Source organism: Copadichromis virginalis, linkage group LG8 (assembly GCF_057382275.1).
Source record: "Copadichromis virginalis isolate Kocher_CV1m ecotype Utaka linkage group LG8, C_Virginalis_male_GT1.1, whole genome shotgun sequence".
In the NCBI taxonomy this organism is placed as follows: Eukaryota; Metazoa; Chordata; class Actinopteri; order Cichliformes; family Cichlidae; genus Copadichromis; species Copadichromis virginalis.
The window spans coordinates 28,761,264-29,047,653 of record NC_140625.1 but is presented as its reverse complement, the minus strand read 5'-3'; the positions used below and the strand labels follow the sequence as shown (position 1 = coordinate 29,047,653).

The 286,390-nt window shown below is 41.2% G+C and overlaps 16 protein-coding genes and 3 pseudogenes across 31 annotated transcripts; 10 read left to right on the top strand and 9 right to left on the bottom strand.

Annotated features, from left to right (window-relative positions):
• The first annotated feature begins 51,106 nt into the window (after positions 1 to 51,106).
• On the top strand, positions 51,107 to 56,350 carry LOC146703668 (galanin receptor 2a). The gene is made up of 2 exons (XM_085466999.1): positions 51,107 to 51,456; positions 55,586 to 56,350. The coding sequence occupies exons 1-2, from the start codon at positions 51,116 to 51,118 to the stop codon at positions 56,220 to 56,222; spliced, it is 978 nt and encodes a 325-aa protein (XP_085323125.1). The 5' UTR covers positions 51,107 to 51,115; the 3' UTR covers positions 56,223 to 56,350.
• Positions 56,351 to 59,881: 3,531 nt separating this feature from the next.
• Positions 59,882 to 72,727, bottom strand: exoc7 (exocyst complex component 7). 6 transcript variants are annotated; one of them, XM_085466997.1, is made up of 22 exons: positions 72,470 to 72,727; positions 72,239 to 72,304; positions 71,729 to 71,913; positions 71,546 to 71,651; positions 70,501 to 70,723; positions 70,089 to 70,256; positions 69,753 to 69,764; positions 66,834 to 66,926; positions 65,746 to 65,814; positions 65,385 to 65,530; positions 65,012 to 65,164; positions 64,828 to 64,926; positions 64,684 to 64,746; positions 64,416 to 64,482; positions 63,341 to 63,379; positions 63,114 to 63,176; positions 62,905 to 63,025; positions 61,750 to 61,845; positions 61,601 to 61,664; positions 61,267 to 61,308; positions 61,059 to 61,192; positions 59,882 to 60,168 (listed from the first exon to the last, which is right to left on the bottom strand). In XM_085466997.1, the coding sequence occupies exons 1-22, from the start codon at positions 72,527 to 72,529 to the stop codon at positions 60,066 to 60,068; spliced, it is 2,172 nt and encodes a 723-aa protein (XP_085323123.1). In that variant the 5' UTR covers positions 72,530 to 72,727; the 3' UTR covers positions 59,882 to 60,065. The 6 variants fall into 6 exon arrangements, with proteins under 6 accessions (XP_085323123.1, XP_085323118.1, XP_085323119.1 ...); XM_085466992.1 differs by lacking the exon at positions 65,746 to 65,814 and having other exon boundaries at positions 72,470 to 72,725; XM_085466993.1 differs by lacking the exons at positions 65,746 to 65,814; positions 69,753 to 69,764 and having other exon boundaries at positions 72,470 to 72,725.
• Positions 72,728 to 73,776: 1,049 nt separating this feature from the next.
• Positions 73,777 to 79,328, bottom strand: tvp23b (trans-golgi network vesicle protein 23 homolog B (S. cerevisiae)). Its single transcript, XM_085466998.1, has 7 exons — positions 79,238 to 79,328; positions 78,063 to 78,139; positions 77,451 to 77,595; positions 76,030 to 76,119; positions 75,734 to 75,859; positions 74,400 to 74,528; positions 73,777 to 74,309 (listed from the first exon to the last, which is right to left on the bottom strand). Exons 1-7 carry the CDS (start codon positions 79,244 to 79,246, stop codon positions 74,283 to 74,285), a joined length of 603 nt encoding a protein of 200 aa, XP_085323124.1. The 5' UTR covers positions 79,247 to 79,328; the 3' UTR covers positions 73,777 to 74,282.
• A 1,266-nt stretch (positions 79,329 to 80,594) lies between these two features.
• On the bottom strand, positions 80,595 to 90,393 carry trim16 (tripartite motif containing 16). Its single transcript, XM_085466985.1, has 7 exons — positions 90,334 to 90,393; positions 88,288 to 89,102; positions 85,337 to 85,432; positions 84,756 to 84,989; positions 83,843 to 84,014; positions 83,440 to 83,535; positions 80,595 to 81,432 (listed from the first exon to the last, which is right to left on the bottom strand). The coding sequence occupies exons 2-7, from the start codon at positions 88,981 to 88,983 to the stop codon at positions 80,834 to 80,836; spliced, it is 1,893 nt and encodes a 630-aa protein (XP_085323111.1). The 5' UTR covers positions 88,984 to 89,102; positions 90,334 to 90,393; the 3' UTR covers positions 80,595 to 80,833.
• A 1,686-nt stretch (positions 90,394 to 92,079) lies between these two features.
• On the bottom strand, positions 92,080 to 101,680 carry fads6 (fatty acid desaturase 6). Of its 3 annotated transcripts, none has more exons than XM_085466989.1 (7): positions 101,456 to 101,680; positions 101,017 to 101,344; positions 97,947 to 98,113; positions 96,046 to 96,226; positions 95,683 to 95,870; positions 93,585 to 93,764; positions 92,080 to 93,393 (listed from the first exon to the last, which is right to left on the bottom strand). In XM_085466989.1, the coding sequence occupies exons 2-7, from the start codon at positions 101,267 to 101,269 to the stop codon at positions 93,244 to 93,246; spliced, it is 1,119 nt and encodes a 372-aa protein (XP_085323115.1). In that variant the 5' UTR covers positions 101,270 to 101,344; positions 101,456 to 101,680; the 3' UTR covers positions 92,080 to 93,243. The 3 variants fall into 3 exon arrangements, with proteins under 3 accessions (XP_085323115.1, XP_085323117.1, XP_085323116.1); XM_085466991.1 differs by having other exon boundaries at positions 101,017 to 101,338; XM_085466990.1 differs by lacking the exon at positions 101,456 to 101,680 and having other exon boundaries at positions 101,017 to 101,443.
• A 3,455-nt stretch (positions 101,681 to 105,135) lies between these two features.
• Positions 105,136 to 115,212, bottom strand: LOC146703663 (pre-mRNA splicing regulator USH1G-like). Of its 3 annotated transcripts, none has more exons than XM_085466986.1 (3): positions 114,832 to 115,068; positions 107,352 to 107,802; positions 105,136 to 106,763 (listed from the first exon to the last, which is right to left on the bottom strand). In XM_085466986.1, exons 1-3 carry the CDS (start codon positions 114,993 to 114,995, stop codon positions 105,948 to 105,950), a joined length of 1,431 nt encoding a protein of 476 aa, XP_085323112.1. In that variant the 5' UTR covers positions 114,996 to 115,068; the 3' UTR covers positions 105,136 to 105,947. The 3 variants fall into 3 exon arrangements, with proteins under 3 accessions (XP_085323112.1, XP_085323113.1, XP_085323114.1); XM_085466987.1 differs by having other exon boundaries at positions 107,355 to 107,802; XM_085466988.1 differs by lacking the exon at positions 107,352 to 107,802 and having other exon boundaries at positions 114,832 to 115,212.
• Positions 115,213 to 120,349: 5,137 nt separating this feature from the next.
• LOC146703662 (proton channel OTOP3-like) lies at positions 120,350 to 124,897 on the top strand. The gene is made up of 7 exons (XM_085466984.1): positions 120,350 to 120,836; positions 120,917 to 121,053; positions 122,681 to 122,739; positions 122,830 to 122,978; positions 123,133 to 123,803; positions 124,140 to 124,298; positions 124,387 to 124,897. Exons 1-7 carry the CDS (start codon positions 120,455 to 120,457, stop codon positions 124,555 to 124,557), a joined length of 1,728 nt encoding a protein of 575 aa, XP_085323110.1. The 5' UTR covers positions 120,350 to 120,454; the 3' UTR covers positions 124,558 to 124,897.
• On the bottom strand, positions 124,884 to 138,269 carry hid1b (HID1 domain containing b). Of its 4 annotated transcripts, none has more exons than XM_085466980.1 (19): positions 138,160 to 138,269; positions 136,246 to 136,395; positions 135,088 to 135,252; positions 133,254 to 133,373; positions 131,134 to 131,240; positions 130,363 to 130,479; positions 129,829 to 130,072; positions 129,685 to 129,741; positions 129,458 to 129,598; positions 128,627 to 128,717; positions 128,361 to 128,512; positions 127,132 to 127,210; positions 126,881 to 127,045; positions 126,580 to 126,801; positions 126,318 to 126,460; positions 126,154 to 126,237; positions 125,971 to 126,062; positions 125,183 to 125,341; positions 124,884 to 125,099 (listed from the first exon to the last, which is right to left on the bottom strand). In XM_085466980.1, the coding sequence occupies exons 1-19, from the start codon at positions 138,223 to 138,225 to the stop codon at positions 125,036 to 125,038; spliced, it is 2,418 nt and encodes an 805-aa protein (XP_085323106.1). In that variant the 5' UTR covers positions 138,226 to 138,269; the 3' UTR covers positions 124,884 to 125,035. The 4 variants fall into 4 exon arrangements, with proteins under 4 accessions (XP_085323106.1, XP_085323107.1, XP_085323108.1 ...); XM_085466981.1 differs by having other exon boundaries at positions 126,321 to 126,460; XM_085466982.1 differs by having other exon boundaries at positions 129,838 to 130,072.
• A 2,700-nt stretch (positions 138,270 to 140,969) lies between these two features.
• plaub (plasminogen activator, urokinase b) lies at positions 140,970 to 149,046 on the top strand. Its single transcript, XM_085466979.1, has 11 exons — positions 140,970 to 141,096; positions 141,199 to 141,292; positions 142,530 to 142,634; positions 142,718 to 142,871; positions 143,317 to 143,414; positions 143,838 to 143,879; positions 143,958 to 144,159; positions 144,245 to 144,396; positions 145,246 to 145,386; positions 145,815 to 145,963; positions 146,052 to 149,046. Exons 1-11 carry the CDS (start codon positions 141,004 to 141,006, stop codon positions 146,244 to 146,246), a joined length of 1,425 nt encoding a protein of 474 aa, XP_085323105.1. The 5' UTR covers positions 140,970 to 141,003; the 3' UTR covers positions 146,247 to 149,046.
• Positions 149,047 to 152,338: 3,292 nt separating this feature from the next.
• Positions 152,339 to 153,809, top strand: LOC146703659 (uncharacterized). The gene is made up of 3 exons (XM_085467275.1): positions 152,339 to 152,407; positions 152,615 to 152,739; positions 153,237 to 153,809. Exons 2-3 carry the CDS (start codon positions 152,636 to 152,638, stop codon positions 153,661 to 153,663), a joined length of 531 nt encoding a protein of 176 aa, XP_085323401.1. The 5' UTR covers positions 152,339 to 152,407; positions 152,615 to 152,635; the 3' UTR covers positions 153,664 to 153,809.
• A 1,217-nt stretch (positions 153,810 to 155,026) lies between these two features.
• LOC146703658 (DELTA-stichotoxin-Hcr4a-like) lies at positions 155,027 to 156,069 on the top strand. Its single transcript, XM_085467274.1, has 3 exons — positions 155,027 to 155,124; positions 155,244 to 155,364; positions 155,503 to 156,069. The coding sequence occupies exons 2-3, from the start codon at positions 155,261 to 155,263 to the stop codon at positions 155,951 to 155,953; spliced, it is 555 nt and encodes a 184-aa protein (XP_085323400.1). The 5' UTR covers positions 155,027 to 155,124; positions 155,244 to 155,260; the 3' UTR covers positions 155,954 to 156,069.
• Positions 156,070 to 156,233: 164 nt separating this feature from the next.
• On the bottom strand, positions 156,234 to 160,519 carry LOC146703657 (endonuclease domain-containing 1 protein-like). Its single transcript, XM_085467273.1, has 2 exons — positions 160,072 to 160,519; positions 156,234 to 157,603 (listed from the first exon to the last, which is right to left on the bottom strand). Exons 1-2 carry the CDS (start codon positions 160,393 to 160,395, stop codon positions 156,968 to 156,970), a joined length of 960 nt encoding a protein of 319 aa, XP_085323399.1. The 5' UTR covers positions 160,396 to 160,519; the 3' UTR covers positions 156,234 to 156,967.
• Positions 160,520 to 161,714: 1,195 nt separating this feature from the next.
• LOC146703656 (E3 SUMO-protein ligase KIAA1586-like) lies at positions 161,715 to 163,713 on the top strand (annotated as a pseudogene).
• A 7,814-nt stretch (positions 163,714 to 171,527) lies between these two features.
• Positions 171,528 to 173,142, top strand: LOC146703655 (UDP-glucuronosyltransferase 2B31 pseudogene; annotated as a pseudogene).
• A 3,406-nt stretch (positions 173,143 to 176,548) lies between these two features.
• Positions 176,549 to 182,066, top strand: LOC146703654 (UDP-glucuronosyltransferase 2B31 pseudogene; annotated as a pseudogene). Its single transcript, XR_014922039.1, has 2 exons — positions 176,549 to 176,639; positions 180,386 to 182,066. The product of XR_014922039.1 is annotated as a UDP-glucuronosyltransferase 2B31 pseudogene (transcript).
• A 14,505-nt stretch (positions 182,067 to 196,571) lies between these two features.
• LOC146703653 (uncharacterized) lies at positions 196,572 to 203,061 on the bottom strand. The gene is made up of 5 exons (XM_085466978.1): positions 202,954 to 203,061; positions 202,656 to 202,730; positions 201,599 to 201,703; positions 201,293 to 201,446; positions 196,572 to 197,179 (listed from the first exon to the last, which is right to left on the bottom strand). Exons 1-5 carry the CDS (start codon positions 202,988 to 202,990, stop codon positions 196,945 to 196,947), a joined length of 606 nt encoding a protein of 201 aa, XP_085323104.1. The 5' UTR covers positions 202,991 to 203,061; the 3' UTR covers positions 196,572 to 196,944.
• Positions 203,062 to 217,315: 14,254 nt separating this feature from the next.
• ccr10 (chemokine (C-C motif) receptor 10) lies at positions 217,316 to 223,418 on the top strand. The gene is made up of 2 exons (XM_085467272.1): positions 217,316 to 217,359; positions 221,074 to 223,418. The coding sequence occupies exons 1-2, from the start codon at positions 217,335 to 217,337 to the stop codon at positions 222,198 to 222,200; spliced, it is 1,152 nt and encodes a 383-aa protein (XP_085323398.1). The 5' UTR covers positions 217,316 to 217,334; the 3' UTR covers positions 222,201 to 223,418.
• A 14,786-nt stretch (positions 223,419 to 238,204) lies between these two features.
• fmnl1b (formin-like 1b) lies at positions 238,205 to 274,900 on the top strand. 3 transcript variants are annotated; one of them, XM_085466976.1, is made up of 27 exons: positions 238,205 to 239,264; positions 250,741 to 250,824; positions 251,764 to 251,847; positions 252,706 to 252,779; positions 253,041 to 253,124; positions 253,251 to 253,394; positions 254,377 to 254,464; positions 254,827 to 254,903; positions 256,743 to 256,836; positions 259,611 to 259,685; positions 261,790 to 261,900; positions 262,016 to 262,165; positions 263,025 to 263,126; positions 264,425 to 264,638; positions 265,121 to 265,324; positions 265,761 to 265,885; positions 266,880 to 267,082; positions 267,192 to 267,426; positions 267,773 to 267,841; positions 269,000 to 269,080; positions 269,231 to 269,360; positions 269,941 to 270,104; positions 270,233 to 270,334; positions 270,451 to 270,534; positions 271,385 to 271,499; positions 272,286 to 272,365; positions 274,119 to 274,181. In XM_085466976.1, exons 1-27 carry the CDS (start codon positions 239,112 to 239,114, stop codon positions 274,122 to 274,124), a joined length of 3,132 nt encoding a protein of 1,043 aa, XP_085323102.1. In that variant the 5' UTR covers positions 238,205 to 239,111; the 3' UTR covers positions 274,125 to 274,181. The 3 variants fall into 3 exon arrangements, with proteins under 3 accessions (XP_085323102.1, XP_085323103.1, XP_085323101.1); XM_085466977.1 differs by lacking the exons at positions 272,286 to 272,365; positions 274,119 to 274,181 and adding an exon at positions 271,902 to 272,273; XM_085466975.1 differs by lacking the exon at positions 272,286 to 272,365 and having other exon boundaries at positions 238,212 to 239,264; positions 274,119 to 274,900.
• Positions 274,901 to 277,689: 2,789 nt separating this feature from the next.
• Positions 277,690 to 281,321, bottom strand: LOC146703650 (uncharacterized). The gene is made up of 2 exons (XM_085467271.1): positions 281,202 to 281,321; positions 277,690 to 279,196 (listed from the first exon to the last, which is right to left on the bottom strand). The coding sequence occupies exon 2, from the start codon at positions 279,049 to 279,051 to the stop codon at positions 278,095 to 278,097; it is 957 nt and encodes a 318-aa protein (XP_085323397.1). The 5' UTR covers positions 279,052 to 279,196; positions 281,202 to 281,321; the 3' UTR covers positions 277,690 to 278,094.
• Positions 281,322 to 286,390: the final 5,069 nt, after the last annotated feature.

The window sequence follows — 286,390 nt, the reverse complement described above, 5'->3', positions numbered from 1 at the left end:
ACTGTGCAGGGGCGGGTCTAGCAAAGTGTTGCCAGGGGGCCAGGTAGGGCATTAACATGGAGAGGGGGGCACAAAGAAATACTTTTCTTTCTTATTCTCATTTAAAATATCTCGCTTTTAACAAAGAATTATCTGAATCTTACAACCAAAGTTTTTATCTGACATAAAATGTATAGAAATCATACATATATCAACAAGACTGTACATCACTGTCACAACAGCGTTTGTTTTCATTCAAAGGCTTTAATACCTGGTGGGCCGGTCTCTAGTCAAAATGCCCGGGCCCATTTTTTGTCCCAGTCCAGCTCTGGGCACAACACGCAGTGAATTAATCTGAGAAGGTACATTAAAAAATAAATGGCGGCGCCAGCGGTGCACATCGCAGATTAGCTCGCATAGACACATTAGTTGTGCCTCTTCTCAATGACGGTATCTTAGCTAACTACCAGATTCAACTTGTAATTGGCTAAAAATAACTTAGCCTACTGGTGAGAGGGACATTGTTAGCTTTCCACATTCCGACACTTCAAATGCTTCAGCAGCTCTCCGCTCAGCACAGCATCAGCACCACGGAGATACACGGATACATCCGTAGACTGGAGACAGAATTCACTATGCGTCTTTGGGACTTTCAGGTGTATGGACCAATGTTTTCTTTTCTGATCAAACCAGAAAGCTTTAATAAGCAGCTCGATTTGTCTCCCATTAACTGGCTGATTTAATGCCAGTTAATGCAACATATCTTGCCGACCCCTGGAATAGATTGAAGCACAAGTGGAACCAGGGGACGTGGGGGGAAGCAACAAATCGAAAATATATTGGCTCACAAATATGATCTTCATCGTGTAGCTCTTATGTAGCAGCAATTACACAATAAATACCCAAACAAGCAGCAACAATATGATCTTCCACCAATCTCCAATCCATCTCACTGCAGGTTTTAGGCATTTTACTTCCAAATTTTGCTACCAGACAACTCACGAATGCTCATCGTCTCCAGGCTGGACCACATGAGCAGCATCTGCAGTGATGAGGGGGAGAGGTGTTTTCACAGCTGTCTGTGGCTGCGTGCACTTGCATCCCCACATGTAGACAATACTCTCCCACACAATCTCACACACACTCTGAGCTCACTGCCAAAGTTTCCCAGTATACACAGCAGAGAGTGAAGATTACATCCCTGCACCAGCAGATGCGCTGCAGAGGCAGCTCCTTATTGTGAGCATCAGAAAACGAAACTAATTATATCAACATGAATCTTTATCTTTTCTAGATTAATGCAATATAATAAGAGATGTGCATGTTTTGTGAGACTGTTGTCCACAAAAGCATCTCACTCTCCACCTTCCCCTTGTAAGTGAAGTCCACTAGGTTTATAAGATGTGATTTGGTCAGACTGCTGACGTCTCTTGTTAACTCTTTTGTATAAAATAAGGCTTTTGTCCTCCATCTTTTTCCTGTGAGCCATGGGTCACTTCAAGACGAGTATTGGCAGGAAGAGTTATTACGCCAACCACCAACCTCCGGATATCCATACAATGTGGAAAAGTTTGAAACCTGTCCTAAACCATTACATGTCATCAATAGTCTGCGTATTTAAGCATTTGAGGCCCAGCCCTGGATAAATGGCAGAAAATGGATGGATAGTTATGAATTACTTTTCCGGAGTGAGTTCCCAAACATTGACCTTCAGCTTTGATGACGTTGTGGGTTAGCTGACTCATGATGGCCTTCCACATCTACATATACCAGATCCAGAAAAGTGGACTCAAATGAAATGGGTTGTTTCCTGGATGCCAAATGCTTCTAAGTGCACCTACTGTTCTTGCTCCAACTAATACCAGCTTTGTTCAAGTTATCTGGCTGTATTGTGACACTGTGATTGCATATAGTGCTGTCATATAGCACCGGTCATTTTTGGTGAAAATCAAAATCCTATATTTCAGAGTAACGCAAAACTGATGTTTTTGGGGAAAGAATGCAAATTGTTTTTAATGGGCGTCAGTTAGAATGACTGAATCTTTTTTTAACTGGTGCCAAATCTGGAAGAACCATAACAAAAACACAAATTACATATTCTGATTTCCTTGATCTGAGGTTGTTGCCAATGGTCAGGAGACTTCAGAAGATTAAACATTTACCATGCAATAGGTCACTGGAGAACCATTTAACAGTGAGGTTGCCTTTAGAGACGTACTCATTACATTTCCCTCTGGTAGGATTTCCATCTGACTTTGGCAAATACATAGAAATTACATATCAAGATGCACACAAGTTAGCCCTAGCCCTATGACTTATCCTAAGCAACAGTTTGGCGGATGTTAAAGACTAAGGGTTCAGTAAATTCTAAACTGACAAAAGGCAAAAAAGCAAGAGTTTCAAAGCTGCTGTATTTGATGGTGGCTGGCTGTATCGAACATCCTCCTTTATTTCTTCTAATGCTCTGCCTATTTTTTATGCTCTTGATGTTCAAGGTCAAGTGAAAGGAAAGATTCCAGATAAAAAAACACAAAGGAACACTTGTGTTTTTCATAGAAAAGTCATCGCAAAGCACTGTACAATAGAAAATGAGTAAAATATATTTAAGTGCAGTAACAGCCAGTCAAAAGATCCAATAAAATAAACAGGTACAATCCATCCAGAAATTTTTCCTGACTGAGTGAGTGATCACTTTAGCAGCTTGTAATGCCTCAAGAAAAAGAAGTGAAATTTCCATAATAAATATGAATCATTCAACTTTCATTATCAGTGTGTGCTACTTCCTGTTTTATTTTGATAGTCTCCCATCTTGTGCGATGTGCAGTTTTGCTTCCCCTGTCTTGTCTCGTTAGTTATGATACAGTTCAGCTGTGTTACCATGTGTCTCCACTTTCTTTAATCCCCCTCCTGTATATATATATTCTGTCTTTGTTCGCCTCTTTTTGTTGTCGCCTTCTATATTAAGATGTGTGTAACCTTTTTTGTCCAGGTGGTTTTGCAAAGCGTCAGTTTGTATTTGCCTTTTGTTTTTCACTGGTTTTCAGTGGCAATAAAGCTGTGATTTTAAGTTTAATGTCTGTCGGCTGCGTCCTGCATTCTGCGTCCACTCCCTGCCACACACCCCACCAGAAATGACGTCTAAATTTTGCAGTCATTGATATACAGGTCATTTGTAACTCACACAATTCTTACTCTCTCGATCCTGTGGTTCTCTTGGACATTGATCGTAATGCTTTTCTTTTCTCTTGTGGTTAACTTGAAGTCCTTCATTCATTTCAGTTCTACTGACAGCAGCCTTGTAATTGATATCTCTCTAAGTAAAGCAGTAAGTATTGATGATGTGAAAGTGTTTTAAATGTCAAGAAAAGGTCAGCTACACTGTCTTCTCTTTGGTATTATCTTTATCTTACGGCTAACATGGAAAGACTTTGTCTATCAAGATATATGGGATGTCAGTAGTTGCACAACCTATTATTAGTAATTTACTATGTTGGACATTTGTACTAATTTTGAAATTTTATGTTGTTTATCACATTTTTGAGCATTTAACATTGGTTACAAGTAGGGATGGGTATCGTTTAGGTTTAATCCGATACCGGTACTTTTGAAACGGTGCCGGTGCTTAAACAGTGCTCAAACCGGTGCTTAAAGAATGGAGAACACAAAATTGGTCCAAAACCCTCCCATATTCAGCTGTTTTTTTGTAAAAAGATAACAATGTTAGCCTTTTCTGCAGCTATGGGGCATATATGGTATCACTCTTGGCTGGAAGCAGTGCTTAAACAATGGAAAAAACACAAACTTTGTCCAAAAACCTCTCATGTTTAGCTGTTTTCCACTTTTTCTTTGGTCATTTTAGCCTTTTTGGCCAGGGTGAAGGGAGTATCTGCCATCAAACAAGAAGACAGCCGCATGTAACTACGACGGTGTTTGCTAGTTCACCTTACATGTAATAATGTGGTTAGCCTACTCAACGTAAATTACACACGAACAACATTAAGCTACTCACGCAGAGAAGAACGGCTGCTGCTGCATCATCATCCTCATCATTTCTGCTACACTGGCAGGGCTAGGGGCCAGGACTCTCCTCTTCGGGTTTTTGGGAGATGTTGCTCCGGGTCCGATAACAGGCACCACACCCGCAGTAGATGCGCTCGGTGTGAGGTCTCGCAGCAAGCTATCAAATACGGCGCATTTCTCGGCTTTTCAAAAAAACGCTATGCGTCGCCAGGTGTTTCAACGGATTTGAGGTGTTACTTCCTTTGACAGTATCACAGTATCAGCTTAAAGCACTTGTTGCAGGCTGCTGAGTTTGCATATTTTGCTGTGAAATACAGCCATACTTTTGACCGCATCGCCTTGGGCATTTTTAATCTGTAGCTCTGCTCTAAAAGGACGTACGTACCTGGACTCGCCTACTATCCTCAGAAACGTAAAATGATTGGCTAGAATCTAAAGTGTATCACAGCTCAGGAAAAAAAAGCACCGAAATGAAGCACCGAAATGTGCGCTGCTTTTCGGTCTGGTTACTACCGTTTATGTCAGAACCAGTGCCATCATGGCACCGGACACCGGTACCCATCCCTAGTTACAAGTATAGGATAGTGATACATCTCTTATTGTGTGTGTTTTTAATTTTACAGAAACAGCTACTGGTAAATCCACAACCCTTTCCAAGAAAATGGGTGTAATGCAGATTTTGTAACTACGTGTCATGATTGCGTATCCGAGCAAAACTAAAGAACGCATGAGCTGGAAACACAATGCTTTTCAATAATTTATAAGACCTTTATTTGGCCTGGAAAAATAATTTTTAAGGTAAGGTAAACATTTCACTGTTTGGTCTCTAAAAGAAGCAAACAGGAACAAAACCCAAGTTTAAACCTGTTGTGCAAAAACAGCAGTAATGGCAAAGACATCATTTCTTCAACAATTTTAAGTAAGATTTGAAAAAAAGTTTAATATTAATTTCTTAGGGGGATATTATTGCCTAGATTTTAAATGAAAACATTTTGAATACATAAATTATTATTAAAAGTAGAACATTCAAAAGTCCACATCTGCCTCTGTTCAACGATCCGTTCACCTGACAGCGTCCACACTGCGCCATACTTGAAACCTTTCCAAATCAGCTGCTCTGCACAGCCAGCAACCTGCCTGGTTTTCCACGTGTTCATCTCTTTGCTTGCCCTTTAGATCAGCATTTGATGACTCTAATATTTACTAGATTTACTTAGAACATGTGGTAAAGGTACTGTGTTGCAGTGGTTTGAATCAGATTTATCTACTAGACTCCAACTGGTTTATCTAAATGTGCAGTTGCACAAAGTCTTGTGCTGGGTGTACATTATACATGCTTCCTTTAGCAATATTATTCAAAAACACACTTACATTGCTATGCAGATGATATCCAGGTATATTCATGTATGAAACCAGATGGCAGAGATCTAATCTTGGAGTTATTTCTTACCAGGATATGTATACATTGAATAAATATGTAGGATTGCTTTGCTTCTTTTGGTTATATCGCTTAAATTACAAAAATCCTATCTCAGAATAAGGTTGAAAAACTAGTTCACGTCATTATATTTATGTTCCTCTAAAAGTTCCCTAAAAGCATTCAGCTGACCCAAAACATTGCAGCAAAAATAAAATTAAGACCATATTTTTCCCTTATTGGATCAAAGGTATCTAACAGATTGCCACAATCACCCATAGTTTGTCCAGGAGAGCTTAATTATCTGTAAACACTCAGTAACAATTCATTAAGCAGTATTGAAATTTTGAAGAATACAATGTCGACCAAAAATGGAGACATCTGCCTACATAATAGAAGTTACACCTTTTGAAGCATGTTGGTTGCAGTGGACAAACACAACTTTTACTTTGAACGCAAACATTCTTCATTTACAGTTTGTGTCGCACTTTTTCAAAGTTTCACTCCAGCTTGATGGTTGGTTAGCATTTGAGGACAAGTTGGTGTCAACCAAACTCTGGTTAACCACAGAAATCTGAAACCAAAGCAGTTCCAAGGAAATTTTTTTATGTATCTCTCTCTTTCCGACATCCAACATTGGGTTCACCCAATAATAGTCAGCAATGTTTTATTCACCTATCCAGAATGCAAATTTCTCCCTAATGAGCAGAGCATTTTCTAGGCCTGTCAGTGAGGACAGTGAGGAAGCACAAGGTGTCCTCCAACACACGAGTCCCAGAGGTAAGTTCTCCAAGATATTGAAACAATCCACATAGTAAGTACCTTGAAAAGGTGTAAACAAGTTAACAAAAAATTCTTGTTTTTCTGTTTCTGGTTCTGCATTAAAAATAGTCATCCTCTGATTGTTGGCTCCTAATACTTCTAGACTTTAGGTTTCTTGTAGTCATCACCTTCCACATCTGACTTCAGAGGTAATCCAACAACTATTTTGAACCTAAGAGCTTAGATGCTATTTCTAGCCAGTTCGTTTGTATTTAGCCTGCATCCTGAACAGTTATGTAATCTCATTCTTCATGCTGAGCACTCTAAAGGGGCATGAATGAATGTGATACAAATAAAATGCCTGATTTACTGAAAACAGGAGTCTACCCTGGTGATAAGTGTTGACCTATTTGCATGAAGCTGCACCACAACCATGAAGTTGCATTCCAGGGAGCGGCCTGGTTTAATTTTGGACTTCTGATTGAAAACAGAATGTGAACGGATGAGAGACATTGTATCCTGCCATGCGAGTTGTATTTGTCACGGTGTTATTTCATGCCCCTGACTGGAATAATCTCTAAAAAGTCTTTGATGTCTCGACTCTGTATTTTCACGGACTCTTATGGTTGGGTGGCTAAAGCCACTCTGCGGGGAAAGTCTCAGTGTAAACACAGTGAATCACAACCACATACTCAACAAGTTCTCAAGCACATCCTGACAGTCACTGGGAAATGCCCTCACTGGAAAGAGATAAAGAATTAATCTTGTGGCATTTGCAGCCCGGACTTGCTTATATCGGTATCACTGTATTCATCTGAATTCCACCCATCACCCACACTCGTAGGTGTGTGTGTTTGTGCATTCATAAGTGGGTGTGCGGTATCCACACCCAAACTATTCCCACACAGGAATAGTTTTGGAATCCAAGTCTCACTCATAGGAATGTGGCTTCAATTAGATCCATCTGATTTAGTCCAGCTCTGCATGATTCAGGAACATCCTGCTTTCCATTGTCTCGCACTATGGTCCCCGATCCTTTGTGTATTTGACTTTAAATGTGGCACACAGGAAACCTGTAAAATGACATTTCACTATTAGGACTTTTTCCACTTTCTTACCTGTAAACTTTCAGTTCTTTTTCCCAATATTGTACAACAGTGTATTTTCATAGTAGCAAACATCTGAGTGGAGTTTACAATACCAAACATAGCTGACTGGTGAACCACAAACCTTGAGACTGCAAATTCATTTAGACTGCAAACAAATACTGTTTGTCACTTGGATCAACAGTTGGATTTGGAACGGGAATTTATTTCTTAATGCTCTTGACGTTGAAACAGCACTTATTTTGCCAACCTGAGACATTGTTTTGTATATGAACTCAAACACCGTTACAGGTTGAGGCTTTGTTGCGTCAGCGTACCCGCTACTGAACTCAATATGTTTTCATGCTGTGCAAAAACAGTTTTGTTTTGAAATGGTAAAGCCAATGCGGAAGTGTTTTAAACCTGAATTCTTTTTATGTTTCCACAAAGAGGAGGCTCCCCTGGTTGCTAAAAAAGTCTGGATCTGTAAAAATCTGAAAACAGCTCTCCAAACACTTTTCTGATGAGTGTATCATATCACTTGGCAGTTTCAAGTCTTCCTCATTTTGTAAATTATAAAAGACAGAAAGAACAATAAAGCTCCATCTGTACTAGAAGCAATTCACAGCAACATGGCAAGTCAATAATACTTTGTGACTTTAAAAAAAAACATGGGTGACAAACAAATACCCCTTGCTCTTGAACTGTGTTTTCAAAAACTAACATGGCAACAGAGATGGGCAGTAACGCGTAACACGTTACTGTAATCTGATTACTTTTTTCAAGTAACGAGTAAAGTAAGGGATTACTATTGCAAAAACGGTAATTAGATTACTGTTACTTTACCGTAGGAACGCTGCGTTACTGCGTTACTAAAACCGTGATTTTGTTGCGAGAATGTCTCATGACAGTGACGTAAGCGAGTGCGACGTTCGTAACAACAGCTGTGTGCAGATCAACAATGGATCATATATCGAGTGCGGGAGAGAGTATGAGCGTGCAGCGTTTAAAGCGTGGAAGTACTGACCTGACAAAAACATTAGCGTCCGTTGTGCGTGGGAAGAAAACTTCTTTTTACAGTGAAAAAAACCCCTAAACTTCCAACAAGCACCAAGTTTTAAAAAGAGACTTTTCCATTTGATTACATATTGTATGATGGATTATGCAGAAAAAGTAGAATTGGGCTGAAAGATCTATCACTTTATCACCTATTCAGGTTGTAAATCATGTTTTTAAAAAGTAACTAAGTAACTAATTACTTTTGAAAATAAGTAATCCGTAAAGTAACGGGATTACTTTTTTGGGGAAGTAATCAGTAATTAGTTACTGATTACTTTTTTCAAGTAACTTGACCAACACTGCATGGCAATGGTGAAAATGCTCCGCTGGTGGCTTCAAAAGGATGATGGCATCTGCTTTCTTTCGGGATGTAAACAGAGAGTGAAAGTCAGTCATCACATATCCTCTGCCCTGAGTCTCAGCACTGGTGTACCCCAGGGCTGTGTGCTCAGTCCACTTCTCTACTCCCTTTATACACATGATTGCAGGCCTGTCCATCCAAGCAACAATTTTATGAAATATGCTGACGACACCACAGGAGTGGGACTCATCTCTGGAGGTGATGAATCCACTTACAGGAATGAAGTGGAGCAACTGGTTTCTTGGTGCAAAACCAACAATCTTATTCTCAGTATTTCAAAAAACAAAGAACTTATAAAAGACACCGTTTTCAATTCAATTCAATTCAATTCTTTATTTATTTGTCACATGTAGTTATAGCTGGTACAACATACAGTGAAATGTTTTCACCCCAACTATAAAGGGAGATTGTGTGGAGAGGGTGGCGGACTTTCGTTTTCTGGGAGTCCACATGGAAGAGAACTTGTCCTGAAGTATGAGCTACTGAAGAAGGCCCAAAAGAGACTATACTTCCTGAGAATTCTCAGGAAGAATAATATCGCACAGAGACTGATGGTGTCCTTCTATAGAGCTACCATTGAGAGTATGCTAACCTTATGGAATATGCATTTGGTACACTAGTTGTACAGCGGTTCAGAGGAAAGTACTCCAAGGGCTTATCAACACCACCCAAAAGATCACTGGCTGCCCTCTCCCTATGCTGAAGGATTTACATGAAAACTGTTGCTTGAAAAAAACAGAACATCATTAAAGACACTTCTCACCCCGGCCATTCCCTGTTGAAACTGCTGCCCTCGGGCAGACGGTATAGGACAATTTTAACAAGCATTTTAAGGTTTTTAGCACGGATCGAAGACAACTTTTTAATTTTGTTGTACATGGGACAATAAAGATATATCCACTCATTCATTCTTTATATGCATTTTGACAGTGTTACTGTTTTGGAAATTAATAACAAGCAACTTTCTCCAGAAAGTCACAGCAGTGCTAATCTTTCAGCGCCTGTTTCAACACTGGCCTGGTCAAGAGGGCTGTAACAATGTTGCAAAGTCCCATATTTGTATTCGCTGTATTCATTTTACACTGTTTGTGTTAAACACAAAGTTGATGTATACAATATATTTATATATATTGAAAAAAAGATCAGATATTTATTTGATGCCGCTAACAACCTTAACAAGTCTTGGCTGTCTGCATGACGGAAAAAAGTGTCAACGCAGTTTTGGTGTTTACAATATATTGCACAAGAGCTTCAACAAGCAATTATACAATTACGCAAATATCCATATCTAGAGGGGTGGACTACAAAGTAAGAGTAATGTGTTAGTGAGCTTCAAGTCAGAGGTTTTGATTTAAAGAAGGTGACTTTCGTCTTACCTGGCTGTATCACCATGGTAACGTATGCTGAAAACGTAACTTGGGTTCAATTCAGTTTTATTTAGTGTCAAATAACAGGAGCAGTCGCTTCAAGGTGCTTTATATCGACACCAGCCGTCTGCCATCTATAATCCAGTTTTGAGATCCCCTCCCAGACGCCTTAACACCCACTCACATCCTGGGCCTTCTGACCTCAGGAAATCACATGATAGGTTGGGGCTAGGTTTCACAGTGAGCTCACCCAAAATCTTGGCTGATTGTGACCTACACCCGTTTTCACACCTTGGGTTGTGTGATTAGGTAGCGGATCAATAGAGGGTCCATGTCCCTCTTGGGGGACAGTTCCATAGGGCTTAAATCTGGGACTGTCCACCATTTGACCTTATAACTGAAGAAACGCTTTTCTTTCCAATGTCAGAGGTTGTGTGTGGAGGCGTGGAAGAGATGACCCAAACGCTGGACTCACGGTGCAGAAATGAAGAGGATTTATTGGAGGGTGAGTGAACAAAGCAGGACAGATGGAGTGACTGGCTGGCTGAAAGACTGGAAGAATGGCTGGCTGACTAACTGAACATACAGCCGGAGGGACGACATGAACATCAACATCAATGACACGACAGAGAACTGGTGAAACCGAGGAACTTAAATACACAGGTTGACTGATGACAATGATTGGAAACAGGTGAGTACAGGGCTGAACATAATCTGACTAATGACACGGGAGACAAGCTGACACGGGAAAAAACAGGAAGTGAGAACATTAATGTGGCGAACCAAACTGAACATGAACAAACTGAAATCACTGGGTCAACGACTCAGGAACCCTGACATCCAAGCTCCTTAGTCTTTGTATCGTAAGGTATAATAATACAAACCCGGGAGCAGGTTAAAATTAAATGGAAGGACTTCCGTACATTTTCTCATATTCTTTCATTTATAGCATCTTTTAAGGGCAACATAGATTTTATCCTTTCAGAGACACATTGTGCATGCTCAAGCTATACCTTGGGCGCATTATGGATGAAGAATAGCTCTACAGCATGTTTTATAGTTGATTCTGCTAAGTCTCTTTTACACCCCTGGAAATGCAGCTTCTAGAAACAAGACAACCACAATGAATACCTGTTCAATCACTCAAATTAATTGAAGTTTGATCTGCCAACAAGCTAAATTTCCACATGTCCTTTATGAGGCTATGGCACAGTAACCTTTAATGCTTAAACGTATCCGGTTTAAAGTTTCGGAGCGCTAATGAGCAGCTATTACTTCACAAATAAACAGGAGCACAGAGAGCGCACTCAGCATTAAAATACATTTATGAACGTGGATTCAAATGTTTATTTTCCCACTGGATTTGCTCGATTAGTAGATCAACTAGTTTTCTGCAGCACTCATCGTTTTTCTCATTTACAACTCATATTTTTATGTCCTTTATAGTTGTTTATCATTATTATCACCTGATAACATCCCTGATTGGATTAGGGGCACTCATAGGATCGCTCTTTGCAGAAGAAGAGGCATATGAAGTGAAACAACTCTTTTTAAAGTTAGTAACTGCCACTATGCCACTGTGATACTTGTAATCTCCAGCAGGGGTTTTGTCAGGCCACCCAACATGAAGAAAGCCTGGTTATATTGAGCTTCCTTTATAGTCTACCCCTCAGGTAAGCATGTGTTTTGTGTACAAGTTGAATGTGACTACTATGTTCTGAATGTTTTGAGTGTTTTGAATATCTCCAAGTGGCCATTCCAGTGGTTTTTGGCACGTTGGCCTTCTTCTTTTTTTCACCACTTTGTTAGTGCAAAACAACAGAAAACACCCACTCCCTTTGCCCCCAAGAAAATGCAAACATGAACATTGACTCAGGAAATGGAAATGCCAGTTCCAAATAGCCTTAGCTTCAAACCACACGCTGCCAAGTTGGGACAACTGACAGGCCTGAGGTTTAGATGCTGTGTTTGACCGCCACCATTCCCACAATGTTTCCCATGACAACTAAAGTTGAAGAAAAAAAAATTCATATTACCCATTTGCTCCTCACCAAAGGAATGAACAGTCAAGTGCACCGAGACACAAAGAAGTGTTATGAAAGGAAAATGATCTAATCCACTTTCCTCTGTAATGCCTCACAAGACAATATTTACTCATTTTCAGAATCGATACGACTGGCAACAGATGACAGAAAGGAGCGAGACAGAGGAGAGATTCGTCATCCAAAAATTACACTCCATTTACATTTTCTCCATGCAAACATCAACACCGTGTGACAGGCCAAAGACATGAGCGGCCTCTGATGGAAGCGGCCCCAGTGTGGATGCAGAGACCTCTGCGTGACCGCACTCTGGGCCCGTCTGCATGCAAAGACCTCTGTGTCTAATAATCCCATACAGCTGAATCCAGTCACCGGGAGACCTCTGAGAGCACCGGTGCACTGAGCTAAAAATAAACCAGAGGATTAAAAGGGGGCTGCAAAGATAAGTTTGTGACTCTAGACATTTCTTCAGCTGTGCATTTTTAAACACTGCTATCAAAACAAGCAGCGACTTTCCTTTCATTTCTCCTCTCGCCTTGTTTTCCATCACCCAGTCTCACTTGGTCGGAATAGTTTCAGCACTTTTTCCTGTTTGGATATCTGGCCTGCCACGTTGACCACGACAATTACTCAAAGAGTGTTGCTGAGAATGTATTGGAAAAGCTTTGGTTGAATGAGGGCAATAATAGAGGGGTGGGGTGGGATGGAGGTGGCTGATAGCATGACGGAGGTGCATAAACGGATGATTCTGTTGTTGCCTGGGAAAATACAACAAACAAACCATGGAAAAAGATGTTTATGCTTACAGACCAAATCCTTTCTTCTCATCCTCTGTTCAAAACACCAACAGGAGTGTTCTGTGACAAAAGGTGTTAAACCTTGGATTTCCTGGTAGAAGGAATGTTTGGAAAGTGAACATGGAAAATGGGCCATTTTTTCCATCCAGCTATCACACCTGATTTATTTGAGATATTCCTGGAAGATCTTGCCACTGCCGCTGCCTCTGCCTACCCACGCGAAGGCCCGACTTCAGACTCGCCAGGCACCCTTAATCATACACCATGCAAACACTTTTGAGTGATCTGAGGCTGCCGGAGCGTATTTCCAGATATTAACATGACCGCAAGAGGAAACAGTTATGATTAAAAATAATAATAAAATTTACAAAAGGCAGAGAGCACAGCCAAATGAGATGCAGCTGGAATGTCAGCGGTGGAGTCAACAGTTGGCTGCTGCAGAGGCTGCGGTCAGGGAGGTGGGGTTGGAGTGTATAGAGAGATATAGAGGTATAGAGAGTCCTCCGTGCAAGCAGTCGCAATATTCTGCGAATTATCTCTGCCATCGACGTTGTGTTGCGGAGGTTGCTTTGTTGTTGGTCTCAGGAGAGCAACAGATACAAAGCTATACTTTCTGCATACACGTGTGCAGGCACCTGCAGGCTCACAGAACTTACACACGCCTGTAAATATAGAGGACGTTTTCCACATACACTCAAACATGATGACAAATTAGAAAACTGAGTGTGTGTGTGTGTGTGTATGTGTGTGTGTGCAACACCCGCCACAACATCCCAGAGTTAACAAAAGAGGTGTCGAGTTTACGCCTTAGGCTGCATGTGAACATCCAGCCAGTGAAGCTGGTTGATTAGAAAAATCTGAGTTTGTCATCTATTATTTGTTTTGATGTCAACTCGTTTGGATTTTTATCATTTTATTCTGCTTATTTAACGGCCTCCCAGCAAATAATTACCATGGCATGTGTAATTTAAAGCACTTGTAGCTGAAGCTGGTCCAGATTAAACAGTCCACACCAAAATCATATTTGGGTGTTTTTCTGCTGGCATGTAGCGCTATTTATCAGAACCAACATAATTTGTAGGCGTTTCTTTGAGATAGATATTTGGAGATGTTGGCCTTCGCTTGAATATAACGTAACTCAGGGGCATCCACCCAGGAAGTGAGTCACTCGTGCAGTCACTGTGTAGATGATTGCTGGTCATTAGTGGACATTCCAGGTTCTGGTTGCCGAAGTAACCCTGCAATGTATTTACTACCGTGTCATCTTTCACTCTCTGTAGTAGTTACTTCAGTCGTTGTTCAGGGATTTGGGAAAAGCTAAACTCAGGGCCGGCTTTTGCTTTGTGGTAGCACACATTACCCTGCACATGGTGTGCACCAGTTCTTAGACAGATGGTACGTCTCAAAGTAACAAGCACATGGATGGCAGGACTCAAGGTTTCCCACCCAATGTTCAGCTTAACTTTGGACAATGTTTGCTCTGGTTTGTCTTCTTCAGTTAGTGAATCTTGGTGACAGGTGTTCCCCAGGTAAGCAATTCTCATGCACCCAGTCATCCACATGATATACAAGAAAATGTGATTCATCTTAACAGGCCACCTTCTTCCATTGGTCTGTGATCCATTTCTGATGCTCATGTACCCATCGTTTGAGCTACACAGCCCCAGATGGAACAAACTTCAATGCTCTGTGTATTCTTACACCTTTCTATCAGAACCAGCATGAACGTTTTTGGCAATTTGAGCTTCAGTGGCTTATCTGCTGAATTAGACCACACGAGTCAACCTTTGATAGGAATATGTTTGTTTGTTTGTTTTTTATCTGCAGCTGAATTCAACACCAAACCAAGCATAATCATATATGACCATGGAACATGGGGCACATGGTATGCTGTTTTTACATCAGGTAAATGTGAATAAAGGCCACCCCGAGTGCAGTGGGAAAGCAAACAGATTCCACACAGATAGAGGTGGCACACTGAACATGTCTATTTAAAAATACTTTGGACTTTCAACCTAATCCACCTCAGGCGTTATCAATCTGCACAATCACATCAGCTGAGGTTAAGTGGACAAAAAGAGTTGGTTTGGTGACTGTCCAGCTTTGACACAAGACATTTATCTGTTCTCTTCCCATTATTTTTGTAGTATTTTTGTAACACAACACAATCTGGGAAAAGTTATTCAATTTTTCTATCACAAGTGAACAGTGAGTGTGGTCTAGAATTAAAAAAAACTTCTAGAGGAGATAATAGGTTTCTAAATATGTGAGAAGATGACAACACGTAATCACATAGGCCAAACTATCAATGAACCAGAGGTTAATCAGAGGTTTATACTGTTTTTACCTTAGTGTAAATAATCAAGGTCAATATTACGGCCAAATCTGTATACTAAACATGCTTCTTGTTGCATAACTGAGTATACAGAAAGGAAACGGCTTCACTGGCTTGTCAAAGAACATGTTGGGCTGTTCTGGCTGAGAGAAGTTGCTGACCAACCTTTCAAGTCTTCAGTTAGAGGTCAGGTTTTAAAAAAAAAAAAAATGGTGTGTCTTGTCACACACAAGACAAGAGCCCCGTTTTCATTAGTACCTACTTAGATCGACTCGCCACAGTTTTCCCATTACGTCATAGCACCTGGTAGCAGGTTCTTTTTTATTACCTACTTGGCCGGAGTTCCAAGGGATCTGAGCAGGTAAAATGCGATGTCATCAGACTGCATGCCACCGATTGGCTGTTCAGTGGCATCACTCGATGAGTCATGAGAGCGTCTCGTTCACGAAAATCCCGGCAACAAGGGAAATGGCTACAAAAAACAACACCATGGTCCCCAAGTCTGACAAAAAGCCACAGCAGGTATGTCGTACACCTGTTGTAGCATTGCCTAGCCCCTCAAAAAGCGGCCGCACCTCCACTAAAGCAACAAAACAAAGCGTAAAACGTTAAACAAATTAGTAAAAGAGATAAATAAAACAAATCCACCGTAAGTTACAGTTCTTTATAAAAGCAAGATTAAAATATATAAAACAATCCCGAGTAAAAGACCATAAAACCAAGAGTCAGTCGAGGCCAGTCCATAAATGTTCGTAAGATGACAACAGGCCACAACAAGACAGAATAAAACCGAACGAGACAGCATGAGACAGCAGCAGTATGGCACAATCCTGTAACAAAAGAGGGAAACAGTCATCATGGTCCACATTATGACAAACACAAGAGTCCCACTCACCACTCTCTAAAGGGCAGTACTAAAATGAGCAGCTTTCCTGAGGAGCTCTGCAGTGCTTAAGCTGCCCAACGGTCTCAGCCACCTTGGACGGGAAAAGACTGCCAAATGCCTCCGTGTGGTAGTGAAGCCGTCTGTTTACTCCTCCAGGATCTCAGTGCACTTGCTTTGGTCCACACCCAAGATTCAATTCAATTCAATTCAATTCAATTCAATTTTATTTATACAGCGTCAAATTACAACAACAGACGCCTCAAGGTTCTTTATATTGTAAGGTAGACCCTACAATAATACATACAGAGAAAAACCCAACAATCATATGACCCCCTATGAGCAAGCACTTTGGTGACAGCAGGAAGGAAAAACTCCCTTTTAACAGGAAGAAACCTCCAGCAGAAACGGGCTCAGGGAGGGGCGGGGCCATCTGCTGCGACCGGTTGGGGAGAGAGAAGGAAGACAGGACATGCTGTGGAAGAGAGACAGAGGTTAATAACAAGTATGATTCAATGCAGAGAGGTCTATTAACACATGTTGAGTGAGAAAGGTGACTGAAGAAGAAATACTCAATGCATCATGGGAATCCCCCAGCAGCCTACGTCTATTGCAGCATAACTAAGGGAGGATTCAGGGTCACCTGGTCCAGCCCTAACTATATGCTTTAGCAAAAAGGAAAGTTTTAAGCCTAATCTTAAAGTAGAGATAGTGTCTGTCTCCTGAATCCAAACTGGAAGCTGGTTCCACAGAAGAGGGGCCTGAACTTTTAAATACTCTAGGAACAACAAGTAGGCCTGCAGAGAGAGAGCGAAGTGCTCTAATGGGGTGATATGGTACTACACGGTCATTAAGATAAAATGGTGATTATTTAAGACCTTGTATGTGAGGAGCAGGATTTTGAATTTAATTCTGGATTTAACAGGAAGCCAGTGAAGGGAAGCCAAAACAGGAGAAATCTGCTCTCTCTTTCTAGTCCCTGTCAGGACTCTTGCTGCAGCATTTTGGATTAGCTGAAGGCTTTTCAGGGAGTTTTTAGGACATCCTGATAATAATGAATTACAGTCGTCCAGCCTGGAAGTAATAAATGCATGGACTAGTTTTTCAGCATCACTCTTTCTATTTTTAGAGATGTTGCGCAAATGGAAGAAAGCAGTCCTACATATTTGTTTAATATGTGTATTGAAGGACATGTCCTGGTCAAAAATGACTCCAAGGTTCCTCACAGGGTTACTGGAGGCCAAGGTAATGCCATCCAGAGTAAGAGTCTGGTTAGATACCATATTTCTGTGTCATCTGCATAGCAGTGAAAATGTATGCTATGTCTTCTGATGATACTGCCTCAGGGAAGCATGTATAATGTAAACAGAATTGGTCCTAGCGCTGAACCCTGTGGAACTCCATAATTAACCTAAGCATGTGAAGAAGACATGAACAGACATGAATCAAAAATCGAGGATTTTTGATATGAATGGAAGGTTGGAGATTGGCCTATAATTAGTTAAGACAGCTGGGTGTAGGGTAGGGTTGCCAACCGTCCCTTAAAATACGGAATCGTCCCGTATTTCAAAACAAATTACACGTCCCGTATTGAGCTAATAAGGGACGCACTTTGTCCCGTAATACAGTGAGAATCAAAAGTAGTCTATAAATGTTTATGGAATTAACGCTTTGTTTGAAAACATAATTCCCAGCCCCTCTCCTGCTTTGTGACCAATGAGCTGACAGCACACTTATGACAATTCGAGTATGACAATTCAGATTACCGCTCATCTCATTGGTCGAGGAAAGGTCGCTTACGGAGAAAATACCGGAAGACAACAGATGACCACAACAAGAAGCATGGCCAACAGGGAAACAAACGCCGACACGGCGGTGCAAGTCTCGGATGACAGTACACCTAAAGCTGGGCAGACACTGTGCGATTTTTTCAGTCACGTTATTCAGCTCCTGCTCAAACTGCACGATTGACTCGCAGGGGTTAGAAGTTCATAGGTCACGATGCAGGTCTCACACTATACCGCCCGATGCTCTGATGCGACCTGAGTGCTCACACTGTGCCTCCATAAAATGAAGGTTATAACAGAAAATCTGTCGCTCTCTCTCTCCGTCTTACACTCACACAGACACACCACCACCATCAACTTTGCTAAATTGCTAATGAAAAACACTCATCAGGCAGCTGTGATTGAGCAGCAGTGTAAATCCAACTATTTTCACGGTTGTTGTGGTCGTGATAATTTTGTGAGGCCACATGGAAAAGGCTCGGATGAGCTTTCCAAAGTTCTACAAGTTGTGCCTCCATCGCTTGTGTCCAGATCACACGCTGCACAGCCGTGCTGCAACGTCTTTTTCACCGACGTTTACGTGTTTGCGCGCGAGCAGTGTGAGCGGCTGTGGTGACACCCTCACGAGCGATTGATGATCGGGAACTGGTCGTGAGGTGTTAATCACTTCTCGTTACCCCACGTATACTACACGATGCACGATGAAGGCCAAAATCGGTCCGATCACTCAAAAATAGTCTCAAAATGGGCCTAAAACCGCACAGTGTAAGCCCAGCATTAGAGCAGCAATGTTTGTTTCCCTCAGAGAAAGGGAAGAATGGGAAAAGGAAAACACCTGGCTGGAAAAAGTTAATATGGGCATGTGCAGTGAATATCAGCGCTATGTGGCCAGAAGTGTGATAATATAATTTATTTTGTGTAATAAACAACTGCAAGGATAGATGATTACAACAAATAGATGACTAATACATAAAAGTAATACATAGATGAATAATGATGATGAGTTAAGATGCGTAATCATGGGAACAAGCGGGTTTACAAACAGGAGCAGCTGATTAGCATCAGAAAAGCTGAAATAATATTTCAACTGAAGCCGATTGTACTAAATGCACTAAATGTGCACTGTTACAAGAATGATTTTCTTTCTATTGTTTTCTATTATTTTAAGTTAAGCAGGACAAAGTTCTTTTAAAGAAAGATTTACTTATATTCTCAAAAGTTAAGCATGACAGGCTTCTGTTTAAGAAAGAGACCTGTTTTATGTGTTAATGTTGTCATTTTGAGCTAAAAATAAATAGCTAAATGATCATTTGTTTCACATGTGTTCATATCACAAAGAATACACATCTACTTAAATCAAATTCAAGTCAAAGGGTTAAAAAAAATAATTTCACACACAAAAAAAGAGCTAGAAAATTCACCACACTGGGGAGGGTGAAGACAACTGGGTCGCCCGGCCCTGGCCACGAGGTGTCCCTTATTTATTTTTCAGGGAGTTGGCAACCCTAGTGTAGGGATGGCTTTTTAAGTGTGATTACTATGTTCACATCTGCACAAATGAGCCACAGCAAGTGGGTTAAATTTAAACAGACTGAACAGCACACGTGTGAAAACACCCTATGGGTCTATTGCACTTATGCACATGTACTAATTAGCATCAAATAAGATATTAGAATTTCATGCACCAAACTGGAGCAGATATTTCTTAGGCACTCTTGGATTTTCAGTCCAATTACTTATTTTCATCAACACCACAAACACATTCCAGAGACTCCCTTTATAAATAGGGAATAGTAAAAGTTGGGCCAAGTAGACGGCTAGAAGCTACAGCCACTAGTGTTAACATTCACTTCTCACTCGATGCCTAATATTGCCCCAAATATATTCTCTTGCTTGTCATCTGATCACTGTTATAACAAAGATATTAAGAATACCAAGATAAATAAACCATAGAAGTCTATACACTAGCTAAGCAAAAAAAGCACTGCAGGCCAACAGTTCTAAATGGTAAATGGTAAATGGCCTGCATTTGTATAGCGCTTTTCTAGTCCCTAAGGACCCCAAAGCGCTTCACACTACATTCAGTCATTCACCCATTCACACACACATTCACACACTGGTGATGGCAGCTACATTATAGCCACAGCTGCCCTGGGGCGCACTGACAGAGGCGAGGCTGCCGGACACAGGCGCCACCGGGCCCTCTGACCACCACCAGTAGGCAAACACGGGGTTAGTATCTTGCCCAAGGATATTTGGCATGCAGCCAGGAGGCAGCCTGGGATCGAACCACCGACCTTCTGATTAGTGGCTGACCTGCTCTGCCACCTAAGCTACAGCCACCCCTACAGTTGTATTTTTGTCCAAGCAGTAACCAAGTTTATAATATTAGAATAATGAAAAAAATGTGTTTTATAAACAGCATGTTGTTATTTCTAGTATTTCTAGCAGAATTTGTGTGCTTTAATTATTGTTATAACCATGACACCCTGCTGGATGGCACTGTGATTATCTTATTAAGACGATTTTCTTCAGAACTGAAGGATGAGGTAATGCCAAGCTGTGAAGGTGAACGGTTGCTCTTGTGTTACAAGCTTTTCATTCTTGTTGTCAAATATCAAAAACTTAGAATTATCAGCACATTTTGTTGTTGCAGTCAGGACAAATGGGTCCCTTCTGGGTGTTACTTCTCTTTGTTGGTTTCCCTTAAGCACTCGCCAAGGAAGGAAGCCATTTAATGCTATCAGTTGGTTCTGTATACCCTGTTCGCTGGTTAGGAAATACAATGAAACTATGGGCACTGATTCCCAGGCATCTGATTGGTGCCACTCAGCACTGGACCCTGGGAAGTTATGACCGTTCCATTGTCCTGACAGATGAGTTGGTTCCTGAAAAGCATGACCTCATTCCCTCCCTATAGAAAGGCAGGGTGTTGAAACACCTTACTGAGCTCGATGTGTAATAATGTAATAATGAGGGACTATAAATTTCAAATGTTCTTCGTGGGTTGTGTCAGTGTTTTTTCAGCTTCCTCTCTCCACCTCTGAACAATGTAAAGCCTTGATTGATCAGGATTGTAACAGCGTGACACACCAGAATCTCCACCCGGCTTTTAAAGTACATCGATTGTGGCAATGCGGTCGGTTTTCAAGTGGACATGCAGCTTCACTGCAGCAGAGAGTGGAAAGTGAGGTGAGTGCTAGCTGTTCACTGCAGAGCATTAATGTCTTTGGCCCCAGGGACTGGGTCACTGACCTGCTGTGCCATCTCCCAGAGGTGAAAACCTGTTCTGGGGCTCCGTGACATCGCAGGAGGACACAGCATGTGCTGCTGTAGTAATTCTTTGAGGCAATTTAATAGAAAACAAGAATGCTATACTCATAAACAGAAATTAATCAGTGAGTAATTACATCTTGGTTGTTGCCGGTTAATGTTAGGCTCGAGTGCCCTAAAAATCAGTATCGCTGTCCTCAGACAGAAGTCAGCATCACAGACTCATCGACTCGTATCTCACTCCTTTCACAAAGTTTTACAGCCTCCTGCAGAGTAAATAGACGTGGACAGCTGAGGTAAACAATGGACTGACCACAACACTTGATGCAGATAAACAGCGGCCAAAGATGTTTGTCCTGCAGAGGCCACCATACGCAAAATTACACACCTGAATTGGGAGAATTCTTCCAAGTGACTTCTTCGGTCTCAGCTGATTGCCGGTTTCCCCAGTCTTATAAACAGTACCTTTGCACATTGACTGAAACCAGCCCACTGAATGAGCAATGGGCTGTGAGGTCAGTTCCTTGATCTTAAATATACAAATATTTTTTTTTTGAAGCATGAATCATGATGAGCCAGTCTAGTTTAATCCAAGAATAAAGATATCCATCCATCCCTCCTAGTTGGATATCCAGTTCAGCGTCCCATTGGGTGCTAGAGCCTTTCCCTGGTATTATAGAGTGAATGAAGCTAAAAATGATCAGTGCCTTTTTAATATTCTAGCAGTCACGGCTGCTAATTTTAGGTCTTAAGTGCAACATATACATGTTACTTTTAAACCACGACTTCCAGCTTACTGTTCATATCTGTTTGCTTGATAGCTGGTTCTCTGCACACGTTAGGCCTAGTCCTTACTGTGAAGTTGGTCATCCATACAGTCGATATGTATGGATGACTTTGCCATAACGGTATAAGCTAGGATGCATTTTTACTATGGAAACATCCAAGATTTTGACTTTACGACTCCTCTTTATTTGACTATTAGCTCAGACCTATATGACTAACCAAACTGGCAAATGGCTCACGGAACAGGAATTTTTCCATCTGCACGAGGAATCTCCATCTGGGAATACTTGCTGTCAGATCACCTTGCATATTCGTTTGCACATGCTGTCAGGCTGTTTATGTGGTCAACACACTATTTGGGTTTCTGATTAGTTGTGGGTCTAGTTTCCTCACCATCTCAGCTTCTTTGTTCTTTACCTGAATAAATCAGCATTTTCATTTCAGTACTCCTGGTATCTCAGGTGAAACATATTCCCAAAATTCCAGTGCATCCACTGTGTTATGTTGTGTTTTGCTCTCTAAATGTTTTTCCATCAAAACTTGCAAACTTGCAGTTTTTCCAATTTTGAATGACAGTGCAACCGCAGAGCTATTAGAGTAAAAAATATTAAACACCCCTATTCTGAAACAGTTTTTGCAAAACCTGCTGTAAGAACTGCACAAAAGTGTTATTTTTTTAATTAATGAGGCAAATGATCTCAGTGTGTGCGACAGACTGACAAACGCAGCTGTCCGCATGCACAGTTAACGACACACAGCAGTGGCCTTGTGGAAAAAGTTGCCCTTGTTTTCCAGATAGAAATAGGAAATCAACTTGCGACCTTTAACAGCGGAGGGAAAGAAAATAAAGACGTGGAGAAGAGGAGCAACACAAATAAACAAAGCAACAACTGTAGTAACAGTGACATGTGATCTCCATGGTGTTACAAAATCACTACAGAGGGTCTGTGTCTATCAGAGAAGCTCGCTAGATTCGCTTTGAGTGTTTAATAGGTGCATGTGGCTCCTTTCCAACTTCTAGCTTAACGGTGTAGAGTGAATGAAAACAGCGCTGTGGTAGGGAATATTTTGGCTTTTATTTTGAAAGTTAAATAATAGTCCAAGAATAGCTCAGGCTCATAACACTTTGAGTGTATTTGTCTCCATTTGTCATCCTAATACGGTGTAATGGAGATAATTAGCGGAAAGAAAAGCAAAGGCAGCAGGTTTGATGTGGAAATTGTTCCAATACCAGAGACTGAGTCCTTCACTTTGTTTGAGGAGGATTTGTTATTTAAATAGAGGATCGAAGATGATGGTATTTGCTGTACAGGCTATAAAGCACCTTGAGAAGAACTTGTGGTTTGAGCTGTTGGCCTGTAAATCAAACTGATTTGACTTTAAAATCCAAAACAGGTTATTTGATGCTGGTGAATTCAAGATGACACAAACTGTTCCAATACTGGCGGGACCAGAGTCATCCGTTTATTCACTGGAGGTCCCTGTACAAAGACCAGGCTCTATCTGGTATTAAAAATCAATCCACTGGCATTTTTACAAAGGTTTCAGCCCATGGTACATTAACTTAAGACGCTGGCGTGGATGTGGCATTTGTAGTGCTTCATTTCTGTTTTGTTAAACTTGGCTGATCTGCCGTGGAGAACTTAAATTACAGCTTTGATTAGGCAGAAGCAAAAATGTGAACGCTGGCTGAAACATTTCAAATGTCACACAGATTTTTTGGTAACAGAGACACAAAGACTGGTGAGAATTTAAAAAGGAAAAAATCTGTCAGTGCGCCCCAGGGCAGCTGTGGCTACAATGTAGCTGCCATCACCAGTGTGTGAATGTGTGTGTGAATGGGTCAATGACTGAATGTAGTGTGAAGCGCTTTGGGGTCCTTAGGGACTAGAAAAGCACTATACAAATGCAGGCATTTACTTAAAGGGGACATGAAAGGCTACACCACTCTGTCTGTGAGGCTGGATTTAAAAAATAAGTGCTTAATATTAAAGTTTTAATAACATGTTTAGTGGCATCTTCTGTCAGTACGAAACGTGACGTCATTTATGTTTGTGAACTAGTGACAGAATCCATAACTAAGAGGAAAATAACGACACTAAAACTAAAAATCAGTTTAAGGGGATCACTTTAGTGCTGCAACAATGAATTTATGTTAAACTGAGGATATACTGAGCCAGTTATAGTTAACAAAGCCACAGTTACACTATGTTCTCTGGATATGTCTGTGAAGGTTCTTAGTCTCCAGGTCATCGTAGTCTAAGGAGCATGGAAACAAAAGCGTCTGGACTTCTTTAACCTCCTAGGACCTGGCGTCCACATATGTGGACATCACATTTTGGGTTGTAGACCAAAATACTAAATTTTGCTCTACAAGGGCCTGATATCCACTTACGAGGACATTATACAGCCACTGTTCTATTGAAATTTAAAACAAATGTCCTCTTATGTGGCTCTCATTTTTCTCAGAAACAAAAATGGGGTAAAAAAAATAATTAGGTAATTCTTTTTTTTTTACATTCATCAGGTCATCAGATCAATTGAAAATGCATGCCATGAAAGAGTTTGCGTCTTAGGAGGTTAATTTGCGTTTCACCTCTCATCCGTGAAGCTTCTTCAGTTGTAGGGAACTTCAAGCAACTTAAAGAACTCCGGACGCTTTTCTTTCCAAGTTCCTTAGACTACGTTCTCTGGAATATTGTAAATATATGTATGAATATTCATAATGCAATGAATGCAACTGAATCATTTTTCTCATTCTTGTGTTGACAATATAAATGATTCTTGTTTTTTTAGATTTTTTTATGAAAATGACTTATTTTTTGATGATTTATTGCGTAGTTCAAATAAGACTAAAGCTTGACTTTATAAAATTATTTAGCAAACCAGCTTGCAGTGTGTTTCTGAAGAATCACAATAAAACTGTTTTATTTCCTCCAGCCAATTAGCAGTAACAGAGCTAGTTATAGAGTTGATTCTGGAAAGCTTAAGCTAGTGCCAGCTTCGGTAGCAATGTGTATTCATAATTCACTTAATCATATTAATTAGAGTACTAATTCCAGTTAATAAAGATTGCAAAAAAACGGGGGCGGGGGGAATGGGTTAAAATAAAATTTTAGTACATGAAGATGAACAATCAGCTATTAATTTACTACAATATGTTTGCTCCTGCAAGTTGGGTATTTTAACTATAAATAGTGCATAACTCAACGAGGATCACACACTTTTTAAAACTTCCAGTTCAGGAAGTGAACTTCACATTCATTTCCTCGATTGATGTTAGCAGCTACAAGGTGACTGATGATGAAAATATTTGATCTGGATTAAAACAAAAAGCAAAAAAGGAAAGGGGGAAAAATGCAACGTTGCAAGACTGTGGACATAATTACAACAGAAAATAACTTTCAGCCTTTTTGCTTTGAAGATATTTTGCAGTTCGTGTTGTCTGTGTAGTAATGTATTGTTATCAATGCTGCGCAGTGCTTTGTTCGTGACTGCAGTCACCGCTCTCGCGGTTTGTGAATTTTCTCGCTGAGCTACCTGACATATGCAGCGTCAAACATTTCAATGGTAACACCGACCTCCAACAATCTGTTTCAGTTTAGGATTGTGAGTACAGCACTTCTTTTCCACAATTCTGCAAATAAAACATGTTTTTGTTAAGACGAGGTTGGTATCATACGGCCTTGTGGTTTCTACAGGGGCATACCATCATTTCACAATACCATAGTGCGCAGTAGGTCTAGTTTGGATGGTTAAAACATTATGGTTCGTAATCAAAATCCCAGTGGAGAATACAAGTGGGACTTTTATTTCTGGAACCGTACTGCTGAGTTTTATAAAGGCTCGATGTAGCCACTATGATGTCACCCACTGATTTAGGAGTGTGCATTTTGAAGCTTCAACATTTGGCTTGTGTTTTTGGGTTTGTTTTTTTCTTGACGGAAGTTACCTTGTATGGAGGCAAAGATGGAATGCTAATTTATCACTGAATGTTGTTTGGTTAGCTGGGTTAGCAAACTGCATCCACCAGGTCTGGCCACACAGATTGGATATAAAGTGTCGGAATTTCAGGAGCTGGACCACGCCTCCAAACATGCTCCTTCCGGTTCTTATCTATATATGTTCCCCCACTTCTACAAGCTGTTTGTTCTCATTTACGCACTCCATCCCCCTTTCAATTCTTTAACTTCTTCACTTCTATTTAGTACATGGAGATCTGCCAGGCGTTTGAGGTACCACCAGTCCCCTTTGAGGCCTTCCTCAAACAGCAGCCCAATTCATGTCCAATCCATTCAACTTTACCTACTAAAACGCTGTCAAACCTCAAATGAGGACGTGGGCCCAGTGAGTGAAATGGCTAATAAGTTCTTTAAAAAATAATCAGATACTATCAATTTGTTCATCAAAACAGAAGGACAAACTTCTTAAATGGTCTGTATCAGAAAGTAAGCCATATTAATATTATTATTAAGTAGTTGTGGCTGGATCAGGTGATCCTGAATCCTCCCTTAGTCATGCTGCAATAGGTCTAGGCTGCTGAGTGGTTTCCATGGTGCAATGAGTGTTTTACTCACCTTTTTTTTGACTCGCTCTGGAAATGGCCAGCCTTCCTGAACTGGTGCTGGACATGTGTTCCAGTTAGAAGGAAGTTTTTCCTTCCCACTGTCACCAAAGTGCTTGCTCATAGTGTTGTCTCTGTGTTGTTGTAGGATCTTTACCTTAGAATATAAGGGGCCTTCAGGCAACTGTTTCTGCTTTTGTGATTTGGCACCATATGGATATAACTGAGATGAACTGAATTGAATTATTAGTCAACTTAAATGTTCCAACAGCATAAACACCAGTTCAGTGACTCCAGTTAATGGAGGTGACCCTAATAGACACCAGTCAACTCCACTGGCCTCTGTCAATCAAAGCATTACTTTTCTATATTCATTATATCCATCCATCCATCAATCCATCCATTATTCATCCAGAAGTCACCTGGGTATTTTAATACTGGACTGACTCACTTTGGTGCGGCCTGTGACCAATAGAGGAAGTGCAGTTTTTGTTTTTCAGACCCAGAGTTTGTGTTTCTGATCTAACTGACCATGGCTCTCTTCCACGGTGTGTCTTTTGTCCTGTCTCCATCCGATCACCCCCAACCTGTTGTGGTAGATGGTGGCCCCTCCCTGAGTCTGGTACTGCCAGAGGTTTCTTCCTGTTAAAATGAAGTTTATCCTTCCCACTGTCGCCAAGTGCTTGCTCAAAATGGGTCATTAAATTTTTCGGTTTTCTCTGTGTTACTGTAGGTCTTAGAATGATACGGGTCTCTACCTTACAAAATAAAGCTCCTTGAGGTGACTGCTGTTGTGATTTAGCACTTTGTAAACAAAACTGAATTGACTGGAAATGAACACTGGAAGGAAAGGGTAAATAATATCACACCAATGGTGTGGTCAAGCACCCTTTGAATGTCTGTTTTGTCTTTCACATTGGAAAGATCTCTGGGACCGCACTGAGTTACAGCAGCCAGATCACACATTAGATTTATTTAATGATGGAATCAGGATGTGAGGAGACATGATGACTTTTACTCCCAGTAGCTTTGACTTGACATGTTGTTTGGACCTCAAGCTGCAGTCCATGTGGAGCCAGATGTACTTTTGAATCGCTGCCATAGTTTTTAAACGTTTGTCATCAAAACATTTTTCCACTCTCATTGTTTAAGGGCACCAGGGTAGCTTTTTTTTTTTCTTTTAATGGTGTATATTTGCTTAGAAATTGTGTTAAATTCTTCACTATAACAGCAGGAATGTGCTTGGACTCTGATCTGATTCAAACTGATTTATTGGAAGTTAGCAATGACTCAGATTTTCCTTCATGTGTGAGAGATCTACAGTGCTTCCTCTGCTGTGGGGTGGTCTTGTGTGTTGTGCAAATCTGTGTGATTGGTGAGAAGGTTCCATGGCATCTGCCCAGATAAACTTGGAATTGGTCCTTTATTTCAACATAATTATGATGATGTAAAGTCTGCTCAATGGCAACAATGCAAACTGTCAGTGTCCTCAAAATCTCCGGGGATATTCCTCACAACTGATTTGCTCACATGTAAGGGACGCTTCTAGGAAAACATTCAGGGGTGACATCAAATTAAAATGTGCAAATAAGCGGCAGGTAAATAATCATCATCCATTTGGAGAAATGCAGATTAGTAGGATGTGACCAGCAGGGCTGTGACTTGACTCGGAGCTCAGCTGTGAGGACAGCGGTCTGTTCAGTCTGGGGAGTGGAAAGAAAAGAAGGTCAGTGCTACGGGCCTAATCCATTTCTCTGGCCCCTCTCTTCAGGGACTGTTGTCAAGCCTCAGGGTAGGCAACTGTATCAACACAGTCTGTGGTCTCGTTCAGCCGGACCCCTCTAAACAGTCACCAGAGCTGACCGTGCACATTGTAAAAACACGGGGAAAAACAGCAGAAGATGAATAACTATCGCCCGCGGGGGTGCAGAATTTATCCGGATGGGGACGGAGTTCAGTATTGACTGGAAAAGAATGTTTCAAGGTTGCATAGACACACACAAAAACACACACATGCAGACCTTGGAGTATGTTGGCAATAGTATAAATACAGACAAAGATAATTAACAGATAATATTGACATACTTGTCAAATTGTTATCATGCAGCTTGTCTCTCAGAGGTAACTGATGGAGAAAATTAGGCTGTGAAACTAAGATACAAAAATGTGACTATAAACAAGGACGTTGCCGGTTGTAATGATGTAGAGCCCTTCTAGTAGCTTTTTTGTATTAGTGAGATTGTTGGAAAGAACATAACCCATGCTGTGAGTTGTTATTGGCTAGTATTTTCATGTTTTTTTACTACATATGTTGTCTCGTTTCAGGATTCCCTGAATGCAATGACTAAATTTGTCATCATAGTAATGCAGAATGGCAAAATATTGCATTTCTCATCCAAACATCAGTTTTCTACTGCTTATCTGGGTCACGGATGTGAGTAGCAGTTCCTCATGTTCCTCTTCTGTGGAACCAGCTCCCATTTATTTTGTTTCCTCCTTAAAGGGAATTTTTTCCTTCCCCATTGTCACCAAGGACTTACTCATACGGGGTCGTCTGATCGTTGGGGTTTTCTCTGTATTATTGTAGTCTTTACACTTGAGGCACTTTAAGGCAACTGTTGTTGGGATTTGGTGCTCTTTAAATAAAGCTTTAATTGGATGCACTTCACATTCATGTCCAATTTAGAATAATCAGTTAACCTAACATGAACTATGTCCTCAGACAGTGGAGGAAGCCAGAGTATTTGGAAGAAACCCACATAGGCATGGGGAACACAGGCCAACTCCAAACAAAAAGGCTACTGTGCTAACCATTCCTCCTTAAATGGGAGTTTCAACCAATGAATTTGAATGAAGATGCCTAAAATTCACACAAAGCAGCAGGAGGAAGTGACTTGCATCCACTGCATTACATCCACATCCATAAGCCCACAAAGACACAGATCAAGTCAAAGATGTTTTGACCCCTGAGCAGATGTATTTTCTTTGGAAGTATTCCAAAGTATGGTTTTCAAGGAACAAAGAAAGTGTGAGTGTGCTCTTTGTTAAAATCCCATTCATGTTTTTAATGTAGTTTACACAGCACCAGCAGGAGCGGGCTGTTTCTATTCTAAGCCCTTCTGTTGTAGCTCTTTTCTTTCAGAGGAAAGATGCTATGGACAGGATGTTTAAAGATATAGCATGCTGGCTGTGCTGATATATACACAAACCACCCCCCTGTGTTATGGCAACACACACAGATTAACATGCAGCAGTGTTCACCTTGCTTTGCTCTTTTATTTTGGTAACCTTTATTTGATGACTTAAGTTCATGTACAGAGTAGTGCACTCTGGAACGTTTGTGTAAAGCTTGGTTAGTGCAGTTGACTCACAGCAAGAAGATCTTTCCACAGTCCCAGAACATGTTGAATGGCCTGTATTTGTATAGCGCTTTACTTAGTGCCAAAGGATCGCAAAGCTTTACACTACATTCAGTCAGCCACCCATTGATGATGGCAGCTACATTGTAGTCACAGCTGCCCTGGTGCACACTGTCAGAGGCAAGGTTGGCAGACACTGGCACCACCGGGCCCTCTGACCACCACCAGTAAGCAACGGGTGAAGTGTCTTGCCCAAGGACACAACGACCGAGACTGTCGGAGCCGGGGCTCGAACCGGCAACCTTCCGATTACAAGGCGAACTCCCAACTCTTGAGCCGCGATCACCCCGGGTTAAGTACTTTAGTTTAACTTTTAGGTTAAGTTAATTGGTGATTTTAAATTAGCCATAGGTGTGAATGTGTGCATGAATGGTTGTTTATGTGTTAGTGAGAGATTGGTGTGTCCTGTAGCAGCTGGGAGAGACTCCAGAATGGAATGGATGGAATTTTATTTTTTAAAAGTCAATTTTGCTCCAAGTATACTTAAAAAAGGTGCCTATAAACATAAAACTGGGAGGCTTAAAACGTCACAAAACAATCTGATCCTAATATCCAGCATTGTTCCAATTCAGTGTTTACAAATATTTAAGAAATATGAAATATTCAGTTAAACGTACTGGTTCCATCCTTAACATACAGTCTGTGGTTACATGTCACAACTCTATCTACACTGAAAGCTCTGAAAAATTGTGTGTATATATATATATATATATATATATATATATATATAATCATGACTGCTAAAATCTGCAGTCATGATTAAGAAGCAGCACCGCAAGAAAACCTGAGCGCTCCAGTGACGCAAAAGCACATAAATCCTAAAAACGTTCCTTTCATTACCTCTACTCCAGCATGTTGTGGACGCGACACACTTCCAGCCTCACACGCAGTCCCCGCAGACTCTTGTTTGTTGTTTTAGGATTTTACCAGGTCACGTTTTTCTCGGGATGTTTTAGCTTTCAAGTCTCAGGTTATGTAAGTCTGAGTAGTAGTCTGTGTGTCCAGCTCTCGAGTCCTACAGCTCCACCTCACAGGCTTGGCTGACCTTGGTGTGAGAGTGCCACTGAGTGCTGTTGACTTCCTACTATTCAGACGTCAGGTCACGAATCGGCAGCCATGATCCTTTCCAGCCTCGGGGATCTGTCATCAGCAGCAGCACTTTTGTAAGAGTGTCTCATGTAAGTCTCAGACCTCCGATGGATCCGCGCCCGTAGGCCTGCCGTGACCCCAGGATGTACAGCAGGACTTGCAGCGGAGGTTTTGGCAGGGCCTGTGGTTCCCGTGCAACTGTTTGCTAATGACCTACACAGCTGTGAGATCAGGAGGACATGTGTTTAATAACGGAGCATGGCAGGCCAAAGACCCAAAACATTTCTCTTCTAAGTATTTTATTTTTTATGATCTCATTGTCAGACTGAGACTCTTTTTGCCCTTTCAAAGCTTTTTTACATGTAATACATCATCTTCTGTGCTTATTTTATGACTTCCCATTGCCTGTCTTGGACATGACAAGAACCTGGCCAAAAGTCAGCCCTTTTATTTGGCAGCTGTGCACAGACATAACATTTACATGGACTGTAATATTTCCAGTATTAATTTCATTAAAGGCAACACCCTGAATAAGAAACTCATGCAAACAGCATTTTCTGATTATATTGACCTGACAAAGGTTATAACCGAATTAAGGCTTGGAGTATTTCAGCTTTCACATCAATGAGGGGCGGATTAGAAACACAAATACTCTTTAATAAAGCGCTTATGATCTTAATAGCTTTCTGGATCACATAAAGACAAACCACCTGTTGCCAGATTGGTCAATTCACTGAAGACAAAAACAAGCAGCGGTATTAGATGAATATCGTGCTGCTTTTATCTGTATTTTGTCATCAGACTGTTTCTTGCATGTACTGTATACGAAGCGGTTTGATCGACTATTTTTATTTTTTTCCATCACAGGGGGAGTTTTAGGACAGGAAACCAGATTGTGAGAAGTGCTGCGGGTCTACTCTCACGTGAGAGGTCAAACCACAGCAAGCATCACGCTAGCAAAACTCCCTGGAACAAAATACAAATTAAAAATAAAAAGGGCTTTAAGAGAATCAATGGAACATTTTTATATTTTCATGGGGGCTGCACTGCAAAAGCAAGCAAGTTACAGTTCATGTACACAGTATGTGTCCTCTCCATCTAATTGTCTATATTTGCAGGAGTGCTTTCTGGTGCCGTCACTCTTGTATTCTGTGAAACTGGCAACCTCTGGACTAAACGTTAGGCCGGTGTCAGTCACTTGAAGCTGGCCCATTAAAAGTTTAGAACCTGGCACAAAAATACTTTAGTCTCTCTGGATAATTTCCCCCTTTGTAAAAACTGCATTGTGTGTCTGTGCGTGTTATAACTCACCTGTCTGAATGTATTTGTTTATTTACCTGCTTCGAGTCCTGTAAGCTGACACTGGCCGCTGTAGCTAATTGCTGTCTGCTGAGCTGCAGTCCCTGGAATTAACAGACACCTTGACCATGTTTGCAGTGTTGCGTTCAGTTTGTATCACTTGCTATGTGGTCACTTGTAGTTCTGAAAAACCAGTATGCTGGTGGCCAAAATGTAGAGTTGAGAGGCCAACAGGTGACATCACACTGGCTACATCTGTCTTTTATATAGTAGTACAGTTTAAAAATTCAAATATCAGTTTAACAAACTTACACTTTCATATAATCTGCCATTTTTAGATGTAAAGTGAAATCCTTCAAACCTTTATTTGTTTTCATTTTGATGATTATGAATTATAGATGATAAAAATTTGAAGTCCAGTGTCTCAGTTTATTGGAATAATTAACTTCAGCTATTCAGATGGTGTAAATATTGTTTATCTATTAAGTGCATGAACACATGCCACAGCCACAGGGATGATTGCTAACTTGAAAGCTGTCCATATGATGATCATCGACGGCCTCTAAAAGGAGGGCAAGCCACAGCAGGTCGTTGCTGAGTGTTTGCAGAGTGGTTGTGTTGAAGTTGTGGTAGGAGACGGTGCAGGAGCAACAGGGACGGCTGGCATCCTCGAGAGGATTGTCAAGAAAGCTTTCATCATATGAGATGCACAAGTACAATCTGTGGATTTGAGTGACAAAGCATCAAGTTGCCTGCTCCTGGCAGGCATCTTTTCTCCTGTGAGATCAGTGTTTTTGTGCAGGGCCCCGACAAACAAGGAATAAAACTAAGCTATGAGGAAGAGATCATACGTCACTTCATCTGTCGTGACACTTTCCCATCAAGTCTCCAAAGCTGGAAAGCAGCACAATTAAACTCTTTCTAGAAGCAGCTATGCCCTTTGGTTAGTTATTGTGAAGGTCCTGTCTAAATGAATGCTGGGAATTTATTTCAGCGGTCAAAGGGCATTAACAAGTGAAAAGAAATCTAAAACAATAAACTCTTTTTTAAATTGCTGATTTATGTAGAAAGAAAAAACGTTAAGACGCACGTTCCCCGGGATTGATACTTCTGTCATGCATGCGCACAGTTACATGATATGATGATGTCATCCAACAGCTCCATCCAGCATCACTGCTCATGTCACCATCTCACTGAAGCCGTCGTCCATTATTCACACCGTCATAGGCTGTTAATTGAATTCTCCCATAGATTTCTTGAGCACCACTTCTCTCTTTTATAATATCTCTCCTGAGATCCAGAAACAGCCCTGTGGTCACATACTTTTAGAGTCGGTCAACAGTCAGATGATAACGTTTATGAAGCGATTTGAGCTGTTGTGCAGAATGTTTTTATTTTGAACCTGTGTATCCTGAACTGATCCCGCTGAATGGATCACTCGGAGAGTAAAAGATGGATCTGAAAGGAATTCTAGCAGCTCTTTATTCCCAGAACGTGATGTTTATCTGCAGTCATTCCCAAAAGAAAACAGGCATGAGGAAACCCCTTTTTAACACTTTGTGACTGTTTGTTTCTTGCACCGTGTCAGAGTGCAGACACAGGCTGACTTAACTCTTCAAGCTGCTGTTGCGGTCCTCAGCTTTACACACTATGTCTTTGGATTGTCATGAAATAATTTGAATGCAATTACTAAAAATAAATCAGTTGACTGAGATAAAACCAGGGCAGCACAGTGGTGCGGTGGTTACCGCTGTTGCCTCACAGCTGAGGCCTCTCTGTCGAGCCTGCATGTTCTCCCTGTACCTTGATGGCTTCTCTCTGGGTACTTCAGCTTCCTCCCACAGGGGTTAATGTAACATGTAACCCATGCATGTAGGTGTGAATGTGAGCGTAAATGGTTTTGACCTCCCTCCAGCCACCTGTGACCCTGAACTGGATTGAAAAGTAGGTAAAATGTTTGGAATGATGAAGTAAAACTAAAACATTGACGCCAAAAACACAAAAACTGATATTGAACACCTACAGTAAAAACATCCTGTTAGTGCCCCCAGTTTTGGCTTGCTAATCTAGTTTGAGGTGGCTTTGGTGCTGCGATGTCAAATATGTGACCCAGGGGCCAAAACCAGCCTCCCAGAGGATACAGTTGGGCCCTCATGATGACAAAATAAAAAACTGACACATACTGGCTGAATATCAAAATTGAGCTGTTCTCTTATTTTTTTTTTTTATTTTTTTTTTTTTGTATGCAATAACTTTACTGGTCTGACCCGTCTGAGATCCAACTGAGATGTCTGCATACATGATCGTGGTTCTTTCCCCTGGCAAACACCACCGATGCTCAAATAACAATTAACTGGAATAACAACATCAAAAACCTGAAATGTTTTTAAACCATAAAAGCTAAAAAGAGAAATCAAAAAGTAATAAAGAATTTTTTTTATCTAATTGTGGCACGGGGAGTCACAAACGAAAAAATGATGACAGTCCAGTCTGCAGTCACAAATCTGGCTCTGCTTTTGAAACCGGGGAAAACTACAGGTGTGTGTGTTTGTGTGTGTTCTGCTTGTGTCACTTTGTCTTCTGTTTTGGGGCTCTTATAAAGGCAGACACTACAGGAGCACACATAATGCTTTTAGGTCAGGCGGCCCTGAAACAGTTAGCGGCATCGTTCATCGACAGGCTGCACAGCTGGAGCTCCGCTTTTAAGTGCTTTCACATATCTCTCTTTCTCTCTGTGCTCACTCGTGAATCTCCTCACTGCAGCGATTGCATCTTTAAGGAAGGGAAACTGACCGCCTCACCGTAGGAAGGACATTAAACGCAACAGGAAGACAAAAGGACAACATGGGGTCAGACTGAGATTAGGGCCCAAACCAGGTGTATTACTGCGCTGTTTACTAAATAGTGAGATCTAATCTCTCGGCCCTCACGTTCCGCTGTCTGTTTGAGGGTAAACACCACCATGTGGCTCTGCGGCATGGATACAGAAATGACTGAATCAGGACTACTGTAACAACAAACCAACATTAGAGCGCTCATTGGTCGATATGAAAAATGCCGCAGTCCTCACTGGGTCAATCTATCATCGCAGGTCATTATGGAGCAATCCAAACAGTTCAGTACCCGATGTTTGGGTGTTTTTACACCACCAGTCTTGGACTCACAGATGTGTATGCGCCGAGTTCCCTGGTTGCATGCAAAATGACATAACATTGACAGCACATGCTCTTGTATTGCGCTCGTGTGTTTTTCACTGAAGTCGATTACGCTCATTTTCCATGCTGCTCATCCCTGTGATGTTTTATCCACCTAATTTGCCTGATTATAAAGGCTTGTTTAATGTATTTAATCAGTGACTTAAAATAAGTCTGATTCCACTTTGGGACACTCGTTTGGTAGCTTTGAAGTGAAAAGCTTCTTTCTTTCCCGAGTGCACCTTACTGAACAAGTGCCAGTGGGCAGTGTATTAGAGACATTAGAGAACAAACATGACATAAACACATAATAATGCTCCAAGTGATTTACTGCACCTAGGAAAGAGTGTGCATTTCATTAGGGCTGTTTGCTCATTGCGCTGCTTAAATTTTCCTTTGGTCAAATAGAAAGGGGGCCATGTGTGGAGTGGCATTAGGATCCTGGATTCCTCTCTGTTGTAACTTTGCTTGGAGGAAAAAAAATACTCAGAGCCTCCAGGTGGACAAACATGAGTACAATCTCTTTGTGAAACAGCGGGACCAAGCAGCAGGGTTGGAAAAGGAGGCTCCCGTTTTACCTGACCTCCTTGTCGGAATGATTAGCTCTAGAGAGGAAAAAATGGAAAAATGCTGCAATGGAAATTTAAAAAATGTATCTTCTCACAAAGATCGTTTGTGAAAAGGACAGTGATTGAGCTGCCATTCGGTTGGGGATGTGCAGCTGGAACATTGTTGTCTTCGTTCAAAAGCTGGACTTAATTTAGCTGCCGTAACTCGGCTTTATGAGCCGACATTGATGTGAATCCCAATGCTGAAGTCAGATTAGGATATCACCGGCATGTGTGCAAACATGGACAATTTAAACCTGGGAGAGGAGCAGAAAGCCCTGAGCACAGAACAGAGCAGGCATGAGTGACTACAGATATGACATTTATCAGCACAGAAACAGCAAGAACGGAAGCGCTGGGGTTGCAAAGTGGCTTCAAAGACCTTTTATTTCTAGGAACATCTGTTCTAAAGTGAAGACTCTCAATATTTGAGAGGAACCAATGATCTCAAATCAATCCATCCATCATCTTCCACTTCTCCAAAGTTGGGTCATAGTGGCAGCTGGCTAAACAGGGCAGTCCAGATGTATTTTTCCCAATCAACACGTTCCAGTTTCTTCTGCGGATTGCCAAAGCCAAACGTGGTATAAAATGTTGCTGGAAAACTTCTAAACTTGTTGAAATTCATCGAGCGATGGATCTTTATCAAATCTTTTTAAATATAAACCTTCATGGTGAAAGGCAGATTATAAGCAGGTTCATCCCAATACTCGTGCTACTGTGTGGCTAAAAATGATATTCAAAAATAAAAAATGACGTTTATAAAAAAGAAATTACAAAAACGAAAAAAATGTTACCATTAATTTCAAAATTTGATTTTGTCAAACACCACTTACACTTATTCTAAATTAAGAATTATCCAAGTATTACAGAAATTCATGTCCGGTCTGCTTCTTTAAAGAGCACTTTCTCTTTCCTGTCCCCTATTCCCTGTCTTTTTTTCCCTCCACATGTAGGAAATCATGGTGAACAGGTTCTGCAGCAGACTAAGCACAATTAGGGGGGCTTACATTCCTCTCGTTTTTCTGTAAATACCCCGCACATTTCCTCTCTGTGATTCTCATTAAACCAGTGGAAAATCTGCCTGCTTCGCGTGGTACTGAGAGCCTCTTTTAGCTCTCGTGGCCTCTGAAACGGGACATACGGAGTGGCAGTGCCGGTGGGGGCACCCAGCCATGTGCGGAGGATAATTGAGTCCTTATAGGCAGAATTGGAGCTAGAGGAGTGTAAAAGAAAATATAGCTATGTGTTTTACCTGCTGCGTGTGGGCTTTTCACATCAAATAATGATGCTGAATGGCCGGGCTTCGACTTCTAAGTTCACTGAGTTCATGAGCACTGGAAGAGTGTGAAACCAGGGTTCTCTAAAGGCCAGGCCATGTCCGTCAAGTCAAGACAAAAGGTGCTCGTGTTAAAGTGACAAAGCCCTCTAGTGGCCACCTTAACTGCTACAAATGCTGAATGCGTCGGTAAAAAAAACCAAAAACACTGGCCTTTAAGAAAATATTAAACTTTAGCAAAACATCAGACATTAAATCTGGGGAAAACGAGGACGCAGGATACATCAGCCATTGTGCAAATGTACAGTTTATAAGGTTGAGCAAACCTGCAGTCAGCTGAGACTGAAGAAGTCACCTGGATGAGTGACGAAACGTTCCTCCCGCGAAACGTTCCTCCCGCTAAAAACGCTACATCCAGATGAACAGAATCAACCTTTTGTGATTTACTCACCTGGATGATTGAGCATGTATTAACAGAACTTTTGGCTTGAACTCAAGCGTGTCAAAGTGTCATGGGTTTCCACAGTCAAGCAGCACCTAGAAGTGTAGTGTAGTGAATCATATCAGACTGAACTGTAAAATTTCCGTATAAAAGTGGGAACCTTTCAACTAAAAAATGACGCCAACCTAAAAGAGACAAAAACTGCAGTTCGTTTAATGGACACTTGAGGGTGACTCCAAAAGCGAGTAAATTGTGACTGGTTCCCATGATGAAATGTGAAACTTTGCAGCATTAAAAGAAACAGAACCTTATGGTAGGCAGATTTTTAATAACTCCTTCTGGAGATACACTATTAAGCTAAAGTTAGATACAGAGCCATTGTGACCTTCATGTGTCCCAAGACAGATAGGATGCCTGGGTCGTTGACCCAGGGTTTTTGAGTTTGTTATATTATTTATACTTTCTAGTCTTTGCTTTCTTTGAGTTCTGTCTTATGGTTTATGTCTCTGTCTTCTCTAGCTGCTCTGTCTCCCCTGTCAGCTGTATCCCCTTGTCTAGTTCGTGTCTCTGTGTATCCTTAGTTGCTATATCCCTGTGTCCAGTCAGTGTCTGTGTCTGCCCTGGTCCCACGTCTCTGTTCCCTCTGTAGTGCCTGTCTGTGTCTTTAGTTCAGTCTGTGTCATGTTTCCTGTTTTATTTTGAAGGTCCTTGTCTGAGGTTAATGTATCTGGTTTTGCTTCCCCTTGTCTCGTTAGGCCTGATTTGCCCCAGCTGTGTTTCCCTCCTGTTACCCATTCCCTGATTGCTCCCTCTGTGTATTTGAGCCCTGTGTTTCTTTGTGTCTGGGTCGCGATCTACCGTTTACCGAGCTGTGTGTTCTGTCAGTCCGCCGGTGTTAGTTTATTTTGATTTTTTCCAGTTATGTTATGTTTGAGTTCAGCATTAAAGCTGTTTCAGTTTACGTTTGTCTCTGGAGTCTGCACACAGCCGTCACTTAACAGAATCCAACAAACACTAACCTTGAGCCTCCAAAAACACGGCATGCAAAACCAAAGGGTGACATCATGCGTACCAGTTGACCCAAAGTGGAAAAGGTAGCACTTCTGCAGAAATGTAAGGATTGTTTTAGGCCAATTAAACCCAACAGAATTGCATTTCACCCAACCTGATGATCTGTTGGTTTGATCTCAGCAGCTTTAGGCAGTCACTTGAAGGCAGAAATTAACCATGAAAGTGTCCCATTAGGAACCAGACATTAGGTAATGAGGTGAAGTAAAACTAGTGCATTTAAAGCAGAAGGGCAAAGGTGCCGTAACCAAAGGAAGTGATGAGACTACCGGATTTCTTTTCTTAATGGTGCCCTCTGAAGACTGGAGTCCAACTTTATCTGGTAAATGCTGTTGTACGTCTTGTTTTACGTAGCAGAACATGCATCATAAAATGTTTCTGGCAAAGACATGATAGTTTCTTTTGTTATTCTCTTCTATCAGAACAAAACATAAAATCTGTCGTAAAGTCAGAGGTCCACTCTGTACACTCGGTACACTTAGTGTGTGAGAGCTCTCTTAAAACACAGTGTTCTCTGTCACTTTTCAATTACAAGGAATTCATAAGCTGGAAACAGTTTTATGGTCCAAGCAGCGGAAATGCTTGACTCGAGTCAGTCTCTTCCCTCAATCTGGAGCCATATGGACACAATAATAAATGCATACAAGCAAACACTTGATAGCACATCATCAAACTCAAGTGTATCATAAACCCTTGGACATGAGGCGATAATAATGAGATGAGGAGAGGCTGATCGATCCGCCCCGGTGATATGAGGTTCAGCGCATGCTACTCTGACGTCAAAAGAAAACAGAGCTGGGTTTCTGCAGGTCCTGTGGTTTCGGTACTTGAAAGGGATGGTGCAGAGTCCACACGAAATCCCCTCTGAGAAAATGTGCTCCTGCTCCTTCAGTTCTGGCTGTCCTCTGTGTAGCAGCGCTGAACTTTTTCAAACCTGATTCCACACCCATGGGAAGGGTTTTGTTATGATAATAGGCACACAGCACTTGTGTGAATGAAGAGTTTAATGTAGAGGCCTGTAGACCGAGAAAATACCGTACGCACGCTACTTTTGAAAAGTCGCTGTGTACGAAAAAGGATGTTTTCATTAATTGCACCATAAATAGTTTGGTTGAGATCTTTTAGAAGATAATTTACTTAAATTAATTGTATAATTAGGACATCATTTTTGGCTCCAAGTTCACGTTATGTCTGCTGAATTTCCTGAACTGTGTCCTACAGTTGTCCAGAGAGGTCTCGTGTTGCTGTGCTGCAGCTGCACACACTGTGGACCGTTTTCTCATCAGGCTCCTTTGGCTTACGTTTCCAAATCTGTCCTTTGAACTCATATTTATCGCTTGATCGGCACGCCTCTGTGTGCTGCAGGTGTTGCTAGAGCTTTAACTTCTTCAGACTTTCTCCTCACACCTCAAAAGTAGCTGGATTTGTTCCAGAAATCTCTCACGGCTTTCTTTGAACTCAGGTAGCCAAAGGGCTTCCGTGCAGTCATGTTTCTTGAATCAACTCGGCTTCCAAGTGTCCCTTTGCTTCCTGAACCCTCTAAATCAATGAACCCACACACCAGCTCATCTCATTGTGCTGGTAATGGTGGGCACACCTGCGGTCATGTCATAGGAACTTGGAAAGGCTCATTCGCACGACACCATGCGCTCCTAGTTCAGTGTTTCTACTCGCTTTTGCCACACACACACACACTCACAGCACAGACTTTCGTGAGTTTCTGAGGAGACTTGGCAAAAAGTCCCTGATGTTGTAATTGCACCAAAAGGCAAGGAAACGTACTTCCAGGTGGCCCGAATATCACCCAAAGCTCTACGCCTTAAGCAGGGGGTGAAGAAAGAAGCAGCATATTGTGGTCGGATGTGTCTGTATTTTTCTTAGTTCTGCAGAGGAAATTCGTGTAGAGTAATGGCGTGCAAAATGAACAAAGACCCACAGTTCTGTTTATGTAAAGAGCAATCATCACTTGATGTCAATGTGTGGCTATTTCTATACATTTATACTGATTACTGCCAGAAACTTCAAGGTCAAACTGACCATCAGACTTTGAACATGTCGTGGGGTTTTTTTTGGCAGGCAGGCTGTTCAGAAACTGCTGATCTACAGTTTACAGGCAATAGTCTACAAAAGAGAAAATACCCAGTGAGCACCAGTTTTCTGGGTGAAAATGCCTTCTTTGTGTCAGAGGTCAAAGGAGAATGCATGGTAGTGAGAAGAGCATGTCTGAACACACAACATGTCGATCCTTGAAGCAGATGGGCTACAGCAGCAGCTGGGTGAGACGCCTGTCCACAAAGAACAGGAAAGTGAAGCTAGAGTTTATGCACTGTCACCAAACTGGACAACAGAAGATTAAACCCATCTTCTGATGACTGCTTCCAGTAAGATAATTTACCATGTCATGAAGGTCAAATCATCTCAAACAGGTTTCTTGAATATGATGAGTTCACTCCACAGTCACCAGATCTCATTTTTGGACGTGCAGCTGACAAATATGAGGAAATTGCATCATGGTGTCATGGACAACATGGACACAAACTCTGAGGTAAGTTTTGAGGCAGCACAAAGAAGTAAGGCAGTTCTGAAGGTGGCTATGGAGTTAGGCTGGGCATCTTCTAATCAAAAGGTTGGCGGTTTGATCCCTGGCTGCTTGTCTGCATGCCAACGTATCTTTGGGCAAGATACTAAACTCCACTTGAGGCACTTACCAGATGGTGAATGCGACATAAAGCTCTTTGAGTGTTCGAGTAGAAAAACCTGATGTAAGAAGCAGGCAAATGTGCTAGTTAGGTGTAACTACCAAAGTGGCTCGGGAGTGTGCTCATGTTTCACTGTGGTGGTAATAATGGACAGAGGACAACCCGCGTCCTCATGAGGTATTTTAGATTTCATGGTCCTCAGATGATATATTAATTGAGAACCGGAAATTTTTGTTCAAATCTAAAGGTTATTGTATTTGTATGAAATGGTGAAATGACAAAAGTCAGTGAACATTGATGGCAATCCATCCAGCAGTTGTTGTTGGCTTATCCTTGGTGTTCATAAAGGACAGCGGTGCTACTAAATTATAAGATAGTCCCTCAGAGTTCCTGGTCCTAAAATATTGTAATTTAGGAGGAAAGTTTATTTGTTGTTGTCGTTTTCATTTCATGGAAATCCATCAAGTAGATTTTGAAACTTTTTGCAGTATACTTAAAAAACGAAACCTTCTTGTGATTCAGGAGTCTCACATCATCGTTATTCACCCTCTGTAGACCGTGAAGATCAACTGAAGTGATCAACAGTCTCATACAGACAACTTTACTGACTCCTCACTACTGTGCAGATGTAGGAGCGCTGTTGGTAATGCAGATTCTTGCAGCTGTAGAGTGACTTTATTTTCCAGGTGTGGAGTCGAGCTGCTGAGCGCTTGACACCAGACTGCCCAGCCAGACAGAGTCCACTGGCGGACGAAGCTGCTACCGCTCCTTTTTATGAGTCTCCACCGCCGTCCCGCTCCAGTTTGGCACAATCGGTTTTGGTATATTGTTACCAACTGCGTGTGTGTGTAACACATGTGTATACTGCAATATGTAAGTAGCAGAAAAGAAAAACGTCTCTTTTGTCTTACAAATTGCAACTTTTTACTGAGATGACAGTTGGCTGACTTTAAACACCGTGGGACTCGGAAGTTGAGTCATTTAAATTGTTTTTGAATGATTCCTTCATAATGTGTGGCCCAATGATTGGTTTCTTATTTTTTAGAGACGTTGTTTGCGATCAGTTCAGTTGATGCAGGCCTTGTTTGTGATCCTGGAGACGTTCAAAATGAGAGGAAAAAGTGACATCATGGCTCGTACCATACGTCAGTTTGTGGTAAGACATGTTTTTCAGTAGTCACAGAAGCCTGAGTCGCGTGTGCCTGCCTCCTTTGTGAATCATCTGTATTTGACAATGTTCACTTTCTGTTTAACAGTTTTTGTTTTGGTGGAGGATTTTAGTTGATTTTGTGGCAGCGTTTTTTCGGGGGCGGTTTTTTGGTTTTGTTTTGTGTTTTTTCCACTTGTACCAGATCTTGTGGTTTTCACATGACTAAAGTCCGTAAAGCACATTCTTTTCCGGAACGAGGGGAGCACAATCGGCCAATGGGTCCTTGAGTTTCTACCGCATAACAACAATGTTTCAATTTGTCTAATCGGAGGTATTTAGGCTAAGTAAACTATCACTCTTCAGGATTTCGTCTGTAGCCGCAGCCCAGTCATGCAGACGTCTTATTCAAACCATTTGTGTGCGGCCGAGAGTGGGAGTGGGGAGGGCAGCCAGTGGAGATGACAGGGAGATTGGATAACTCAGGGAGAAAGTCTGGGATGCAGAGAGTGAGAGGTCTTGGCAAGAAGCTGGAAACCACACGCAACTTGCGTGATTGTGGTTCTCTCACAGCCTTCTCGGCTTTTCCCTCTTTACTTCCTCTCGCAGCTTTCTGAAGCACCTGCATGCTTTGAACTTTGTGACCTTTGAACTCAACTCAAGTTCTGATCTTATTTAATCCCACCGGAAAAGTGTGTTGTGTGAGTAGGTGGACAGGGATGGATTGTTTGTTTTTTGGCCTTAGCCCAGTATATTAGAGTTGCAGTAAATGACTGTGAGGATTGAAGTGACGTCTTTAAGGATGTTTGCAGTCGTATTGTGTGAGTCAAGTAACCTCTTCTGAGTGCACATGGAATAACAACTAATGATATTATTATACAGACACACAATATTAGCACAATAACAACCCGACCTGAAAGATGACAGGGCCAAAGAGGGGTGATGGGCACTGCAGTTGATGGATTTAACCTAAAGATCAATTCAGCATTTTTTAAGGCAACAGTGCCATGGGGGTTGGCACTGTTGTCTCACAGCAATAAGGTCCCGGGTCAGGCCTCTCTGCGTGCAGTTTGCATGCTCTCCTGAGTTTTCTCAGGTACCCCAGCTTCCTCCTACAGTCTACAAACATGCAGTTAGTGGGGTTAAGTTAATTGGTGATTCTAAATTATCCATCGGTGTGAATGGTTGTCTGCTTCTTAGCCGTACAACAGACTGGCGACCTGTCCAGGGTGTAACCTGTCTTTCATCCCGTGGCATCAAGCATGGGCTCCAGCCTCACAGCGACACTGAATTGGACAAGCAAGCAAGCATGTCCTGCTCTACTATGTAAATCTAGGTTTAGTCCATTGTTAGGTGGAATGAAAAACATCCAACCTGCTGAGCCTTTGCTGTTGGCTTCCTCAGTGCTATCTTAGCTCTGCTGCTAACTAGAATTCTGTCACAGATACTCTAAAAGATCCAAATATCCGATCAGTGCATCCCTAGTTTTAACCCTTGTAGTGTTGTACTGGATAATAAGGAGTGTTGCATCTTGGACATCCCAAGATGATGAAGATGGAAACATGAAAATTGAGAGTAGTCGAGAGACGATCAGCACGGCCCTCTTACCACACCTGGTGTTCGTATACCGCTTTCCCGTTTCCTGATATTTTACAGTGCAAGCCATATTTATTGAGTATACTTTTTTTTTTTTACCTCCCTGAGCTTGCCCACAGACATTCATTAATAGATGACGCTCTCCTTCTTTCTTGACATCACCTGTCTCGTGTCTGACTGTAATCATGCAGTTTAGCACACTGGGTGGGTTTTCGTCCAGCTTTTAGTGGAATTTTAAAATAATCAAATTCTTTCCAGCTTCCATCCACTGCTGCTTAATAATCTTTGAATCCTGGTTTGTCAAGATGGTGCTGACTCCGCACTGAGCTGCTCAAGAAGAAGAGGATCCAACGAGATGACGCCCTGCAGCGTGGCGTTTCTGATACTTGTGAGTGCAGATTCAAACAGACCCAGCATCCACCATTAAAGCTGCAGAATACAATACGCGACGGTGCAAATAGCCACACAATCACCAGCTCTACCTTTCCTTCATGACGTCATGGCACCGCTTACCTTACCCAACTCCTCCATCTCAGTTTCCTGCATCGATTTAGGATCATAACTGGCCTCATAAAAGTTTGAGAAGGGACGTGAGAGCCAAAATCCAGACTGAGCCAGCAAGTTTTAATGGTACAGGTTTATAATGAAACACTCCTTTAGCCTCTCTCCCAAAGCGCTGACGTTATCCACTGGACACACGCGCGTATTAAAAGCGCACGCTATTTATAAAGTGTGGGACTATCGGCGAGGCAGCTTGGTGTGTGTGTTTTGGTGTGCATGTGTGTGTGCTCTAAAATGACCATTAGCAGGTTTATCAGCCTCTGTTACTCTGCGGAGTTTTGTCATGAGTGGAGCCCTGTGTTGTTGGAAAGAGCAGATGTTTTGAGGTCACTGCTTCTCGATCCGCCTCACTGCAAGCGTTGACACTTGTGGGCTGGAGTCGTTCTTAATGAGGGAATCATGATGTGTGGGTTGTGGCCCGCAGGAACACTCAGAACAAGCGTCATGATCATTCCTGATGAGCTTTAACACCACCCTGCAGACCCCAAATCAATCCGGTCTCCTAGTTTTAAGCACTGATGACATTTTCGCTTCCACAGAGGAGTTTCTATAACTCATTATCCCCAGCAGATGCCCTGCATCAGGTAATGGTGCATTCAGTATGTACATGTTGGTCAGAGCCCATTGCCTCCACCTGCTGCTCCTCTAATGGTTTCTTCTGATTAAAGTTCAAATATTCCCATGTGTGGTCACTACCACTCTGCAGCGTCTGGTCACCAGCCTCGCCCAGCAGGCAGCTTTTTAACATTCCTGCACCGCCCAGCCAATGAGCACAGACCAGTGATGTCATTTCTGGGTTCCTGCTGTTTGGTGGTGGCAGCAGAAAGCGTCGGAAGCATGACTCAGGTTAATCTTGATCTGCCTAAGAGTCACCTCCTGCAAAGAGGACTGAGCAGAAAAGTCGGGGCAAAGCTCCCCAGCTGACTCGCCAGTGTTTCCCAGAGCCTAAAAACACTCGCTGATGAATTATGTTGGATGCACGCAATGCTTCAACAGCTGCGAGTCGGCCCTTCACTTTAATCTTGTATAATTTCTTACGCTTCATCGGCTTTGAGTAAACGCTCTCAGGAGAACGTCATGCGAAGGCGAGGCCGTCATTTGTCAGTTGTAACTTTTATCACTACCCAGCAGGACTGACACATGGAAAACCCAAACGACTTAATGCATCACAGAAGCTTAAAGGGCCCCGGCTTCTGGGGGATGCTGAGATCGGAGTAAACACGAAGCACCATCTGTAACTCCTCTGGTGCAACATCCACTGATGAAATCAGCAAGCGTGTGTGTGCAACAGGCTGCAGCAGCAACCCGGTCACTGCAGTCACTCGAGCTGCTGCTGACATCTGCTGGTAAAGGGGCAAAGTCAGCAGGAGAAGTTAAATAACAGTTCTCAAGTGAGAAAAAGAACATCAGTAGCATCTCCTCATCTCAGTGATATCTCCTGTTTAAATGTAGCTTTATGAGTCACAAATTTCTTAACTTTAAATGTCCTGCACACATGCGTGAGTCAGGCAGTAAAGCTGTGTTGCAGTACGAAACTTTTTTATGAGCTTTCACTTCGTTTTCATTCATATCAGATGTGCTCGTTTCTGTATGTTTATTTTTTGTAGCAACTGCATGATTTAAAGTTTAAATTAATCTTGCTCATTTGTCCCTTTAACCGAGCTTTCCTCTTTGTTTAACCCTTAAAAACACTAGGTTGGGTGGGTGCTTACACACAGAGCTGTGAGCTTGAGGATTTGGCTCACAGGGATTCCTCGTACATACACTCGCCTCATCACAAACATTGGGCATACTTAATAGGAACCACCTCTGGAACAGTGTATGACAGGAAATGTTAAAAAATGGTTAAATAAATAGACTTGTTCTTATGTAGCACTTTTTTACTCTATCTGAGCACTCAAAGCGCTTCACACAACTCGTTCATTCACCAAATAACTTTTCTGGAGTTTTATTAGTGCTATCTAACTAACATACACATTCATACTCTGATGATGCATCGGAGAGCAACCTGGGGTTAGTATCTTGCCCAAGGATATTTGGCACGTAGACTGGAGCAGACTGGGATCGAACCACCAACCTTCCAGTTAGCAGGTGCCCTGCTCGAAAAACTGATAATGTGGCCTTCAGATGCAGAGCGACCACATCAACCTCGTCCTCATCTTCTGCTTTTACATATTCAAGTTCGGTAGATACAAAGAGCAGCACGTATGCTTTGTTTGCATGTTGTCCCTGTGATTCACCCTGTGACAGGAACAAAAAGCTAGATGTTGGGCCAGGATATCTGCACAGAAGGGATCGCTCATCTCAAGAGCTCAACTTCCTGGTTACAAAAAGAGTGCTTAAAAAAGAAAAAAACAGAAATATAAAAAAACAAATGAACTCGTTCCAGCACCAAATAGTAAATTTAACCAGGTAACATTTACCATGTTGACCTGGTTGTGGTTACACACGGGTAACATAAACCACTCTGTGTGCCATTTTTTGCCCGTTTGACCTGCTACAGTGGAAAAACCTGAACCCAAATGCATATATGAGTGTTTAATTAAACCCTTGTATGTCACTTTCTGTGGAATAACTTGACAGCGTTTGTAGTCAAACAGACAAAACTGGTGGCGTAATCCTTTTTCCCTTTATTCACAGCTGCTTGCCAATTAATATATGACAGTAACAAGAAAAGCCCACAATCAAAACATCACATCACCAACCACCGGACGATCTGAAGCGAAACCCTCTGGGGGTTGTTTAGACTGGCACGACTTTGCTCGCACAGATAACGATGAGATCACGCTCAGGCTTTGTTGAACTTCCTCAAACTTCCAGGATGTTCGATGGTGGACTAACTCAGACTCCCAGAGGAGGAAACAAAAGGCCCGAGGCAGACGCTTCCTCCTGGATACTCCTGGATAAAAAAAGCAAGCGCTCTGTTAAATATAGTCAAGTGAGGCTGTTTGCACGTGTGCAGCTGCTGGATGAAGTTACCACGTCCTTTTCTGTAGGTGTGTGTGCTGGTGGGAAAATATGAGTATGAAAGGAGGTCACTCACTTAAACTCACTTTTACCTGAAGACCTCCCACTTCTCTGTTTGCTATTTTAGCCAAAGCACTAAGAGTTTGTCCTTCAGTCATGAACATCACAGGAAAAATACTCGGATTATTATATTTATACATTAAGGGTCTTAATTTATAGAAAAGTCCTAAAAACATTACTCAGCCCTCAAATCTATCTTCTAAAGATCTTTAAAAATCTGTAGACAGGCCAGATGAGATTTATATTTCTGTCTGCAGTGGTTTAAAATCTTCATGAAAAGCTTGAAGACTGATGTTCATTTTAATGATACCACTCTAGAGGCCCTGAGCAGACAGGGGGATAAATCTGACAACTTAAATGTTCAAACAGCGAGCACGCAGACACTGAGGGATATCGTTTTTGGGAGTCTATTTTTTTAAAGCTGAATGCAGCAGAGTTAACTCTCTGAAAAATGTTAAAGGCATCCCGTAGCCTTTCATCCCATATGGTAAAAGTCTGAGGTTATCACAAGGCAAACGTTTGTCCCAGTAGCACTTTTAATTGCGACATACTGGACTTATAAACAGATGCTGGGTTAACGAGAAGGAACCATTTTTTTCTGTCTTTGCATATATTTGCTCTGTGTTAGTCACATTAATATCCACCTTAATGCACCACACCTGTGTGTTTCTTTATATTTTTGTGTAGTTGTAATCTCAGAGGGAATGGGGAACATTTCATTGCTCTATTTGTTTGTTCTTGAAGAAACAATAAATAAATAAATACAGATTTTTTTAACTGACTGACTGGAATTGAAATCCATTATTACCGCTGCCAGGGCTTTAATGTTTTTGAGGTGTTTGCATGTGAGTGAGTTTCATTCTGTCTGTAAACAGGATAGCTCGAAAAGTTTTGAATGGATTCTGATTAAACTGTGTAGAGTTCATCCACAGAGGTCTTCAAAGTCAACTTGATGATTTTATTGGTCAAAAAGTCTCATAACTTAGAAACTTTGAGTGTTACAAGTGTGCTGTGTACTGCCAACATAAAGAAAAGACTGATTGAGCTAAAGGTCAAAGTGATGATAATAAAGCTAAATAGAGCAATTTATTAAAACTGTTCTTACTGCCTTGGTTCGTATTGGCAGCAGAGAAAATGTGACTATTTAGAAAAAAAACAAAATCTCCCTGTGAGGCCAACATATTTAGAAGTAACCATACAGACTCGATCAGTAACACACGAGTACACACAGCAAAATAAAATATACAAATATTCACGAGGCAAACAGGGGAATATAAAAACAACATTATACGCTTCAGAGCAAAGTCTTGAGTTCTCTTCGGCCAACTCGGGCAATCCAGTAATGTTCAGACAGAACACAGCAGTCTCCGGGACCTTAGATACACTTAATCGTGCAGACCAATCAAATCCTTATTTGATTTACAGCTGAGTCAGAGAGGAGGGAGCTGCTAATATGAGCTTTAGGGAAGGAGTCAAAGGAGCTTGCAAAGAAAAGCGTCTGGACTTCTTTAAGTTGCTTGAAGACGTTTCACCTCTCATCCGAGAAGCTTCTTCAGTTCTAAGGTCAAATGGTGGAGAGTCCCAGATATAAACCTAGTGGGAGTGACCCCCCACAGAGGGACAAAAGGACCCCCTGATGATCCTCTAATCGCCTGAGCCAAGGTGGGAAACTGGGCGTGGGTCCTAATCAGCCAGAGTTTCGGGTGTGTTCATTGTGAAATCTGGCCCCACCTTATCATGCGAATTCCTGAGGTCAGATGGCCCAGGATGTGAGTGGGCGTTAAGGCGTCTGGGGAGGATCTCAAAACTGGATTATAGATGGCAGAGAGTTGGTGTCGTAAACCCCGCCTCTGTTCAAAGATGGTCGCTCACAGTGGACATAGAGGGCTTCTTTCACTCCTCTTTCAAACCATCTGTCCTCTTTAGGGAAGGAGCGCTTTTATTTTTCATATATAAAATCATGGCAGCACAGGGACAAGCTCTAAGAGGCAAGACCCCAGGCTGTGTAAAGATAACCCTGAGACATCACAGCAGGCAGGGCATACATGGAACACCAAGAAGCTGTCATAGTAGAAACATCTGTGCTGAGTATGGCCTGGAAGTCTTGAGGTCAAAATGGGAAACGCCTCCTAGGCTAGGATAATGACCAAGCTAAGATCCTGTGGGACTTCCAGATACAGACAGACGAAGTGGTGATGGCTAACCGACCGGACATAGTGGTGGTAGACAAACAGAGGAAGACGATCTGTGTGATCGATGTAGTGATACTGAATGACAGCAACATCAGGAAAAAGGAACAGGAGAAGCTGGAGAAGTACGAAGGGCTCAGCTGGAGAGGATGTGGAGGGTGAAGGTAACAGTGGTCCCAGTGGTAATCAGAGCACTACTCGCAGTGGCACCCAGGCTGGGCGAGTGGCTCCATCAGATCCCATGAACAACGTCTGAGATCTCTGTCCAGAAGAGCGCAGTCCTAGGAACATCTAAGATACTGCGCAGGACCCTCAAGCTCCCAGGCCTCTGGTAGAGGACCTGATCTTGAAGGACAGACCGTCTGCAGGGGTGAGAGGGGAATTAGAAAAAAAAATCTTATATATTTATATATTCCCCATTAACGCCACTGCTTTGACAGACAAGCACAAACAGAATACTGAGAAGGGAAATTCAAACAAAACTTCAAACAGAACAAACACGACTGATAGAAATACGTAAACTTCACTGCAGTGTTTCAGAATTCCCACAGGGGGGCGTGCTGGTCGAATGGTAACAACGCGGAGGTTTTACAGGATCAACAGGTGACCGATCATGTACAATATTCCAGCAGAAGCAGTGAAAGTATCTCCGGCTGTTCACTCAGGTGTCAGGAAACCAAATCAGACTTTTGCTCACTGGCTGAATGCGTTTCTTTGTAAAACTCACTGAATTCTCGTGGCTTCTGTTTCTGTGTTGACCCTGTCACACCTGGACAGGTCCCACCTTTCTTCCTCGGTGGTGTGAAAGTGGCGTCACTCGGGGTTTGGTAAATGTTTGGGATGCTGAGAGCCCCTCACCCTGGAGCGGGGTTCTGTGTTGCGTCTGTTTCCTGCTGGAGACGTTTGCGCGCAGAGCAGGCGCGCGATCCTCCACGAGCCTCGCCTTTAACGTTGCTGGACGCACGCGTAACAGTGTGAACGATGAATGACTCTGTGTCCAATTTCTCCACTTGGAAAGCGGAGTCTGCGCTCGTTTGCGTGGGATTCGCCGTCATCTTCCTGCTCGGCACGGTGGGGAACTCTCTGGTGCTCGCGGTCCTGTTTCGCAGCGGGCAGATGAACACCAAAACCACCAACCTGTTCATCCTCAACCTGGCCATCGCGGATCTGTGCTTCATCGTGTTCTGCGTGCCCTTCCAGGCCACTATCTACACTCTGGATGAGTGGGTGTTCGGACCTGCAGTCTGCAAAGTGGTGCACTTCATCATCTTCCTCACCATGTACGCGAGCATCTTCACCCTGACAGCCGTGTCCCTGGACAGGTGCGCGATCTCTGCAGTTTATGAGAGTTGCTCTGGCCTGTTAGCCGCTTCTGTAGCGTGTCTACTTTCAGATTACTGAAACAAAACCTAAAACACCTAAAGAACTTAACTATTATTCTTTATGTCTTTTTTATATAAAACCTCAGACAGCTTCAACCCGTCGGGCTAGGTTTCCTTTGAGCATGAGGGTGACCATTAAGTCACAATGTCCCGATTTCTAGTGGATTTCGTGCATTTTCTTTATCAATTTAAGATGAAAAATGTCTTTTATATAAATGGAAATAGACAAATTAGGCAACAGGTGATACTTCAGCAATTAATGGAATCTAATCGAGAGCAGCTCAGAGGATTCAGTTCTACTTTTAGATCGTTATTCTCTAAACATTCTCACACAGACATGATTTGTTCTTCCATCTTTGTTGTGTTTGCGTTATTATCAGAGGTGGGACCAAGTCATTGTTTTGCAAGTCTCAAGTAAGTCTCAAGTCTTTATCCTCAAGTCTCAAGTCAAGTCTCAAGTAATGTCAGGCAAGTCAGAGTCGAGTCTCAAGTCACTGGTGTAAAAGTCCGAGTCAAGTCACAAGTCTGAAACTTTGAATTTCAAGTCCTTTCGAGTCTTTAAAAAAAAAAAACAACGAAAAAAGAATGTTGCAGTTATGCTAAATGTAAATATTAGACCATGTAATTTTAAAATCTGTGTTTTTCTCAACACATGACAAAATAGTGAACTTAGAAAATATACACAAATTGTGAAATTGCACCTCTTTAAAATGCAGCTCAATTAAACCTAGCTCCAAGAATAATTTTCACCGACAGTTCTGAGATAAGCTGCATGTTATTCTTGGATGCGGTTGTAGGACCGGCTTTAAAACCGCATGACAAAAATATCATACACATTAAAAAAAACTGTATCACCAACGTAGCCTGGACAACATTTGCTAGTTAAATGAAGTCAGCTATCTCATCGTAGCATATTTATATGCATATTTATAATCATACGGTTCTTGGAGTGAGTGCATACACTCATGAAGTTTAGTAACTTCAGGTCACTGCAACAAGTCCAGGTACAGTTTACCGACGGATGGGTGCAGGACCTTGAAATGCACCGTGTAGAAAGTAAAGACCATCGTACGTATCATAAGTTTACCAGTCTCACAAATTGTCGTCATAAATACACATTCGTTAACCGTTTATTAATAGGACCTTTGAGCTCAACGGTAGTTAATTAGTAGTGGAAATAATTTCTGGTAGCATCACAGAAATGTAGCAGTGACAATAATATTGTATGCTGTAATCGCACTGGGCAATTAGTGATACAAAACAACTGTTTTATCCTGTGAATAAAAGTATGTGTTTTTGTCAATGTACCATAATAACAGAAGCGAAACGCAATATTGTGTCAGGACAATTCACTATTTATGCACAATAAATAAAGGAGCATAGCGCGACCATTTCTGTTCAGCGCCAGACTTGCTTGTAACCTATATCACCAGTTATGTTATGAAAGTGAGGTATTAACTACAACAGCAGACTGACCTTTGTGTAAATGCTTGGAGCAGACTAACCTGTGAGCTGGAGTGTTCTGGGACGTTATATTTGACCTTTGAATGGCTGCAATCCAGTCGTGTCTTTGTTACTTCGGAAACATGGCTCGAACAATTTCTCTTCAACGAGGTAATCCGATAACAACCGATCTCTTTACCCGTCGGCTTCCCGTGGCTGTCATGCGACCGGCTATTGCAGTTAATAATACAACGGCTTCTTGCCATTTTTGTGTTTCTTTTTATCGCTGTGTGACTGATTTTAATTGAAAGCCTGCGTGCGCTAGTACCGCTTGCCACGAGTTCCCAGAATCCTTTGCGGTTCTACCCGTGAATGACGTCACATTTTCAATCTCTATATAATATGCATGTTAAATTTTGTATTTGGGGTAAAATATCAAGTCTTTTCAAGTAAACCGGTTCAAGTCCAATTCAAGTCCCAAGTCATTGGTGTAAAAGTCCAAGTCAAGTCACAAGTCTTAGAACATTTTTTCAAGTCAAGTCTAAAGTCATAAAATTAATGACTCGAGTCTGACTCGAGTCCAAGTCATGTGACTCGAGTCCACACCTCTGGTTATTATAGGTTTCAGCCCTGGAGTGTAATGGTTACACTGTTCTGTCTGATATCAGATCAGTTTTAAAAGACGGAACTGATCTGATATCAGATTGAGATGGAGATGAAAAACCATCTTAAATCCTCAAGTCAACAAAAAAACAGCACGTCTGCGCATGTTTTAAACTTTCTGATATTAAGACGGTGTTGAGGCAAACTTTCAATAATTGTTTCAAAAACTGTGGGTCACAATATTTTTAATTCTCATGCAGGAAAAAATCAAGGAGGTTCTCATTTCTTCTGAAATTCTCAGAAATCTGGTCAGAATAGAGCCTAGATGTTCCCAAGGTTACTGTAATTAACTGAAACTGAAGTAAAAAATAAAAATAAAAACTCGACTCTTAAAAAATGTAAACCAACTGAAAAGATTTGACTCTGGATGTCAGCAAGACTGTGAGTCAACATCTTTACAAAGTTCTGTTTTTATTGTAAGGCTTGTACTGGTTTCCTCTGATCTATGCCATCCGTACAATAATAATCAAAAAAGACCAAAACAAACATGAAACTCATAAGAACTCAACTAAAATTAAGCATTTTCAACCAATAGAAATTAAACTGAAACAAACAAATCTGCTCTGGAAACTAAATGAAAAAAAAGTCAAAATGAACTAATAATAATAAATAAAAAAAGAAAAATACAAAACTCTGTCCCAAAAAGGAGCCTGCCATGTTTCTAGTGTAGAGTACTTAAGTTTTATGAATTTAATATACTACACAGTGGAAAAGAACTCTGCTAGACAAATTTTATAACAAATCATTTTGATTTTTTAACAAGGCAAAGATGTGTTTATGTCACACCCCTTACAGCAAGTTTTATTAACATTTGTATTACAAATCCGAACATGAGCAGCGACCCGGACTCTTTAATCACTGCAGGAGCCTCAGACTGGACACTAAAATTAAAAGAAAAAAACATTTTTTGTCTCAGAAACATCCATAACCTTTGCACGGCGCTCTATACATCCGCCTACAAAGCACGAAAAGTTTACTTACACTCGTCTTATCATATTAATTTGAGTCTGCACAACATCTGAGGATTACAAATGAAGGGAAATAAAAACTCTGAGCCAAGAAATTGAGTTAGAGTGTGCAGGGAACCAGGGGAGAGCTGATAATGATGACATTTGTCTTCATAAATTTCAGGTAGCACAAACATACAAGCAGCAAGATTTGGTTTATTTCTGTGTTCTGCACTTTGTATGAAGGTAACTGATGGATTAAAAAGTCTTTGTGTCATTATTTTTACAGGCAGCACAGTGTTCCACATGTGGCAGATATGACATAAATTACATCTTCTAGCTTTAATTATCTGGCAAGATCAGAGCCGGGCGAGGTCAAGTTCCAAAAATCAGTGTGCTCAGTGGTCATATTTAGAGTTTCTCTTTTAATAAAGATGTTTCTTAGTGAGTGATGATTATGTAGCTTTGCTAAGTGTTTGAACTGTAGGCCAACCTGGTTAACGTTAGAGGCAACATGTGGTTAACATCTGGCGTAGTTTAGACTCACATCTGGTGCCAGAACCGAAACCCAGCATAGAGCCAGCTGTGGTCACACAGCAAGCTGAAGCGTCAAAGAACTGCAGTTCCTATTACGGCCACTTGAGGGTGGCTTGTTTCTGCGAGTATCAAAGTCCCTAAAAACACAATTCAACTCAAACTTTAAAGACCTTTGAACAGCCTCGAGAACTGTTGTTTAAGAGCACTTTAAAAAAGACAAGTCTGGATCCTTGGAAGCAAAATATATTTTTAAAAAACAGTTAAATTGTATAAAGGCTTTGGCTGTTTTGATGATGTTAATGGTCGATTTTTAATGCCGTTATCAGATATGGCTCTATGATTATCATTGTATAATACAGACAGGGCTGATCATATATTTATTTATGTTGGTTAGCTTTACTGTTTCTGCTCCATCTTTATTTTTTGAGATTTCATCTTTTTCCAACGTCTTCATCACGTGTCTTCCTCTGCTCCTACAGGTATTTAGCCATTTGCTACCCGCTCCGCTCCCGAGAGATGAGGACGCCAAAGAACGCACTCACCTCCATCGGCCTCCTCTGGGCCCTGGCCTTGGTTTTCTCTGGACCGTATCTCAGCTACTTCTCACAGATGGACCTGGCTGGCACTGTTGTGTGCATTCCTACATGGGAGTCCAAACCTCGCATCATAATGGATATGTGCACGTTTGTCTTCGGCTACCTCGTTCCCGTGCTGGTGCTCGGCCTCACCTACGCCCGCACCATCCGATACCTGTGGACCAGCGTGGGCCCCTTGAAGGACATGTCCGAGTCGAGGCGGGCCAAGTGGAAAGTCTCCAAGATGATCATCATAGTCGCTGCTCTCTTCTGCCTTTGCTGGCTTCCCCATCACCTGGTAATCCTCTGCATGTGGGTGGGCCGATTCCCGCTCAACTACACCACCTATGTCCTCCGCATCCTCTCACACTTTGTGGCCTACGCCAACTCCTGTCTCAACCCCATCGTCTACGCCCTCGTGTCAAAGCATTTCCGCAAAGGCTTCAGGAAGGTGTTCAGCTGCTCGCTGAAGAGGAGGGAGGTGAATAAGGTGCATGTTCAGGCAGTGAACATGGTCAGCAGCATCGATGTGTCCAATTAAAGGTAACAGCCTCAGAGGAAGAGCCAGCCATCTACCACATGCTGAGTTCTAAACTAACAACGCTGATCACAGAAGATCAAGGTCTTCACAACAGTCTCCCGACCTCCAGGACATTTTTAGCCATCAAAGGCTGGCAGATGGCAACATTGTCTACAAATTCAGTCGAGGAGTCTGTTACATAAGACTGTTTCGCAATCTTTACATACATGTAAATTAAAATGTACTAAGTCGGATCAGTTAATTAAAGTCAAAATCAGCACGAGAGAAGACGATCTTCACGAAACTATCTTAAGGTTGAGATGTCTCAGTTAATTTAAAAATATATAACAGATACTAGCTTTGGATTAAATTGATCCAATAGATGTCTGGGCACCCTCAGTGATGCTTTCTAAGGCCAGCACTTGGTGTGATCGCCTGATTGGATCCTGGATTTGATGACGGGCGTTCCTATGAGTGAATTGATGTAGTCTGTTCGATGTGATGCCAAACCTGACTGGTGTTCCCCACTGGGACTTTTTCTGTCCATGCATTGTCCCAGAAATGATCAGTGTACTTGAATGAGTTGTTGTACATAGAGAATATTCATGGTCCCCATTGGATGAATCGGACCTTCCCTCTATCCCAGCCGGCCGGCAGGTGAAACCTTAGCTGTGACCTGTAGTTTCTGTCGCTCTGGCCGTGTGAGCTTGAGAACCAAACAGTCACTGTCTTTAGCTTTTATTTCATGCTGTTTATATGCAGTAGTGGAGAAATCTGTGTATGGAAGGTTGTCTACTGACACAACCCGGCTCAAAAAGGAAAGACCAGACAAGGCAGGGACTTAGAAAATGATCATTTATCACCCAAACACGACTAAATCAAAAGAATGTGTTCATCAGGAGTGTAAAGCACACACAAAGTGTGTAGAAAGTAAGGAAAATCCCAGGAATTGTGCTGTAGATAAGACAGTCCGAGTCAGAGTCGGGACAGAGAGCCTTGAAGAAAGGAGGGAGCTTTGCTTCGCTGGGCTCAGGGAGCTAATTATCCCCCCATTAGCTCCTGCAGAACAAAGCACGGCACAAAAACCAAAACTAAGACAAGCATTTTCTGACTCGTTCTCCAGCGTCACTCTAACACCTTAGTTCACCTCAGGATTACTGCTAATCTCTTAAAAAGCTGTAATTAAATAGATAAATAATTGATTGATCGCACAAGCGAAATTACAGTGTTACAGCAGCAGCATGAAAAATAAACATAGTACAGTTTACAATAAATAAACAACATGAAGTGGCACAGGTGTGCAGTCAGAGCTTTACACTGTGAGAGTGCAAAAGCACACAGCAGTATGTTTGAGTAAAATGCAACTGAAAAATATAAAATCATTTAAATAATTAATCATTAAGGAAAATGTGCTCAGCATTAACTGAATGTGTCGCAGTCAAGTACATTTTATTTGAATATATTCCATTAAATTCATTTTTTTTTATTTAGAAAAAACTTTAATGGAACATTTACAGTTGAAATGGGGCCGTTACGCACATTTGGGACGTGTACCTGAATTCAACATTTTGGTTTCCATATTCAAACATTTATTAGTAGTTGAAAAATAAAGGTGTAAAAACAGTTGGAAAAGGCTCAGCCTCCACGCCATCCGCCCGAAAGTTGATCGAGACACTGACATTTACATATTTAAACTTGAGTCTGATTACGACACTAAATATTTTATTAGCTCCGTTAACTTCTGTTTTATGTTGTGCTTCAGTGTAGCTGCTACATTATTACATGCCAGCTGTGCCTCGTAATGCATGTTGGTGCAGGCGGGAGATCTGTGAGCGTTAAAATCATCACAAATCAGCAGAGTTTCAAACAGTTTTCAGTGCATTTGTTTTGGTTTTAGTTGTAACAGTTTCAGTCGCCGCATTAAAACAACAAAAAGTGTGTTTAATGCACCCGGTCCTGCTCTGCGTGTTTCTGTAACTGCTATTCAGCTACATACATATGTTGATTCTTACTGTATGTCATAAAGGGCAAAATATCATGAATCTACGTCTCACGCGTGGAGTGTTTCTCTCTCAGGACCGTAACAGAAGGGGTTCATTTCAGCTGTGTCTAAATGACCTGATGCTTTTATTAATATGTAACTCTGGTGTTTTGTGTGCACATGTACTCAGCATGAGGACGCTGCGCAGGAGGTCACGCAACAAGGCCCAGAGCTGTGCTAAAGACACACAAAGAACATTTTAAAGCGCGAGGCCATGTTAGCATTTCTTATTTAGTGACTTGACTTTAAAAAGCACTTTTTAAAAGTGTGTCAGCCAATTACAACAAAAAAACAGAGGGATGCATAAAAACCAAGACAAAGATAAAGCGCTGCTTATTAAATGCTTTTTTGTGGTAATAAACAATAAATAAATAACATTTTTAGATATAGGCAAGCTGTGAATCATGAAGATGTGAAATACAATAAATCGTCATTTTCATGTCACAGCTGACTCACTGAGTCAGACATCTTGTTGAAATCACACTTTTCTTTAATCTCAGGCTGCTCATCAGGTCATTATGAACAGATCGCTCATTAAAATGGCAAAAAATATTTCTGTCAGATGGTTAAAGGTCTGGTGTAAGAGCTTCTTGTTTTAATATATGTATGTAGGCTGTCAGTACGTATACTTTTACTGGTCAGCTGCTGTTTGTTGATTGTATTTAGCTGGCAGTGTACCAACAGAGAGCTGATCTGTTACTGTGAAGTGAGGTGTTCCTGGTGTTTTATATGCACAAGTGTTGCTGTGACGTACAGATCATGGTCAGAGCTGTTAAAATAACACCACTGAGCTGCATCTGAACATGTTGTTTTTGGTGTCTGTGAAAAGAGACACCTGTAAATAACTTTGTTGCTTTAAAGCACTTATTTCTGTCCATTCTGCTACTGTTGTTCAATAAAGCTCCATGAAATCATTTTGAGAAAGGAAGAAGCTTCCTCTCGTCTTCACAGCCGGCACTTAAAATATAAAAACCACCTCGTGGTCGTCCTCGACTGAGAAAGTAAAGAATTTAAGAGCGTGTGGGCAGATGCGTTTGCTGATCTGAAGCTGGACTCGAGTCAAAATGACATCAGCTGCGCTCATTTTAAAATGTGCTATAAAAATAGACTTGATTCGATTTGTGACATGGGACAGGAAAACAGCACAAGTCAAGGTCAAGGATAAACTTTTTATCACCAAGGAAACCAGACCTGAAGATGCTGAGGTCTGGTTGCTGTGGCGATGAGACCTGTCCTCTTTACCCTGAAGAGGAATGATGGTAACACACACAGACACACACACAGCTTGATTGTTAGTTTTAAAGACTCCAGGATAAGAAAAGAATCTGAGCTGTTATAACGTTGGCTGATGCTCGTTCTGAAGGTGCCGTCAGGCTGATAAATGTTCGTCTACGCTCAGCACGTGAGAGCACAGCTGTTAGCTGCCCGCTGGAGGAAGAACCGAAAACAAGGAACTAAAAGATGCTAACATGTTCCAAGAAGCTCTTTAGGCTTTAGTTCATTCTGTGTCTGAAATCAGCTGTTTCACCTCCTCAGCCATTAACCCAGCTTTCTTCTGATTGGCTGCCTGTCACAAACAGAAGGTGGGTGAGGTTTCTATAAGCGTGAATGTCTGTATCACAACAAACCAGCACGCAGGTTCGGTCAGAGTTCCCTTTTTATTTGTCTGAAATGTTGAGCTGCAGTGGCTAAATTACATAAATACGTAAGTTCACGTCTTTGTACAAAACATTGTTTAGACACTACAAGGCTGAGAGCAGCGCGGGCGGGGGGGTTCAGGCGTAGCAGCCCGTGTTTCTTTGGGGTGGGGAAGAGGAGACTCCTCAGGCGGATGTGTCAAACAGCTTTTCGATCATCTCCTCCACCTCCTCCGGTCGATACTTGTGATACTTCTCGGGGTTCTTGGTGAAGGAAATGTTGGCACATCTGGAAGAAACGTGAACAATGAAATATGAGTGTGAAAGAAATCCGAGCAGATCATTTCAGCCTTATGGATTAATTATTATTAGGTCACATTTTCCTAATTCAAGACAAGTGCTACATTTAAGTCACTCCGTTAAAATAAATCGGTGCCCAACAGCAGACCTCTCAGAATCAGCTGATTGTTTCTGACAGTAATCGGGTCTTAATCAGATTCTCGTGCTACAGTGTTGTTTAGCTGTTTGTTGCTAGGTGGTTGCCAGGAAACATAATGATGTCATAACATCATTATGTTTCGCAATGAAATTTTTGGGGTTATAAATTAAAAGAGAAGATGGTTTTATGAGGTGTCACATGCATGCATGCTGGTAACATGTGAGGTGACATCTCGAACCTTCAGGGAACTTTCAGGATCCTTTGATGCACCAGTTTTGGCAGCTTCACCCCCCGATCATGCAGGAGGTTTGCAAAAAGAGATTTTTCAGCATGCTTGAAGAAAATCACGGAGGGTGTCGGGATCAATAGAACATGTGAGCATGAGCAGCAGATGAGGGCACTAAATTTCTAAAGTTTAGTAATGTGACTAAAAGGGGGCACGCCATCTTAAGCTATGTAAAAAAGAGCAACAGGCTAAGAGAGCATTCACTGATCCCGAGATGCTCTGTGATTATTTTCTCCATTTCACAGAAGGAATCACAGCTTAAAGGTGAGATTAGTATTGAAAAAAAACAAAAAGAGCCTCCATATTCTTGTTGACCACCCATTAGCTAAAAACCTGTCCCACACAGAAATCTGAATAATGTTCTTATCAACATCTGCCTCCAGAATATTTGACGAAACAATGTTTTAGGTCAAATCCTCGACTCCAGACTTGTTTGTGTGAGAGCGTCTCTGACCTCTGCAGGAAGGCTCTGTAGGCATCAGACACCACCTTCTTCTGATTGTGCCGGATGAGGTCTCTCTGCTCTTTGTCCGGGATGGCCCAACCCTTCTGGATCTTACACAGCTCCTCCAAACCGTCATTGAAGCCCTGACAAAGAGAGACTGACGTCAGTTTCTTACTCAGTAACAGCTGCGTTTTACTTCATTTGATTACAGCCTCACCTTGAATTTGTCTTTAACCACTTGTCTCTCTTTATCTTTCAGCTGGAGGAAGACAAAACACACATGTGTATAAGCCAGAAGCTCCAGTTGCACAAAACAGACGAGAGGCAGCACCAAGGCTTAGTATAAGTTTATAAGATAAATAAGCCTATTATTGACCGGTGAATCATGCAAAGCTACTCTCATAAAGTCCAAGAATAAAAATAAGGATGAGCAGAACGGGTCTCCATAACAACCATTAGATACTGGATATATTTGATCAAACGCACTGAGCGCTGCGTTCGTTACTAACATCTCTGCTAAGTGTTACACCTCCCACAGGAGAAATGCTGACCTTGGTGCCGGGCTGTACGACGGGCATGTTCCTTTCTGTCAGGTGCTCGGTGACTTTCAGCCAGCTGAGGCGGAAACAAAAAGCACGGGCGTGAAGACAAAGACACAAATCGTGTTCGAGTTTGACGCGCGAAGCTTTTATTCGCTCACCTGCGCTGGTATGTTTCGATCTGCTGAGTCATGAGCTCTTTGTAGGACGTCTCCGCTCGCTTCTGAGTCACCGTCACCAGCTGGATCAGCTCAGACCTGAGGACGCAGGAAAGCATTTATCCCAAACTAACTCGCTGTCAGTGATCACTTCATTTATTAGGACATTACACCCCAAAAAAATAAAAGCAAAGAAGAAAGTGTGTGTGTTACTCCACTGCACACCCACGCACAGGTCAACAGTCTGACCTCGGACTAACCTCCGAAATCAGACTTCATCAAATATAATTAAGCCCCCCTCCCAGCTGATCTCACTGAGCAGCTGATCTTAGACCGCCCCGTGTTCACGTGTATGTTCCACTCCCTTCGTTGTCATTATGACCACAAACCGTTTCGTGACAGCCGGCGCCTTGGCAACCAAAAAACTGAGCTTTAAGAAAAGTAGGAACAATTGAATTTGACCTCAAACCCTGATCTTTTCTAACTGGAGAAAATTATTAATCTTAACTAATTTACTAGTAGCTTATTTCCTCCATAGTCTGCAGTTGTTTTTATGCTTGAACGATTCACAGGTCAGTGTGAAGGAGTGTCCTCTGAAAAAGGTTCAGAAACTGGACTGAAAGCGAGTGAAAAAGCAGAAAAACTGAAAGCCTTTCTGAAGTCCTTCTCTTTGGGAACAACACGTTTTATATAATTTGATTTATTTATTTAAATGAGGGTTGCTCAAGACTTTAGTTTCTGTTGAATATTTTCAGGAGGTGATGACGTGACTGACGTGTAGGTTTCTCAGCAGGAGCTACTAAGATGACTGACAGACGGATTTTGGCACAGCCTGCAGGTGTAAATGGTAAACGGACAGGTACTGTTAAAGTGCTTTGGATTCAGGATGCATCAGCTTCTGTACAAGAGAAGGCAGGGATCGGTCCACCCAGCTTCTGACTGGTTGATGACCCACGGCCACCCCAAGTCCGGGCAGCTGACCAACGCACGCATGCTCTCCTGGTCATGAGCATTATATGATGCACGTAAAACCAGACTCAGACGTTATTACTAGCTTTAGTGATCCTGCAACCAAAGTCAGGCCACTTTGAGACTGAAGCTGGTGTTTGCTCTCTGCACAGACTGGGCGGTTATTTTGACACAGGAAACGATGCTTACTTTTCCAGCGACTTGAGGATGTAGTTGTAGTTGTTGTGCAGGAAGATGGCACTCAGAGCCGAATCCTCGTACACTTTGGATTTACTGAGCAGGTTTAGCTGCAAGTTCCCCAAAACCTTACCTGCAAGAACAAAAGAACACAAAATGATGACTAACAGACTAAAACGAGGACTTCTAACACAGAGGCAGTGCACAGCATCTCTGCTTACATATGTAACTACTGAGGAGCCTTTTGTTGAAGTCGGAGGTGTAGCTGGTGGCCGAACTCGTCTCTGTAAGAAATACAGAAGATTTTAGCAGCAGAAGCTACAGATGCACTTTTGAAAGAGTGCATGCATGTGACCGCTAATTTCTTATCTTAAATCCCCCAAAACAAACTGAAAACATTCAAAGCTGACCTCATGAGGGGCCTACACAGTCTCTCTTTGATGCTTACCTCGGGGGTCTAAAGGTATATTGTAAGTGTCCCCCAGTACTAAAAGGGCCGAGGCAAGGCAGAGGACAAGAGAAAGAGAAAGAGGCACAAGTGCAAAAAGGTTAGAAGAGAATAGTTAGTGCAGAGTAAGCATACAGTCATCAGCCAGGCAGCGAGGGGTCGAGGGCTCGAAAAGAGCCGGATGCGGAAAAGGAGGCGAAGCGAAGCTGCGATAATCAAAGCACAGGAGGGAGCCACAAACACTCGCCTATAAAAACCTGAACACATGCTGGATGTGTAGAGGCTCCGTGTGAAAGGAGAGAGATGCAATTAGAAGGGGAAGGAAAAAGGTAGAGGGCTGAAGGTGAAAACAGCCTCAGATAAAGGAGCAGTGAAGGGACAACCTGAGAGCCTGACAGTGTGGAAATTGAGTTGCTTTTATACATCTGAAGTCTGGTCGCCTCATAAATGAGAGTCAGGTTAAAATGAACCTACGGATGTGGATTCATAAGCAACACTTTGCAGTCTGGAGAATCTGGACAACCAGACTGTTGAGAAAAAGCTGTAAATAAAAGACGGCTGCAGCCACTGTAATGTCACCCACTGGTGTGAAAAGCCCTGCTTCTGAAGCATTGAGCTGAGTATATTCACCATTACAAGTTTAGTTTTCTGAAACCAAACGTCAGAGTGTGAAATGATGTGCTTCGGTATCAGCATGTCAGCCATAACTCCTCAAACTCTTATCCCCTTGGAGAGCTTTTCCGAACTGAGGATTTCTGTCACATTTCAGACGCTTAAGGAACCAAATCACTGGGTTGCATCCAAGGTTATTGATGGTGGTCCCTGAATACGCAGAAACTATTTTAAAGGTTGTCAAACTACGTCTTAATAGATTAATACTGAAGATACTCATCATTAAGGGCACCGGGGAGGTCATCAAATCTCGTTTTTATGGGTGAAAGAGTTAAAGTAATCACATTTGTGGTTTTATATGAGAGATAAAAGAAAAAAAAGCGTGTAACACCATCACAGCCTGGCGAGGCAGCAGGACAGCTATGCTAACGAGAGGCTAACGCCTGCGTTGTAGTGGCTGCACCTTGTGAGGCCAGCATGGCTCCAGCTGTCTCGTGGAAGTCCAGCAGCTGCTGCAGGAACAGGATGGCCTGCAGAGGAGAGGACAGAGGAGGTGAGCTCGGCTCGGATTAATCATTAGATGGAGACGCTCCGCTCTTAGCTATCAGCCGTCCCCACGGAGACGGACGAACAGCAGAGTCCTCGCAGGAAGGTGTTGACTCTGAAGTGTAGAAAGAGCGAATAAATGAGTGGTGTTATTTAACCCGGGAGGTAACGGAGCATCAGCTTACATTGCTGGTCAGTTCATGGACCGTTCCGTCCTTGGGCATGTTGTACTCCTTATCAGGATCATTCTGCAGTCACAGGAGAAAGAAGTCATGAATTATGAGTTACTGAGCAGTGAGTGGTGACACACAGAAATGAGAGCTCCGTGCCTTGATGCTGTCTGCAAACTCCTCCAGAGCTTTGGCTCCGATCGTCTCCATGGAGGTGATGAGGGTGGGCAGCTTGTTCTTGGTGCTCGCCGCCGTGCCCTGCAGACAGCACAACACATCATTACAGTAATTCATTTCTGTCATACGCAGACGTTTTGGGAGTTTTTTGGGGTGCAGCTCGGACCTGCAGCGTGGTATCAAACTCAGACTTGTTCATCTTCAGGTGTCTGAGGATGGGGAAGATGGTGAGGACAGCTGAGTAGTCGTGTCGCATTATGGCCCGGCGAGCTGCAGCCACAATGTTTTCTCCCTCCAGCATCAGGTTGTCCAGCGCCTCCTGTGGAGGAGCATGAACTGTTATCATATATTATAAGTATATATCTGACCAAAAAACCAAATATTCAATATACAACACAGAAAAGAGATTTCCAGGATCCTGAAGGTGTTATTAAACCAATTTATTAAAAGTCTTTGAACCTGTGTAAGCTCAGTTCCAACATTAAATCCTAATCAAACCTTCAAATGCTCTAAAAACGTCACAGTTTTGTCTCCCGGACCTGAATGAGGGAGTCGAAGGTCTTCTTCTGGTGGTGCTCGGGGATGATCTCCGCCAGAAGCAGATACTCGCTCTGAGCCAGCTTGACGAAGGCACTGATGCAGTGGATGTAAGAGTCGATCTCGATATCCAGGACATCATCCTTTCCTGGGTGGAAAAGCTCAGTCAGCCAGCAAATCAAACCATCCAACATCAGACGTGGAGTCTGAAGCTGAAAGTAAACCTATGTGTTCTGACTGCAACTGGATTTAAAGAAAATACAAAGTGCTAAAGCTGCAGTGGGCGTGCTTTTATCTACAGGAAAGCCCGCCTCTTTAGATCATCTGTGTTCCTTCTTTTTCCCACATGGTGCCCTCACTCACCTGTGGCGGCCCCGTGCTTCTCGGTCAGGGCGTCAGAGAGGTGTTTGACCCGCAGGTCGTGATCGTAACCTGGTGGGTGGGGCGGGACAGCAAGGAGACAGGCCAAGTCAAACCACCGGGGGTCGTGACTAGGCCAGAGGGTGAGAGTGGGGGGGGAGACAAACCTGTACCTGGAGCAGCTGTACCGACCACCAGCAAGCACCAGCCGGGGAGGGGGCGGGGGAAAGAAGCAGGGGACGCCCACAAGTTTGGGGGGAGGGGGCAAAAGACCCAGAGGGGTTTGTTTTCTGCATCGACTGATGTCTGAATCAGTCAGTGTGTTAAAACTACGAGACAGAAATCAGCTTGCACAGAAATCACAACAGCTTTCGACTGATCGCAGCTTTTCAAAGTAAAACCATCCTGACACGCTTCCACACGGGTGAGACGCTCCCACGCTTTAATTACTTATTAAGATTAATGTATCATCTTATTATACGATCTATGGCAAATTATTATCAGCCTAGCAGATTTTATCTGGATATTATTAATGTATTTTCTAATTATAAAACTGTTTGTGCAGAAATAAACAAAAATTTCGTCATCAAATATTTTTAATGTGCAAACGCGGAAATCATTTGCAGTTTAAAAAACACACAGACATTAAAAAAAAAAAAAAAACCCAGGTAGTTTGGAAATACTTTAAGGTAATCTTTGCACCACCTTGTGGTACAGAGTGGTATTACATGGGCACACAGTCTGTCTCTAGTTAAACATCAGTTGACATTTCTGCCATAATACATCCGTGTTTCAGGATTAAAATCATAGCGGTGATTCTTTGCATTCAGTTTTCAAACAACAGTTTGAAACCTTGAAGCCAAGTTTCACCTTTAACAGTGAAGAAGTTTATCAGGATGGATGCGCTTGTTCTTAATGTTGCATGTCGAAATTAATGAGCTGTAGTATCAGCTGTCTTTATTCCAGACCGATTAGAGATGATTTATGACTCATCAAACATGCGCAGCGACTAGCTGTTGTGACTGAGGGGACGTTCTGTGTGCCTGAAACAACAGTACACTGTCAGCATAGAGAAGACCGAGGTGCTTTACCTTCCAAAGGAGTGAGGTTAGAACCCCCCTTTTTCCCATCCAGCCCATGCTGTGAGTACTGTTTCAGAAGGTTCTGAGCCTTGCGAATGGTCCCTGGTCCCAGAAACACAGAGACAGAGTCCAGAGGAGGGTAGCGAGGTCCAGACAGCCCAGAAACAGAAACAGGAAGAAGAAGAAGGAGAAGGAAGAGAAGGGAGAGCTAGAAAGTGAGTGATGAAACACAGACACCACATCCCTCCACCACCGAGGCAGCCAGCAGAGGTTTGTACGTGTGGGAGGAGGGGGAGGCACAGCCTAACACCACGAGAGACAAACTACAGCACTACAGGACACGTGTGCTGAAACACACACTGCCGGGGTGATGTCAGAGAATAAACAGGTTAGATCAGTTATAAACAGCCATCACAATTAATACAATTAACAGTCATATCTATCATTACGATTATTATTACTATTACGAATAATAAACAGTCTGTCACATGGTTTAGAGATGCAAAAATCTGCAGATTATTCATATTTACAGCATTAAAACAAACTGTTGGCCTGTTAGTGAGTTAGTAAGCAAGCAGCACAATTAAAGGTGCATTCAGCTTTTTTTTTTTTACATAATTTTTTCTCTGCATGAAAGGTTATTAGTCACGTATTTGTCAAACTCACACAGTTGCAAAGGTTAGCGTGTTAGCAAACACTTTAGATGTGCAGCAATCGCAGAGCAACACTGTCGTCATGTTAGAGTCCAATAAGGCTGTTTGTAGTGGAAGTCGTACCAAAAACTCTGATTTGTTCTGCATGTGCAAAAAAACCGCTTCTTCCTTTCTTTACCTTTCACAGTTAAAGCCCTGAAAACGAAAGTTCTGGACTCTTAGAGCAGGAGAGACATCTCCTGTTAAAGAGCAACTGAATAAAAACAGAAGCAAAAAGTCGAATCTGGGATTTAAAGAAAATCCTGCTTTTGGTTTGACTACTTGTGCAACAGAACAGTTTATTTTCCTGCTTTCTTATTAAATTATTACTTAGTTATATATATTTTTTCACTGTTTCTCCAGTTATTGAAAATATTAAAGAAACGAAATAAAATAATCAATTTTTCTTGTCAAGTACGCACATGAGCATCGTCTTTGAAGCTGAATCCAAAAGCTGTCAAAGACATTGCATTAGTTACATAGCGTAACAGTCAGAACCTTAAGTCTTCATTAAATTACGAGAGTTTCAATTTAAATTTTGGCTTATAATCATCATTTAATCCTCACTTTCATTGTTCTTTTTTGTTACAAATCAAACACATCCTCTCAAACGCACCCAAGATGACTAAAACTGACACTTTTGTTCTTTGGTTTCTTAAAAAGTTCAGTTTCAGTAATATTTGTATCTTGTTAAGTCATCAAGATTAAAGTTATTGTCTAAAACAAACACCTTAATCACGCAGCCCTCATACAGACGCTAGAGAAAACTGTTAAACCAGAACAGTGACAGGAAGTGTGCGTATTTTTGCACATGCGTCAGATCAGTCAGAGGGTTCACCTGTTTCACCTTTGACCTCAACTCTTTAACCAGGTGTGTGCAGGTAAAGCAGGCGATCAGCTAGTGACAAACTCCTTGAATCAACACTACACACAGTTATATTATGAACCTGTCACGCACACACACACACGCACGCACTGCAGCCTTTAGTTTCATGGCAGCAGTGAGCGTAAGTAGAACAGATTAAAACTCCATCATCACACTAGAAACACAAAGACAGGTAAACTTTAGGAATGTCCAGTTAGTTATTATCATAAACGCTGTGAATCCATTTCTGCTGCTCTGAAAGTCCAAATCAAAGTGACACCAGGTTCCCTGGAGAGGCCTCAATGACACAACCGCCTAAAAGGGCAGAGCAAGTGGTGACTGCAGACTGCTGCTCTCTCCTCCCCCCTCCTGACTCTAGTCTCTTGTCACTGTTGGTGACATGAGACGGTACCTACAGCCCATTCAGGTTCATCCAGCTCCTCCAGGAGGTCTCAGGAGTTACCAGGAGACAGGCTGAGAGCTGGACAGGCCCGTAGGAGGGCATCAGTCCTGCGACAGGACTGGTATTTGACGTGACCGAGCCTGGAAACATCACAGCGTCTGCCACCTGTGCTCAGCATGAACCTGCTTTCATGTGAGAGGAGAACAGGGCACCAGTAACAGACCTGTCAGTTCTGCTGCTCTCTGGCTGTGATCACAAGCCCCGTTAAAGGACGTCAGGATCTCACACAGTCTGTTCTGAAAGTTTGTGCAGAAACATGTACACGAGGAGGCCGCTGAAGGTCACTTTGTAGCGCTCTGCCAGCTCTTCCTCTTCCTCCCTAATTTATGCTTTAATTCTGTTGGGTTGCCTGAGGGTTAAAGTGAGTGAGTGCCTGTTATTAGTACAGCAGTTTCTGCATATGCATGCATGTACAGGTGTATGTGTTAACTCTTAGACTCTGATAATGAAGACTTTGTTTCTCAATCACACAACAATACGTTTGTTTGTTTGTTTGTTTGTTTGTTTGTTTTAATCAACTAAATTTCAGGAAAATAGACTACAGCTAATCCTTACACATAATCTTATAGAGCCAGGCTCAATCATAAATAATAATTTTTATTCTATGCAATTACAAATTATTCATTTCTAGTAAAATTGTAAAGAAATTTCATCAAGTTTTGTTTATCGGCCGTTTGGTGGCAACCTCCACCTTACTCATCTCATCACCGAAACGCTCTGCCGTGAAACTAGAGGTTAAAATCTCCACTGGATGACCTACTACACCATTCAACAGGACAAATAAACCTCTGCCGTCTCAGCTGCTAACAAAACGACACAAACCATCACGCTGTCTCTGATTTGCCGTGAAATGTGGCATCTGACGTACACAAGCAAGCACGAGGCACACGCTAGAGCTTTGTGTTTACCTGGGATGTAGACTGTCATCACAACACAGGGATTATGAAAGAGGAGAGGATGAAGGATTAGTTAGACCAGGGTGTAATATCACAGAGAAACACAGTGTGTGGTAGAAGTGCGCTACAGCTCGGTGAACTGAGTGATTACAGAGAGATTGTGGAGGACAACCTGAGACAGAAACAGACTGTGGATGTAGTGAAGAGTGTATAATATCCGTCACTATGCAGGATCATGCGTGTTTGTTAGGTTGATCTATGGAAGATGGATTGGACAGCGAGTTGGGATTACAGACTGGAGTGGCGTGATTGTGGATTCGGTCTGAATGAGGCGCATCTGTTGCTGACCTGGTCTCTTCGGGGCCTTTTTAGTTGGCGTGTCCTTGCGCTTGGTTTGGACGGCAGGCGAGTAGAGGACACCGGAGGAGGCGCTGTTCTTGCGGAAATGCTCTTTGAGGCCTTTGATGGAGCGATCGAGCTGGTTGGAGCGGATCTGGAAGTAGACGTTCATGAAGTCTGCAGGAAGAGGAGAGCAAAATTAGACACAATCTTTCCAGTTTCTCTACACCGCCTGCACATTTCAAAGCCATTTTAATGATTTACATCAGCCCAGCTCTGGTGGTAAGATGATTTATAGATTGTAAGGTAGAGGACCTCCAATATTAGACAGAAAAGCCCAACAATCAGATGATATTTGCAATTGTGGTAAAGAACTTCCTTTAAACAGGAAGCGACCTCCAACAAACAAACACAGCTGTACCCTGATTACGTCCGTATTCCACCAGCCAGCCGGCGATGCAGATGATGTCCTGGAGCACGGCCTCGGGCAGGTGTTCCAGCATCACATCCTCCTGGACCTCCAGCTCCTCATCCACGCTGATGGCGTCCAGGATGAGGATGGGGGGAACAGGTTTGCTGTAGCGGGTCAGGAGGCTGCGGAATTCGCCCTCCAGCAGCTCCTTCCCCTTTTCAAAGCGTGCTTTCTGCAGAAGAAGATACGGTCATGGAATTAGTGACTCCAACTCGGAACGGCACGGAGACTGAAGCAGACGTCTGAAGTGAGGAAGAAGTGCATGAAATGTACACATAAATGAATGTAGGAATAACAGCATGATTCATTCAGAGAGCTACGCGGTGTATAATGTTGTTCAGTCACTAAATACGTGGAACTAATGGCTCAGATAGCTTTTCCTCTTTCAGACACAAGTGGCTAAAAGGAATATTTTCACTGTAGTACTGTGAGAACCACGACACATTTGGACACAAACAGAAAATGGTCGAGAATACTGTGCAGAAATCTGAACTCTCAGAAAAAGCTGCGATCGGATCATTTTATGTATTTTGCTAGAAAAAACACAAGGGCACAGAATCTGTCGGGACTGAAATGTTATGACAGCAGATCGACCTCGTTAGATCTCCAAAAACAGAAAGTCAATCACATCACAGGCACAAATGTGACAGTTACTTTTAATTATTTCCAGGGTGGTCCATCTCTTTCCAAGAAGTCCATATAGCCTTAAATATATAAATACAGTCACTTTAAGCTTTTACTAAGCAGTGATGAAGGTCCAATAATGTCTTTTAAATTGACAAGGCCAAAACCTATTAGTTTCTCATGATTAACTACGACTGGTAGTTTCTCTTTGCCAGTATATAAAAAGATGTGTTTCACAGAAACCGCCAATGTTCAAGCCTGGCATGAACCGGGGTCAGCTGGACACCACATCACTGTCCATGACATCCATGATGAGTGGATTGTAAACGTTTTTACCACAACTGTAATTTCAGAGCGGCAGATACTTTACCACTGTGTTGAGCTCAGGGCTGTCTGGGTTGTTGTCTTGAAAGTATTCGACAGCTTTCTGAATTCTTGCAATGCAAGCAAGATACTCGTCCAGTCTGCCCGTAGGTCTGAGACAGAAAATGAAAATTAGTATACATACAGTTTGTGTAACCACAAAACATTTGCATACGAAGGTCATCCCCACCCCTCTCTGATGATCCTGTCCGTGTCTTTGGCCACATGGTAGTAGCTGATGACGTGATCCATGCAAGACAGAGTTTTGTCCACGTTCTCCTGCAGCCGTTGCAGGTTTTCCGTCTGCTTGTGAACCGGGATGATGGAGTTCTCCAGCTGCATCAGGCGGCTCTCGAACGAAGACAGGATGGAGACCTTTTGGGAAAGAAATAGAGGTCAAAAACCAGTTGGGCTATAAAAGCAGCTTAAATAATGAGTCACATAAGAGATTCAGCTGAAGTGGGGTGAAAGCTGAAAAATGACATCACAGGCTGCTTTCATCATCTCACTCACTCTTCATGTTCATAATAGAAATGATAGAAACTATAAGTAAATATTTCAATCCAAGTACAAGAATAAGAGGCTTTATTTTTAATTATGGGTTAAAGTACTATCGAATGGAGATCTGCCCACCGCCTTTAATTATGAGAATTATGAGTGTCAGCCTGAGCTGTCCCTGGGTGTGTTTGGACCGTCCTACCATGTTTTTGGTCAGCTGATCGCTCTTTTCCAGGTTCTCCCGGATGAACGACAGCGTCTCCTGCTCCTGTAACAGCAGAAAGAAAACCAACCACTCACTCATTTCACTCTGAAGACATTAAAGACACTCTTTCGGTCAATAAGCATCATTTTAAACGCGGGTGTTGAGCTACACTGGTGGGTTGTAGCTCGAAGGGAAGCTTCCTTCCTCTCAAGCCACCAGCTGTCTGACCTGCTTCAGTTTCTCCTCGATCTCCCGCTTCCTGGCGGACGCATCCTCCGTAGGAATCATCCTGGAGGAAATTTAAAGCAAAGGAGTCTCTTCGGCGGCTAAAACGTGACTAAGTTACCGATTTAGATAATAAAAACAACAACAACGACACCACTGAGCCGCTGTCATGGATAGCTAAAAGCGATGCGGTTAAGCTAGTTTGGTTAGCCGTAACAGGGCAAGGGTTTCCGGTTAGGATTTCAAAATAAAATAGCCATCGGCACTAAACTGAAAAGTGAAAAAAATGCTCATCGATTTTTTTTCCTCCAATCAGTTTGTACCAATGACATTGGTTTGTACTGAATCAAGATTACGTTAACTAACTGCAAATGAAAGTAAACACACAATTCTTCTTCAGTTGTCTTTTATTATGGAGCACAGTAATTTTTCTCTGTATAGTCTTTAACTAAAATTGTGAAACCTGTGTCGCACACCCCTAAAAACCTTTAGAAATGAATGCATTTACTGTTTGTATGACAATAAAATGAACAGAGTAAAGCAGTATGGGGTGCACATCCCACAAAAGTGTTAATTTTATTTTTAAATGTTTAAAAATTTTATATCCTTTAATATAAGATTTTTGTCCCCACATTTATCACAGTTAGTAGCCCTTTTTGCTAGACAATGTGTCACCTTTATTATGGAGGTCAAATACACCAACTTCCGGTAATGGGTGTCTATCCCGGACATGTTTTTTAAAAACTTTATTTACAAAAGACAAACACAGGTAATTGTCTATGAAATCAGAAGATTTCTGAGTTTAAAGAAAACTTTTCAACACTGATATTTTGTTATTCAGGCACTTTTAGACAAACGCCTAAATGTTTATGTTATTTGTGAACTGTAATCAAGAGTTCTCAAAGTTTTTGAGAAAAAGAAATGTTGGGAAAGATGCCATTACGTGCAATGTCGAGAACCAACTCCTAGGGGTCGCTGTATCATTCAGTACTAAAATAACACATTAAAAGCATGAAGAACACAGTCATAACTAATTACATAAATAAATAACAGACCGTGGAATTTGCAGACTAAATGTTTAAACTCAGTTCATTAAGTAATATTTTTACTTTTGAGTCTATAAATTTCTGAAATTAAACAAAACCCTGGAACAGTGCTGGTTAAAGGAAACAAATCTTATTTATATCCTTTTTCTTGAATCTCTAACAGGATTCTTTTTATTCGACACTTTTCTTTTCTTAGAGGCTCCCGCATTTTAAAAAGCTGGAACTTTTTCTGGACTCTCCGCATAAATAAACACGAGCACCCAGTTCGGAAAAACGTTACAAATGTATTTGCACAAAAGAAGATGCTTCACACAGTTTGTTCACTTACATATTTACAAATCTCCTGTTACACTTTACACACTTTCATACAAACCAAAATGTCTGTACGACATCTCTCAAAGGTTCTTTAATTACTGTTAATTTATAAAGTTATTAGAGACAATGAAATCTAACTAAAAGAAGAAATTTGAAGGAGCTGTGAGACTACGACACAAACTACAGTCACTCCGACTTGTCAGCCGTTTTACACTCATGCAGTTCTCGGTAATCAGAGGATTTATTGCTGGACCTCAGGTAGTGAAAACACACCTCTGACCTCTGTGTGGAAGATAAAGACAACTCTACTGAGTCATTTAAAGAAAGCACATAATTAAAAACTGCCCTTTCCAGTTCTGAGAACGCTTTCCTGCCCATGTCCACTGAGAAAAAGAAGGTTTATATATCAGAGCATTGAGAATAATGCAGATGTGTTAACGCCGCAGAGCTGCACTCTACGATTCCTCTTCCTTAGACAGCGTCTGAGGAGGAAAAACACAAAGGACTTCTTAGAAACAGGACAAATGCTTTTAATTAAAAGACTATTTATTGTGTGTTTTATTAAAACTCACCTGTTTGAGGAACTGTCGTCCAAAATAATTGGTAGCCATGTTCTTTAAGCTGGTCTTCCCTCCCACTTTGCACCTCACGTATCCGTATAGGTTGGCGCCTTGCAGCACGACGCCCATGATCACGACGGGCTGTGAGGAAGACGACAGTTTTCTGAAATAAACCCTGGTCATATTTCATATTCCCCTTATTATCAATAAATCCCACGAAAAGGCTGAAGGTGAACCACGTGTATCCTCTTCACTGCTTGTATGTTCCCAGAACACGTGAGAACATGCTGAATACACAATAAAGAGATGCACTGATCTTTTTAAGGGAGTAACTCACAGTCACAGGGAGTTTATGATTGCAGTTGTTGTCTGGGCCAACAGCTGGAACCATCTTTTTCTATGATGATTCCTTGCAAAGATTTTGATCTTAGTTTTCATTTTTTAAAAGTTATGACTTCTAAACTTAACTGGGACCTTACTGCATCAGGTCATGTGAACTTCAAACGAGCATATAGCCTCCAGGGAAAACACTGGGTGCATGTCTGACACATCACCTCATAACGGTTCAAATCACACTGAGCATTTCAGACATGAAGCATACAGGCTGAAGGAGTCCACTGTGTTCCTGTGTCTGACTCCCAAACAACAATCTCGAGGGATAAAACCTTTAGTTTAAAAGTGACGTTTCTCTTGGGGCCACTTGGAGGTGTCTCCCAAAGTGAGTCCGTCCACACAGACTCTCATCTTAAACTCCACAGAGAACGTTTTTACCCTCTACGGACAGTTTCTTCTTTCTTAGGTGGTTTTAGGTAACGCAGCTGCTAGCCATCTGCTAGCCAAAACCAAAACACTGAGGCTTCAAACTGTGAAGCCCAAAACCACAGGACGGCTATGCCCATCTTTCATATACAGTGTATATGCAAATAAAAGTCCCACAAAGGAGCCAATGAGTCTCATCGTCCGTGAGCTGCAAACTGATAGTGATAAGTGATTCTTTTTATAACAAATTTCCACAAACCAATTAAGTTAGCTTAAAACTTAGAGATATTACTCAGAATTGCGTCCCCCCTCGTGCAGCAGGAAAACTTTGAAAGCAAGCTTGAGATGCAGGGTGAGAGCAGGGAAACACTGGCTCATGTTTACCAAGTAATTATTGTCTAATTTTACTTAAGAAAGCACCAAGAACTAATAGGGTTCAGTGGGCTTAGAGCTGAGAGACACAGCCAGGAGCTAGGTTTTATTTTCTCAGTGCTGTGAGAAAAATAAAGGTGTAACTGAGTTTTAATGGGATTTGTTGATAATAAGAAAAACAGCATTTGTCCAATCACTAAAATCTAACAACTTACCATCCATTTAATCCTGAATGAAAACAGGGTGCTAAAGACAAAGATGACCCAGAGGACGGGGCAAACAATCAGTCCGAGCCAGAATATCCTGGACTCTGAATCTGATGCTTGCTGCTTCCCTGTACCCTGAAGAAGAAGGAAACAGGATATCTCAGTTAGACATCTGCGAACACGATAAGACTCGTTGACAGTAAACATCTGGACGAAGCAACCTGACACAGAGCAACAGGTCAGGGTCATGTTTAGCCAAAGCCCCGTGTCGGAGCCGGAGCAGATTCAGCAGAGATGCATCTCACCTTCCTCGACTCAAACACCCAGTGGCTTCGTCCATCGTCATCCACCTGATTCCACCACCGCAGACCAACCATCAACCTCCCAGTGATGTTCTGCAGATGGAGAGATTTATGGCTTTGTTACGGAGATTCTGGCAAATCTTATTCACAAGGTGCTGGATCCGAGTACCGTTTCCTAGGTTTAATTATTTACACAAGTCTTTGTGTAACAGTGTGACTCTGGAAACCGAGTCCAGTTGCACATCTGACTTACAGAGGAAAACCAGAGCTATTATCCAAGGAGATTCTACAGCAGATTTAAGCAAGACTAACAAAAAAAAAAAAAAAAAGGCACTCGATGAGCCAATCGATCGCCCGAACAGAAAAAACATCAACCCTGGCCGGCACATGTACGCACTAAAGGGTCACAACAGCTTCAGGTAAAAAGCACCACATACTTGATACTGCAGAAAAGATCTTTTATCAGATCTAGCTCCTGATTTTCTACATGCACTTTTTCTATTCCAGTAAAAGTTTAAATGCTGCTTTCAACTGCCCCCTTGCCCCAAGGCGTCACCACAGCACATAGCGCCGCACACTTGATTTGGCAGTTTCCCACCAGATGATTTCCATTTAACCCCAAAAAGGATTTGCGTCTCCAGCTGGAATCGTACCAGCAACCTGCCAAGCAAGTGCGCTAACCACTATACCAGTGACCACTGAAATTAATCCCAGAGCTCTTCAGTCATTCATTTCTGTTGGTAAGGGATTCAGATTCATTCCAAGGAGGCAGTTTTGTTGTGAGATTTGCTTTTAGAAGGACTAGTTTATGTGGACTTCACTACCATGAGGCTATTTAAACCGATTCAACGTGAACATCATCAGCACACAATAACACATCCACAAGAACCAGTGAATGACAAACGTCCAGAAAGCAGAGGTCTTTAAATCTCACTGCAGGTAGTGAAGCTACAGTGATCAAATACAGAAAACAGCACATTACAAATGTCAGACTGGCCTGTAAACTCTGCCTCAACTCATCATGATTATGACTGGATGCCTGCAGTACCGGCTGTAGAATATCCGGTCTCCAAGGCTCCGAACTGTCTGTCAAAAAACACGATGGTTGAATCTGTGACCAAAACCTTCACCATGTTTTTCTCACGACTGCTCATCATCTCATCCGAGCACCAACAATTCATTCAAAACTAATAATCAATAACCAAAAAGTGAGAACAGTTGGCAAGCTTTTAGGACGATTTCCAATCTTGCTTTTAAGCTCCTGATAAAACTTTTATCTCATCTGGTCCACTCTTCCTCTGAGTTCTGCCTTTAAGAAATGCACAACAAAAAGCAAAAAAGCCCCACCAAGATCATTAATTATAATCAATACAACAACTCCTTCCATCACTACAGTGGAGATATTAAAGTGATAAGAGAAACACCTTTACTGTCCAGAAGTCACATGAGAGCAGAAGGATTATTGTGACCATGCAGGCGATGAAGCTCCCGCTGATGAGCTCAGCGAGCAGGTACACGATGATGGCAATGACTCTGAAGAAGAGGTGGAAGAAGGCCGCTACCGGATGCCTGGTGACACATTTTTAACTAATTTAATATGACAAGGAGTATCCACACAGATCAATAACCAATATTGTGTCATATTAATAACAATTATAATCATTATTATTAATAAGAACAAATAATAATAACAACATTTAAAAAATCTTTTTGTTTTTTTGCTCAGTGTAAAACTTAAACATGGGTCTCTGACAACAGCAAAAGTCATTGTAAAATATCGTCTCTAATAGTCAACTAGCCCACATCAGATGATAGTGATAACTTAGCAGACAGATCAGTGAAGTCCTTGTAAAAGTGTGAAAACATACCAAACAAACCCCACAAACCATTAGCCATTATTATCTTGATATCAAGTAGTGACTTGCACAACAAACAGCAAAAGCTTTTCCTTGAAATGTAAATAAATCATTTAATGAAGTATAAACTATCTTCTCTGCAGAGAAAATGTTAAATCCTTCAGCGATCTGCAAACGTACTTAACGCCTGACTTCTTCGACCTTTTCCCTGCGTCATCCTCGGCATCAAACAGAGACACGTCTTCATCGTTGGTATCCTGAGGGATCAATAAGAAAGAGGCTTAAACCTCAACATAAAACAATGTGAAAAAAAGCATCGTCTCTCTGTGGTCAGGGATCATCAGAGGAGTAAGATTGATAACAGTCTGTTTGAAACAGAAATCTGGAGGTTTCGTAATACTAATACACAATTCTGTAACAGGTTGTTTCTGAGCTTTTAACATCATAAATAAATACTCCAAGTCCTCACAGTACAACTTCATATGCCTCCAAACACACTCCTGTTGTTGGGGTAATAGTTTTTTTATTCCTATATTATCAAGAGATTCAGTTTACTAACTTAAATGGCAAAATAAATCTTCAAATGCTGACACTTAACAAGTTAGAACCAACAAGAGTACCAAGAAAATAAACAAACAGTTGTTATTATTATTGAAAACGTGCCATTTCTTCATTATTGTTGCACTCTAACAGCTGTCAGCTCAAACACAGAGCAGGCCTAACACTAAGATCTTATTAAGTTGTTTTGACATGTTAGCAGGATAACTTAAAGTGAATTTGACCTGTAAACTGGAAAAACCAAATACTTACCAGCTGCTTAAAGAACAGCAGCTGATAATATAGATTGGAGTGAGGTCACTTTAGCTTCTCTGTGCCAGGAGACAGTTTAAAACTCACACTTTTGTTTGCTCGGATTATAAACAGCACAAACATTGCCACGTTAGCAGGATGTAGCTTCATTTCACGTTTTGTCACCTTGTTTGCTGATGTTTGTTCAGGCTGATGCTAACTTTAGCAATCGTTAGCTGACACCGCAACACAACAGATGCCCTCTAGCGTAAATTTGCCGTATACAGGTTTAAAGCGAACATTCTGATCGTGGGTTTTTTTCGAGTAGAAAACTTCATCGTTTGATCCGTTTTAAAAACATCATTTTAACGGTAGCTGAGCAGAAATGTTAGCGTCTTAACTACTTAGCAATATTAGCACCACAGATGTCCAACCGAGCTGGGAAACATTCTTCAGCTTCATTAAATAATTTTACTGACGGTTAATGCTTAAACAATCTCACGTTAGCTGTTAACCACACTAAGACATTATTTTAAAAAATAGGAAATAAAAGTGCTCTTACTTACGGCTAGCATCTTGAAACTTGGTCAGGCTCTTCCTGCTTACATGCTCAGTTACACGTCACTATAGTCAGGTGACCAAAACGCGCCACGTCACTGAAGTCCACGCGGTTCCTCGATAAAAAAAAAAGTGTTTGACGTAATATTTTATTTTTGAAAACAACATTTTTTGTATCATAAAATGTTTACCATACATAACATTAAATATATATTTAATAAAAATAATAATAAAATTATGAGTATAAAAATCTTTATACTCATAATTTGCAATAATGTGTTTTTTTGCATTCTATTTTTTTGTTTTATTCCAATTTCTTTTCTTTTTTTTAATGTGTTAATTGATTCATTAAATTATGTACTCGTTGTATACTATTACTCAGAAATGACAGGTATAGAAATATTATGTTCATAGTGTCGTATATATAGGTTAATCCATCCAATTCAGGGTTGCAGGGCAGGGGAGGGGGTACACCCCAAAAAGGTCTCCAGGGATCCTGACATAAAAAGACAGTCAATCACACACACATTCGCACCTATGGCTAATTTAGAATCGGCAGTCATCCAAACATCTGCATGTCTTTGTACTATGGGAGGAAGCCAGAGTACCTGAGAGAACTGACAAGTGGAGAACATGCAAGCTGCTGCACATAGATAGACTTGGATTCAAAGCCCAGACCTTCTTGCTGTGAGATTAGGTACAGAATAATCATCAAAGATATTTTAAGTGTACTGATTTTTTTTTTTTTTTAATCCTAGCTTTGGTAATTTAACAGCACATATGGTTCACATGGATGAAAGACGCCTCTGAGCACAGAGGCACAAACTACAAACCATGCATGTAATGCTTTGTCTCTCCACCTGTGTACATGTCTGATATTTTGTCTCCGTTTGTGACTCTTCCTGCTCATGTTGCATCTCTTTATTTCTTTAATGTACATATGCAGGGGTTTTTTTTTTTTTTGTCAATGTCTGCATTTGTTTTGCAGCTTTTGTTCACTTTTACATCAGTGAAGAAATGTGCCTTTTTCTCCCTAAGTGACCAAAGCTTGGTGCAGTCATTTTTCTTTTTCACCAGCAAATCTCGAGGTTGATTTACTTGAACAAACCACCACAGTGTGGCCTCTGCTCTACTGAGAGATACAACAAGGAAGCTTTCCAAAAAGTATTAAACAAGGCTAAGGAATAACCCATGTCTGGAAAAGCTAAAACAAAAATTTTGAATCCTAAATGATCCACTTAGTTTTTGAAATCATATTTATGTGTGCCACAGAAATGTACATTAGCAAATGTTTAAAGGATGCTGTTGATTTGATGACGTAGAGTGTTTCAAACTGTCAAGAAAACCAGGCATTTGTTTTGCAAATGCAGATACGCCTTTTTATTTGCATACAGAAAATATAGAACATTTTCAGTAACAGTAGTCCCAAAGACACACCGGTGAAGAGCATCAACATGACGTGATCCCAAATGAGAAACAGATTATTAGTTTTGCAACAAAAATAAATCTCCTGTAAACAAGTTGTAACATTTCAAGAGTTCATCTCTTATTTTCCAGAATCAGTACAATACTCTCCTATACTTAAGTTCTCCAAGAAAAGCGGTTTATGAAGCGATATCTTCTGTTGTAGGTGAGGTGGGAGGAGACGGGGTTTTCAGAGGTAAAGGTTCCCCAGGCGCCACCAAGAGAACATTGTTCTCTTTCTTGGGCAGCCAGACCGCTGGGTACAAAGGCTCCAGGAACTCCGTCTGGTACTTGTGGATGAGCGTCATGGTCTCACCCACCCCGTAGAATGCCAGTAGGCCTTGCGTGTAGTCCACATAAACCCCAATACGACTAAACATCTCCACATTTAGGGGAGTTTCCACATCACAGTGCCAGGTGGAGAAGTTACGGCCATTCCACTGAAGGCACCAGGAGAAGCTGTTCCCCGTGATGCAGCTGTTGCTCTCATTGCCCTTGCGGTCGATGCTCTTGTACGTGAGGCCAACATGAGTGCTTTCACCTTGGATGTCTGCCTCAAAGTAGTGCCGGCCCATGTAGAAGCTCTCCACAGCCAGAACCTGACGGCAGTTCTCAAAGCGCTCGGGCACATCGGGGTAAGGATGCTGCCAGGGCGAGGTGTTTGTCACCTTTTTGTTATCCTCCGTTAGGCGGAGGAACTTATGAGCCGTTGCAGGATCAAAACTCACTTGGGCAGCATCTGCAAAGGATTGTTGAACATGTCAGTTTACTTATGTTACGCAACAAGACAGGCAGGAAAGCAAATAGCTGTAGTCCCAAAGATTACAGTGTAAACACAGATACTTCAAAACTACACTACAATATGGCTGTTGTGCTATATTAAGTAGTTTTGTGTTAGCTAATTTATAGTTTATGTTTCAGTAGACTCACTGTAGATTTACAAAGTTGTGACACCATGAGTGCAATGGGTACCTGGTTGGGATGCTGGGAAACCATGAGGAAAACATAATGCAATGATCAGGTGAAAACCAAACTTCGAGTAGATTTCCATAAAATGATACTGCATTATGTTTACTGGCTTGTCCTTATTTTCTGCCATATGCATACTACTATAATGGTGGATGTCAGTCAGTGCATTAATGTAATTCCGTAATTCCCATGAGGGAAATTAAAAAGTTGCAATCCTGCCCTGAACACTCAGTTTCACACAGTTCTCTTTTATTTCTACTCTTGGCTCTGTATTATGTCAGTGGAGGGGAATACCCTGAATATGGTCATCTCATTTACACAACTCTAGCTGTGCCCACAGAAGCTCCGCTCATGTTGTTGGTCTATTTGGTCTTTTGAACAGTACATTTGTTTTGATAGCTTGGTCGGCATTATCAGCAAAAAGCCAGACTCGTTCTCGGTGGGTGCTGTTCTATGTTCCTACTGCCTGCTGTGGTCACAAGCTCTGAGTAGTGACAGAGAGAATGAGATCGTGGGTAAAACCTGTGGAAATGAGGGACTTGGTCATTTTGGGAGGGATTCAGAGTAAAGTCCCTATTTCTCTACATCCACAGGAACCACTTGAAAGTGGTTGGGGATCGCTCAGGATGCCTTCTGAACAAGGCCCGACAGCGTCTCTACCACCTCAGATGCTTGAGAGACTTCCGACTGCCCTCCAAGGTGCTCAGGAACTTTTACTCCTGCACCATAGAGAGCATCCTGACGGGAAACATCTCAACCTGGTTCGGGAACAGCACCATGCAGGACAGACGAGCTCTACAGAGGGTTGTGCGGTCAGCTGAGCGCACCATCCGCTCCGAGCTCCCTGACCTGCACTCAATCTACAGCAGGCGGTGCCGGACCAAGGCCAGGAAGATCATGAAGGACCTCAGCCATCCCAACAACAGACTGTTCTCTCTGTTGAGGTCAGGAAAGCGATTCCGCTCCCTGAAGACCAACACAGAGAGACTGAGGAGGAGCTTCTTCCCGCAGGCGATACGGTCTCTCAATCACACCACCACACAGTACTGACCCACACATATAGTTCTTACACACACACTGGACATTCTGGACATTTGTTTACACTAGTGGCCACTGTACAACTACACTGCGTGGTCATCAAATCAAATCACTTTATCACAAGTCACTTAAATAAATCACTTTTAAGCATATTTGCACTGCACAAGACACTTAAATATGTGGACTGCACAACCCTGGACATTACATTTCTTTCATTACCATTTATTAGTTGTACAGCTGCTCTTATTGTTCTATATTTCTTCATATACACAATATATTTTCTATATTGTGTATTGTGTATTTTGTTGTACAGTTATTTTATTTTTAACTTTAATTTTTATATTTTATTTTATTCTTTCCAAGTTAAATTTACCCTTCATTTTAATTTTCATATTTATTTCCTATCCTAGTCATAGTCTTTTATTTTAGGTCACGAGCAGTTGTCTAAGCATTTCACTGCATATCGTACTGTGTATGACTGTGTATGAGACAAATAAAATTTGAATTTGATTTGAACTCCTAGGTAAGCATGCCCGGGCATTTCCTACTGGAGGGAGAACCTGGGGTAGACCCAGGACACTGTGCTTGTGGTCTTCATGAAATTTGCATCCTTGCCAAAACCCCATATTCATTATAGTTTTAAAATAAAAGACAGACTATAAGCACATCCAAGGTTGTTTTTTTGGTTCTGGAAGCATATTGTTTGCTACTCGCAGTTCTTAACTACAGAAATACTTACACTTTAGAAAGTCCGCCCGTGTCACCGGATCTGGAAGAGACTTGATGTGTTTTGCTGCAACAATAGCCTTTACTGTTGTCTTTATTCCCACTTTGTCTGCAAAAAAAGAAGACATATTTTAGTGTCTCATAAGACAACATGTTTAGATTTCTCTTCATGAATTTTGTTTTTATTATGCACAAAAACGTTCTCCAGGGCAACAGGTATGTGCTGTCGTTTCATTTCTTATGGTGGCATATTAATGACTAGCAAAGCAGTTTCATCATGAATCATACATTCTGCTCTTGCTCAAGCACAGCTAAAAATTCTTTACAAGACTGAACATGCCCCGGCAGCTACACAACTCTCTGGATCTCTGTGCTCTTGCTGCTGCTATGTAGTTGCTTCCTGCTCACTTTCTTACCGCTTTTGCACGTTTCTTTGACTTTGCCTATGTATGAAGACACCAGCAAGGCACAGAGCTCCTGCGTGGAGTCAACAATCACACGGCTGAAGTGATTCAGACAGTCCATCAAGCCGATGTAGACACCAGGCAGGGAGATATCAGTGGCTTCTTTTTTCCACTCTGCGTATTCCTAGAAAACAAACACGGTGGCATTCAGGAATGAAAACTGAGGCATTTCTGCTGCCTTTAGGCACGAATGACTTCCTGTCTCGTTGAGAAATACAGCAAATGGTAAAGGAAAAGGAAAAGGCAGACAGTGGAAGCATCTCATCATTCGCAAAAGATTTTTATATATATATATATATATATATATATATATATATATATATATATATATACATACACATACATACACACACACACACATACACACACACACACACACTTAAATAAATTTGAATTTTAACTGAGATGCCTGTTAAACAACAATATATTTAATTCATAGACTTCATAAAGACTGTCTCACAAGTGCAGTTGTATGTGTCCAGTTGGAGGGGCCGAATATAATGCGAGTAAGCAAAATAGTGTATAAGTAGTGTACACGATGTGTTTTTAGTTGTCTTTATGAAGTTTTCTTCCTCTCTGATACACCTGTCCCTCAGTCAGGTGTACAAAGATTTTGTACTATAAGTTTAACTCATAAACTTTTAATTTGAATTTCCAACAGTTCCATTAACATTGTTGCTGTTATCATTAGGTGAAAGGTGATATTCAAAAAGCCCAACTTGTTTCCTTTCACCTTGACATGAAAAGTAGGTTGAATCAAAACAAGCTCTGTTACCTTGAAACAAGCCTAAGGACAGATTTCTACAGCTTTTCTTCCATAAGCGGGACAAAGACTAGTTATGACACTGCTGTTTTGAATTTGTACCTGCAGGAAATCCACATCATTTTTGTTCTTGGAAATCTTCTCCATCTGCACCTGAGTCTTCTTCAGATCTGTGCACCTCTGCTCCAGGTGAACCCGAATGCCCTCGGCTTGCTGCAGTGCCTGCTTCTCCTCACCCTCCAAGATCTCCGTCACCTCCTTCTTGGCTCGCTCCACCACCGCTTGCAGCTCCTCAAACTGGCTCTCGATCACTGCTCGTACATCCTTCACAGATTGCTGTAAAATACTGCCTTTAGTTTCTCTTAGTGTAAACAGAGTTCACATTCTGACATAATAACTTTTAATTACTTTAAAAGTTACAGTAAGTAACATGTAGGGAACCTGGCAGAGCCACATAACTGCAGACTCACTGCAGGAATTCTTCATTACTCATTACTACTACATGAAAAATATGGATTTCCTCTCACACCTCAGAGAAACCAGTTTGATTTGGGTGACTCTGAAATATCCAGGATTACAAACTGTTGAGTTCACAGGCCAGAAATAGCTGCAACCGACTCATTTTACTTAACTGTTGTGACTCTGTGTGACTCACAGTGAATCATTTCTAATGTTGTGTTTACCTCAATGGAGACTGTATTGAGCTGAAGTTTGTTGATGGCATTTTCTGCCGCCGTCATCGTCTTCATCATCTCATTCTGTTTCTCCCTCAGTTCGTTCTGTTAACAGAGCAAGAGTCAGTCAGCTTCCTCATAGAAAATATGTGTAGATGTTAATATCTAGATTGTTTCAGGGAAAACTTTTGCTCTCTGGTTCCTTTTATTCTGAAAGGGTCCGATATCTGACCCTAGGCTTGTATATCTGTGGTTTTCTGTCAAGTCAGGTCTAAATTGCTCAGGCAGATCCAGGCAACTCTGAAGCAGAGCAGCTATTCTGATATTAACTCCTACAATTGTAGGCCCAGCGGGAAGCGCTACAAGCGTCTCTCTGAGTCAGCATGCAAGTGCAGGTTTGAAATTAATTAAAAATATATATATTTAATTTACTGCCAGGACAGGGATGTCCTACTTCCTGACTCATTTTTATATCACTTCCTGAAACACGACACCAAGTTACAAGTGTTAGTTAATTATTGTGTCAGGCAGATGATACTTTGTGTTATTAATGCTATTGGCTTATCCAACCAATAGCATTATTGAAAATAATATTTGGGAGCTTTTGTGCCTGTGCACCAGCTTACACACTGATAACACGTGTGCCCAAATTGTGATGTTACATTACAGGTGGAGGATCATTTCATTTCCTAGTCCATGTTGCATTACATTTTTGTCCTATATAATCAACTTGGAAATAGTTGTCTCCGTATCATAGTGGCTGTTTAATATTAAAACTAATTAAAATTGATTCACATCAAGGTTCAGAGTCCTCAGCTGAAGCTGTCCCTGCTAACTCCGTGTTCATTTTAAAATCCCCACTTCCAGCTTGTATTGTTTTACACATGTTTTCCTCTGCTGTGGTACTTCTACAATATTTTATATATTTGTTGTCTATTTTGTTTGTGAAAGAGATGTGAAAATTAATAAAGATCATTTATACTATCTATTAACATGACTGCTGAGCAGTCTTCACAAAATCAGATCCGTGACTGCCTCAAGAGATCATTAATAAGACTTTGATGTGTTATTTGTGACCAATTCAATTCTTTTGATTGTTTTCATTATTCCCTGACTACATCATGTCAAACATGACGAAACATTATTCTGATGAAGAAGTTAAGCAAAGGTGACCTTTTGTTTGGCACCATGACAAATATCTGTCGTTATTAAGCGAAAAACAATCTTTGGAAATACTTCCAGTGGTTTATGTTAGTCCCACTTTGATCCACACAATATTTGCTGAAAAGGTAGTTAAACATCTGAAGAGTCTTTTCTATAATCAGTAAACCCACAACTCCTACTGAGTTCTGTAAGACAAGAAAATGTTAAAAATGATTTCATTGAATCATTTCAAACAAAATAATGTTTTAATGCTTTTCTTGTGCTGTAAAAAGGGACTGTCCTGCTCTCCCACTCCAGGAGGGTGGACAGCGGGATCAACCTAAACAGAAGTGACTTACATAATAATTCTCTATTGTTCAAATGTGGAACGAAAGCTCTGAAAAGGAAGAGGAAGCATTCATCATACTGTGCTTTCTGTTTTTCTTCTGTCTGGTGTGTGTGCGTGTGTGTGTGCGTGTGTGTGTGTGCGTGTGTGTGCGCGCGTGTGTGTGTGATGACCTCCATGTTCTTTCGTTCAAAACTAAATACAGTGGAACCCCGGCTTACGAAGACCCCATTTAACGAAAAATTCAAGTTACAAAGGCACTTAACGGCAATATTTCTGCCCGTGGTACGGCAAAATGCCCGAGTAACGAAATAGATAAAATAGAAAATTTAAAAAAAATGAAATTAAATTCCATAATGTTATGTACATGTACGTACATATGCATGCATACGCATGCTTTCTTCAACCTCCGCCACCTCCTCCTCCACCAAGAACTTCGTCTTCAGCCAGCATCGCCTCACTCAAAAGGCGATGGAAAAAGGTGCTTCGAATTTTTGACTTACGAAAGACCCTCTGGAACAAATTAAATGCGTAAGTCGGGGTACCACTGTACTTAAAATCACATTTTGCAGGTCAGCAAATAAAGAATATTTGATCAGCGGTGGTGGGATTTCCGCCTACGCTCCTCCCACCAGTGTTTTCTCTGCAGTTCTAACAAAGAAGTCAAAGGTTTTGTAACGAGAGCGCTCTTCAAATAACTGGTTTTGATTTCAGGTCTGTGCAGGAATCTAAGCTGGAATGTTTGATGGCAGTCACAAAGAGAGATGGGCTTCAGATTTAACTACAAAGCCAAACGTGAGCAGATGACCTCCAGAGTGGACGCTGAAGTACTGTTAACTGGATGAAGCATTTAGAGGAACATTTGAGCTGTGCTGCTCCGACCTGCTGACTTAGACACTTTAGATTTAGTCTCCTCTTTAGTGCAGGGAAGCAATAATCTCCGATGTGATTTAAAGGATTATTTATGAGCTCAAATTCCTAATTAATGACACAACTGCTGTCACAGTCTTATTCCTTTGATAGTTAATCTTTTATTTACTCAACACTTTACTCGCCATCCACGCGACCTTTGCCACACATTCAGCAATGCTAAATATGAGATAAGAAATCCTGACATTAAATTCCTAGAATGGACTCATTTTAATTAATAGCGTCTCTCTTTGACAGTTTAGTTTAAACAAAACTCAGGTATTTATTAAAAATAAAAATAAATGCTGAAAATATGAGTGTTTAATTGCCTCATTCTATCTCCAAAAAGAAAGTGTCTCAGTTCAGAGTCCCCTAAAGCAATGAAAGCAGCTGATTCTCACATGCTGACATGCTGACATTAAAAGATTTAAGGCAGCAGGAACTCTTAAGGAGACCCAAAATAAAACTGAATATTTTCAGTTGGGAATTCAGCCTGAAAATTCATATCAGATGTGTTGAGGTCATTCAAAGGAATGTGCACACAGTACAGGGAAACACTTGCCTCGATCTGATTACGAGCGTCCACCACAGACACGGTGTTGTGCCCCTTGTGGTCCTCGTTCACGCAGTCCTGGCAGATGCAGCAGGAGTCGGTGGAGCAGAACAGGTCCAGGGGCCGCTTGTGGCTCTCGCAGGTCCGCCTCTCGATGTCCCTGAGCGGGTCCACGAGCCGATGGTTTTGAAATTTTGGATTTTCCAGGTGAGGCCTGAGATGGGCCTCGCAGTACGACACCAAGCAGGTGAGGCAGGACTTGAGGGCCCTGCGGGGGCTTTCAATGCAAGAGTCACATACCACATCGTCGGGGCCCAAAGGTTCCTCCTTATCCTGGTCCTCTTTTGGTCCTTCTTCTGTCTGTGGTTCTGCTTCCTTTTTGTCCTCTTCAGGCTTCTTGGGGTCCTCGGACTGATTCAGGTCTTTTTGGATCTCGGTCTCCTCCGCTGTCGTTGACTCTTGACTCTGTTCCTCACTGTTTTTATTTACATGAGCGTCAGCTGTTCCATTCTGTTTGGGACTGCCAGGCTTGACGGGACACTGTGGACATCCTTTACTTTTGTCTCCGAGACAGGAACCGCATACGGAGTGACCACAAGCTGCCGGCTCCCCCTCGCTCAGTTTACCTGAGCAGACATGACACAGGTTCTGCTGCTGCTGCTGTTTGGGGAGAGGAGCTACTTCTACAGCTGCTGTATCTGCCATGTCTTCAGCTCTTCTTTGAGCGCCTGGCGTCACTTCCACTCTTTAAAGCTGTGTGGAAATAACTGGCTCAGCCACTTCTGTCAGCCAGCAGTATCTGATCGCAGTAGAGAAAGCCACACCTAGATGATGTGAGAGACGGTCAGGACTCATAGTTTCAGTCAGAACTCAACCCGCCCCTTCAGCACTCACATGCAAACAGATACACACCCACCTCCACGTCTTTAACACTGAAAGAGGGAGGAGGTGCAGGGTGGAGTCCACAATGCAAACCAGGTACAGAGGTGTAGGATTGCATTCTCCCACATGCGCTATGTTTGAATATGCACTGAAACTTACAAGTTCTGCTACCAGTAAGCAACAACTGACCTATCTACTGTCTTTATAGACACACTGATGAGGCCACTCACTGCTTTCCCGCCCTGCTCCAACAAAATTAAATTGAAAACTGGTCTGGATAAAACAGAGGTGATCACTGCTGCAGCCTTTTGCTTACTCACCCTCTTCCTCTTTCACCTTTCTGCAGATAAGCAAGAGGAAAAAGCAAATGCTGATAGGATCAGGTTTCAGCAGCGCCAAAAGCAGACGCTGCCACCCAGTGTCCATAATAATGCTTGGCAGGTACTGCTAATGTTGGTATCAATCCAATACCATGTACCCAGTAAATACAGGGCTGGTATAGCTGATACTGATACTTCTGACCTATAAACTTATGAGATGCACATCAGTGAATTCTGAACCCATTTTAATGAGCATTAAATCTCTGTGCTGAATGTAAACGTGCCAGTCCTAAAGCCTGGGTCAGCTTGTGTTGTTTAAATGTGCTTATTGTGTTGTAAATAAAGTAGACATGACAGGTTCAAGATATTGTTCCCAGCGTGAGTGTGAGGTATCATTTTTTTAATTAAAAAGTAATTATTATTTAACACAATGGATGATGGAAACACAGCACTGATCCCATCTCGACAGTATCGATATCACTAACAGCGCAGGTAACGATTGTAGTAATACTTTTGATCAATCCGCCGGTCAGGGTAATAGAAAGTTACGAAGTGAAGAGCAACAGACTGTAGAGGAAGTTCCACAAACACTCACAAACTGTTAGATTTGTTCCTTCTATCGAGAATAAATGTTGCTAAACTGCAGTTTCCTAAAGTTTGTGATGCTCGTTCCTGTTTTTCACACATGTGCGTAGACATGCGCACATGTGACCACATGTCCGGGCTTTGTCCGGGTTAAACAAACACCACCTGATCATAGTTCAAGGTAAAGGTGTAGGTGGTGTTTGAAAGCACCTTAGCTGTAACAGCAGCAGCCTTCGTGTCTGACGCTTTTTAAAGTCTTAAGATTTACCTTCAGTTAGGTTTATCGTTCCCAGGCTGAGGGGAGGTGACGGGATTCTCTTCTTACCGGGGGTTTTCTCCTCGGTAACCGATCAACAGGTGAGACAGCACCGCCTACTGACCAATCAAGTGTCCTGAAAACTGCGTCGTCACTCCCGGACACACACACACACACACATATATATATGTGTGTGTGTGTGTGTGTGTGTAGTAATTTCTATGAATCTTTTTTTTTTACATTGTTTATTAATTGTAGTTGTATTCATTGTGTATTTTGGTTTCATGTAAATGTATGTTCTAACTTTGTGTATTGTGAATGTAAGGCAAACAAGGGACAATAGGTGGAAATTCGCAATAGCTATAAACCTATGTGCAGTGCATCAGCCTCATGTTTCATATTTGGACTATGTTAAACTGCACTGTCCCTTTTAAATAAAGGATTATTATTATAACCCATCAGATTCTCCTGTGTCTCAGTGACAGTGCTGTGATATTAACATGATATTTATCGAAAAGCCTGTCCAAGAAAACAGTTTGGCATTCATAATTGTTTTTAATTAAATGAAATGGCATGTAAAGAAAACAAAAATACTGAAAGGAAAGGTCATCTTCCAGTATGATTTATCTCATCTTAAATGATTTTATCTTGCATTTAAAACGATTTCTATCATTGCTGGATGTCTAATTTTTATGACACAGATGCTGAAGAATCTGTGTCCTCTTGTTTGTCTCATTGTCTCTGTACACAGTGACGAGTTCCTGCCTCAAGGGCCAATCAGAGTGAGAGGCACTTGCTCATCAGCATCTTGCATCATTTAAACATCGGCTCTTCACATCATGGTGTGACAGGTTTGCCACCTGGTACTAACACGATGGAACAGCATCCCCACACTCTGACTTGGAGAATGCATGGATTTTGAGGTGGCCTTTAAGAAGCAGCTACAAACTCATCTTTGTATATTTGCTTTTGAGTAACCTCTGAAATCTGGATATCTTAAGATCCCTTTTACCAGCTCGGTATCTACCTAATAAAAAAAAGCACTCTATAGTCGCTCGGGGAAGCCTCAGCTACAATAAATAAGCCTTTTAACAGGGCTGTATTATTACAGCTGTGTGCCCTCTTTCTCCTTTCTTTTTCCTTCTTCGACAGATAATGTTTTATTTATTGCACTAATGGATTTCTGTTGTTCTGTGTACTCATGTATCAGCTTCTCTTCTGAGGGGCAGCACTCTGGGATGTCCCACATCTCTGTTAGCAGTCATAAAGTTCCGGGCTTTCCCGAACGCTGCTTTGAATAAAATCCTTTTCAGTTACCTGCAAATGCTTACCTTATAATCAAAGCGCAGAAATAAAACATGTTCCAGAGTATCTCTGAATAAATGCACATTTTTTAAGAGTTTACTAAAACTGAATATTGGGCTGGCTGATTGCTTCTGCTACACTTTAAGTGTCTCAAACAGTTGCTTAAGGTATTCTCTGTGTCAGAGTATGAAACAAAGCCTTTATTCGTCCATTTTTAAGTCACATTTTCACCCCATTTACAGCCCAAGTGTTAAACAGGAGAGCGACAGCAGGGGTGACAGGCAGCTCATTCGTTTACAGGAATAAAAAGCAATAGCATGATTTTTATTTCAGTAACTTCATGTTAGAATTTATTATGTGAAACACACGCACACACACGCACGCACACGCACGCACGCACACACACACAATTACATCCCTGACCTCAAGTCCAGGAGCTACAGATGCGAAAAACCAAAAATAATCATTGTCATTACTTCTGCCATCGGTCAGTGGATGAGATCAGAGGCCTGCCTCATGATGCAGATTATTATGAATGAATTCCTCCCCTGGCTAAGTTAGCTTATCAAGTTCAGATTTCCCTGCAGTGTCGGGTCAAGTGCTCTGTGAGCAAAACTTTACGGGTTTAAGCACCATTTCTGAACAGCCTGGGTTGAATTCACTGATGTCCTGTAGGTAAAAAGAAACTTATTCAACAGTTTCTGCTGAACGCTCTTTACAGATTTGACAAAAAGTCTTGATTTATTTGTCCGAGGCCACTGCACCCAAATGCAACGTAATTACACCTGTCTCCTTTACACCTAACAGAAGTGTACCAGTGAAAGTACTAAGAGATAAGAGATGTTTGCAGTAATCTGTCAATGATTTCGTTCTGACTCTGTCATCCTGTTGCACACAAAGACATTTCCCACAGTATCAGACCACACCTCCACCCTGAGTACGTGGTCATCAGTTTTTTGTGGTTTTATTAAACTGGTTGTATTTTCATGACTTTTTTTTTGCTTCTGCTCCCCTTGGGGTCTCTTTTACAGCAAGGAGCTGCACACTTGGTTAAATAGCCTAAATATTAGAGTAAATGTGGTGCAGATTAAACCTCAGTTTAAACATTTTATGTTATTTCTTGTCACATCTTTTTTTAAAAACACAAATGGTCGTCACCCCTCCATTGATGTTCCCAAAAGTAGTATTGTCCTCTATTTTACTTTTGGAAACATTCTTATTTTGGGGTTATTTCTAGCCAAAGTGCTCGGGTTGTCTCAGATTTTCAAAGCAGGACTCTACAATTTCTTCACACAATGCTCACTTTGTTGTATTTATTCATGAGGCAGGCCCCAGGTCAGCTGCACAGCTTTGTTTAATTCAGCTCCCAGTGTCTACAGTCAGGCCAGTGTTTGATTCTTCTTTGTGTTAAATGAGCTCTAAAGGTGTAGGATATTCATTCAGTTGATATGATCGTTAAGACGTGGGGTTAATTTCCTAAGATTAGAAACTGCGCATCGATTCAGGTCCTATTCCGTGTGTTAGAGGTTCAAACTGCGGCAGCAGAAATACTTGTGCTTTTGAGCGGCTGAGGTCATTAGTCCGAACAGGTTTTTTCTTCTGCTCGCCCTCCCTCTGTCACTGCACCCCCACCAGCTCTGTGATGGGTGGGGCAAACACCATCAGTTCCTGGTATTTGTGGAAGAACAGGTGCAGGCGGGACGAGTAGGTGTCCTCCTGATATGGCAGCTGCTTTTCAGTCAGGTATTTGGACACAACAGGTTTCACCTGCACAAGAGGAACAAAGTAACCATAGTGGGAAATACGTAAATACATTTAGCAATTTAATAATTATCCAAAGTTCTGTGATGGTCACTTTTTAAACTGTGTGCTCTCGTTTTGTTTGTGCCCTTTGCTCTGCAGAAGAATCCAACAGTTCTGCAACAAGCAGGTAAATATATTCATCTGTGATGTCCCACCTTTAAACACATGTTGTCTGACAGAAAGGGGAAGAGATGGTGCTCCACGTGACAGTTGATTAGCGAGTGTCCAAAGATCCGGTCCAGCAGAGGGTTTCGCGGCAGGTTCAGGACTCCGTGGGTCATCTGGTGAATCCTCTTTGGTCGACGAGTTGGAGAAAACATCGGCAGACCGATATGCTGCAATTAGAAACAGTTTGGCATCACAAGTTATGTGGCCTATTGTACTCTTGCCAGCCATGTTAATAGGTACACCTGTTTAACTACGGGTCAATCCAAAGTTCTTTTTCGTCAGTAATAAAAGACCTGGAATTGTAATTGAATTGAAATTTAGGCACAGAGACATGTCAGCTAAGAACAGGAAACTGAAGCTGCAATTCACACAAGCTTCCCAACACTGGTCTCATGAGTCTCGATTTCTGCTGCGATATTTAGGGCTCGAATTTGGTACGAACAACACAAAGCGTCGATCCATGCACACGACCCTACCAGCATTTCAGACTGCTGGCAGGGGTGTGATGGTTAGGGAACACTAAAAGATATTTAAATTAAGCTCAGATTCTTTGTATTACAACACAAAGTGTTTAGTGTAATTTCTGTGTAGTCTCAAAGATTATCGTCAGACAGAGATCATGGAGTTCAGCAGGGTGGGGGTGGGGTGGAGGTTAGTGTTGGACGTCGGCCAGCAAAACCCCAGGAGAGCTGGGAGGACAGATTTTTGATCCGAACCCCCCAGCAAGAACAAACACTTTCCACTGGTACACTGCTGACTTCTCTTCAAGAACCTGTGTTTTCTAATCCACCTTCACACGCTTTGATCCGAACAATACACAATGACCTGCAGGCATCCATCTGGGAAAATCATGCATGAATTGTTTCTTTTTATCCCTTTAGTTCACTGCCTGCTCTGAGAACACAATGCTGCATTCAAGCTCCTCAAAAGACCCTGTTACAAAAAACACCCTTATGATCATTTCACATGAACCGAGCACATAAATCTGTGAGAAGTGACGAATACATGTGCATAAATTACTTATGTTTTCCCCAATTCAAGACCAAAGAGTATAAAGGTATGTGGTGTGGCGATTAATGGATACTGATGAGATACATGTATCTATTCATAATCATCTAAAGTTCTCTAAGATGTGGCCATTTAAAAACACTATTTAAAAAAATAAAATTAAAATAAAGCATAATTCTTGTTTTATTTTGGATCTAGTGCTTCTATCAGTTATGTTACAAATCCAGAATCTAACTGGAAGTAGGAACATCTGAAATGCCATTAACAAAACCTGGGTAACAGACGTGTGTGCTTTCTTTTTAATGACCACTAGGCAGCAATATTCGACACTAGCGAGGTTTCTCAAACGCACATTTTTCAAGAGTTTTACTACATATTGGGCACGACAGGGTCATCGTTTGTGTGGCAGCAGTTCCTGGAGGCTGGTTGTTGCTGGATGAAGTGGTATTGCTGGTATTCCAGTGGTGGCAAATCTTGAAAAAGTAAAAGCTGCACCTCAGTGAACCGTTTCAAAAGGCACAACTTTTACTTTGAAGGAAAACCTGCATTTTTAGGTTGTTCTCACAGTTTAGCTACGGCACAGAGATTACTGGCAGAGTGTCACTTCAATTCAAATGATCAGCACAGCAATATGCTGTGAAAGCAGTCACAAGGGCATTCTTGACACCCAGATGAGGAATACACTTTTTTCCTGCAGGGGGAAATCGCTTAGACATTTTCTTGATGAGATTATGGTCCCAGTCAGCCACTTTGAGTCATTTTTACTGATCTTGATATTCAGAAGGAGGATCATTAAAAGCTTGGCGCTTATTTTAATATCTGTCATCTTACTGCTCTCTCACTGTTCAAAGACATGAAAATTTTATATAAAACTAGTTGGAAACTAATTGGACACCAACATAATCCAATTAAAACTACATACATCAGAGCTTCACAGCTATCTGAATATTTTAGCTACAAAATGACATCATTTTGAGCTGAATATGAAATACAAGACGTCACAAACAAAATTCACTGTAACTGTGTCTTATAGGTGTCAGCAGGCTGAATTCTCAGCTACAGATACCGTGTTCTCACCTGGAAGATGTTGACGTGGATATACGGCACAGAGAACATCGCCCTGCACACGAGCATACACAGCAATGCTCCGTAAGGCGACGTGAACCCGGAGACATTGATGAGCAGCCAGTACTGTGAATACAGGCCCAGGGTTACCATCAGGATGGTCCTAAGGATGTGGGCCAAAGATTGTCCTTTGAGCTGAGCTGCAAAACCATGAGAGTGTGCATGAGAGTAAACTCGCACTGCAGTGACACAGACAAGTAAGACAGAGACTCGAGGAGGATCACAAGGTTTAAAAAGTGTCTCAACTTTATGCTGAGTTTCACATTTAACCTTGAAGCAAACACGGCTCGTCTTTGGTCCTCTGGCTCCTCTTACCGAGCGCAACAAGCGGAGTGATGATCGGCACGGCCAGGGGGGCTATGAACAGGTAGATGATGCGAGGTAGGAAGGGCACCTTCCACACGCTGGAGTCACCCAGTCCAATGACATTAGTGTGAGCGTGATGCATCTTAATGTGGCCCTGAATCCCGGCTCGTGCCGAGAATGAGCCACAGATCTGAGGGGATGAAGAACAAGTGGAGGTGTTCAATAAACCAGCAATGATGGAGCACATGAAACAGTCAATGAACATTATCAAGCTCCGCTAACAGCTGGAAAGGACAATGGTCAGAAGAGATTTGGATATTCTTAGCAATTAATAATCAACCAAAGGTCATTAAAGCTTCTTAATCATATCACTTATAATGCGCATTGCTTCATTCACTCTTGCAGACATTGCTGTTTATAGCAGGTTGTAACCTTTGGGGTTGAAGGAATAAACATGCTTTGTGTGCCTAACACAGGAGGTCCAAGACATTTGTGCTCCAATATTGTTAAGAAAAATTGGAATATTTTGTCAGTCTGTTGCTTATTTAATTACACCTGTGGTGTTTCCTGCGATCAGTGATGGCTAACCCGCTAAATCCTAAATAAAACAAGGTCTGTGTCCATGTGGAGATGAAGAGTGCACTGAAATACACACCAGACGGGGAGGATATTGGCGGGACACTGCTGCATAGGCACTCAGAGGCTGAAACAACGCGCTGCAAAGATTAGTGAACCATTTATGTTCAATGTTTTTAAAATGTGTAAAGAAAACCATTTGCGTTTTTTAATGAATTTCACAGAGGCTCTTCAGAATGAACAGCATATACATGAAGGTTTTGGCAGCTCTGGTGAAATCAGAGCGCTGCTATCAGCTCAGTGTGTATATCGTTACACTCATCCAGCCATAAAAGTCCTGGAAAAACAGAGTCATGAAATCCTAATCTGATGAAACTGTGAGCAAATCACCAAATGAGGAGGGTGTGATTCAGAGCTGTATCCATTTAAAATGATGCAACTATTTACTGTTACATAGTTTCTTGGAATAATACAATCACTTAGAAATTAAGTGGTGATGTTTTCTTCTCATTTCTAGCTCTACATACAGTAAGAGAAATTATTATTTGATCTACTTCTGAATTTCACTTATCAAGAGATGAAGAGTCTCTAGTTCTTATGGTAGTTTCATGTTTAATAGAGAGACAGACAAGATTGTAGAGCTGGACAAGGGTGCAATGGCCGACAAGACCATCAGCAAGAAGCTTGGTGAGGAGGTAACAGTTGCTGCTCATGGGCTGAGGATGATCATGAGAAATGTGTTGGATCAGGTGGAAACATTATGCTTTAGGGCTGTTTTTCTGCTAAGGGTAGAGAGGGATCTGCAGAGGGAGCTGAAGCTTCAAGATGACAGGCGGCAGCCAAGAGGGATTCACACAGTTTCATTTAGCCCACATCAGTGGGCTAAAATCCCTCCTGAGATGTGCACAAACCTGGTGACCAGCATCAACAAAGGTGTCTTCACCAAGTACTAAGTCATGTTTTGCTCTGAGATCAAATACTTGCGTCGTTCGATGACATGCAAATCAATTAAAAACATGTTTTTATGGATCTTTGGTTGTTGTCAATTCATTATTTCCCACAACTGTATTTGTTCTTAGATTCTACTAGAGTAGATTTGCATGATTCACAATTTAAAATAATCCATTATCTTATACTGGGAGCCCGGTGCAGTACAAGACAGCAGCTGTAGCTTCATATTCATGATAATGACCCTCAGCAGGGAAAAAACAAATGTCCCAAAATGTCCAACTGCTGCTCTAAGCACACAGCTACAGAGCTGCGTGTGAGAATACAGAAGCTTTGCCCGCAGGTACTTAATGACAGCCTTTCAAGTCTATTTCTGCACATCTCACCTCGATGAAAAAGACGGCCCAGAACCTTCCCCAGGCCTGCGACTCGCTCAGCGCCCCATGGCTCGCCAGATGTGTCCCCTTGACGGTGATGACAGCGTGAGCCACGCCCATCAGCAGGACGCCCGCAGAAAACCCCAGAAGCCTCGAGGAGCCCAGCAGCAGGAAGGCTGCAAGACAGAACGCAGGGAATAAAGATGCTACAGATCCTAAAGATGCTGACTCTTTAACCTTAGACTGGCAGCAGGACACACACTGCATTACTGCTGCATTGACTGTATACATCTACTGTTATCGCTCACACACATTCTTTCAGCCTTTGATAGCAGACAGCTGAGGCTCAGTGCCAATAAGTGTTTGCAGTGAGCAAACATTCTCATAGCCACCATGAACAGGAAGACATCAGACGACTATTTAAAGATTTACTTTTGTGTTTTCATTGTTGAATAAAGCAGGACAGGTAACCAATAATAAATTGTGATTCTAAAATTTTCCTTGCTGCCTGTTACGGTTCAGCATGACTGGTTTGGGTTTCATTATTCTCAGGTGGGGTTGACGGCCTGGCTTTGTTGGGTTTTTCCACCCTGGGGCAGAGCCTCTGGGTGTGAGTCCCTGCTGCACCTGTTTGCAGTGAAGTCATCAGGAGTATATCAAGGACAGGCGGTGTCACAGCACCATCTCTGTCTGCGTAGTGACATTCAGGCCGCCTTTGTAAAATCTGTGTTTTGTGGTTCACTTGGAAACTTCATCCGAACCCTGTTTGTCTACCTTTTTGCACCACCTCAGCAATCAGAGGAACTGCTTACCAGGACTCCACCTGCCTGCCTGCTCTCCACCTATTCCCCCACTTGCTGATCCAGCTCCCTCAGAGTCGAATCACTAAAACATAAATTTGATACCTGCCTGTTAGATTACATTCTAATTTATACCTTCTTTGCTGGCAGAGCACCTGAGACCCTTTTTAAATAGAACATGCTCACTATTCCCTGCTCTGTCAAGGCTCAAGTGATGAGTCACATGATCAGAGTAAACCTTTGCAAGAACTGGAAATGAAAAGCAATCAGAATAAATGCTTACATTTACCATGAGTCAAACTATGTAATGTGAAGCCAGCATGATGGGCAGGAAGCTCAGGTGAAAGGATGACAGTCTGGAGGCGGACACTGTTACCACACTGGCTTCCTTCCACTGTCACTGTGTACTGTTTACTATAGTTTAGTGTCTGCATACAGTAGAAGCAGGCTGATGATGAACATGAGACGAAGCTTTAAATCCACTAATCAAAGTCAGTTCTGTTTTTGTCACAAATGTTAACAGCATGGATGGATTACATCTAATTAGACACATGAGACATTGTAGCTGCTGATACTTCTCTGGCTGCCTTTGACAGCAGAGTTTAGGTGACACATTCCCTTTTTAACCCAGTAAAACTGCTAATATGACGCACCTCCTATTTCAAAGCAGCCTATTTCGAGGTGATAAGTCACGAGCTCGGTGCTACACAGTGACAGAAAACCCGTCCGCCTCATTCTGCAACTACATCTACTTCTGAATCATTTCGACATATGAATTATACTGGCCATGATTTATATTTTAGGTAAAACTCACAAAAAAGCAGTTACAAAGACCTGCTGCTGCTGCTGCAGAACTAATCCGTGGTAATTACTGCTACGTCTAAGAGTCTGGAATCAAGCCTGAACCTTAAAGCTGTCAGATCCAATGATCAAGTGACGTGAGTCACAATAGACAGCAGTCCAAAATGAGGTCAGTAGCTGACCACCAGTGACCCACATAAAATGAGACTCCATGAATGTGCAAAGCCAGACTGAGGGGTGACGGTGAGAAAACGCTACGCTGTGTATTTCTGGAAAATAAAAAATTAACTAATGAGACAGTTTTAGTTGTAAATATTGAGTCATCATGATATCACTGTGACTTTTGTGATTTACGTCTGTTTGCTGCTATTTTATGACCAGTCTTTTCAAAACTATGACTTTCAAACAGACAAAATTAAGCAAAACACCTGAACTTTATTATTATGATGGTGCACTGTTCTCCCAACTTTGGAGGAATCATTTCCCACTATTATTAAAATTTATCTAGTCTGTTTTTTCCTTCTTTATGTCAAAATATGACAGATGAATTTTTAGGTAAAGCTTCAAAAACTTTATCCGATGTTTATCGCAGACTTGAAAGCAGGAAGACTGCAAAACACCAGATTTGGTCCTCAGAGCCAGCATTGTTTAGGGAAGTTGTCAAAAAAAAGTTAACCAAGTAAAACACAAGCAGCAACGTCCAGGACTAAAATGTTAAAGCAACACAGAAGTGTCCCCAAAACTGCAGTACCTGTAATGTCCACTTGAGGCCGGCTCCACAAACGCCCCACAGTTAAAATGTTCAACATGTTTACAGGCTGATCTATAAAAAAGTTACGTGTTTTTGTTTACACTAAGTTTGTAGCAGGCCTACATCCCCGTACAGGTGAATGTAGCTGCTAGCTGTCTGCTAGGCTCCACCCCCTCTCATTAAAGTCAAAAAATAGAACCTCTAAGCTACTTTGTTTGTTCTATTGGTTCCTTTTGGAGCATTTTCAGTACAATTACTATACACGGCTAATGTTACGCCTTGCATTGTCAGAGAGCAAGCCATAAGAGAAAGTCAAAAATTCTTCCCTTGAGGTTGGGTGAGCAAACTTATAGTATTTTAATTGTGTGTTAAAATACTATCTCTGTATCTCTGTCTGTGTGAGCGCACTTTGCTAACCAGGTAAAATGAAAACTTAGCACTTCTGCTCTCTAAAACAAACAAACAAACAAATTCCAGCATAGCTAAACTGCCCAATTTGAGGGTTTAATGTGAAACTTTACAAACCAGTCGGTGACATCACAGCTGCTATGGCCATCTTTTATTTACTAAGTTTGCAGTAAGAGAGGCCTCCCAGACTTTGAGCTTCTGGTTGAGTCGATTACAGAAACACAAACTGACACAAATAATTGTCTCTTAAATGATAAAACCCTCCAAAACAATAACTCATCTATGCAGGTGCAATCACATCTATGACGTTGTGCCTCACCAGGTGGCAGACAGAGGAACGCTGCTGCCAGGATACTGCAATCGACCCCCCTCCTCTCCCACCAGCTGCTCTCCTTCACCACCTTCTGAACCAGCCTCGTCAGCTCCATCATGAGAGACTCCTCCACCTCTTCAGCTCCTGCGCCTCCATTCTTAATCTTTGGGTCCCCTCTCGTCTTGATTAACATCTCTTCATCACCTCTTCCTCCTCCTCTTTCCCTCTCATCCCTCCGCTCATCTTGTACGCTCTGCATCCTGATCACTGGCCTAGAGTAAAGTCACCATGCAGGTTGTGTCCTCCTGTGAGCGGCTGCTGATAAACCCTGCAGCTTGAGCACACAGTACACAGGTCAAAGTTAGCATTTCAACAGTGTGTATTGTCAGAGAAGCCCAGCCCCCTTCCTGCTGCTTCAAGAGCATTGCGGGCCCTCCTTTCCTACCTCCTCCTCCTCATTCCTTTCTTCTTGTTCCACCCTGTCAGCTGACTCCTTGGGCAGTCCAGCAGCAGAGGAATTTCTTGTCCCACTGCCCAAAGATGTAAGGTTGGCCTGCGATGGGATGGATCCAAAAATCCTCCTCACACGCGCAGCAACTCAAAACTGCTGCGGCTGCTTACCTCACAGTCAACTCTTGCTCATCTCTGGTTTCTCATATATTCTGCATGTCGCTCACCCCCTGCTCTGTTCCTCTCTCTCTTTGTGTTAGCTCCTTTCCCTCCTCCCCTCCCATCCCCGTAACCTTGGCAAATGTCCTGGGAAAGCAGAGTGAGAAAGGAGGGCTGATTAACAGGGGCCGTTCAGTTGTTTCTCCACAGCAGAGAGGGGGCGAATGTTCAGAATGAAAAGGAGAAGATGCTGATGTGCGAAAATTTCCTTGGCTAGTTTAAGTGTTGGTAAAGGTGAGAGTAGTCAGTAGTGAGTTATATACATATATCTGGTGTCAGCGCCTCTTTGTCCTCTGGAGAGAGGCCACGCTGACTGCAGTGTGCTCTTTAAAAGATACAGAGTGAGTAATTTTTAAGAGAGAGGAACAGAAGAGCACCAGGCCGCCTGACAGCTTCACACACATCCTCCCACAGCCTCGGCTTGTTGGTTTTACTCAAGCACTTATCAGAGTCGGGCTTTTTATCCATTAACACCAGAGAAGGACACATTTTTAAAGGTCCACATCCAAAGGACTGTCTAGGGATGCAAAATATTGCATTTTTCTGGCTTAAGAGAAACAAAAGAGCCACAGTTTCAAAGAAGAGAGACAAACTAGGAGAAGAATCCCGCGTATATTCTATTCTATACAGGCGCTGTGGAGAGCATCCTCACACAGAACATGACATCGTGGTTTGGGAACAGCTGTGTGAAGGACCAAAAAGCTCTCCAGAGAGTGATCCGTACAGCAGAACGCTGCTGCAGGATTGCTCTCCCCCCGCTTCAGGACACCTACACCAGGAGATGCCGGACTAGAGCAGCGCAGATACTGAAGGACCCGTCCCATCCTGGCAACAAACTGTTCCAACTTCTGCAATCTGGTAGAAGGTTCCGCATCTTCCGGGCAAGGACAGAGAGACTCAAGAGGAGCTTCTATCCCCAAGCCATCCGTGCCCTAAACACACACACCCGCCCTCTCACATCATCTATAATTGACTGAGACAGGACTCTCTTCCAGACACTCTAAACCAAGGCACAATGTACATTTCAGTTCCTTTAATTTTAAATCTGTTTATATTGTCTATCCTGTAAAATAGTCAGATGTCTATTCATATTAATGTACAGAATTCACCTGCTTGCTGCTACTACTGCACATTCACCCAATGTATATACTATATATATATATATATATATATATATATATATATATATATATATATAAAAACATATATATATGTATATATATGTTTATATATATATATATATATATATATATATATACATATATATATATATATACATATATATATATATATATATATATATATATATATATATATATATATATATATATATATATATATATATATATATATATATATATATATATATATATATATATATATATATATATAAAAACACATATATATATATATATATATATATATATATATACATATACATATATATATATACATATATATATATATATATATATATATATATATATATATATATATATATATATATATATATATATATATATATATATATACACACATATATATATATATACATATATATATACACACATATATATATACACACATATATATATACACACATATATATATACACACATATATATATATATATATATATATATATATATATATATATTTCCCTGTTTATCTGCCTTTTGTACCTACACAGTGTCTAATTGTTAAAACCGCAGAGACTACCTTACCGTCTCTGCAGTTTTATTTCTTTCCTCTATGTTCATTTTCTCACTTTCTAGATTTCTTAGTTTGTTTTATTATCTCTTTGTGTTTGTATCTTTTGTAACTACCTCTCATCTCTTTGCAGTTCGTTTCTGTGTATTTTTAGCTGTTTTTTGCTGCTTGGTTGCTGTTTTTCACCTTTTTGTGGGTGTTTTCTGTCTACAGGTTCAAGGTTCAAAGTTCTTTATTTGTCCTTTATTACCCCTCTACCCCCCCCATTTTTGCACATGTCGAGGAGCGTGTCAGGCTACACTTCACGGTGTGTTATACTTTTATAACTATGCATGTGACAAATAAAGAACTTTGAACCTTGAACCTGTAGACAGAAAACACCCACAAAAAGGTGAAAAACAGCAACCAAGCAGCAAAAAACAGCTAAAAATACACAGAAACGAACTGCAAAGAGATGAGAGGTAGTTACAAAAGATACAAACACAAAGAGATAATAAAACAAACTAAGAAATCTAGAAAGTGAGAAAATGAACATAGAGGAAAGAAATAAAACTGCAGAGACAGTAAGGTAGTCTCTGCGGTTTTAACAATTAGACACTGTGTAGGTACAAAAGGCAGATAAACAGGGAAATAAGACAACCATAGAGATGTTTTAAAAAACAGCTACACAAACCCAGAATAAAACTACATGGAGATGCCAACATCCATTGAGAGACTAAAACAAGGAGATAAAATATCTTCAAAAAGAGTCATAACAACTACAAACAGATGCTATAGAGGTTAAACAACAGTCAAACGGCCTTTATAGAGACAGAAAACAACTGAATTAGTAGAAAACAATAATAAAGTACCGCAAAACAGTCCCAAGAGACCAAAATGACACGAATGGTATACAAAACAATCACAAAGAGATAAATCGGATACAAATTGATGCGTCATTTTCATATGGACTAAACCACCCATCCAAACAGAAAACCATACGCAAAAATCTAAAAAGCAACAAAATCCCCACATCGAGACAGAATGACTACAGAGTGCAAGAAATGGCCACAAGATGCTGAAAAATAACAACAAAGGGACCTTAAAAGTGACAAAAGCTGTAGACAGACAAAGTGGCTACAAGCAGGAGGATTCATGTAATAACCTTCACATAAGTGACCACAAAGAGACAAAAAAAACCAATCATAAAGTGGCAAAACCAGCTACGGTGAGACAGAAGAAAAAACTATGAAGAGATGTCAACCAGACATAAAAGACACAATAGACAAAAGAGAAATTGATAAAAGGACCACAAGAAATGACACAAAGACTATAAAGCAACACAGGCAGTTAAAGTTACAGACAGGAAGTGACTAAAAAGAGGTGCTGGACAGCTACCAAAGACACAAATTTACAATGAAGAAAGACAGAGGGACTACAAAGAGATATACAGTGCAGACAAAGTGGCTACAAAAAGATAGAAAGCAACCAAAAATGCATAAAGAACAGCAAGAAAGTAGCTCAATGCATCCACAATGATAAGTCATATTACTTAAAAATGTTAGTGTTGCAAAAAGACACGAGGCTACAACATAAAGAAACAAAATGACAAACTTCAGCAGAGATGGAGGACCAGAAATGAAATGGTTCGACACCAGCTGATAGACTTCCTCTATCAGCTGTTTTAACAGAAGTTTTATATGTGCTGCATAATGTAAAAGTTCCTGAGATAATAAACTCATTAACACTGAATAAATTCAAGCACAATGCAATAAGAATTTCCCCTTTATTTTACGAAAAGATAATAACGTTTGTGAGTGCATCATTACAAAAAGTTCTTTGCCAACATAAAAAGGTACATTCATGCACAGTCGTACTGTGGAGTGCAGCCGGCAGCAGACCTTCAGCGTAACCAAATAGCTGCTGCAGTAACCTGAGATAGCGGCGTTATCTAGCACCGCTCTGACACCTCATTGTTTTACTGTTGCGACACTGTTTGTCACTCCGTCTGCGGCTACATTCATACATCACAAATATACTGTTCAGTCACCACTGCATATGTGCCATGAGGTAAAATAACATTTAAATGTAAGAAAAGTGTACAATAAAAAAAACACACATATTAGGGTTGAGGTTTAGGTACATACAGGTGTCGCAGCTTTCCCGTGAAATTGTCATTACTCCACCGACTGTACAGCATCACTGCATATACATCTTCTTATTCAATTACATGAATAATTAGGTAAAATAAAATTACATATAACTGTAATGTGTAATGCCACCAACTAATATTTCTTACAGGCCCATAGATTTAAATTTTAAATTGATATGATAAGTCACCACTAGATGGTGCTGTTCAGGCATAAAAATGCTGTTTTCTGCTCAGGTTGATCTGGGGTGAAATATAAAGAAATAATGCACAACTTAGAGAACTGCTATCATTAAAAGCTCTGACATTTTATTAATACTGCACTAAATATTTTCTATATTTCTTTTTGCTTTTTGTATTTCGAGCAGCAAATTGCATTCAATTCACAAAGCTGTGGTCCTGATTTCAGACATATGGGCGATACTGAGCTTCACAGCTCAGTATCTTCAATGGCCTCTGGTTCATCCAGAGTATCCAAACGTCTCTTACAGGCATCCAACAGTTTTTTCCTGGGCCCTAGAGGGATGTGGATACTGGTGAGGTCTGTATCAGAGCATAGCAACAGAGCTTCCAAGTCGATCTTCTCCCTCCTGAATATGGGCATGAACTCACTGAGACTCTGAGAGGCCAGGAAAGTCTCCAGAGGATTGTTCTCTGGCTCCATGTCCTCATCCAGCCCAAGCTCAGTCTCCTCCCAGGGCAGCTCCTGCAGATTTCTTTCTTGCAGGCTCAAAGCGCTGCCAATACTATCCTCATCGAAGCTGGGCAAGTGTCGAGGCAGTTTTCCTCGCAGTCGGACGTTAGGCGCTCTCCCCACAGGTTCACTCCCTGCAACGCTTTCCTCTACCCCAATTCCAAACATGCCTCCGCTCATATAGTTCCTCCTGAAAACCATGGTCCCGAGCCCCGGTCGAGTGAACAGCGAGTCACGCCCGGAGTCTGCGCTGATCTCGGAATAAGCTGCCTCGTGGAGGCCTGGGTCACTCATGGCTCGGGAGATGGTGTCAGCATCGTCGTCAATGTCACGGGGAAACATATCACGGATGTTGAGCCGCGACCGCTCTCTGGGGTTGGTGTAGGTGCCCTGTTTGAGGAACATCACGTCATTGCCTAGCTGCAGGCCAGACAGCGAGCGCACGCTTTTCCTGCCATCTTCGTAGATCTTGAACGTACCGTCAACCTGCTTCTTTTTCTCGAGCTTCTTCTGTATCTTGGCCTTGCCCTTGGCTGTCGAATGCAGGGTGGCCTGAAAGGGACAAATCAGACACTGTGGATCACCCAGGGGTCTTTCAGATGATGTAAATAATTACTGTAAATGTCAAACTCAAACAGAGGCAAAGTCTTGCAACGTTTTCAAGTTTTTTACTACTCGTGTATCTGTATGTTCTCACTGTGGTCAATTATGGTCACCCACCCTCCCGCTGAAATCTCAGTCTTTACAATTGACTAGTCAATTGGGGAAAGTTAGCTTTAAAAGTTTTGTTTCTTCTGACAGGGGTTGCATTAAAGCACAGCAAAAGATAAATAAAGGTTGTTTTGAATTGGGATTCACGCAAAATTACTCTAGTAGAGTATAATAGTGAAAACATGGATCTGATAATAGATCTTCTTTTAAAAATAAAAAGCTTAACAGTGCCATTTGAGAAGCTAAGTATATTGTTTTCAAATGACTAAGACTAAAAGGTTTTGGGGGTTAAAAGGCTGACCATCAACTGCAACTGAGTCCAGGGACAGTTATTGATCTAAGGTAGAGCTTTAAATACTAGCTAAAATGTTCCCTGCTCAGTAAAGCAGAAGTTAATACTAAATTAGGGCTTTTGAACACAAAACCAACCACCTGCGAGTATGGCATGTTGGAGGTGACAGTGTTGAACTTGCGGCTCAGAGTGCTGCTGCTGGTGTAGCTAGAAAAGCTAATAGCGTCCAAGTTGTCTAAGGCCGCAGACTCCTTCATGAACTTCCTTGACATGCGTTCATGGTGTTTCTTCTGCAGCTTTGCGCACTCTTTGATCCGGCGCTCCGCGGCGCGAAACGCCCGATCCTTGAGCTTGCTGACCAGCTTTGGGTTGATGGTAATCTGCTTGGCGGCGATGGAGTCCAGGTAGCGAACGCAGTCCATGTGGCCCTTGGTGGCAGCCATGTCCAGCGGCGTGTGGTAGTCATTGTCGAGACACCACACGTTGGCACCGAAAGCCACCAGGAAGGACAGGCAGTTATGGTGGCCGTTGGCAGCTGCCAGGTGGAGCGGTGTGTTCCCCCAAATGTCGCATTTGTCCGGGTCACCTCTAGAAGTCAACAGAGGAGACGCCATGTTGAATTTATACACAAAGTTTACACACTTAGACTGCTTCTAACTTTATTTGGTGCCCACTCTAGAACAGGTTCCATCCATTTCCACCAAAGATGACCATATTACGGATATCACCTCTTTATGACATCATAAAGAGCCATGCGTAAAAAATATAGGCTGAAACCAAGTGTTTAAAGGAGTTTGACTACTCGCATACACCTGGTGGTTTTATGAACATTCACCAATGTAACTGTGCATATGGAAGACACATATTTAAGTCTGTACCAGTATTTCGCTGGAAAACAGCTGTCATATAGATATTAGTGAAGCATCTGAAAAGCACAACTCTAATGTAGAGCAACAACAACAACAACTCCACCTCCTGCAGCTGCTGCAACGGTGACTCGTGTTAATCTGCTGTAAACTCTCCTCCTCTTCCTGTTTTCCCTCCTCCCACACGGCCGGGTCCTGATCAATAATTGAAGCGCAGCAGGTTAAACATGACAGAGGCGACTCTGCATTATTCATCTCCCACACCCAGACTCTTTTTTTCACAGACACCCAGCGACAGTGTTACCACGCACCACAGCAGGGTCACCACCTTTATTGGCACCAACCCTGATTTCAGTTCACGTCTGCGGTGCTGCACCCTGAGTGTGGACTTGAAATCACGTATATCTGAGACGAACCATGTGGGTGTTTATTTACCTGCCAGAAAGACCAATTACATAACAAAACTGAGAAATCTCTATGTCTGGACCATCACAGTCACTGCCTCACTGGTTTCCACATCCCGAAGTCAGGATTTAAAACACACATTTCTACTTTATCTGAGAATGTTTTAACTTGGTCTGAAAGGACAAGAAAAGACAATTCTGCTACACAAACTTTCCCTTGCTACAAAGTCTAAGGAAGTCCAGCAAATGCTGAAGTTACACCAGCACAGTTTCATTTTGAAACCATGTTTTTTATCAGGTTTAGACAGAAAAGACAACTATACTAAGGTAGAGTCATGTGGACTCCACCCAGTCACATCATATGAGCAAGTGTCAGCACGATGGTGGAGGGGTGATGATTTGAGCTGGTTTGTACCTGGGCACCTCACAGTGCCTGAATCGGCCATTAGCTCCTATCTATACCAACGTATTGTAGAGTCAAATGTGAGTCCATCTATCCAACAGCTAAATCTTGACCCACACCGGGTCATGCAACAAGACCAACCCAAGCACAGCAGCAAGTTACAGCAGAATCACTAAAAAAAGAAACGAATGGAGATGCTGCAAAGTCCAGACCTTAACCCCACTGAATGCTGTGGCAGGACCTTAAAAGAGCTGTGCATAAATGAGTGTCTGCATACATCAATGTACTGAAGCAACATTGAAAACAAGCACAGGTCAGGTCAGGGTGCCGGTTTTAGCTCATAGTTGAGAAAGTTGACTGCTGCTGCTCCACGTCTTCTCCTTCTCCCGGCTTTTGTCTCCATCTTCACTTAATAATTATCTATCACAGGTGAAAGGTGTGGGCCAGAATTCCTCCACAGCAATATCAGAGACTGATAAAGGGTGACGGGGTCAGTCATTTGAGAGAAGCTTAGAGTACAGCTGATACTCCTCTTCATCAAAATGAGCCACTTGAGGAATCTGACAGGGATGCTTCCTGGGTGAGGAGTTCTGGGTATGTCCTACTGGGACAGGGGTTTAGCCTGCAAATGCTGGAGAGATTATATTCCTTGGCTTGTCTTTTGAAGCAAGCAGTCACAAGTATCAGAAAAGCATAATAGAAAAACCACCCATATGGGAAAATCCCTTAAAGAAGAGTCAGGTTTCATCTCCAAACAGGTACCACTAGTTCAGAACGTAGAACCCATTCACATTTTGGCAGTTAATATAACATGTTTTGTCTTCTTGGTGTCATTTGTCATTGGTGCTCTCACACAGCAGCAGTAATACTGGGAACTGAACAATAAGTGTCCCATTTTACAGACAATGACAACTCATGACAATCATTATGGACATTCAGAAGACTCTTTGTTCAGGATTTGGGGCGTGCTGACACCAGCTGCTCTCTGGCAGAAAGCATCATGCCCTTCCTGTGTTTTAAAAGCACTTGAGAACAACATGCAGCAACACCATATATGAGCGGGCAGAGGGAGGTAAGGGGTCTTCACCCCTTCTCTAGTCGCCATAGGAGCGGGGAGCTGGGAGGGCAAGTTGGCCGTCTGGTCAGTCTGGGATGCAGGGCCTCCCTGCTGCTGCAGGACTGGGGGGTGGTCTGCTTGTCTCCACCTCAGGTAAAAGGGTAACAGGGTCCAGGGAACCTGGACCCGGGGTATAGAGTGTGTTTGTCCATCTGTGTTTGTCTCCACGTTGGGCGAGTGCCCTGTATTTGTATATGTGTGCATGAGGGTGAGAATGCATGTTTGTGTCTGTGTGTGTCTGGTTGTCTGTGTCTATTTTTCAGGTCAGGTCTTAAACTCCACCTCTCTGGGAACATCTCTGTCTCCCCTCACCACACTCCCTGCCGGTGACTGAGGCCCTCAACTGGCGGTGCGTTGGTGGTTTTCGGTGTCCGGGGCTGGGCCCTTAGATATGTACCGTCTCATTCCCGGTGGCTTCTTGGCAGGACCTGGCGCTCGTGCCTCGGCCGGGCCCCTTCCGGGGGTGGGGGACCTCGCACCTTGGGCCTCTGGGCCAAGGGCTTGGTCCGTTCTGGCGTGGCTGGCTGCTGGCTTCTGCACCGTGGCTGCTGGGTGACCCCACATCTGGGGTTCTCCTCAGCTCTTCCCAGGAGGGTGGTGCAGTTGCCCCTCCGATGGTCTTCCTTGTGCACTCATTTAAAGCAACATAGGCACTTACTTTTGCACTTATTGTCTATAAATGTATTTTCATTTTACAGGTCACCAGAACACAAAACTATATTTACATTTGCCCAAAAAGAACGGCTCTAAAAAGCCCTTTTCAACAATGGCAAGTTGACTTCCACCATTACTTAAACGACTGATTTAAATTCTTCATATGCAATGTCTGAAAATCATCACAACCTGCTTAGTGTTTGTCTTAAAGGATTTAAAGGACTCTGAGAGGATGAGGAAAAGCATTTTGTGCTGAACTATTCAGTGTCTGTGTCTGCTGAACAACAGGCTCTACACTTCATCTGCTAACACCATCCTGACAGTAAGGTAAGCCAGTGGCAGCATCCGCAAAAACAGAGACAGGAAACTGGCAAGAACTGAGAGAAGGCCAGTGAAGTGATGGTCATTGGAAGAAAGCTCTATGTCAGGGTGCAGAGACCTAAGACTGAGAGGATGGTTCACCTTACAGCTGCACAACAGCCCAAAGCAAACAGATGAGACAACACTGGAGCAGTTCCAGGACAAGTCTCTAAATATCCACACTTCAATCCCACAAACCTCTGTGGAGAGACCTGAACGTGGCACTTCACAGATGCTTCTCATCCATTCTAAGCTTTGACTGATCGGTAAGGAATAAAAGAAGAAAGCGCCCAAATCCGTGTGCAAACCTGCAGTGGCCCAAGAACCAGAAGCGCATTCCAAAGGGGCTTTGACATAGTACTGAATACGTAGTGCTAAAAGTGCTAAAGTAGTAGCACTAAAGTGCACTAAAGTAGTGCTAAAGCAGAGAGAGATCCAAGTTAAAAAATACAGTATCATTATCATTTATCAAGTGTAAATATAAAGTGAACAAATTTCTCTTTATTTGTGTAAAATGGCAATGGCAACAAAATAAAGTAAAAAAATTAATAAAAGCCAAAAGACAATATAACCAAACATAAATCTGGACTTTCTACAGAAGATATTCTTTTCAGTTCTTTGATTCTAATGTCTGATTTACTGAAGAGTCTCTTGGTCTCCAAAGACTAGTCTCAGTCTTTACATATAAAGAAATACATGGAATTAAAAATGTTCCTATCTCAGGTATTCCTGGCCAATAAACATAAATGAACCTAGAACTCTCAAAGGGGCCCCCATGAGCCCAGGCTTCGTGAGTGAAAGTCCTGTATGTGATTTATGTTATAACCATCTACATGTTTTTTGTTTCTTTATAGAAATGTGTTGCATTTTACAATCAGGAAGAGAGTCCTTGTTCCCTCCCTGATTTCTTCATTTTTTGCATTCCTGAAAAGCTATTTAAACCTACCTGGCCTAATGTGAAAAAGTAATTGCTCCCCAATTCTAATAACTGCTTGTTCCACCCTTGACAGCAAGAAGTGCAATATACTGGTAATGAGTCTTTCTCATTGTCTTTCATGGCCCACTCTTCTTTTCAGGATTGTTTTAATTAAGTCACATTTGATGGATTTCCTGCATGAACGGTCCGTTTGAGGTTATACCAAAGCCTCTCAATCAGATTTAAGTCTGGACTTTGACCAGGTCGCTCCAAAACCTTCATTTTTTTAGACATTCAGAGCTGCCTGTGCTGGTATGTTTTGGATCAGATTTAGATCCCCAAAAGTCTTGAGGGTATTTTTTTTATTGGCTTTTGGGTTCTTTCTTTGAAGCAGTGGTTTTCTCCTTGGAACTCTCCCATGGAGGCCACTTGTGCCCACTCTCTTTCTTATGAAGTCTGACCTTAACTGAGGTGAGTGGAGCCTGCAGTTGTTCAGATGTTGTTCTGGGTTCTTTTTTGACCTCCTGGATGAGTCGTCGATGTGTTCTTGGAGTAATTGTGGTAAAACAACTACTCCTGGGAAGGTTCACCACTCAGATTTTGTCCATTTGTGAATAAGGGCTCACATTGTGAAAGCTTTGGCTATGTCCAAAGAAATGGCTTTGTAACCCTTTAAGCCTGGGCATAGCAATGAAACTGAACTCAGCTTTCAAAAAAAGTAGTTAATCACAGTCAACTCATGATTTAAGAAGAGGGACAATTACTTTTTCACACAGCCCAACATAGGTTTGGATAACTTTTTTCCCCTTAATAAATAAAATCATTATTTAAAAACTACATGTTGTGTTTACTCATGTTATTAAAATGTGTTTGTTTGGAACATTTAAATCTGAAATGATGAAATGATGCAAAAACTCACATCTAGGCTTAAATGCTGTTTTAGCTTGAATAGCACAAACTGGGCCAGTCAGGGCAGTGCAGTCAGGTCTGCATCTGTAATCGGAGCCATATTTGTTCTTTAAATAATGATTTTGCCCACTTTTAGGTACAGTTCTTTTGTAAGCTCAGTGTCAGTGGGGTTGATGAGTGTAGATTTATGACTGTTCCTGTTCCTGCTTCTTAAACTGCCCTCTTGTTGTCTTCAGTGTCGTTCTTGTTGTAATGCCCACTCTGCTGCTCAGCTTTCTTGTCTCTGCTTCGCATGCACTCGATCCATCACTCTGACCTTTGCAGTACCCTGCAGTACCCTGCACTTCACTGCACGCTTTATAAAGCTGCCGCCAGCTGCATGACACAGTGCACCTCGCCCTGCTGTTAATATGCTCCTTCTTAGAGAGCAGGAAGCAAACACGCTGCTTTGTTTGGGCCCTAAAGCCTCCGCACGGTGCTCTCGGATAGTCTACCTTACTCTATCTGTAACTTATCTGCCCTGAATATAGCCTTACTCCTAAAACCTGTTTGTGATTGTCTCCGTTTTCTCCAAGCTTCCGGTCAGTTTCAGTAACTGAGCTGTGTAAAAATGGCTTGTGTATAATGGCTCAATCAGATTTAAGGCTCTGTTGTGTCACAGATCAGCCCAAGCTTCATCTGTCAGATTTAATATATAGCCAGCACACACAAGTGACCTTTGTATGCAATTAGGCTGTTTATATGTACAGCCTCCATCTCTTGAAGTGCTGATTAGATTAGTGATGGGGGTTGGAGCAGTTTTATTTTCTCAGTTAAACACAAACTAAAGAACGTTCTACGCGGTTAGATATTTTTGTAAACTGTACAGAAACGAATTCCATTTTGTCCAGTATAATACAGAAATAACTTTAGATTACACTGGAGTTTTGTGGACGGTTGCAGCACTCTTGTGTATATATTGAATCCACAGTCACTGTCTTTAATAAAGGTAGAAATCTGGCTGGAATCCACACCTGGAGACCAAGAAGTGATCAGGTAAGGTTTGTTATCTTGTCAAATGAGCAACCCATTTTTAAATATTCACTACCTCAGATTTGGGACTATGTCTCCTTCAACTGTTCATATTGTTCTTACAGTAATTTATAGTAATTTCTTACTTTCAGCCACTAGACTGTGGTGTTTTACAGTGAACCTTGGCTAACAGACTTGAAGCAGTAAGATTTACTGCTGACGCCATTAGGTAATCATTAGCTATTATTAATATCTAACTGTCTTCCGCAGTGTGTTTTTTTTCCTGTTTTCCTACCCTCACTCCCAAACGGTCGCCCCTCCCTGAGCCTGCTTCTGCCGGTTTCTTCCTGTTAAAAGGGAGTTTTCCCTTCCCACTGTCGCCAAAGAGCTTGCTCGTAGGGGGTCAAATAATTCTATAGTTTTCACCTTGTTTTGATTTGGCGCTAAATAAATAAAAAAGAGTTGAATCAAATTGAAGCCCATGGGTAAGTTACATAATGACCAGAATGAGGATGGAAAATTGTTCATTTAAGATAGACAGATGAATGATTAGCTGCTGTGCTTCAGCATCAACTCATTGCCATGAGGTAATTAAAATACAAGAAAGAAAAACATACAATATCCTATAATATTTTGAATTTTATTGAAGTATAAAAATCATATGAAGTAGATATATATCCATCCACCCATCCATTATTTTAAGTGGTTTTTAATATTTTAATTGTGTCGGGTTTTTTTGTATTATTTAATAATTTTAATACTGTGAATCACAATTAAAAATCTTAAATGTATGACCTCCATATTTCCAAAATACATTCTATCTATCTATCTATCTATCTATCTATCTATCTATCTATCTATCTATCTATCTATCTATCTATCTATCTATCTATCTATCTATCTTTCACATATCTATTATTTTTAGACAACTTTTTGAGTACTTTTCTCTATTTTGGTGCTTGTGGTTCTGAACTCACCCTCTGCTCACGATGAGCCGGAGCGCCTCCAGGTTGCCGTGGTAAGCGGCCCATAAGGTCGGTGTCATCCCATCCTCGTCCGGGGCGTTCAGATCCTTCCGTGTGGCCTCCTTTAGCACGTCCAGGAAGCCGTCCCGGGCCGCCCGGTGATACCGGTCGTTCATGGCGACACCTCGGCTCAGTCCCAGTCCGGTTCCATGGAAGCCTGGATGTGGAGGTAACTGTCACTCCGGGAGTCCGGACGGCCTGCAGCGGGACGTAGCGGCGGACTGACTGGTTGCTGGGAGACGAACACCAGGCGTGCTGGTTGTCAAGCGGGGGGCGTGGCCCAGACGATCCTACACACCGCCTTTCCTCATTGCTCATTACGAGCACAGAATTACTTAAAACTGAAATCTGCGAGAAAATAGTTGCCCCAGAGACGTGGCTTTGGGGCAATTATCAGCAATTTATTTATTTTTGATCGAATTTTGAATACATTTTTTTTTTTGCCCTTTCAGCTCATTCATCATCCCCCATTCTTAAAATATTTCTCCATATTAAATATTTTTTATTCTTTTATTTATTTAGAGATCATAAAAGTAATGTATTATTTCTTTAATGTGAAATAACAACAATAACTATATATCAGTATTTCAAAAATAATTATTGATACATTAATAAATAATTCAAATGGATTTTACAAAAAAACATAAGCTCTCAATAAAAGCTAATTTAAAAAACCAATTTAAAATTTAAATTTAGAAAATTACTTTCAAACTCAAAATGGCCATCCCTCCCCTCGGTTTTGGGATTAGCTTCTCCATTTAGCACTTCCTTGACTATGGTCCTTCGAGAAAAACTAACGCAAATTAGCCACGGTGTGTGATGGAAGGAGCTCTCTGATTGGTTACAGAGACTCAGGCTGACTACCTGGGTTTTGTTAAGGTGCTTTTTTTGTACCGATAACTTTGTATTGCTAAACATATATAAAGGGCATTCAGTCTCGGCTTTTACACTCTGAACAACATGGAGATAAGAAGTATATGACGGGACTGCAGAGAAATGGAGAGCCGAAGCTCCGAGTGTTGAAGAAGGTAACATGCTAACATGGCTAACACTAGCATCACCTTAGCTAATGAAAATATTACGTCCCAGCAGTTCTAGATAGGTACGTTTTTAGTAAGCTAATATGCTCTTCACAAATAAAGCTTGACACCGTTCAGAGCAAGCGCTGAGCCCTGTTACATTTATACACATATATAGAGCAATGGCGGCAACCTACAGCCTTTAAACTCGTGATTAAAATGCTGTCTGCCCAGATGTTACCACACACCTTTCTGGTAGTTAAAGTTAATAGAACTAAAACATCTGCCAAGGCAAAGAGTAGAGATGACACGCTGCTGAATTAAGTTCATTTGTTTTAATTAGACGAGTTCACACATTCATTCTAAACTGGACATAGATGATCATCAAGAGCCACGTTCACCTAATCCCAGCCTCTCTGACACAGTATGTCAAATATTCGCATTGAATATTCAGTATATTGCAATGACTAACTGCACCTACAGTACCTATATGCAGTCAAAAATACACATGGGCAAACGTAGTTATTAATAAAATATATTTGTATTGAAAACCAAGGCTGAAATTGATTCAGTCTATTAATTTTCTCTGTATGCTCTGTAGGGACTGTCCCAATAAAGGGCCTGAATGTTGAGATCAATACAATAAATGATGTGGAAATAATTTTCACAGAGGTCATAAAGTTAGTAAATCCCTGCTGATATTTTGGCTGATGTTTACATTTTCAATTGATTTGTGTTTGTAGGTTTGCTTGTTCTTGACAACTTGGACTCCTCTGGGTGATAAGGACACACCTGCATCTGTTCCATATCATGTTCATGGAGGATGTTATGGCTTTGACAGCACTTGGTGTTAGCTTTTTGGCATCTGGCACCCACACTGGAAAACCTGCAACCTGGACTTCATGCAGGAGAGACCGCCTCAGTCATGTTCGACTCTGCGTCCTCTGCTTTACCTCCTAATGTCTTTCTGCTTTAACGCACAATTAAAAATCATTCAAAAATGATAACTTATTTCATGAGTTATATTTCAGAGGAGTAAAGGTTTTTACATAAATGAATGATTGTTTTCTTTTTTTTTTTTCTTTTTTTCCATTTTGCATTAGATCATACATGTGCAGATCGACCGATCACTAGTCATACTGAATTTTAATGTACAGAGCAGGTGAATGTGACTACTAAACTTTAGTTATATTCAGCAGACATCAAAGAACACCGCTGTCAAGCTTAACTGGCATTTCTTTTCAGCTTATGTTCTCAAACTCCCAAGAATAATGCCTGTCTGAATAATAATTTCTGTGATGATTGGTAGATAGTTTACAGTGTTTGTTTTTCTGCTTGCTAAGGCTGAAAATAATGTGAGAGAAATAAAAAGAAAATCAAAAAATGTCTTATTGAAATAATTAATTTCCAGGTAACAATATGCCCAAAAGTTCAGTTCCTCTGGACATTTTGTCAATGGGAGAGATCACTCATCAAAGAAGAGTGATCAAATGTTTCTACCAATGATAACCATTGACTCCAGTAGAATTAAATCAGCTATTTAAGATTTTAAAAAGAGCTGTTAGATGCTGAAATGCTGCCTAAAGCTGTGGGAAAGTTAAGATTCTTGCAATATGTGAAAATCACCGCTTTGACTGGTTACAGATCCTCCTAACAGCTAAACCGCGTTTGCTGTTTGTATTTTTAATTTCTGCTACTTGAGATTAGTTGGACCTTGTAAGTACAGTGGGGCAAAAAAGTATTTAGTCAGCCACCGATTGTGCAAGTTCCCCCACTTAAAATGATGACAGAGGTCAGTAATTTGCACCAGAGGTACACTTCAACTGTGAGAGACAGAATGTGAAAAAAAAAAAAAAAAAATCCATGAATCCACATGGTAGGATTTGTAAAGAATTTATTGGTAAATCAGGGTGGAAAATAAGTATTTGGTCAATAACAAAAATACAACTCAATACTTTGTAACATAACCTTTGTTGGCAATAACAGAGGTCAAACGTTTACTATAGGTCTTTACCAGGTTTGCACACACAGTAGCTGGTATTTTGGCCCATTCCTCCATGCAGATCTTCTCGAGAGCAGTGATGTTTTGGGGCTGTCGCCGAGCAACACGGACTTTCAACTCCCGCCACAGATTTTCTATGGGGTTGAGGTCTGGAGACTGGCTAGGCCACTCCAGGACTTTCAAATGCTTCTTACGGAGCCACTCCTTTGTTGCCCGGGCGGTGTGTTTTGGATCATTGTCATGTTGGAAGACCCAGCCTCGTTTCATCTTCAAAGTTCTCACTGATGGAAGGAGGTTTTGGCTCAAAATCTCACGATACATGGCCCCATTCATTCTGTCCTTAACACGGATCAGTCGTCCTGTCCCCTTGGCAGAAAAACAGCCCCATAGCATGATGTTTCCACCCCCATGCTTCACAGTAGGTATGGTGTTCTTGGGATGCAACTCAGTATTCTTCTTCCTCCAAACACGACGAGTTGAGTTTATACCAAAAAGTTCTACTTTGGTTTCATCTGACCACATGACATTCTCCCAATCCTCTGCTGTATCATCCATGTGCTCTCTGGCAAACTTCAGACGGGCCTGGACATGCACTGGCTTCAGCAGCGGAACACGTCTGGCACTGCGGGATTTGATTCCCTGCCGTTGTAGTGTGTTACTGATGGTGACCTTTGTTACTTTGGTCCCAGCTCTCTGCAGGTCATTCACCAGGTCCCCCCGTGTGGTTCTGGGATCTTTGCTCACCGTTCTCATGATCATTTTGACCCCACGGGATGAGATCTTGCGTGGAGCCCCAGATCGAGGGAGATTATCAGTGGTCTTGTATGTCTTCCATTTTCTGATGATTGCTCCCACAGTTGATTTTTTTCACACCAAGCTGCTTGCCTATTGTAGATTCACTCTTCCCAGTCTGGTGCAGGTCTACAATACTTTTCCTGGTGTCCTTCGAAAGCTCTTTGGTCTTGGCCATGGCAGAGTTTGGAGTCTGACTGTTTGAGGCTGTGGACAGGTGTCTTTTATACAGATGATGAGTTCAAACAGGTGCCATTCATACAGGTAACGAGTGGGGGACAGAAAAGCTTCTTACAGAAGACGTTACAGGTCTGTGAGAGCCAGAGATTTTCCTTGTTTGAGGTGACCAAATACTTATTTTCCACCCTAATTTACGAATAAATTCTTTACAAATCCTACCATGTGGATTCATGGATTTTTTTTTCACATTCTGTCTCTCACAGTTGAAGTGTACCTCTGGTGCAAATTACTGACCTCTGTCATCATTTTAAGTGGGGGAACTTGCACAATCGGTGGCTGACTAAATACTTTTTTGCCCCACTGTATAAGAGCTCAGGATCATCTTTGAGCACAAAGACGTGGTCTCATACGAGGACAATGGGTTTATTTTACAGCATAGTGCAAAGCTGCCATATTGTAATATCCCCATATGATGACACATGGTCTCAGACAAATCATACATGATCCAGCATTTTACAAAGAATGCAAACTTTCTTCCTGTGTGCTGGTTGACCCTGCAAATCTTTACAGCACTCGTGTTACCAAACTTTTGATGACTGGTGTGCACTTCCTGCTTCGAAAGTGTAAATTTTTTATATTCATCAAGATATCTGATTTTGAAGAGGCTGGAAATGTTACACTTGTGTCATCTCTGCTCTTTGCATTGTCAGAGGGTTAATATGATCGAATGCATGAGCTAACAGGAAAAGGACACGCAGTGAGGAAATGGAATTGCAGATGAGGAGTGGACTCACCATTTTTATGTCACAAATAAATCTTTGATTTTTAAATCCATTTACTTATTTCTCTTTTTTAAATTGTTTTTTTTTTTAAGATCTTGAAGTTCTGTTTCTTTTAATGCTTTATGGAATTAGGTTTTTGTGGAGAGTTTAATTATTTTTTGTGAAATCCGTTTGTGATTTGAAATATTTAGTAATGAGTTAATACATTTGTAGGCTATTGTCTAAATGAAGAATTAAAAAATGTATTTAATAATGCACATGCTTTGGCCCTCCATGCACAGCAAGCAGACAGCTTTGTGTCATTAAACAGTGAAAATAAAAATAATCAGCTGATCGGGTTATCGTTCCCACTCAACCATTACAGCAGCTCGAAGCGGCGAAGCGATAAGAATGGCGTCACACACTTAAGTCAGGTCCTGTTGCGGCTTGTTTGTAAACTCTACTTGTTGGCAGAGGGCAGGTTCATACATTTCAGTTCTGTAATGCTGTGTACTGACAAACACCACTTACAAGCCTTTAGATTAGATTGTTAGTTTTTTTAAATTAATAATTCATTAATTTTTCTATTAAGTAAACTTTGTCCGAATTGCTCAGCAGGTGAATAAAGGACCAGTTTGCAAAGTAAATATGATGCATTTCCTGTGTAGGTGTGTTAAAATCATGACCACACCTACAGCCGTGTGGGAGCCGTGGGAAGGCGCATTAGAGGACTGTCGCGCCCTGTCAGACGCATGTCTCCACGCTGAACTTCAGCTGAAAGGAAAGGAAACAAGTGTCTTTTGAAGACAAGAGGAAGAAGCATGAGCACGGATCGTGATGCTGGAGACTTGGAGCTGGATACTGTCTGTGGGACACCTGAAAATCCCACTAGTGAACCTCTCCAGAGCTCAGACCATCATCAGACTCATGAACAGGAGCTGGACCCGGTGCTGCTGTGGGTTCCCAGTGGGAGACGCCTAATCTCTGGTTTGGTGGGTCTCAATGTGGTTCTGCTGGGAACCGCTCTGGTGATCGGCGAAAACTTCAACCCTGAGGGTCTGAGCCACCAGGAGCCTGAGGTGTTCCTGCTGGTGCTCATGGGGATCAGCCTGATCTGGATGTTCTGGTACCTGCTGTGGGCCAGGAGACATCCGGATATAAGCCCGCACAGAGACCACCACGCCGGGGGGGTCCCTGTCATCCGTAAGTTCCCGTGTTCGATCTTTAAAGCAGACTGCTCACAGGGTGTGCTTGGATTTTCTAACAGCGCTTTCATGTCACAGTGGCTCTCCTGCTCTTTGCGGCCTTCAGCCTGCTGCTGTTTGTCTTCAGGGTCGGTTATTTGATGAGTACGAGGGAGTGCAAGCCTGCTGCAACGCTGATTTCACCGTTCATGGAGGCTCCTTTTCTCACTCTGCAGGTAAAATCCGAAGGCAGGCTGAACTGGTGCAAGTTGTTACTGAGAGTGCAGGAAGCTAAGTGCTGGAGCTAAACAGAAAAAAGTGCTTATCTTTTCTACACTTAGACCAATCAGTCATCTCATGAAAATGAATATTTTATTTCATTATCTGATTCAAAGACGTTCAAGTAATTTGATGTAGAGAAACTGAGTAAACGGATCAAATTTCTAAGACTTTCTCATTTCTGTGGCCAAGGCAGCACAGGTCAGCAGGCATTCTAGGGATTATTTCACCTGCGCTTCAGCCAATTTTACCTGTTGACTCCAAATCAAGAAAATGGTGAGATTAGTCATTATATTCCAAATATTGGACGACTGGACAGCATTTGAAAAGCAAGTTTTCTCCAGAAAAAGTAAAGCCAACATTAAGGAAGGTGTTTCTGTTGGTGCTTAAATCCGTGTCCTTGGCGATGGACAGGGATGGGATATTCACGTTTAGAAGCGCAGGTGTTTCGAAACACCGCTCCGACGCGTGGGTCAAAACGCCCACGACACGTGACCTTGGAGTTTCGACAGGTGAATCAATGCCGGGGAGGTGCCCAGCACATCCAGGGGTCACAGGAAGTCTGAATATTTAGTCAGATTGTTAAGAAGTGGGAAGAAATGGTGCGCAAACCACAGTTTTCAAGCTCACGATAGGCGGTGAAAAGTGGAGCTCATAAAAAGTGAAACATAATCTTGTGATGCACAGTTCTTCTGCAAAGTGGAAAAAAGTACTCGGACTTTTTACTCAAGTAAGCATTAAAATCCCTTTTAAGTAGCGTAGCCGTTCACGGGTTGTATATCGAAAGTGACTGTACTCGTGAAATGACACTTCATGTACACGATGGGCAGTTATTGGGCTAAATTTATGAATTTATTGATGTGGGTATATCTTTGATGTTGCAGCTGTGGATTTTTTATTACTTTAATATTGTATTAATTGCACTCAAAATACTTGTCAATTAGATATTAAGACCTGAAACTGATGAAATGAATGATTAAAACTTGATCTCAGGTCCAACATGAAGTGAACATTATGCTCATTTTCTCTTACATGCAGATGGACTTTTCTATCAGGGAATAAAGGAGAAGTGGATTTAAGGCACTTTTGCCTTAGGTTTAACTTAAAGTACATAAATGATTACTCTAATGTGTAATTTACTGTGCAGTCACAGGCTGTAGGAGACTGCAGCTGTTCCAGTGAGTGAGCAGATATTGCTAATAACCATCTAATTATTTCTGTGACCAGATTTATTCTAGCTCCATATTTTCACTCTTGAACTCTACTAGAGCTTTGCATGAATTTGAGTTCAAAATAATCCTTATTATAAGGAAAGGCTTTTGGGTCCACTGAGTATTCTAGTAGAAGGATGCAGCTTTGACAGCTTTGACTAAACTTTTCTCGTTCTTTGCTGTTCACTTTAAGTCAGGTGCTCTTCCTCGGGCTCATCTTTGTCCCTTTCACGTTAAGATTTCAGATCATATGTCGGCTATTTTCTGTTACATACCTTCACCTTTCCTCTCCACCCTCCCTGACTTGAAAACAAGCTTGCCGTCATTTCGGGTGTGTCCTTTTTGAATAACCAAACTTTTGTTCCTTTTGTAGACATATTTACTGTGGGCTCACTCCAAAGACTGCATTCACAGACACAAGATAATCACAAGGTGCGCATTACTAAATTCGCTATATAAATCATGCATTTTTTTCATACACCTGCTACTTTGAGAAAGAGATTTCTAACTTTAGGTTTGCAGGTCTGGACTGATGATGATCCTCTCCACTGATCTACTGCTGTGGCTGAACGCCGTGACAGAGGACAACATCCACGTGGAGATCGAGCTGGGAAAACGAAACGGCCTCGCTGATGACGACACACCTGATAGGGACAGCTCAGACTTAGCAGGTAGTTACTGCAAGAAAGGCCACATTCACTCAGGATCCTAAGGTTGTATGGTTGAGCTCACTTTATTCAATTATGACATACGACTTACTAATGTAGCTGCAAGATGGATGCAAAACTAAAAGGAATGTATTTAAAGTTCTCTTCCTTCCTGCAGGGAATTCAACCTGTCAGTGCAACGCGAGCACAGCCTGCCTCGCCTTCAGGAAGGGCTTTGAAATCTTTTTTCCCTTCAACATAGAATACTACCTGATGGCAGGCTGCTTGATCTATGTGATGTGGAAGAACGTGGGCCGCATAACGGGTCCAGATCACCACGTCACAGAGAAGAAGACCCTGTATATTGTGTGCACAGGTGGGATCACATTGGGCCTCGTGTTTGGGGGCCTGGTTCTGGCTGCAGGAGTGACTGCCTTCGTTCTCTATCAGGTCTATGTGAGGCAGCCGGAGTTTCGCCTCACCGCCTTCTTCATATTTTATGGCTATCATTTAGTCATCATGCCCATCATGTCTCTCTGCTCTCTGGTCGGGCTAATAGTCCAAAGGTTAGAGAGTAGGGCACGCGAAGTGGGGCCTAATCCCTCTCGTAGGCTGGATGTGGTCCTCCTGATGGCGGCGGCCCTGGGCCAGCTCGCTCTATCCTACTTCTCCGTGGTGGCAGCTTTGGGCATAGGCACCGATGGCCCTCTGGGGGAACTGGATCTGTCCTACTCCCTCTTGAGTCTGCTGGAGCTCATCCTCCAGAACATCTTCATCATTGAAGGCCTCCACAGACACCCACACCTCAGCATCAAGAAGAAGAAGAAGCAGATGAGCAGTATTTTCAAAGTATTTTTTTTTCTTCATATAGTAGCTCTGAGGTGTAACTCAGAAGTACTGAAGTTTCATTTTTAATATTGTTACATTGTCCTAAATAACCTTTTCTGAAATATTGTTTTCTCAAATGTCATCTTAGTTTATATATTGTATATTGTGGGGTTTTTTTTGGTTTCCTGTCATGTTTTGGGATTATTTTTGCTGCTTTGTTTTTTTTTGTTTTGTTTTTTCTTTTCTTAAATATGTTCTGAAATGGTTCTTTTTGTGCACCTCAGAGCCCCTGTACATTTTACTGATGTGTTGAAAGGCATTAAAATTTTTCATATTTATATTAAAACTCTTTTACAGATGAAGAAAAAAGCACAAGAGAACAAAAAGACAGATATATCTCTACTGGAGGCCAAAATATCAGCGCCCCCTACAGTCCAGGAGCAGGGGGCAACAAAACCCTGGGCCAAAAGAGTGAGACAAGAGATCTGCGCTTTCCTCATTCTCTCAAATATCATGGTACTACTGTGTTTTATGAACCTGTTTTGAAAGAATATTTTAAAATGTTCAGTATTTGAATAACACGTAGATGTTCCCTCTTCTTTAGCTGTGGCTGATTCCTGCATTTGGAGTCCACCCGCAGTTCGAGAACGGCCTGGGAAAAGAGTTCTTCGGCTTCACCACTTGGTTTATTATGATGAATTTGGGTCAGCCGCTCAGCGTCTTCTACAGGATGCACTCGGTGGCAGCTTTAACGGAGCTGCTCATCTCTGCATGACACGCACAGACTCCATCCCTGTTAGACTACACGATCCAAAAACCGGATTACTGAATACACAAACCAACTCAAGAACAAGCTCGCCCCTCATCATAGAACTTCATGTTGTTTAAAATATGGAGATGACAGCACCTCGCAGTCTTCTGGCCTGTGCGTCCTGATATATGCACGTTTTTAAAAAAAGCATTTTTAAAGTTTTAGGCAGATATATTGGTAGAGCAGCAGATTCAGGACCCCGGGGTCTCTGATGAGATTATTTTAAAGACTTTTACCTTCCTGTCGTCACACATCGGAGCAACAAGCACTCACGTTTTTGGCAAAATAAATAAATGTCCTACAAAACTGCCAGATATTAACATTTTTCCTTTAATTGGACACATTTACACATTCTTCATCTTTACATTACTTGGCATCAAGAATGAGCCGTCCTGATTTTTAATAACGGTTCAGGTGTGAGGAAGATAAACCAGCAGCTCCTCTAAATCCTCTGGATCTCAAACAGCCTGATGTCGGTGTCGTACCAGATCGGAGGGTCAACATTACTGCGGGAAGAAAGAAAAAAACCAAAACGCTAATAGAGGAGTTCACTGAACACATCCCAAAGAATACAGGCAGGTTTATTTACCGTAAGTAGATGACGCCCCAAATGTATGTGCGGAACCACATGGCTGTGCCAGCGTTGGCTTGGTACTTCCTGATGAGGATGGGGTGGGGGACGGGTAGGAGACCCACGAGTGTGCCGTGCTGCAGGAACTTGAGGATTTCCGACTCGTCAGTCAGACCCCTGAGGACGACAATAAACCGCGAGACACTGAGAATAAATCTGACGTCTAAATGCAAAGAATCAATAGTAACTTTTATGTGATAAATCTGTAAAAAGTGCTACTGTTTAAATTAACATGTTTGATGCTCCACAGAAATGAGTTTATTAAAGTGAACCTGTTCTGCAAAAATAACTTTTCAATCAGAAGTGCAACAAATTTCATTTCTTCAAAGAAAAGTGCACGCTCGTTGTATTAAATGTCATACAGACACATAAATGAGGTCATTTATGTTTAATTTATGTTTTCAGAGATCAAATATAGAAGTGAAGCTTACAGGTCAAACAAAACAACTGCAGGCAGAAACGAAAGCTTCACGATTCAATAATTACCTCGAGGAGGAGGTTGTGTTTGCAGGTGTGTGTCTGTAAACACGATGGCTCAAAAAGTTCTGAATGAATTCTGTTAAAACTGTTAATTGCTCATGTTAATCTATTATAATAACATTCCAGGTCACAGACAATAACTTTGCATTAAGACAGTTTTGGTTCATTTCTTCCAACCCTGCCTGGTGCTGCTCATTAACTAATACAGGTATTCATTAGTTATCACATAATGCATCGTTTAGTTTAAAATCTGAGGGATTTCCTACTTGTCGATGCAAATCTTCTCCACCTGAGGAACCAGGACTTGCAGCAACCTCATGATCGTCTGCAGGGGAAGTTTGGCCTTCCACGAGGAGACCTAAATGATGGAGGACGTCACATGACAGAAAATACACCCACGGAGCAGAAGGTAGAAGGTAAATGTGAGCAGATGAAGGATTTGTTCTGACCCAGTCGGAGTTAGCGCTCCACGCAGCCGTTGATGAGACGCTCGACAGTCGACTCCTCGCCGACTCCGACTGCATGCGGTTAACCTAACACCAAAAAATAAACCACTTTAACTGCAGCAACTAAACTTCTGTGTGTGTGTGAGAGAGACGAGCCATCTGCTCACCACCTCGTGATCTCTCTCAGACTCGCTGTCGCTGGCTCCGGCTGCGATGCTGCTTTTAGACGTGTGCGGAGAGTCCAAATGTGGCACAGTGATCATCGTTCCATCCTGACTCACCTGAGACTTCTCTGTTATCTTATCGATTCCTACAACACATGATGACATGAAGAAGGCCTTTAAAGGAACAGTTCGATGTTTTTGGAAACCCCAGATATAGACTAAGTAAAAATCCTCGTTATTTGAAATTCTACTTCTTACTTCCTACCTGGAGTGGCCTCTAAGCTGGCTTTGAGTGTGCCGGGCTCGGCGGGTACAGCAGGTCTGGAGCCCTCCATGGACTCATTCTCTACAGAGTTCGCCCTAGAGATTCCCGTCCTCCTCTTCTTTTGCAGGGCCCTCTGAATAGACGTGGTATCGGACGACAGGTTGGCCAGCTGGTGGAAAACGTTTCGCTTACGGATGATGGCGTACACCAGGTTGAAGTTACCTGTGAAAGGAGGGTTCAGATTGTTATTTGGGCAAAAGCCGTGACCTGCAAACCGATGAGCCTGTGTCTGCGTTCTCACCATCAAACTGATACTGGATGATGTTGTTGCAGACCTCCAGCAGGAAGAAGACCAGGTGGTGGTTCTGCAGTGAGGAGAAGAGGAACCAGGGCGTGGAGAAGGCCTCCAGGAGGTGAAGCAGTTTGTTGGCTGCCACCATGGACAGGCTCTTCAGGTAAGGTGAAACTGTGGAAGCACAAAAGGTCATCCCAAGGCTCAAGCAGCTCTGTTGCTCCTCCACCAGGGGGCAGCATTTGCACTGTAATACTCACTGTTCACTATGATGGTGAGCAGGCAGTCGAACAGAGGCTGGAGACGCTGGTGTCCGCTGGAGATGATTTTGTGGAAGATCTAAACATGACAAAGTACTTGGAACAAACTCAGTGGACTGAAAACGAAAGTAAAAACACTCAAGCTTCCATCACAAAGTCAAACCACAAAAAATATCCTGTCTGTCTTATAAAAACGCAAAAAACTATGATGTCCTGAGATCTTTAGGAGAGCGTTTAATTGAAAATGCAAGACCAGAATGTACATGACATTTAGCTACAATTAAAAAGAGGGAAAATGTTTTATTCCAGGTCAAATAAAATGTATTTATAATACAAAGTAAAAAAAGTTTTTTTGTTTTTTGTGGTTGTTGCTGCAATTTGTCTTTCTGCATTAATTAAATACCTGCTGCAGTCACAGGAACCATCCACAGATACTGGTAAAGCTGAAAGTTGGAGGATCGGACGCTAGCAAGCACCTGGGATCTACCTCCCTGCAAGGCCTGAGCTCCATTAACTGGAGCCTCTGAACTCTACACTGCCAACCCATAAATGCTTTTGGTACTTTGTGTGATTATTATTCTATCACTTATCACCAATTAAATATCTGTAAATGTGCATCGTTAACCAAGTTTGCTATCGTTAGCTGATAACTGCATAAGAATCCTGCACACATCCATCTTTTATATCCAGTCTGGACCACAGGTGTCAAACTCCAGTCGTCGAGGGCTGCTTTAATGACCTACTAAAATTAGTAGATCATTAGCAAGACTCTAATGAAGCTGACTGCATGCTGAGGATGCAGTTCAGCCACTTGATTCATGTTACAGACGCCCAGGAGTGAATGAACATGGTGCAATAAAAGTACTTTTAGAAGTACATTTTTCCAAACTCTTACATCTATTTAAATGTACTTGAGCAGGGTCGGGTGTTGCCACCTCAGCATGCAGTCAGTTTAATTCAGGTGTGCTGCAGCAGGGACACATGGAAGAGTTTCAGGACACCGGCCGTCAAGCACTGGGGTTTGATACCCCTGGTACTCTGTAGTTCTCAGCACTATCCAGAAAGCCAGTAAAGCCAGGCATGTTTTACCAGGTGACTGATAATTCGCTAACCCAAGAGTGCGCTCCATCCCGTGGTTTCTTTCTGCCAAACACAGGATTTTCTGCCTTCATTCGTAGATAAATGAAAGAAATAGATTCTCTCATTTATTTCACGCCATAACGTCTCACCACTATGAGCAGGTCGGCGTGGGTTCCTGTGAACACAGGAATGTCCATGGGCACACGGAGAGCGTACGGCTTGTTCAGACGGACGCCAAAGTTTCTTTCTCCACTCAGCAGCAGCAGGATGAAGACGCCGATGTGCATGAGGCCGAGCCGGGCTGCAGACGCACACAGGGGAAATGTTTTGTTTTTAACACAGGGAGCGATGACAGTTTATACAGATTTATATTTATTGTTTCACACGCACGCGCATGCACGGAGACGTGACTCACACTGATCCGCTCGGGCATCGTTCAGGTAGAAGAGGATGGGAATCAACATGTCCAACACGTCGCTGCTCTTCAGGACGAAGAAGAGGAATTTCTAAAACACAAAAATAACAAAATCAGGTTTGGCTTGTTTGCTCCACTTCACTCCATCACACATACAACTTCATCAGCCCCACACACACCTACGAACCAGGACTAAGTCCACATTAAGAAAAAATTGAGAAGGAACCAAATTTTTCAATTATTCTTGTTTATTTTGAGAATAAAGTTTTTTTTCACAAAAAAGTGAAATTACGACTTTAATCCAGGATCTTATTTTTTATTACTACTATTGTTAATTTCATTATACTAAAGTCTTCAAGATTAACGTTGTAACAGCATTTTAGGAAATAAAATGGAAAAAATATTTTCAGTTAATTCTCGAACTACTACAAAATTTATCTTGAAATGAACACCAATCATAAAAAGGAAAAACACAGAACCATGATGTGTTTTTGTAATCACAGCCTTCACCAGCAGGGGGCAGCATTTTACCACAGACTGTGTCGAAATGTTCTCATTTCTCCTGATTATTTCCTTTTCCCCATTCTGCCATTTAAACACTATGTTTTGAATGAGGGTTACATGTGAGGGCCACACTTACGCTTGTTTATCTATTTAGCAGTAAGAACTTCAGTCAGCATCAGTAATGTCCCATACAAACACACTGTCCTCTCCACATTCAGTTCACTAGGACCTGACCACCGTGGTTGCACACGAGCAGCTGTTTTTGTTGATGAAATATTCTCATTTCCTGAGAGTCCCTTGGCTTCCTGTTGCATTTCGTGCTCGCACCTTGTTGAAGTCGCAGAATTTCCAGAAGAGGATCAGCAGCTCCTGGTGGAACTGGATCTTCTTGGTGGATCGGGGCAGATACGTCTGGATGAGAGGGTTATTGAGCAGCCGAGCCAGACCTTTAAGGACAAAGCTCAAGTCCTGATGAACAAACAAGGAGAACACACACTCATAAACATCCCAGGGGATCATGCTGTTAGCTGCTGAACGGCTGGATGTTTCAATACCTCCTCTCTGTGTATCCTGGAGAGATAATTCACAAACAGGTTGTCAGGTCCACCAGGCTGAAAAATAAATCAGCATCAGTGTTTATATTTTAAATCATAATCTTAAAAAAAATATACTTGTATATATGTGGATTAATTACTCACTGTATGTACCTCTTGCTCCTCCTCCTCAGCTGAGGGACATGTTGAGGGGTCCAGGGCCTGGAGGGCGGCGCTGGCGGCTGAGCCAGCCTCGTGCTCCAGGGTGACGATAAGGATCTGGACCGCCTGCTCCACCAGCTGCTCCCGGTAGTCTGAGAACAGCAGGTGGTTGTACGGGATGCCGTAGCCCACGGGGTCGTAGGCACAAACCACATTGAGCAGGGAGGTGAACAGAGGCAGGGCGTGTCTGCGAAAAACAGGTGGAGGTGAGTCTGCACAAGCTTAACGAGGATGAATGAAAGGCTGTAGTGATGTATACCCCTGCTCTGTATGTCAAATATTACTGAACACAGACCTACAAACACTCCTTAAAATGAATTCCCTGTTTTTAGTTTTTAAGACGGATGAATTCACTGTCACAAAGGTTTTGGATTTTCTAATAAATTCAACGTTAAAACAGAGAAGCAGAGAGTGCAATTCAACAGGAGAGAAGTTATCTCACTCCGTCTGGTGAGGTGTTGTCAGGTATAAAGTCACCTGTTGGCTGTGGAGCAGAAGAAGGAGATCCAGGGGTTGAGGACTTTGTTTTCAGCGGAGGGAGGAAGGTACATGGCTTCAGAGAAGCAGGTGAGGAGTAACTTCAGCAGCTCTGTCCTGGAAAGGGCGTTAGCACAGGATGGAGGGATGTTAGTAGGTGAATTCAGCCTGATACAAACTGAATTTGCGAGATAGCAAAAGAATGATTATAATCAGGAATCTGTAGTGATGTCTAATCTGGGGGTTTCATCATTTTAGAAGATTAAATTCAGCAGCACAGCTTTACTTATTACTGCATACAGAAAACAAACATTGTTTCTTCTGTTAACGGCAATTAAAAAGAAACGGCTCGTCGTCCAGGCTGAAGCTGTTAGAGCACAAGCAGGAGCGCTCAATACTGATTTGTTGTTCACGTGAGGTTTTAATCTTCACTTGTCCTGCTGAAACCAGCAAATCTGGATCGGATGACAAAAACAGAGTATAAAGAGAGAAAAACTTTGACGGCCTCTTTGGGGCGAGTGTGGATGCAGAGGTGGAGCTAAGACTGGTTGGATATCGATGTGACTGACTTCAATGAAACAGATTCATCCAAAATTTCAAAAAGACTCCCGCACGGAGACGCTCAGCCCAGGCACATTAATTCTGATTACATTTCTTTTTGCAGTAGTTCCACATGTGCAGGAGCCCAAATCAGTATTGATTACATACATGTAAGCTCAGACATGAGCCAACACTGCGATGACCAGCACTGAAAGGATGCTGAAGTCTCACCTGTTCAGGTCGTGGACGTAGTTCAGAGGAGGTGCCTGAGCGAAGCCCACGCCGGCCTCCCAGATGTACTCACAGCTGTCTATGGCTCGTATGTCATCAGCTGTATCCTGCAGCAGAGACAACAGGTAAAACATTCAGTGACATTCCTCCCGAAGGTCCCCGAGAGCTGAAATTACTAATGAGCTGAACTCACGACAGGTTTGATAATCGATTATGAATTGACTTGAAGCTGAAAGTTCTTTGCAAACGTGACCTCTGCAGGAACGGTCGTTCTCGAGGCGGGGCCACAGAGGTCACTGAAAGGTGGAGCTTGACTCATAGGAATGTACTGTCTTGTGTGTTTGTGACGCCAGGAGCTTCTCTCACACACTCAGCTTTCCTCCCCCCGCCTCACACCTGGAGGGAGAGGCGGTGTGTGGAGTGTTAGCCTCATTTACTCACAGACGTGGATTCTTGTCCACAGCTAAAGCTGGAGGTCTAAACAGAGCTCCGGGACTGAGTTCACACTTACTTCTACCATGCAAGTCATCAAATGGACCAAGCTAAGCCCTCCGCTGACAATATCTGCATGTAACACCTCCGCAGAGATAACTACAGCTTTATGAATAGATGTGACAAGGTGCTACCGCTGTAAGTGAACTGACAGCTCCACGTACGCCACACAATGAAGTTCACTGGTGTCAAACGCCAACCGCAGTGAACTCTGGTGTTCTTCTTGAAGCGTGGGATACTCTTTAAAAGCAAAAGCTTTGCATAGCCGTTCAGCACAAGTCACTTTCTTTACGAAAGGAAGTTATTTTAGACCTTTGAAGAAGTGTCCAAACCAAGTATGGGACGGGGACCTACACCAAACATCTGAAAGTGAAACACAAAGGAAGCAGGTCACTGAATCCTTTTACTCTGGTGAGCATAGGATACGCACAGACTGTATGTGAAAGATGGACATAGCAGCCCTCATGTCACCCACTGATTAGTGTATGCACTGAGAAGCCTCAAGCTGAGCAGTGTTGCTCATTCTTTTTGAAACCTGTGAGACCGAGGGACACTGCAGGCTCACTATACCGTAATGCATACCTTCCTTTATTGTCTTCATTTATTCTAAAAAGAACCACAATAAAAAAAACATTAACTTCTAATAAATAAAGCTTAAAACTCATAATGGAGACCATAAACTCACTAGGAAAGTGTTTACTCAGGTCACAAGACAAGCAAGCTTTCTGCATGAGTACATTTATTTACGTGCTGTGCATTGTTTTAGCCGCTCGTGTCACATGGGAGGGTCTGTGGATGCAAGCAGGGGCTTTTGACCTCTGCATCACTAAATCCATACCAGGAAGTGAAAGCTGAAATTCAAGGCACAAATGAGGTTTCCCTCCAGCCATGTGTTTCTTTGTGCACACGCCTGCTTCACGCCTCAGAGGTCACTGGGGCAGGTGGGAACAAACAGCAGCTGCTGGCTATTTTCCACATTCTCCTGCACAGTTTCCTTGATTTTAACATTTCCTCGTGAGGTAGCAAGGAGTATCTGATGAGATCACCTCCCAGTCTCTCAAACGTCTGAATGTTTGCGGAGCACAATAAAGACGTTTCCACCCTTTCCAAACATGGCCCCTCTCCTCGCGTCCCACAGAGTCACTCATTAACTTGAGCTACCGCCCGAGAAGGTTGTGTTAAGAGATAACGGCGCTAAGAGGTGCTGCCACGGGAGCAAATAACAGGCTTACTTCTTTTATATGAGCTGTAAAGTGCTGACACGCCTGTCAATTCAGAGCTAAAACAAAGCAAACAAACCACGACTCTGAAAGGCATAACTCCAAACCACCTTCAGGTCAATATTTTTATATGTCTAATCCTTTATCTACCTGAACTTTTTGTTTTCAGTGTTAATTAACAAAAACCATGTTAAGACCCTAAAAGCCCAGAAATTAAATATTTCAAACCCAACAATCAAACAGCCTCCTGTGAGCAAGTACTCGCTGACAGTGGGAAGGAAAAAACACCCTTTTAACAGGGAGAAACACAGGGCAGAACCAGGCTTACGGAGGGGCAGCTGTGACCAGCTACATAATGAGTAAGGCTACTTTTGCATGGTCAGTGATGCGGGGGGTTGCCAGACTCACCGGGCTGTTCTTCTTGTGGCTCTGGATGGTGAAATCTAGACAGAAGAGCAGGTCAGCAATGGCCAGCAGCAGGGACTCAGCCAGAGGCCGACCTTCGTCATCAGCATCGTGGTCCAAGTGCTGGAGGGAGAAGAGCTGAGGCTGTGACTCTTATGGTACTTTTACTGTATCGTTGCTGGTAAGTCAATTTGTTGTTTTTGTGCCGCTCTGGATCCATTTCAGAGTTGGTTTTTATGTCACTTAAGTCCCAATTAGTTGCTTTAAATCACAGACTGTATATAGAAAGTAACATGTAGCGTAAAGCCAATGGCCCATCAACTTAAAGTTGATTCTTTATTATGGCCAGCAGGGGGCGTATACTCCGGTCAAGTCTAGTCCTATAGAAACCTTTGGGAAAATTACCCTCATTTCCTTTGCTATATCAACTCAGCGATATTATTCCTGATGACATTATAGGGTTAATTGCTTGCTTTACATTTTATTGACTACAGCACAATGATTATCTTTGAAATTATGGTCCCCATAAGAACAGGACAGTAAAGCTTTTCTGTGTGACAGACAGCTCATCACCCCGTGAGTGTAGTGTGTCAAAAAAGGTCTAATTCTTTTGTTTATTTGGTGGACCAGCTTCCAAAAATGTGCTTTTTTTCTCTCATGTCTTGAGTTAAAAGATGAGTACTGCTATTGGTTAACTCAAGTCACTGGCTGACTCAGCAGGATCCCTGAAAATGGAGGAAACACCTGGAGTGTAGCTGCTGTCACTCCAAAAAGCATGCATAATCTACATAACCCAAATAAACCAAAAGTCATTCTTATTACGTCTAACTTTGTGTCCTGGAAAGATCAATTATGAGTTAAACTGACATTTTATGCTATACTTTATTCAAGGCTAAGCTACCTAGCTGCTGGTTTTAGCTTCATGTTGAGCAAACAGACAAGAAAATGATGGATGGGTCATCACATTTAACTCTAAACCACATACACAGGTTTTTCCAAACACTGTCCACTTGTATCTTTCCACAGCATAAATCCATAATCAAATATAAGAGTTCAACCATCCGTTAGCCACACAGAGTCGTTTCATTCATACAATACTGAGTAATCAGCCTGCTCCAACCAGCAGCTGCTCTGCACTTTATTTCAGTCTCCCACTTTCATTAAGAGACATTCAATCCCTTCTAAATTCAACCGCTGGCCAGAAAGAGCAGGAGACACAATATGGGCAGTGTTTGGACGCAGTCCCCTGCCGACCGGGTAACCAGAGACCCAGCAGCCCTAGGTGGGAAACGGGGGGAAGGCAGGGAGAGGAGGGATTTGGACAGACACGTCAAAGCATCAGCAATCTCATCTCACACTGCAGAGTCTGTTCTGAAAATCAGATGGACCCATCGCTTTGAACCGGCGCAGATTATTAAAGGTGGAGATATCAGAGAGGCTCAAGTCCTCAGATATCCGCAGAGCCGACAGATTAAACCTAACAAACTGTCTGCAAGCTAAAAGATTTCCTCCAAATGCTTTTTCTGAGACGTGGCAGGAGTTCTTAAATAACTTTCTCCCTTTTCCCCTCTTCCTCTTCTTCTTTTGCAAAGATCAGTTTTATGAACTATAGATTCTGACTTTTCTGTCTCTACTTTTGTTTGAAAAGTTACTAAAAGCATTTAATCAGCTACCAAACTAATACCTGCAAAATATATAAATATCATCATTTCAATGATATGTGACAATAAAGCTGCAAATATTTGGTATTTTTACTTGGAATAAATAAAATGGCCAGTATAGGTAAGACTAAAAACAGCCACGTAGATGAATACATTAAAAGATGTCAGTGCCGTACCCCCGCTCGGCCGGGGATGGTGGACCAGAAGAAGCCCCTCCAGTCGGCATCCTCGAAGATGTAGGGCAGGATGCGGGTGAGCAGGCGCGTGCAGTTCAACACGGTCTGGCGCTCCTTCTCAGAGGGGCAGCCGGAGTCTGCTCCCCGGACCAGCCTCTCCACCGCCTGGGAAAAACCAACACAAGTATCGTGCAAATATGAGATGAAATAACCAAGACAGACAAAAGTCTACTCTTATTTATTCACCCGAGGTGCCTGTTTTACCTGTCAATCATTATTTTATTTAAAGGCCACAAAAAGTGTTGGAAAATTCTATTTTCACCAGGCGACTGAAGCATCAAGCTTCTGATTGGTGAGTGGACTCATTAGTTTGAGCTTGTTTTTATTACAGCGACTCATTCTTCTAAACTCTACGTGACTTCATCGTACTTGTAAGTGTAAAACTATGTCAGCAAATTGGGTTCGGACCCCAACCCCAATCAGTGTGACCATCATGCATGACAAATAAATGCAGAAAATCTTCAATAGCATATCTTCTGACCAGCTAGCCTTTGTAGCTGCACTAAAATACATTAATACTTGCAGCTGTTTCTGTCCAGCAGCTACTTCTTTGAGGTTATGGTGAAAAGCATGGGTCGTTCCACATGAACCAAATAAAACCTCAGGAGTTTTTAAAAGCACATCTTTTTGTCACATGACCTTCAACCAGTCACCAAAGCAGCTGTCTGCCCTTTAAAACCTTAAACTACCAAATGATCTTCAGACTTAGTTTCTCTGTTTTTCTGCATTTCTATAAATGACGTTTGACCTTTGCCATCAAACTGTGGGAACAACAAACAGCTGCATTCCTTTGTCTCCGACTGTATCCAGGATGGACAAAAGCTGCTCTAAAGCAACGTACAGAAGTCCTCGCAGCTGGTGGCAACAAAGATCAGACAGAAGACGTCCTAAGAAGCCTTAAACATGTGAGAGAGGGCTGACACAGGGCAGAGTGTTTAAGGTTTCATTCCATGTGGGAGTAAAACTGATTTATACAGCAGTTTAAGACTGAAAGTAAGTCTGTGCAAAAAACTCTAAACTGACTCAGAAACAAGACGATTACACCCTCAGTCCTGATACTGAGTCACGCTTGCCCCAGTCCTGAGGATGTCAGGTTACCTTGTAGCAGAGGGTTGCCAGGTTTGACGGAGACTCCTCTCTGACGGCTCTGATCTCTGCCGCAGGAACCAGAGCGAAAACATCCTGAACCGTGGTGGAGGAGTCCACCCAGAACTGATCCCAGAACACGTCGTCTGAGGCTTCGACGGGCTGCAGGAGAGGAAACGCACACTAACATCAGTGTGTGTGTGTGTGTGTGTGTGTGTGTGTGTGTGTGTGTGTGTGTGTGGCTCATCTGCTGCTAAATACATTGTGTTGATGAGGAGGTACGATCTTTCCTTTTTGCTTCATGGCCGACAGAAAACATAACCAAGGATCAACAAGCTTATCCAAATTATTCACATAGAGTAACACATTTAATTCTCTGTCAATCAACTGAATGAATTAACAACATTTACATTATTGATAACTTAGTGATTTTATTTTCCCATTAACTAATTAACCATTTCAAAGCTAAATAAAAAAAAGCTGGACATAAAAAGATCTCAAACGTTTTGAGTCACCCTTCATTTCTTCATAATTTCCATAGGAAATAGGAGCAGTGACCTATGGAAACATCTGCAAACATGTTATAAGAGGCAAAAACAGAGTTTGACAGTAAATATTTGGTGTTACTGGCTTTATTCCTCAGCACAGCCTGAACTCTCTGAGGCAGCTTTCTGTAATTTATTTCAGGAACAGCTCTCTAAGCCTCTTGCATCCCAAAAGCTCTTCTTTTGTTCCATCCTCTGTCAAGTTTTCCAAGCTCTGGGGAGGCTACTCCATCACTGATAGTCTAGCCAATCAGAATGTACTTTTCTGTGTTCATAATCTCATAAATTCTCAGTTCTCAGTGTACAACACCACAGAGGGATGTAGCTGATGAGCTGTAGCATGAAGATATGGGACAGAGTTGTTGAAGCTAGGTTAAGAAGAGAGGTGACGATCAGTGAGCAGCAGTAATGCCGAGAAAGAGCCCAGCAGAGTGCACTTCGAGAGTATTGATGGAGAAGTAAAGAGAAGTTCACAAGGAGCTTGGCTGTGTCTTTGTGGATCAGAGAAAGGATAAGGATAAGCGAGGAACTGTGGTGCTGAATGAGGAAGTCATGTGAGACAGCGGTGAGGTGTGCTGAAGGAGCCAGAGATGGGATCGAGGTGGGACGACATCACAGATGTGCTCTGAGCCCCAGGCTGACAGACGAGGTCAGGCAGGAGTGTCTGTGGACTCTGATGTCTAAGCAAACAGTTGATTAATCAGACAAAGTCAGTTCTTTAAAGATCTCCTTCAGTCTGACCAACACTGAAAAATAAAGACGATGCAGGTTTAACCCAGGATAAATATACTTGAAAATTGATTCTTTTTTGTCTATTTTAGCTAATCAACCAATCACTTCTGCTTCGAACACAAGAGACCATATGAGCCCATAAACACCCAGATTCCAGCTTTACCAGCAGCTGACCTAACATCTGTTTCACGCTACAGCAAACCACCACCCACACACCACCTGGATCAGTTTCGATCACTCGACCAATCGATTAACGTTGCAGCTGTCCCGTCCAGCCCTGTTACCTTTAAACACACCTGTCAGCCAGAGAAACAACTGCTGGCCCAAAACTGATGCAATCTTTAATATTCCCATCTGCATATTAAAGGATCACGTCACAGACAAAGTCCAAAATGACTGTTTGGAGTCCCTCAGACTGCATAAGAAAAAGAAGAAAATCCGTATTCTGAGAGGCAAGCTTGCTTTCTGTTTAAAAATCCTCGTTTATGAAATAACTCCAATGATTTTTTTCAGGTTTTTCTCTCCACTTTGTGTGACGTACGCTGCCATCTGGCACTCCAACTTTATCTCCACATCTCCACTAACGCTAAAAGCCAAACGCTCAGCGGAACTTTCCTCATGTCACCTTTTAAAGAAAACAAACCCCGACCTGAGTTTTGGTTGTCAGCTGGACCACCGCTTTCCTGAAGTGAAGTTTGCTGTCTGCGTTTCCCATATTTCTGTCTCCAGCCACCTGCTGCCTGCCTGCCTGGATCCACAGGGAGGATAATCTGCCTCATCCACAGCGCTGTGCGGCCACTGCGTTCAGGTGCAGCTCGGAAAAATCACGCTCATGCTGCTTCCAGCGTGTGTTTAATTCAAACACACATTTCATTATTTGTTTGTACTAAAAACAAGTATGAATATTTGTGAAAGTAAATGATACATAAATCCAGAGTAAAAATCAGCCTGTGCAAAACTGGGAGGAAGCTAAAGCCACGTATAAAGCCCCCTCGAAGAAACCCAAGCACAATAAAGTGGAATAAAATAACCTACACTTCAACTTAAATCTTAAATAAAGAAGCTAAGCTGCTTTATGAAGAAACAGGGAGATGCTGTAATATCCGTGTATGCATTTTCGTAGGAATATTGCAATATGGATTTTTTTCTTATAATTTCATGGAAAATTCCCAAACATTTAGTAAACCTCCCAAAAAGAAGAGTTTTTGTAGGACAGACACGAGAAGACAAACTCTTTTATAAGCCGTTTCATAGCAAACTGAACAAATGAATAAAATACTTTATTTAAAAAGTTATTTTAAAAAATGAATAAAATAATAATGAAAAGTTTTGTGGTTAAACACTGAGAGAATTGGAAATGGGAAACATGGAAATTATCCGAATATCCACGAATGCATTACAAGCACGTTAGCTAAAAAAATGCCACAAAACAAGTAAACAAACAAATAAATAGATTCAGTATTAACGAATTAAAGGCACATTAATAATACCAAATAAACAATAAAACAATAAGGGTTTTATATGCTAACAAATATAAATAGAAATATATGTAGATAAAATAAGAGAAAACCAACCGAATATCACAAAGTAAAATAAAAGATATTCAATAACATTTAACGGATAAAACATGTAAAACCATTCTGGATAAAAATGCACATTTAATACGGTATCAATCAAATTATTGTTTATTATTGCGATATGTAATTAAAATCAGGATTTTCCTAAATTAATAGAATCTTTAATTAGCTCCTCTGTCTCAATAAGAGTTGTAGCGATTACCTCGAGTCCCTGAAGGCAACATCAGCCCAACAGGATCCAAACGAGGCGACTTCCGGGATCCTAATGTACATATTTGCTTTCCTGCTTTTCTCATTCTTCTTCAGTTTGCTTTCGTTTACATATGAGGGACATTCAAGAGACCACAGTCACCTGCATCTTCATGTCACCTGAAGGCAGGAAAGTGATGCTCGTTAACGTGCACCGTTAGCGCGCACAGAGCCCCTTCAGGTCCAGTCAGGATAAATGAGTTCTGGCGTTTATGGAGCAACAGCGACATCCAGTGACTTCACTACAAAAACAGGCCAATCACATACAATTAATGTCAGTACTGTTTATATATATATCGAGTTATTTTAACTTAAGGTTTAAAAGCAAATTATTAAATTTAATAGCAAAAATGCGTATATATTTATTTGTTATAAATTAGCTTCTGCGCAAATACACATGTTATTTTAACTTATATACTTTAGAGAAGCTGTGACAATGAAGTCAATGCTGTAAATGACTCAGTGACAAACTAGCTCAAGGCCACTTTAGTTGTGTATGATCCAGTTTTGCAGCTTGGTACAGAGCCCGCCACTGTGTTTTTGTAAATCACTTTGTAGTGATGGTACTCAAGTAAAATTTGATGCTATCATTTATTTTAAATTGAGATAGAGCACCGTGAAATCTGACTTTTTTTTTTTTTTTTTTTGAAAAACGGGTATAGCCCCCTGCTGGGCGTCAGAGGTAGTGCAGGTTTAAGTCTAACTTTGTAACATGGGGCGAATTTGGACATTTTCTAGTTTCAGGTCTTGCTAAATACAGCAGGCCTGTGGTCTGCAACCAGAATGAAAAGAGACAACAACAAATAAACTATAAAACACGACCTGTTTGACCAATGAACCACCAAATAAATTCGTAGTCTTCAGGAATAGTTCTCCAGGCTTCTTGAAGGACATTTAAAGCTCTTCTTGGGACGTTGGTGGTTTTTGTTAATCATCCCATCAAGCTCTAAAACACCACTGGCTGAAATCAACCCATGACAGAGTCTACACCATGTTGAACAGGTTTCACACTGTTGTACTTCTCTTCTGACCTCATCCTTACAAATTTTACTTTTTTTTTGTAAACCAAGAAATGTCAGATTTAGAGTCATCACTCCATAAAACCTGCTGCCACAGGTTTCAGTCCAGTTCTTGTGTAGTTTGGCATAGTCAGCCTTTTTCTCCCAGTTTTTGTTCCTTGGAAGCAAAATGTAAAGAAATGAGGGTTGACTCAAGACTTTAGCACAGCACTGTATACACATATATACATATTTGTGTCAGACCACACCCACTAAAATCCCCAAACCATTTCTTGGTACATCAGTAGTGTGAGTTTCCCAACAGATTATGCTGTATGGAAGCAAACACAGTGCAGAAATGTGATATTCAGACAAATATGAACATGTTTTATTTAATCAAACATCCTGATTCATTTAAATCCAATTATAGTTACCTTCAGCATGTAAACACCTGCAGTTCTAGACTGGCTGACATACCACAGATACTGATATGCTCCCTGAAAACTGATGGTGTGGATTACCAGTGATGACTCATTCACATGTACTGTAAACAGCTATTTCTTCACTCTACATCTAGTGGGTCAGCCAGCCAGCTGTCAGCCAATCAGGACTCCTCCCTCCACTGAACAGAATAAACCCCGAGGAGGCTGCCACTCTGCAAGCACGCTCATGCAAAGCCTTCAAACCGAGCCGAGAAGCATCATGAAAACAATGAGAAGCTTTTTCCTCTGCGCGCTGGCCTTCCTGTCAGCAGCTCAGGCTGTGAGGACAATTATTTTTATCTGTTTTTATTTTTTTATTAACTCCAATTTTATGTTAGTCTTCTTTCACGAGGCTTTATTTAACTTTTTAAAATGTTTTCAGGGCCTGCTGGATGAAAGGAGAAGGCGTGAGTTAGCTTTTTCCCCCCACTCCTCCTCTTCCTCGTCTTCGTTCTCCTCGTCCTCTCAGCGTTCAGGTGAGACGCTTTTATTCATCTCCTGAGCATGAAATGTGTAATTTACTTTGGCAGCAAATAAGCAAAGCTGTATTTAGACAGCACACTTCATTCCAGGTGGAAGCACAAAGTGCTGCTCCTATGATTACCTACAATACTGTGCAAAAGTCTTGAGCCACCTGTATTTATTTATATTTTGCCAGCTTGAAAGTCAATATTTGATGTGACTTCTTGTTTTCCTCAGCACAGCCTGAACTGAATTAGCTCTCCAAGCTTAATGTAGGAGATTCAGTGCTTTTGTGTGGCTGTTGGCTGCCGTCTGTTTCATGATCCCACACTGCTTCAGTAATGTTGCATTCTGGGCTCTGTGGGAGGCCAATCCATGACTGTATGACAGGAAGAATGTGAATGTAGGTCAGTGGCTTAAGGGGCTTAACAAACAACAGCAAACATTGTCAGCTACAAAGACTGGACTGAAAACAAATGAAACAGTAGCTTTAAAATAATTAACAAAAGCAATCACTGAGCCTCCCCCCCATCAAAAAAACAAACGAACTAAAATAAATAAAATCACGCAGCAGCAGAAATAAAATGATCATTTGACCCATAAATAGAGTGCTGAAAGGTGAGTCACCTAATGTGAGTCACTGGGTCGTTCCTGTGGTTTGGAGCATACAGCAGCTTCACCTGTACTCACCTGGGAATAACCAGACAGGCTGTTCCAGATTACTTGTGGCTGGTTCACCGCTTACTCACGTATCAGAGAGATAGTGCGTGACCTGGATGTTACTGAGTCAGGTTAGGGTTAGGGTCCAGCCCAGGGTCCAGACTCCCATTTGCCGTCAGAACTTCCTTCATTTTTGCTGACAAAGATTCAACAAAGCGCTAAAAACATTCCTCAGAGATTTAGTCCATGTCGACATGATATCATCATGGTGCAAATTTCCTGTTCCACCACATCCCAAATTTTATCTACTCGATCTGAGGATTGTGATATGGCTACTTATCCCCCTGGAGGCACTCGTTATAAGATGGGCACACTGTGGTTATAAAGGGATGGACGTGGTCAGGTAGGCGGTGAAACTGCTGTGATTGGCTGATTAGATATTTCTTCTTTCTTCTAATGAACTGGCCTGTCAGTCTTACTGCTATACCTTGTATTATATGACCTCTTATTTTCCAGCCACATTTCATAATCATAAAATATGCTGTCGATGTGGGTCTCAAAAGTGTCGTCAGCTTTCGTCTTATTTTGTAGGTGAGATTTGTCTCAACGGCGGCACCTCGGTCCCAGCGCTGATTTCTGGTGCACACCTGTTCTGTCGCTGCACTGATGGCTTTGAAGGCACACATTGTGAAACAGGTGAGCAGCTCAACAGCAAACCAAACGTTACTGATAGTTTTCAGATTTTCTAATCGCCCTCACCTGTCATACTGTTACTTCAGTAAAAGCGAGTCACTGCTATGAGGGAGTGGGACTGTACTACAAAGGCACAGCATCTAAAACAGTCAGCGGACAAACATGTTTGCAGTGGGACGAGGAGACCAGGAGGCAGTACCTGCATTTGGACATCAACGCCGGGAAGCACAACTACTGCAGGTCTGAGTTTGGATCTTTGAAGTTTCACATTCCTTTTGCAAAATGTTGGATAGTTGGAAGAAAAAAAATATCAGTGTCTCCCACTAATCAGCTGGGCTCCTTCATATTTTTAAGCGAGTGTAAAAACCACAGCACTTTATCTTCAGCTGTTCTAGCAGTCCGGCTCTTTTAATTCAGGCGTTCATCAACCATAATCTTTAATCGAATAATCTAAACACCAAACATTACAGTTCATGCTACAGATTCCAGTTTTGTGACCAACTAGTCTCAGCAATCAGAGACAGTGCTCATATCAAACCTGTCAGTGTTAGCAGAGACGGTTAGAAAATGTTTTCAGGTCTTTCATGGCCAGATTCCATCATTTATACTCCAACCATTTGCATATGTTCGTCAGGCTGGACTGTTTGTTTACTTGGATGGTTTGTTTTTTATTTTTTTTATTCAGAAATCTTCACTACAGACGTCGTCCGTGGTGTAACGTTTGGAAAAACCTGCAGCTGGTGTGGGAATACTGCGACATGCCGCTTTGCAATTTCAAGCCACGTAAGTGTGTTCTCTGATAGGACTGTTATTAAAGTCAGTGAAGCATTTTTCATTGATGGTGCATCAGTCACTGGAGCAAAAGGAGCCAAATTTATGGGGACCAGGAGGGAGAATAAAAGTCCAAAATCCACCATGGATTCAAAGTATAGGGGTTTTTCCAAATGCAGATGAAAATGTAACTGAATTCTGGAAAATTGGCAAAGAAAAAAAGCTAAATAATCTCTTATTTTGTTTAGAAGGGCATAAATATATTTTCTCAGCAGTTCTTTAAGTCTCACTCTGCTCTGGTGCTGGAGACTTTGAGACTTAGAGTATATAAAAAATCTCCAATGAGAATTTAAAAAATAACCCAGAATTTAAAGGGTTAAATGTTCTGGGAAAATCAAATCTTTAGCATTAAAAAAAACCATTTCTGTCTTATAGTTCCACCTGTGGCTTCACCTGTCCCCACCCAGCCAGAGCACGGTGAGTCCTCACTAACGCCTGTGAATCCCATTCCTCGCTTCTCTCGGCGACACTTTTAAACTTTTTTTCATTTTCCAGTTGCAGAGATGACGACATGTGGCCAGCGCACCAGAAGAAAGCAGCTGAAGATCGTTGGCGGAACAGTTGCCACTGTGGAATCCCACCCGTGGATCGCTGCCATATTTTGGCGCCCTAAATCCAAAGAGAAAGTTTTCCGCTGCGGGGGCAGTCTGATCTCCGCCTGCTGGGTCCTCACAGCTGCCCACTGCTTCCCCGACGGGTAGGAAGTGAGATCATTTACTGGAAATGCAGCAGGTGCTGAGAAATAGCTGTGACTGGACTTGTTTTGTGAATTTGTGTTTCAGAAATAACACCATAGCAGAGCGCTTCACCGTCACCCTGGGGAAAAACGCCCTGAACGAGAGCAACCCGAGCGTGGAGCAAAAATTCAGGGTGGAAAAAATCTTCATCCACGAAGGGTTTGATAATAATGAGGGGAACTTCAACAACGATATTGGTGTGAACACACAAATTAAAACATCTTTTGAAACTAAGTTTTTAATCAAGCAGAGCGTTACTCCAGCCTCACTGCCCACAGTTGCAATGCATCTGCAAGCTGCTTTGCAACCCACTTCCACCCCAGCTGTTGTTCTGTGCATTTTACTGTCAGGTGCCAAAACAGTCAATCCACCAAATAGAAGTTTCGACAGTTAGAAATAACACTTATCTTTGACTATAATTTAAAATATGGAAAAAATATATATTTATAGCAATACGTGCTGGGGGGGTTTTTCTCAAAAAACTTGAAAAGAATGTTCCGATTTTAGTCTGTTTGCCTCTATCAGTTAATGAAATCTCAACAAAGAGACACTCATCCTTTTTTTAAAAATTGGTTTAGGGGTTAATGTCTTTTTAAAATAATACTTGGCTGCTTAACACCGAGGCTGATACTGCTTCAGATCATTTCCCATTAAAAGGGAGTTCTTCCTCCATACTCTCAGCAAGTGCTGCTCAAAGGGAATCATGTGATCAAGTGTCTCAAATGGTTAAAAGTTTGATTCCTGCCTGAGACATAAATTCCAATTGGGGTTGTGTTAGGAAGAACATCTGGTGTAAAAACTCTGCCAAAATCAAACGTGCAGCACTTTGGTGACCCCTTGTGGCTTCATTTACTTTACTATGGAAACGCTCGGACCCTAAGAAGAATCTTAAACCAGCATCCCACATTAGATGGATTTTAGGATCTAGTTACCTGACAAATTTAGTCATTCTGCAATAAGATTTTAGAATTCTCTTGAATTTCAGAGACCTTTTTCTTAAAGCTGTAATTCAATCAAAGGTGTGATTGTTGATAATTGTCTTGCAGCTCTGGTGAAGCTGAAGACCAAACTTGGTAAATGTGCTAAGGAGAGCAGCGCTGTGAGGACGGTCTGCCTGCCGCCACCTCAGCAGAGCCTGCAGCCAGGATTCACCTGTGACATTGCCGGATATGGGAAAGAAAGTCACGGTGAGGAGAGTCCTCTGAGCATTGTTCTTACATCTGACAGAAACAAACGTATATCAAGTATGTCTACACTAAAATATTACACCTGTAAGTGAAGCCTGAAGCAAATCGAACATTAACTACTTGCAGATTTATGTGTTCGATCCAATAATAACTTTTGTGCTGTTTCAAGTTGAGCTGATCTGTCCACTGAATGTTTGCACACCGGCTACAAAGTCGGGAATCATTGACACACTCTGAACTTTGTGCTCATTTTTCTTTTGTTATGGGAATATTATTGGAAGCCTTACAAAGACAAGTCACCAGCTATCAGTGTAGCAGAACAAGTGAAGGAAACAGAGGCTCATTTAAAATGCCTAATTTCTGTAACTGCAGCACATAATTATAATTATGTTCACCCTTCAGGGCTTTAACACTCCTCTTCTCTCCAGCTTTGTGGTACAGGTCTCAATACCTAAAAGAGGCTCAGGTGAACCTCCTCGCCGACAACGTGTGCCGAGGGAAGGATTATTACGATAACATGATTACTGATAACATGTTTTGTGCCGCTCGTCCCGACTGGAGTCAGGATGCCTGCGAGGTATTTGCACACGTCTGGTCTCGACTTTGATTCCAGAGGTCGGTTTGTCAGTTTCCTTCAGCGCTGCTTGTCTTTTCTTCCCCCGCAGGGAGACTCAGGAGGCCCTCTGGTGTGCGAAGTCGGAAGCAGGCTCTTCCTGTTTGGAATAATCAGCTGGGGCGACGGCTGCGCCAAAGAGCTGCGTCCCGGTGTTTACACCAGAGTGACCAATTACAACAAATGGATAGAAGCGAAGACTCACCTGGGGTCCATCACCGCTGGAGCCATGTTTCCTCAGAAATGACCTTTAAGGCCCGCCCACATGTAGAGGCATTTGCTGGAGAATATTTCAGGTTGTGGTTATGCATGTAAACCTCATGTTTTGTTTCCACTGGTTGCAGTACAAATTGTTGGTGGTGGTGCTGTTTTTATTGTTCTAGTAGTTGTATAGCAATAATATGTTTATTATTCGTGTGAACAAATCCCAAGACACAACAAAAACTGGCGGTAATTGTAGCCTACGGCCCCTATATTTCGGTCTGAGATGTGGGAGTAAGCCACAGTATTAGTACAACATCAAAACATGGAGTCAGAAGACCTGTGAAGCCTTGGACTGAATGCGGTTTTCTAGCCAAGAGATGTTCAGTCAGAAAGAGATCAAACACATTTGTCAAGTGCTGTAGCTGTGGTGTAGCTTTAACACAGCCAGCGTCGGTGTAAATATGTAGCACTCCAGCCAGGTGGCCAGTCAGAGTACTGACACAGAGAGACAACCATTCACACTCAGAAACCTGTGGGAGTAAGCCACAGTATTAGTATCAACATCAAAGGTCAGAAGACCTGTGAAGCCTTGGACTGACTGCGGCTTTCCGGCCAAGAGATGTTCAGTCAGAAAGAGATAATTTGATACGTAATTTGAATGGTAACATCCATCCATCCATCTTCTTCCGCTTATCCGGGGCTGGGTCGTGGGGGCAGCAGCCCAAGCAGAGAAGTTCAGACCTTCCTCTCACCAGCCATCTCCTCTAGCTTCTCTGGGGGAACACCAAGGCGTTCTCAAGCCAGCCAAGAGATATAATCTCTCCAGCGTGTCCTGGGTCTGCAGACCCCGGGGCCTCCTCCCAGTGGGACATGCCCGGAAAACGCCCAGAGGCGCCCAGGAGGCATTCTTGTCAGATGCCCGAACCACCTCAACTGGCTCCTTTTGATATGGAGGAGCAGCCGCTCTACTCTGAGCCCCTCCAGAATGGCCAGCCACCCTTCGGAGGAAGCCCATTTCCGCCGTTTGTATCAGCGATCTCATTCTTTCGGTCACTACCCACAGCTCGTGGCCATAAGTGAGGGTAGGGACGTAGATCGACTGGTAAATTGAGAGCTTCGCTTTTACACTCAGCTCTCTCTTCACCACAATGGACCAGTACAGCGTCCGCATCGCTGCGAAACATCTTTCTGAAAATTCGGCCATTTACCATGTGGCTTAAACATAATCCAGTGCTAACCTTGGAACGGTCGCCTGGACTGCAATAACTCAAAATCTTACCAAGTATATTTGTCTTATTTCTCAGCAAAATTATCTCATTACACTTAAAATAAGACACAATCAGCTACAGAGCAACATTTCAGTAAGATTTCGAGTTAACTCGAAATTTTGAGTAAAGTAAGTCAAAATTTCGAGCTACTTTTCTCAAAATTTCGAGTTAATAAGTTGAAATTTCAAGTTATAGATGCTTTTTTTGTTGTTGTTTTTTTGTGGCAGAAACGGGCTTCCATACACCTGTGACCTGATGGATGTTAGCATTAAACACAAGAGACACTAAAACACATCATGAAAAACATGATTTAAGCCCTACAACAGAATAAAAGAAACAAATATAAGAATTAACCCTTTCACACATAGTGGTCACTACAGTTACAGCTATTCAAAGGCTGTGTTCTTGTATTTGTGTCAGTGTTGATGGTATACTTGCACATAAACCACTACATTGGACACTGATGTGTCACTGCATACCCTGCTACCCACTGGTCATTTAATGTTACTGTAGATGTGTGACGTGTTTCACTGTAATTATTGTTATTATTGTTATTTTTCTTAAGCATTTTTATTCATCTTTTCATGCCTAAAGATGATTAAAAATACTTAAGTAAAAAATCCTGATTGAGGTCGTCTTAATTCATGCATGAAACGGTTAAAAGACAAATTAAACATTAAGCGGTTAAGTTAGCATAACAACACCACACAAGTACACAAGCTAACACCAGTAAGCAGTGTTACTTGCTTCACTTGTCAGTGGTTTTAATGTTGTGGCTGACTGATGTGTCTCATGCAATAGAGTGAATACACACTCTGAGTCTCCTAATATGAAAACATGTTACTGTTTCACAAACACACGAGTAAGCAATGGGCTTCAGACTGAGTTAATGTTAGTATTAAAATGAGAATTCAACAAGTTCATTCTTATCTTAAGAGCCAGTGTTACCAGTGTTTTTGCTGGTTTTATCATCTTCCAGTCAGGTTTACCTTAGCTCAAAGTTAAGCACTTTAGAAATCACTCCTGTGCTTCTGCTAGTAAAGTGTTTTGTGTGGAAACTTTAAATCTGCTGTGTTTAAATGAAATGCTGATGTTTTTAGAAACAGAGTAATGTGTAATGCTGTGTGATGGTTATTGTGTCTGTATCTAGTCAGGTCCACACCTACTTATTCACTGGTTTCATTGTAGAAGTTAAGAAATCAAAACTATGTAGTCACACAGATACCGATGACAGACCGGGACACTATTGTTGGTGTGTTGCTCAGGTTCATGAGATCATACCTTGAATAATTTGAACACGGCTCTTCCAGTAGCTGAAACCTGTTAAAATTCAGGAATCTAAAATGCTTCATTTACACTTGCTGCAGGCTACATCCATGTGTCATACTATATATATTTTGTAATTCAAAGGTCTTCATCTTTGTTCTACACGAGGCTGAAATAAGCAGGTCTGCCCAAACCTGGTTACTGTATCATCTCGAGACATATTTTTGAATTTTTATGGATTCGTCTGCAGATTTTCTTCAGATATTTTCTTCTTTAAATGAAATAAACTTTATTTTACTGTTTTTCTAACATTATTCACTGGATATTATTGAACTTTGGGAATTTCCCTGTTGATGCAAAAACACAACTTTCTGTCTGTCAAACTTTGTTATCTTTAACATTTTCATAGATTCAATCAAAGAAACTGGAACAAATGCTGTGTTTTTCCAACAGACAGATAGTAACAAAGTGCCTAAAGATGCAATTTAAAACTGGTTCTTTGCAGATGGTGAGGGGTTATCAACCAGCGTACTCCTAGTGCTGGTCTGAAGTCTGATAAATGAGGAGCACTGCACCAAGCAGAGCATCGGCATAAAATCTTTACCAAATTAAACATCTGGATTATCAAGAATGGGATTACCTGATCGATCAGGGACCAAGTTAGCAACAACAACTGCTGGCACCAACAGGGTGCCAGTTGGTCAAAGATACAGGTGGAGGAGAGGGGGATGGCATATTTGGAACTAGTGAAAGAACATGCTGGTAGGCTCTTACATACTGTGTGTGCAAGAGCCTACTGTAGGTAGAAGGAAGTAAGGTAGGGAGTATGGCAAGCACGAAGATGCTAAGATTTGTGATCCTGAACTGCTTATCCTGAAGTGGATAAGCAGTTAAGTAAAAGGAGGTCTCAAAATAAAACAGAGCTATGATTCAGGGAATTTCCTGGACGAGCCCCCACTTATCTTACAAGCCTCTTGCATGTAAAAAGCCTAGGAGACACAGTGAGTGTAAGATAAAGTATAGGCAGTACTAACTATAGACTGAGCCTCCGAACAAACCTAACCATGTGTCAAATGAATTTATTTTACAAATTACGGTGGAGTATTTATAATTATACTACATTATTTAACATAAATAGGCAAGAAAAGAAAAAAGGAAAGAAGTTAAGGCCAGGGTCTCCAAGACCAAAATAAGCAACAAATAACCCGACTCTTTAGAGAGTAAAGAAACATATTTCTAGGTTAAAACCAAAAAATACTAAATACAGATAAACTTCCCAGCTGGCCACAAAACAGGAGAAAAATGCGCATAAACAAAAACGGTAGAGAACTCCTCATCTAGCTGCCACTAACAAGTAAAACACTTTACGGACACTTTTTACTGGGGCTATATACAAAGTTACACACAAAGATCTGAATACTGTTAAGCTGTGGCAGTCAGGTGTGAGAAACCTGGAACAGCAGCTCTCTTTCAAAAAGAGGCCAAAGTGTCAGTGAACCTAACCCAGGGGTCCCCAATCCCAGTCCACGAGGGCCGGTGTCCCTGCAGGTTTTAGATCTCACCCTGGATCAACACACCTGAATCACATGATTAGTTCATTACCAGGCCTCTGAAGAACGCCAAGACATGTTGAGAAGGTAATTTATCCATTTAAATCAATTGTGATGGATCAATATAAACATATTTAAAACCTGCAGGGACACCGGCCCTCGTGGATTGGGACTGGGACCCCTGACGTAACCGATTTAAATTTAAATTGAAACACTGGTTTGAATCAGAGCTCCTGTGGTTGGCGTCGTGGTGCAGTGGGAACGATTTTACACCGGATGATCTTCTGCCACCTTTCCTATATGATCTAGCTTTGAACTGGAATGAGAGTACACTGGTGTGTCCCCCCCCTCCAGTGGATGAATTAATGGATATAGTATAAAGTCATTAAAGTTCATAGAATGAGTGTCAGGAACACTGCAAACATGATCAATTATCATTTAAAAAAACTTCTTACTTCAGGACTTTATACACACAGTGACCACAGGATGGTGCTACACACACACACACACACACAAATAAGACTGGCAGCAACGCAATTATCATTTATCAGCCTTCCACCTGCCTTCCTGTGTATTATAATCAAATACATAGCTATGTAACCTCCAACTGCATACAGAGAAACTCAATACAAGTCAGCATTAAAACAACTCTTCTAATACATATCGATTATAGGAACGTTAAAAAAAGACTATTAGTACAGATTTCCTATTATAGAACAATAACCATTTATGAAACTTTTTTCTGGTGAAAGCACTACATGTTCATGTGTCACACCTTATCAGTCATTCAAAGAACGCAACATCTGGGGCTCAAGGTGTCTCCTGAAATCTCCAACAGGCTCATTTTTTAGTTTAGCATTCGCTTCCATATAGCAGACCTGCTATAGGCCTCACCTTCGCTATTTGAAGTCACTGAACTGAACCTCACAACTCTGCTTGTGCTGTGTTTTACTGACAGTTCAATAGATCTGTGCTTCTTTCAGATATTTTAGTTCTAGTTTTAATGTTTTTATTAGTTTGTCCTTTAATTAGGTCACACTTGTCTCGGTGCGCTGCAGTGTTAGTTTAAAATAGTTGATAGGTTCTTTTACTATCTTAAATCCAGTAGTCCCACCAGTGGTGACCGCCCCACTGTCTGTCTGTGGTAGAAAACTTAAGAAAAGACATACATGGTAATCGGAGCACTAGGTGCAGTGACTCCCAAGCTAGGCGAGTGACTCCAACAGATCCCAGGAACAACAAAGGAGATCTCTGTCCAGAAGAGCGCAGTCCTAGGAACATCTAAGATACTGTGCAGGACCCTCAAGCTCCCAGGCCTCTGGTGGAGGAGCTTGAAGGATAGCCTGCCCGCAGGGGTGGGCGGGGAACTTTTTTTAAAAATTGTTTTTACTAAAGCCGCATGTATTTATAGTCCTGTTGCTCTTTTTTTTTGTCATTTACCATTTCTTTTTGGTCACTTTGTGCTCCATTTCTATTTGGTTCTCATTGTTTGTCTTATTTGTACTTTTGCATGTTTATGCAGTAATTCTGCTTTTGTATTGTCATTCTGCAATTATTTGTTGGGTCACAGCAATCTGTAATCCCTCTTTGTGTTTTTAGTCATAATATGTCTGAATGTGAACTGCTGGGCTGGTAACTTTTCTGCTTTCTCACTTCCAGTTTTTGCATGTTGGGACAGGCTGCGGATTCAAACATCAAGGACAAACAAATATTTAAACATCCAGACCTTTAAAAAAGGGTGTGTTGAATTCATTTGTGTCCATGAATCATGAAACTGTTGCAAGAATGTTAAATCTCCTGTGAAGAGACAGACTGTGGAAACCCCCCCCAAAGAAAAGCAGAATTTCATGTCAGCTGCAAAGATAGACCGGTTCAGGTGGTTTAAGGATCGTGAGGTTTTGGGTGCAACTCTGCACTCGTTACCAGACTCGCAGGTACATGTGAAGTGATCACATACTGTTTGATTGAAAGCAGAGAGAAAGAGAAAGGCACGCCCACTTAACTGAAGCTCATGTGTTAGGTGTGACAGAGAGGGCGTGACTTTAAACTCATCTCCAAATCGAAGTCCGACCTGTTTTCAGAGGACTCTCTGCCATCCTGTGTGTGTCACCTAACGCGAAGTAAGTGCTCATTTCTGCAGGTGTTTTTGTCAGTTTGTGAAATTAGTGAATACAGATATTTAATAGTGACTTTTTGGCTATATGTAATGTTTCGTGTTTACTTCATCTTCAGTTCATATTCCAGTGTTTATTTCAGCAGGACAGCTAAAACATTTCATGACAGAGCTTTGCTGCACTTTGCACGGCTCACACCTGTTTTTCTTGTAGCCGTTACGAGCAGTCGTCACCATGGCTGAAAATGCAGAGGCCCACTCCACCACTCTTACCACCAATCGCAACATCACCATGGAAATCACCAACATCACCACCGCCTACTGCCTCGTCAACCCAAAGTAACACAGCCCAAACTATTTCTCTTTTACTCCAGCATAAAGTTTTTGATTTCTTTGCTTATGTAAGAGAGCATTTATTGTTTGCAGTTAAACAAAAAAAAAGACATTTATCTTTTAAAATTTCAATGCCCGTGTGATGCAAAATTATCAAAAGTCAGACAAAAAGACCTGTCTATCACTCTTTAACACAAGTTATTTCTGCCACCCATCATTTGTTACTTTGTATCCTTGTGGTTTCTTGTGTCTGCATTTTAATTGTAACCAATATTTTTTTACTGATGTGTAAAAAATGGCCAGAATGATATTTGCATGTCCTTTGATATTTAAACATTAGTCCTGTTGAGTCTGCAGTTGATGAGCTTGCACCACCTCCAGCAGTGCCAGTGTTAAATGTCTGATGGCATCAACAGTCAGGAGGATATTGCACAGTTGACTGTTTTTACATCGAGGAGCATTAATAAACCTTTGATCGTTTCCTCTGCCCTCCTTCCTTTCAGGGTTCACATGGAAAGTGGCTTCGCCCACAGCCCTCCGCAGCCCACCGTGCGCACCACTAAGACAGAGGTGTGCTCTTTCACCAAGGATGACAACACAGCATCAGGTGCTGCGGGTGTGCTGACCTATGACCTGTTTGACATGCGCAGCCGCCGCTGCGATGGCATTGTGGCCATCATGTTCTCCGTGCCGTTCGACTACAACTTCTACAAGAACTGGCTCGGCGTGGGCGTCCTTGATAAATCGAAAGCTGTCGACAGCAAGTTGTTCAACTACATGTACAACGACAAGAACTGCAGCGACTTTGTCCGCTACGAGGCCAAAGGCTCAGGGCTGGTGTTCAGAGGCAAGACGGTGGATGTGAGGGCATGTATGTCCGATGAGGGCAAAGCTATTGTTAAACTGGAGCTGTATGACAGGATGGGCTAAAGAGTCTGGTTGTATTAGGTGTGAGAATAAAATGTTCGCAAACAAATGTGTCGAGTGTATTTGCTGATATTCCTGAAAACCAAAGTGCAAGTTGTCATCCTTATGGTTTAGAGGTGCTTTAAACAAATAAAAAACAATTCAACTGACTTGTTGTCCTCTGTGTTTCTTTGTTCAATCTAAAAATAAATTGTTGGACATGACTTCAAATGTTTGCATGCAAAAGTGAATAAAAATGTAGCTAATCATTCTCAACCCTTAACCCAGCCTGTGACTTGTCCCACTATTTTCCAGTTATTTACTGAGGAATTTCTTCTAAAGTTAGGGTTTAAGTTCACTGCTGACAACACTTCCTGCTTACTAATGGTACGACGGAACAAAAGAGTATAAAACTGCAAAAAATACTATAAGTATTTTAAAATAATGAGTGTTTTAAAAGAGAGGAAAAGGGAGTTGGGATCATCATTAGTTCTTCCTCAAATTGTAGTCTTTACTTTTATCTTACTATCTAACTTATTATCTCATCCTTAAGACATCGTTTTCACTGTTGTGAGCCATTGTTATGAAGCTAATATAAAAGTTTTCAAATGATATAGTATTGAATAAGTGTCCTAACCTCCCCAAAAGTATTAAGGATGCATGCTTTATTCTAGAGCATCCTAATCTCTAATCTAAATGCTATTTCCCTGTAAAATCATCAGATGTTCATCTCTGACATGCTGCTCCTGTAATCTGCTCTGGACAGTCACACAAATACAGGCCACTAACATTACCCTGCTGTGGTATTTTGTTTGGTCATTGCATGTAATTTTATTGAGTTATTTAATATATCTTTTTAATAAGTTATGTTTAATGTTTAGTGCCTATGGCCACGGTGTATCACATCTTTTCTTATCTTGACAAGGATGAATAACTCTTCCTGTTCTTCCAATGGGATTACACAGTAATATTAGGAGTGCAGGGTCTATTATAAAGTATTATAACCTCTCCTTATTGGAATTTTTTAAGTTTAAAGTTAATTTTCTTGTTGGTTTGGATTGGGGAATAGGTTATTCATCAACCTTTCAACAGACATGTTTCAAACTGTCTAAGCCCTCTGCAGAGACGAAGCATGTTTGTTTCCTCATGCAGACAATGGAAAAACAAAATCACAGACCCAGAAAGAAAAGGTGTAGTGCAGAAAAATCCCACAAACCTCAACAAACCAGTTCGTAGTTTCACAAATTGACAGCAGTGTGAGAACAAAAAGACTACAGTTATCCTGTGCTGTTATTGTTAGCTACACCCTTTGCTTTACACCTCTGCAGACATGCGATGGGAAGCAACATGGGAGGTGGATGCATGCTTATGGGTGGAGACACCTTTGGGTGCTACGCATTCCCCAACGAGACTCATGTAAGAGCTGAACTCAGTGTCTCAAATCTGTCCAAGCACGAGTCAGCTACGTACCAGTGATCCCGACAGGTAAGACGCTTCATTCCTGCTCAGTTATTTGAGGGTTTCAGATGGATTTGCATTTTTATTTCAATTGGTTAAACTCATTCACAGATCTGCAGTTTACACTTCTGTTCTGTCTGTCACAGCCTTTACAAGCCACACCATGAGTGAATCTGCAGAAGCTTTGGCTGCCGCTGTCGAAAGCCGAAGGAACGTCACCATAGAGATCACTAACCTCACCAACAACTACTGCCTGATTGACCCTAAGTATGTCCAAAATAAATACACTTTTGCTCACTTTGTCTGTACAGATTAAAGTTAGAATATGCTTTACGTGCAGCTTGACAAATATCCAGTTAGGAAAATTCATTTTTTCCTCACTTTTGCTGCTGTTAAAAATTAAAGGCTTTTCCTGGAAAGTGGCAGCTGCCGCAGCCCCCCACAACCGACTGTACGTCCACAAAAGACTGAAGTGTGCAACTTCGGCAAGGGCAAAGCCAAAGCCACTGGGGCAGTGGGCGTGCTGACCTACGACCTGTTCAAGAAGGAGCTCAACAGAGCCGATGAGACACTCGCTATAATGTTCTCTGTGCCATATGACTATAACATGTACAAGAACTGGTTTGCCTTGGGAATCTACAAGAAGGGCAAAGAGTGCAATGAGAGCCTGTTCAAAGAGATGTATTACAACAAAGAGCAGGTGGGATTCGTGCGGGTGGAGGCCAAAGGCTCCGACCTCACCTTTGAGGGCGGGAGCCTGGACATCAAGGGTACCATGTCCCCCCTGGGCAGGGCCATCATGAAGGTGGAGATCTGGGACAAGCTCTTCACTCCCCACATGCAGCAATCTTACTGAGTTGTTGATTCATGTTTGTCAGAGTAAACCTGCTTGAAACACCACCGTGTAGCCAATTGTACACCTGTGCTACTGTATTACCTGTAAATGCAATAAATTCTTACTAGTCTGATGTGATAAAACACAAGTGTCAGTGATCATTTGACATGAAATACACACAACGACACACCAGTTGGGTTTAACTTGTGGAGCAGGTGACTGAGTCTGTTACTCATTACTTTGATTGGGGCATGAAGTACAAACAAAACCAGCAGGTTTGGGAAGTAATTCATTACAGTTACTCAAGTACTGTGTTTGAATATAATTTTAAGAGTCAAGCTTTACATTTTTAATCATCTGTGGAATTTTACAACATTTTGATTCAGACAGTGGAAGCTGATTTAGGACACAAACACTGCAGCAATGAAAATCTTTTCTATATTGATTTATTATAGTTTCTGTCATTTGCAGGTGCACATATTAACACATACTATGTGCTGTTAGATAAATCGGATATACTTTATGCACCCAAAAGGGAAAATTAGGACATTCCAATTTCTCAATAGTAAAAAATAAAAGAATAATACGTAGTAATATAGATGTTGCATGTAAGAGTTGGAGTCATTGCCACTTTTTCCTTTGGGGCAAAGATATAGAAGTTATAGATCAGGTTATGAAAAGTTTTCTTTGATACTTCAAGTATATTTGGTTAACAAAACATCTGTGCTCTACTTTGGTAGGAATGTGCATTGTTGTTTAGTACCTGAGTAGTTCTTACACCACTGATCATTATTAGTTATTTAGTGAATCAGAATCAGAATATGAATTAGTTTGATACATACATACAACTTCAGCCGAAATGTGGAGCTACATGTATTGCACAAGGACACCACCTAGTGGTTTAAAGTGTTTTGCGCATACTTGAACTCAGCGGCAGCGCGTTGTGTATGAGTCATTTCAGTAGTGGTCATTAATATTTGCACTTTGTGTTATTCTCCTCACAGAAATGTGTATATAACAGCATTTATGTATCATTTATGTATTTTCTGTGAGGTCTGATCCGGTGCACTGCTCATAAAACACACTAACAACAGTATTGAATCTGTCCTTCAAGTACATCTCGAGTGTTTCCAGGGACATATTTCTCACATCATATCCCCTGAATTGTTTCTTAACCGTCTTATCAACAGGCACAATCTCCTCGCTGCTGTTGGGGTCGTTGCGTCCGATGCCCGCGTACGTGGGAAAGGCGTTGGTTAGCTCTTTTGGAAGACTTTGGTTGTACTTTGGACAGCAGTAGGCAGACCACATATACTCAGGCACCGCCACGCGGTGATTCTTGAGCCAGTGCTCGTCATTGCGGTAGGGGATGATGCCCGTCACGACGTAGGCATCTCCGAGACAGTAGGTTGCTAAGGTGTGATTCACACTGTGCTCCAGAAGTTCCCAAGGCCCATCATTAGAACCTTTCTTTTGGGGAACCACGTTGGTGAGGGTGAAGGTGGATGAGCGGGTGTCGTGGCTCATGTGGTGGAGGCTGGGGTTCAAGTGGCCACGGGAGTAGGTGGAGTTGATGTAGTCCAGCTGCACTGCCTGGCTCTCCACAATGTTCTGATCCAGAGGGCCTGGGGGGAACTGTTCCATGTTGCCATCTCCCCCTGGGTAGGCTAACTGTTTATCAGCAAAGGAAGAAACGGGGTTTTATTACAGACTTTACACTTCACTGATTTCACAAATGACTTTAAGCTGTTCGGCTAAAATGTTGTCGACACTCCTAAAGCTGCATTTGTACTATTATCAGCAATGCTTCAATGGAAGTACCAGGACTATGCTTTAAACTTAACCTCCCGGTCATTACCAGTCCACCTACGGTTGAGAGGGATTTGTCCTAGCCTCATGCTAAATAAGCAAATATTCACAAAATAAAAGATGCTAAGTTATGAAGTTTATTTTGGCATTGCCACTTGATACTGCCTTTAGTCCAAGACTATAAACATGTTTTCAGTGTGGCCTTCACTTATATGTCACTTTTTTTTACTCTGGGACTAGACAGGACATCAAGCAAGTGTCCTGTTAAAAATCCTTAAACTGACCAGTCTGCAGAAATGAGCAGAAAGCTAAAACTCCACAAGTTGATTCTGTTCATCTGGACGTAGCGTTTTCAGTGAGAGAAATGTTTCTTCACTCATCCAAGTGACTTCTTCAGTCTCAGCTGACTGCAGGTTTCCCCAATCTTATAAACAGTACATTTGCATAATGACTGAAACCAGCCCACTGAAGAAACAATGGGCTGGGAGGTCCAGCCCTTTGTTTCTCCCACTGAAAACGCTACATCCAGATGAACAGAATCAACTTTTGGAGACGCAGAATGCTAAGGGTTTTTGCACAATGTCAGCGTCCTAATTAGAGAAACTACAGAAGCATTGCTTTATATTATTATCATTGCTGTATTTACTAAAGTAAGATCGTTTTTTTCTAGAAGCAGGTGTAAAAACGTATTTTACATGTTTAGCTCCAATTGCTCCTTCTCATTGAGAAGTGCTCTTGCTAGTGCCCCCTGCTGTTTGTCTGGATAAACTGCAGCCCATTTCTGTACATTCAGAAGTGTGAAATGCAAAGCAGATCATCACACTGAAATCAAAAGTGGGGACATAAATTAGGCAAATAGAGTCACAATTTCATTTCCGCCTTTGACTAATCAGAGGAACAGGGGGGTTTCCGTTTAGGGTGGAGGAGTGGGGTATCTCCTGCTGCACATGTGGCGCTTACTATGTTTATCGTCCAAAGAACTTTCAGGCTTTTCGTCATTTTATTAGTTGGGATGAGAAATCTTAACACTTTTATTTATTCATATCACACGGCCTTTAACAGGATGTCGTGGAAAGTTTTCTTGATATAAACAGTCAAAGGGTTACAACCACCACCCCCACTTCCTTACAGTCTCACATATTGAGCCAGTGTTGGATATTTTTGACATTATAAAAGCGAGAAAGTGTCCTACAAGAAATATGCGGCACAAAAAAAAAGAAAAAAAAGAAGTGTTATATCCCCTTTCAACCTGTTAACTGTACCGTAAAACAGATATGGCCCAAAGGTTTGGAAGTAGCACAAAATTTGAGTTTCAAACACTTTAACACTTCAGTTTTTATTCATTTATTTCTCTTTATTCACGTTTTTAGTATGGCCAGTCCTCAGAAAGCGATCAGTTTGCAGCACTGATTGAGGCAGTGGGAGAAACGTTTTGTCACTCATCCAGGTGACTTCTTCAGTCTCAGCTGACTGCAGGTTTCCCCAATCTTATAAACCGTACATTTGCATAATGACTGAAACCAGCCCACTGAAGAAACAAGGAGAAAGGTCAATACTGCAAATGCTGACTGTTTGCATTAATTTGCTTTATTTGTCAGTAAAAGTTTGACTTTTGGCCTTGACTTTGCTGCAAGTGAAAATAGGATTAGATAAGCGTACAAAGAGCTTCACATAACATAACAAAAACAAACTTCACAAGAGGAAGTTGGGAAAAGCAGCATTCAAATGAAATATTTGTTCTTCTGCTTCCCACTCCAACTCTACCAAACCATCACAGTCATTTTATTTTGCCTTCCCCATTTAACTCTTGTGTGACTCTTATATTTTGGGGTTTTACAGTGGAACACACATTTTGTGTGTATTCCAGTAAATTTTATCAAATTTCTCTTTGTGGGACAATTAAAGGATTTACCAAGTCATCTTTTATCTCGTTCAAACATGCAGTGTCAAAAATATTGTGTACCAGCCAGCGCTATAGTAATTATGTCAACAGTCAACTTCCTCCCATAAACCAAATTCCTCTTGACGCACATGCTCGACAATCACATGATTTTCGCTGGCATGTCAACACACTTGGAGCGGTTAACAGTTCTGAGACGTGAAGTGTGCGGCGTGTTTGCACGCAGAGCTGACACAGCACAAAGTCTAAGTTCTGCTTAAACTCGGTTTTTTTCTTTTAGTTTAGTTTAATTTTTGTGTTTTGTGTTTTGTTTTTGTTTTTTACTTTGGCCTGTTTCCATTCCAGCTTCAATAATCACCATGATGCATGCTATCTATTACTTTTGTTGTTCTTTTTAATATAAACACACACGGATTATTCAAACTCTCACCTGTGGCTCAAACTTCCAGGATGCTGAGGGTCTCTTTCCCGCAGGTACTGTGTACAAATAGGCGGAAAACCAGGGCGAGCGGCGGGGTCGGCTGTACAGGGTGGCGAACCGATACTTGTTGATAAAACGCTGGCAGATCGGCGTCCCTGCCAGACCCTTAGGGGGCCAAGACCTGTAAAAGAACTGCAGGCACGGAGTGAAGGTCCCGACATCCGCAGCGCACAGCGAGCAGCCTGCAGCAAAGAGCAGGGCGAGCAGAGCGCACAAACGAGGCATTTTACCGGTGGCGAAGCGAGTCTCTTTAACCTCCCAGAGCCTTTTCATACATTCACACAAAGACGCGATGCCCGGAATCCACTCGTGGTTTTTCCCTTTAGATCAACACGTGACCTCCTTAAAGCAGAAACAGTTTCAGTGATAAAAAAAGAAGTAAATAGGATTACAGAATCTGTCCACCGTGTCAGCGCCATCTCAGTAAATTCCAGCTGATGTAGAACATCTGTTCAACCATGTCAGCGTTTATTTGTGACGTTGTATTTAACAAGAAGTACAAAAAATAAAAATAAAAAACATCCATAAAAGCGTAAATTAAAATAAGAACACGAAACACCTCCTTGCTTTACACAGGTAGAGAATAGTTTTAAGTGTGTCTGGGTTGGAGGTATGGGATGTTGGATTGGCACATCAAAAAAAAAAAAAAAAATTTAGAACAAATTTTAAAGTCTCATTAGAGCCACCATCACACAGTAGAAACAACAGTTAACTTTACTTTGCAAAGAAATCAACAACTCCTCAAGACAGCAAGTGATTGATGTGTAATGATCAGCTCTTCATAGTGATAAACGTAAATATTTTATGGAGTGAGCCCAGTCTGCAGCAGGGACTGCAGGTGTTAAAGAGCAGCTGTATTTGACCCCGTGGGAATCAAAATGGCTCTTGTCATGGCTGACTGAGCACCTTGGGCACTATTCTGTGAAAGTCTGAAAAGAAACCTTAAAAAGTCGGGCCAGGTCTCATTTACATTTCACTTTCAGCAACAGACAAGAGTGGATGGACACAGATTACCTTGACCTTATTAATGCTGTGAGCTGCTCAGTTATAAGATCATCCAACCAAAGCATCAGCATCAGCATTCACTGTCAAATGAGGACAAAATGATCAACCTTTCCAATGAAGAGCTTCGTTAATTGATAAAATATTTTCAACACAGCACTTCTAAAAATACTAGTTTTCTTTCAAAAACTTCAATAATTTGTATTTATTTATACACAATACCAGAATTATTTCAGAAAAACAAAAACTACCATGATCAATATAATCAGGCCTCAGGAGATTGAACCATGGCAAAAACCACTGCTGTTCAATGATGCGCTTTGACTTGGTAATGTTCAAAGCCAGTCTGAGCGTTACCTAAAAATGTTCTCACAGAATAAAAAACCCACCAAGGGTTTGGGCTATAACATTAAAAAGCTTTATGCCAAAAACAAAAGACATCAGTTTAGACTCAAGAAAAAGAATCGTTGACATCCACAAAGCAGAAAATAGATATATAAAATTATCTCAGTCTTTCCAAGTGTCAAGAACTGAAATAAGATGTATCAAAATCAAGAGCCACATAGTACAGAACACACCTGGCAGCAGTGCTTTAAGTGGGCCGGTACGCGCCGGTACTCAGTACCGCCACTTCTAAATATAGCTCTTGAGAGTACCGCCACCTCTCCATGCGCCCAGGACGTGCTTTTAGCGTACCGGTACTCTCATTTGCACATCTGTTATAATCGTTTGGCTGCGCTGCCGCTTTTCAGAGCGCCCTTCACAAGCACGCTTCCTAATTCGTCCCACCGAGAGCAGAGACTACATTACCCATACACCAATGTGTTTTACAAGTGAAAAGCGCATGCGTCGCTTTTGCCGTTGTCATGTCAACAACTCAACGTGGTCCGGAGAGTGTGTGTAAAACGCGCAAACAGCTGCTCGTTAAAATACAAAAACAATGAACACTTAATATGCTCTCCTGGCTTCAGACTCTGACTAGTAAAAGAACAAGGTCAGAATCAGAGGACTCGCTGGCTGACACCCCACCAAGCCAGAATGATATCGCTGCAGGTCAGACGCAAGCTAACGAAAGCTGCACTAGTGTCGCAGCCGCGGACGACGGCACTTTTGGCGACGACGAGGACGAGAATGACACCATTTCTACCGATGACAACAGCCGCGTTAGCGAGCATGAGTGGCCAGAATGTTGGTCCCAAGCACAAGTCCGGTATTTCTCCACAAATTACAAGTGGCTGATCAGCAGAAATCAAAAGTTGGGTTGTAGTGTGTGTTGTCAAGTTTGTGCTCGCGTGGACATGCAGCAAGGGCAGAGAGTGTCGCAGGAGTGGAGTGGGTGCTTAATCTCGTCTTTTGGAAGGGACAAGGCTGCACAACAAAACTCACCACGAAAGAAAATAAAAGAGCACAGAGACTCAATTTATCACAAGAAAGCAGTTGAAATAAAAGAGAAGGCAACACAAAATACAATGCAAAAACACATTGAAGATATGAGAAAGGCTGACTACGCTTCAACTTGCAATGTGTTTAGAACAGCTTATAAGATTGGCAAGCATGGGCGTCCCTTTACAGACATGCCAATAGATGTCCAGTTGCAAGTCTTAAATGGTGTCAAGATGGGCAGAGTTTTGCACTCTAATAACTCATGTGCAAATATACTGGATCACATTGCAGCTGAAATGAAAAAGAAGGTAGTCAATGACATAGTGATGAATGAAAGAAAATTGTGTGTGCTCATTGATGAATCCACTACAATAAGTGGAAAGTCTGTGCTTGTCGTGTGCCTGCGGTCAGCTATTTCCAGTGAAAATCCAGACACAATACTTTTTGAACTGATTGAGCTGCAGGGGACCACAGCAAAGGACATCACTGAAGCACTGTTAGGATGTCTTCATAATAATGGCTTTGACCCTCACTACCTACAGGAACATTTGTTGGCATTTGCTTGTGATGGAGCCTCAGTGATGCTTGGGAGGAAAGCAGGAGTTGCTGCACAGCTTTGTTCCAAATTCCCTTACCTGTTTGTCTGGCATTGTTCCAATCACAGACTGGAACTGGCAGTTTGTGATGTTTTGAAGGAGGTAGGAGGAATCAACCACTTTAAAATATTCTTAGATCAGCTTTACTCCCTCTACCATGCATCACCAAAAAACCAAAGGGAGTTAACCGAGAGTGCTCACAATGTTGGACAACGTCTCCTTGTGATAGGCCGTGTTTTATCAGTGCGTTGGGTTGCTTCAAGTGAGAGAACAGTGAAAGCAGTATGGGAGAACTACCAAGCTCTGCAGGTACACTTTACAAGTGCTGCTGCTGATAGCAGCAGTGACTCAAGAGAGAGCAAAATACAAATTAGTTTATAATTTATTTTATGTACATTTTGTTAAAAAAAATTTCAATACCTTTTTGCACATTTTATTTATGTTCAGTAGCTCTTTCTAGCCCAAGCAAATCCACAAACTAATAAAATGATTTATTATTTTGTATAAGGTTGTCTGTTGACTGTTGTATATAAAACCCATTCAATATAGTTGTTGTTACCTCAGGGGAGGCGGAAAAAAAATAGAGTACCGGCACCTCTTTTGGGCCACTTAAAGCACTGCCTGGCAGAGGGAGGAAGTACAAGATTTCAAAGACTCTGGAAAGAAAATTAGTGAGAAATGTGTCTAAAGACCCAAGAACAACTTCAGAGACAATGGTGCATGGCTTAGCCCACTGTAGCCTCAAAGATGACAATGATTAGAACCCTGAACAGTAATAGACTAGAAGAAGCCTACGCGTCCCACCAAGATCAGGAAACATTGAACAAAATATGCAAAACAAAACTAGAATTAAATGAAACTATTAATAAAAAAACACAATTCCTTATACAAAGACTTCGCTTGCAGAATTTTGAACACAGTAACAAATCAGGTCGATTTCTAGCTAACCAGCTAAAAATAAATAAAGAAAAAACAACTATATGTGCTGCTAAAGATTTATCGGGGAACACAATATATGATCCTGGAAGAATAAACATTTTTAGGGATTTCTATGAAACTTTATACTCACCACAAATAAACCCATCTAAAAATGAAATTGATCTGTTTCTTGACAACGTAACTCTTCCAAAATTACTAGACAGTCAAGCAATGGAATTGGATTCGCCACTGACGCCAAGTGAACTCCAGGAAGCCCTGATAAGTATGCCCAATAATAAGGCTCCAGGTCCAGACGGCTTCCCTGCAGAATTCTACAAAGAATTCTGGACAATTTTGGCACCAGTATTCCACAGCATGTTGCAGGAAATCGAGGAAAAGGGCAGACTACCACCAAATATGAATTCTGCCAACATTAGTCTCCTGCTAAAACCAGGCAAAGACCCTTTATTTCCCTCAAGCTATCGTCCAATTTCTCTTTTAAATGTAGACCTTAAAATAATCTGCAAAGCTCTCTCAAAGAGATTAGAGAAAATGACCCCCCTCTTAATTCATCCTGACCAAACTGGTTTCATAAAAGGTCGGCACTCCTCAACAAACACTCGTAGATTACTTAATTTAATAGACTACTCATACGATAAAAACATCGAAGCCATAATATTATCTCTAGATGCAGAAAAAGCATTTGACAGAGTTAATTGGAAATTTTTATTCGCAACTTTACACAAATTTGGTTTTGGAAACTCTTTCATAAACTGGATAAGAATATTATACAATTCCCCAACGGCTCGTATCAGAACAAATGACCAGACATCCTCCAGCTTCTGTCTCCTGAGGGGCACCAGACAGGGATGCCCACTCTCCCCCTCACTTTTTGCAATTTTTATCGAACCTCTAGCAGCAGCATTTAGACAGGCTACAACAATTAAGGGCATAAAATGTAAGAACATAGAACATAAAATCAGTCTCTATGCGGATGATGTGTTGCTTTTTCTGCAAAACACACAAACCAACCTCTCTGAGGTAATTACTTTAATAAACTGGTTTTCAAGAGTTTCAGATTATTCAATTAACTGGCCAAAATCTACAGTTCTCCCCATTAACTGCTCCTTCCATAATTCTTCCTCTGCCCCACTGCAATCCGGAAATATTAAATATTTAGGTATTAATATCTCTCCTAAGCTTTCAGACTTAACTAAACTAAACCACATCCCACTTCTAAAGAAAGTAGAAGGCGATCTGACTAGATGGAAATCTTTACCCATATCACTCATGGGAAGGGTCGCCACTATAAAAATGATGATCTTGCCAAAAATAAATTACTTATTTTTGATGATCCCTAACAAACCATCACAAGATTGGTTCAGATCTCTGGATTCATATATTTCCAAATTCCTTTGGAAAGATAAACCCCCGCGTATTAGCTTAAAAACGCTACAAAGAACCAAGGATAGAGGAGGATTAGATCTGCCTAATTTTCACCAATACTTCTTAGCCAACAGGCTTCAGTTCATCTCAGAATGGTTAAAACATACCTTCTTAGTTGAGCCCTGGCTAGATGTTGAACAGGCACTATGCAAGGATCTAGAGATTTCAGACCTACCATTTATTAGCTCAAACATCAAAAGACATGAATGCTTTAAAAGTATCAACATCAGCTTTTCTCTAACAGCATGGTGGGAGTTTCTAAAAATAACGGAGTCTTCATTAATCCCATGCAAACGTACACCTATCTGGAATAACCCTGACATATTACAAAACAATAATATGATTAATTTCCCAGAATGGAGTTGTAAAGGAATTAAATACTTAGAACATATATTAGAGGGAACAGAATTTATTCCATTTGACAGACTAGTTGAACAATATGGGATCAACAAGACAAGGTTTTTAGAATATCAACAAATTAAATCCATAGTAAAAAAGAAATTTAACCTCAGTCAAGTTGAATTACAAACACCACTAAGTGCGGCACATTTTCTTACTCTTAAATCCCCCAAATTATTATCTAAAATATACAGAACACTTTCTAAATTAGATGAATCAATATCCCTTCCTACTGCAAAGTGGGAAGCAGATTTATCAGTCAACCTAGACCAAAACTTCTGGTCTCAGATTTGCTTAAAAACTTTTAAATTAATTAAAAATCCCAGTCTGCAATTAATACAATACAAAATACTTCATAGAGTGCACTATACAGGTCATCGGATGTTCAAGATGGGCTTTACATCTTCCAACAACTGCTCACACTGTCAAGGCAATACACCAGACAATTACATCCACGCTCTTTGGTTCTGTCCACCAGTGCAAAAGTTTTGGCGCGAGATATGTGAAGACTTATCAAAATGTCTGAAATGTAACATTCCAACCTCCCCCTTAGTGTGTTTGTTGGGCAGCTTAGATAATGTCACTTCAGAAAAGAATATAGCCCATATGATCTTCACTGCCCTATGCATAGCCAAGAAAACAGTCCTCATGAACTGGAAAAATAAAAATAATCTTAATTCTAACCAATATAGAAATTATCTATTAGATTACATTAGTCTTGACACAGCCTCTGCCACCACATCAGATCAATTGCTCTGGGCCCCTTTTATCAGCTCCATCACCTAGTGGGGGTGGGGGGTCATAGTTTGGTCCCGCCTTCACTGTTGTGATTGGTGAGGGGGTAGGGACAGGCTTAGGGCGTCGGGGGGTTCCCCGGAGGCATCTTCCTTGGGGGGCTCAACCCGGGGTAGCGGTCATGTCCGGTTAGGGGCTCTGTTGGCTCTCAGGTGACTGTTTCCTCGCGGCTGCGTGCAGCGGGGCTAGGGGAGGGTCTGTGCTGACGGACGTGGGTTACTGACCTGGCAACCTGGCTGCCCCTGGGTGGGTCCGGGATGGGCGTGAGGTTCTGGGGGTGCTCCGTCTCTGGGCGGGGGCCCGGGCCGGGCCTCGGGGGCTCGGGTCCTGGTTGGTGTGTTGCCGGGGTTGTGGGCGGGTGGGTGCATGGGGGCCCGGCCCTGGAGCAGGGTGCCGCCGGTGCATCGAGCCGCCTGGGGGGCTCTTCAACTGGTGGGGGGGATGGTCACATCTGGCAGGAGCTTTCTTCTCTCAGGAACTCTCTGCAGGAGGGGGAGATACAGGAGAGGTGGAGGAAGATCTCAGCCTGGGCGTTTACCGTCTTATGTAGTCTGGAAGATGTGTGGTTGGTGGGGTGGGTGCAGTTTTCTCTGTGGTGGGGTTGGGTGGACTGTCCAGGGCTCTGTGGAGCCGGGGGGCGCTACTGCACTGGGCCCCGGTCTGATGGGCCTGGGCCCCCCTTCCCTGGCGGGTCGCGGAGGGTGGGAGTGCCTACTGGGGTCAGCGGGGGAGCTGGCCCCAGGGAGGGGTTACCTGCCCCTCCCTTCCTTCCCTCCCCATCTCCAGCTGCCTCCCTCTTCCCGCTCCTCCACAACCACCCACACATGCAGGGCCTTGGAGTGGGGGTATGTCACCAGGGTGCAGAGGAGGCTACCCCCCCCCCTGTCCCCTTCTGGCTGCCTCTGCCTCAATTTTATCCCACAACTTAGACATTCACATTATTCACACTCTCATTACACATACATATAGGATCTTGGGGGTGGGCACAATCACGGAGTCCAAATCACCATCAGGGTGTATACCTCACCCCTGACGTCGTTGCCCACCTCTCAATTTTAAATACACTTAGTCATTGAGGGTTAGCAGGAGGGACTATGCGCTTACCTGCTGCTCCTTGGCAGGTAGCTCCATGCCCTCCTGGGTTTTAATTGCACCTTAGAACACATATGCATCAACACTACAATGAGCGGGTGGAGGGAGGTTTGGAGTCTTCTCCCACCCCCATTCTCTGCGGCCTGCTGGAGCGGGAGGGCTAGTAGGAGGAGTTGGCCGTCCGACTGCGGTCTGGGGTGTGGGGCCTCCCTGCTGCTGCGGAGTCGGGGTGGTCTGCCTCTCCCCACCGCAGGGAAAAGGGTAACACCACCTGGGTCTGGGTGCAATTCCCCCCTCCAGGGGCAAGGGTACCTAGACCCGGTTTGTAGAGTACGCTTGGGGAGTGTGATTGTGTGTACAGCGTCTCTTTATGTCTGTCTCCACGTTGGTTGAGTGTGGAGTGAGTGCATATGAGAGCATGAGGGTGGGAATGGATGTTTGTGTCTGTGTGTGCCTGTATGTCTGTGTCTATATGTCAGGTTGGGTATCAGACGCCACCTCTCTGGGGACACCTCAGGCCCTCCAAGGTTTGGAGGCCTATCTCCACCCACCACCACTTCCCCTGCCGGTGGCGGACTCCCTCAGGTGTCGGTGTGTTGGTGGTTCTTTGTGTCTGGGGGTGGGCGTCCGGGTACACACCGGCTCACTCCTTGGCGGCCGCTTGTCGGGGCCTGGGGCCTGGGGCTCGCTCGGGCCCCTTTGGAGGTGGGGTGCCCCCGGCCTCTCGGCCTAGGGCTCGGTCACTCAGGCGCAGCTGGGGGCCGGCGGAGCTCACGGGCGCGTCACTGCAACCCCCCCTGGCTTCTGCTCCGCGGCTGCTGAGTGAGCCCTCATCTGGGACTCTCCTCAGCTCTTACTGGAACAGTGGCGCGGCTGCCCCTCTGTTGGTCTTCCATGGTCTCTTGTGTTCTGGGGGCCTCTGGATGTCTGGAGTTTTGATCTCCTCCATACCCGCTTCACACCCTGGAGGACGGGGCTGTGGCCCCCCCACACTCCCTAGCAGATCATTACATGGAGAAACCTTTGGAATGCAAGCATGCTGATCCACACAGGTATGCACACATGGGTATTCACAGACGCGGACTAAAGCTTTCTTGGCTGCTGCCTCAAAGCACACTGTGCGCTGTCTATCTTGCGTGCTGCACAATATCGTTTATTATTTAGTAAATACTGATATCTATGACTAGCTAGTTTATTGTGATGGTGCTTTGTTTTCTCTATTATTATGTTGCTCTTTGTTGTTTGCTGTCTCCTCTGTTTGTTTGTTTGTTTGTTTGTTTGTTTGTTTGTTTTTTTCTCCATACAGGTGACCCAGGAGTTTTTTTTTTTTGTCTCTCTTCCCCCCCCTTCTCACCGTCTCTTCTCCCCTTGGGTTTTCTTTCTTTCTCTCCCCCTCTCTCTCTCATTCATTCCCCCTGTCCTATTTATTTAAAAAAAAAAAAAAAAAAAAAAAAAAAAAATGACAAAGGATGAACTGAAGCTCTGCCATCACGTAATGTCGCATACTGCTGTTTCTGATGTCATTTAAAAAAAAAAAAAAAAAAAAAAAAAAAGAACAGTAATAGACTGTCAGGTTGCAGACCAAGAAAAACTCAGCTTCTGTAGAAGAGACACCTTCAAGCCAGACTGAAGTATGTGGACAACCTGGAGAAGAGAGTTGAAACTGGAGACCTTTGCTGCTTATTCATGGAGAAAGAAGGCAGAGGTGTACAAGCCAAATAAAAAGGGTGAAACACGGTTGTGGAAGTATTGTGCTGTGGTGATGCTTCAGTAGTGGGATCTTGTAAAGGTGGCAGGAATCATGAAAAGGAAGGATGTGAAAGTTGAACTTTCTTGACTGGCCTACACAAAGCCCTGACCTGAGTCCTACTGAAAAACTGTGGGGTGACTAAAGTCCATGCCATAAGAACTTCAAATATGGAGGAGCTTGAGAGGTTGAAGAAAGAAGAATAGGCTGGGATTGCTCAGTATGTAAGACTTGCTGAAAACGACAACAAATGATTGTGGGCTGTTATCCAGTAAAAAGGTTACACAACTCCCTATTAGCAGCAGGGAGGCTAAGAATTGGGACCCTGGTATTCTTTGTGGAATAATTTAGCTTCTGTCTGCAAAGTTAAATAATATGAGCATCCAAAATAAAACTTGGGTGTTTGGAAGAGCCATTTGCCGCTCATTTGTGAGTTGTGACTGTGAGTCCAAATTATATATTTATATATTTATATTTAAGATCCACACGCCTCCCACCTTATGCAACACAATAATCAGGATTTGGGTTCTTTTCTTATGTAATCTGAAGTTGAGCTCCCCTCTTCCACACTAGTCTGAAAGTACTTTTCTCCACACGCTCGAGGATTGAAGGTAGGTTCATACGCCCTATGCTTCACATTAATAGTTAATTGAGTCAAAATGCTTACTTAGCAACTGTCATGCAGACAGGAAACAGAATACAAGGGTGTGTGTCTTCTTGTTGTTCTTTTAGCTTATTAGAAAGTCCCTGCTACACGCATATGATGAGATTAGAGACTGCAGGCAGGACATACCCCCCACTGGACCGTGATTTGTTGCAACATTTCATGTTAACTGGTTTGGACAGTGTAGCTGTGTGTATGTGTCTTATTATGGCAAAATGTCATCCTTAACAGAGCTCCTGCAGCGGGAACCACACCAAAAGGTTTTGAGGGCTTTGCAAATATTTTGCGTGTCTATGAATAGATTTTGTCAAAGAAAAGAGAGTCCAAGCTACACAATATGCAGTGATGGATCTTGACAACTGCAAGGGTTGTCAAGATCAAGTATAAGTATCTTGGGGTCTTGTTCATGAGTGATGGGAGAAGAGAGCTGGAGATTGGCTGCGGTGATGCGGACGCTGTACCGGTCTGTTGTAAGAGAGGTGAGTGTAAAAGCGAAGCTCTCGGTTTACCTGTCGATCTACGTCCCTACCCTCGCTTATAGATACGAAGTGTGGGTAGTGACCGAAAGAACGAGATTTGGGATACAAGCGGCAGAAATGGGGTTCCTCCGAAGGGTGGCTGGCCTCTCCCTTAGAGATAGGGCGAGAAGTTCGGCCATCCGGGAGGGGCTCAGAGTAGAGCCGCTGCTGCTCCACATCGAAAGGAGCCAGTTGAGGTGGTTCGGGCATCTGACAAGGATGCCTCCTGGGCGTCTCCTGGGTGAGGTGTTCTGCAATGGGAGGAGGCCCAGGGGCAGACCCAGGACATCCTGGAGAGATTTTTATCTCTCAGCTGGCCTTGGAACGCCTTGGTGTTCAACCGGACAAGCTGGAGGAGGTGGCCGTGTAGAGGGAGGTTTGGGCTTCTCTGCTTGGCCTGTTGCTCCCATGACCCGGCCCTGGATAAGTGGAAGAAGATGGATGGGTGGAGACACACCTAATGATTGCCCAGTAGTTAATTAATATATTCATACCTGAATTCATATTCGGTCATCATAATGTACCGTTGAATATTGAAGAAAGGTTTGGCTGCTGAGGAATAATTTCTCCCCACAGTGCCTTGAAAATTCATGTAAAGATGAGGGTTTATATGCCTCGGAGCTGTGCTTAGAGTCCTGTGTTGAGCTTGTTTTTTTTTTCTTTTTGTACAGAAAAGTTGGGCGTGACAGCCCCCTTTTGATAATGGTCTAATCCAGTGGGTCCTGTAGCATAGCCAGGAGTGAAGACAAGCTCATAAAATAACTTAGAAGGAATTCAAGTTCTAATTTAGGCATCATTGAAATAATCATTATTATTATTTTTTTTGTTTTCCTCAGACTTGATCCATGGGGAGCATTCAAGGAGTTTCTCTGTTTCTTCTGGGCGTGACATTGTCCTTAACTGTAAGTCCTGTCCAGGGTGGAAAGATTCTGGTGTTCCCCGTTGATGGCAGCCATTGGGTGAACATGAACCTGCTGATCCAGAGCCTCCACGCCAAAGGCCATGAAGTCACTGTGGTCCGCACAGCCACTAGCTGGTATGTCAAAGAAGAGGCACCACATTACAGCTCCATCACTGTCACCTTACCAGAGGCTGTCTGCATAGAGGAGCAGGACTTCTTTGTAACTTTCCTGGTCAAGATACTGGAGATCCAAAAACAGGGGACGTCTTTCATGGCTGTCTTGAAGTTCTACTGGGAAGTGCTAGGTTCATTATCAAAAATCTACCAACAAGCTAGTCTGTTAGGTGTAGAAATATTTGAGAACAAGACTCTAATGTCGAAGATACGTGACTCTAATTTTGACCTGGTTCTTATGGACCCTGGACTTCCTGTTGGAGTTATAGTGGCCCACAAACTAAAGCTTCCAGTTGTCTTTAATGTTAAATGGATGACCAGTGGGGATGGCCATTTTGTGGTTGCTCCATCACCAACGTCATATGTCCCAACTTCTGGAAATGCCATATCTGACAAGATGACCTTTTCTGAAAGAGTCAAAAACACATTCCACTACTTCCTCAAAACCTGCATTGACAAGTTTATAGCATGCCCACCTTATGATAGAATAGTAGAAAAGTACTTAGGCCCAGATGTGAACTTCTATCAGCTTCTTCAAGGAGTAGACCTGTGGCTCATGAGAGTGGACTTTGTCTTCGAATTCCCCAGGCCTACCATGCCGAACATTGTCTACATTGGAGGATTTCAGTGTAAGCCTGCTGAGGCCTTACCTTCAGAGTTGGAGGAGTTTGTTGAAAGTTCAGGAGAACACGGCTTCATCCTGATGTCTCTGGGGACGCTGGTGAATGGTTTGCCAATAGAAATAACTTCAGAAATCGCAGCTGCCTTTGCTCAGCTTCCTCAAAAGGTCGTATGGAGGCATGCTGGTGAATGCCCCAACAATGTGGGGAACAATACCCTTCTGGTGAAATGGATGCCCCAAAACGACTTGCTGGGTCACCCAAAGATAAAAGCCTTTGTGGCTCATGGTGGCACCAATGGGATCTATGAGTCCATGTACCATGGTGTGCCAATTATTGGCATTCCCCTGCTGTTTGACCAGTTTGAAAACATTTTGCGAATGGAAGTTCGAGGAGCTGCTAAAATGGTGGATGTAACAAAAGTCACCCAGCAGAATTTCCTCAAAGTCCTACAAGAAGTTCTTAACAATCCCTCCTACAGAAACAACATGAAGCATCTGTCTGCTCTCCACCGAGACAGACCAATGCATCCTCTGGATGCTGCAGTTTACTGGATTGAGTTTGTTATGAGGCACAAAGGAGCTGCACATTTACGCACCGAGTCTTATAAGATGCCCTGGTATGTGTATCATTCTGTGGATGTCATAAGCTTTTTGTTGGTCATCTTGTTTATGCTGACAGCCTGTGTAGTGGCAGTCATACGATTCACGTGGCTTCGAATGTGCAGGAGGAGGAAACCAAAGCAAGAGTGACTCCTCGAATGAAGATGGATCCAATCAAAATGTTGTATTGATATTCTAGATTTTTCTTGTTGTCGACCAATCGAAAATAAAATACTAAACTTTAAAGTCCTGGAATACTATTGTTGCTGCAATGCTTATAAGTTTGTTTTTCTTTTTTTTTTTTTGGAGGGGGGGGGGGGGGGGGGGGGAGTTGCTCCAGAAAGAGCATCCACTGTAACAGAAATGTGCCAAATCAAAGATGGGGAGCTTCCTGCTATGGTGAAAAAGAGAGCAGTCAAAATAGCTTCTATTTCTTCAGATTTAATATTTCAAAATGAATTATCTAATATGTACCAGTTTTTCTTTATTGTATTTCAGTCATATCTAAATAACAAATTACTTTTAAGAATTTCAGATAGGACAGCAGGTGACTGACAGGTGCAATAGATTGAAAATAAGTTCAGCAAGACATTCTCAGAAGACTTAGTCATTTAAACATGAAATTTCAATTCAAAACAAACATATTTCCACATTTTGTGTGAAAGGGGCAGGAATTTCTGCATGTGTAGTCTATGAAATTAAAACACATTAAGAAATTTGAGGTTGCATTGTTGTATGTGTTGCATGGGATTTTAACATATATTATAAGACATTTCTTATTATTAAAAAACTTTATTTACATATTGAACACATTTATGTTTTCCACATGTAAACACACGTGGTTTGTATGTTTTGTCTTTCACCTTGCAGTTAGCTACCAAAATGAGTTCAATAAGTAATTCTCCAATAAACTTAAGAAAAGTGAATAGCATGTCATGCAGTTTTTGTGTTATCCTTGCGTAGACTGTCTGCTGTTATGTGCTGTGCTGCACAGTGATGCATGAGTAAACATATACAATTATCCCATTGATAGTGGGAGGAGGTAAAGGTTGGCTTAATTTGTCTGACTAAGCTTTAAGCACAGCATTTGAAACTTATCAACAAAGGACCAAACCATCAGGAAGCCTAATGCTTAATAATTAAACAGAGTGAGTCTTCAGGCTGAATCCTCCCGTGGTTCCTGTTCTGAAATACAGTCATTGGTTAGGACAGAGAAAAAGGCAGAAAATGTTAGACACATCTCTGCAGGCTTGGACAGGTAACACATTCTCACATCAATCAGGCTGCTGAACAAGAGCATCATAAGAAGCTTTTCATAAGCAATTACTGCTGTATTATTATTTTATTAATTCAGCACCATTACATTTCTCCTAAATATGATTCGAGTTTATTACTGACTTTTTACATGGAGTATTTTTTATTGGTGTTTTACCAAAACAGTAATTCATTTTTTATATAATTGCATAAAATTAAAAAAAAAAAAGTCTAATCTGAATTTATGTCAAAGCATCAGTTACACTTTAATTAACAGATTTTGAAACATAAAGCCACTAATATATGATGCTGTAACATTGTAGACAAAGCTAAACAGCAGTATATAAGTAATTATAATCATCTCCAGCTGCAACACTGACATGATATACACACCAATAAATCAATAATTATCATCAGCACAAGGAGTTTTTTTACTTAAAGAACATTTACTGTGGGTATGTAATAAACATTTTGCTAAAGCTAAATTTTGTGTCATAATTTCTGCATTTCGGCTGAGCATTGTGCTCATGGCTACCCATCTGAAATATCCTGGAAACGTCCTCGGTTTCTAAGACCACATTCGGTCATTTTTCACACACAGACTCTAAAAGTATGAATGTTACCAGCTCCATGGTCACAGCTCATAAGAGGAAACCCTTTCATTGTTTGAATGAACTTTTACTGCCTTGATTCATTTCAACCTTATTCCACAGTTCCCTCAAATCTACAGAGTTTTACAGCTGATTATTTCGCTGATATCAACACCATTTTACAAACAAGATCAACATTTAGCCCCTAAAAAACCTGGTACCTTGTATTGATTAGAGAAAAAGAAACCAAACTCTAAATTATTTTGCTGTTTTATTTCATTTGTTTCATATGAAACTCTGGTGGTCTGAATCTGTGCTTTGAATACTGAAGTTGGTATAAGGGAAAAACCCTAAACGGTGGTGTTGACTGCTCAACACTTGTGGGTTTTGATTTGAAATTAAAATGAACACTAGATATATCTTTTAGATATATTTTAATCAATGGGCAATAGTGGTTTACAGGAGTGGGTGAGTGGGAGGATTATAAGGTTCAAAAATGAATAAGAAAGTGTTTACATGTTTACATGTGCAACTTCTGCAGTTCCTCTGCTGTCTCCAAACGCGAGCCAGTCCTCACAGACTTTACAGCAGAAGGAAAGATGTTTACAGCTTGATACATGAAACCTTTTTTTGTTTTCTGGGGGTAAGGTCTACCTTTATAACAACTGCATCATGGGAGACGTTTTCTATAACTTGTATTTTTACATTTTTTTAAGACTCAAAGTTTGGAGAGTGGCTGGCTTTTGACACGTGTACCAACACATGTATCCACTACATGATTATTTCTGACTCCAAGAAACTAAAATGCAAGAGCAACACCGAATAGCAGTCAAAATTCAACGTGAATCTTTCAGCCCCTGCTGCTAGTATCAAGAAAGCTCATGTCTCCCATTTCATGCACACAAATAAATCACATTTATGCTCATATTTTATGGCATAGGTATCGTCTTTGGTTTGATCCATTAGCCATGGCTGTGTGTAAGTAATTATGAGAATTAAGTAGGTAAAGTCAGTAGCGGCTGCGCACCCTGCAGGTGCAGTCTAATCACTATGAATTTCCATTCGAGGGGTAATTATTTGACCTCTAGTAATTTTCCACACTTTTTTCGAGAGCTAAAAAGCTTCACATGTTCCCAGATATTAAAGGATATATATTTATGCTACTTTTATAGATTAAACAGGCATTCATTCTGATGAGTCTGATTCTGTCTTTACCTTGTATATCAGCAGCACTGTGGTGTTGGGATTAACACTGATTACTATACAAATGCAATCATATTAAAAACTGTATAAATGTTGCACCTCTTTTAAAATGTTATTTTTTGTATTGTTCCACTAAGGTCACAGGAAGCTGTGAGGGCTGCTGTGTGCATTGCTCCAGTGTCAACCTATTGGTTCTCTCAAGGTTATTTCCTGAGAATGCCGAGAGCTTTTGCAAACTCCCAGAATTTGCAATTCCAGGTTTTTTCTTTTGTCATTGGAATGTTCTTACTTTCTAGGAACAGGGATATCTCACTGGTTGAGCTCATACAGATCAAGACCACACTGGCTTTATTCTGTTTAAGAAGATATTGTGTTACTCCACAGTTTTTGTGTGTGTGCCACAGAGTATGTGCTCTGTAGGAAGACTACTTCCCTTTCCTCTCCCAACCCTAAACTGTGCACATGCATATGAAACCCACGGGTTACACACTCCTCCCACCTTATGCAACACAGTAATTAGGATTTGGGTTCTTTTCTCCTGCACTCTGAAGCTGAGCTCCTTTCTCTCAGAGAGGATCCAAAGTACTTTTGTCCACATTCTCAGGCATTTAAGGTAGGTTACAACACTTTCTATCCTTCACAGTAACAGTTAAACTATTATAAATGCTTACTCAGCACTTCCGAAATAAACTCAGAAGACTTAGTTGTTTTTTCTTCAGCAGCTGGCATTCAGAAAAGAAACTGAATACAAGGGCATGTTTCTTCCTCTTTGGTGTTTTTAGCTTGTTAGAAAATCCCTGCTAAATGTAGATGACGAGATTAGAGACTGCAGGCATTACTCAGGACATACATACACCCCCTGAACTTTGATTTGTTGCAACATTTCATGTTACACAGTGAGGTTAGCCTGTGTGTGATCTCGTTATGGCAAAGTGATCCTTGAGGGAGCTCCTATAGCAGAAACTACTCCAAAAAGCTCTGAGTTTGTTGCAAGTATTATGTGTGCCTGGACAGATTCAGTCAAAGTAACAAAGTCCAAAATAAACAATATGCAGTGATGCATCTTTCTAGGTATGATGTCATGATCCAATCCAGTCAGAGTTCAAAGAGGTGTGGGTGTTACTTAACCTCTGTTAAATGTAGCAATAAATAGAGCACAGGTTGGGCATTTAGTGGTTTTTAGTATGGTTTAATTTACAAATGATAGCTGCAGAAAACAACAGGAAATGTGGCTTAAAGAAGAATTAAAATGCTATATTACACAGAACTGTATATTTAGAGTTAATGCACACAGTGTGCATTTATGAGCAGAATGTGACAAACCATTATTTTAATAACCAGAGAAGATCTTGTGGGGGCATCTGCCTCCACAATGATGTCAGCCACATACCTCTAAGATTCTGCGACTTTATGTTACACGATTGTTGCAGACACAAAGTCACTGCACAGAAAGAGAAACAGACATATATTAATCAACTGCTCGAGTTTTAAAGTGATTCAACACATACGCAGAGTAAAAAGCTCCACTGATCTCTGACATCTGGCAAAAATTCTTCTCTTGTTGTTGTTGGTCGCTCAGACAGTGATGTTATTAAACTGTTCCAAGTCATTTTAAATGCAGTGTTTTGAATACACGCAGTGTGAGCTCACCAGTGGCACACTATAGGTGCTTTGTACATTGAATACAACCTTTGAAGTATAGTATGGTCATTTAATAACAAATAGACCACCATTATGATGACAGGGACCTCCAGGCGCAAAACCAGTAATCATCAGTTGTCCATGGATGTTGTTTTTGGACTAAATAATGTTATGATTTGGCCCTGTTTGGCCAAAGTCAAGCTTTTTGGAGCTGTCTGAAGTACATGCTACCAGAAAAAAAACACAAAAACAAAACAAATAAAACTTTAGACAGCTTTGGCAGACAGCTCACAACCTCAGAAAGTCGGCTGAAATGTTCAAGGTGAAATGAGATCTTTTCAAGTTGTGGAAAAGACATTTAGAAAAGAAGACACGTTTACATAGAAACCAATTGATTATTGATTGGGTTATCTCTGAAGAGACGTATTTCACTTTACAAATATCGTTTCCATTTAGTTTTTTAAATGAGTTGTTGCTGGATGTGACTGTGTCATTGCATTATTACACTATCAATGTTCTGTAAGGAGTGACACACTTTATATCCTACATTAAGTGTTGTGGAAGATTTTCCACTGATACTGTGCAGATCTTCCAGATGACTCAAAATGTGCATAAAACACCAACTGTAGTGGAAAGTCACTGTGTGCACTAGTTAGATGCATTATACTCTTATAGCTTTGCCAACATTTTATTTTGGCCCAGGGCAAAAACAGCCATGGACTGATTGACACACACCAAGAAAGTGGCATATTTAGACACAATGGCTCTTCTCTGTCTTGCTTATACAGAGCCTTCGGTCCTTTTTTGTGTTTCTTGAGTAATAGTTTATTGTGTTTGTCTTTGCCAAGACACAAGTACAGTATTGGGTCTCTAATAGACACTTGGAAACACCTCCCCCTGTATTTAACTGCTGGATTTCCTCACTGAGAGGCCACCAGCAGTTCAGGTCAACAATAGCACATCAAGCAGGGATGTCTGCTGAGTCGTCTTCTCTTCACTCTGCTGACCCACAACCATACCCCACACTACAGCAATAACCTCTTTATTAGATTTGCAGGTTTATTTATGGTTTATTTATATTTATTTTTGGCGTTCAGTCAAATTAACAAAGTCCAAACTAAACAATATGCAGTGATGCAACTTTATAGGGATATTGTCAAAGTTTGGCACACATACATACATTATTGTGCACATCCTGAAATTGTACATATATTTATTCTCATAATTCTCACATTCCTGCTCTTATAATTGGCTTGTTTCTTACATTTCTTTGTTTTGCACACCACTGTTGCTTGTGAAGCTTGCAGAAAAGAATCTCACTCACATGTGCTGTACCAGTGATGTGACGTGACAATAAAAGTGATTTGATTTGATTTGATGATACAACTATGGTGGGTTTCAACAGCAAAAATGATGAGACATACTACAGAAGTGAGGTATCTCAATTAGTATGTGGTGCAGTGAAAACAATCTAGACAAGTGACAGCCCTAGTACCCATCATGTGCACCTTCTACTGAGGCATGATTGAGAGCATCTTCACCAGCTGCATCTCTGTGTGGTTTGAAGACTCAACCACCTTGAGCCACAGAATATAGTAAATGGAGCAGGGAAGCTATCTGGGGCCTCAATCTTCTCCCTCCCTCTACAAAACTGTTAGTATTGCGGGTGATCCCACAAACCCCTCACACAGCTTTTTTAGTCTCGTGACCCCAGAGAAAAGTTCTGGGTGGTTCCACCAGGTTTCATCAGCCAGGCTGTCGTGATAGTGAACTTCCTCCCTCACCTCTTTACCCACTCAGAGTTATCTGCTCTCAAAAAGATGCTCCATGTCTTAGCCTTTACTTTACATGAAGGACTTTCATTCTGATGTTTCCTCACTTGCAATAATTGATGGAGGCTTTTAATAAATCATTGATACTTTATATTTTTACATAAAGAAATGCAATAGCGTATATACCTTTAAGAATTCTTGTAAGCCTCAAATGTATTTGTGCATAGAAAGCAATAATAGAATCTAGGCTTTAATGTATCTTGTGTAATTCATTTTAATATGCTGAGACCTAATATGTAATTTCGAATCTGTATCTGTATGCACACTGTGGATCAGGAGGATATGACATTTGATTTCTGTGTATGTCCTGAACATAGAGCAGAACTCACAATTAAGTTGACTTTGACTTGAAGTATTTAACCTTCATACATGGATGCATTCATTCATATCAGGTCATGACACAGTGCATGCCTATGTCTTACCATTATATGGTAATACATATCTTACCATTATATTCAAAACTTTTGCAACAGTATTAGATGCTGAGAGACAATTGTTCGCCCAAGACCTACAAAATCCATGTAAAGACATGGTATTGTCTGCCAGGACATTGTGATTAGAGTCCTGTGGGGTTTTTTTTGTTTTGAACTAGTATTTGTTTTTCTTCTCTTTTTATTTTTTACCTTTATTTTTGCACACCTGCCAGGTTTAGGCAATTTTAACTACCTGCTTAGAAATAAGAAAGCTATCTAAGTAGCACCATTCAAAAAGACAACCCTTTCAACTCAATCAATAATTCTGTAATCTGGTGGGTCCTGCAACTTAAATAAGTTTGCCAGTTGGAAGAAATTCAAGATGTCATTTATGCATCACTTGTACAATCATACTTGCAACATTGACTGTGAACTTAACAGTTAAATTATAATTGTTCTATGGTTTTCCTCAGACTTGATCCATGGGGAGCATTCAAGGAGTTTCTCTGTTTCTTCTGGGGGTGACTTTGTCACTACTTCCAAGTCCTGTCCAGGGTGGAAAGATTCTGGTGTTCCCCGTTGATGGCAGCCATTGGGTGAACATGAACCTGCTGATCCAGAGCCTCCACGCCAAAGGCCATGAAGTCACTGTGGTCCGCACAGCCACTAGCTGGTATGTCAAAGAAGAGGCACCACATTACAGCTCCATCACTGTCACCTTACCAGAGGCTGTCTGCATAGAGGAGCAGGACTTCTATGTAGCTTTCCTGGTCAAGATACTGGAAATCAAAAAACAAGGGGCATCTTTGATGGCCTTCATAAAGTTCTACTGGGAAATGATAGGTTCATTATCAAAAATCCACCAACAAGCTAGTCTGTTAGGTGTAGAAATATTTGAGAACAAGACTCTAATGTCGAAGATACGTGACTCTAATTTTGACCTGGTTCTTATGGACCCTGGACTTCCTGTTGGAGTTATAGTGGCCCACAAACTAAAGCTTCCAGTTGTTTTTAACGTCAGATGGATCACCAGTGGGGAAGGTCATTTTGTGGTTGCTCCATCACCAACGTCATATGTCCCAACTTCTGGAAATGCCATATCTGACAAGATGACCTTTTTTGAAAGAGTCAAAAACACATTCCACTACTTCCTCAACACCTGCATTGACAAGTTTATAGTGTGTCCTCCCTATGATAGAATGGTAGAAAAGTACTTAGGCCCAGATGTGAACTTCTATCAGCTTCTTCAAGGAGTAGACCTGTGGCTCATGAGAGTGGACTTTGTCTTCGAATTCCCCAGGCCTACCATGCCGAACATTGTCTACATTGGAGGATTTCAGTGTAAGCCTGCTGAGGCCTTACCTTCAGAGTTGGAGGAGTTTGTTGAAAGTTCAGGAGAACACGGCTTCATCCTGATGTCTCTGGGGACGCTGGTGAATGGTTTGCCAATAGAAATAACTTCAGAAATCGCAGCTGCCTTTGCTCAGCTTCCTCAAAAGGTCGTATGGAGGCATGCTGGTGAATGCCCCAACAATGTGGGGAACAATACCCTTCTGGTGAAATGGATGCCCCAAAACGACTTGCTGGGTCACCCAAAGATAAAAGCCTTTGTGGCTCATGGTGGCGCCAATGGGATCTATGAGTCCATGTACCATGGTGTGCCAATTATTGGCATTCCCCTGCTGTTTGACCAGTTTGAAAACATTTTGCGAATGGAAGTTCGAGGAGCTGCTAAAATGGTGGATGTAACAAAAGTCACCCAGCAGAATTTCCTCAAAGTCCTACAAGAAGTTCTTAACAATCCCTCCTACAGAAACAACATGAAGCATCTGTCTGCTCTCCACCGAGACAGACCAATGCATCCTCTGGATGCTGCAGTTTACTGGATTGAGTTTGTTATGAGGCACAAAGGAGCTGCACATTTACGCACCGAGTCTTATAAGATGCCCTGGTATGTGTATCATTCTGTGGATGTTATAAGCTTTTTGTTGGTCATCTTGTTTATGCTGACAGCCTGTGTAGTGGCAGTCATACGATTCACGTGGCTTCGAATGTGCAGGAGGAGGAAACCAAAGCAAGAGTGACTCCTCGAATGAAGATGGATCCAATTAAAATGTTATATTGATATTCTAGTCAAAGGAGCTTGCAAAGAAAAGTGTCTGGACTTCTTTACGTTACCTTCTTTACGTTTTCAAGTAACTTAAAGAAGTCCAGACGCTTTTCTTTGCAAGCTTCTTTGACTACGATGACCTGGATGACTGAGAACCTTCACAGACATATTGATATTCTAGATTTTTCTTGTCTTTACCCAATCATATGAAAAGACCAAATCTTACTTGAGATTTCTCCTGGGTTAGTCGTTCTTTACTGCTGCTCAGCCTAAAAGAGAGACACGTATGTGAGGATGCTGTTTGTAGATTACAGCTCAGCATTCAATACCATCGTTCCCTCGAAGCTGGACAGGAAACTGCAGGATCTAGGACTGAGCAGCTCCCTCTGCAGCTGGATCCTTAGCTTCCTGTCTGACAGACGCCAGGTGGTCAGACTGGGCAGCATCACCTCATCCCCCATCACACTGAACACTGGTGCTCCACAGGGGTGTGTACTGAGCCCTCTCCTGTACTCACTCTACACCTACGACTGCACGGCCACTAACAACTCCAACATCATTGTGAAGTTTGCGGACGACACTACAGTGGTGGGTCTTATCACCAACGGTGATGAGACGGCTTACAGGGAGGAGGTCAGCGCCCTGACCCACTGGTGTCAAGACAACCATCTCACCCTCAACGTCGCAAAGACAAAGGAGTTGATAGTGGACTTCCGGAGGTGCAGAGAAGTACACACCCCCATCACCATCAACGGCGCTGCTGTGGAGAGAGTGAGCAGCTTCCGGTTCCTTGGAGTACATCTGGCTGAGGATCTTACGTGGTCAGTACACACAAACAAAACAGTGAAGAAGGCGCAGCAGCGCCTCTTCTTTCTCAGGAGACTGAAAAGATTCGGCATGAGCCCCCGCATCCTCAGGACCTTCTATCGCTGTGCCATTGAGAGCATCCTCACTGGATGCATCACCACCTGGTATGGCAACAGCACCGCCTACAACTGCAAAGCTCTCCAGCGAGTAGTGCGGTGCTCTGAACGGATAATTGGAGGTGAGCTTCCCTCCCTCCAAGACATCTACAGGAAGCGCTGCCTGAGGAAAGCGGGGAGGATCATGAAGGACTCCAGTCACCCCAGCCATAAACTGTTCAGACTACTTCCATCAGGAAGGAGGTTCTGCAGCATCCGGTCCCGTACCAGCAGACTGAGAGACAGCTTTTTCCATCAGGCCATCAGACTGCTGAACACTTCATAGACACCTCAGCTTCACTACTGGAACTTTAACATTATGCACTCCATACTGTATATAAATGCCACTTGTTTTGCACTATTATTCAACTCTGTATATTTTATATATTTTATTATTATTATTATTATTATTATTTTATTTTATTTTTTTACTATTTAATTTGTAAAAATGTGTACACACACACACACACACACACACACACACACACACACACACACACGTAGGAAAATATTTAGTATACACATCCAGAAATGCATACACTATTATATATTGTACATATATTTATTAGTTTCAGGTTGGCCATTCTTGTATTTTGCTCGTTTGTGTTGTTGTGTTTGCACATCTCTGTTGCTTGTGGGGCTCGCACACAAGAATTTCACTCGCATGTGCTGTGCCAGTGTGCCTGCACATGTGATGTGACAATAAAAAGTGATTTGATTTGATTTGATTTGATAAAAGGAACAAATAATGAACAAAGCCAGCCCGGACATTCTGTTGCAGTTATATCTCTTGGCTTTCCTGGGAACACCTTGATGTTTTCCTGGACAAACTGGAGGAGGTAGCTAGGAAGATGGAGGTCTGGGCTTCTCTGCTTAGGCTTCTGCCCCCGCGACCTGGGCCCAGCTGTTATAAAATGGATGGATAGAAAGTAAAAAGTAAATATGGAACACAATAAAAAAAACATCCTTACACTAACTTATCCTCCAAAGATCCTGCATCCTAATATAGGGACAGAGTATTTTTCTTTTTGGCCTGTTCCATAAACTACAAAGGTTTTAGGACTGTCTATTTGATTCAAATCACTCTGGTGCTGTCACTGTCACTTAATGCTAATACAAAGTAAGTGATGCAATATTAAACTTCCAATGGTGAGCAATATCTGACTATGAAAAGAAATTTTTCATAGTCAGATTTTCTTCATATTTTGCTAGGGACATATCAAAAGCTTAGTGAAATGTGCAAACAATAATGAAAATACAGAATATACAGCCTGCCTTAGCAGCTCCAAACCGGGCCCATGACTTATGTCTGTGAAAGTTCTCAGTCATCCAGGCCCATGACTGTACCTCCACAATGTTTTACAGTTGGCTGTAGACACTGTTCTACCTTGTTCCACATCCTCTTCTTTACTTACTGCAGAACCAAAAGTTGCCACTGATTTTCTGTCTAATTTTTATGTAATTTGGGACACCTTAGCTTTCATTTCCTGTTTCCTGTCCTTGTAAATGGCTTCTTAACAGCCACCCTTCAACTTGGGACCATTTCTGATGATAGATTTTAGGTCTGATACTTCATTGTTTGTCTTCGCTTGTCCAGTTTCTTCAAATTTTTTAAGAACACACTGCACAACATGACAAGATACGTCAGGTTTTCAGCTAATAACTCTTTGGGTAACCCTTTGTCCGTGCGAAAATACTAAACTGGACTGAAAATGAGTGAAAAAGCCGCTGAAGAAAAACACAAAAGCCTGGAGAACTATCAGTCAACACCACTTTAAATTGCAAAAAAGCCTTGCTCCTTGGAATCAAAATATAAAGAAATGAAGGGTGGCTCAAGAGTTTTGGACAGTACTGTGGCAGCCAAACACAAGAGAAAATAATCTGTTAAATGTGAAGATTTGACTTTTATGGATCTGACTGACTTTTAATGTTCTGTTCAATAAGAGTCAAAACGACCAGCTAAGCTCATCACTAAAGGTTTTATAGTAGCCAATCTCTGTTTCCCCACAGAACTCACATTTAAGGCATTTCTGAATGGTCACACATCTGTGTTCAGCCTGTGTTTATAACCGCACAAACAGCAAATGCACCTCATGCTCATGTTTCAGTAATTTTACAATACAGTAGTGTCCAGCTGTTTTAGTAAGTCAATGGGTCTTGTCTAAAATAACTATCTGAAACAAAACACAAGCCTTGCTGCGAGCAGTTGCATAAAGGAACTATATTCTTTCTACTGTTTACATCCACTAACCAATAGAAGTGTGGAGCCAGCTAACATTACAGAGGAAGTACAAGCTTAACTACCCAGAACCATCCTTTGTTCTTGAATAATCACAAGGTTTGTGGATTATTTTTAGTAAATGGGTTATAATTCACTGCTGTTTTTCAAATGTATTTTCAGCCATGTTAGCCTCAGACTGAAGGTAGATGGATAAAAGGAGACGGATATGTACATTTGATTATCATATTTACATTTACATTCAATAAATAAATTCACATTTAATAAATGCTGGAAAGCTGAATGCTCGGTTACTGTTAATGTGGAATTTTGACATAGAATCAGTGAATGTGTAATTTGTAAGCCATGAGTGTGTTTTTAGCACTGTTACTGTGAACTGATGTGTAGTTCTGATGTTTAACAAGCTATGGAAAAACTGAATAATTTACCTTATTTTAATGTTCTTTCAATATTTATGTGATGCAAATGTATGTTGTTTAATAACACTTGAAGACAAAATACTTGATTAAAATTTTAAAAATGAAACTTTTTGTCAGAAGCTTTATTTGTTCTGGAAAGTCCGGCATGAGATAAATAAGGATTCTTTTAAAGTGATAATCATGAAAGGCCACTCTAGCAGAATCTAAGAATAAAAAAATAGAGCTGGAAATGTGTTTCTTTACTATTTATCAATGTAAAAGTTACTTATGATCTGCTTTGCTGAACTCGCAGAGTCTGCAGGAGGCTGAACCTGCAGACAGGCCGTCCTAATATCAGAGACGAGCTGCAGCAGCCATACACAAACAGAAAAGTGCGATAAGCTCAGTTTGAGTCATGTGGACCACAGTGGGGGGCTTTGTTTTTCTGAGCTGAGGGTTCATTAGAAAGAAGAATGCACTACTTGTTTTTCGTCATCAGCCCACACACTCTCGCTCAGACGCACATTTTGCGTGTCTAGACTTGAAATATAGGCAGAACCCAAGAGAAAAAAATAATTTAAAGACTTCCTAACCCACAGAGACAGTGAGTGTGGTTTTCCTGTTATGTATCATAAAACAGTTTCTTTAGCATGACTTTACACGGTATACACGCACAGGCAGTTTCAGGGTAAAACAGGTACATTTGGACACTGCATGTATATGATGTGACTTTGGGGTTCCTTAATGCAACGTTAGAGGGAATACTGCCCTTTACCTTCACCTAATTTATCTGTCTCTGATATAATAAAATAAATATTTTAATTATTAGATGTTTATTTAGAATTAATTAGAAACAAAAGATAAAAAGCCTGACTATGATGGCGTTCGTTATCATTTGTTATTGATGAAAATCTTACAGAGTCATAACTTCACCTATAAGAGCGATATTAACATACTGCAACGTATCGTTCACTCAAACATACTTTAAGTTTTAAATCCAATTTTTTTCCTAATGTGAATGAAATAAATTACATTTTTTGTAAGAAGTAGTCAAAGAGAATTGGCTAAATAATATTTTTCTTAATGTATAAAAATAACAAACCAAAACAACATTAGTACATTTTAAAATATGGGTCACTGGAGTAGATAAATGAAACAGAACAGATACTCAAATTCATTTTCTGGGTAAAAAAGAATCAAAACTTTTACTGAATTTTAACCAGAAGGTGGCAGTGCACCCTTCTGCATAGCAATTTAACTGACACACACACACACACACACACACACACACACACACACACACACACACACACACACACAGGTTTACTTTTGATAAGGGAGATATTAAAAATGTTCTTATTTCATAAATTATGTTTCTCAATCATTTTTAGCTCAACCCGATCAGCTCAGGCATCAAATCTCTCTCTCAAGGCTTCTGCAGAAACCTTAAATGTCTGTTAGCCAAAACAACACAGTATAGTGGCTCAGAAAAATGGAAAGTGTTAGCAAAACAAAGCTTAAAATGTTTTTAAAAAGAACAAAAAACCCATATCTATATTTCGAACAACTTTCCTTTTCACACCAATTTGCCAATTTTCCAGTGCTCTTTTACGTTTGTCTCTCCTCCCCATCAGTGAGGCTCGCCAGAACTTCGAAAAGCTGAGTGGACTGACTGGTGCCTCTTAGCTCACATAAATAAAAAAGTCCCACATGCAGGATGGGTGTCAGAATAATTTAACAAAAGATGAACTTCAGTGGCTACAGAAAGTCAAAGACTCATAGATAAATCTAAAGCACAGCAAGAGAAACAGGAGATTGAAGAGGCGATGTAAACAGCCAAGATAAACTGAAGACATGACTATACACTCATGTGCCACTTCATTAGGTACACCTTGCGAGGACTGAACCCTGTCTTTGCCTTTAAATCTTTGTAGCATTGATTCAACTACATGTTGGAAACATCCCTCAAAGATTTTGGACCATATTGTCATGATAGCAACCAGTGTTGGTCAAGTTACTTGAAAAAAAGTAATCAGTAACTAATTACTGATTACTTCCCCAAAAAAGTAATCCCGTTACTTTACTGATTACTTATTTTCAAAAGTAATTAATTACTTAGTTACTTAGTTACTCTTTAAAAACATGATTTACAACCTGAATAGGTGATAAAGCGATAGATCTTTCAGGTCAATTCTACTTTTTCTGCATAATCCATCATACAAAATGTAATCAAATGGAAAAGTCTCCTTTTAAAACTTGTTTTATTAGTTTTTCTTTTAACTTTATGCATCAAGCAAAAATGTAATTATATGCAACATTCACTGACTGGAAGAAATTTGTTTAATATTTAAACCTATTTTCTGCACATTCCAGCACATAAAATAAAATATTTTTTGTGTTTACACTCAGTCTTTCAAATAGATGCAAGTAAAACACAGCAGAAAATAAAATAAGTCAAAGACTCAGCGGTCCTGTTGCTCTATTTTCACCTGTAAAGCAGGAGTAGAGTAGGCAGAGGTTTACCCTGGTGCAGGTGTGCCGCGGTCAGTGGAAGAATCCGCGAGTTTCTCTGTGAGTTTCCCATTACGTCGTAGCTACTCGGTGCTTGTTGGAAGTTTAGGGGTTTTTTTCGCTGTAAAAAGAAGTTTTCTTCCCACGCACAACGGACACTAATGTTTTTGTCACTTTTTATGGAATCAAGCTCAAAGTAAGGTCAGTACTTCCACGCTTTAAACGCTGCACGCTCATACTCTCTCCTGCACTCCATATATTATCCATTGTTGATCTGCACACAGCTGTTGCCACAAACGTCGCACTCGCTTACGTCACTGTCGTGAGACATTCTCGCAAAAAATCACGGTTTTAGTAACGCAGTAACGCAGCATTCCTACGGGAAAGTAACGGTAATCTAATTACCGTTTTTGCAACAGTAATCCCTTACTTTACTCGTTACTTGAAAAAAGTAATCGGATTACAGTAACGCGTTACTGCCCATCTCTGATAGCAACACACAGCTGCAGTTGTTGGTTGCACATCCATGATGGGAATTTTCTGTTCCATCACATCCAAAATGTGCTCTGTTGGATTGGTCAGTGTGGAGGCCAAAATTAAGATAATTTGAACATCACCGTGATGGATTCCACCATCAGAGGATGGTACACTCTGGCCATAAAGGAATGGACATGATCAGCTACAATACTTTAGTGTTAAATAAGGCTCAGATGTATGCCAAGAAGATATCCCCCACACCATTAAACAGTAGCTTTTGATCCATGCATTTATGTTGTTTATGCCAAATTCTGACCTATCATCCAAACGTTGGAGCACAATTCAAGAGTCACCAGAGCAAGCAACAATTATTCAGTCTTCTATTATCTGTTATTATTATTAGTGGTGCAACGGGTCAAAGAACTCACGGTTTGGATTGGATCACGATTTTAAGTCATGGATCGGATCGATTTTTGGATCAGCAAAAAAAGAAAAAAGACAAGAAAAATGTAACTCGCCATTTATTTATTTACATATTTTTTGCCCATTAAAAAACATTCAACGTAAGACTCATATAAAAACTCATATAAAACAAATTAATGTGCAATATAGGGCAGTACAGAGCTTTGTATGTACCACTCTGCTGTGATATAATGCACGGTCACGGTCACGTAGCTTTATGTTGCCCTGGAGATCCACCCATCTGTAGTTAGGGAAACAGAAGAATCCTGGGACAGTTCAGCCATAACTTTAGACTTTTCCTGCTCATACATGCTTTTTACTGAAGTGGACGCGCAACAGGATATCACAGCGTGGCTCAACCATGTTCATCATATGTTTAAACCACTTGTTTTGCACAACGGAATACGTCCTCATGTCTGCAGCTATAGACCCCAATAGCTTTTGTAATAGCTTTAGCCCGGTCGGATTGGGCAGCAAAGGGCTGCTTAAATGCCGCAAACTCTGCTCCTCGACTTGGACCGCTTTTTTTTCTTTTTCGAATCTTTGGATCACGTGCGTGCCAAACCGTGGAGTGGGAGCGGTTCGGATCACGGATCAACTGTGATCCGTTGCACCACTAATCATCATCATCATCATCATTATTATTATTACTATTATTATTGTGAACCTGCGCTAATTGTACCTCCTGTGTCCTGTTTTTAGCTGCAGGAGTGGCACCCAGGTTTCATGTGTTTGATGTTTGATGTGTTAATAATCTCTGGCTCTCTTCCACAGCATGTCTTTGTCCTGTTGTCATCCACTCATGCCCAACTAATCCTGGCAGATGGCCGCCCCTTCCTGCCCTGATTCTGCTGGAGGTATCTTCCTGTTAAAAGGGAGTTTTTCCTTTCCACTGTTGCCAAAGGAAGTGCTCCTAGGGGGTCATATCGTTGTTGGGGTTTTCTCTGTTTTCTTTGCATTATTGTAGGGTCTTTACCTCAACAATATAAACCCCCTTGAGACAATTGTTGTTGTAGTTTGGCATTATATAAATAAAACTGAACTGGTTCCAGAGATACTTTGAGATGAGTGGTTATTTAAGTTTACTTTAAACCTTACGTTAGGCTCAAAGCAGTCTGGCCATTCTCCTCTGACCTCTGAGATCCACTTCCCCCAGAGAATTGCTGCTCACTGGATATTTTCTCTTTTTCAGACTAGTCCCTGTAAACTCTGTAAAAATTAGTAGGTCAGCAGTTTTTGAAGTCACTTAAATCATCTTCCTTCCCCACCCCAATGATCAGTTTGAACATCAGCAGGTTGCCTTGAGCATGACTACATGCCTAAAAGCATTGAGTTGCTGCAATGTTATTGACTGATTAGATACTTGTGCTGACACATAGCTGAACCTAAGAAAGTAGCAGGAGAGCAAGTGAAAACTAGGAGGCAACAACAGAAAGTGACGCTCAAATGAAAATTAAACCTCAAAGCAAAACAGGAAATAACAAACAAAAAACAGAGGCAAGAAGAACAAGTGGTAGTGTACAGAAGAAACACAGTGTGGAACTGAGAGAGGAGCCTAAAACACAAGAAGCATAGTAAGAAAATCCAAATAGAAACCAAAGCTAAAAAAAAAAAGCTTAAAAACAGCAAGACAGTAAAGAAACCTCATTTAGTGCTGTGTAATTAACACATTGCAAACCCATATCTATTGGACCACAGAAAGCTGATAATGGCCCCGGGGCCTTATGTTTGACACCTCTGACACTGAGCTGAACTTTCTTTTGTGGGGCACAATGGTATCACTGAACTTCCCCAGAAACTTTCATTAGGATTCTTTGGGGTGAACAGAAAGGGAGGGCCGACTTGATGTGTGGTTTTGGGTGCTGTAGGTGTGCAGAAGGAAACTGTGGTTTTCCTCTGAGATGACCTGGAAATTCATTAAAAGCTGTTAAAGAGAGGTTGTTCCTGTGTGTTTACGATTCCTATCATCATCTGCTGGAGCCAACAGATCATAGCTTTTGAGTATGAGGTTAAGGATTTTGAGTGGTTGATGGAGCTCATTAGTCCTTTTCAAGTCAGTGAATTTTCGCCTGACTGTTGATTTCTTAGTCAGATTAAGTTGCCATAAGGTCACATAACTATAAATCAGATTTTAACAATGCATTGCTTAATATTTTTCAGGACAAAAACAAAGAAAAAGTTTCAGTATTTGCTTTCTTCATGCTTGCAGGTCTCAGATAACTATGTGAACTTTGTGGTCAGAAGTATGTGGACAACTCCTGATTTTAGTGTGTGGTTTTGGGTGGTGCAGTAAATGGTTTCATTCTCAGTGTTAAAATGAATAAACATTTTAGTCAGGGTTAAAGGTTGTTCACACTACTGTGTACTCATAGGTTAGGGACTTGCAAAGCATGGCCTGCTTTATCATAGATCATAATAAAGTGAAGTGATTAAAACACATGTAGCTGCTATTAGCCTCTATTACCGTCTGTTAGCCTCTATTAGCTGCTGTTAGCTACTGTTAGCACATCTAACATTGTTGAAGTTGGACACTTATCAAATAAGCTCTCATATGATGTGATGTTTTCAGAAGGAAAAAGTGTTTTTTAGAACAGTCAAGTCCAACATTAGCTGGCATAATGTTCGCTTATAACTAGAGATGGACCGATCCGATATTACGTATCGGTATCGGTCCGATACTGACCTAAATTACTGGATCGGATATCGGAGAAAAATAAAAAATGTAATCCGATCCATTAAATATCACGAAAGCACCTCACAAAACTTGCAACACGCCATAACTCACCTCAGAACGTTAGCACGTCGGAGCAGTATGCATCACGTGATAGAGCGGCTGTGGCATGCGGGACCTGTCGGTGGTCTGGATAGCATGTGGAGCTTCGCTAGCAACCCGGCATTTCATCTCCGACAAAGTTATCCCCGAGAGAAGTAAAGCAAGTGTGTAAGTCCATCTCTGAATGTAAAGCATTCCTGCATTAAGCTTAACGAGCGACTGCCTCTCGCTCTCCGGCTGCTACTTCAATCATGAAACTGCTTAATGATCAGCTGATCGGCTTTTCTGTTGCGAGTCCATCTCTCTGGTTTGTTTTTGGCCCACTTTGCACCAGAAAGAGGAAACCAGCGGCTGAACAACAGCAGCACGTTTAAGCTTGATCAGCTGTTGTTAGAATGTATTTAATATTACTTTCTACTCCAGGATCTTTTTCTACTAGCTGACGCTGGTAACTGTGCAGGGGCGGATCTAGCAAAGTTTAGCCAGGGGGGCTGATAGGGCATTAACAGGGAAAAGGGGGCACAAAGACATACTTTTCTTTCTTATTCTCATTTAAAATGTCTAGCTTTTAATAAATAATTATCCGAATCTTACACCGAAAGTTTTAATTTGATGTAAAATGAATAGAAGTCAATTACTGTATATAGTGACTATTAAGTCTAATATATATACCCTAGTAAGCTATAGTACTTTTTCCTTTGGGAAGGTACCATCTGTACAGTCTGCAATTTTGTTGAAGAAAGATGTTGAATCTATTTAATATTTCTTGAAAAATAATTGATTTCTGTGCATTTTTTTTCACACTGCATCAAATTAAGGTTGATTACGTTGATTAAGCATCATGAGGTGGAGCGTGAGGGGTGGTTCCCTATTTTTTATTTATTTATTTTTGTTGTTGCTGGGAGTTGGAACCCTATTAGTTAGGTTGCTTAATATTTACGCTAAGTACTCTTTAAAATACCAGAATAGGGAGGATGGTGTAGGTTTAAGTTTATTAGATTGATCAGTATTGCTGAACTATAAATATTTTTTTTTTGCATATAGGTATAACAGAATAGCTTTAGTGTAGTTGTTGTTTTAAACTTGAGTATGAACTTATACAAAATGCAGCAAGATATTTTTAAAAAAACAGTTTTATTGATTAAAACACACTATATCGGATTCATATCGGTATCGGCAGATATCCAAATTTATGATATCGGTATCGGTATCGGACATAAAAAAGTGGTATCGTGCCATCTCTGCTTATAACTAGCTGTTGTCTTCATTTAGATAGCTCATTGTTAGCTCTCCGGAGACGTGAGGGTGATATGTTTCATCTGCTATAAGTATGCATGACAATAAACATGTTTATGCATGCTTTCACGTGTTAGAGCCCTGAAATCAGTTCAGGAGATGATGATAATGCACAAAGGAGTTAGGAGGAGAAAGACATAGTAGACAAGAAATTATGAAAACATCCATCCATCCATCCATCCATCCATCTTCATCCGCTTTATCCGAGGCCGGGTCGCGGGGGCAGCAGCCTAAGCAGAGAAGCCCAGACCTCCCTCTCCCCAGCCACCTCCTCCAGCTTATCCGGGGGAATACCAAGGCGTTCTCAGGCCAGCCGAGATATATAATCTCTCCAGCATGTCCTGGGTCTGCCCCGGGGCCTCCTCCCAGTGGGACATGCCTGGAACACCAACCCCAGGAGGCGCCCAGGAGACATCCTTGTCAGATGCCCGAACCACCTCAGCTGGCTCCTTTCGATGTGGAGCAGCAGCGGCTCTACTCTGAGCCCCTCCCGGATGGCCGAACTTCTCACCCTATCTCTAAGGGAGAGGCCAGCCACCCTTCGGAGGAAGCTCAGTTCCGCCGCTTGTATTCGCAATCTCGTTCTTTCGGTCACTACCCACAGCTCGTAGCCATAGGTGAGGGTAGGGACGTTGATCGACCGGTAAATTGAGAGCTTTGCTTTTACACTCAGCTCCCCCTTCACTATGACGGACCGGTGCAGCGTCCGCATCACTGCAGCCGCCGCACCAATCCGTGTGTCGATCTCCGGCTCCCTTCTCCCATCACTCGCAAACAAGACCCCGAGATACTTGAACTCCTCCACTTGTGGCAGGAAATCATCCCCGACCCGGAGTGGGCACTCCACCCTTTTCCGGCTGAGAACCATGGCCTCAGATTTGGAGGTGCTGATCCTCATTCCCGCTATTAAATGCACATATACAGTTGTAAAAAGTTATTTAGGATGTTTCAATTAAAAGTAACTTATCAAATGTGTAACATATGCGACCGGTCTCTTTCGTCAAGCAGACTGAGATCCCTCAGTTCAGCTCCAACATGAAACAAAGGCCTAAAATCCAGCTTGTGTGTGGGTGATGGAGCACAGAGCAACAAAATGTAATATATGTAATTTTTTTGGTTCCAGATTTTGTTTGATGTCGATTTATGTAAAAAAGGTTTTTGTCTTGCTGCCCCCCAAAATAGAATATTCCAGATATAACCTGAGGCAGGTGGAGTATAAAAGGAAGCCAGTTGCTGTCTGAGAAGTTGGTCTGATTTTGAAGTCAATAAATGTCACAGTTTGGTTCTTGAATTTTATCTCCACTTCAGATCTCTTTGTTTAAACTTTGAAGCTGACTTTTACTTCCTCTTTTATTTTGGAATTCAGATCCTTGTGTGGTTTTCTGTGTGTTCACTTCCATCTTCTCTTATTTACCTGCTACTTATAGTGTCTGAGTTAATCTATTCCTTTTTATGTGTCCCTCTGTCTTTATAAAGTAGACCGTGTTTTCGTTTTTTTCCCGGCTCTCAATGTTTCTGGATTGATCTAATATTCCTGTTTGAGATGGGGGGGGGGGGGGGGTTCTGCCACACCTTTATGAACAATGAACATATCCTTTATGTTCTTCAAAGTTAGCAGTTTTAGCAGTGCCATATTGACTTGGTCCATAGTCCCATCAGTGTTTGAGTCCCCCCCAGAAGTTGTTGCAAGACAAAGACATCAGTATTTCATAGTAGCAGAAGAATGTAATTGAATGTACAAAGTGTCCACTCATTAAGAAGGGCATCTAAACAGCTGCTTTAACCTTTTATAAGGTTCTAGAAACAGTAAATACAAAGTCATCAGGCTACAAATGTAAGGACAGGTGGTGCAACGGTTCCCTGGCAGACCACTGGTTAATTTTCGGCCGCTGAACTTTCTTTTGTTGGGCACAATGGTATCACTGAACTCACCATAAACTTTCGTTGGGATTTTCTTAGGTGAACAGAAAAGGGAGGGTTGGCTTGGTGTGTGGTTTTGGGTGCTGTAGGTGTGCAGAAAGAAACTGTGGTTTTCCTCTGAGATGACCTGGATTAAATTTAAAAAATGTGCTAAAGAAAGGTTGTTCTTGTGTCTTTATGATTCCTAGGGCACGTAAACCACATCTTTAACCTTTTATAGGGTTCTATAAACAAGAAATACTAAATGCCCCAGCAACTCATCCTAGGTGTTATGAACCGAGTGGGTCTGGGTTTTTGTTTTCTTCTTCCCTTTTCCCTTCTCTCTCTCTTCTTCTCTGTCTCTCTCTGGGTCAGCCCTTCCTCACCCATTGATATATTGAATCATCAGGCTACAAGTAAGACTCTTAAGCCTCTTTTCCATTAGTACCTACTTGGACTCATCACGGTTTGCCATGGTTTTCAGGGTTTTCCATTAGGTCATAGTACCTGGTACCAGGTACGTTTTAGTACCTGCTTGTCCCGGGTGCCAAGCAGGTACTAAAACATACCTGCTTGGTACCTACTAAGTAGTAAAATGTGAAGTTGTCACACGGCATGCCACCGATTTGCTGGTCGAGTCAGTTGACGAGTCATGAAAGTGTCTCATTCACAAAAATTAAAACCACCATTTTTGAAACAAAAACAATGGGGCAAATGGTTGCAAAACCCCACTGTGGTCCCCGAGACTGACGAAATGTCACAGACCAAGCAGCAGGTATATTCTTGCCTCACTGTCCACCATTGTTGTAGCACTCGTGTTGCATATTAATCAATTACACCCAGACCCGTAGCTATGATGGCAAACACGCACACTGGGTTTTAATGGAAAACCAGTCGATCTGAGTTGAGTCGTGTTGATCCACGGCAAGTCGATCCGAGTAGGTTCAAAAGGAAAAGGGGCTTTAGGTCGCCCCAGTTAGCAACCTGTCTGAAGACTTCACAATCAAAGATCACACATAGATTTACCTGCAGTTTGGGAACAACTCCACTCCACATCACCACCTGAACTTCCTAAACATCTGTGATCCACACTCAGCCTGCCTGCTCCCAGTTTCTTAAAAACACTTTGCCACAATAAAGATCAATACAGTTCAACTTAAAACACGTTGTTGAGTCTGGTTTGTGGGTCCTTCCAGTTCCTGAGGAGGCCTCGATGAATCACCACCTTGTGATGGCGCAGGGGGGTGACATATGTTGACCAGCGCAATTTGGTGGAACGATATGGTCAGGTGCTTTGAGGAGTGGTTAGTGGCGGAAGTTGGAAGCCTTAGTGGTTTTAAAAAGTGTCCATAAATAAACTTTTTGGTCTGTGATAAATGACAAAACTTCTTGCAGAACTACACGAGTATCATGTAAATACTTTTTTGTTTGTTATTATTATTCTTAGGGTGACATTTTGGGGGAAAAAATCTTTCTTCCAGTTACACTGAAAAAAACACAGACTCATATGTTATATATAGACACAAAAAAGATGTTATTTTAGGTAGTATAGTTTATTTGCATATACATTTTCCCTCTATATAGATTACACAGTCAAACTATGCAATTAAATATGTTGCATATTTGTCAGTTAGACAAAAATGAAACAAAATAGCAAACTCAGTGCTGTATCATTGTTTTTTAAACATCATGTTCATAACATCTCAGCCAAATTGTCTTTCAAGCGCTTATGCATAGCTGCTGATGTCTACCACGCAAAGTGAAAGTGTTACAATACTCGTAAAAACACAAGATGATTTAACAAAGCACATTTTTAACCACATTTAAATGTATGACTTAAATCTTGTTAAAAAAAATACACACATCAGCCTCTGGAGTAAATTCTTGTGTACAACAAGTGCACGTCTAACTCCGAGCAACCATATAAACCATGATGGGGATGAAGCTCACAGAAAGGAGAGTGAGGCCAATCACCACCTTCTGAGGGGCATCTTCAGTCATTGGATCATTCTCATTGGTGCAGTTCTGGAAAAATTTCAAATGGATGTCGATAAAGAAGTCTTGAATATCAGGGTTTGGGAAGAAACAGCTGGTAATATTAGCCAGAAATTCCACGCAGTGTGTTAGGTCACTGTAAGCTCTGCAATAGATGGAAAAAAGTTAATGATGGGGGTGAAACAACTCCTCTGATAATGAAGAATATTTGCTCAAATGTGTTAATGTACTTGTATTTGTTTTTTCATCAGTTAAAGTATGAAACTTGCAATGTTTGAAAGTGTCTTATTGAGCCTGCAGTCACAATTTGACTTGAATGCAGCAAAAGTACGTAAAAAAGTAGAAACCTCAACAGAGTCAGATATAAAAACAAAAACAAAACAGCACATAAAATATGGGTGTAGCCACTCTTACATCTCACATACGTCCTTAGTTTCCTTCTGTCCCTTGTTGCGATCTCCCTCTATGCTGTGTTTGTCTAGTTCTGGTTCCCTAAAGTTTTAAATTTTTCTGTTGATTTAGTTCCTTTAAAGCTGACGATTTTCTTTCATCATCCAAAAACCTCCCATAACATTTAATTTCTTAGTTTTTATCACAAACATACACCAATAACTTTTAATTTGATATGCTTTTGTGTGGGGTGGCGGCATATTTCATAAGAAATTATAAAAACATAGATTTTAAGATTATGAGATGAAACTGTTGTGCTGGACCCCCAGGCACTGAAACTGAGCAGCAAATCAACCTTGAGAAAAACTGTTGTGGTTAAACTGCTTCCTGTTTGAAATTAAACAGAGGAGAGAGTGGGCTGAAGGAAGAGACCACTGCTCATATTAACCCTTCGGCAGGAGAGGCACTCGTTCTCTTTAAGCCTGTTTGGATGTTGAATATTTCCCTTTGTGACTTGTTATCGACCTAATGGGCTTTTTGACTTCTTTCCTACTTACTTTGTAATTTAGATGATATGATCACTGTTTTACAGTAAAGAACCAAAGCAAACACTACTATATTTGAGTATTTCCACATATATTTAAAAACTGTAGTAGCCAGTGACTTTTAAGATCAAAATTTACACCCAGATGACGCTCACAAAAGTCACATGTCAGGAGTTGTTAAGCACTTCATTGAACAGTCATTCTCTAAAACACATGCTTTCATTTGAGTAAACCTTCAGATGATCTGAAAATTCCAAGGTTGGATATTCAAAGCCAAAAAACTTTTTGCAGTGACTCCCAAGCTAGGCGAGTGGCTCCAGCAGATCCCGGGAACAACATCGGAGATCTCTGTCTAGAAGAGCGCAGTCCTAGGAACTGCTAAGATACTGCACAGGACCCTCAAGCTCCCAGGCCTCTGGTAGAGGACTCGAGCTTGAAGGATTGACCACCCACAGGGGCAAGTGGGGATTTTATATATATATATATATATATATATATATATATATATATATATATATATATATATATATATATATATATATTTAAATACATATATGAATTTTTAACTTCTTAAAAAACTACTACTGCTACTAGCATGCATGTTTCATTTTGTTCTATTTAACAAATGAAACAGCGCCCCTCTGGTTAGAGGTCAAAAGGGGTACTGCAGACATTCGTCTGGTATGTCGAGTCAACTGAAAATGACATCAGTTGATCAAAGTTTATCACAAAAATATTGTTTAATTATTCATTTGGTGTCATGTATTATTGTAGGGTCTACCTTAGAATATGAAGCACCAATTGTTGTTGTGATTTGGCGCTGTATAAATAAAGTTGAAAGGAAAAATTTTTGCCACTGGAAACTGAACGAAAGAACAAGCTGCAGAGTAAAGTGAGAGATGAAGAAAATAAGCGAGAGGTTAGCTTGCAGGAACTATGGACCACTTCAGAAGAAATGGGGCTTGAGGTAAACACTCTCTGCATGCTTTCCTTCCTGCACGTGGACAGTTATGGCCTGTTGAGGCCAACTGTTGATGTCACTGACAGGAGTACTTTGATACTAAGGTACATTTGGCATGTAAACTGTTAACACTGACTTTGCACTCTGACAATTATTTTTAATTTTTCATTAGTTCATGATTGTTGAATTACATGTACAATGTCACTCAGCAGTCCATCTGCATCTTAAGGATAAAGGACACTCTTTCGAGGATGCCAATGTTCACATTTTGGACAGAGAGGACAGATGGTTTGAAAGAGGAGTGAAAGAAGCCCTCTATGTCCACTGTGAGCGACCATCTTTGAACAGAGGCGGGGGTTTACGACACCAACTCTCTGCCATCTATAATCCAGTTTTGAGATCCCTCCCAGACGCCTTAACGCCCACTCACATCCTGGGCCATCTGACCTCAGGAATTCGCATGATAAGGTGGGGCCAGATTTCACAATGAACACACCTGAAACTCTGGCTGATTGGGACCCACGCCCAGTTTCCCACCTTGGCTCAGGCGATTAGAGGATCATCAGGGGGTCCTTTTGTCCCTCTGTGGGGGGAAACTCCCACTAGGTTTATATCTGGGACTCTCCACCATTTGACCTTAGAACTGAAGAAGCTTCTCGGATGAGAGGTGAAACGTCTTCAAGCAACTTAAAGAAGTCCAGACGCTTTTCTTTGCAAGCTCCTTTGACTACGATGACCTGGATGACTGAGAACCTTCACAGACATACATGTACAATGTACATGTAAAAACACCTCTGTCCTCACCTAGTCTTCAGGCTTGTTCTAATCGGAAGGTTGGCGCTTTGATCCCTCTCTGTTCCAGTCTGCATGCCAAATACCCTTGGGAACGATACTAACCAAGTTGCTCTCTGATGCATCCATCTGAGTATATATGTGTGTGTGAATGTTAGGCTACGTCTAATCCAGATAAATTTGAAAAATGTGTTTTCGTCTAAAAACGCTCAGCATCCACACCATAGTTTTTCCCTCGTTTCCGAAGAGTTCAGTTGAAACGACTGAAAAAAGACGATTTGACCTGCATCATTTCCGTCTGCCGTTTATTTACTTTACGGCTCTTTGAAACGTCGCGGCAAAATGTCGAGAAAAAGCGCAAAATTTTTTAAAAGGACTGACAACGCTGCAAGTAACACAAGAGTACAAAGTACCGAAACCAAGTCAGAATTAAAGAATTTGAAGAAAAGCTATCTGGAGCATGTACAGACTGATATTAATCTTTAATAGGGCTGTCAAAACTGAGAGCAAACAAAACAGCTGCTGTCCACCATCTTAGTTGAATTGGTCACGTGACTGCATCACATGACTAAAATGCTTCATCGTTTTCAAAAGGCTCCATTTTCGTCCCCACTGCGACTCGAAAACTGTCTTTTTAAATTTACCCACTTTGGAGAGCATTTTAAATCTCAGTTTTCCTTGACCAAAAACGCCATCGCAGTGTGGACGGAAGGTCAAAACGGAGAGAAAAAGATGCGTTTTCAAACAAAAACTATTTAGTGTGGATATGGCCTTAGACAGAAAGAGCATAGAAAAAGGTGCTTGGATAAAAGAGGCAAGTTTTGTGCTCAGAGTAGCAAAGCGCTTTAAAACAACCCGTCCATTACCATTTCCTTTTAAAGCTCTGTATGTAAGTATGGACATTTTTTTTAATTAAAATTGACTGGGTATTGATGTGTTTTCTTATTCCCATAATTACATTCCATAAATATTAAAGGGGGCCCTATAGAGCCCATCTGTGGCAGCATCCCACTGCAGTTCCTCGAGTGGCCACATGGGGCTGGCACCAAAAGTGAGTCAATCCCCAGAAACACTCACGTTCAAATATGTGAAATTTCCATCCAGTTTATGTTTTTGGTGCCTTTTGAAGAATTTTTAATCGAATTGACTCTTTAAAATTGAATATGTGAGGCTGTCCAAAACATTTATAACTTTTGTGAGTGAAATTCTAGTATTTTATTAGCCTGTTATTCAACACTCTATAGACCAGAATTATGGAATATTTTACAGTTTCAGGAGCAAAACTTCACCAGTTTCATGTCTATGACATAGATTTTAGTGAAACAGCACTACTACCCTGAATCTTTGTGCTTTTTGAAGATTTTCTGAAGAATAAAGATTAAAAGGTCACGTCATGTTTCTTTAATACTGAAAATTAATGCAAAGAAGTCCAGAAAAGATGATTACATATTTCTCAGCAATAATTCTAATCATGCTGTTTTGTCCTTCAGAATATTGAGTTTTTAAATGCATAACGAGTATTATTCAGTGTGTTAAACATGGAGGTTTGTGGATATATTTATTCAGTTACCCGATGAAACGTTCCTGGACACACCAGTTATCTCTGCCGATATTCCACATGTCCTGGTGAAAATTTTCACCACAGTAGGTGGAACTGAAGAATTGCAGTGACTTCCAATCACAGTTTTCCCCAGTAATTTTATTTTCCTCATCCTGGAAACTCTCTGCAAAGTAATCAAAGATTTTTCTGACACATATGAACTAAAAGGAGGACACACGTAGAAAACAGAAGCTGACTCTCCGACAAATTTTTCATGTTTAATCTGCACTATATGCAAAGCACGTAAATAAGACGCGCTGATAATCATTAACTTACCTTCACCTTCTGCGATAACAGAACCTTGGTTACTTTGCAGTTTTTCCTCGACCGCCTTCTTCTCTTCGTAAAATGTGGATGTCACATTCTTTGGTTTCAGTGTACCTGCAGGCAAAACATTTTGTTTCACTCTAGGTATTATTGCACCTTGAATTCATAATGGTTGTTTATCCAAAGTGGAAAACGTTTTGCATTTAAATTTGATTTATGCATCAATAAGTCCTGTTTAGAAACAGATATGTAATTGGTGGACTTACAACAATACAAAATTCCTTTAAATCTGCATTCTTCCTTATGTTCAGAAGGGGGTAATTCCCTCTGCTGCAAAACAACTAGATGTTTCCAAGTCTATGAAAAAATAGTTCCCAACTGCCTTGATCTGTGTCTCAAGCAGACAATTTCCTGGCTTCCTGGCTGACTTAATCACTTATTTATTCTGTCCATTATGAAGACAGTTGCATGTCATTTATCAAAATCACCGTATCAAAGCAGTCCTGTCAGTAACTGAAGAAGTCACTTGGATGAGTGGCGAAATGTTTCTCCCACTGAAAAGGCTGGAACAAAACGCTCTGCAATTATTTAGACAATCCAAGGTACAGTGCACCAAACCTCTATCGCCCCCTTCTGCATCGTGGGCCCATGCCTCTCTGTTAGGCTGGGTTGGCTTTGTCTCATGGTCTAAGGCCACCAAGTGTTTGGTTTGAGCCCATAAACCTGGCCCAGGGCTGGAGCTTTGTAACCCTGTTCTGAGCAGGATGAACTGGTTTTTTGAATTGCTCTTTGGCTAGCTAGTATAACACACTTTTTGTGATCACTCAAGCATCCAAATCTGTCCAACACAGGATCCAGTCATTACATGTGCTGTGTTGGACAGGTTTCTTTTAATCCTAGTGGCATTTATGTTACAATTTATAGGCAACAGTTGCATTTTTCTAATGGAAAAACAAGAGTAAACCATTCACCAGAACAAAATGGAGCCTTTGATGGTCTATTTCTGGCTTCCACTTCCGTGTTTGACACTGTTGTACAAAGTATTTTAAGTAAGAAATGAACTTACTGTTGAATGTTTGGTTCCTCACAACTTCATCGAGCTGTCCCGCTGTGCTGTTGGCTGATTGTGATGTCACAGTACCTGCAAACAACAAATTCAAAGATGTTCCTTACGATCAGCTATGCCAGTCGGGCCACTTTTAAAAGGAATGCTCTCACTCTGACTTTCATTTGCCTCTGCTGTTTCCTTCATTACGCCCCCACACAGGGGGAAAACAATTCATGGAAATGTTAAAGCAAATCCAAAAAGCAGGAAATGTCCACAAAATCTAAAGAAAAACTCTCAAGTGAAGGCAAACACATACCGAGGACAAAAGCAGGCAAGAGCAGGTAGAGGATCATTGTGGACAGCAGTCGAGGCAGGTCTGTGACCCAACGTGTCTTTAGAGGCTATAATTTCCCTCCTGGAGCTCAGAGGAAGAAGGAAACCCAGCCCTCCTTATCTCAGCTTGCTGCAGATGCATCTGAGTGTATTTGTGCCAGGGTGTCATTGAGAGATCCTTGTTAAACATGCCTAGTGTTGGAAAACGAGCAGATGAAGATGCTGATCTGACAATGACTTAACATGATCAGATCAAAGACGAACCTACCAAAGTTAGAGAAAGAGCTTACCGAAGAAAATAAATCACAAGTTAGTTCAATTGTTACACAGTCAGAAAAAGCTTTGACTGCAACCATTTCAGCCTTGCGAGTGTCCGAGTAAAACCCCCACATATATTTTAGTAGCTAATTTTAGACACTGAATGTTGAGAAATGAGTAAAAAGGGAAGTGCAGATTAGCTTATAAAGTGAAATTCACTGATCAACATGTTTAGTTCAGTGGTTTTCAAATTGTGGGTGGAAGCCACAGCAGCTGCAATGTGATAGACAGGGCAAACTTGTGGTGGCTGCTGCTAAAATAATATTAACTTGGGTGATAATTTTGTATTAATAATGGGTCAGAAAGTAATCTTTGTTTAGATTCTAAAGGTCGGCGCACCAGAAAAAATGTTGAGGACTCTGCACTTATTCTGCTCGAGCCAGTCAACATAACCCAGCACGAAAAATGTGTATGTTGTAAAAGGTTTTAATTGGTAGACTTTTCAGAAGATTCACTTCACAGTTACAGCTGCTCTGCATCACAGAGGCTTTCTAATTAATGCACCATCAAATGCAGCAACCTGCTTGTTTAACTGTTAAACAAGCAGGTTGTTGCATTTGAGTCAGAGTTGGATTTTCTATGATGTGTTCAGTAAACATCATCTGAAAAGTGACTGAACTTCCTTAAGTTTCTTGAAATTGTTTTAACCCTCATTTTTTTTGAAGTGTTTTCAGTTTTAAGACCAAATGGCAGAGATTCCCAGGAATTTAAAGAAGTCCAGTTGCTTTCTTTCTAAACTCCTTAGATTACTATGACCTGGATGAATGAGAACCTATACAGACATATTACCATGCACTTTGGGAGGAACATTCTTGAACTGCTGTGATATGAAAGGGAATCAAGAAAACTAGCAGATTATGGAAACCACCTCCACTTTAACCTCAAACGCAGACAGAGCAGACTTATTCCCAAGAGTTTGCACCATGGATCCACGGTCAGGGGACATAAAGTGAAGTTGATTCTGCAGAGAGCACAAAACCAGCTTCAAAGTGAAAAGATAAGACACTTCTCAGAAGACCCTTATGAGGAAAACATCAAGGGAACAGTTTACCCTGCCCGGGATAGGGTTACCGGGGCCCCACCCTGGAGCCAGGCCCGGGGAGGGTGCCTCAGGGCGAGTGTCTGGTGGCCGGGCCTTAGTCCATGGGGCCCGACCGGGCATAGCCCGAAAAGGGGACATGGGCCCATCCTCTCGCAGGCCCACCACCCACAGGAGGCGCCGTTGGGTGCATTGTGTGCTGGGCAGTGGCCAGGAGCGGAGGCCCTGGCGGACTGATCCCCGGCTACCAAGACTGGCAATTGGGACATGGAATGTCACCTCTCTGGTGGGGAAGGAGCTTGAGTTAGTGCGTGAGGTTGAGAGGTACCGGCTAGATATAGTCGGGCTCACCTCTACACATGGCTTGGGCTCTGGAACCAGCCTCCTGGAGAGGGGCTGGACTCTCTTTCAGTCTGGAGTTGAAACTGGAGTTGTTCGATCATAAGACTGTCCATAAGTGCACGTGGCACCAGGACGCCCTAGGCCACAGGTCGATGATCGATTTTGTTATCGTATCACCAGACCTGCGACCATATGTTCTGGGCAGTCGGGTAAAGAGAGGGGCTAAGCTGTCAACTGATCACCACCTGGTGGTGTATTGGATCAGGTGGCGTAGGAGGACACTGGACAGACCCGGCGTGCCTAAACGTGTAGTGAGGGTGTGCTGGGAATGCCTTGCAGAGGCCCCAGTCCGCGAGATCTTCAACATACACCTCCGGCAGAACTTCAACAGTATTCCAAGGGAGACTGGGGACATTGAGACCGAATGGACCATGTTCAGCATGTTCTTTGGCGAAGCTGCTGCAATGAGCTACGGCCACAAGGTGGTTGGTGCCTGTCATGGTGGTAACCCCCGAACCAAATGGTGGACACCAGAGGTGAAGGGAGCCACCAGGCTGAAGAAGGAGTCCTATTGGGCTTGGTTAGCTTGTGGGACTTCGGAAGGAGCTGACAGGTACCGACAGGCCAAGCAGGATGCGACTCAAGCAGTGGCCAAAGCAAAAACTCGGGTGTGGTAGGAGTTCGGAGAGGCCATGGAAAAAGACTTTTGGACTGCCTCGAAGAAATTCTGGCAAACCGTCAGGCGACTCAGGAGGGGAAAGCGGTGCTCTACCTGCACTGTGTATAGTGCTGGTGGAGCGCTGCTGACTTCAACTGAGAAAATTGTCGGGCGGTGGAAGGAATACTTTGAGGACCTCCTTAATCCCACTGAGGAGGAAGCAGAGTCTGGGGATGAGGGGGATGACCCGCCAATTTCCAGGGGTGATGTCACTGAGGCAGTTAAACAAGTCCTTGGTGACAGAGCCCCTGGTGTCCACCCCGTGTTCCTGAAGGCTCTGGATGTTGTAGGGCTGTCTTGGCTGACACGCCTCTGCAATGTTGCGTGGAGATCAGGGGCGGCACCCCTGGACTGGCAGACCGGGGTGGTGGTCTCCATTTTTAAGAAGGAGACCACCACCCCGGTTTTAGTCACGGTTTTAGTCTCGGTTTTAGTAACGCAGTAATGCAGCGTTCCTACAGGAAAGTAACGGTAATCTAATTAGTAATCCCTTTACTCCCTTTACTCGTTACTTAAAAAAAGTATTCAGATTACAGTAACGCGTCCATCTCTGGTTATGACCAGAAAAGAACTGACTTATTTCTGATGTTTTTTAATGATAATGAATGCTTTATTTATGGGTGGACATGTGAGTGGAGAACAACAAGGAGCCAAGGATGGAGCCCTGTGGAACACCCCAGAAATAAACAACTCATTTCAGTAATGACGTTTGAGCTGGAGTGTCATTAACAGTCAGTCCTGTACGTCTTTACCATACAACCCCAAGTTAGTAGTCATACTAAATAATTATGAATTTTTTTTTCTGTTGTCAGGTGGCAGACTGTATAGTCATATTATTCTGGTTTTGCATTAAGTAATTGGATGCACTCTGTCCTATCGACATATGATAGGCCTGCTGCAGTCACAAAGTTTCTAATTGTGCTGGGACTGCCCATTAACTTCCACTGGACTCCCAGTGGAAGTTAATGGGCAGCCCAATTTCCTGATTCTTCATGATCCTTCATGTATGACTAGTAAAAAACACTCATAAGGGATTTCTTCTTTCAGGAATCAGGAAGAATGTGCAGCATGAATGTTAGACAGGAAACCCATAAACTGTGTGCCTGTCTGGACCTATTTACTAACACGACATGTTGTTGTTTTCTCAGTATTGTTGTAGAGTTTACCTTCACTTTACAATGCAAAATGTCTTGAGGCAACTGTTGTTGTGATTTGGTGCGATGTAAGTAAAACTGAGTTGAATTGACCTGAATTGCTCATATTGTCATGATAACTTAACCAGATGTTGGGAAAAATAGGCGGCCTGAAAGTAAGTTTACATTTCACACAGACAAGCTTTTACCCACTACAGATACACACAGAGGTATGAAAACAACAACTTCCTGTGTTTTGTGGTATTAAATGTGCAGGATGTCAGTTTTTTTCAGCTGGCTTGTCGGAGACAGGAAACTAAACTGGCATTCGGGGGTTTGCTGCTTGTTGACAGACATTAAGGGACAGTCGAAGGGTTTTAAATGGACATCTGCATCCTGGTTACAATCAGGTTTTTAAAGCAGTGCTTTTGTACTTCAGAAACCTAGTTTTGAGGTACACAGTATGACAGCAAGAGGAAAAGTGAGGGTGCTATTCAGGTGTATAATGCTGCAAAGACAGAGTTCCAGCCAGGTGACAACGACTGAGGAAGCATGAACAAGAGTGAAGGTTAAAGGTTACAGGAAGCCAGGATCTTAATGCAAACAAGTGCAAGTTAAATGAACAAAGTCAGATTGATTTCAGATTAACAGTTGCAGGAAAGAGAGCTTGATCGATCTAATTTATACATCACAGGGGCCTGCTAAATTACCACACTGTAACTGGATACTAATATTTATTACGCGTGGTTTTGTATGCATACTAAAATAATTTTAAAGAGCATTTGATCCTTCCCAAAGAGGAATAAACAGAAATAAAATTTTTCTTAAATGTGAGTTTATCATGCAGATCATTTGTGCTTATAATAACCTGTTAAAGGCCCCTAATAAGCCAAGAAAAACTCTGATCGGTTATACAAAGATATGCAGAACTAACATGTTAACACGTTAAACCTTGTAACAGAGTTAATCATGTTCATCTAGACGTACTGTCTTCACTGACACCACACAGGCTGTCCCTCTACTAGATGAAAATCTGGTATGTGGTGAAGCTGTTTTCCCCCCTTTCTTAAAGAAACCACTTAAATGCAAGTGAGACGTTCAGGTGTTTCGAAGCAATTTTTCCCCACACGTCACTTTTCACATGCGTGAAATCTTTCAAAGTCAGTCTTTGGTGGTTGATTTATCAACCTGAGTAAAACAACAACAACAAAAACTCTGCTTTACATTATTTGACTGAAAGATAAACTGACACAAATAAAGGATGTCTGAGTAAACAAACAAAAAAAACATGTTGATTATTTATTTTCAACTCATGAAAAACACAATTGTGCATTTGAGCTTTATTGATTAAGGAAATGATTGAACTAAGTATGAAATATGATGAGTGGTCACTTTTTTTAATACATAGTTTTTATGTAATTCAAGTTCCTTTAACGCTAACACTACATTATAAATGCATATCTATATTTAATGTACATCACCCACTAATAACGGCCTGTTCTTATTGCATATTGAATTTTATTATTTTCATTTGTTAGTAATAGTAGTTCTACACTACATGAAGGGTTATGCGTGAAAGCCACTAATCAAAGAAATGTATCTGCTTAAAATAATTATATGGGGAACATGAAGGATTTTCTGGCTTAAAATAGATCTTGGGGGCGGAGGTGTGACGTTGTGCATAAGTACCATAGTTAAGACACATTGTCAAGGCAGAGAGTGTGTTTCCTGTTATTTCTAAGAATTCAATACACAGTTGTGTATTTTTGGATGATTTCCCTTTAGTTGAAAGTCACAACCTCTTGTGGAGCACCCACAATTTCTGTATGAATGAAAAAAAAACCCTGTAATGGTGAATGCTCATATTAAACATACAAACCTGTCAGACTGCTCCAAACACTTTATTACACTTTGATTCTTGGCTCTGTATGACATCATTAAAAAGGGTTATCCCAGGCACTCTACTCTGTCTGTGAGCCAAGACACCCCATCAATCTGGTGTTCAGATCTTCTACTTGTGACGTGTAGCAAATCAAATATGATCTTAAATGCATTGAGGAAATCAATGACTGGTTGTGCCACAATTTTCTCCAGCTAAACAAAAACAAAACTGAGGTAATAGTCTTTGGTGCCAAAGAAAAACGATTACAGGTCACCAGAGAACTTCAATCTATACACCTAAAAACCACAAACCAGGCGAGAAATTTGGGTGTAGTGATGGATGCAGACCTAAACTTAGAAAAACACATTAAGACAATAACAAAGTCAGCTTACTATCACCTCAAGAATATATCAAGGATAAAAGATCTGATGTCTCAACAGGACCTGGAAAAACTAGTCCATGCATTCATCTTTAGTAGGCTTGATTACTGTAACAGCATCTTTACAGGTCTACCTAAAAAATCAGTCAGACAACTACAGCTCATTCAGAACTCTGCTGCTCGAGTCCTCACTAAGACCAAAAAAGTGGACCACATCAGTCCAGCTCTGAGGTCTTTACACTGGCTGCCTGTCCGTCAGAGGATAGACTTTAAAGTTCTGATGCTGGCCTATAAAGCTCTGAATGGTTTAGGACCAAAATACATCAATGACCTCCTGACCCAGTATGAACCTTCCAGATCCCTCAGGTCATCTGGATCCAGTCTTTTATCAGTTCCCAGAGTCAGAACCAGACACGGAGAAGCTGCATTCAGCTTTTATGCTCCTTATATCTGGAACAAACTCCCAGAAAGCCTCAGATCAGCTGAAACACTCAGTTTATTTAAATCCAGGTTGAAGACTCACCTGTTCTCAGCTGCATTTGAATAAAGCACCAAATCCACACTTTAAGCTTAAATTTCAAAACTTACATTTAACTACTGATTTTATCTGTTTTGATTTTATATACTGTTGTTTGTTTGTTTGTTTGTTAATTAGTTAGTTAGTTTATTTGCTTGTTTTATTCAATTTTAAATCATGCTTTTTATTTGTTCTTGTTTCTAATGTCTCTGTAAAGCACTTTGAATCACCTTGTTGTTGAATTGTGCTATACAAATAAACTTGCCTTGCCTTGCCTTGCCTTAAAGGGGGAGGAGCTAAAAAAGGTTGTTTCAGACAGAGGATGAACTCTTATAAATTGTGAATCCTGCAAAAGCTGCTATAGTAGAGTCCTTAAAGGACATATGAAGCTAGAACTGAGTACTAAAGTTTCCCTTTTGTACGTATATACATAATTTAAAAAAATCACCACAAACACAACTTTTCTGTGAAAGTATTCTTTATTATTGTGTTACAGGCTTTATCTGCACAGCACCTGTCACGCAGTTTCATGCAGTTGAAAGTCTTTCACGGATGACTGAACATCTTAAAAACACTGATGGAGAACGTCTGTAGGTGACAAAGATTGACTCATAAAACACATGTGAGGGTTTAGAAAAAACTATCTGTAACCCTCCCACACATCAAATAAACCACTGCAGACTACTACACTGTAGGAGGTACTCAGAGGACACAAATAGACAGTGAGCATTGGAAACAGCGTGCAAAACGAACACACATTTACCAAAAAAACATCACAAAATCAGTGTGTTGTACTATCCACCCATTCTCTTCTTATGCCTATCAGGGTCACAGGGTGTCTGGCGTTTGTGTTTTGTTTTATTATTTCCATAATAAAGCCACAGTACACTTTCATTGGGCAGAATTTTAAAGCCCTTTTGATGCTGGACTCATTCACATGCAGTGGAAAAAGGAAGCAGTTTTTCTAGTTAGTGATCAAAGACTTTATCGTTACATTTAGATAAAAGTAGAAGCAGCTCAATAGCTGCCAGTTTGCATATCTCATGTTTTGTGGTTTTGCACCCTTCTCCTCAGCAGATGAGCCTCCTTTCTTTTAAAATGAGCAAATGACTACTTCGTCCGCAGCAGCACTAAGCATCATCGTGATTCTGAGCCCAGGCTGTCCTGGTGTACTACTTACCTCACAGAACTGCTATCATAGAGAATACTGTAGTGTTCAAATGTAAAATTGGCTTTATGTGTGCTGAAACACTCCGTAGTTCTACATTAGCGGCACCTGTAGAAGCATTTCTACGAAATGGGCCTATCAGTGAAATATTTCAATTTCTTTCAAGTTCAGTTTTATTTATATAGTGCAATAATAGGAAGAAACCTCCAGCAGAACCAGGCTCAGGGAGGGGCGGGCATCTGCTGTGACTGGTTGGAGTCGAGGTTAGGAAGACAGGACAAAGAAATGCTGTGGAAGAGAGGCAGAGATGAATAATATTTAAATGCAGGGAGGTGTTTAAACACATAGTGAGTGACAAAAGGTGAGTGAAGAAGAGGAACACAATGCATCATGGGAATCCCACAGCCGTGTAACTAAGGGTCACCTGATCCAGCCCTAACTGTATGCTTTATCAAAAAAGAAAAACAAGTAAGCCTACAATCTGAGAGCAAAGTGCTTTAATGGGGTGATACAGTACTATAAGGTCATTAACAGAAGATGGGGTCTGATTATTCAAGACCTTCTATGTGGGGAAAAAATTGAGGAATTTTATAATAAATATTAAAACACAGACAGCAGATTTTGTTATGTAGACCTCAGTTTCAGTAAACAAATTCACAAATTCTTCCTCTGGCCTGTTGGAACAACAAATTTGAGTAAATAAGAAATTTCTGGTACATTTTCATTTTATTGTAAAAGATAGTTTCTTTCTTAATGTCAAATGTTTGCTTTGTTTTTGCTTTGTCGTTTATGGGAACTAATGTCTTTTCACACCTTAGTTTTGTTTTAGTTAACTGTAATAGTCTTGCTAGTTTCAACTTGCAGAACATTTGATACATTCACACCTTAAATGTGCTATATAAACCTGAACAACATGACATTTCACAGTGCAGTACATATAACACGTGTGTGTGTGTCTGTTGCGGCAGCGTTGACATGACTATATAAACAGCTGTGCATAGAAAATGATGTAGTACAAGAAATAAATGGAAAATATTTTTCAGGTTTGCTGTAAACATGTGTGCAATTTTAAGTAGCACAGACTATAAAGTCACCACGTGATGTTTTGAGGTCAGAGGTGAGAAATGATCTATTGAGTATCCTTTAAAGAGTGTGAACAGAATTAAGAGTAGTTTCTGTGCTGTGTACAAATTAAAAGGCATCATTGCATTACGTGCCATTTCATTATGTACAGTTTACTGAAATGATGATTCAGTTGGGCAGAGGAAGATATCCGAGGATAAAACATTGGACTTTATCAGATGATCAAAATAAATAATCTCCAGATTAAATGATAAATAACATTACTCACAAAAAGAAATGCAAAGAGTAATCTGAATTACAGACAACATGAAAAGAAAAAAAAAATTCTAATTGTCTAGCAAAGTTAGACATAAAACAACAATTATGATACCCAGACAAACCTGCAGGACTAAGTCAGAACCTAAGACTCACGCTTTATCGCTCTTCTCACCTACTGATCCTTTTCTTAGTTTCAGAATTACGCTTCAGACCGAAGACAGTTCAGCCTCACTGCATGGCTGTTTTTCAGTTGCGGCACAAAAATGTTAATTTTTAATAACTGATATCTGTGTTTCAGCAAGAGTGCATTTTTTTCAGCAAGAGTGTATTTAAAAATACAATCAAAGTTTAATGAAAGGCATGCAAACCTAAAAGAGTCTGGGGAATTAAACTGCTGCTTTTTGGCGGATAAAACTGCAGAATAATATAGTATGGGCTAATTATGCAGTGCTAAACATGCCGTATCAGCATTTGTCACAGTGTTTCTATCAGTAGTTGTCACATTAAAAATGGAACATTTGAACTGCTGTCATAGAGAATACTGTAGCTGCATGTGTGTTAAACACTGTGTAGTTCTTCATTAGGGGCACCTGTAGAAGCTAATTCAATTTAATAACATGGCTGTATGATAGGTAAAGTTATAGTAAAAAACACAAACACAGAGTGATTTATAATAAAACATCACAGCCTTAAAGAATACAAAGAAAAAATGCAAAGAAAAAAAAAGGTTTAAAAAAGTCTTTTTCTAATAAAATATGTTGAAGGTTACGTTTTTACAGTTTCTTTAGGAACATCGTATACTGCGCCTTTTGTGGATCAATCAATCTATCATTGTAGAAAATAACAGATGTGATAAAAATAAAACTGAGACTTTAACATCGTTTTATAACTTGAAATCCACTCTGAAGATGCCTGTTTCTGTTTCTCCACCTTTACATTTGTTGAATCCTCCAGAAAGATTTATCTGTACTTATATCACTGTGAGGAATCACAAGGTCAGTCAGCTTATGGAGGTCTTATTCTTGTAAAATAGGTTCGTATCACTGAAATATTTCACACGTGATAAAACCAGGATTGACTCATTTAGTAATGTATTTTCTTTATGCGTGCCAATTTTAATAAACTACAAATATGTCTTACACACATTTACCTGCAGAATTTTTCAAGGCAGTTTAGCAGCATGACAGTGACTTACTTTTATAAAAGGGATGATGTCGGCCTTTAAAAATTTAGAAAGTTTATAATAAATATTAGTGATTGCTGATGAGGTCAGGAACAATTCATTAGTTATTCATTAAAATAAATAATAATGTAATAATAACATGAAAATATAATGTTTTGAAGCTTTGAAAAGCTAGACATAAAAGACCAACGGTGATACCTGGAAATCTGCTGGTTTTGGAGGAAATTGTTTTATATATATATACAAACACTGAATTTCGCCATAATTGTATTCTAATAATCCATTAATGTCTAAATTATCCAAAGTCAACACTGCACTTAATATTATTTTGTTATTGGAAGGTTATTGTTATGTGATGATGTTACGATTTTTTTTTAAATGCATAGTAAATTATGAGACTCAGTTGACACACTTAGCTGCTTAGCTACAGGCAGTTGTTGGGATCCCAAACTTGTTAATGGTCTTCAAAAAATATAAACCAATGAAAATTTGCACATGTTACACACTGACATGGTGTAGATCTTATTATAACACAGTAACAGACAATTAAATGTTCACTTTTTCAAAGTGAGACTGATACAAAAATGTTTTCCTTTCGATTTTTGGTAGATCGTAGTCATTTATTGACCCTTATTGTCACATCGCCAAGCACTTGACTAGACCTGTCTTTAAAGACCTATATTTAAAGACAAGTTAAATTGAGAATATTTTTTACAATTACTGGTCGGATATCATTGGTGAAAAAGATATAAAGTTCTTCAGATATGCAAATTCAAAAGTTGGAAGTGAAGAAAAACGAGCCAATGACTGTTGAGAGGTTGTTCACAGGTTGAGTAGTAGGTCACCACTTTCACATCGTTTGCACCAACCACACGTACAAACATGCATGGAGGTTTGCAATCAGAAGTTAACTAAACCACACTGAGGATTAAGGATTGACAATGTGCGAGCTCAGCTGTCAACATGCCAACAAGTTCCCATCAGCAGAAACAGTGCAGAGAAACCTATTGTACAACTTTCTCATGGCCTGCAAAGCAAACGCTGTGGTCTAATCGCTGTTAACGCCTCCACAGCGATCAGACAACTAGTTTTGCATACCCGTATAAATATGCGTTCCTGCACATTTAAATCAGTCAGTTGATCTGACCCATTTCTCGAATGATGGGAAACGTAATTAAACTGGTAATACTGCTTAATTGGATTCTAGAGCAGCTCGAGTCCAGAATGGAGTTAATGATGTTGCAGCCTGACGTCATTTGGAATAATGGATGCAAGCGCACATTAGGGGTTATTTTGTAATGTCAATATTGACTTCATTTATTTATCCTACTTTACTTACACATAATTCAGAAGATTTAGATTTTACAGCAGCATGAGCTTTGGCATTTCTTCATTTGCACTGGTACAGTGCAGCACAATGCAAACTTCTCCATTTGGCCTACAAAATTTCCACTGAACGTCTTGCTAACCTAAAGCATCAAATGCATCGATACTGAAATAAAGGGTAGGAGTTAAGCTGTGTAAATGGCATGGCTAGGGTGACCAAATTACAACAAATTAAAAGTGGGTCAAAGACTGTGGTTCTGTGGGACCAATGGTTAGCGGTGAAATATTTGCACATCGTGTTGCTCACTGGAACAATATACAGTGTTTGTCTGTTTCCCCCAGGTTTTAACAAACAAACAGAAGCCAGTGATTGCTTTCATAGTCTGCGCCACTCTGTGTTACCTTTGTTGCATTGCAGTTGCAACATATCTATGCATCTAAACAAACGTCTATCTATGAGACATGTTTACTTTTGCAAAATGTCTGAATATTCTTCTATATTAGATAATCAGACTAGCTATGTCAAGGACCACAATAAGGCCTATCACTTTCTAAGTATCACACCTTCACTCAGGGAAACTACGAGGACTGAAAATTAGACTCCGCGTGCTTCAAAGGGTTGTCTTTAAAAGTTTTATTCAATAAATAACCCAGAGAAGACTCCATTACTGTGCACAATATGATCTAGTTGCTAATCTATGACCTAAAACAACTTAATAAAAATCACTTGTATTTGTTGTTAGTGCTTTCATGACTAAAATCTGAAATATTAGGTTGAACATGAAACTTCAACACAAAGTTTGAATACGAAACTTCTGGTGATTCTGAAACCACTTGAAGTAACAACTTTCAAAAAACAAAACGTAATTGCAAATTTGTATTTTGGGCATGTTGATTGTCTTTACATTTAATATAAATTTAAAATGTAAATTTTGTTTTAGGAAGAGGTGCAGAGAAATATATTTTGTCTTAAACAACTTTTGGAAAACATGAAAGGCAGACTGAAGACTGATGAGTCAAAGCCCGAGAATTGAAAAGTCGTTTGCATACAACATACTTTAAACATACTCTGCTATCATGTATCGAAATAAGATACAAAAGATTTAACACTAGAACATGCTGAAGAGTCATGTAGCATAAGCTAAATTCTAGCTAGCTGGCTAAAACTTTCGTTTTTGCTAATATTATTAGTAGCAAAATTCTAAACAATTGCAAATGCTTATTGGACAGCTTCTCATATTATTTTACCAGCTGATGTGGTCCATGATAATTTATATTAAATGGTATATAACAAAGAAGCAAAGATGTAACCTTTAAAGTGAGGTAAATTTATGTGGCGTATTTGGCTAATGGGTTGTTAATTGCAGGACATTATCCAATGAGAATGAGGTAGTTGTGTTAGGAAAAGCAAATGAGCTTTTCGAAACTATGAACAGTCATTTGGAAATTACAGTGATCTTTGAAGAAAAGTAGACTAGTTCCCAGTGAATATTGATTATAACTTTTGCTTGGAATAATTGCTGATTATTTATTTCGGTGGGCAATGACAATGCTAGATCAGCTAGCTGTAACTTGGCTATGCAGCATTCATCAGGTCTAATCACTTTGTACTCGGGGATAAAGCAGGGGCATTTCCAGAGCAGGTAGCAGTGCCACGTACGTTTTTAGGCCTCGGTCACGTAGGCCTAAAACCCTCCTGCAACCACCAGTACTGAGGGGGGAAAGGGTATTCCCTGAATAGTTATGAGTGGTTGCGGGAGGTTGCTAATGTCAAACAAAGAGGCATACAGTGCTGTCCTGAGAACCTCCTTACAATTACTTTAGTCACCTACAGGTTGCTGGGATCATCAGTATGGAAGATGCTAATTTGTCTATAAACGCTTGCAAACTACTCATCAAGCTGCAGTGAAAAGTGGGACGCAAACCAGAAATGAAACATTTTTTCCTTTCACAGTAAACTCTATACCTTTGTTAATGTTTTGGTTTTGGTAAGAAGGCAAAACTTTTACAGTAATCAGTATTTATGTCTGATGAAATTTCTAAAACCCCCAGTTTTGTTTTTGGTCATCTTCCTTTACCACCTCGTCGACAACCAATGCTCTTGGTATAACCTATATATATATATATATAGCAGTCGATGTACAACGTACATAACATCATCCAACATGCACGGAGTCTTGTGGCTCATCACTTTTTTAGCTGACTGACAGTTGATCTCATGTCTTAAGGTGTCAATAATAACGGTTCTGTGGTGGTTACACAGAGAACCTTTGGTCTCACGAGGGATGACTCTGAGTTTGGTTTGAGAAAAAATGCTTGACTGAGTTCACAAGTTGAGAGACTGGGTCCTCAAATGATCATAAACTCTCGAAACGAAGCAGGCAGAGGTTATGAACTGGTCCTGGCACCAGTATGCAGTCACGCCCCAAGATGTGGTTTGTTACGTTTGACCTGCCAGTTGAACCTACAGCAAAATGCATTGTAATATTCAATCTATAACAAGAACAAAGACAAATTTTGGGAAATAACCTGTATCTAAAAAGGCCAATTCACATTATTTTTTTCTCTACTAACCTACTATCAGGATGATTCAACATGATCATACACAGATTTTCAAAACAGAAGCTTCATTGAGCTTTTATATATTTTATTTTAATTTAGAGCTGAATGATCATTTATTGAAATAAGCTGCATATATAAGTGAATAAAAGAGAACAGAAAGAAGCCACAGCATGCTAGGGAGTCGACTTTGTACGAGAGAACAAAGCACTGATAGGCAAAACCCATTCTAATGATTTATCTTGATTGCACTGTTTTAATAAAGCCAAGGTACCATAAAGATCTATGTGAATCATCACAGTCGGTTCACATCCTCCTGAGGAAACAAACAGCTGGGGTACAGCGAGGTCAGCAAAACACAGAGTGTGTTTCATTGGTTAAGGTTTACCCCAAAGGCGTGTTTTTAAACATGAGAGTTTCACTGATCTCTCCAACTGCCACAGGAGGAGCACCAAGGACATGCTCAACACCTCTAATAGTACAGGTAAGGGCTCTAAGACACGTAACTATAAAAAGAAAATGCAAAATGTAAGCTAAAAGACAATGCTTTCACATGTTTTGATGTGCAGATGCATATATGTAACAGTAACTTTACAAAGAACCAAATTTAGTGATTTTAATCAGTTTGCTGTGAAAAATCCACCAAGTTGAAATGTCTGGGAGTGTGGTTGTGGTTCATAACAAATCTGCAGCCACATATGACTCATAATCACTTGATTTGTGAAAACTATACCAAAGGTATGACTACCAAATTGTCAGAATTATTTCTCCCTAACCATAGAAGTGACTGTAAATTGTAAAGCATAAGCTGGGGGTTTACTCCGTCACAATGCTATTAGAAAGATGTATGCTTCAGTTAAAAATATAGTATTCTTATTTGCTACACTGATGATAAAAATATGAAACTGGCTCTTGAAAGCTGCAGGCCGACATGAAAATGTGTGAAATATAACAACGCCTGCCTACTCAAATAAAGCATTTTTGAGTTTGGTGGGGTTGTTCTCACTTTCAGGTTGATTGTAAGAGGAGGTAAAAGTTTCCTGATATTGTGACGTAAGGCACAGTATTCTGTTGTTGTTAATAAAGATTAAAAATAATAATTTTAGTGCAAAACATATTTAGAGTTCAAACTGAATCAGGGAAAAATCCATGACCAATATAAATGTCTTGTTTTTTAAAATGCAAAGTGCAACAGCAAGAAAAATGTTTCAGTTTGTTTAAAATCCACCCAAAAAATAATTATTCTTCTCTAAATATTTCATGACAAACCATTTGTAGACAAATAGCTGTAGCAGCGGCACAAATGCTGCACATCCTTTGCGGATAAAAGTATATCCGTGTTGAACATTGCATTGTTTTTAAAAATTTATAAACAAGAATTTGATAAGCCTTAAAACCAAAAAGAAAAAAACCCCAATTTTTTGTTTTACTTTTTAATTTAACATTAAAGTTTAGGAACGTTGCCCATAATTCTTTTTATTTAGACGTGAAGTCTTCATCGCCTCATCAACATAAAGAAAATCAGTAGCAAATTGAAAAAGCAGCAAAAAGTACTGCTGTGTTATATCTGGTGCTTCCATGACTAAAATCTGAAATAAAGGGATGAATTTAACGCCTCTAATGTGCCAAGAAACCCACATCCCAATGTTTACAAAACAGTCTTTTGGATGTCCAAGTTCTTCAGATTTTAGTCTTTTAAATTGAATCAAAATTTTAAACCATAAATGTTGTGATATATATAATTTGTCTTTTATGCATTTACAGAGTAAGCCCACTACTGAGAAAAGAATTAGCTCAAAGGCAGATTGAAGGCTGACGTGTCAAAGTCAGAGAAGACGAACAATCAGTGGCACGCAAAGTGCTGTTATGAGTGTTAACCCAGGCATTGAAATGCACAGTAATGTTTTGTATATTTTATAATATTTATAAAATGCTGTCTTATATAAACACATACGTAGAATATGAATTAGCATGGACCAGGAATATATCCAAGTCCGCTCCTTTGTCCATCGTTAGAGAGCGATATTTAAAGTAAGCAGCTTGCAAACCTTACTTTTAGCGGTCAGTGCTGTTAAACGCTTTAATTTACGAGTATTACTAGATTATGTTTTTAAGTAGTTAAATGCGGAAAAAACACATCTACTAGAACAAATTAGTGTGCAGAAAGGGGAAAGTTTTTCTTATTTTATTAAATTACACATGACAAGGTTATTAATGCAGGCTTTTTCTTTCAACCCTGACCCTGTATGAACTAGAGAGAGCTAATATTGCTAACACATTATAGTGTTCTGTATGTCAGACATCTCCATTCGCCCAGACGTTTCTAATAAGGGAGATTTTCTGTTAAGTATTGCACATGACTTACATTATTTCGAGTATTGAAAACTTTACTCCCATCCTGACTGATTCCACATTTAACTGCAACCCTCACCTAACTCACACTTTAAGAGCAGAAAATCACACTGGCACCAAACCCTCTGACACTAGCCCGTCTACACGTTTTCCTTTTCCTCTTACCTTAATGTGTATCCCCACCATCAAACCGACAAGTTAAGAGAAGAAACAGGATTGCTGTAATAAACTTAACATTGTGAGCAGCCTGTTCAAACAGGCACATCGCTGAAGATGAAATGATAAAAAGGTGATTGTGGAAACTGTCTATAAAGGCTGTTAGCACGCGACACTGACTGATCTGTAAACCTTAAGCTACCCACGATTTCCCCTGTACCAACGACCTGATGCCAGTGTCACGCAACATGCTACGAAATGACTAAAATATCACAGCCGCCTAGTCAGACTGAAGAGCTTTGCTGCAGATCTCTCACTTTCAACCTGATTGTAAAGGGGTTGGTATTTCCTGATATCGTGACGTGCAGGGCAAAACATTGCTCAAAATCAGCCCCGGCTTCATGTAAAAGGAGCACTGCAGTTTTTGAACAATAATAAGTACTCACGCAAGCTGGTCTTTCTGTGGCATTTTGGAGAAGTACAGAATGACTCAAGACATTCATTACAGACATGTCAAAACAGCAGGAAGTTTTTCATATGCAGTCTATTTGCCCACAACTGACTGCTTTAACTTTATGTTGTAAATAAAATGCAGAAGGCAAAGTCTGTTCAGGAAAATTTCAGGTCCAATCTTTAGTTATATGTTGCCGTTGCACTCAACTCCATGCTTGCTTACTCTTTATTAAAGCTTAATATCATGGCCTGAAATGACATGGCCCTGCAGCTGTTGGGGTGTTATCAGTGAATAGTTGAGATGTGCCCTCTACTATATGAAAGGAAACACAACTCATAATGGGGGGAGTTTTTCAAGCAGCACATTGTCGTTAGCTGCTTCACAAGAGGGTCCTGGATCCATAAGAGGACATGCTTGGGCAGGTTTTCTCCTGAAACTCTGTCTTAGCCCAGCACCCTCATGCAAAAAAGATTAGAAATCTTCTTTGCATGAGTTTCACTTCCTGCTTAGATAAATGTTAATAAATGTTGCAGTGGTGCAGCTACAAATAATAGAGGGAGGAGACAAAAACCACAAGTCAGAGCAGCTGTTTAGTAACCAGCTTTCTGGTTGTAGTTTGTGTACATAATTACTGACAAGAGTAAGCAGAATAACTCACTTGATGAACAAACATTTAGAAATTGAATGCATACAGGCTATAAGAACAGCAGCGACTACAGGAATCAACATATGACCGTAAATTTCCTGTAATATCAGGAAATAAGCTAATGTACTGAAGGGCCTTTTGGAAAGACCCAATCAATAGTATACATGTCTGCTGACCATGTCCCTCAAGTACCGACTTTGAATTTATGACCCAAACATGTCCTTATTAATCTGTCATAATAAGTGTCAGTCTTACAATCACAAACCAAATATAATCCTGACCTGGTGGTGGCCACAGAGTGTGTCTGAGCCCAGTTTATTCCAATCTGTTTGCTAGTTTTCAAGTTGATTTACTGAAAGGCAAAAAATGTCAGCCTCTTGTTGCTCCAAGAGCAGATGTGGGCAATTATTTTTTCCCTAGGGACCGCATGTGATACTGGGATACTTTAGGCTTAAATGATACAGTTAGCCCCAAATTACGTGTGAAAGTTAAAGTGCCCACAGTGTAGGGGAAATGCTGAGGATCACCAATAGTATTTATTTATTTATTTTAATAATTCTTTGACTTACAAGTTTTATTTTCTCCAACAGCAATGCCTGACTTTACTACAGAATATGACTTCTTGAATATAAGTAATGACTCATATTCCGAAGATTATCCTGACAATGAAGACTGGTGTGAAGCTGATGAGCACCAGGCGGACGTCATCAAAACCTTCCAAGCTTGCGCTTTCACCGCCATCTTCCTGCTTGGCGTTGCAGGAAACTCCCTGGTGATCGCCACCTTTGCTCTCTACCGCCGCTTTCGACTTCGTTCCATGACCGATGTCTTCCTGTTCCACCTGGCGCTGGCTGACCTCCTCCTGCTCCTCACACTCCCATTGCAGGCCATTGACACTCACCAGGGTTGGATTTTCTCCTATCATCTCTGCAAGATCATGCGTACAACCTACGCCATCAACACATACAGTGGTCTGCTGCTACTGGCATGCATCAGTGTCGACCGCTACATGGTAGTAGCACGAGCGCAGGAAATGCTCAGGCTGCGCAGCCAAATCCTAAAAGCTGGGAAGCTCACTGCCGTGGGGGTATGGCTTGTTGCAGTGGCTCTAAGCATCCCTGAAATCTGCTTCTCGGGGGTTTCAAACAGCTTCTCTGGGAATTCAAGCAACAAAACTGAAGCGTACTGTGTCATGCAAGTAAGTGGTCAAATAAGACTGGTTCCCAGTGGCGTGATCATCACCATCTTCTGCCTGTCCCTCGCCATTATGGTGGCAAGCTACACTTCGATTGCTCGAGTGCTGTGGGAAGGGCACGCACATCGGCGAGGGAAGCAATGGCAACGGCAGCGTACACTGAAGCTGATGGTTGCCCTGGTGCTGGTTTTTCTGGTATTCCAGCTGCCATACACTGCGGTGCTGTGTCGCAAAATGTTTGGCCCGTTCTGTGGTCTGATGTTGGAGTACATCACCTGCACGCTGGCGTACACCCGCTGTTGCCTCAACCCTATCCTCTACGCCCTGGTAGGTGTGCGTTTCCGTCAGGACGTGTTGAGGCTTATCTACGATTCAGGCTGCCCATATCGCAATCTGGTTGTGCCACAGACGGTGAACTCCACATCAATCTCCGCCTCCTCACCTGCTCTCACCGTGCTTTCGGCATGCTCTCCAACATCTCCCGATGGTCCCGTTGCCTTCAAGTTTTCGGAAACCAAATAAACTCTGAGTGGACGATGAACTGCTTTGCATATATTGTATTATGTTGTATTTTTTATATTTCGTACAGCTGTTATGAAGAACCAAAAATTTAAATAAACATTATTAGAAATGGAACATCTTATATTCAGTTGTTGGTAACTTGTTGGTAAGTCAAGCTGAATGGGTCACCCCATGAAAAATCAATACGTTTGTCCTACCTGACCCCTTTAGCTCTATATAGATATATATTAGGGGTGCAACAATACTCGTATCGATATTGAACCGTTCGATACAGTGCTTTCGGTTCGGAACGCATGTGTATCGAACAATACAAATTTTTTTATTTATTTTATCAACTTTTCTTCTGACGATGCTGTCTGTGTTGAGCGCTCAGTGAATCTGCGTTCGACTACTCCGCCCGCCTAGGCTACACTGTCGAGTGCAGATCCACTGAGCGCAGCGCAAGCTAGCAAGACAGAAGCTAAGCTCATTGCAACATGGCAACTGCCTCAACGCTACCCGAAATTGAGCCCCCCCCACCCTCATTCAGATCTGGCGTTTGGAACTATCTTGGTTTTCATGTGAAGCATGACCCTGATGGTAAGCGCGTCATGGACAAAAGTAAAACAGTATGTATCTCAATTGGTGGGAACTAACAGTTAGCTTGTTAACGTGTTGACTCCGTCCAGCCCCACGCACGGGGCGATCCGCGGTAACTCGTTAACGGAGATTTGCCGCGTTATGGCGTTAATGTCATTTTAACGAGATTAACGCTGACAGCACTAGTGGGAACACAACGAATATGACTGCACATTTACGCCGACATCATCCTAGTGCAAAGACAAGTGGAAGCAGACAAAAACAACAAGCACGCATGCTACAAACTTTACCCGAGTCCTTTAGACAGCCGTTAGCACATGATTCTCCTTATGGGGACCTGATATGTTTAATATGCTGCTGAGAATATAGCCCAGAAGAAGCGTATAGTATAGCTTTTATTTTGGAAGGAGACATTTCTCTGTAATAAACTCTCTTTTCCAAAGATGAGTGATTCCACCATCAGATAGATTTTTTAATTATTATTATTTTGCTGTTTCAGCAACATTAAATTCAAAAACTACTTTTGAGTTAAATATATATTTATAATTTTAATAAATGACAAATTAAAAAGGCATGAACATTTTTTTGTATCGAAAAAATATCGAACCGTGACACCAAAGTATCGAACTGAATATATGCACCCCTAATATATATATATATATATATATATATATATATATATATATATATATAAAATTTTTATTTTATTTTTTGCTTTTTCAGTGTCATTTCAAACCTAACAAACTTCATGTAATTCTAGAAGAGCACCAAAATATAGGTAAAAAGGAGATCTTTCATGTAACACCTTGTCACATCCAACCACCTATCCCAGATATGACCAGTGATGGCGCTGTTCCTTAAAAAAAGTAACATATTCCACATGACTTTTTTTTCCATTTTGTTGAGTAACGCCGAACGTTATTTATTACTCATTGGAAGATTGATTATTTCATTCATTACACTACTCTGCATTACATTTGTGTTGACCCGTAACATGATCTGAATGTATTGTCACATAATTACCAGTAAACTTTAAGCTACAGCTCCACCAACCAACCCAAATCCCTATCCTTTTTTTTTTTTTTTTTCAAATCCCTATCCTGATGACGACACACATTATGTATGAACACACAACAACACAAAGTGGCAGTGAAAGCCTGAAGAGACTTCAAAGCTACGATCTTACAAACCTGATGTGTCATCAGTGAAGATCAGGATCCAGCCGTAAGCATTAGGAGGGCCAGCATCGCCAAAGCATTCATAGCATGAAGACAATGTTTGAAAAAAGGTTACTGTACAAAAACGCAGCTTATTTGAAGATAGACCACAGCTTAGTTATATGTGCTGTTATTCACCGCAGTATACAACGGGGTGACTGACAAGACTGTCAAATGTTTGTATGTAAATATCCGATGTTCTTACTTCATTCTTACTGTGACTCTGTAGCCCAATTATTCTTGCTTTATTTTGTTTGTTTGTTTTGTATAAATTACAATAAAGTTTCATTTTAATTTTGTAGATATTTGCCTTAAGACTTGCTTTTTGTTTGAATCAACGCCTTACGGTATATTTTAAGAGCTATAGCAGATCTATAAAAAAACCAAAACCTTTCAGAAAGGGGTTGAAACAGCCAGTGAAACCTTTGAACACATTTTGTCTCTTGAATTATTTTAGTGTGTTTGATTTACCCAACAAAAGCATGTAACTAGCATGATTAAATAATCTGCATTAACAGACTCCGAGGCAGAGGAACTAGTTGAAGACAGTTTGGTTAACTTTTAGCAGAACTACATTACCCAGCATAAACAGAGTTTCTAATTTAACTCACACTCTCTACACTTCTGGTTTCACTGGGAGTTCTCACAAGATAGTCCAAATTGAATGAAGCTGTTGTCTAAAATGTTACATTTAGGGCATTAACTGTATATTTTCTTTCATTAAAATTTCATGTTGCTTTTGATTTAAGGGGTTGACACAACAGATTTCTATGGGTTTTATGAGTGTCAGCTATTTTAAAATAACTTTTTGAGAATATTTACCTTTTAGATTAGGTTTAATTACACAGACCTTCCTTTTACTTTGGCCTTCAAACCAGAATATTTATATTTGCAGGTCTTATTGAATAAATTCAATAGAATTAGGACAGTAAGAGATAATACATTTTGCCAATAAGAAATATAGAGATGCATGTTTTTGGAGAAATTTTAAAAAACTTAAGAAAGCTCATTTGTGAGTAGGAATGCAAAAGATCTCACTGGTTCTATCAGCTTTTCTCTTCCTGCAGAATTCAGAGCTGACTGGATTTGGCTGACCTTTAGTCTTGTTTCACTCTTTGGTGACACAATAAATCCTCAGAGCTTAGAGGAGTGTTAAGTTTCCAGTCATAAAATTACTCAGAGATTGGTTGAGTGTCAGTTGAACCATTCACAGAAATGAACACCAACCCCCCTCTCATTATCCGGCTCTACAGACTCATCATTAGTACGGCTCGTCTGCCATGACTGGTTGGGAGCTAGAGAAAGGGAAGAGACATGAAAAAGAGAGCATAGGCAGCGACTGATGAAGAGACAGAGAACACAAACAAGCCAAAGTGGTATACATACACATGGGGAGTGAAAATAATAATGAATTGCCATAGTTAAGTTAGAAGTAATGAATGCATGAACTAGTTTTTGAGTATCACCCTGCAATAGAATGCTTCCAATTTTAGAGACAGTGCACGGATGAAGTAAAGCAGTGCTACATATTTGTTTAATATCTGCATTGGAGGACATGTCTTCATCAAAAATGACACCAAGATTCTTCACAGTGTTACTGGAGGCCAACGTAATACTATCCAGGATGGCTATCTGGTTGGCTGGAACGTTTATATGACTTTTAGGACCAAATATAATATTCTCAGTTTTGTCATTATTTAGTCATTCAGGTCTTTGTCTCTGAGACATGCCTGTGTCATGTGACTTCATGGACAGAAATAACTCATCATCTGCAAAGCAATGAATATCTATGGAGTATTTTCTAATAATGTAAACAGAGTTGGTGCTTGCACAGATGATTCAAACCACTGCAGCACATTTCCTTTAATAGCAGCTTGCAACAGTCAAGCTCTGTATGACATTGTTGTGATCGGCAGTGTCGGAAGCTGCAACGAGGTCTAGCAGAACAATCAGACATGAGACGCTATAAGATTAGTTGTAACCTTCAGTAGTGCCGTCTCTGTGCTATGATGGATTGTGAAACCTGACTGAAACTCTTCCAATAGACTGAGGTCTGTTTTCTTTCACCACTGACAAATACGGAGGCTTTTTTGTAGAGCAACAAACTATTTTTCTGGGCCAAAAAACATCTCTTATACTAGTGCAATATCATTTCTACTCCAGCTTTAAGACGTGCATTTGTGAGTTATACCCCGGAGTCAGGCACTTCTGATTTATTTTTTATTTTTTTGTAGAGGAGCCACAATATCTAAAGTTGTACGTACTGCTCTGCAGTAATCTCGTAGTGGGAGTAGGATTTAGGTACCTGCATGTGTTGGCACTGAAAATGATAAAGAGGGAAGGTTTTTTTACAGCACTTTCAGAAATACATATAGCGTACTACAGTTCTTTGAGCTAAAATGAAATGTTATTGAGAAATGGTTTTCAATGTTATTTTCCATGTCACATGTCAGGACAAAATCCACAGTGTGACTAAAGCTGCGAGTGGGCTCATTTACACGCCAGCTGAGTCTAAATCATAAATAAAAACCTGGTGTTGAGTTTGTTTTTTTCAGTCTCTACATGAATGTTAAAATCAGCTACTGTCATTTTTTTCTCTGAACTGAGCACAGATAAAGATCAGACAGAAATCAGACTGGAAACTCTGCGTAAGGGCCAGCTGTGACGATAGACGACAACAAATAGAACTGGGTCCTATTTTTCCATTTTAAGACGAAGAGTCAGTCAAATAAATCAAAACCTTGTCTGAGTCTACAGTGAATTAATAAGTTGGAACGTAAAATTGTTGCTATTGCTCCTCTTGTACCTGTGCTTCAAGGATTTTTTCTAGCATTTTCTTTTTGTTTTAGGTGGACTGAGAGCAGACAGCCTCTGGGGTTTGAAGTAACCGTCATCAATCTATTGGAATAAATAACGTTTTGAATTTGCGATCTATGCCTGTTGTAAGTGGTGATTAGACTGGAGCAAAATATCTGGCAGTGGTTCACTTTTCCTTCCACTTTTCCTCTTGCCTGGCTGCTCCATATTCCATTTATTTCCCAGCATACCCACTATCTCTTCCCTGCACATGTCCAAATCATCCCAGCCTCGCCTCTCAAACCTCTTCTTATCGAAGCCTCTGGGAAGAAAGGCTTTTCGGACTTCTCTAACCACATTGTTGCTGTCACTCATGCTGAGTCCTACTGATTGAAAAATCTATTTTGCAAACCTTGGTCTTAACATTTTTCACAAGACTTTTTAGTCACTTAGTTTTCTGCTAGCTCACTGGATAATGAGAGGTTAATCACAAGCACACTCAGACACACCCCTGCTACTGACTGAAGTGACGACTAATGTGATAGATAAAGCAAAATATTCTAAACCACGTTCGCAACAGTATGTTTTAGACCAAAAGAGCTCTTCAGTCATGCAAACACGAACTTTTCATAGTTGAAGGAAAGGAGAGTATTGCTAAATATACAATGATAAAAATTATTTCTTGCAGGTGGTTTCCTCCTAGCTGTTGCTTTCTCTCTTATAGTAAATGGGCTGATGTCACCAACATGTAACTTTGAGGGTAACTATCTGTAAAAAACAGGGTTATAATTGTAACAAGAAGTAACACCTCCACTGACCAAAAGAGGAAAAAACATTATGAAGTTCGCGCCTGCAGAGGAACGTTCATATGCCGAAACTATCCTGTTCTGGTAACTGTGTCATTGTGTTTTGTTTTGGGGTTTTTTGTTTTGTTTTGTTTTTCTTTTGGGGGGGGGGGGGGGGGGGGGGGTGTCTCTTTGTTGAGTTGATCCTTACCAGGCACACACACAGGGTCAAGTTTCTGTAATTCCAAACAGCTTTATCTTGATTTCTATCAAGGCCTTCACAGACTTAAGCACAGCCACTGGTTGAGTAACGTTAACCTCAAAGTCAGCCTTCGATGGGGATTTTTTTTATCTACCAAAGAGAGGCAAGTTTACAGCGTTGATCTGAATAAACCAGATTCTGTACCCACAGCACAAGTAATATAAGTACACACACACATGTTACAGTGGCTATCATCAAAGCTCGCTGAGGCTCTGTTTTAGTCACAGAAACTGCAGGCATATTTGCAACTGTCTCTCATTCTCTCTCCACATCACGCTGCAGTTAGACAGGTTTACCTTTTTCATGCATTCCTCTCATCTATATGTGCCTACACACGTTTTTCTTTTATAACCTGCGGTACCAGCATGTTTTTCAGAGAGAGGTTTGGTGGTTTTCGCTGCTCCCCAAACATGTTAAAGCTGCAACTTGTGAAGCTGCTCAGCTCTGGTGATAACAAAAACAGGAACATCCCAAACAGGAAAGTCACAGTCTGACGCAAGAGCAGCCACACAGGTCTGAAATTTCACACAGCTTTGGATGACAAGATGAAAGAATGCAGAAGTAAGTTTAATTGTTGAGGAGGATAAAACTGAGATTATTGTACTTGACCTTGAAATTTAGTATCTAAGCAGATACTTGCTCGAATTCAAAATCCTGCTCCTCACAAACAAGGTCTTGAAATATCAGGCTCAAGACCTCATACACTGAACACCTTCACTTTCAGACTGTAGGCTTACTTGTTCCTAGAGTATTTAAAAGTAGAATGGGAGGCAGAGCCTTCAGTTTTCAGGCCCCTCTTCTGTGGAACCAGCTTCCAGTTTGGATTCAGGAGACAGACACTATCTCTACTTTCAAGTGTTTCTTTTTCAGTCACCTTCTTCACTCACTATGTGTTTATACACCTCTCTGCATGTAATTCTTAATTATTATTAAAGACACAGCATGTCTTTGTCCTGTCGTGTGACAAGAACCGGTCACAGCAGATGAGGCTTCTTCTAGAGGTTTCTTCCTGTTAAAAAGGAGTTTTTCCTTCCCACTGTCGTCAAAGCAATTGCTCAAATTGAATTAAAACACTTTTTGACATTCTTTTTCAAGTTTGCATGATTAATAGGTCAGTTTTAACAAACAAACAAAAATCGTTTCTCTGCAAACGGCTGGACTGAAGATGAGTGAAAAAGTATTCAATGTTTCTCAAGACCACATTTTGAAAAATTACAAAATTACCAGCTGCTTGGAAGCAAAACCCAAGACTTGCATTATACTGTTTGAAGCTGTGTGACGCAGGTTTAAGATCCCATGCAATAAATACGTAAACCCCCCATCAGCTGTTAGACCTGAAGACGTCTTCACATTAGAGGTAATCATTGAGATTCAGAAATGACTGAGTAATATAAGTTGAATAAGCTTAGATTGTATTTTATCGACATGCAAAACAAGCAGATTTCAGAAAACTACAGGATGTTATCATGCTTACATTAGGCCCTCTTAGATTTTCTATTACAAGAATTTCCATCTACACACAACACGTAGGTGACATTTCAATAAAACAGGAGCATATTAATCCTCTCATAAGTTGTTGCACCATAATCCCGCTAAAGTCAGTCTAAAGTGCTCTGTGTGACAGAAGTCGATTTGTATCAGCTACCAGTGTGAAACTTTCCTGAAGTCAGTTTCATGGCTTAGATAATTCGTATCTGATCAAACAACACATTTAGCAGTGGCCAAAACGGAAAGTTGAAAAATTGCCTTCGGTCCTCGGTTTTCTGTGGTTTGACAAGAATCCCATGTCATCATTAGTCCCAGTGGCCACAGTACAAGAAAAAAGCAGCGTGGTCACCGGAGTTGTTTATCACCCTTCAGCAGGCGGCTGGAGTCACTTCAGTTTTGAAATGTCTAACCACACACTCATTTGCAACACATGAGAAAGAAGAAACAGAAGGTCATAAAATATCTTCTGTTTTTCAGTTAGTTTTTTTTTTTCTTTCAAGCAACCGCAGAATGCGTTCATGCTGATCGTTTCCACGCAATTAACCCTCCTGCCATCCTTTAAAAAACTCACACCCATCACCCTAGGGACCATTCTCAGCCACGCCATAAAAAGACCATATATCCATATTTTATTCCACTTTAAATTAGCCAACCTTGTAAAACTACTTCTCCCTGAAATATTCATGTAAAGTTTTAATTATATTTTCGTTGTTTTAACCCTTCAAATCCCAGTGTTATTACATGAGCGCCCTGTGTTATAAGCCCCAAAAACCAAAAAACGAAACTAAATATTTCCACAAAAAACCAGTTGAAGTAATATGTGATTGTCATTATAAGTAGGCCTTTAGATGGACCAAAGATTGGCACCAACATACATTTTGACCTGCCATTATTTTTTTTGCATTTTTTTTGCAATTTAAAAATTAAAACTTCAAGGCCCTGAGTCTTCATTGACATCCAAGAAAAGAAGAAAAAATAAAATCATATGATGATAATTTGGGGTTGAAAAATAGCGTTTATAATGGAAGTCAATGGGCAGAAAATGGTCCCCAGGGTGATGGGTGTGGGGATTTCTGCTGCTCAGCCATTTTAGGCTGATTTAAGGAATTCACACTGGAATATTAACATTGACAGGTAAAAACTATCCTGTGGCAAGTTTGGTTATATTCCACTGAACACAGTGGAAATGGCAGCCATTTAACACATAGCAGTGGCACAAAAAGGTCCCAAGAAGGCAGGAAGGTTAAACAAAAGCCTGAACTATGGGCGAGCGAGCTGAGAGGTGAATTTCATTTTCTAAAATGCATTTTTTATTTCAGTGCAAATTTGTACATAACGCACGCACATTTTCCAGATGTGCGTGCCGATCAGATACATGCTTATGAATCAGGTTATCAATGTGTTTCTGTAATCTCACACAAAAACATGGATGATGTTGTTATAGTAGGATTAGGACTTTTACTTGGAGACTAAATACTTCAAAAAAATCTATTTGGAATAAAGCAGTGTTTACATTTTTGTGTAGTGCCACATCTGTATGAGGAGCATGTGCATGAGCCTGAAATGTTTTCACCACTGTTTTTATTTCTGCTCAAACACTCTGATGTCCTGTGGTCCCCGTTGTCTTTTACTTGGTTCACCACTTGTGTTGTGCATGTGAGCACCCGTGCCTGCCATCTGCACCTTTATTTAACATGTAAAATTGAAAAGTGTCTATAGGTTTTGTATCCACCAGAGAGGTTTTGGCCTTTCACCAAACAAAACTTGGACATTGATGACTCTTTTTTGTTTAGGAAAGATTCATTGCTGAAGGTTTGTTTACAACATTTTCAAATGTCCGCAAGCAGTGTCAACTGTCTGTGGGCATCTGCTTCATATGCAGTGCGGAGCTTATGGGCATAGTTATAGGAAAACTTTTCATCATAGCATCAGATCTCCCACAGAGCCTCTCAGTAATTTAGTAGTAATAACTGATATAGTGTATCTTGTGTCTTTGTCCCTAATGCAGGGACAGGGAGCCAAAGGTTACATATATCATTTATCATATCATCTATCAGGAAAAATACAGATGAACTAATTCTAGGCCAGTATTGATTGTTTAAAATCAATCCAGTCCAAGTTAGTCTGTGTAATGAAAATAAGCTTTCAGCTTGTTATGTTATTTTTGATGAATTTTCAGCCTAGCATAAATAAACACTGTGTTTCCTCCTTAATTTGTTTGTTTGTTTCCTGTAATTTGTCAGATTTTTCTCATTCTTGTTTCATAATTTTACTCCCCCCCATCCCCTCCTTTTTTGTGTGTAAGACCTTCAGTGGTCCTAAAACAAAAATTGTGATTTCCTGTTTTATTCCCTCATTGTGCAGAAGAAGAAAAGAGCATCTGGTTTTTGGTCATATATCAGTATTTTTCTGATATTTTTAAGACATATCAAGTACATTTGTAATGTTACAGTTAAATTGATCCTTCAGGCTATTTTTGCATCTGTTATCTCGCTGAAGGATTGATCTTTGAGATTCTCAGTATGTGTAATTAAAGATTAATTTCATACATTTCCAGTTCACAAACACACACACAGAGTTGGGTTTCAGAGTGCTGTAACGACTCACATTCATGGTTGTGGAGATTTGAAGCACCGCTTGCTACATTTTAACCTCCGTCCCAGTTTCCATACTATAAATGAATGATATACCTTCTGGGGACCTTGTTTCTGTTCCCAGTAGAGTGACAGGTGCACAGAAGTGGACTGAAAAAAAAACTAGTTTATGTGCCCACAACACGAGTAATGCATTTACACGCACATGCAAACACACACACGCTACCGTGGCTATCATCAAAGCTTGCTGAGGCTCCATTTTAGTCACAGAAACTGCAGACAAGGGTTAGCCTATTTCTCATTTCCAGCTCTTTATTAGACTCCACATTGTGCTGCAGTCAGATGGCTTTGCCTTTTCAGTGCATTCATACGTCTCAGGTCTGTTTGTGCCAGTATGTGTTGCTCTTTATAATCTCCGGTACTTGCATGTTTTTCGGAGAAAGCTTTGGTGGTTTTAGCACCCATCCGCTGAGGCATCTTTCTGTAAACACGTCTGAGCTGCAGCCCGTGAGGCCGCTCTGTTCCCTTAGTGAGAGGAGCCTACGAGTGTTTGCAAATGTGTTTTTGGACAAATTGGCGCATGCTGTTTCTTATTTATGTAGTATTATTCCCATATTAATTAATAGAGATGTTTGCTACTTTAATTGGACGGCTAACTCACTAATCATGAATAAAAAGCCACAACAAGACAGTTTGACACAAGAAAATCCAGGTGTTTGTCTGCATTGTCAAATTAATTTGCTCATATTTGAAAACTTTGGAATTCTGAACCAAACGAGACCATCCATCTGTCCAACCTGTCTAACTTTAACTCTCTTCCCTTATAAATGTGATATCTGACGTCCTCCTCTTTACTCTTAATGATGAATTTTGACACAGTATATGTCAATAAATATGTGGTGTGATGCCCATTAAAATAGTTTCCAGGTTTTTCCAGCCTCACTGGCTTCTGATACACTCCCAGTCATTAATTGTCTTAAAGGAGGCCTGAAATATGAAGAGTTTCAAGGGTTTCTTCTAACTGTCTTTCAATGGTAGTAGAATTAAAACAAAAATTATCCTTAAATTCAGCTTTACAGCCTGGAAGGCCAGGTTAGTGATTTCCATGTTAGCATGTTCTGTAAGTATGAAAATGGCTGAAATATACAATTCAAAAATGTCTGAGAAGCCAACGTTTTTTCGCACCGTGGTGGCCTTTAGTTCCTGTGTCATACTTTTTATTATTTCAAAGTATAATAACAAAAATAAGAGCTTGTTTGTTTTGATGTAAGTAGCAAAAAGTTGATTGAGTTTTCAAAGTTTTATTGAGCTCAGAGGACAAAACCAAACCAAAGTTGCTGACCTAATCGGAATTCTACTGACTGATTTCGTTTATTCAGCCTCTTTTGTGCTGAGCTGTTATCAAACACAACCCTCCAAAATTCCCCGAGCGTCCTGCACACACAAAATGGACAGATTAAAAGCTCGAGGTCATGCTCGGTCTGTGGGCCTTTTTCTCACTTCCTACTTAGACTTAACTTCTTGTTTGTACTTGAAACTTTGTTTATTTTTTAGATGATAAACAAACAACAGATTTGATCTGACTTAGAACATACATATTTGATCTCATTTTAATCAGAGTAATACAAAAAAATTGGTATTTCTGCACACACTAACATATGAATGTTCTCTTGCAAACAACAGCTTTCCACTATGAAGTAACCCAAACGGAAAGACACCATAAATATACCATTAAAAGATCTATAGCATCTCTCTCCCTCTCTCTATTGTGTCTTTGTGAGTCTGTTGTATATGTCTGTGTGTCAGGATAGGGTTTTGACTCCCCTTGTGTGGGGTCTATTTCCCCCGACCACACTCCCTGCCAGTGGCATTGGTGGTTCTCGGTGTCCAGTGCCAGGTGATTGTGTACTGACTCACTTGTGGCTGCCTGCCCAGGGCCCCTGCTGGGGGTGGGGTGCCCTTGGGTGTCCAATCTCTGGTGTGGACCACGGCAGAGCCTGTGGGCTCAACGTCACAGCCCCTTGTGGGCTCTGCACTGTGGCTGTTGCTTGTATTATTAGTACTGTGTGCTGTTCAGTAACATTACTTATTTATTATTATTTATTATTTACTGTTTTTTAGGCACATGTTGTGGATTCTCTGGTGTGTCCTTTTTTTTTCTTCAGCAGATTCTCAGTGTTTTTTCCTCTCTCCCTCTTCTTCTTCTCTATCTTTCTCTTCCTCCCCTCCTGTAAACTTTCTCCCCATCCTAAAAAAATCAGTAGGTCTGATAGCATTCCTCCCTATTTCTTACACCTCGCTGCAGGTCTTATAGCCCAACCAGTGTCACATATTTGTAATATTTCCACTCAAACTAATACTGTTCCTGATGTTTGGAAAACAGCTTTCACACTACCCTTAGAAAAATGTGGCTATCCCACCTTATTAACTAACTATAAACTCAGAGCTTGGAAAAAGGCATTTTCCTACAATGCTCCTTATACTTGGAACGAATTACAACAGTACTTGAAGTTGTGCAGCTTAAATGAACTGAAGGGTTTTTTAATAAATTGTAAGGATGATAGACAAAACATCATTGCATGGCTGTTCCTGTTTGTAATGTTTTATTTCTACAGTCTTTTATTTTATTTTTAGTTGAATTTTTCCAGTTAGTTGGTTTTATGAAATGTAATGACTATAGTGTGTTTTAACACATTCAGGCTGCTCTTGAAAATGAGACCTTGTGTTTCAATGAGATTTATCTGTCTAAATAAAGGTGATATAAAAAAAATAAAGCAGCTCCTTTGACTTTGACCAACTGCTCTGATTGGGTCCATTTCAATGCTGCGTGTCATCTTTAGCCCACTCTTTGAAAACTGTAATACAGTTTTGCCCACAAGATGTCAGCCTGATACAAAGTCTTAGATGACAGGACACTGTAAAGCGTACAGGTACAGAGCTGAGGAAAGTTAAACATATTTAATATAATCTAAGTCCCCTTTTTGATTTAACACAGTGAGACAAGAGTAAGTCGGATCTCACCTCCACACTGACCATCTCTGTTTTAATAAATCTGCAGCACTGTGATGTTCTTGGTTTAATAAAAACCCTAGAAACTAAGCATTTAGTACTTCTGTCTGTAGCAGGTATGAGTAATAGATGCACAGATTTTGAAGGAACACTTGTTTGGTGTGTTTGTGGTGACAAAAGTCTCTAAATCTTTGGTGGAAGAAAAACCCCAAAGTTGTTCTGGGCTTGTATCTGCAAATACACAATAAATAAACAAGCATTTATGACTCTCAGTTGTTCTAAAACTGCTCTGTGATGCTGAGGAGCAACACATCCAACACATCTTAATTTGAATTTTTAATCTGTTTAATTACTGCATTCTGTAAAAAAAATGCTGTTTTTATTTTGAATTCAACAATGTTTTTTTTTTTTTATGAGTGTTTAATGTTTATCTGTAAACTCACTTTCCATTTGTACTATTGATTGATGGATTATTTATTAATTTAGAAAGACTCATGAACTGCTTTATTTTGACTTATATAAGTACCAGTCCTCCAACGTCTATGGCTTTAAATTACACATCACGTCAGTGTTTATGATTTTAAGGCTGATGTATTGTTTTGGAGTTTTCCATTAAAGTTAAAAATAATAATAAAAGCTATTTTATTGTTGCTCCTCAGGATGCGGTGGTGGTGAAGCTCTGTCAGTACAGATGTTTAAAAATGTGGTGTTTAAGAATAGTGTGACCTCTAAAGAGGCGTTTTCTCATTATTTCTATTTTTGTGCGAGTGAATGTGAGCACGAATGGTTGTCTGTCCCTGTGTGTTGGCCCTGCGACAGACTGGCGACCTGTCCAGGGTGTACCCCGCCTCTCGCCCTATGACAGCTGGGATAGGCTCCAGCGCCCCTGCGACCCTGAAAAGGATAAGCGGAAGCGAATGGATGGATGGATGGATTTCTCCTTTGTTCAAACAATGCAAGACACAAGACATGAATGGATTTAGTGTCATAAAATTGACAAAGAATTTTTTTTGTAGTTAATCAAAATCTGATCAAAGTGCAGATTTGAGCTTTAATTTGAGGGTTATTTTTTGTTGTTGTTGTTGTTTTTTTATGCAAAACATTCACATGAACTCTTCAAGAATTAGATTCGTCTTTATGCACATTTAAGATGCAGAATTGTTTGTAATACTTGGATGAAGACAATGATTGCTTGCAGTCTTGAATCGATCAATGTCACCAAATGCTGTAGTAAAGCAGCTCCCTCCTGTTCATTGTAGACAATGATATGCTTGCCTCCTTCAAAGTCTTCTGGATGTGGTTACATGTTATATTATTGTTTTTCTTGACCATGTCATCATACTCTTTGGTTGTCTTCTGCCTTTGGTGTTGCTGAGGAGGCCAGTGCCTTCATCTTATTTAAGAATATGCCAGATTCTTGAATTGGCTACTCTTAAAGTTTATGCTTTATTCTGGGTCTTTGGTCTGATGATGTTTTTCCTGCACTGGCCCTGATATCTCTTTGGACCTTATACTAGTTATCTGTCATAAGAATACTTCAATAATATTGAAGTCCGGGCTCTGAGGAGGCCAATCCATGACTGATAGTTTCATTGTGTTTTTCTATCCGTTTACTGCTCTCGCAATATGTTTGATAGTCTGCTTATCTGTCGATCCTGCTTACCAGTTACAGTTGCACTTTTCATTTCATGTGTCTGAGGAGGAGAATAGCGATGCAGTCTACAGCCTGGATGTGAACATAACTTTTACTCGTTTGCACAAAAGGACGAGAGCACTTGTGGTAAATGGTACACTACATCCACGAGCAAAACAGCTGCATCATTCAGCTAACATCACTTTGGCTCTTTGCAAGCATCTGCACAGACACCATGCTAACGCTAAGCTAGCCAGGAACCCAGAGTGATGCTGACACTGAATGTTTGCTGACCCCAGCCCAGCCAGACCCTGAACTTCAGCAGGTATGCGACTGATGAGCTCAGTGTTTGATCTTGACCTTCAGTGCTTGGTCTAAAGAAATCAAGAAACCACATCGAGTAATATATCACATGAAGAGGCATCGGAAATTTGTTTTGTCACAGCAGAAATTGGACAGTGCAAAGTTATATAGCAAAAATTAGAGAACACTGGAATACAATAAGAATAAGATACTGTACACAACTGTACAGAATAGAATAGAATAAAATAATATATACAATAGGATAAAAATAGAATACAAATGCTATACAACTGACTAAAAATACAACTTTGTCAGAGAACGAGTATTGCACTTAGTCTTATTGCACATGTGTGGATGTGTGTGTTTGATCAGTTGGAGTCTTTGTTGTGGAGTCTGACAGCAGTGGGGAGGAAAGACCTGTGAAATCTCTCCGTCCCACACCGTGGGTGCCGCAGCCACTGAAGGAGCTGCTCAATGCTGTCACAGTCTCCTGCATGGGGTGGGAGATGTTGTCCAACAGGGATGACAGCTTAGCCTCCATTCTCCTGTCATTCACCACCTCCACTGGGGCCGGAGGGCATCCTAGAACAGAGCTGGCCCTGCGGATCAGCCTGTTCAGTTGCTTCCTGTCCCCGGCAGAGTGGTTGCCATCCCAGCAGACGACACTATAAAAGATGGCTGAGGCCACCTCAGAGTCACGGAAGGTCTTCAGGAGTGGGCCCTTCACTCCAAAAGACCTGAGTCTCCGCAGCAGGTACAGCCTGCTCTGCCCTTTTCTGTAGAGGGCGTCTGAATTATGAGTCCAGTCCAGTTTATTGTTCAGATGAACACCAAGGTACCTGTAGCTGTCCACAGCCTCGACGTCCATACCTTGGATGTTCAGTGGTTGCAGAGGAGGATGTTTGTGCCTGTGGAAGTCTACCACCAGCTCCTTGGTTTTATTAGTGTTGATCTGGAGGTAGTTCTGCTGGCACCAGTCCACAAAGCCTTGTGTTAGTTCTCTGTACTTCCTGTCGTCCCCATCAGTGATGAGGCCGACTATTGCAGAGTCGTCAGAGAACTGCATGTTATTTAGATTGTAAATTAAATTAAAGGTAGACCCTACAATCATACATACAGAGAAAAACCCAACAATCATATGATACTGTAACTTCTTTCATTTTTTCTTGAGATGCTCCTTTAATTTATTAATTATTCTTTGTTTAAGCTATTCTGTTGCTCTGGTTGAGTTTAATGTTTTCACTGCAGCAATCTCATTTTTTCTTAGAGATTAGTAGCTGTTGATCAAATTTTTGTAAACGAGTTCCTCTTTAAAAGTAAAAAAATGTGATTTTCAGAATGTACTTCTTTGCATTCATGAACTAAAGATATTTTTGTATATTGTTTGGCTTTAACTGGTTCGGCCCACTTGAACTTGACTGAGTGTCATGTGGCCTATGAACTAAAATGCATCTGACACACCTTCTCTGAAAGCTCCCATGGTCAGGTGCAGCCTGAATGGGGAGGCATTAGGACCCAGAGTGCTCTGTGCTATTAACTAATGCCACTGCTGCCTTCAGTTTCTCTCCTGTCGGATAGACAGAGTAGCTGCCTGCCGGTTCTCTGCTCTTCCCTGTTTTTTCCCCTCTTTTTTTCTTTTACTCTGGATATGGAGTTCAGAGGTCCACCGACTACCAGCATCCAGCAGCAGATGAAGAACCTCCACAGATCACCTGGAGCTCCAGCTGAGTGTGCTTACCTGCAGCAGCTTTGGGAGTAGTTTCCTCCTGAGTTTCCTCCACACCAAAGTGCTGCCTATATTTTGCTGTTTATCTTCTTCTGTTGATTTTTTTCCTGTTGTTATTTCAGCCTGCTGTTCAGCAGTTGCCTCAGGCTCTGAAGTCTCCCTCCTCCCCCTTTCCTCTGTCACTCGCTCAGCTGTCAGTCCGTCCGTCCCTGTCAGGATATCCCCTTCCCTCTTTCTAGGGTTTCATAATACACTAGGACCTGAGCCAGGTCTGAGCTGTCATTCAGAGGCTGGGGTGGATTTCATTCTTCTGTTTGTCAGAAAACTGAAAGCTGACAAGTAATAAATGTTAACCAACACAGAGGAGTTGTGGAGATAATGGAAGGCCACAAGCTACACAGAACCTAACTTTGGATGAGCAGACAGACCCACATTTGATCCTTTTTGAGACTCTGGCAGTGACTGTTCTTTTGAGTTTTGTGCATATGTGTGTTTTTTGGATCTATTGGATTGCCAGTCATGGGGAATGCAGCAGGAAGCCTTGAGGTTTCTCAGGGAAAGGATGGCAAGCCATCGGGCCCGGGGTCCACAGGGCCCCAGAGACAAACAGCCGGAGCGAAACTCCCGATGCCACCTGAAGAAGAGCTGGAGGAACGCTTCAACGCTGTGCTGGTGAGTCACGAATGCATGACTTCGTGCTGCAAGTGGAAAAAGCAAGAGTGCCACAATAGAAAGAAACAAAGAATGTGGAATATGTTGAAAATGTGCACGTCCTCGGGACAAGCTTATCGTTGTGCCAGGTACACAAAGCTGCTGTGAAAAGATACATAAGAGCTCCTTTATGCTCAGGCTTACCGCAGCTTTAGGCTCACTGCTCCCTGTTAGAGAAAGAATGATACGAGGAAGTCAGGTCTGTTTACAGCTTAGTAAAAGGTGCCTCTATTCTTTACTGCCCTATCTCAGTACTTATACTAGTACTTATAAATCACTCATGTATCAAAGTTTTACCAATGAGAGAAGATTACGTTGCCAAAAATACGCTTGGATATTAGGAAAGAGACAATGTAGATTAGGTCATATGATGCATCACCTTTGTTGTTTGATTTTATATTTAGTGAAATGCAGGTGCCTTAAGTTGGTCCTCGTTAGTCTTCTCAAAGTCATTACTTTATTATTCCTGTAGGGGGCGCTTATCAAATCAAGAGAATTAGTAAACAGAAGTAAACTTTAAGCTCTGAAAAAGAAGCTCAAATGAGAGGAGCGTAGCTGTAAGGGAAAGAAAATCAGAGAGATAGATAATAATTCAGAAGCTACATCACTGAAATCTAACGACACTGTGATACTGAATGGATGTAGATCATTACAGAGGCCATAAATATATTCTGTCAGTGTGTGTTTTTTAGTCCTTCTTTAGATACTCAGGTGTTTTGGGATATCTTAAATGATTTTCTTGTGATTTATTCGGCATCACAGAACTCGCCGACAACAACGTTTGTTTTTGGTGTTGGGCTCATAAAAGTAACTTCCTTTGAAAACAGGTCATTACTTTCCTCATTACTTTACCTACCAGACAACAGTCTAAGACTAAGCTTGTCACCTGCCCACATATCTGCTTAAATCATTAAATCTAGAATCTAGAAACAGAAAGTAAACTGAAATGAGCAAAACAGATAAATCCACCTGAAACAGCAGCATTATCGCCCCGATTTTTTCCATACACAACATAGATACAGTCAGCCGAAGCATGAAATACCGACATGCAGACACGTGCCTTTGTTTCTTAACTTTTGATTTGCAAAAAAGATGGTCACACAGTGTCCTCGCCATATACGCTACAGCCTTTCTTTGGACAACACCCATTTTTTTGTTTATCCACACTTAAATTGTGCCATATTTGTTGCATGGTGAACTTAATGTGCCTTAACTTTTGGAAAACATCCTCCTTGCGTTTTCAGCATTATAAACCCCCGGCTAGTTCAGATAATAAGAAAGCGGTTACAGCATAGGTGTCAAACTCTGGCCCGCGAAGCCATACCAAATTACTATCAGAGCTGGCCTACTGGTATTATACAGCTAATATATATATTGTTTAGTATTAAGCTTTGCTTGTTCCATATTCAGTTTTTCAGCAAAACGTGTTTGAGTCCATAAGAAAAGATTCATTCTTATATCTGGAGGAATAAATATATTTCAATAAATATTAGCGTTAGCCTGCGACTTTGTTCCAGTTTTGAATTTTGGCCCACTGTGTATTTGAGTTTGACACCCCTGGGTTACAGGTTAGGACTGGGAGTCGTCCTCAACATCTGCACAGATGTTGGAACAGTTCTTCTACCCAAGACCAGATGTTGAACACAAAGATGTAAAAGCGATTAAAGCCCCTCTGCTGATAACATTACTTTGACATTTGCTCCAGGGGAGGTCACGCTTGTGCCCCGACCTCAGTGCTGCTCATGAGCTTTAGGTGGAGCAAATTCCTGAAGCAAAACTTTAGTAGGAAGGCAGAAACCAGAAGGTGGGTGTCATGGTCCTGGGTCGTGTGACCCAGTGTGTTATGTTTAGCCTATTTTGATGTTTATTGTTTGTTTAGGTTCTCTAAGGTAGCCCAGCCATTTGTATATATTACCCTTGCATTAAGTCTCCCTTGCCCTTCGTGTGTTTATGTCTGTGTGTCTTGTACTGTCAAGTTCATGCTGTCAGTTATGTCATCTCCCCTGTACTAAGTTTCCCTGGGTCATGAGTCCTGTCTGCGTGGTTATGTTTAGTTCTTGTCATGTCTAATTTCCATGTTTCCTGTTTTACTTTGTAAGTCTGTATTCATTGTCAGTGTATTCAGTTGCACCCTCCTGTCCTGTCGTTAGGTTCATGTGTGTCAGCTGTGATCCCATGTGTGGCCACTTCCCCTGATCATCCCTCATGTGTATTTAGTCTCTGTGTTTCATGTAGTCTGCGTCGCGTCGTCTGTGTTATCTCCCCTACCCCTTGTCATAGTTTCCCAGCCTTAACTAGTCCTAGTTTGTACTTTGTTTAGCCATAGTTTTCCCTCAGTTGCTTTGCTGCCTTGTTCCTTAAGTTTTCGGCCCTAAATAAAGGCTCGCCTTCTGTTAAGTCCGGTTTTGTGTCCTCACCTCTGTTTGCTCTTGGGTCCTCCACTCACTCCACACGGTCTGCCCCGGCGGCCCGTGACAGTGGGAGCCTGTTGTTGTGATGTTTCTCCAACTTCAGCAGCATACTGTGTTTTCATTGAAAAGCCCGCCTGTTTTCCACACCACCCAGTGGGGTGGATGACAGAATCATTAAGTCTTCAAAGCATTGCTTGAGTGCAACTCCAGCTGTGACTGAGCTGTTACATGTGCAGCAACAGTGACTGAACTCGTGTCTACACAGTGACAGCTAAAGTGAAAGACGGCAGCTATGATCAATATGTGGTCAGACAGCTTCTTCTATGATTAACCGCATTCCTCTTTTCTGAGTCCTATCATAATGATGGGCTGCACACTGAAGAATTGATAGTGTGAAACACAGCTAACAGGCCCCAGACGTGCTGTCAGTAAGCATACTTAGCAAAACCGGCTCCTAAAGGTGAAAGGCAATCAGTTAACGCCCTGATAAATGCTGCTCCCTTCCAAGTGAAGCACTTCAGTCAGTGTGTGTGTGTGTGAGCAGAAAATGCTGCCTGTGAGAGGCAGAGTTGTAATTTCCTCTGCTGAGGAGATAATGTTTTATTTTCCTTCAGTGGGATATCTCCAAACCACTTCAGCTGATTTCTTTGATATTTAGTGGACAGTCGGGATGAAATTCATTTAGCAGAATCACATGAGCCCTGAGATTCCAATTAATTTACCTTCGATTCTGAAGTGATGTCAGGGTTTACCAACTCAGAGCTGAGCCGTAAGCACTGTCCAAGCAATGCTTTCAGAAGTTTTGACCAAAATCCTGAATCCTAAGCTTCAAAATGTGAGTTCACAAACTAATGGGTGAAGCCAGGGGCGTCTGGCAAGCAGGAAAATCCTCAAATCTGATGTAGTACTGTAATGTGGAGAAAAGAACGTCATCTAATCATTTCCTTGTGAGCTCCAGTAGATTTGTTTATAGGCAGTGATCAGCTGACCTGCTCTGCTGCTCTGAGATTATTTGGATTGAACCTGTTCATTCAGAAGCTTTCATGGCTCTGAGTCTAATCAGCATCTTCAGTCCAACATGACGTATTACCATAAACTTCACCACAATGCTGCAAACTACAGAGTTTTGCCAGTTTGCATACTACCCTGTATTTTCAGATAGTTTTCAGCACAAAATGATAATAATTCTGTTTATTTTTTAAGATGTTTCACAAAAAAAATATTATAGGGTCCCCACCTTTAATCTGTGAGTCTTTTTGTCACTTTACATGCAGAATATAATAATAACATCATAATAACACTCCAGTTATCAAATAAGTCATGTTGAATTACAAACCTTTTTTTCATTATTTCAATATTTTTTTTTCTAAGCCTAAACTGCAGTCTTTGCTTTCATTTGAATGTGTTTACAGTATCAGAGTAAACTCGGCCAGTGTTGCAGTGGAAGGATTTGTGTGAAAGATACAGCAATGAATTAATGTGCCAGCAGCAAGCGTCTTGTGCCAACTGCTGCAGGCGTCACTGATCGCAGAGCTGCAGCACTTTGTATGAATGTTCAGGTGTCTCCATAATAATAACAGCCTAAATCCTGCAACCGCGTCTCCCCCCAATCTCTCTGTCTTTTTGCTACATCACCTCTCTATCCTACCAAATATAGATTATCCCTCCCACCCTTATGTCTTCTGCCGAGTGTGCATAATAAATTGAATCTCCTGTGCTCAGTGTTGAAGATACTCTGTCTGCATACAAACCAGTTTCTGCCTGTTGGTGTGCAAAGCGCTGCTGGTTTCCTTCCGCAGTGGCTCAGAAGGACGAGCGGAGAGAGTGTGTCAGAGGGCTCGGAGATGGGAGGTGGATAGTGCTCTGTGTGTTCAGCACGTGCGCATTTGCATGTATTTGTTTGTAAAATGAGCCAGCAGGTTTGTTTGTGAGGCAGCATTTATGATACTTTACTCACATTTTGATGCTTTGATGTGAATCCGCAATAAAAGAATCAATGCTAAAGCTGCAGAAACCTGCAGAGAACATAGAGCACAGAATGACAAAGTGACTGCACAAAGGCTTCAGTCACGTCCAAATTTACAGTTAGTACTTTTCCCTTCAGTGTTTTACATAACACTTTGCATATTTCCCAACAGGGAATGCGGCAGGTGGGTGGATTTGTAAATGTACATCTGCGGATTTGTGTACTGTACTTATAAACTGATGCACAAAGTCAGGAAGAAGCAGAGAAAAGAACATTCAGTTTCTTTTTTAGATAGTCTGTACTTTTCTACAGGCTTATAAGTTATAAGTGTTGGGTTCTTTTAAGCATTGATGGGCATTAACTCCACTTATTCAATTTTTGCAGTAAGTTTCAGTTCTGTGCAGTTAATCACATTTTAACTCAGGGCACATCCTTATCAAAACAATATAGTTAAGATAAAATAGTTATTGTGATGCACTGCTCATCTCACCTTTCAGCACACCCATGTGCTGTATTTTTGCCCCTCTATAAAAGTGTGAATTCAGTCCCTCCCTTTAGTTCATTTTCTTTTTTCCTCATCATTATAATTAAAGCTCAAGTAAAGCTATAAAAAAAACAACAACTTTTTTGTAACTCCAATGAATCTGAAATTTTTTTAGAATCATTATCTCCGACCAAAATACAAAGATGCTGTGTCTGGCAATCTGTGTGATTATCACAGTGGATTCAGTAGCGTTGTGAACTCAACAATTCATAATCACATTTTGCCAGTATCAATCTATTGTTTCTTATCTGAGCAGCGTTATAGAATAACCAGCTTCTTTTCTTTAATTATTGGTGGGGTTTTGTTGTTATTTCTGTTTCTTCATCATCTGTCTCCTCTGTAACCCCACTGATATCTATACCCAATATCCCACAATCAGTTTCAAACTAAATATAGAAAACACTGGCTGTATTTCCATGAGACATTTTAAAGAGATTTGTGGAAGTACATTAAAAGCAGAGCAGATGTGGATGCAATTCACTGCAGCTTGGGGTGTCACGCACTTTGCAGAACATTATCATGCATCAACTCAGTACAGCAATAATGTAATAATAACAGAATGAAAATGAACAAGAGCCTGTATTTGTGGAAATCCTGCCATCTCGAATTCTACCTTCATCTTTGTATATTGTGATAGAATGATGCCATACTAGCCTAGTTTTCCCATCATCCTGTTATTGTGTGATTATTACCCTAGCAATCAACTAAACAACCCTCAACTCTCTGATGGTTTACCCCACTAACAGTGGATAATTGGGGGACTCCATTCAGGCCCTCCTTATAACGAAACGTGTGCCAAATTGGGGAATTCCCAGCACCCTCACAATCATTTTTGTATTGCATCAATCTATGTTGTAGTTTTTCTCAAACATCTTGATATTTAGGAACTGTGAACAAATCATAAAGTGACAATATTGCAGCAGGTAGTTGATAACAGAATGAAAACAGAATGTCAGGAAGTTGTAGGTCAAAAAATACAAATCATCTGAAGATGTCATCTTGAACTTTGGAAAATCATTTGGGGTATTTTCCCCAATTCTACTTTTCTAATTAGCTATTTGGGGGATTACTTAAAGGTAGATTAGTGAGCAGTGATGATCGCCTTTAGCATAAGATGAAAGCATATACATCCAGTAGGAAAAGATAGGAAAAGCACTGAATCATAAGTAATTATTCATTTTCTGTGAAGATAATAATTTCACTGATCCATCCTTTTGGGACAATCAGAACCATCAGGGATTCAGGAAGTCAGCATCATGCATCATTTAGCTTTACTCTGCTTGTAGAAATGATACCCTGTCCTCCATCTCTGCTGCTGCTTTGAGCCTCTGAGTCTCACCGCTTCTCTGGTGGTGTAGTAGCAGGTGTAAAGGTCACTGATTTTATTGTGTAACGCCACTTAATTTTAAAAAATAGCCGGGGGGATTCGTGAGCCTACAAAGCACTGAGGCAGTTACGGTGCAGGTTGCCATGGAGATTGCCACATGCCTTCACACTTAGCAGGTCTTAAAAAATAAAAATGAGCCGCAGAGGGCACACAGCCAAGAGCAAGCTCGAGATGAAAATTAAACTCATTAACATGTGAAGCCTGATGACTGCAGCACCTCACAGATTGTGTTTTATGTTACTGTCACATGCACAACTCCCTGCTGACCTGATGATGTTAGAGAAGATCGCGCCTTTAACGACACACAGGGGACGTGATTATGTGATCAGCTGCTAGCACAGAATATTTCTTTGTGCATCCGAACATACTCGGTGGAAAAAAAAGATGATCTTAATTTAGAGAGCATTTAGACATAAATGGGGTTTGCTGACAACCTTAAAGTCTTTTGGAAAACAAGCTTTGCAGCATGCCAGCTTCATTGTTTCTGCCTAAATTGGAGCACACGTCTAGTAATATTCTTGGTATTATAACTAAATCACGTGTAAAGACGGAAACAAATAGTTTCGTCCTACTAAGAGAAAAAGTTAACGTATACAGCAACAAGCACACAATTGGCATTGTCACAACAGAGAGTTAATGACAAGAATTAACAAAGAAAAAGGCTCCAAGAGTGCCAGGAGTGACACAGTAAATACATTAATTCATTTAAATTTAAATTCTTATTTTTTAGAAATGTTTAAAGAAAATTGAACCGATTTAAAAGAAAAAAAGGAAAAAGCAAGAAATAAAATACAAGAAGCAAAAAAATAAAAGATATGTAAGCCATAGCAGAGTTAATTTCATCAGATAACTGAACTTTAACAGCACCTCCTGCTGTCATAAATGTCAAAAATTGCCAAAATAATAACTGTTTTGTTAATCTAAGGGATTAAAAAGGGGTAACAGGTTACAAAAGCTCTAAAACATTATTAAACTGAAATATGCAAGAAACCTAAAAATAAAGTAATTGTTATCATTTATTTTGGGGTTTATGTTACATGTAAAACAAGTTCATCCTGTCTGTGTTGCTGTTTGTTGAAAGGGGAATTTTTATCTCCGGCACCTGAATCGACCATCAGCAAGTCTGCCTGTGTCCTCCTGCAGAAGGAAAAGTCTACAGTTACACACCATGTCTGTTTATAATCATCATTATATGCCTCTCATAATCTTCCTAGACCATCAGAAGATTTCCATACAGGTTATAATGGCTCATTTATGTAAAGTATTTTTATAGCCTCTCCCTGCTTCCATGTTTAGCACTGCAGGCTGCCTGTTGTCAGTTTATGTTATTAGTTGGGGGCAAATGGCTTTAAAGATTTAAAAGCATTTCATCGCTGAACCAGCTGTTATGGAAAAGCAGCTGTATGAATACAGATGTTAGCATTTTGTAGGAATATTATTATTTTACTGCAACAAAATCAATACATAACAACCTCGCTCGTGTTTTTTGTACATGTACGTATGTGTAGGTGCACATCTGTAGTAGCCTCTGCTAGTGCTTAGTGTTTAGATGAGAGGATCGAATGAAGGTCTAAGCTAGCTCTTCTGTGCTCCAAGCTGCTTTCATTAACTGTTGTCTTTTTCAACTCTTGGGCTCATAGTTTGCCGGACACTAAACATATAAATGCTTCAGAAAAGAGTGGGCATGAGACTTTTTCATAGCGAGTAATCCAAACCACACAGCAGCGTGTTGACTGGTTGTCCCAGGTCTTCTCTGGACTGAAGTTTGCTTCGTTTTCAGCATCTTTTCTCTGACATATGATTGCATTCATCTCTTTTACACCCTCACACTGGTTTATGTTGAGAGATAAAAGTCTAAAATTCATCCTCCATCTTTGCTTTCCTATATTATCCTAACCATAGGTCTGTAGGCAGCCACCTAGTAGCACACCATTATATGCTAGCTAGCCCATCTTCAATAACCCCATAAACATGGCTGCTGTTTAACTTTCTGTCTTCATTTATGAAGCAATACAGCTGCACGTTTCAGTTTTTATAAATCTCTGAGTCATAACGTGGGATTTCATCCATAGATGGAAACTAACAAGCCAACTTCCCGCTAACGTCTAAGTCAGTTTAACCTCTAAATCCTTTTTTTCATCACTGCCATGTTGTTGAACTTCAGTGTGACACCTAAGAGAGCAGCCATGCTCACAATTCATTGAAGATGAAAGTAGTTGGGCCATTTTTAGCTCTCAGTCATGTTTGAGTTTTGGAATCGAAGAAGAGTTTAGACCAGATGGCTGATCACATCAGACTTAAGAGATGGATAGAATCTTTCTAGTTTTACTGGTCTGATTAATTAACCACAACAATCCACAGAATCTAGAAAAGCACAAGCACAGTGAGCTGTGATGACACACCTGTCAGTGAACTGCAGTTTTTATGCTTCCTAGTTGGCATGAAATTTCATACACATAGTTTGCAGCCCTCGTGCAAAACATCTGGTGATTGTATTGCATGACGGTGGAGAATAAAACACATCAAACCCCTTGCATATTGCTTTAGAAAACAAGTACTGCATGTAGTTCAGGATAATAATCAAATAGACTGGACTTCCTTCAGGGATTTTGTCTCAGACTGACTATAAGTTTGAACCGTGTCAGGCATTTTCGACTGGTTCATCAGATGTGGTAGATTAGAGACTGGGAAGAGATGACAAAAGGGCCACCCCCCCCCCCACACACACACACACACAATGTGATTTAAAGTCTGATAACTTACAAGGTTTTTGTGTTTGTGGGTCACACACAGGTCTGTGTTATGTTACTATATTGGAGCCAAAGCCGTGTCGTGTCCTGCTAATGTTGTATTTTAAACCCAACACTGGAAAATGCCAGTGCTGTTTTTCTCTTTCAGTTTCCATCCGGCCACACATAACCAGCACGTATTGACCCACCAGCTTCATTCATCAGGCTTGATTTATCAGATGCACATCCAGCATTGATCTACTGAGCCATTTTCCAGATTGACATGCCTGACAGCAGCTCTCCATCTTTTAGCATTTAGTGGGATTCGGCCTCTACTTCTGGATGAATAAAAAGCCTGACTTAAATTTTTGAGAAGTTCAAATTCAGACAGTGGTGTGAATTTGTTTGTTGGTGACATGACAGGGACATTCCTGAGCAGACTGAGTCAGTGTCACTGACACCATGCTGAGGTTGTGATGCCCGAGTTGCTCAGGATACCAGATAAGATACGAGGAGCTGTGTGTCATGCTTGAGCGGGATTCTCCTGTCGACTAGCCTAGTTTCACAACGCTGTGGGTTATAGTCGGTGCCGCTCGTGTGTCTGTGTTTGTTGTTTGGGACACCACCCAGTTGTGAAAATGGGAGGAATGTGGTGACAATCTTTTATCTTTACTTCTCAGCAACTTTTATAATCTGATATCAGTTATCATAAACAAAAGCAAATGTCTGGTTGACAGTATCTGACTCATCTGTCAAACAGCTGACATCAGGAGTATAGAACCAGCAGCATCCTGACTTGCACTTTATCAGAGGGGAGGATCAGCACACACTCTTCAAAACACAATGTGAACTAAAATCCCGCTCTGAGACGTAGGCTATATGTGATTAAACTGTAGTGTAACATGACAGCATACAGCTGATAATTACAAAGACCTGTGACTCTCAGAGTAACTCACTGCCAGACTTATAACGGCCTGCAGCAGAGTCTTTAATTATTGAAGGTGTCGTCAAAGGGGCTTGAGAGGACCCCGTGCCTGTGACCATGTTGGTTCCTGGAAGATCTCCATATTCACACATTCACATGACTGTTTTTCAACACAGAATGTATCTGTAAATAATTCAGAGCACAGAGAGATCAATGAGAATATAGGTTACTGTGGCAGCATGGTCTGATGCTGTTTAAAAATGAAAAATAACGCACAGTAGGCCTTCTTTCACAAGCCTCTTTAAGAAAGAGCTACAAGGTAGCATGGTAGAATTATATATATGGGTATTAGAGCCATTGTAGATAAAAAATAAATAAATAAATTACAGACCAGAGGATGAGGGTAATCGACTGTGTAAACAACAAAATAGAAGAGCAATGCAGATATCTGCTGTTTAGTGTTGAGTAACACCGCTAAAATGCTAGAATTTGGATGGTTTGTACTACACAATAATGCTGTTCTTCTTTTAAATATGTCATTAAAAAGCCCACACACAGTGAAGTTCAGTTTAGTGACTCCAGCTAGCGGCGGTGAAGCGTAGTACACACTGACCACTTACAAAAGCCTGTGATAAACGGGTGCATTTAAAGTCTCCACATTCTCAGACAAGAAACGCCTCAGTTACTCCAACATCCAACCAGAAGAGCAGTCTGACCACACCTTGCATGTATGTGAGCCATTAGCACAATGATCAATATTAATCTTAAATAGCATTTCTTAAAAAATGTCAAATTGTCCTTTTGTCCTCAATAGAACATGTACCTCACTATTTTATTTTTTATTTATTCATTTTTTGTGGTAATTGCTGTTGCATCATAATAGGCTAAGTATATGAACTGTAACTTGCTTGTGTTGAGCAACATTTACCTAGTTTGTACTTGTAGTTGTTGTAGTTGTACACTAAGAATGCTGAAGTTATTTACTTTGCAGTCTTATTGTAGATTTCAGTGGTGCAGCAGCTCCGACACACCTTTAGGACACACCTTTGTTCAAAATACAAATTAGCATTTGACTACCAAAATGAGTGATTTCACATGGACCTGAGTGTAATCAAACTGTAAATGTGGAACATTTATATGATTCTAATGATCGCAGTGTACGCATATGAATGTCTATGTGTACTGTCTGCTCTGCAATGGGGTAAATCCCAGTTATTTTGATTTTCCTATGTTTTATTTTCATTCATCGTTCCCCTGTGGATATCATGTTACACCCTTCATTTGTGTTTGTTTCACATGTCACATTCAACATAAGTGCTCGTACATAAGTGAACCATCAACAGCGTTTGTATCTCTGACTTTCTTTGACTTACCTCTACATAAAAAGTGAACAATGTGAAAAAGTTCTGCAGGTTATTGCTTCCAATCGACAGATTTGACTTTTTAACATTTATTTCATGTGTTTCTGCTGCCAGAACACGATGAATCTTCCTCCAGACAAGGTCAAGATCCTCAGCCAGTACGACAGTGAGAAGAAGTGGGACCTGATCTGTGACCAGGTAGACTTTCAATATTCTGTTCAGGACTTATTTACTTTTTTTTTTTATTCTAATAAACTGTAACTGAGTTTTTCTGTTGCAGTGGGTTGAGCTGCAAAGAACAAAAAAGGCCTGCAAGGAGAAGTCTATAAGGCTTAAGAAAATACAAATGTTTTGGAGACAACAGAAAAAAGGAGAAATAAAGATGTTCCTAAAAACATGCATTTCTTATTATTTTATAGTCATAACAGTGAAAGACAAAGATTTTAAAATCCTACAGACCCTCCTACTACTCTACCTGCACACTGGGGTTTATACTCAGCAGGCAGTGATACAGCACAAATTACCACAGCAATGTAAACACTGACAATGAGGTAAATGTAAAGTTACCTCGCTAAGCAAGAGATTCTGCTTTGTAGTAAAGTACATGTTAATAGGCTTGGAGTGTAAACAAACATGAGAAGCCATTAAAGGTAGATAAAAGAAGAAACGTTAAAGGACGGTTTTAATCAATTAATCGAATTGAACTTCTTGTAAGATGACTGAATGCCAAAGTTAAGAAACCAACACAGACTTACGTATACACTAACACAAGGAAGCTCATCAATATTGTACACCACCATAGCAACTACAAGAGAGTCCATAACAACCTGTGTGTTGATGTGAGAGCGATAGATAAACCCGTTGCTGTCATACAGCTTCTCAAGTAAACAGTTTGGCACATTTCAGAAAGTGTCAGTTTTTCGGTTTAACTAAAGGCCGTGAACAGTGAAAAGTGTGTGTGTGAGAACGTAGCCGCTGCATGGCAGTCGAATCATTTCAACCATTTGCATAACTGAGGCGGTGTAATCAGCCTGTTCCTGTGAGACCCCGGCTGAGCTCTGCCCTGCCTTCCCCATCGCTGCAGCGCTGCAATCAAACATAATTAGAGGTCTGAATGTTTCTTTCCTCCATCTTTAGGAGCGCTTTCAAGTGAAGAATCCACCATCTGCTTACTTGGAGAAGCTGAAGAGCTTTGTGGATCACGGAGGAGTCAGTCGAAAGGTATATCGGAGCAAACTCAAATCAAACATTTTAATTTCAAGCTTCTGTTTGTTTTCGAAAAGTAAACATGAACTTCTTGAAAAAGCCTCATTGATTTTAGACCTTTTGATAAAATTCTTGAGCTTTTTGAGGCAGGAAATAGAACGGCACCACAAATATTCTACTGTAAGAAATATTTGTGGGTTGAAGTTGGCCCTGTCTGTTCAGGCAGAGTTACTTTGTGTGCTGTGATTACTGTTCTGTACTTATTAAAAATATTTAGGACACCCCTGTTCCTGACTGCAAATATATCCAGCATTCCTTTATCATGTTATGTAAAGCCAACACCTGGATAAGCCAAGGTTCATAGACTGTAGAGCCTTGGCTATATGTTTGGAAAAACTGAAATGTTTCTATTTAATTCTTTAAAAATAATAAAAGAAAACCTCCAAACTCCTCTGGTTAGTCAGTAGCTATGCAGTGACACACCTCCAGCTAAGCCTTCTGGCAATATGCAGTCTTTTTTCATCACCTGTAATCTAAAAGTATTTCAAATATTGGTATTTCAGCTGTTTTATCCAACAAACTAAGTGCAAACTAAATCCAGTCCAGTCCAGTCCATGCAACTAAAAGACCACCTGATAGCTCCGTAGCTCGCAGAACCACCTTTAACTTTAGTAATGATGTTTTTTTGTTTGTTTGTTTTGAATTATCAGTTTCTCGAACCTGAAAAAGCAGGTTCTTTAGGTGGATTACTTTAAATGGATGAAGAGCAGAGAGGCACATAATGATCAATTACTTAATATATTATAATGAGTATAATAAGATATCTTTAAGTATTTTTTTGACCTCATTCTCACCTTGTATATGCTTTATCAGTTTAGGAGACGGGTCCAGGAATCCACACAGGTCCTGAGAGAGCTGGAGATTTCCCTGAGGACCAATCACATCGGGTGAGTCTCTCCCATGTGGGTACAATATGATTGTACCATTGATAGAGATAAGAAGCTGATTATAGCACACAAAATTACACCGAAGCAATGAATTCAAATAAAAATGTGAATTCTTCAACCACCTGTAACACATTTAATGAAATATAGTGAGTATTAGCAAAATTACAACTTTTAACTCATGTTTTTAAAACACTTCTTTACTAACTTTTCCTGCCATGCTCTGCCTCTGAGTTACATTTGTTTTGTGTTGTCCTGCTGTAGCTGGGCTCAGGAGTTCTTAAATGAGGAGAACCAGGGTTTGGACGTTCTTGTGGATTATCTGTCTGTCGCCCACAGCGCTGTCACGTAGGTATCAGCTTACAAGATATCTCAGAGCAGTCGCTGCTGAACTGTCTCAGCCACACAGTCACTCACTAGTCCAAGAAGGTCACAAAATTTAATTAACATTACTTTTTATGGTGATACTCACAGGTATGAGGTGGAGACTGTGGACAACGGCACGCTGCCCACAGACAAAGGCAAAACTACTGACAAACCAGGGGAAGATCTGAAAAGAAGTGCCAGCAACTCACCCACACACAGCGCCTTGAAGGGTGGCAAGGCCTTCACAGTCAGGTACAGTGTGACAAACACCAAAAGCACAGTGATAAATTTATGGGCTACTTTAATTTATTTCATTGTTATTACATTAAAATGACTTACTGATGTTATTGATACTCCGAAAAGTGAGAAAAGTAACATTTTAAACTGACTTAAGTGTTTATCCAAAAACAAGTTTTCTAAAAATAGACACATGGCCGAGGGTATATCGACAGCACGCCCATGATCCACATCTCACTGCAAAATTTGTTAAGGATTTCTTAAAGCTGGCTGCAGGGACCTATTTCCATTCAGCTGATGTAGTCGTAGGAGCTCATTCTCAACCCTGGAGACTCAATTAGTACCACTTTAAAAAGCTGCCGATGTGGCTAATTTACACGTAAAGTGTCCTTTGGAGTGTGTGCTGTGATGCGCTGTTTTAATGCATAAGTGAGAGTGATTGGTCACTCCTAACAGGTCATTTGGGAATGAGCAGGGTCACATGCTTTTAAACTCAAATCATGATCTCCTCCTAGCCTTCACCTTCAGCAGCTGCAGACGTGTCCTTCTTATCTTTCTGATGGGAAGTGGTTGCATTCCTCTCATAGCGAGTACGCCTCCTTACGTAGGTGTTTGGGGTCCTTTTGTTCAGACGGGGTGTGCTTAGGTGTGAATGTGAAACATGTCGCTAAGTGACGCAAAATACAATTATGAGAGCATGCTCTCAGTGGTTTTGTTTTCATCTGGTGAATGATGGCTGGCATGAGTATTATTTGAAGTATTTACTGCAGAAGTTTTTGAGCTTCTTAAAACAGAGTCTGCAGTTTCTGACGATGGACTTTATTTATTTATTTATTTCTAAATTAATTCATTAAGAATTAGTTGGCACATTCTTCTAAAAAAGTGGGTAAATGGGTAATAATTATTGGCTTTATTTTCAGTGCTATTCTAGGTCTTATTAAAGCGGCTCTTCAGTTAAGCCTCAGTTAAACCTGGCTGATTTACCTCTCTAAAACAGAAAAGCCTTGAGGAACTCGCGTGTTGTGAGCCAGAAAGATGATGTTCATCTCTGCATCATGTGTCTGCGTGCCATCATGAATTACCAGGTATCTAAAACCACTTACACACTATGTATTATTGTTATTTATTAATTGATCCTTAGAGTTTAACTTTTATTTCCCATCAGTCATTCTCTAAAGATAGCAAAAAATGTCAGAATAGGTAATGTAATTTTTTCATGTTGATATTCACTTATTATACACTTGTCCTTTGCTGTTTTAAATTCATATTAAGAAACAAATGCCATATGTAAGGTCAGAGTTCAGTTCAATTTTAAAGTATTGTTTCATTTCAGCAGTTCATATTGTTTTCTGGTCCACACAAGAGCCACTTAATCTGGTCATGTTTCATTTCATTCTTTAATCTTATTTGGCAAACTGTTGGCAGATTTTTGTGTTTTTTTACTTAGTCGGGGTTTAACCAAGTGATGAAGCATCCCTCCTGCGTGAACGAGATCACGCTCAGCCTGAACGACAGAAACCCGAGGTAAACACCATGCACAGCCTGAACATGAAACTACAGTGGCTTGCAAAAGTATTCGGCCACCTTGAACTTTTCCACATTTTGTCACATTACAGCCACAAACATGAATCAATTTTATTGGAATTCCACATCAAAGACCAACACAAAGTGGTGCACACGTGAGAAGTGGAACGGAAATCATACATGATTCCAAACATTTTTTACAAATAAATAACTGCAAAGTGGGGTGTGCGTAATTATTCAGCCCCTGAGTCAATACTTTATTGAACCACCTTTTGCTGCAATTCCAGCTGCCAGTCTTTTAGGGTCTGTCTCTACCAGCTTCGCACATCTACAGACTGAAATCTTTGCCCATTCTTCTTTGCAAAACAGCTCCAGCTCAGTCAGATTAGATGGGCAGCGTTTGTGAACAGCAGTTTTCAGATCTTGCCACAGATTCTGGATTGGATTTAGACACCAGACAGGTCAGAGATAAAGTTATTGAGAAATTTAAAGCAGGCTTAGGCTACAAAAAGATTTCCCAAGCCTTGAACATCCCAGGGAGCACTGTTCAAGCCATCATTCAGAAATGGAAGGAGTATGGCACAACTGTAAACCTACCAAGACAAGGCCGTCCACCTAAACTCACAGGCCGAACAAGGAGAGCGCTGATCAGAAATGCAGCCAAGAGGCCCATGGTGACTCTGGATGAGCTGCAGAGATCTACAGCTCAGGTGGGGGAATCTGTCCATAGGACAACTATTAGTCGTGCACTGCACAAAGTTGGCCTTTATGGAAGAGTGGCAAGAAGAAAGCCATTGTTAACAGAAAACCATAAGAAAGAAAACCATAAGAAGTCCCGTTTGCAGTTTGCCACAAGCCATGTGGGGGACACAGCAAACATTTGGAAGAAGCTGCTCTGGTCAGATGAGACCAAAATGCAAAACGCTATGTGTAACTAACACTGCACATCACTCTGAACACACCATCCCCACTGTCAGATATGGTGGTGGCAGCATCATGCTCTGGGGGGCTTCTCTTCAGCAGGGACAGGGAAGCTGGTCAGAGTTGATGGGAAGATGGATGGAGCCAAATACAGGGCAATCTTGGAAGAAAACCTCTTGGAGTCTGCAAAAGACTTGAGACTGGGGCGGAGGTTCACCTTCCAGCAGGACAACGACCCTAAACATAAAGCCAGGGCAACACTGGGATGGTTTAAAACAAAACATATCCATGTGTTAGAACGGCCCAGTCAAAGTCCAGATCTAAATCCAGTCGAGAATCTGTGGCAAGATCTGAAAACTGCTGTTCACAAACGCTGCGCATCTAATCTGACTGAGCTGGAGCTGTTTTGCAAAGAAGAATGGGCAAAGATTTCAGTCTGTAGATGTGCGAAGCTGGTAGAGACAGACCCTAAAAGACTGGCAGCTGGAATTGCAGCAAAAGCTGGTTCTACAAAGTATTGACTCAGGGGCTGAATAATTACGCACACCCCACTTTGCAGTTATTTATTTGTAAAAAATGTTTGGAATCATGTATGATTTCCGTTCCACTTCTCACGTGTACACCACTTTGTGTTGGTCTTTGATGTGGAATTCCAATAAAATTGACTCATGTTTGTAGCTGTAATGTGACAAAATGTGGAAAAGTTCAAGGTGGCCGAATACTTTTGAAAGCCACTGTATACTAAACTATAAGCTGAAAAGTGTACAAGAACTATGGATGTGATTATCTGCGAGGTGTTAGTGTTCAGGACGGACTTTAAATGTCCCGCGTCTTTATTAGACATGGGACTAATAAAGGTATCTTATCTTATCTTAAAGTAGTTGCTGGGCAGTGCATAAACGTCAATCGTCTTTTCAGGACTAAAGCTCTGGTGCTGGAGCTGCTGGCGGCCGTGTGTTTGGTGAGAGGAGGTCATGACATCATCCTCGCCGCCTTTGACAACTTCAAAGAGGTCAGTAGAGTCATTGCAGTGGCTGACAGTCATCACATGTATTTTTGAGGTGTGTCATTGGTAGCTGCCGCTTTAGGAGATTCCTGCTCTCTGTGTGAACATTAATTAACTGAATTAATTTGAGCTTCTGATTGATTTAATCAACATTGGTGAACAAGAAGATGACCAGAAATAAGCTGAGACAGCTTCTAGTAGTAATGATGTGTTTTGTTATTTAATTTTTGAAGTTTTGGCCCTCCATACTAAAACATGCACGTTAGATTTAAGCTGGGTGCTCGCTGTAAAGGGGATTTCTCCACCAGTATCTCATTTACAGCACGAAAAGTTTAGGATTTTTAAGACTCATATGGATATTTAGTGATTTTAAAATGACTATTTTTTTATTCACATTCATTATATGTAGTTTTTATGAGTTCTTACCAAAATAATATGAACATATAACTTAAAATATAATGGAAAATATCAGTTAATCCGCTGATCTGGCTGAAATTTAAAGTTTAGGTCATTTAGTAAATAATTTGTGCTGCAAAAATCTGCTTTGTTTTCCAATTTTCTGAACCACATATTCATTTCAGAGGTCTAGGGCTTACCTTGTTATTAGGATACATCCTGGATGGACTGCTTATCCATCACAGGTCTAACATAACTATAGCCAATTTAGAATCACACATTATCCTAAAAGCAGGTCTTTGGACTGATTAGAATCCCAGAGAAACCCCACACAGGAACAAGGAGATCGTGCAAAGCCAACCATGGTTTTAGACCTTCTTTCTGTGTTCAGCAGTGATGACTCATCTCACATTCACACTTAAGGGATCAGAAGCTTAACATAGATCTATGGCACAGCACTCACATACCAGCAGGTTATGGGGGAACCCCAGGTCGAGCTGCCCGCCGTCAGCTGCTCCGTCCAGCTGTTCCTCTGCCAAACAACACTGACCGAAGAGGTATAAATATGTGAAACACTTGCTGAGTGGCCTCTCACCTCTCCTTGACCTTCTTCTGTCTTTGATTGAGAAAGCAGCACCTGTTGCTTCCTGTGGCTGTGGAGACAGAAGCTTAAACCTGAACCAGGAGAAAACATTCAGGAAGTCAAAAGCTGCTCTGCAACAAGCAGACACCCATTAAGTATTTCTTTCAGTTGCTTACAGTGAGCTAAACTGACCCCTCGTATTAAATTGCTTCTTTGGTCACTGTTATGTTAATTTAAATATTCAAATTTAAGCACATCTCACATTTGAGCTCATTTTAAATAATGGATTTACCCTGGAGGAGTACAAAACACAGAACAATTTTATTTCAATTTATACTTAAAGAGGATCTTTTCTCTATTTCTCGCTCTGCATTTTTTATTAAAGGATCTGATTACGGTAGCTTTGCATCATTCACAGTTTAAAATAATCCCTATTTCTCTTGTACTGAGTTTGATTGATCTTCTGCTTCTGAGGCCATGTTGTTCGGGGCTTTTTGCACTTGGTTACGTCTCCCAAGGCAAATTAGTCCTGGGTGAAGGGGCAAATGAAGAGTCATTCGGATGATGACATGAAAAACAAAAAATCCAGGATCCAGTTTACCCTGCCTGGCATAGAGTAACCGGGGCACCACCCTGGAGCCAGGAGCAGGCGAGGGGGAGTGCCTACTGGCAAGGCCTCACCCATGGGGCCTGCAGGGCACAGCTTGAAGAGGAGACATGGGTCTGTCCTCCTGTGAATGCATGGATGAATGAATGGATGCCATTCGGAGATCTTTAGATGCTCTGAAATCTCACCTACCACGCAATATCCTTGGGAATTGGTTGGTTGGCCAGTCGCCAAGTTGTTAAGACAGAAAATAAGACCCCTGTCATCTCTAAAGCAGCTCTGTGTGTTCAGGTCAATGCCATTCTTTCATGTTTTGGTGTTTGCGGAGTTTCTTTAAAAAGACTTCTATATACATGTTAAAAAAAATGAAGTGATGAATTAAACACCTGTCCATTTGTAAACCCTCTGGCTGCATCAGCTTTAACCCGTTTGATTAATGTGGCATTGATTATCAGAGCTGTGACTCGAGTGTCACCGTGAGCGGAGCTTGTCGTCGGTGCCGCAGCAGTGTCGGCATGTGTGTGTGGGCGAGAGCTGGAAGAAGATGGGGAGAGCGATAGAGGCGGCCGGGCGCGGGGCCAGGAGCTGGCTCATGTGTCCCTCAGCAGCAGAACATGGGCTTTGTTTAGGGTTGTGCTGGCTGTTCGATTGGCCTGGTGCATTATTCAGTGGACATGAGTGGGCAAGAAAGGGGCAGGTAGATTACCACACAGCAACGGATGAGACAGGGAACTTGCTGACATGCCAGCAGTTAGGAAAACACAGTCATAAAGAAGCCACGTTTTCTCTGCCAGGAAATCATGCGGCACACAAACACCGGGGATTGTTTACACCTGCAGAGCGAGCTGCAATCATCCTGTGCTGCTTTTATTACAACCATTATTTCTGTTTGTCCCTGAAATGAGCTGAATTTCTCCACAAACAGTCGACAGAGCCTCCTCTCTCTCAACGCTGCGCTGTTTGATTAGACCGCATGTTTGCTGAAATCCTGATGCATCGTTACGGCTGCAACAATGTTTCTGTGTGAGCACACTGCCCCCATGTGTGCACACACGGGGAAGGCAGCAAGCTCCAAATCTCCACGGACGTCACCTAGATTTATAAACCTGCAATGGGCACAATAAAAAGAATAAGAGGGTTGAATACTCAGCTGCTGTTTGATCTGATCTTTATTATTATTATTATTGTTTTCAGGTTTGTGGGGAGAAAAACCGATTCGAGAAGCTCATTGAGTATTTCCACAATGAAGAAAGCAACATCGACTTCATGGTAAAGCAGCAATTGCATTCAAATACATGCATGCAAAACACTTTTCAGGTTCACTATGTAATGACAACATATGAACATTTATATGTAAAGTAGAAAACATCAACATAAAAAAGAAAAGTGCACGGATAACAAAAGAACAGGAAATAAAAACATGACATAGAACCAGAAAAAGAGTGTGATTAAATTGGAAGACGACAGGATTTAAATATCAGGTAAATCTATAATGTGAGAGCAAGACTGTGCAGGGCTTCAAAGTAATACGTTTGTTATTCTGAACCTGCTCTATAAGCTGTCCTTCTAAAGTTTTCATGCAACGAGATTCAGCTGATCTATAAAAATACGTCACATTTGTCTTTTTGGCAAATGTTCAGTTTTTTGTCTAACAAGCAAAAGATCCCAGATTTATTCCCAGCAGGAGACACAGATCCCTTTGGGGCGGTGTCAGAAAGAGCATCTGGCATAAAAACTGCCAAATCCAACATGTGGAGCTGCCAGATGTTGAGTCCCCTTAAGCAATTGACAGAGGTAGACAATTCCTGTCATCAGGAATAACGTTTATTCTGTGATCTACCTGGTCAGTCTCCGGCCTCTTAATGAGTGTCGATGTTATCCTCAGGTTGAATAAGGTCAGCTCTAAACTGACATTACTACATCCCTCCAGGTTGATGCTCTGTCAGCGTCATTTCAAAATGAACATTTTCTTTGAATTTGGTGTGCAAATCATGAAAAAAGGCCCTAAATTAAACCTGCTTTTACTCTGCAGTAATAATATGATTTTTTAAAGAAATGCATAATCATCAGGGATGTGAAATTCCCTTGAAAAATGTTTGTGTTTGTAACATCTGTGATTTAACAATCTCTCCTCGTGTCTGTACAGCTGCAGCAGATTGTTGTAAATCATTTGTTGATTGATTGATTAACTGTAGACCTGAGATGGGGCTTCAGTTGGAGTTGACTGGTGGTGTTTTTCTAATACTGGTAACTGCCAGAAAAAAAAGAATAAATCTATTATTTATGTGCACAATTTGCTCTGGGACACAAAAAGTCCTCCTTTGTGTGAGAATTTACAAAAACAAGCTAAAATAATAAAGAATAGGGGTAATTAGTTTTTATAATTGAAAGCTTTCAGGCTGAGCCTTTTGTAAAATGACAGCTTTTCTTTTAATTAGACAGATTGTGTGCAATTATATATAATATGCAGAGTGCTGTGAAGAAGGCTTGTGTATTCCTAAAAGTTTGTTCTCCACTTTCTTTTACACAAGATCAGAGCTGTAAGTAGAACAGCTGAGGACGGTAATCCAAAGTCTGCCACGAATTCAGAATTTAATTTAATGATGTCGTAAATTTGCAGGAGAGGCGTTTATTTAAGGTTACTTTAGGAGACGGGAGAAACAAAACTCCTCGACTAATCAACGAATCGATCAGGAAACAAAAAAGAAAAATGCAAACTGCAGCTTCCCGGAGCCCAAGATAACAATCTAATAACTAAAGTTAATGAGTTTGTAGTAACAAAAAGAAACGCAACACAATTTCACCCCTGAGAAGTGATTATTGCTGCAGTTGATTATTGGGAAAAAAAAGAACAATTAGCGAGTTTAGTTTTAACGGTTTTCAGTGTTTCCTCAGTCAGCTGCAGGAGCGGCTGCCAGCTGTCTGGAGCTGTGTTTTAGTCCGCTTGAAATCTGCAGAACTTTTAATTGGCCTCTTTAAACTTAACAAACTCAAAGTGGGAAACTCTGGACAATTACCAACAACTTCACTGAGAAGCAGATGGTCTGAGGTCACAAAATATGCCTTCCACCAAAGTGAACATTACTGAGCCTGTGTGAAACATTTTATGTCAGCGGTACTTGTTCACACGTCGTGTTCTGAAGCTCGTGTCTAATATTGTGCAGCAGCTGCTCGTGTCAGCAGTTTGGCCTCCTCGCTTTCATTAGCTCTACTGACGTTCTGCTCTCTGTAAGCAGACTTTCTTTACGTCGCGCGGGTAAACTTTTAAACTTGTAGCCCCTGTCCTGGTGATGGTCCTGGTGATGGTGTCGGACACTGGTCTGAGTAGGTGACGCTGCTTCCTGTTGCACAAATGAATTCTTTTTGCCACCAGGTTGCCTGTATGCAGTTCATCAACATTGTGGTCCACTCAGTGGAAAACATGAACTTCAGAGTCCACCTCCAGTACGAGTTCACGCAGCATGGCCTGGATGAATACCTGGAGGCAAGTGTAAACTTGTTTGCCAAATTAACAGCTTTAAACTTATCTTAGACTCAGAGTCACAGCTTTCAGTTAAACTGAGTTGATTATTTTTTACTCTGGTGTTTTCTCTTTGTAGAAATTAAAGTTCACAGAGAGCGACAGGCTGCTGGTGCAGATTCAGGCCTACCTGGACAACGTGTTCGATGTTGGCGCTTTGCTGGAGGACGCTGAGACCAAGAACGCATTGCTAGAACACATGGAGGAACTGCAGGAACACAACGCGCAGGTCTGGATGTAAATGCATTAAATACAAACTAACCTTAAAGACAGTCTGTATCATATCAGCATGATTTCTATCAGTCTGGCCAGGACAGGTTTGCAAATAAACCTGTGAGTGTGGATGAGCACGCTCACAGGTGCAATGGTCACATGGACCTGCTACATGCAGTGTCGTTGTCAGAGCTGATATTTATTCACCTTTCAAAAAACACTACAGAATGACAGGAAATACATCAAGCTGAAATAAACCTGAATATTTTCCAACTTTATTGCTTTAAAGCAAAACTGTAATTGTTTCTTTTATTAAATGCAGCTAGCTTATTAGTTAATCCAAGTCTAAGTCTAATTGAGACATTTCCTCCATTTTTGTGTTTAAGAAATTAAATAATTTCACGGCTGCCACATTGTATCACACAAATGAAGCAGCAGCTGAATCTGTTGAATGATGCAGTTAACAGGAAGCTGATAGACTCATGGCTCTAAAGCTAACTACCTTAGCCTAGCTTATTCACATTAGCTTCCTTCTCTACTAAAATACTTTTTTTTTTTTTTTTTTTTAATTAAGCTACCGAAGAAAAAAATCATACTATGTGTTAAACTCTCCAGCAGCAACATGCGGTTGCTATTTAGATTATCTATACAGAAAAATGTTTGGGTGAAATTTCATGACTTTGTCTGGTAAATGAAAACTTTAAACATTACTGTGATATTAATCATGTAGGAATTCAAAATTACACAAGCAGTACATACATGAGAGAAAATGTAATACATTATAAGTCCACTTTAGTGTTAGTTTTCTTCTATGTTTGCTGCTCTCTGTGTAAAAATACATTTACCCATTACCCATGACCACTCTGGTGTCACAGCTCACCAGCAGACTTCAGGAGACCGAGACTGAGGCGATGGAGAAAGCCTCCGAGCTTGAGAAGAAGCTCATTCAGACCACCAAAGAAGTGGAGCTCCTGAAGGTAGAGAACAGCAAGTTCATGCTTACATGTTTTTCATACAGAAACACAGACTGTGCCAAGCAGTCAGATGGTAGCAGAAACATCAGAGCCAACATATCAAACATGAATCCACATCGTGTCACCTGACAGATAAAGGTTCCTAGAATAAGGTAAATGGGCGAATGTGGCTTAGTAACAGAAAAAAAGGCCTTAAATAGAGACATAATAATCCATTTCATGTTTCTGTGCTTTTATCTGTGTCTTCTCTTAAACACCAGAAGAGAAATAGTTCACAAGTAATCACTTTTTAAAGAGTACAGTACATTTATGGTTTTTACTCCAAACATTAACAAAAAGAAAATATTTGAACTCCTTTGTTTTTAAATTGTGCGGAAGATAAAGTCAAATAAAAAGTGCAGTTTTGCTAAATTTAATAATAGTCTGAAATAACTGATCAGCTTTTCTAGAACTGATAACTCAGAGTTTAAAGTTAAACTCAGAGTTGCTTGAACCTGTTTTTTAGATCAGGGCTCAGTTCAAATCCATTTACTGATAAAGACTTAAAAACCACTCAGTTCTGCTTTATAGAGTTTTTTTGCTGCTTGATATTTTTGTTTGTGGTTCCAACACGAGGAAGGGCAAAAGCTCAGCCAGCGATCTTCGTCTTTGTTTGTTTTTTGAGTTTTACAGAGAGGAAAAAATCAATCGCTCAGCTCTGCCAGTATCTCAGTAACCTGTAGCCGTTTGTTCTTTTCCATTAGGCTCAAATTTAATTTTCCCTGTTTTGCTGTCCCAAAGCTGTGACCCACTATGATAACTACAGTATACTGAAACCTCACACCTACACCACATGTCCGCCACATGGAAGAGATGTGATTTGATTTTTAAGCACCTTTCTGCATATATTTGAATGCTAACGAGGAAAGAAATGCTTCCTGAGATGCTGAATTCTCTTTCTCACTTCAGGCTGATGAGTTCAAATTAGTAGCAGACATGTAGCATGCAGAGACAAACGTGTTGGCGTTGAAGTACAGCTTTGAAAATAGAGGAACTTAATTAGGGAGAGACTGATTGTTCTTGTGAACGTTAGTTAAGAAAAAGCACATAGCAGCACTCTCACCGCAGGTACCCCACCTGGTGAAGATGATCTGATTAGAGTTTAGTGTTGCAGCTGCATAAATCTGCATATTAATGAGCCAAAGTGTTGTGAGCACGCATGTCCTTTTGCCAAGACGATCACACCAGATCACATATTTCTTTTTTTTAAGCTGACAGAACTGGTCCAGCCTGATTAAAGACACTTATGCTCTGTGTCACAGGAGAGTCTGCGGGAGTCTCGCTCGCAGGTGATTCTGCTGCAGCAGCGAGAGCAAGAATGTGAGCTCAAGCAGGAGAAAGAACAAGACACCCAGGCCCTGAAGGAGCTCGAGGTCAAAGTTCAGGCTCTGGTGGACCAGGGTCTTGTCCAAATGGGGCGCTCTTCCTCTGGACACCTAGCTGTTCAGGTGGTGCAGCAGAACAAGAAGCAGAAAGGTCGGCAATGTTTTATCACACCTTCCTAAATCCTCAGTAACCACACATACACTCACAGCGTGAACAATTCAAGTTTGAGTTTTATGAGCTGGATTCAGAAGTTCCCTTTTTTAGTGACCAGATAGCTGTGCTGCACCTATCCAGGTAACGTCAGGGTGAACTCTGGGTTTACAGCATTACAAAGGTGATGCGCTGGTGGTACATCTTCATGGTAACTTACCTGCACACAGACAAGGCCTACCTCCAATTTCTGTTTTTGTAACTCAAGATAAGAGATCAAAAGATCTGAAACCGCCATTGAGTCCGAAAAGTGCATCGCCAGTCCGAGATGATACTTCAGACCTTGGTGTGCGGATAATTAGAAGCTCTTTGTATTTCCCTGACGGGCATCATTATGGGATATTGATTCGTGTAATCAGATTTATTCCTTAATTACAGCTACACTGTAACTGCAAGTTGATGTGTAGACTATTTCCTGACAGCTGCAGATCAGGTTGATACAGGAAACAACCTTCAGGCCGTTCCTACAACAGAAGTTCCTCCACAGTCGGTACAAGCTCCTCCTCCCCCTCCTCCTCCACTTCCAGCTCCGTCCTCAACCACAGCTCCACCTCCACCTCCTCCACCACCATCAGCTCTCCTGCCTTCTGGAGGCGGTAGGACGGAGGCGTCAGCAGGGACCTCAAGTGAGTCCACAATCAGAGCAAAATGAAGGTCTTAGTAAGTCTTTAAAAACAATCAGGTTTAGCAATTTTGGTTCATATTTTATTTTCTTGTCCTTGATATCTTAAAGAAGAGATGATTTTTTTCTTTTTATATATCAAACTTGAAAATGAAGAATGATTACAACAAGCAAAAGTTTCCAGCTTTTATCGAACTGATTGTAGAGATTTAAAAAAATGTTAAACTTTATAGAAAATCAAGAAATACCACAGAGAGGAGACATGTTGGAGAAACCAAAGTTTTACCCCCTTCCTGCCTTGGTAATCATTTTCCAGCTCCACTTTGGGAACTTTTAGTAATGATTTCAGTGTCTTTTCTTGTGAAAGTAACAAACGGCAGATTCCCCAACGCAATATTTAGGAAGATATCTCTGTTACAATACGAACATTTCTCTTACAGACTGTAAAAAGAAGAAGGCCATTCAAACCAAATACCGCATGCCGCTGTTCAACTGGCAGGCCCTCAAATCCAACCAGGTCGCAGGAACAATCTTCAGTGAGGTGGACGACGAGTGCATCTTAGAGGTTTGTTCATGTTTCCTCTGCTGTCCCAAAAACATCTGGACCTGGGTTCCTTCATGGACAGTACTTACAAGATGCACGCAGCCAACATGATCACACCTGCTGGTTTTTGTTGCTGCATTTTGGAGTCAGAGGGTACTGTGCTAAGTTTTCAGCTAAGTCTAGCTAGTCTGGTTAGGAAAAGCAGCACACAGACAATTAGCTAATTAGTAAGTAACAGACTAATTATGCTTGAAAAGTCACTAAAGTGGAAGACAAAGTTCTTGGAAAGTCATTTTGTCAGATAATTTTATTAAAGATCCAACAAAAGGCATCGCAAACACTGGGCAGATGAATTATTTAAAAAAACAAGCAAACAAACAAACAAACAAATAAACCCTCACCTCCTGAACAGTTGATGGTGGAAACTACCCGTAGGGACCCAAACAGTGTTTTGTGCCAGGCTGTCAACACACTTTGCAACGTGTTGGACATTTTTTACATGAGAGTTATGGGGATGAGCACTGGTTTGGAGTCAGCCTCCAGTGGCCATAAGTGGAACTACAGTAGTTTTGGTATTTCTGCACTGGCTTCATTTTCAGACGTGGAGGTTGCAGGTTGGGTTTTAATCCAATTGTGGTGCAAATCGTTTAGCAGAAAACAACAACATGCAATCTATGCATTTCTTTTCTTCTATATTAGTGCAATCAATCCTAGCAGTAATGTATTATCATGGGAACTTGCATTTATTCTACATCACTTAAATCCATGGATATTCTTCCATGCTTTTCTCCATTTGCAAACCTTTGTGAGTATTTTAAAAAGAACAAAACGAAATTTACAATAATCTTTAGAACAAATTTTCCAGGAATTTTTCCAGCAGTCACATGCTTTATCAGGAAGTAGTTTAGTCTGTAATAGGCTGCTACGTGACTTACAGTAAACAAAAGTGAAAGTTTAATCTGAGTATTAAAAAATCTTAATGGTCTCTGTTTCTGTATTTGAACCCTGTTATTAGGAGCTAAACATGGCTGCCTTTGAGGAGCAGTTTAAGACCAAAGCCCAGTCGACCCCTGTAGATCTGGGAACCCTAAAGAAGAAAATGGCCCACAAGAGTCCCAGTAAAGTGTCTCTAATGGAGCCCAACAGGGCCAAAAACCTGGCCATCACCCTGCGTAAAGAAGGAATGGCTGCTTCTGATATCTGCTGTGTCATTGAGACGTATGTGTTAAACCCTGTTTGTGCATCAGCTGAATAATACGGCAATAAAAAGAAAATCTGAATATATTGCAAAGACACTTTATATTCAGAACGTGCACCGTCCCCGCAGGTACAACCTGAAAGCTCTGAGCCTGGACTTCCTCGAGCTGTTGGAGCGTTTCATCCCCACAGAGTATGAAATGAAGCTCATCCACAACTACGAGTGCGAGGGCAGGCCCCTGGACGAGCTCAGCGAGGAAGACCGCTTCATGGTGCGCTTTAGCAAGATCCCGCGGCTTTCCCAGCGCATCAGCACTCTCACCTTCATGGGCAATTTCCCTGAGAGCGTCCAGCTGATACAGCCTGTGAGTCCACGGTTGAACTGTATTTGAGGAAAGAGAATTAAGCAAAGTTTACAACAGGGGATTTCACAGTCATGCCGAGGAAAAGGCAGTTATTCTCTTAGAGTTTATTCCTAGAAGTGGGCTGAATAAAAGCCCACTTCTAGGAATAAAAGGCATTTATTCAGGTACTGAGGTTTAACACGGGGAAATTTCTCCTTATCAGCACTCTGGCTTTATATTTACAGTGGAATCACTCTTGTCCTCTGACTCTGCGAGAATTACAAAAAAGTAGAACTAGTCCTTTAAAATAAAAATGTTAGTGTATACTGTAATGTGCACGCACTGATCTTTGCATTATTTCTTACAGCAACTGAATGCCATCATCGCGGCCTCGATGTCCATCAAGTCTTCCACTAAGCTGAAGAAAATTCTCGAGGTGATTCTTACTTTTATATTAAGTGTCAAAGAGCTCCAGTTCATGACTAAATAATAACCTTTACTGGTTAGGACTGCTTCTCTGTGACTTCCTGTGAATCCTCAGCAACGGCAAAATGGAATCAAAGTCACTGACCTCCTAATTAGCATTAAAAATTACAGTCAAATCCTGGCTTATAACATTTTTAATTTGTTTATTGTTCTTCTAATTTCATTTTAAAATACTGGTTGATGGGGGGCTCTCAGCAAAACAACAGAAACACATTCAGCCAAGATCTCACATAAGCTGTAAATAAACGATGGACCATCCGTTTGTAATGGAGCCTCAACGTTAGCATTTTGTGGTGTTTTTTTGTTCCCAGAGGTGACCATATTTAGATGAAGTAACAGTGGTAAGATGTCAAGTAACACTAGTTTAGGTAGGTGCAGGCTTGGCCAACTGTAGGCCTCGAGGACACTGGGTCAACACACCTGAATCAAATGATTACCAGGCCTCTGGAGAACTTCAAGACATGTTGAGGAGGTCATTTAGCCATTTAAATCAGCTGTGTTGGATCAAGGACACACAAAACCTACAGGACACCAGCCCTCGAGGCCTGGGTTTGGACAGCACTGGGTTAGTGAGCTGTATCAGTGCACTGTATACATGCAATACACAAACACTGATATTAGTTAATGGTAGAAACCTGGAACACTAGAAAAACAGAGCCTTGTAATTTGTCTCACAGACTGGTACTTATACGCTGCTTTCTGCTATGAGCCTCATTCACCCATTCACATTATTCTGTGCCAGAGTGTTTTCAGGCTTTGATGGAAATAATTTCAGGTCCAGTTCAGCAGTTCTGGGAAAATAGCCTCCAAAGCTTGCAAGAGCACAGCTGGTGTAATATGAGACCAAACATGCTGTGTCTTTAACCCGGAGGAATTTTTTTCCTTCAACTTTGGTTGTTGTTTTTTCTCCTAAATTTAAAGTGGCATAAAAACAACGATGAGTTGTTTCTGGAAAGGGAGAGGTTTTGTGTTTTACCTCTGTGACAGATTTCAAGTTTTGTTTTTCACTGCAGGTTTATTTTTGAGTCTGTGTGGGCTGCATATCACACATGCTGTCACTTTGTGTCACATCTGACAACATACTTTTCTGTCTGTTGCTGATGTAAAGATCATCTTGGCATTTGGAAACTACATGAACAGCAGCAAGCGAGGAGCAGCATATGGCTTCCGTCTGCAAAGCTTAGACTTGGTGAGAAAATTAATGCAGTTTTTTCCTGCAGCTACAGATGGCTTTTTGCTTCGGTTGCTATTTCTGTAGATAATTCAAAAATATTTTGTGCAACCTGTTGTTTTTATCGATCTAATGTCAGACTTTTCATTCTTTGCTGGCTCTCCCAAGCTGTTGGACACCAAATCTACAGACCGAAAACAGACACTGATGCACTTCATCGTCAACATCATCCAGGAGAGATACCCAGAGCTGCAATCCTTCCCCACAGAGCTGCACTTCCTGGATAAGGCGGCACTTGGTAAGCACATCCTCACATGTGTACAGTGATTAATGATGGCTGAACTCCTGTCACAGTTTACAAAGGTCCAAGATCCAAGCAGATCCACTACTTCCCTCCCAAATTAAGTAATTATAGATTAAACTCTAAACTATGAAACAAAGCTGCAAAGAAATAAAGAAATAAAGCACAGCACAGTATGATTCCTGACAGTAGCTCAAGAGTTGCTGCTATAAAAGAAAAAAAAAATCAAAAAGAAAAACTAGCATTTGATCTGATCAACATTTGGCCTAAAATCTTGTTTTTATTAACTGTATTTGTGGTTTGTAGCCCTGTAGTAATCGGATGTTTTGACCTGTGTTGCCTTTTTAACTTCTGACTTCCTGACCCCCCTTTTTTTAATCGTGTGTCCAAGATGCTGTGAGTGTAGGCCTGAGGTCATTTTTTTAAAATGGTTTTAAAAATCACTTTATTCATGCAACACCTTGCATAACCCTTCAGTCTTCTAAAGTACATCATAATCTAGTTGATGTTTGATAAGCAATGATAAGAATGTTAATTTGAAGCTCTAACTTCACCTTGAAGTCTTTGTCTCTTTTAGTTTCTGTGGACAGTATCCTGCAGGACCTTCAGGCTCTGGAGAGAGGCATGGAGGGGACGAAGAGGGAGTTCTCCATAGAAAAAGACAATCTAGTGCTGCAGCGTTTTCTCAACACCAACGTGGAGCTGCTCAATGGTCTCATAGCCGATGGAAAGACCGCACAGGTCGGATTTAATTATCAAAATCAGAATACTTTATTAATCCCTGAGGAAATTATCCAAATTTGTCTCTGTCAATGTTAGGAACAGGAAGTACTTGTCAGTTCATGGCTGATCATGACCTTCTTTTGCAGGATGCTTATGACTCAGCTGTGGAGTACTTCGGAGAAAACCCCAAAACAACGCCGCCCTCTATGTTCTTCCCTATTTTTGTCAGATTCATCAAAGCGTACAAGGTCAGATAACAGACAGCTGCTTCACTGATATGCACCAAGAGCTTTTACATTACACCTGCAGCCATCAGTGACTGTTTATAATCTGACCTCTGAAACATTGGTTTTGTGTTTGCCAGCAAGCAGAGCTGGACATCGAGCAGAGAAACAAGCAACACGAGGCTCCTTTAACTCCTCCTAAACCTGAAGTCATGGGGAACAAGGTGGGAACGATAAACAGTCAGTGCAGGAAAAGTACTTTCAAGTGTGTCTACAAACTTTCCAAGCACATAAAGATGATTTTCTCCTGAATAATTAGACTGTGTCATTTTGCAACAACACTTTAAAAGCTGACAGTAGACCTCAGACTTTATCTGTCGGCCCTTTCTTTTTTGATTTTTTTTAAAGTGATATTCAGCAAGGGAAACACCACCCTTCAAAAAGTACTTCTTCTCAGTGAAGGACAGAGAGAAATACTCTTTTCTGAAAGCCCTTTTCCTCTGGTAGAGACATTAATGATCTCAGTTTAGAGGAAAACTGCTTTGCTTTTAGAGAAATGTGTACAAAGACCCACGACATTAAAAGGTCAAAGTATCAACAAAAACTAGTGTGATGCTCCAGTCAGCCATGTCAAGTACAAAGACAGATAAACTACCATAAAATATAATAATATAAGGTATTGGATCTGGAACAAGCCTGGAGCTGGACTGCCCTGTTCGATGTCCAAACAGCTCTCTTCAGTTCCCAGTCATATATGAGCTGTTATTAACGAAAGTGGTAAACATGGTCCGCGCTGCCATCAAATTCAAAATAAGACAATATTTTTCTTTCTTAAAATGGTCAATTCTTTTTGTTTTAGTTAGTTTTAATTTTCGAATTGAAACATTTGATCAGTTCTGTGTTGCTGACTGCTTGTACTTCTTCACCTATCAGACTTCCACACTTTAAGGACATTCCTTGAGATTATAACTTTCATGCATAAAAACGACCAGACTATTGGACATAAAAAGAACTAAAACTCTCAAAGCATGTTGTAAAAAGTTGCATTCAACTAAATCTGATTTGTTGTTTCAGGGTCCCATGATGCCCAGACCGCCCCAGATGGACCTGATAGCAGAGCTGAAGAAGAGGCAGATGTCTCCTCTGGTGAGGGAGGGGAAAGACGGAGCCATCGAGGACATTATCACAGGTACACAACAAACTGTCTGTTTTTTGTATATGTGTTGTGAACCGTTATCAGCAATTATCAGGAGGGGTTAGTTACACAGAGCTCACGCTGCCAAGGCAACAGAAAGATGCAGCTATGCAGTTACAGGTTCGTGTGGTGCTAAAGCTACACAGTGACAGCTACGTAATTAAAGTTCAAACATTGTATCAAGTGAAGTTTAGCTGCTAACGTAGCAACACTTACACACTAATGCTTGCTAATTAACTAGCTAACAACTAAACTGATCACTTTTTCATAGATTAGAACTAGATTTTTTAATTTGTTTTGTTTTTTGTTTGTTTTGTCTACAAACTTTGAAAGGCAGCAGCTAAATCAACATAAGCCACAAACTGTTTCTCTGCACTTGTTTATGTTGTGTTCCAGCAACCACTCCCCAACCGATTGGAGAGTACAGATTTTTCCCAACAGCAAGAACTCGTCACTGAGCGCTGACTAAGCTAAGCTAACTATCTCCTGATTTCCAGCTCTAGTTTTGATGGACGCTCTAGTCCATTCATTTTTATTTTTCTGTACCTTCTGCTGTCACACACTTTTTTCACACTAATCGTCCTCAGTGTTTTTACTTTCTTATCTAAGCAGCTGTTAATCTCATTAACATTTTATCCTATTTCCTCTCCAGCAGTGCTCTTTTTTTAAATTTCCTTAGTTCAACAAACTTTCACTAAGGCTTACATCCCTCTCCTGTGCCCTTGTTTGTCCCTCCTCTCTTCCTGTCCCTGTTGTTTTTTTTTTCTCTTCTGTCTTCAGCTCTTAAATCCGTGCCCTTCACGGCTCGCTCTGCCAAACGCTCCTCTCGTCTCTTCTGCGACTCTGTCTTCAGTGAAGAGGTGATGTTTTCAAATCCGCTCCTGCTGATCATGACACTGTCATTGTATTTATAACCAGGAAGAGATGGTGGATACAGAGTGTAGAGGTCACTTATAATCCTTTGAGCCCAGCTTCTATTTCTGCTCCAGTCATGGACATGAGACAAACTCAACAGTGAATAACAACAATAAACACAAAATATTAGAAACACATTATATGGCACTAAAACTGCATAGAAATTGTCCTGCTCTGCCTTCCCAATGTAACTGTATCCCAGACAGTCTGCCCTTGAAGGAATATTTTGGGTGCTGTTTATTGGATTTATGCCTCGTGACTGAGTTCTCTCCAGAGGTTTTCTGACACACTTTAAATGGCTTTCAAAGAGAAGGAGAGCAGCTCAAACTAAAACAAGAATATGCTGTAGAATATGCTTGTCTTGGATTTGAAGGTTAAAGGAGATCTATTATGTTTTCCTTGTTTCCAGTCATAAAAGTACTGTTAGAGTGCTTGGATAATAAAGATATATTCAATATATTAAAGGGAACTAAAGTAAAGGACATTTAGCACTGTTGCCTCATTTGTTAATGGGTCCTGGTTTCAGAGCCACACAACGTCCAGCTGTGTGGAGTTTGTTGAGTTGTAGTTAATCCTGCTGATGCAGGCCCGCAGCACAAAAGACTTTATCTCAAGAATTTCACAGGCTTGTTAAATAACATCATTTAATGACTTAGAGGCTGAATTTAAATTGAACAAACAACGGTAATGGAGATATACGCTAATTCTTAGACTGATAACAGTGATTTTTAAACTAATTTACTCACCCAAAAACTGTCAAAGCTCTTCCCTTTTTATTTCAATCTGTGGTGCAGGACGTACGACATCTCTGTACTACGCTATGCTGTCCAAAAGTATACTTCTACCAGTCGTTTAAAAAGTGTTGGAAGGTTCATGTTGGTCAGTGTATGTATCAGTCATCACAAGCACAGCCTGCTCTGAACACTTAAATTACAATTACAGTTTTTTCTATGCAGTACCCACAAAAACATTCTGTGTAGCCAATCAGAAAAGAGAAAGCTTAAATGATGGAGGGGCTGAAGTATATCTTTAGATGAGCTGATCACAGTACATTCATATAATTCTCTACAATGATTATTTTGAGCTGTGAATGCTGTAAAGTTACTCCTGTAACGTCCAACAACAAAAACACGAAGTTGGAAATCAGCGTAATAGATTCCTTTTAAGATTGATCGTACATCACATCACACCTGTGAAGAGACGAAGGTGAGAAAGACACAAAGGTTTAAAAGGTGTTTTTTTTTTTTTTAAAGCAGCAAAACACAACAAAGATTACCACAAAGCAGCCTCACACACCCACAAAGATGTGCAAAATACCACAAAGACATGAAAAACAACTGAGAGACAAAAAGTGAAATGCAAAAGAACACGCTGGTGCCTTCTGTGGGTCTTTTAAAAGCTTATGCTGAGGGGCTCATTGTCCCACACTCTATCCATGTCTGACACAGATTCTAATTAAGATTTTATAAGAGCCAGGATGGCTTGGCAGTGACTCTTTCATACCAGACGTCTTCGCATTTTCCTGTTTGTTTTTGTGTTGTTGTTTTTTTATGGCCAATTTGATGAGTAGAAATATGTATTTTATGGCTCAGTAAATAAAGCCCAACAGGCCCTTAGTTTGCCTTTGACATATGTCAGCGGGCTGTTCTGAAGCTTCTTGTCTCACGTGGATTATTCGTGTTTGTTCTCTTTCGTCAGATCTGAGAAATCAGCCGTACAGACGGGGGGACGTCGGCCGACGCAGCGCCAAGTGGAAACCAGGGCAACAGCTGCAGGTATCCTCAGACATCTCCCTCTGAAACACAACAACGTGGACTGGGTTCATCATCGTGGCTTTACAAGCACAACGCATTTGACTCACTATGGTGACAGTCTTATCACTCTCAAGCATGTGGACGAATGCAGGGGTGGAAATGCATGCACGAAGATCCCTAAAGAGACAAAAACATAAGCTAATGCACACACACACACACACACACACACACACACATACATACGCACATTTCTGCTGCATTAGGGCGCCTCTCTGGATAAACTTCAAACTGACTGTAGAAATGTTCTGTGATTTGAGTGATTAAATGTTAAAGAGGGCGAATTATTAGCTGTACTCAGCACTAATGACACTGGATGCCATCCGAGGTAATCAAGACAATTACATGGAAGAACGAGCCACTCAGCTGAGAGGTAACACGAGCGCTTCATTACTGCCGCTAAGACATCAGAGCCTCACCAGAAAATTCATCTTCAAAGGCAAAAAGCTGATAGACTCGTGGATCATTTTGATATTTTTTTATTAGTTTTAGTTTAAACAGAATTTTAATCGCAGCGTCCCATCACTCTTTCCGTGTCTGCAGTAGGTCTCAAAAATTATGGGAAAGATTTATAATATATTTAATTTATTTTTATTACTGTGTAAGTACAAAAACAGCAAGCTTCTACTTTGCTTCTGCATTTCAACAAATAAAACATTTTATACTGTTCTGGGGTTTTTGTCTGTTTTATTTGTGTCTATCCTAAAACTCAAACTTTTGTATGCTTACATTTCATACATTCAATACATTTCATTACAGTAGATGTCTTTCTAAAAGTGCTCCAAGTTTAAGGATATATTTCTTCATCTTCAACGCCATGAGCTTGTACAGTACAGCACAACTACCTCGACTCTACTCCCTCAGAGGTTGACAATAAATGGACACACATGCTGGAGTTGCAAGTTGTCCTAAGCTGCTGTACCAGCAGAGGGAGATATTTTATTTCAAGCAAACGTGAAAATCATCATGTTTAAAAATGTTTAGAGTCATTACTAACACTGGGGTACAAGGAGCCTGAATTAGAGACTTCATACCTTCCTTGGTCACTAACGAGTTCTTAACTTTAAATATATATAATATAAAAATATATCAATGTGTGTCCATTTCACCCAATCGAGAGGCAAAGTGTAACATCCCATCAAGTTACACACTTTGTTGTGATTGGGTTGACAAGTGTCATCTCTTCAATCGGTTTGACCCTGGATACTGTGGCTGCTGTGCTGTGCCTGGTATAACTCACAAAAACACACCTTAAAACACATGATTCATAGGTTGGTGAGGAAATAGCATCTTGCTAATTTTGAAGGGCTTCATTAAGCCTTTAAAGAGCTTCAAAGTGCCTGTTGCTCTACATTATAGGACTCTGTAAAGCTGGGTTATCTTAATATTCATCAGGTTTCTTTTCAGCACAACCAATGATTAAAATAAAATGGTTAGAGAAAAAGGTTATTCACATCTGTCTCAGATGTTGCTGTATGTTATATATTATTATGTACAGCAACTCCTTAAGTTAACTTCAACAGGTCCTTCCTCTAAACCATCTGTTTATTAGACCACAGAGTGCTTAAGGAAATCCTTCCATTAGTTATTGCTTTGATCTAAAATACAACCAAACTTTTGCTATTAATGGCAAGGTGGCAGTAATTAAACCATTACTTAAAAAGCCATCCCCTCACCCAGCTGTGTTAAGTAATTATAGGCCAGTGTCCAACCTTCCTTTTATTTTAAAAAATACTGACACTCTTCTTCAACTACTGTACAAGCACTTAGTCCACCCCTACCTAATAACTCAGTGTACACATATACTGGTGACTACTTCCAGCAGGATAACATGAGTTATCACAAAGCTCACTTCATCTAAAACTGGTTTCATGACTATGAGTTCATTGTGCTCAAAGGCATTTACAATCGTCAGATCTCAATCTACTACGGCATTGTTGGAATGTGCTGGATGAGCAACCTGCAAATTTCCAATATTTGTTTATAGCTTGAAGCTGAATAACTCAAGAATGTTTCTGGGGAATTTTGGATCAGTGCCATGAGAAATAAAGTTAGTTTTGTAGGGATAAAAACGACAATAGAAAACTGAAACATTACAACACAAATAAATCACAAAAACACAGTAAACTCAAAATGCTGGGTCAACTGATCCAGAACCATGGCAACTGTACAATGGACTAATTCTTTCAGAAGTGCTGTGATGGTTATTTTGTGTCCATGTGAGATGTGGTTCCCAGCCTGTGTTGATGAATCTAAGAAATCTGAGGTTGTGCACATTTCACAGTTGTTGCTTCAACTTGGTACTGCTCCTTGCATCTGTTCGTTTTGTAGCCAAAGATAACTGTTGTTGTGAAATCGATAAGCTGGTCGGTTTCAGTGATCATAAGGATTTTCTGTGATGCTGCATTTACATCTTCACTTCTACCTAGTGCCCGTGAGCACCGCCAGCAGCCATCTGTGCCAGAGTGACCGAGCCCCAGGCTGAGAGGTCGAGGGCACCCCACCCCCGAAGGGGCCCAAGCGAGCCCCAGGTTCCAGGTCCCGACAAGCACCCACCAGGAGTGAGCCGGTGCGTACCTGGATGCCCATCCCCGCATAGCTTCAGTTCTATATCTCTCACTCATAGGTAGGCTTTAGGCAGGGGCCTAGCCTGGAGACCTCTACTTACAAACCTTTACTGGTTACATGCTCTGGTCAGAATTTGAACCCACAGCCTATTATTCAGAAAACCCTTAGTGTGACAAATAGGTATTTACTAGCTGGGCCCACATCCTCATTTTAGGTTTGACAGCATTTTAGTAAGTAAAGGTGAATGCTTTGACATTAATTGAGCTGCGGTTCGGTGAAGGCCTCGAAGGGGACTGGCGATGGCTCCTGGGCCTGGCAGATCCCCATGCACTGAATAGAAATGAAGAAGTTAAAGAATTGAGATCATGGAGGGTGGTGATTCTAAAGTGGTTAAAGTTTATAGGGAAAGAATTGGTTAATGTGGCTATAAAAATGTTTCAGTGGCAGTGGCACTATGGTCACAGTGGCTCAGTTTATAAAGCTGAAGTGGAAACAGGATTGAGGAAATTTACAACCATTACAGTCAAATCCTAGACAGAAAAATAAAATCAATGCAGCTCCCCAGTGACATTTTTAATCCAGTTGAAACACAGCTTCATACACTTAAACAAACTTAACAAATCCTTACATGTTCTAAAAACAAACAGGTTTACCCATGTATTATAGATCCTGTTTGACTGCTGCTATAATGTAAAAACAAAAAACTTCTCTTTCAACACGACTGCCAGGAGATTAAGATTTGGCTGCGGGGCGCTGCGAAATCTTAACATCTTTGTTTATAACAAAATAATATATCTCTCTATCTATCTATAGATCTATCTATCTATAGATCTATCTATCTATAGATCTATCTATCTATAGATCTATCTATATATATATATATATATATATAAATAAATCTTTTTTATTTAATTGTATGTTAAATATGTTAAATATTCACTTTACTGTATAACTGCTTTAGATCCAGATAATTTATTTTTGTAATTATTTTTAATTTCTTTTAACTTTGTCATTCTGTCATTCCACTTTAAGCTTTTTGTTAGAGGTTTTTTTTTATGTTTTTGCCAGTGTAACGTGCAGATTCTGAATTTAGAATTTAGTATAACAGTATTTTGTATAAAGATGAGACAGCCAACATATTAACACAGCTGATTCTGTATGAAGAGCGTATAAGAACTACAAAATGAGCAGTTAAAAACAGAAACTAAACAAATAACAAATGAACAGCTACGTAAAACAGATGAAACCATCAAGACAACAGAACAGCTCCTGTTTCACCGACAGCAACAGTGTTTCTACAGTGAAACCAGAAGTTTCTCCACTTCCTCTCTCATCATCTGCAGCTCCACAGGGATTATCTTGCATTGGCTCGATGCTTCTTTAACACAGCGGAGAAACTCTGACTCGTCCGCCTCCATCTGACTGTGGTTCATCGTTTTCTCCATTGCGTTCACTGCAGCCAGAGTCTTTGCAGTCTGATTAGCGACGCCTTTCACAGCATCACAGGAGGCCATTTGGTCACAAATCTCTTGCACCGTTTTTAGCTCGTCCACCAGCGGTTCGATGCTTTTAATGAAATCTGCTCCAGTTTTCTGCATGGTGACTACTTCTTTCGTTAGCTTTCCATTTCCTTTTCGAACTTTTGTTTTAGAAGGAAAATCGATGGCTTTTCTGACCAGATAAACTGCAGCTTTTGTAGCATGCAAAGCACCAAAACCACCACCAACAGCACCACCTGCTGCACCAATTGACCCGCCAAATGTGCTACCAGTTGCACCACCAGTGGCGAAGCCAACAGTAAACCATAATGAATCACTCTCGATCCCATGAGCTTCTATACCCACTGCTAGAGCTGCAACACCAACTGATCCACCAATAAACCCCGAAAATGCTCCTCCCACCACTCCCCCAAAGACACCGCCTACAAAGCCCACAGTTGCACTTGCTGCACTAACGTTGCCACAAAACTTGGCATAAGTTGCTGCACTAACTGCTCCCAAAGCAGCCCATACACCACCAGTAACACCCCCAAAGACTATACCAATAGCCCCTCCAAACACACCTAACAGAGCCTGGGCCATCTTGTCATCCTCATGCTTTTTATCAACTAGAGCTGCTGCATGCATGAAATGCTCAGAAGCTTGCTGAAGATCATCTTTGCGTTGGCCATAGAGCCTCACAAAAGTCTCCAGACTTGTTCTGAGATTTTTACTGATGTCAGCCGAAGTGTTGAATCTCAATGTGCTCCACATTTTTACGTTTCTGCTGCCGCCCCCCAAAAAACACCTGAAGAAACCTTGGTGAGCAAAGTCGAGAGTTCAGGTCTTTAGAAGTTGTAGAAGATGCGTGAATCGAGGCTTGTCTTTGAAAAGGCCGAGGTTAATATTTTTTTTCTTCCTGCAAGTCAGAAACAAAAAGGATCTGAAACTTATGAGATAAACTATCATCATCTAAAAAGTTCTGTGCAGAAAAAATGCTTCAACTTGATCTTTTGGGGAATCTAAACTTTTTGGCCTAGACTGGGGAACTCGTCATAGGGGATTTTGAATTCTGATGCCACTGTTAGGTGTTTGCCACAGCTGAGCACTGCCAAGATTCTCTAAAGAATTTCTAAATATTGTTAGCAAACGTAGATTTAAATTAAAAGAAGAAAACTGTACATGTCATTGTTCAGCACCGTCTAAAACCAAATCTATAAGCAATTTTTAAACATAAACACCCAGCAGATGTGGCTGAAACGCTGATGTCATAACACTGGTAATTGATAGTAGAAATAAAATGAAGACAAACTTTTTCTTGGTAGAAAGTCCATGTTTAGGCAGGTGTGAAGAAATGCTGTAAACAAAGAAAGCTTTCAGAAATATAAATGATTGTTTATTGGCCCCAAATGTATTCTGCAGCAGGACAACGACCCCAAACACACACAGCCAAAGTCATTAAGAACTATCGTCAGTGTAAAGAAGAACAAGGAGTACTGGAAGTGATGGTTTGGCCCCCACAGACAACATCTTAACATCTCAACATCATCGAGTTTGTTTTACATTTCTCTTTTATCCATTCACTGCATTTTGTTGATCGATGAAAATACATGATTAACACTTCCATTTTTGAAAGCACCCTTTGTTTACAGCATGTTTTTCTCACCTGCCTGAAACTATTGCACAGTCCTGTGTATATGGACTGCTTTGCATGCTGTGCCTTCTAATAGGGCATAGCATAAGGGAAGCACGAATATTATAAATACAACTGGTCCCGACACAGAACCCTGTGGAACCCCATAACTAACACTAGTGTGTGAGTAGAACTCCCCATTTATATAAACAAACTGGAATCTAACTTTTTATATATTTATTTTAATATAAAAATTAATATATCTAATATACATTAACAATAATATTGAAGACATTATGATTATTCATCTATGATTAGTAGAGATGTTCAGAGTAAAATACTTCCCACTGAATAGCGTGTTTTTAATGAATGAGACTTGATCTGTGCTGCACATCCGTAGATATCTCTTGTTGACTTTTTGAAAGAGAAGTTTGCCAGTTTAACTCTAGCTGTTATTTCAGCTCTGCACAGGTAGATGGACTGGTTTATCAGTGGCTTCACTTTGATACTGAAACAATCTTAAACAGCTGAAGAATTCAAGAATTCATGCTTTAAAGCACTTTCAGCAGTATGTGCAACTACACATGCTCGCTGCACGATGTGCGGCATTTTTGTTTAAGTTTCCTTCTTTTGGCCAACGCTGTTGTTAACTTCTGTTCACAAACTTCCTTTCCAGATCGTTGTTATAATTTTTTTCTTCTTCTTTTTAATCAATCTAAAAAGGTATGACACTGTACCACAGACTAATGGGACAGGAGTGCAGAGGCTGTCCCTAGGATCCACAGTTCCTAAACATTACACTAATCTCACAAAGCAACCAATAACTGTGGACTCTGAAAACTATATGGTTTAAAACGGGTTTCCTTTGACCGACGCTCTCCAAAATGTCAAAATTAAGGTTGAATCATGCAAGCAGCTCTGAGAGCAGAGGTACCTGTAAAATTATGAATCTTCACATAGCAGGCACTTTTACTTATGTGACGGCTTTTTTTGTGTTAGTGTATGCAAGGAATTAAGTTACGCAAGTGGCAATAAATCTTCAGAATATGTTTTTTCTCAGCTTGGCTTTTGACATATATAATTGCACACAAAGCTGCTATTGGATCACTGAACAAGTTAACTTGATAGTTTTGTGTTAAATTGAGTCAACGAGCTGAAGTGACACATTTTTGTGTGGAAAATAAGTGTACAAAGTATGAACTTGTTGTGAATGAGGGATTAAATTTGACGTGCCGCTGACAAGGAAGCCGGAGTTTCAATTCAGTGCTTCTGTAAGTTCATCTGTACTCACTGTCTGTCGGCTGCCCCACTTATTTCAATGAAGCTCTGACTGCTGTCGGCTCAGCGATGCCTAGAAATGCGTCGTTCATATGGAATCAGATAAAGTAACGTATGCAGAGCGTGAGGTTTGTTCAGATGAGGAAGCAGGAAATGGAAGAGTGAAAGCAGGGCCGGGCTGTTACTAAAACAGTCCCAGATGCCTCTAGGGGGAAAAAAATGGGGCGTGTTTCAGCATGCAAAAGTAAAAAGGGGAGAACAGTTGATTGTAAGTGACGTTTAAGCATTAAAAAAAAATAAAAGTATAAAAGAATATAATGTTAATAAAGACGTTTATAAGGTGTGTTTTTCAGGAACTGAGTGTCTAAAATCAGTCCAGTCGAGCCGAAGGGGTCCGCCTGACAGCAGAGGATGAAGGTCAAGCTGAAGTCTGCTTTGCATAATAATTCACTTTCTGCTCTTTGTGGAGCTGATTGAGTCGCGGATCATCTTAAGCCTCCAGCTCATGTCCCTGAAGGTAAACAAAGAGCTCTTTAACACTGATTAGTGTCCACTGACACTCTGATCCCAGCTTCAGTTCATTAAAAAGGCAAAACTAGTGCGCAGACACATTTTATAAATGAATACAGGTCTTTGGCTAATTCACTGATCTCCTGCAGAAATGGAAAACGCACAAGACCCAAAATTTAAGGATCAACTGAGTAAAAGCATCTACATACAAAAGGATGAATAAATGCATTCAATGTAAATGTTACCAGATGCTACCAAGGTTAGACTTGATGAGCAGGTGAATGCTTGAGCTTTACAATGATTTTCAAAAATAAGCGTCAGAAATAGTTGTTTTATTTATTGATTTTTTATCTCAGTCCATGTGCATTTTTTCACCTCAGGTTTTTGAACTTTTCCACAATTTTCCAAAATTATTTTAAAAAGCGTGTTAGATGGAGGAGTTGTACAGAGAGATGGCAACAGGCAGGAATGATTTCCTGTGTCGTTCATTATGTTCTATCATATATGTATATTGTTACACTGGAGGATGTTTGTATTATAAAGGTTCATTTTTTGTCCACTCTGTGTACAATGTGAATGAGAGGGAATATCCCTGCCACTGAAGCCCCGCCCACCAGCAAAACAATGTGAGGATCAGCAAATCAGAAGGAAGTCGAGGAGAGATAACCAAGTAATGTTTTTTTTTTCCCCTTTTGACAACTCGGCTGCAGCAAATAGAGACGATTTAAATGATCTTATTTCAGTGGAGTTTTCTTTTCTGATTTGAAATAAATGACGCTGTAAAATTAAGTTATGATTCTTCACACTTTTAATTTTTTAAATGTTTAAACATGGCTCCAAATTTGTTATGTGCCATTGTTCTCTTTCTACTAAAGCTACAGCTCTATAGAGGCTGAATCATGGCAGTCCCTGTTTGTGGCCCTCTCACCATATTGAACTGGAACAGTAATAGTCCCGCCCTTCCACTCCATTCTTTAGCTTTCTGATTACTCAGATATTACTGTGCCTCCTTCTGTGTGAGAATCATCTAAAAACTAAGCACCAAAGGCATCACCGAGGTGAAAACAGTTGCTGGTTCATTGAAACACTGCGTACAGGTAAACATTGCAAACTCAGTGTGACTTTTGGAGGTCTAAGTCATCATTGTTGCAATAACAATATCAGGATATATCATTTATTTATTTTTTATTGTTCTCTGAAGTATTTCAGTCAGTGTACAATAGAGATAACAATTCTAGTATGCATTGAAAACCGTTTACACTTCAAAAAACCAAAGACTTCAGACTTGACTTTGGCTACGTTCACACTGCAGGCGAAAGCGCATCAAATCCGATTTTTTGACCCTATGCGACCCATATCCGATCATGCTATGACAGTGTGAACGGCGCAAATCCGATATTTTCAAATCCGATCTGGGTCACTTTCGTATGTGGTACTGAATCCGATACATATCCGATGTTTTAGAAAGCGACTGCTGTGTGAACGGTCAAGTCGCATTAAATCCGCCTTTTACGTCACCAACACAAGACTGAAGCCAATTATCAGCGCCAGAGAAGCGCCCGAGAAGACATCGCGAACGCTTCCTGGCCATCCAGTGTAGATGTCAGTGAAACTGTTGGGAAGACAACGTAAACATTTTATTTGTACTGTTTAATCTGCAGATTCTGACAGAAATCTACAGCTATCCTTTGAAGCACCGCTCCTCTCTTAAACGGCAATAAGGATCATTATTAGGTTATTTACATTATTATGTAAATAACAAAATAACTTAGAGCAAAAATTGGGAAACGTGAAGACCGAAGTCTTTATATTAAGGGCCATCAGTCAAACAATACTGTTGCTCTGGGTCTAAACAGAGCGCGTTGTGTGTGACGTCTTCTTTTGCGCATGCGGGCCGCTTTGAGCGTTCACACTAGAGAGCGTTTGCTGTCGCATTTTATTTGTAGTGTGAACGAGCAGACAAAAAAATCGGATTTGATCAAAAAATCGGAATTGAGCATTAAGACCTGCAGTGTGAACGTAGCCTTGGACTTGTACAATAAAGACTCAGAGTCGAGGTTTGGGACTCGAGTCTTGCATGCAGCTGTAACAAACAATAAAGTTCAAATTTATCGACTTCAACTGAGCAAGTTTTCACTTTACTTGTTTTTATTCATGTTTATTGAAACAGTCCTCTTAAGTGAGTGTGCTCTAATTGTGGAGCATCAATACAGCACAAACCATATAACATAACACAAGTTGTTTTGGGGAGACCATTTGGTGTTTATTGGACGTTAGAACATCAATTTCAGCCGTTAGAGACTTGAGACTTGCAAATAATGACTTGTGAACAGCACTAAAACATCAGATTTTACTCCTAATTTGCAAGAACGTTTTGCTTGGTACCTTAGTTAATAAGCTGCCACACCGACTTTGTCATGGCTCGGGTTCAACTTCTGAGGTTTTAGTCTTCATCAGCAATGAAACAAACATTAATCCTAATAAAACCAAATATGTCGTTTGGGGGATTTTTTGGTTTTATTTTCACATTCGTTATTACCAGTTAGACCTCAGAGAGTTAATATACACTTTAATGTCAACCTAGAACTCTGTCATGAAAAAACAAACAAAGCTGTTGGAAAATGTAAAAATTGCAGCAGGAATGTAAACGGACATTTTTTGCTCACTTCCTGCTCCACAACTTACTAATTGGAATTTACATGGAGGAATGTAATGTAGTCACTGCCGTCCTTTCTCTGCTGTGGCACTCAGGAGAAAGGACCCAAGTGCAGAATTCAAACACGGGGATGAACTGAAGGAGGCTGCTTTACTGCAACTTACACAAAAAAAACACTTAAAAAACCAAACTAAAACCTAGAAACTGGGACCTAAAAGCAAAACACTGGGAAACTAGGGATGGTGATCTCAGGGAGCCCAACAGGAGAAACCCACACAGCATAAGGAGACGACGCGGCACTAACAGAGAGAAACACAGGGCTAAAATACACTGAGGGATAACGAGGGAATGGACACAGGAGGAGAGCACAGCTGGGACTGATCACACTTGACAAGACAAGGGGAGGCTAGAGACACAGACATGAGACAAGGGACCGTCAAGTAAAATAGCATGAAAACAAAGGGCGCACAGAGAACACCTAAACACTGGAAAAAAAAACAAACACCAAAAAACTAGAAAACACTAAAAATTGATAAACACAAAACATAAACATGGAGTCACCAGACATGACAGAAAGAGTTTGATGTGGATGGACCTCAGTCACGCGTTGGTCCCTTAATTGGCACTCAGTGATATGCACTCTGTAGTGTGTTCATTTACTCATTTTGTCATTGCATCACATCCAACAGCTGATCTGCATAAAAAAAGACATATTTTCATGCCAATGGAAAGAAATTCACAAGTTTTTTTTTTTGTTTTTTTCATTGGACACATGTGTGACTACCTATCAATGTCACGGTCTGCGGAGGCAGACCGTGCGGAAAGGTGTGTGGTGGACCCAGGTGCAAACACAAACGAGGATGCAGGAGTGGATTCCAACAAAACAAGCCTTTTATTATGGCTGATGAAAAGAACAAAAACAGAATGAGGGCAGCATACGTGTAGTACTCAACAGAAAACCTAAACTGGACAAAACTAAGGAAAGACTATGGCTGGAGGTACAGAACACAGGAGGTGGTAACACAGACGACGCGAGACAGACTGTATGAAACACAGAGACTAAATACACATGAGGGATGATCAGGGGAAGTGGCCACACATGGGAACACAGCTGACACACATGAACTTAACGACAAGACAGAAGGAGTGAAACTGAATACACTGACCGTGAATACAGACTTTCAAAGTAAAACAGGAAACATGGAGATTAGACAAGACACATGAACCGGGGAGACGTAGTACAGGGGAGATGACATAACCGACAGCATGGACTTGACAATATAAGACACGCAGACATAAACACACGAAGGGCAAGGGAGACTTAATACACGGGTAATATGTACAAATGGCTGGACTGCCTTAGTGACCCTAAACAAAGAATAAACATCAAAATAGGCTAAAACACAAAACACTGGACCATGACAATACCCCCCCCCCCCCCCCCCCCCTCAAGGGCTGGCTCCCGACAGCCCAAAACCGAGAAACCAAACAAAAACAGAAAAACCCCACCCAGGGCGGGAGGCGGGGGACCAGGACGGAGGGACCAGAACAGGAAACAAAACGAACAACAGAACACACAGGAGCACAAGACCAAAGTCAAAACAAAGTTCAGGGGGCCGACCCAGAGCCCACAGGCACAAGAGTACACGGGTCACATGGTCGGGGGGCCGACCAGGCGGGCGGCACAGGTGACAGAGCCGGTCCGGAGGCCGGCCGGCCGCGCAGAAGGCAGCGGCGGCGACGAAGGCGACGGAGCAGTTCAGGGGGCCGGCCGTGCGGAAGGCAGCGGCGACGGAGCAGTGTCAGGCGCACTGGCCGAGGCCCGGTGGACACAGGACCAGACGAGGCTGAAGACTCCGATGAGGCTGGACCAGACGAGGCTGACGACTCCGATGAGGCCGGACCAGACGAAGACGCCGGCTCTGAGGCTGCAGCAGACGACGACTCTGAGGCTGCAGCAGACGACGACTCTGAGGCTGCAGCAGACGACGCAGAAGGTGGCTGGATGGGTGGCTCGGGCCCCCCAGCCGACGTGG

Coding starts and splice junctions, on each gene's coding strand:
- trim16 (XM_085466985.1), bottom strand. CDS start 88,983: ATGGCAGATACAGCAGCTGTAGAAGTAGCTCCTCTCCCCAAACAGCAG. Junction 83,536..83,842: donor CAAAGAAACGTGCAAAAGCG/GTAAGAAAGTGA, acceptor CTTTTTTTGCAG/ACAAAGTGGGAATAAAGACA. Junction 81,433..83,439: donor ACGGGCGGACTTTCTAAAGT/GTAAGTATTTCT, acceptor AATCCTTTGCAG/ATGCTGCCCAAGTGAGTTTT.
- exoc7 (XM_085466997.1), bottom strand. CDS start 72,529: ATGATTCCTACGGAGGATGCGTCCGCCAGGAAGCGGGAGATCGAGGAG. Junction 63,380..64,415: donor AGCCATGCTGGCCTCACAAG/GTGCAGCCACTA, acceptor CGGCCCTTTTAG/TACTGGGGGACACTTACAAT. Junction 61,846..62,904: donor ATCCTCAAGTCGCTGGAAAA/GTAAGCATCGTT, acceptor CTGCGTCCTCAG/GTCTGAGCTGATCCAGCTGG.
- LOC146703650 (XM_085467271.1), bottom strand. CDS start 279,051: ATGTGGAGCACATTGAGATTCAACACTTCGGCTGACATCAGTAAAAAT.
- hid1b (XM_085466980.1), bottom strand. CDS start 138,225: ATGGGAAACGCAGACAGCAAACTTCACTTCAGGAAAGCGGTGGTCCAG. Junction 133,374..135,087: donor CCATCCCCGGCCGAGCGGGG/GTACGGCACTGA, acceptor TTCTCCCTCCAG/CACTTGGACCACGATGCTGA. Junction 125,342..125,970: donor GAGAAGATTTGCATCGACAA/GTAGGAAATCCC, acceptor TGTCGTCCTCAG/GGGTCTGACTGACGAGTCGG.
- LOC146703663 (XM_085466986.1), bottom strand. CDS start 114,995: ATGAACGACCGGTATCACCGGGCGGCCCGGGACGGCTTCCTGGACGTG. Junction 107,803..114,831: donor CGGCTCATCGTGAGCAGAGG/GTGAGTTCAGAA, acceptor GTTGACTTCTAG/AGGTGACCCGGACAAATGCG. Junction 106,764..107,351: donor ACATGCCATACTCGCAGGTG/GTTGGTTTTGTG, acceptor TGTCCCTTTCAG/GCCACCCTGCATTCGACAGC.
- LOC146703657 (XM_085467273.1), bottom strand. CDS start 160,395: ATGAAAAGGCTCTGGGAGGTTAAAGAGACTCGCTTCGCCACCGGTAAA. Junction 157,604..160,071: donor CCTGGAAGTTTGAGCCACAG/GTGAGAGTTTGA, acceptor GCTGATAAACAG/TTAGCCTACCCAGGGGGAGA.
- fads6 (XM_085466989.1), bottom strand. CDS start 101,269: ATGCAGAGCGTACAAGATGAGCGGAGGGATGAGAGGGAAAGAGGAGGA. Junction 98,114..101,016: donor GTTCCTCTGTCTGCCACCTG/GTGAGGCACAAC, acceptor TCTGTCTTGCAG/CCTTCCTGCTGCTGGGCTCC. Junction 93,765..95,682: donor TCCACGTCAACATCTTCCAG/GTGAGAACACGG, acceptor TTCTAATTGCAG/CATATCGGTCTGCCGATGTT.
- tvp23b (XM_085466998.1), bottom strand. Junction 74,529..75,733: donor CATTCAGGATTAAATGGATG/GTAAGTTGTTAG, acceptor TCTTCCTCACAG/CCCGTCGTGATCATGGGCGT. Junction 74,310..74,399: donor GACGACAGTTCCTCAAACAG/GTGAGTTTTAAT, acceptor TTTCCTCCTCAG/ACGCTGTCTAAGGAAGAGGA.
- plaub (XM_085466979.1), top strand. CDS start 141,004: ATGCAAAGCCTTCAAACCGAGCCGAGAAGCATCATGAAAACAATGAGA. Junction 142,635..142,717: donor AGGCACACATTGTGAAACAG/GTGAGCAGCTCA, acceptor CTGTTACTTCAG/TAAAAGCGAGTCACTGCTAT. Junction 144,397..145,245: donor GAACTTCAACAACGATATTG/GTGTGAACACAC, acceptor ATTGTCTTGCAG/CTCTGGTGAAGCTGAAGACC.
- LOC146703668 (XM_085466999.1), top strand. CDS start 51,116: ATGAATGACTCTGTGTCCAATTTCTCCACTTGGAAAGCGGAGTCTGCG. Junction 51,457..55,585: donor ACAGCCGTGTCCCTGGACAG/GTGCGCGATCTC, acceptor CTGCTCCTACAG/GTATTTAGCCATTTGCTACC.
- LOC146703653 (XM_085466978.1), bottom strand. CDS start 202,990: ATGATCCTCTACCTGCTCTTGCCTGCTTTTGTCCTCG. Junction 202,731..202,953: donor CTTGCCTGCTTTTGTCCTCG/GTATGTGTTTGC, acceptor TGTTGTTTGCAG/GTACTGTGACATCACAATCA. Junction 201,447..201,598: donor TGTTATCGCAGAAGGTGAAG/GTAAGTTAATGA, acceptor ATTACTTTGCAG/AGAGTTTCCAGGATGAGGAA.
- ccr10 (XM_085467272.1), top strand. CDS start 217,335: ATGCTCAACACCTCTAATAGTACAG. Junction 217,360..221,073: donor CAACACCTCTAATAGTACAG/GTAAGGGCTCTA, acceptor TTTCTCCAACAG/CAATGCCTGACTTTACTACA.
- fmnl1b (XM_085466975.1), top strand. CDS start 239,112: ATGGGGAATGCAGCAGGAAGCCTTGAGGTTTCTCAGGGAAAGGATGGC. Junction 254,904..256,742: donor CTGAACGACAGAAACCCGAG/GTAAACACCATG, acceptor TCGTCTTTTCAG/GACTAAAGCTCTGGTGCTGG. Junction 256,837..259,610: donor CCTTTGACAACTTCAAAGAG/GTCAGTAGAGTC, acceptor TATTGTTTTCAG/GTTTGTGGGGAGAAAAACCG.
- LOC146703659 (XM_085467275.1), top strand. CDS start 152,636: ATGGCTGAAAATGCAGAGGCCCACTCCACCACTCTTACCACCAATCGC. Junction 152,740..153,236: donor TACTGCCTCGTCAACCCAAA/GTAACACAGCCC, acceptor CCTTCCTTTCAG/GGTTCACATGGAAAGTGGCT.
- LOC146703662 (XM_085466984.1), top strand. CDS start 120,455: ATGAGCACGGATCGTGATGCTGGAGACTTGGAGCTGGATACTGTCTGT. Junction 121,054..122,680: donor CTCCTTTTCTCACTCTGCAG/GTAAAATCCGAA, acceptor TTCCTTTTGTAG/ACATATTTACTGTGGGCTCA. Junction 124,299..124,386: donor TCATTCTCTCAAATATCATG/GTACTACTGTGT, acceptor CCTCTTCTTTAG/CTGTGGCTGATTCCTGCATT.
- LOC146703658 (XM_085467274.1), top strand. CDS start 155,261: ATGAGTGAATCTGCAGAAGCTTTGGCTGCCGCTGTCGAAAGCCGAAGG. Junction 155,365..155,502: donor TACTGCCTGATTGACCCTAA/GTATGTCCAAAA, acceptor TAAAAATTAAAG/GCTTTTCCTGGAAAGTGGCA.